The sequence below is a fragment of the Capra hircus genome, chromosome 10, assembly GCF_001704415.2.
Source record: "Capra hircus breed San Clemente chromosome 10, ASM170441v1, whole genome shotgun sequence".
Taxonomy (NCBI): domain Eukaryota; kingdom Metazoa; phylum Chordata; class Mammalia; order Artiodactyla; family Bovidae; genus Capra; species Capra hircus.
Genome location: NC_030817.1, coordinates 56,265,025 through 56,553,382, shown reverse-complemented (window position 1 = coordinate 56,553,382; position 288,358 = coordinate 56,265,025). Strand labels below are relative to the sequence as shown.

The 288,358-nt window shown below is 43.4% G+C and overlaps 3 protein-coding genes and 1 non-coding gene across 9 annotated transcripts; 2 read left to right on the top strand and 2 right to left on the bottom strand.

The window, feature by feature from the left end:
* Window positions 91,470-156,522, top strand: CA12 (carbonic anhydrase 12). Of its 5 annotated transcripts, none has more exons than XM_005685675.3 (11): window positions 91,475-91,895; window positions 100,014-100,034; window positions 133,741-133,920; window positions 134,782-134,924; window positions 139,623-139,718; window positions 140,558-140,621; window positions 140,843-141,000; window positions 142,528-142,654; window positions 151,923-151,955; window positions 152,818-152,905; window positions 153,646-156,522. In XM_005685675.3, the coding sequence occupies exons 1-11, from the start codon at window positions 91,811-91,813 to the stop codon at window positions 153,713-153,715; spliced, it is 1,065 nt and encodes a 354-aa protein (XP_005685732.2). In that variant the 5' UTR covers window positions 91,475-91,810; the 3' UTR covers window positions 153,716-156,522. The 5 variants fall into 5 exon arrangements, with proteins under 5 accessions (XP_005685736.2, XP_005685734.2, XP_005685732.2 ...); XM_005685674.3 differs by having other exon boundaries at window positions 91,482-91,895; window positions 153,643-156,522; XM_005685677.3 differs by lacking the exon at window positions 151,923-151,955 and having other exon boundaries at window positions 91,473-91,895.
* Window positions 170,225-211,139, bottom strand: APH1B (aph-1 homolog B, gamma-secretase subunit). Of its 2 annotated transcripts, none has more exons than XM_018054314.1 (6): window positions 210,897-211,139; window positions 208,835-209,005; window positions 202,881-202,951; window positions 201,718-201,840; window positions 181,618-181,745; window positions 170,225-173,707 (listed from the first exon to the last, which is right to left on the bottom strand). In XM_018054314.1, exons 1-6 carry the CDS (start codon window positions 211,007-211,009, stop codon window positions 173,540-173,542), a joined length of 774 nt encoding a protein of 257 aa, XP_017909803.1. In that variant the 5' UTR covers window positions 211,010-211,139; the 3' UTR covers window positions 170,225-173,539. The 2 variants fall into 2 exon arrangements, with proteins under 2 accessions (XP_017909803.1, XP_017909804.1); XM_018054315.1 differs by lacking the exon at window positions 170,225-173,707 and adding an exon at window positions 175,906-176,040.
* On the top strand, window positions 204,987-205,058 carry TRNAS-GGA. Its single transcript has one exon. It is a non-coding gene; the product is annotated as a tRNA-Ser (tRNA).
* RAB8B (RAB8B, member RAS oncogene family) lies at window positions 219,410-288,083 on the bottom strand. The gene is made up of 8 exons (XM_018054313.1): window positions 287,862-288,083; window positions 242,462-242,522; window positions 238,934-238,994; window positions 229,655-229,732; window positions 228,573-228,662; window positions 227,237-227,302; window positions 224,472-224,522; window positions 219,410-223,695 (listed from the first exon to the last, which is right to left on the bottom strand). The coding sequence occupies exons 1-8, from the start codon at window positions 287,983-287,985 to the stop codon at window positions 223,603-223,605; spliced, it is 624 nt and encodes a 207-aa protein (XP_017909802.1). The 5' UTR covers window positions 287,986-288,083; the 3' UTR covers window positions 219,410-223,602.

The window sequence follows — 288,358 nt, the reverse complement described above, 5'->3', positions numbered from 1 at the left end:
CCATGAGTTACTTTTGCTGCAACGTCAGGCACATTGTTGCTTTTACACATTTTGACAATTAACATTTTTAAATGAGGTCCTAAATCTACTTTAATCTGCAGTTTTCTGATGCCAGTAGGCAGGTTCTTTTTTGTGCGTGACTATAACTGCTTGTGTGAAATGCCTTGGAATTGTGATTAAAATTTTGAATGAGTGCCTAGTTTGATGCCTTCTTTTAGAAGAGAGAAAAGCAATAGAGGATTGCAGCAGTGCAGCCCAGGATGTGAGAATGGCACTTAGTGCTTTAATAATTGGGTTAATAACTCCTTCTGGAATCTTCCTAAGAAAGCTCAGCTGTTCCAGAATCTTAAGTGCAAGTCTCTTCTGCTGCCCAGAGCTATTAATACTAAGTGAGAAAAGTGATTCTGTAACACCCTTGGCTGTGCTGGAGTCAATAGTGGAAATGACATAAGCTCCCCTGTTTATGAAAAAGAGCTGGACATCAGCCTAAGTTACAATAATGCAAATGAAAATTATGTGACTGGAGAGTTAACTTGTTTCCTAGTGACTCTGAAGAAATAGAGTGTCCTTGAGTGTTGTAAGGGTCAATGGTTTAAACCCCTGGCCCAAAGAAGAGAAGTGACTCACTTAAATTCCCACAGCAAACTAGACCCCCAGCACTGAACCCCCCTTGCATCTTTCCTGTGTCCTGACTGTGAATGTGAATGAACCTGTGATTGTCTCCTTCTTGGGGCTACCCTCCCCTCATGCAGCGTGGCCTCCTCCCAGCCTGGATGATCTCTGGAACACAGCTCTGGGAACACCTTCTGAGATGGGAGTTGGTCTCCTTTGCCACATAGCTTCCTACAAGAACCCTGGGCCTTTCCTCTCTGGGAAGTCAAAGTCTTGCACCATACATGGTTCTGAGCAGTAGCTAAAATACTTTTCCAAGCACAAGTCCTTCTTCTGAAAGATGACAAATGTTAGAAATGGGACCTGTGTGAGGGTGAGTGATTCCGAATATATCAGTAAGGTTTGGTTTAACACCTCACTGCTTTTTTTTCTGGCCTGATTGGATGATGGGAAATGACATTTGATTAACACATACCTGTAGTAGGCACTATCTCATTTAATTTCTTAAAAACAACTATGGAGTAAGAGATTCAGAAATGGAGGCTCAGAGAGGTTAGGTTACTAACTCGACCAACTCCCAGAGCTAAGATGTCACTATCTCACTGATCATCACTAAGGAAAGGAATGGCCTATCAGAATCACATGGGCGCATTTACAAACTACTCATGTGTGTTTCCCATTGACAATCACTGCACCCTACAGGGCCATGTATAGCATTTGTCTGCCCAGGGTGCCATCCCATGGATGCTCTACTCTAGACAGGTGTCTGCAAACTGGTGACGTACTGTAGTCAGCTCACTGTACTGGCAGGTCCCACATCCACTGATATAGACAGCTGATTGTGCTTTGCAATTTTCTATGAGAGACTTGAGCATCCACAGATTTTGGTATTCTGTGGGGGTGGGGGCTGGTTCTAGAACCAATCCCCTGCAGATACTGAGGGTCAACTGTAATAGACAGGATATAGAAATCCATATAGAAGGGCTGTAACGAAGATAAGGAAAACAACCGTCTGGAAAAATTCCTTAGAGATGAGTAGAAGAACCCTAGTGACTGGGACACAGGGGAGTATAATTCGAGACCAGAGAGGAGAGCAGTCTCGGCAGGAGGGTGCAAGAGGACAGGGCCCAGGGCAGGCTGACTGGTTTTCCAGGAAATATGTGGTGGGGGAAGAGAGGATTTGGCACAGGACTTGGGAACTCCTTGTGGTAGAATCTCTGTCTACCACACTCAGAACAGAGAGGCAGCAGCTGAGGGAAAAGCACTTGACCTAGTCTAAGACCTAGTCCTGGCTGTATGACCTCAGGCAAGTCACAACCCCTCTGTGTCCTTTTCTTTACAATAGGCATAAAAATAACCTTCTCTGGCTACCTCTCAGGGGGATTATGGGAACTGACAGAGTTAACTTATATCAGAGTGTTTTATAAATTATGGAAACACTGTGCAAAAGAGAGACTACTAGGTACACCAATAAGTTCTAATTCATTGTCATTCAGAATTTCAGCCCTTTAGTGTGTTCTTGGCTATATTTTATTGGCAGCATTTGATGTTTGTTGAGATCCTCTGCAGTAAAGCCTGGCACAGGGAAGGTCTCCTATGTTACTGTCTCCTGATCTTCTTGTATCTTTAGCCCAACTAGTATGACTTTCTACTATGTAGAAGATACTCTGATAATAGTCTGATTGGCCTTTAAAAAACCCAGGTATTGTTCTTAAAAAAGAGTTTTTGTTTTTTTGATGAAAAGTTCACTTATATAAGAGTATATATAACATGTAAGTACAATTTAAAGAATAATAAAACAAACTGCATAAGGTGATGCTCCCACTTGTCCTACCCTGATGTATTCTCTTCACTGTACATATATTTCCTCATTTGTGTTCATCTTTCTTTTGCTTTTAAAAAATAGGTTTACCACATATATACTATCCCTAAGCAGTATCATTTAGTTTTTCATGCCTCTGAACTTTTTAAAAAGGTGATATTATAATTATTCTTCTATAACTTTATCTCACATCAGTGATTTCCCTGTGTGGACAGACGCAGCTGTAGTTCACTCATTTTCATTGCTGTATAGTAATCCACTGTGGGAATGAACCAAAATTTATGTATCTGTCCCACAGTGAATAGACAGTTGGGTTGTTTCCGGTTTGGGGATATTATAAACAATACTTGTATATGTCTCCTGCTTCATATGTATAAGAGTTTATATAAATCCCATTTACCATCACATCAAAAAGAATAAAACACATAGGAATAAATCTACCTAAAGAGGCAAAAGCCCAGTACTCTGACCACTGTAAAATGCTGCTGAAAGAAATCAGATGACACAAACAAATGGAAAGATATACTGTGTTCTTGGATTGGAAGAATCAATGTTGTCAAAATGACTATCTTACCCAAGGCAATCTACAGATTCAATGTAAGTCCTATTAAATTACTAGTGGCATTTTCCAGAGAACTAGGACAACAAAAATATTTAATTTGTACGGAAACACAAAGACCCCTAAGACCCAAGCAATCTTGAGAAAGAAAAATGGAGTTGGAGGAACGGAGTTGAAGCTGACTATACTACAAAGCTATAGTAATCAAAATAGTATGGTACTAGCATTAAAAACAGAAATATAGATCAATGGAACAGGATAGGAAGCCCAGAAATAAATTCATACACCTATGGTCAATTAATCTATGACAGAAGCAGCAAGAATATACAATGGAGAAAAGATACTCTTCAATAAGTGGTACTGGGAAAACTGGACAGCTACATACAAAAAAATGAAATTAGAACATTTCCAATACCATGCAGAAATAAACTCAAAATTAATCAAAGACCTAAACATAAGACTCGATAGTATAAAACTCCTACAGGAAAACATAAACAGGACACTCTTTCACATAAATCACAGCAATATCTTTGTGGATTCATCTCCTAGAGTAATGGAAACAAGAACAAAAATAAACAAGTGGGACCTAATTAAACTTAAAAGCTTTTGCACAGCAAAGGAAACCATAAACAAAACCAAAAGACAACCTACGGAATGGGGAAGAATATTTGCAAATGATCCAACAGACAAGGGGTTAATCTCCAAAATATAAAAATAGCTCATACAGCTCAGCATAAAAAAAACCCCAAACAACCCAATCAAAAATGGGCAGAGTATCTGCATACACATTTCTCAAGAAAACATACAGATGGTCAAGAGGCACATGGAAAGAGGCTCAACATCACTAATTATTAAAGAAATGCAAATCAAACCTACAATAAGACATCACCTCACAATGGGCAGAATGACCATCATCAGTAGGTATACAAATAATAAATGTTGGGGAAGATGTAAAGAAAAAGGAACCCTCTACTGTTTGTAGGAATGTAAATTGGTACCACCACTATGGAGAATAATATGGGGATTCCTTAAAAAGCTAAAAATAGAACTATCATATGATACTGCTATCCCACTCCTACACATGTATCCAGAGAAAACCATAATTTGGAAAGATGCATGCAGCCCAGTGCTCACTGCAGCATTATTTACAATAGCCAAGACATGAAAGCAACCTTGATGTCCATCAGCAGATGAATGCGTAAAGAAGTTGTGGTGCATATATACAATCAAATACTACTCAGCCATAGAAAAGAATGAGATAATGCCATTTGCAGCAACATGGCTAGACATGTTGCAGCTAGACGTTATGATACTAAGTGAAATAAACCAGACAGAGAAAAACTAATGTCATATGATATCACTTATATGTGTAATCTAAAACACTGATATAAATAACTTATTTACAAAACAGATAGAGACTCACAAACACGGAGAACTTCTGTGGCTGAAGGGGAAATATGGAGGTGGGAGGAGAGGTAAATTAAAAGGTTAACATATACATATCACACTACTATATATAAAACAGATAACCAACAAGAACCTACTGTATTTAGCACAGGGAACTATACTCAATATTTTATAATTATCTATAAGGAAAAAGAATCTGAAAAGGACTTATATAAGTGTATATATATGTGTGTGTATATATATATATGTATGTATATATGTATGTACAACTGAATCACCATGCTGTTCACCTGAAACTAACAAAATATTGTAAATCAACTATATTTAAACTTAAAAAAACTGTCAAAGAAAAAGTTTATATAGATCTAGAAGTGCTGGGTTGTATGGAATGTATGTCTTTTTTTATTGAAAAATTTTCAATTGAAATACAGTTGATGTACAATATTATGTTTCAGGTTACTACATAATGATTTGACATTAGCATGCATTATGAAATGATCACCACAATGTCTAGTAATCATCTGTTCCCATACAAAGTTATTACAATATTATTGACTGTATTGCTTATGCCATATACTATAACCCTAAGAAGTATGTATATCTTTAATTTTGTAACATAAAGCCAAGCTGTTCCCAGTGGCTGAACCAATTAACATCCCCATGAACAGTGTATGAGAATTCTCACTGTTCTACATCCTTGCTGATGCTTGATATTGTCTTCCAAATTTCTGCTAACCTAATAGCCATGGAATCGTATCTCAGTTTGGTTTTAACTTGCATTTCCCTTATTACCAAGGAGGCTGAGCAACTTTTCACATCCTTATGGTCCTTTTTGTATTTATCTCTGAAGTGCCTGTTCATGTCTTCTGCCCATTTAAAAAAAAGAAGTTTACTCGTCTTGTTGATTTGTAGTAGCTCTTTATAGATGCTGGATGCTAATTCTTTGACAGTTAAATGTGTTATTTCTCCCAGCCCTCAGCTTATCTTACGCTCTGTACCATTTTTTTTTTTTTTTTGGGTGAATAAAAGTTCTTAGTTTTAGTGAAGTCAACTGCAATCTTTTCTTTCATCTTTTCCTTTCACTTTTATCTATTGCCTTGTTAAAAAAATTGTTATTTTTTAACCTGAAGAAAGAAAGATAATCTGTATTTTCTTCTCTAAAAATTCCAAATGTCTTTCTTGGGACTGTTCTGTCTTTCAAGCTCCTGAATATTTCCATAAAATGTTTCTGGAAGCCTGAAGTTATTTCCAGTCCACTGGGCCTCCTCTCAGCACAGAGGGCATTGAGTTCTGACAAACGCCAAGAGAAAGACTCCATTCATGGAGCAGGCTGGTGGGCACTGCCAAGCTCAGCTCTCAAAGGCCCCATGTGTCCTTCACTCTCCAACAGCCTCAGACCTCTAGGGGGCGCCTTCACACCAGGCATCCAGCTCCCTGCAGTCTGCCCTGGCTCAGAGGTGGTGCCCAGCTTCTGCCAAGGATGCTCTTACCTCTCTCTGGGTAGCTGCCCCCAGCCCTCACCCAGCCTCACACTGAGCTGACAAGGCCAGGCCTCTCTTCTTGTTTTTGAAAGAGGCACAAGAAGCTTCCTAGCTAGTCCTGCTCTCAAATCTGCCCTCCCCTCCTCCTGCTCTCTTCCTTCCTTGGAATCTTCTTGATTCCATATTGTCTTCTTGGGGCCCCTTGGCAATAATCTCTTACTAGGGCAGATGCTGCTATGATTTAAGCTTATCCCAGGACCTCCATGGTGGTCCACTTGCCAGTGCAGAAGACATGTTTTTTAATCCCTGCTCTGGGAAGATCCCACATGCCGCGGGGTGACTAAGATCGTGTACCACAAGTACTGAGCCTGCGTGCTGCAACTGCTGAAGAGCCTGTGCTCTGAGACAAGGGAAGCCACTGCAATGAGAAGCCTGCACACCACAACTAGAGACAGCCCTCCACTCGCCTAGAGAAAGCCCATGCACCACAATGAAGAGCCAGTGCAGCAAAAAATAAACTTAGATCAAGTTTACCCCAAACCTCTGCAGCACTGTAACTGCTGTTAACTGCAGGCTCCCCAAAGGATCAAAACATTTAGGGGCCACGAAGGGTATAAAACATAAGTTTAAGGCCTCATAACTTTGCCTGTTTGTATTCAATTTTGCCTTGCCTCTTCACCTCCACCATTTGATCGCTGGCTTTATGACTTCAGGACAGTGTAAGCTACTGCCAGGACTACTCTGGCTGAGAACCAGGGTGAGGCCTGCGGCCTGGGATGTGGAAGGCAGGTGGGCCACGTGGATCTATGGGGTATATAAGCTGAATCTGGTGCACTTTTCCTGTGTTTATGTGAGCTCTGCTTCCCAGGACAGCTAGCACTGAGCACATTTGCGTGTATGTAGGCACATCCTTGTTCATCCACAAAGGGCACAGTGATGAAGGAAGCAGGCAAGCACACGACACCGGTACTAAACAAATGCTGAAGGATGAAATGTTCCAGAGTCTTGCACTGTGCGGCAGCTGGGCAGTCAGGCTAGAGTTATAGATCAGTCTAAGCATCTGTAAAACATTTTCTGTAAAGGACTAGATAGTATTTCAGGCTTTGTGGGCTACATATATCTCTGCTGCATGCTGTTTGTTTATTTGTGTGCCTTTAAAAACTTTTCTCAGCTTGTAGCCCATATAAACCCAGGTTGGGGGTCTGTGGGTTAATCTACATTGCACTGACAAACTCCCAGGCTAAGTGACTTGTTACCTAAAAGGTTTGTTCTGGCTCACTTCACCATCCAGTGCAGGTTGGTGAGTTTCCTCTTGTCCTTTATGCAGTGACTCAGGACCCAGACCATCTCCCTCTATGAGGTCACCATCTATGCCACCCCTGTTAACTGAAAGAAGAGAGGGTTGTAGGCTTGAATGAGGTCTTTTAAGAGCCACATCCCTTCTGTGTATACTTTCATGGTTGGAACTCAGATGGTCCCAACCTAACAGCAAGTTGTTTGCCTGTGTGTTAGGAAAGAGGCAGCAAACTGGTGAAGCCCAGTATGGTTTCTACCACAGAGTAAAAAAAGTTTAAGATGCTCCTGTCTCAGCAGCCTTTAGGATGTACCTGGGGAGAAAGAAGCATGTCAGTTCAGTCGCTCAGTTGTGTCCGACTCTTTGAGACCCCATGGACTGCAGCATGCGTGTAAAGAGGGGCATGTAGGAAGAGTTGATTAAGAAATTAAACTGCAAATGCTATGTCAACAGTATTCTGAAGACAGCAATAACTGAAATATAACCAAGATGTAGGAGTTCATAGGACCAAGAGATCAGACTGAGTTGGAGTTGCTGGATAAAATTTCAAGGACAAGGTAGGATCTGAATTAGGTTTTGAAGGAGTGGCAAGATTTTGAGGAATGAGAACTGTTCCCAGGAAAACAGGAAGCAGAGTAAACAAAGGGTCACAGGGAGAAGGTGTGAAAGCCCAGAGCTAAGACAGGTAAAGACCAGGCCCTAACCAGTCCTAATGATTACTGATCAGGTGAGTCTCAGTAGTCTGATTTGAGGGGAGGTTCCTAATGAGGGACTGGGGTGGAGGTGGGATGTTGAGGTGGGGGTGCTCAGGACTGCAGCCAGAGGTGCTTCCTAGAAATTTAACCTCCTGCTGAAGTATTTTAGAATTTTAACAACAGGAAAGCTCCATCTGAGCACAAAAGCTAAACATCTGCCTTATATTGGAGAGAGACAGCTGAGGATGGAAAGACAGACTGGAGTTAAATTGTGAAGGGCTTTGCATGCCAGGGTGTTTGGGATTCCCAAAACAAAGATGAACATCACTTATTTTTAGAGTTAAAGCTCAGGGATCCCCTCCCCTTATAAATATCTAATAATAAATGATTAAATAAACAAGTGTATCTATATAATGGAAAAGCCTGTAATCATTAAAATCAAGTTTGTGAAGACTCATTAATGACATGGAATAAGTGAAAAAAAAACTGTATATAGAGTACAATACCAAGTTAATAACTACAAATATGAAGAACCAACATCACACTGTAAACTGTGGTTATTTTTGGATGGTAGTATTATACCTGATTTTTTGTTTTCCTCCTTACTTTTTTCTATAATGAGCACACTTTACTTCTATAGTGAATATGCAATAAATGCTCTTTTCCAAAAGCAAGGCTTAAATGTGGAGTCTGGCACAGTGGTTGCCATTGCTACTGTCTTATTCTTCCTAAGCAGGCGAACTCGGTCCTCACTTTCACAGTAACCAGGACCTGGCTGCCCACGTGATTCAGTTCACAGTGGCAGGCCACCCTCTGTCTCTGTGGTGTTTGACTCTGCCTGCACTGAGCAGAGCACTGGGAAGGCATCTTATTGTCATCATTCCTCAAAGGTCCTCGGGTGTACTTGTAATTCTAGCAATTCCCTGAGGCGTTGGGGGCCCAGAAAAGGCATGTGACCTCCCTGAGCATGCGCTACAGCATCCTGGGAATGCCAAGGACCAACGCAGAGCTGTAGGCAGCGAGAGCACATTCAGATGCAAATTCTCACTTTAGCATTGAGAAAACTGAGGCCAGAAAGAAGACGCTTGCCCAAGGTCACAGTGAATTAGGGCAAGTAGGGACTTGGGTCCACGGCTTCAAGGTCCTGGGCTCTGTTATCAAGTCACAGGCTCTCAGACAACTGTCTTTCCTGGGTTTTGGTCAAATTTGGGTTTTGTCTACTCATAACTACACAGTCAGATGTATTTTGGGCTACAGTTCACGGAATGGTGTCTGTTGTTGCGTGTTTAGTTTTCATGGCTCCCTGGTGGTATGGTGGTAAAGAACCCGCCCGCCAAGGCAGGAGACTCAAGAGACATGGGTTTGATCCCTGGGTTGGGAAGATCCCCTGGAGAAGGAAATGGCAACCCACTCCAGTATTCTTGGCTGAGAAATCCCATGGACAGAGGAACCTGGCGGGCTATAGAGCACGGGGTTGCAAAGAGTTGGACACAACTGAGTGACTGAGCATGCATTCACACACTCATGCATTATATATATATATATATATAGTACAGGTTTCTTCAACTAAATTCTGATCTTGTTTAAGTCTAATGCAGTATGAACATGGTGAAAATATTCTTTGAAAAACAGCCAGGAAGTTTCTTAAAAAGTTAAATGTAGTGTTACTCAGCAAATCCCCTTCTAAGGTATGAACCCAACTGCCTATGTCCACACAAAACTTGTAAACCACTGTTCATGGCACTATCCATATGACCAAAAAGTACAAACAACTTAAACATCCATCATCAACCTGTGAGCGGATAAACAAAATGTGCTACAGATGTGGGGAGCAAACCGGTGGTTACCAGTGAGGAGAGGGAAGTGGGAAGGGGCAAGAGAAGGGTAGGGGAGTAAGAGACACAAACTGTTAGGTATGAAATAAGCTACAAGGATATATTGTACAACATGGGAAATATAGCCAACATTTCTTAATAACTATAGATGGAGTATAACCTTTAAAAATTGTGAATCATATATTACACACCTGTAACTTAACATTGTACAGCAACTATATACTTCAACAAAAAAATTTTAAGTGCTATATACATACAATGGCATGTTACATGGAAATAAAAAGGAGTGAAGTAGTGTTAAGTGCTAAACAGGGATGAAGCTTTAAAATGTATGCTGGAATTCCCTGGTGGTCCAGTGGTTAAGAATCTGCCTGCTAATGCAGGGGACATGGGTTCAATCCCGGGTCCGGGATGATTCCACATCCCATTGTGCAGCTAAGCCTATGCACCACAACTGCTGAGACTGAAGGCCACAACTGCTGAAAGCCAGGTACTCTAGAGCCTGTGCCCTGCAACAAAAGCAGCCACTGCAATGAGAAGCACTCAGACTGCAACTAGAGAAAGCCCGAGCGCAGCAACGAATAACCAGTACAGCCAAAACCAAAGAAATGAATACTTTAAAACATATGCTAAGTGAAAGAAGACAGTCACCAAAGACCACATGCTGTATAATTCCATTTACATGAGATATCCAGAACAGGCAATTCCACAGAAGCAGAGAATAAATTAATGGCTTCAAAAGGCTTTGGAGTGAGAATGGAAAGTGACTGCTAATGGATACAGGGTTTCTTTACTGAAATACACCAAAGATTTTTACAAAGACTTTCAGGTCCTCACAGACATATTTACAGCTTTCCATGAGGGACCAGAGTTGACACATGAAATTCTAATTTGAACCATAAAAATTAAGAGTTGCATCAAGTGTTTTAGTATTGTCCAAACACAACTTGCATCTAGTACTCCTTTAATCCACTCAGACCAATTCTAGGAGGAAGGCAGAGCAGAATAACTGTCCTCTGTCTCTGACACACACACACACACAAAATGAGGCTCAGGCAGGTTAAGTAATCTGTTAAGGCCACTCGGACAGTCCCTGGCTGAGCCTGGCACACGAAAGACTGCTCCTCTCTGCAACTGGGTCCTGTGCCCTCCCGTCAATCATGACATGTCAGAGGATTCGCTGCAACTTCAGAGAAGCTCTGGGGATAAGGAGGCAACTGGGTTCTGTGCCCTCCTGCCAATCATGACATGTCAGAGATCGCTGCAACTCAGAGAAGCCTGGGATAAGGAGGCAACTGGGTTCTGTGCCCTCCTGCCAATCATGACATGTCAGAGGATTCTCTGCAACTCCAGAGAAGCTCTGGGGATAAGGAGGTAAGCTAGAGAACGCCAAGAAAATGTACCCTCAGAGGTGCAAGCTAATAGAGCTCATCCTATTCGCACCCTTTTCTTTGGCACCATCCCACAAGCTGAGGATTGAAAAATGTCACAGTCTTGCCGACACTAAAACAAGTGTGTTTGGGATCCAAACACCCATCACGCTATCTTCTTGCCCCTGCTGTTTACAGGATAGCAGAAAGGCTGCAGGTTGCCAGTTTCAGCAGGTAACCAGGCTCCCTTCACCTAACATCTCTTGGCCTGATTTGTCCCCTGAAAACTCTCAGGCCTTTGGAGGAGTGCAGGGTGTGGGGGGCGGGATGTGGTGGGAAGGCAGAAACCATCCCTTCTGGTTTGAAGCATATGTCCTTTAATTCATCAATTAGGTGTTCAAGAACCTAGAAGGTTTCAAGTTGGGGAGATTTTAAAATAGTGATGCTGGGGCCTCACCCCTAGAGACCTGAGGTGAGCTAGGACTTTTAAAGTTTCCCAGGCATTCTTATGAATGGCCAGGGTGGCAATTGCCATACTAAGGTCAAGGATTTGAATAGATCCCTCTACCCTACTTCCACTGGTGAGTTCTAGCCACTCCATCCTAGAGGTTTTGCTCACCCTGAAGTTAAAATGTCATGTGAAATCCTTTCCACATAAATCAAGTCATGGGCATGAGATGTGGGCTGGAAGAAGGCTGGTGAATTTCTTGACTCTATCACTCGCTGTCAGAGAGGCAGTATATAAAGGAAGGTTATGGACACAGACCTTCTGGCCTTGCAGCCCTACTCCACTGCTAAGTCATTTAGTGGATCAGAATGTACTGCTAAGCCATCCTAAGCCTCAGTTTCCTCATCTGTGAAATGGGCCTGTGGGCTGTTGAAGGGACATGGGCTGGGAAGAGAACATACTTGCATGACCCTGAGCATGAGTATCTCCTTAAGTTTTGCATCCTGAGCACCTCGCTTGCTCCTCTTTGTCCTTGCTCTAAGGAGGGGCGAGGAGATAATGCGTGCCCAGCACGTCACCCAGTGCCTGGCGCATTTCAGGAGCTCAATAAATGTTCATTAAGGGAAAGAGTTGGGCCTACGACTCAACTTTTAACTCAGCCAACTTCACAGTATTTTATTCCCCTCCCAACCAATTAAGCTCCATTTCTTTCTCACAGAGAACACAGTTGTGGTTGCCAAAGGAGAGGAGAGTCGTGGACGGAAGGGTTGGGAATTTGGGATTAACAGATGCAGACTATTAATGGATAAACAAGGTCCTACTATATAGCACAGGGAATATCCTGTGATAAATCATAATGAAAAAGAATATGTGTGTGTGTATATATATATAAAACTAAATCACTTTATTGTACAGCAGAAATTAACACAACATTGTAAATCAACTATATGCCAATAAACTCTTCTTAAATATTAAGAATTCCATTCCTTTCTATTTAAGTTAACCCAATTCAATCTCCCTAGTCCACCATCCCTCAATCCTCAAAGTTTTTCAAACTGGTCAAAGCACCTTAATTTGATATAGTTCAATTCTTCTAACATGTCTCCACTCACAGAGTTGACATTTAATAACAACAAAAATTCAATACGTCCAGTTAAATTTGAATTTTTGATTACTGAGCCAAAGTTTTAGTGTATGTCCCATGCTATATTCAAATTTAAATTTGAAATAAGTTTCAAAATAAAAATTCAAATGTAAGCACACTGTGTTTGGTCTGGCGACCCCACTCACTCGTTACCACTCAAGCTCAGTTGGGCGCTGTGCCTGCTGGTGCTTTTTCTTTCCCACCTTATAGTGCTTACGTGATAAGACAGATTCTAAACTCTTCCCAGAAGACTGGGAGCAATGAGGAGATGTGAGCTTAACGAACCTTGCTTAATTTCACTTACTTAGCAGAGTTCCCGGTACTGTCTGTTGAAGATGGGAAGGAAGTGAGAGAGGGAGGGGAGAAGAGAGAAAGGAAAGAAGGAAGAAGGGGGGGGGAAGGAAAGTTCTGGTTCTCAGCTAATAATCTAATTTATCACATGAAAACGGATGAGCAAAAATTACTCTCTCATGTGCTTACTTAACACTTTGTCTTTTTAGTAATTAACATGGGTCCAATGTCTTAAATATTACACATGGTTTATATGTATATCACTTGATCTTTGTCTCTTGAGACTTTAGAGGTGTTATTTTTTAACCAAAGGCAGCAGACACAGTTGGACGCCCACTCACCAGTTACTCCAGTAGGTCCCCCTCTGCCTCTTCTCTCTGGTGACGATTACAACGCTGCTCTGCTCCTCTCCGCCATTTCCGAGACTCAGAAGAGGGCAGCCCCACTCCCAGCTCCGGGAGACGATTGTGGAGGGTCCCTTCCTTTGCTAATCTCCACATTAATTCCCTGACATGAATCTAACTGATGGAATGCTGGAGCAGGGTTGTTGAGGGACTTGGAGGTATGGTTTCCTGGCTCTTCGCAGAGCTGCTATCCTGCTCTTTTCCTGCTGAACTATGTTGTGTCTGAGGACGCAGTCTGGAGGTGGAGCAGAGACCCACAGAGCACGAAGATGGATGGGACCTGGGCCCTTGGCAACAGCACTGAGCCAATAAAGCCAAGCCTGCCTGCCCTCCCTCCCCCTTCTCATTATAATAAGACTCCTTATTGTATCAGCTGTTTCCAGCTGGGTTTTCTGCAGCCGAAAGCATCTTCATTGACACACTCCCTCTTATAAATAAGAGAATGTTGAAACTTAAGGAGGCAGATGACCTGCCAGGGTTGCAGAGCTGGTAGACTCCAGAAAGGGTCCCAAGTCCAGTTGCATCTGGATTCAGGTTCCAGATTGTCTATGCTCATGCTCCCTTGTTAGCCATGTCCTCCGTCTGGTCTGCCCCTGTAACTCAGGTTCCCACTGCTTATTTAGCTGTCTCTTTGGGTTAAGATATTGAGGACCTTTATAAAAATGCAACTACATTTGTATTTTACTTCTGAATGTGTAAATGGGCTTCCCTGGTGACTCAGCTGGTAAAGAATCTGCCTGCAATGCGGGAGACCTGGGTTCAGTCCCCGGGTTGGGAAAATCCCTTGGAGAAGGGAATGGCTACCCACTCCAGTATTCTGACCTGGAGAATTCCATGGACTGTACAGACCCTGGGGTCACAGAGAGTCTAACACGACTGAGCGACTTTCACTTTCTGAATGTGTATGTGTATGCAGTGTGGTGTGGACCACCTTTTTTTCCTCGGGAGGTGAAAATGTATCAACTTACACTGTATCAGCATGTTACTACATGGACATACCTGCTAACACAGTTGCCTTTTCTTACAGTAAAAGGGATTTTTCTCCTTTAAAAAGTACATTTTTTTCTTGAGGAGTGAAATATTTTCATATTAAGTAGAAACTGTGAATAATTGATTTTCTAAAAACCAGTCATAAGGCATAGGGCTAGTGAGAAAGAGAGCTGAGTGCTTTTAAATTTGCCTCTCCTTTAGGCCTCTTCTAATTTGTTCCTCATCTTTCACATAAACTATATGTCAAAATACAAAGATTTCATTCCCTCTGCTGAGAATTAAAGGCATTTAACTTGAAAAATCAATTTTTTCTATTAAGAAAAATAGAGTGATGACAGGGAGTATGAATGTAATGCCCCAAATCCTACACTTAAAATGGCAAATTTTATGTTACATATATATTTTGCTGCAATTAAAAAAATTAATATCCGAAAGCCTTGTTACATACTTTAAATGGATGAATTATATAGTATGTGAATTATATCTCAATAAAGCTGTTAAAAAAAAATAGAACCAACTATCATTTCCATTAACAAAGTGTCTCTGTCCATTTTCATTTAAGGTTTTGAAAAGGTGATCTGATAGTTAAATAATTTCAAATGCATTAATAAAAGGGATCTATGTATGATCAGCCATTTCTAAACATTAACGATAGTTACCATGGCCTTTATAATGACTTTTTGGGTGTAATGTTGTATTTTTACATAATTCAAACTTACAGCAAAGTTGTGAGCATTTGGCTGCTGCTGCTGCTAAGTCGCTTCAGTCGTGTCCAACTCTGTGCGACCCCATAGACGGCAGCCCATCAGGCTCCCCAGTCCCTGGGATTCTCCAGGCAAGACACTGGAATGAGTTGCCATTTCCTTCTCCAATGCATGAAAGTGGAAAGTGAAAGGGAAGTCGCTCAGTCGTGTACAACTCTTGGCGACCCCATGGACTGCAGCCTGCCAGGCTCCTCCATCCAAGGGATTTTCCAGGCAAGAGTATTGGAGTGGGTTGCATTTTACACATTGTTTAAATAATATATGACAATGCAGACACATGAATAGGGGAAATTCAGATTATCTAAAGTAAGTATTATGACATCAGGAGAAAACCCATTGTATAAAGTAAATGCAACTTTGAAATAACTGTAACAATTTTAATACCACTGCAGTTCAGCATATAGCTGTTTCATGAGCAGTCATAAAATAGAAGTTCCTATAAAAATGCATGAGCATCTAATAGGTAAAGAATTTGTGTGCTAATTATTACAGAAATGCAAGTCAAAATGCAAATCAACACTACAATGAGGTAACACCTCAATCAGTCAGAATGACCACCATTGAAAACCCTACAAACAACAAATGCTGAAGAGGGTGTGGAGAAAAGGGAACCTTCCGACACTGTTGGTAAATGGGAATGTAAATTGATGCAGTCATTATGGAGAACTACATGGAGTTTCCTTAAAAAACTGTGTGCTCGGTCACTCAATCGTGTCTGACTCTTTGCGGCCCCATAGACTGGAGTCCACCAGGCTTCTCTGTCCATGGAATTCTCCATGGACAAGAGTACTGGAGTGGGTTGCCATTTCCTTCTCCAGGGGATCTTCCCGACCCAGGGATCAGCTGTGCAACTCTTGTGTCTCCTGCATTGGCAGGCAGATTCTTTACCACTAGTGCCACCAAGGAAGCCCACAACCCCACTCCTGGACATGTATGTGGACAAAACCATGATTCAGGAAATACACTCACCCCTATGTTCAGAGCAGCACTATTTACAATAGCCAAGATATGAATATCCACTGACAGATGAATGAGTAAAGATGTGGTATGTATATACAACGGAATACTACTTAGCCATAAAAAGAATGAAATAATGCCATTTTCAGCAAAATGGACAGACCTAAGATTATCATACTAAGTGAAGTAAGTCAGAAGGAAAAAGACAAATACCATACGATCTCACTTACATGTGGAATCTAAAATATGACACAAAAAAACTTACCGACAAAACAGAAACAGGCTCACAGACAGAGAATAGATTTGTGGTTACCAAGGGGAAGAGGAGTGGGGGAGGGGTGAATTAGGAGTTCAGGATTAGCAGAGACAAGTATATACAGAACGGATAAACAGTAAGTTTCTAGCATATAGCACAGAGAACTATATTCAATATTCTGTGATAAACCGTAATGAAAAGGAATATGAAGAGTACAGATATATATCTGAATCATTTTGCTGTATAGCAGAAATTAACATGACATTGTGTACCAACTACACCTTGATAAATTAAAAAAATAAATTTAGATACCTTCACTAGGAGCAGATGAGCCCATCAAAAAAACCAATTTGTGCATTGAAGTTATATGTTCAACATTTTCTCATAAGAAAGCCAACCAAAATATACATGGGCATACTTTGGAAATACATGTAGGTTTTAAATTGCTTTTAAACTATTCGATGTTCAGTTCAGTTCAGTTCAGTCGCTCAGTCGTGTCCGACTCTTTGCGAACCCATGAATCACAGCACGCCAGGCCTCCCTGTCCATCTTCAACTCCCGGAGTTCAGCCGAACTCATGTCCATCGAGTCGGTGATGCCATCCAGCCAACTTATCCTCTGTTTCCCCCTTCTCCTCCTGCCCCCACCCCCCTCAGCATCAGAGTCTTTTCCACTATTCAATGTAAATATCTACAAATGCGCAATTTTGTAGCAAACTCACATTTTCTCTCTCACAGGCTCTCGTCACCCTCCCCCAGCTCCACGGCGCCCTCTGTTGATTCCCGGGGGTGTGCCCTTTCCCAGCCCCCTCCACTTCCCGGTCCTGCTCTTCTGGGCTTGAGAATAAAAGGTTCTGTCCCGTGACTGACTGTGGCGGTTCCTCCTCGTCGCTCTAGTTTGCTGATCTCTGGGATGACCCAGGGACTGGCACCCTGAGCTGTCTCAATTGTCAGGAGGTTCTGAATGGGTGGATAGAGGCCCCAGTGGGGGCAGGACTCTAGCAGCCCCTTTGACATTGGCTGGTCCGTGAGGGATCTGACCTCACCTTTTCAGCTGCCTTATTCCGTCCCTAATGGGTAGCACCCCACCTCTAGCATGCTATCCCAGTGTCTTTAACCTTAAGCACTAGGGCCCCCAGCTCAGCTGTAATTTTCAAGAACTATGATTAAAGGAGGTGGCCTTACACAGGGAGCTTGGTGCTCTGTGATAACCTAGAGGGGTGGGATGGCGTGGGAGGGAGGCTTGAGAGGGAGGGGACATATGTATGTTGTCATCATTGTTGCTGAGTTGCTAAGTCATGTCGGACTCTTTTGTGACCCCATGGACTGTAGCCCACCAGGCTCCTCTGTCCATGGGATTTCCCAGGCAAGAATATTGGAGTGGGGTTGCCATTTATCCCTCCAGGGGATCTTCCCAGCCCAGGGATTGAACTTGCATTGGCAGGCAGTTTCTTTACCACTGAGCCATCAGGGAAGCCCTGGACATATATATACTTACAGCTGTTTCACATCGCTGTACAGTGGAAACCAACACAACATTGGAAGCAATTATCCTCCAATAAAAAAAAAATAATTGGAAGCAATTATCCTCCAATTAAAAATAATAATTGGAAGCAATTATCCTCCAATAATAAAAAAGGAGGTGGCCTTAATCCTCTTTATCTCATCCTAAGGCTCAAGCCCCCTCTCCCCTTCCTCCAAATTCTGATCAGGCAAGAAAGCTTTGCAGCTCAACACAAGATTATTATCATGGGGTCATTATCTTGGTTCTCCCACTGTTGGTTTTAAGGCATGGGACCCATCAAATGGCCCCCTCACAAAGGGGAGATGGCAAAAAATGATCTTACTTTACATAAAGATTCATCATAAATCTCTGCATCTTGCAGAGATTGGGTGTGGAGTGATGGTGTTCAGGTGGGAGAAATGGGGTTCAGTTTCTGGAGAGATGTTTTGCCTTTCAGAAAGGTTTTACAGGGGCTAGGTGGACCCACAGGTAGAGTTGCTCTAAAAATGCAAGACGTTTCCAGCTGTGGGCTCTCAGAGGCAATTCTGGAATAAAGGGAAGATCCTCCTTATCATGACTTAACACGTTTACAGCAGGAAGGGGGCAGGGCACCTCTCCTTGGCAGGGGTGAAGTGGGGTAGGGCTGAGGCTGGGCTGGGACTTGAAGAAGGAAGTCATGTGCTGGAGAGAGGGGAGGAGCTTCCCAACTGGGGAAGAATGTTAGCCAGAGTCTGCCCTGAAAGGCAGGGCCTGTCCGGGAAAGTCAGGAGTGCCCGCCTGGCTAGACTGTGGAGTGGCTGGGGCTGGGGGAGGGAGATGATTCTAGAAACTGGGTTGCAGCCAGCTGTGAGGGCTGGAGTGCCTAGGTAAGGAGCATGGGCTTTTGTTGGCTTAATAGGACACTCTGAGAGTCTTTTAAGTAGGAGAGTAACGCCACAGGATGTGTTTAACTTTTCTGTATATTGTCCCATTATGATCAGGACTCTTACAATGAATTATATGTTTTAAAAGTTTCCACTTCTAACATGTTTTTTAAAGTAACAGGGTGCACATCAACATCCCAGAACAAAAATTTCTTTAGGGTTTTATTTATATAACCAATAATTAAAAGTAGATCCATTCTATGGGTAGCTATTTTAATATAGTAACATAGTATATATTTTCATTTCTCTTGAATTATAAGCCCTGCTAAATAATTGTTAAGTCTGAGCAAACCTACCAAGCTATAGACTAATGCTTACTATTTTTATTTTCATTTCCCCCTTTTCCTTTCTTTTCATTTTCAATTAAAAAAAAAAAACTTTTGGGGGGGAAGAACTTCACCCAGCAACTACTGACATGTATCTGTGCTTACTGGGCATACAATATTTTCCCACTTCTGCAGGGACGCAGGCAAATAATTCAGTAAATTTTATGCTCTTAGAAACAGTAGCCAAGTTTCAGAATCAAAGTACTTTTGCTGATCGTTCCCAGTTCAAATTCACCTTGAATATTGTTTGACTATTCTTCTAAAACTACCTATACTTTCTCCCCTTTATTTTCACTTTTGATTAAAAAAAATCAAATTAAAAAAATTCAAATCTACAGAAGAGTTGTGAAGATATTACAACAAATGCCTGTATACCCTTCAATGCGATTCACTGGCTGTTAACATTTTACCTCTACAGATATTTGAAAGCACGCACACACGTATACACACACACACAGTCCAGCCTCACCTAGTATCTCCCTTTTTGCTTCTGAGCCACTTGAGAGTAAGTTGCAGATACCATAACTTTTCACCCTAAATACTTCAACAAGTAACTTTTAAGCACGAGGAGATTCTTTTATATAATCACAATAATCAAATGTAGGAAATTCAACCTCAATACAGCCATGCACATTCTTTAATCAAACTTAAATTATTCCAATAATATCCTTTAAAGCATTTTTTTTTTTTCCAATCCAGCATCCAATTCAAGATCACACGGCTTATGTACTTTTCATTCTCTGTGATCCGCTTTTGTCTGGAAGTGTTCCTTACACTTGTGTGTTTTTCATGACATTGACATGTTTTTAGTTTATGGGGCCAGATGTTCTGTCACATGTTCCCCTGCTTGGATGTGTCTGAATGTTCTCATGATTAGACCCACTTTATGAGTCTGGGGCAGAAGCACTGTGCCCTTGGCGGTGTATCTAGAGGAGGCATGGGAGTTGGTTGTCTCGTTATTGGGGATGTTAACTTTGATCTTTTGGTTAAGGATGTATTTTCACACCTCTCAACTGACGAGAAACACTTTCCTTTTTGCAAGTAATAAATAATTTGGGAAAAGATTTAAGACTGTGTAACTATCTTGCTTCCCAATAAATTCTCACCTAATAAATTTAGCATTGAACTGCAAGGAGATCAAACCAGTCAATCCTAAAGGAAATCAGTCCTGAATAGTCATTGCAAGGACTGATGCTGAAGCTCCAATCCTTTGGCCCCTTGATGCGAAGAACTGACTCATTGGAAAAGACCCTGATGCTGGGAAAGACTGAGGGCAGGAGAAAGGGACGACAGAATATGAGATGGCTGGATGGCATCACCGACTCAACGGCAGTGAGTTTGAGTGAGCTTTAGGAGATGGTGAAGGACAGGGAATCCTGGCATGCTGTAGTCCATGGGGTCACAAAGAGTTGGAGATGACTGAGCGACTGAACTGAACTAAATTTTAGCATCCATTAAGGACTTTTTTTTCCCCAAACACTCTATTAGTATAATAGCTTCAAATAGTGATTTTCTTACTCATTTCTTCTACACTTATTATCTGATATGACGATGAGCTCTCCTTTCACATACCATTTCCTATCCCATAATTACTTATCTGCTATATGTTTGTATTTAAAAATGTCAGTATGGGCTAATAGATTCTTTGAATAGGATATATTATAATCTTTTACATTTATTATTTATGTTGATACCCAAACTGTCCCTGGTTTTTCCAATAATAAAATTTTCACAGTGGCTTCTGTTTTTTTTTTTAATTAACTAGGGTATTTTCTGTGAATTAAGACTCTAACTCCCTTATTTTCTAGCTCCATAAGATGTTCCAGCCTGACCTGGTATTTCCTTGTCCTAGTCCTGGAATCAGCCATTTTTACAAGGAATGCTTGCTCCTTTTAGAGGAGAATGGTTTTAGAAACCAAGATTTTGGGTTCTGAGTCTGGTAGAGAATGTATTTTATTAATAGGAAAACCAAATGAAAGGCAGGTCGTATAGGGGCAGCTTTACAGGACAAAAGCCTTCTCCTGTCCTTCTTGTCTCTACTTGGCAGGGCCTCCGACATTAACATCTTTCACTCACCACACTTGATTCCCTGAGATGAGCTGGATGAGAGAGGCCCAACCACAGAAATGATGGAACATTCTTTGTGGCCTCCTTCCCTCTTTGGCTGCCTCCTGGGTTCCCATCTTTGGTGAACTTGAGAGCTTGTCCTGCTCTGAAACTTTCCAACCTTCCTTATACCCCCAAAATTCACCCCACTCCTACCATTTTCCAGTGTACTCCATTCTTTGGAAATAGAAGATAAGGGTTTGGACTCAAACTCTGGTTCCTCTACCTGTGTGTCCACGAGCAAGTTAGTGATTTTGCGCCTCAGTTTCGTTATCCTTAAAATGCAGGAGTCATCTTTAATATCATAAACTAAAATGGAAGTGCTTTGCAAGCCCTAACACCTCCATAAAGATGTGAGGGGCTGTTATTACTATAAACGAAATCCTTCGGTGTGTTAATAGCTCCATGAGTTAATGTTCCCAAGTTAACAAGGCAGCTTGAAGAAATAGGAATCACTTTGAAGCCAGAGAGATCCAATCTACCATTAATTGTTTGTGTGGCCTTGGGAAAAGTCACTTGGCCTCTCTGGGTCTCAGTTTCTTCATCTGTAAAATGGGATAACAATACCTACCTTTTAGTTTGTTTCTGGGTGTTTGCTGAGCCACAGGGTTTCCTAGACTAACCAGGGCTGGCATGGGAGGTGGAAGGGGGTAAGGGTTGAGCATTGGGGCAAGAGGGCATGAGAGAGTGATTCTCAATCATGGCTGTACATTAGAATAATGTGGAGAACTTTTAAAATCTCCCAGCTCCCAGGATGCACCCGAGGCCAATTATAATGGAATCTTTAGGTGGTAAGTCTGCTGCTGCTGCTGCTAAGTCACCTCAGTCATGTCTGACTCTGTGCGACCCCATAGATGGCAGCCCACCAGGCTCCCCCGTCCCTGGGATTCTCCAGGCCAGAACACTGGAGTGGGCTGCCATTTCCTTCTCCAATGCATGAAAGTGAAAAGTGAAAGTGAAGTCGCTCAGTTGTGTCTGACTCTTTGTGACCCCATGGACTGCAGCCTACCAGGCTCCTCTGTCCATGGGAGTTTCCAGGCAAGAGTACTAGAGTGGGTTGCCATTGCCTTCTACGGTGGTAAGTCTAGGCATCAGTAATTTTTAAAGCTACCCTGTGACTCCAACATTAAGTGAGATAATAAACCTAACTTCTGCTGTCCCTTCTCTTCCTCTGGGACCATGACCCAAAAGGGTAGCTCACAATGGCAATGCTGGGTCTGGGGCAAGTGGCGAGGAAGGCACTTTCAAGCCTTTCAGATCTGCTCAAACACTAGCACCCATGCACTGGGGTTGCCTCTTTCCTGAGTGTATTTCAGTTGAACTTCAGTGACATCATTTGAAAGCTAAAAAGGTCTGCTTTCAGCAGTGTTGATTTACTCCCCACCCTCCCCAAGTACAAAGGCTCTTACTTTTAAAAACTCTCCTTAATGATAGTGATACATGAAATGATGTTGAAGTTGCCTGTTCAAAACATCAACAATACACTTATACGTATAATGAGCATATTATGCGTGTAATCTGGGGTTAGCCAGAGACTTGTCATCTTGACCACGTGTTGTGCTGTCAGGCAGAGGCTTCTAGGAGACCACATGGGTGCCCCCCAGTCATGCCCTTCCACGCTGGGCTGGAGCCTGGCCCACATTTGAATAATTTGTGTTTGGGAATTACAGTGAAGCTTTGGGTTTATGTTCTTGTAGTGCATTTTTTGGAATGACTATATTGAGTGCCTCTGCCCTCAAAGACAGGGGGCAGTGTCCCATGGCTTTGTCAAAAGGGTGGTGGAAAGAGCCAGAGCAAGATCCAAGAGTCTTGGTTATTAAGCTTCCTTGCTTCTCCCTTGAGCAGATGTCTTTGGTTTCTGGAGATCTTTCCATTCCCCAGGTAAATGCCTGGTTTTGCCTGCAGTGAGGCCAGCTGGGTAAATCATGGGATACATAGTGAAGGTAGTTCTCGAACTGTCCAGGTGACAGAAAACGTGGAGGTTGTGGCACTTTTAGTCTCTGTGCGTTGAGCACCTACTACATGCCTGGCGCTTACTGTGCGCTGTTGTGTCTCACTGGCCCTACACCCTGCAGGGTAGATATTATCCCTACTTATTCCCCAATAATAAAACCAAGGCCCCGAGAGGTGAAATAAGTTGCCCAAAGTTGAACAGCTAGTAAGTAGCAAGACTGGAAACCAGGGCTGACTGACAGACGCCACTCTCAACATTAAACTATACTATTCCATGAGGCCCGAGTTATCAGCTCTACCACCTCCTCTGGCTTATAGAGGTGTGAGAATTCATGAACGAGCCTTACCTCTTCACAAAACCATCAAGCTGAGAGACTGTACTTGTAGAAGTCCTGCCCTCCTTTCAGAAAGCTCTCCTGTTACCTCTATGGCCGCCACCGTGCAGACGTGACAATAATTACACAGCAGGCAGCGAGGGAAGCAATCCTCTCACTCTGCCCTCAGGGCACTTCCCAGCCTTCCCTGGAAGCTCATCGTGTGGACACACACACCACGGGCCATCGAGACTCGTCTCTGGCTTTCATGCTCTATTCACACACTCTACTTTTGTTTCCGTTCATTTCTGGCCCCCCTGGTCAGCAGAGGCCAAAGTTGTAAGGAGTTTATCTTAAAATCTAGTCTTGGTTTTAAAAATTCTGGCTCACAGAATCTTACATTCACAGAATTTTAATGTTGGAAAGGATGCTAAAGATTACCCATTTAAACAGAATAGAGAGCCCAGAAATAAACCCACACACTCACAGTCAATTAATCTTCAACAAAGGAGGCAAAAATATACAATGGAAAAAAAAACAGTCTCTTTAGCAAGTGGTGTTGGGAAAGCTGGACAGCTGCATGTAAATCAACGAAGTTAGAATACTCTTTCATACCATACACAGAAACAAACTCAAAATGGCTTAAAGACTTAAATATAAGACATGACACCATAAAACTCCTAGAAGAGAACATAGGCAAAACATTCTCTGACATAAATTGCAGCAACACTTTCCTAGATCAATCTCAGAAGGCAAAAGAAATAAAAGCGAAAATAAACAAATGGGACCTGACTAAACTTAAAAGCTCATGCATAGAAAAGGAAATCATAAACAAAATGAAAAGACAACCTATGGACTGGGAGAAGATGTTTGTAAACGATGCGACTGACAAGGGCTTAATTCCCAAAATATACAAACAGCTCATACAACTCAACAATAAAACAATACTGGGGTGGTTGCCATTTCCATCTCCAGGGGATCTTCCTGACCCAGGGATCGAACCTGGGTCTCTTGCATTGCACACAGATTCTTCACTGTCTCAGCCACCACGGAAGCCCACAGTAAAACAAACAACCCAATCCAAAAATGGGCAGAAGACCTAAATACACATTTCTCCAAAGAAGACAAACATATGGCCACTAGGCACATGAAAACATGTTCAACATGTCTTACTAATAGAGAAAAGCAAATCAAAACTATAATGAGTTATCACCTCACACCAGTCAGAATGGCATTGTTAAAGTCTACAAATAACAAAGGCTGGGGAGGGTGTAGAGAAAAGAAAACCCTCCTACACTGTTGGTGGCAATGTAAATTGGTGCAGCCACTATGGACAACAGTATGAAGGTTCCTTAAAAACTAAAAATAGAGCTACCATAAGATCTAGCAGTCCCACTCCTGGGCATTTATCTGCAGAAAAACATGGTTTGAAAGAGTATATGCATCCCAGTGTTCACTGCAGCACTATTTAAATATCCAAGACATGGAAGAAACCTAATATATGTATATATATACATATATATGGGATATTATTCAGCCATAAAAATTAAATAATGCCGTTTGCAGCAACATGGATGGACCTAGAGATTATCACTCTAAGTGAAGTCAGAGACAAATTTCATGTGACATCACTTCTAAATAGAATCTAAAAGAATGATACAAATGGACTTATTTAGCAAACAGACACAGACACACAGACATGGAAAGCAGACTATGGTTACCAAAGGGAAAAGGGAAGGGGGAGGAAAAAATTAGGAGTTTGGGATTAACAGATCTGCACTATCATGTATAGCGTAGATAAAAAACAAGGGCCTACTGCAGAGCACAGGGGACACCTGAAAGAACACAACATTATAAATCAACTACATTTCAACTTAAAAAAAGGAACAAAACAAAGCCAAAATGGAAAAAAAAAAAGATTACTCATTTAAATCTCCTTTATTTACAATTGCGGAAACCGAGGTCTAGAGCTATTTAGATGACCACTAAGGTTCCAATGTGAAATCAGTGGTCAGACAAAATATCACGAGAAGTTAAGTCAGGCGATCCCTTTTCCCTTGTCAGTTTACCCCAGAATTTCATTCTTGTCTGACACTTTGATTGCTTTTCAAGAACCTACTTCCGGGATCCCCTTCATCGAGAGATGAGGCTAAGTGGGCAGGACCTGTGGGCAGGCACGATGGAGGGGACATGAGATCACTTACCCTCAACCCCAGGCCACAGCTTGGGCTTCAGTGCAGCCTGGAGATGCTGGTCACGAAGCAGGAACGAGAGAGCACCTTTGCCTCGGAAACCAGGAACATTTTAAGGGCACAACTCCATGTGGCAGGAGCGGGCCAGGGCATTTACCAAAGCCCCTCGAATAGATGCCAATGTTAGGAAGTCCCAGTGGCAGGAGAATTCAGGACCTGGGTCCTGGCCACCAGTCGCCTGGAGAACCAGCTCTGATCTGCTGGAGAGCTTTGGCCCCAGCAGAGCCCCGGCTTGTGCTCAGTGAACGAACCTTTGAAACCACCTGGGGAGCCACACGAGGATCCCAGGTGTGTTTCTGAGGTTTCTCCTCCTCTTGAGGACAAAGACCAGTATTTCACTCCTATTCTACAGATTCAGTTCTAAACAACCTAAAGCTATTTTTTTTAACCCAGTCTGTCTTTAAAATAAGAATCTTGTTGACAAGATTCATGAGAAGTGTCATAGACTTTGAAGGCATTTTTATAGGAAGAGCTCCCAAAAGGCTTGGAACAGTGATTCTCAACCCCTGCTTGTTAGACCTGGTGAGATTTGAAAACCTCCCCCTCGCTCTGGCCCCACCTGCATAATTCAATCAGAACCTCAGGAGGTCAACCACATCAGTAGTTAAATCTCCCCAGGTAGTTCTAGTTCCAATGTGGCCGATTATGACCCCCTGGTGGAATTAGTAGAGTCTCCCAGGCAACCTTTGGAAAGGACAGCAGGGGTCTGGATAGCTAAGCTTCCACGTGATTGCTCCAAACTATCCTTAAGCACAGGCTTCCCTGGTGGCTCAGACATTAAAGTATCCATCTGTAATGCAGGAGACTCAGGTTCGATCCCTGGGTCGGGAAAATTCCCTGGAGAAGGAAAAGGCTACCCACTCCAGTATTCTTGCCTGGGGAATTCCATGGACAGAGGGGCCTGGAGAGCTACAGTCCATGGGGTTGCAAAGAGTTGGACACGACTGAGGGACTAACATAAACACACATCCTTAAGCACCTTGTTGGTCCAGTTAACCCCTGACAGTGGGGCACACCTAAGTTCATTTCACTGCTCTGACTTGATTTAGGTTCAGTCAGACCAAGAAATGTGCTTTATAGTCCTAGATGGTAGCTTACAGACGGCTTCAGCCTGTTACACAGATTCGAGGTGGAAAGGAAGAAAGAAACAGCCTGTAGCAAAACAGAAGTGTCTTGCTGTCATTCCATTGGTTGGTCCTAAGGTTGCTCTCTCTGCCTCTTCCTCATTGTTACTGAAAAAATCCAGGTGTTGCTGGTGATCTTGAAAAAGTGGCTTTGAAGCTCAAAACAATAAATAACCTTTCCAAGATTACCAGACTCATGGGTATTCCTCCTATTTGTAAAATGGGAATAATACTGACCTCGTAGCACTGGAGGAAGGAGTGGATGAAATTATGTTGGTTTAACTCCTGACCCGGTGCCCTCCCACTGACTAGTAGCTAATGTTTGTATTTGCTGATTGGTCAGACCCTTCATTATAAAGAAACATGACTCAAAAAAGTTTGTTTTTAAAGATGATAATTTATCCTGTGTATTTTAATGTGCATAAGAAAGGTGAATTTCCAGGTCTTTACTTTGAACTGCTCAGATGTGAATACTCAGCTCACAGTAACTTATGATGGTAATGATCCTCTGGTGGATGTTGATTCAGCATTACCCTAACATTGTAGTGTGTGTGTGTGCGCACGTGAGTGTGAGTGTGTGTGTGAGTGTGAGTGTGTGTGGGCATGCGTGCTCAGTCGCTCAGTGGTGTCCAACTCTTCGCGACCCCATGAACTGTAGCCCGCCAGGCTTCTCTCTCCGTGAAATTTTCCAGGCAAGAATACTGGAGCAGGTTGCCATTTCCTACTCCAGGGCATCTTTCCTACCTAGGGATCAAACCCACATCTCTTGCATGTCCTGCATTTGGCAGGCAGGTTCTTTACCACTGTGTCACCTGGGAAGCCTAATGTTTCAGTACCACAACGAAATCGGAAAGTGTAAAAATCTTTAAAGACACCATCTTTCATGATCGAAAGAAAGAATTCACATATTTGATGTACTATCAGGTTCTGACTGCTTTTAAAGTCAGGCACAGGGCTTCCCTGGTGGCTCAATGGTAAAGAATCTGCCTGCCAATGCTGGAGACACAGGCTTGATTCCTGATCTGGGAAGATCTCACAAGCTGCGGAGCAACTAAGCCCAAGAGCCACAACTGCTGAGCCTGTGCTCTAGAGCCTAGGAGCCGCAACTACTGAGCCCCCGTGCGCTAGAGCCCGTGCTCCACGACAAGAGAAGCCACTGCAATGAGACGCCTGACTGCAACTAAAGAAAAGCCTGCTCAGCAGCGAAGACCCAGCACAGCCGAAAGTAAATAATACACTCTTTTTTTTTTTTAAGCCAGGCACAATAGAACTCAGGGGAAGAGATCCACCATCAACAATACTTATAACCCTAACATGTATAATACGCTTTAGTTTTCAAAGCATTTCCCATATTCAATGCAGTAACCTTAGAAGAAAGGCAAGGGAGCCTTATACCCATTTTACAGATAAAGAAACTGTGGGCTAAAGGTACCCAACAGAGCTAGGTCTGAAATCTCTGCTATTTCCAAGAAAGGACACTGATTGCGTAGTTAAAAGAGGAGAGATTGAGTCCACTCAGAAACTGGGTACAGTTTATTTCCTATTTACTACTACAGGCCAGGCACTGAGTGTTGAGAAGGACAGTGAATGTAGTGAGCGTGCAGTTAGTGCAGTTTATGAGTATAGTCACTCTCCATCTCCAATCTGTTCCTCTGCTCAGGGTAGCTGCTCTTTGCAACTCCACCTTAGCAATGTGTCTATGCATAAGCTCCAGGAAAGGCAGCTACTTCTGCTCATCGGTCAAACACAGGTCTCCTCCAAGCCCCTGGCTGATGGCATGGCATTCAGTTTGGCCAGCTGATGCCCTCACATGCGGGTGATCAGAGCCCCGCACATGCCATCTCTCACCTCTCAGATGCTTGAGATCTGTGGGCCACACATAGCCCAGGGGCCCAAGGCCTGTCCTCACTTGTGATCCAAAGCTAACAGGAGAGCCTCCTTGGCGGGTGTTTCCTTTGCCACAGGTTGGATCATAGAGCTCTGGCCTAGGGCCTGGTGACTTCTGTGTCAGGTGTCAGAGATGGAACAGTGAAGGAAAGGGAGGGTGGGGAGCTATTTTCAGCTTGTTCCAATGGCTTAAAACACCAGCTTCTCTTGTGCCTTATTTAAATGAACAGTCTTGACCTAAAAAAAAAGTTAAAGCTGTGACTCAATTGAGCTCCTGACTTGCTCAAACCGCCCTGGGCTCCTGTCTGGGGCTATTATGAACAACATCTTTGGTTGGTCTGAGGTGGACACTGTGTTTAGGCAACTGAAAGAGCTTTTGGAAACCATCCCCCTGGATTTGGGGGCCAGGATGGAAAACACTGTTTAGGATCCCAGTTTGCTGTTTTGGCCCACTCTTATTTTTAAATTGTGTGGGTGGGACTTGCCCATTCAAAGAAAAGTTCATTTCTAGCTTTCCAAAGCAGAGAAGATGGGACGTGTAGACATACCAAGGTGAGCCCAGGCTCACCAGATCCTACCTAAGGAACCACATGTGCTGTGTGCACCAGGAACACATTCCTTTGGGGAGAGGAGCCACAAGTCAGGGGCATAGTGGGGTAAACATGTCCATTTAAAACCTCTTCTCAATACGAGGCTGGCCTGAAGAAGCGTGCAAAATAGGGAGGGTTAGCCTCTGGTGTTCCGTGCTGCCTCTCATCATTGCACAGCTCCTACTACCTGGCCCTACTGCTGAGTCCTGTCTGTCTGTGTCTTCCTTTCCCAGACAGTGCCCTGTGCTCCCAAATGAGCTCTTTGCCTCACCATACCTGTCTCATCAAATTACTGCTCTGTATTCACGTAGCACCCCAGTAACAGGAGGAAAGTGTTTCAGTGTCCAGTCTGCCTGGGTGCAGAATCAAAGTGGGATGCACAGACAAGAAGAGGTGGCCTGGTGTGAGGGCAAATGCAGGGGTTCTGGGACTTGGTTCGAATCCTATCCATGCTGTTTCCTGGCCAGGTGATTGTAGTCTAAGGCTCTTTACCTCTTTGGGCCTCAGTTCCCTTTTCTGTGACAACTTCATGGGCCATTAATCTACAGAAACATCTCTATAAATGGTTTCAGCAAATACAAATACAAGCAATGATGATGGGCTTTGAAATCAACCTTTGGTGGTAATGTCAGTGCTAACATCACCCCAGCATCCTCTCCTACACCAACAGACTTGACTAAGTTATAGTCAAACAGTGATGGCAGTGATGCTCATATGCACACGTGTGGTATGTGCAGGGCAGGCTCTGTAGCCCGACTATTTGGCTAGTATCTGAAGGCTTCCAATTGCTGGCTGAGCCCTTATCTAGAAATGAGGGCAGGGCTTCCTTGGTGGCTCAGCGGTAAAGACTCTGCCTGCCAATGCAAGAGACACGGGTTCAATCCCTGGTCTGGGGTTTCACATGCCGGACTACGAAAGCCTGTGCATCACTACTGAGCCTGTGCTCGAGAGTCCAGAAACTGCAACTGCTGAGCCCACACACTGCAAATACAGAAGCCCGGGAGCCCTAGAGCCCGTGCTCCCCAACAGGAGAAGCCACTGCAATGAGAAGTCCAAGCAACGCAACTAGAGAGCAGCCCCCACTCTCCACAACCAGAGAAGAGCCCAAGCAGCAACGGAGAACCAGCAGAGCCAAATGAACAAATGAATACAAATTTAAGGAAAAGAAATGAGGATAATGACAGTGTTCCTCCCTCGCCCCTCCTCCGCTCCACAGTGAGGTTATAAAGATTAAATGAGCTGATTCATGTAAAGCTCTTGGAACAGTGCCTGGCATCAAGAAAGCATTCAATAAATATTCTTATAACTAGCAGTTTACATTTGAAGAGAATGCTCAGATGGGTTATCTGATTTGCATTTGATTCCTAAACACGCTGGGACAGGCAGAGAATCATATCATTTTACGAGTAAAGAAGTTCAGATTCAAATGGATGAACTATCTCACCTGGAATGGAGCCCAGATTTCTTACCCCCAAACCAGTGCTCTTTCTCTGCCGTATGGGCAAAAATACCTTAAAACTAAACAAGGGCTCATGACACTCAAATCAGAGGTCAGTGTTTTTGTAAATTCTTGTCAAGGGCTAGATAAAATCAAGCAAAGGTTTCAATGTAGCTTTTGAGTGGTTCCCCACCCCAATGTTTGTAGCTTTCCAGAGCTGCCAAGGCAGACATGACCTGCCAGGTGACAACTGTTCTGTAAAAGTAACTTCAGGGGGATGATAAATTTTCCCCGAAGAAGACTCATGGGAACAGTCTGAGCTCTTTCTGAGTTGCCCTAAGGTAGGAGAGTTCAGAAGGTCAGCTGAATTCCTCCATCCAGCTGTAGTGAGGGACTGTCTTCACTGGATTTCAGCTGATCTTATTAAATTCCCACTCCAATTTAAAAATGCAAATTAAAAAAAGAATTGTTGAAACATGTATACTATCATGTAAGAATTGAATCACCAGTCTATGTCCGATGCAGGATACAGCATGCTTGGGGCTGGCGCACGGGGATGACCCAGAGAGATGTTATGGGGAGGGAGGTGGGAGGGGGGTTCATGTTTGGGAACGCCTGTACACCTGTGGTGGATTCATGTCAATGTACGGCAAAACCAATACAGTATTGCAAAGTAAAATAAAGTAAAAAAAAAAAAAAGAATAAAACTGTACACATATAGTTGAAAAAAAAAATTGGTTAAAAGCAGAATCCAATATCGCAACCTGAAAAGCAATTCCAGAAACATAGATGAGCAAATGCAGCCAGAGCCCTCTGCCTGCAGAAACACAGATGCAAAGCACTGATGCTTTCATTCTGGTCTCACTCTAGATCCTTCAGGCCATCCAGCTGTCATTCTTCCACCCAACATGTACGTATTCAGCTCTGACTCTTGAGGCCACCTCTTGAGTTACTTGTGGCTCATCAAGCAGGCATGGTTGGCCACAGCTAAGAACAGTAGCCTGGCGCCTCTCCTCAGGGGCAATCCTGACTCAGAGCCATAGCTTGGCCTCCTTGGTGTGCCCCTTCCCTCCCTCTTTCCCTTTTAATCTGGGTCAGTGTCTTCAGACATGGTGAGGATGGTGATTTCCTAAAGCACGGCTATTATTTTGTTTCCATATTTGGCCTACCTGGATGTCATGTGTTTAATTTTAAAGTATCATTGGACCCATTTTTTACCTCTGCTTCTTGGAAACAGACGAGCTGCCTCTGGGTCCTCCCCTGCCACGTACACATGGTTCCACCCATACTTCCTCATCAAAAGAGCCCAGAATGATGCCTCCCTGTTCACTGTCTGGCATCCACGCCTGAGTCACATGCCTGTTAGGAGCAAGGATGCCCTGAGCTCTTCTCCACTGATGACAGGTAGGGGAGGGTGGGGAATGTGGAGAGAGAGTGTCAGGCAAAGCAGTGAGCCCACAGCACCAGGAGGCAGAGACCTGGGAGCTCCCTGGTTCCTGTCCTGGCCCTGCCAGTAACTAACTTGCTCTCAGACCCCAAGCAAACAGCTTCACTTTTCTCTTTTTCAGTTTAGCTACAGGGCTATAGTGCAGACCACTAGAAACAGAACGAGTGATGTCGCTCAGTCGTGTCCACCTCTTTGCGATCCCATGGACTGTAGCCTACCAGGCTCCTCCGTCCATGGGATTTTCCAGGCAAGAGTACTGAAGTGGGTCGCCATTTCATGTGTTAAAAGGTTCCAGTCTTAGGGTTTCCCTGGTGGCCCAGTGGTTAAGAGTCCACCTTGCAATGCAGAAGACAGGTCCAATCCCTGGTCTGGGAAGATACCACGTGCTGCAGAGAAACTCAGTCCATGTGCCACAACCACTGAGTTCACGTGCTGCAACGCTGAGCCTGAAGCCTGCGCCTAGGACCTATGCTCCGTGACGAGAGAAGTCACCGCAAAAAGAAGCCTGCGCACAGCAGCTAGAGAACAGCCCCCACTCGCCCCAAGTAGGGAAAGCCCGAGCTCAGCAAAGAAGACCCAGTGCAGCCAAAAATATCCAAATAAATGAACTACATTTAAACTAGTTACCGTCCTACTAAAAATTAGTTACTGTGGATGAAAGGTCGTTCTAGGGGAGAGTCCTGCTGATTCAGGTGCCTGACTCCTACCGCTTGCTCAATGCTTTTACGTGACTATGAAATAAGAGGAGCCACCTCCACCATCTGGGGCTACAGGATCATGTCCAGACAGTTCTAAAAAGGGTTGAGAAACCCGTCACACAATAAGCTCATACAACTCACAGGGCAAGTATCAATACTTATAACTGAGAGATGATATGGCTATTGGTGCCTCTTGTCATAAATATGTTACGTGGTTTTGAAATCTTTAGCAACAGTGTGTTAAAAGTCACCGGTGTAAGAATATTCATTTGTGTATACAGGTCTTTTGTGGTCTTTTTCTCATAGTCTGTGCATACATCTGTTTATTGCTGTATTTATCCCACTTCACTTATTTTTTTAAATTACTTTTTTATTCCCATTTCCCTTGATAGTTCTCCCTTGAACGGGTCATAATTTAAAAATAAGATTAACAACAGTGCAGAAATAGACTCACAGACATAGAAAACAAACTTATGGTTACCAAAGGGGAAGGGGAGAGGGATAAACTAGGAGCTTGGGATTAACAGATACACGCTGCTCTACATAAAACAGATAAACAAGGACCTACTGTATAGCACAGGGAACTATATTCAATATCCTGTAATAAACCATAATGGAAAAAATATGAAAAAGAATATGCATATACATGCATAACTGAATCACTTTGACATACGCCTGAAACATTGTAAATCAACTATACTTCAGTTAAAAAAAAAGATTAACAACAATTCAAGCTTCATTGTTCTTACCTGAGTTTACTGGAAGAGTTTTAAATACCCTGCTCTGATTTTTAAATGGATAGGATAGAATATTTTATAAATGGTGAAACCATTAAGCAACAAAACTTGATGAAACAAGAATACTAGAATTCTGAAACTATTTGTAGGGAATTCTTTTTTAGATCCTCAATAAGGGCAAAATCTTTTAAGAGCAGGTTTTTGGAAACAGCCAGAAATGAGCTGAATTTGCCTCTGAAGCTTTAGCAGCTCTGTCCCTAGCACCCTCTAAGCAAACTTTCACATTCCTCTTCCTGCCCTGGGCTAGCTCTCTAAGCTCCATTTTCTAAGACCCTCCCAGGTCTACTTACTCAGCTGTGGGCTCGGGGTGAGACTGCCCTGGGACCAGGGGAAGAGGGCACTCGCCTTCGGCCTTCCACTTTATGGGGCTTGCCCTAGTCCTCCTCCAGCCCTGCCCTTCTCCATGGGGTGAGAAGTCCACCGGGCCAAGTGGCCGTGCCCCCGGCAGCTGTGCCTCCCTGTAAGACCACTCTCAGGGTACCAGGGACCCCCAGTTCCCTGCCCAAGGGTCTCCAAGCCTAACTGAAAATTTTCAGATGGTATAGCTGCTGTGCTTCCCTCTGGCTAAGAGAGGGCTGAAGGGAGCCCCTCGTGTTGGCGGAGGGTGGGGTTTCTCATGTGTGGAGGTGCATTCACCGTAAGGCTCCCTCATGGTGTGAGACAGAGCCAAGAGTGACAAGAAAATGGGGCAGGGGTGCCTATAGGCTGGGGCGTTAGGGGCTGGGTCACCATTTTTGGACTTAGGACTTTGAGGAGTATAAATATTCTAAATCTGAGCCTGGCACTCCATCTTGTTACAAAGGTACATTTGTCAACGTAGGAGGACAGGTCATATTTTATTTCACTTTTTTTAAAATTTCACTTTTTATTAGCTTGATTTATCACCTTCAAACACAGAGGCTTATGGATCTGTACTCTTACCTTTGTATGCGAAGGCGGCCTGAGCTGGGGCAGGCCTCTTTGGCCTAGTATCTGCCTCTCCGCCCAGCCCTGTTGGAAGACCCCCAACTTCGCCCCAGATTCTGATTTATGGCTCCCACAAGGCCCGGAGACAGCCCCACCCAACCACTCCACCCAGTTTGGGTTCCTGAGAGCCCCTGCAAAGGAAATTTCCACAAGTGGGAACCAAACCTGGTGCATCAGGCTGGGGCTTGAACTAGATCATTGCCTTTATTTGCTGCAAGATGCCGGAGACTATTATGGGGGAGGCTGCCTCATCAAGGCGGCTCCATGGGAGATCTGGGGCACAGGCAGCATGATGGTTGGAGGAAGCTGAGCAGGAGAAAACAAAGCCCAGATCCAGGACAAGACCATAATGGAGGCCTTGAAAGCCCACTGCAGAGTCAGTTATAGGAGAATCAGCTGACCAGCAGATGAAGGGTAGCCGTACCTGCTTAGGTCTGAATGTTTATGTCTCCCTGAAGTTCACATGCTAGGTCCCAGCACCTAGGGTGATGGTATAAAGAGGTGAGGCCTTTGGGAAGTAATTAGGTCATGAGGGTAGAGCCCTCACGGTTGAGTTCCTGCTATTATAAAAGAGACCTAGAGGGACTTCCCTGGTGGTCCAATGGTCAGGAGTCCGCCTTCCAATGCAGGAGATGTGGGTTTAATCCCTGGTCCGATAACTTAGATCCCATATGCCACAGGGCAACTAAGTGCTACAACTACTGGACCCGCCACAACTAGAGTCCCTGTGTCTCCGTGGAAGATCCCGCATGGCACAATGAAGACCCTGTATGCGACAACCAAGACCAACACAGCTGAATGAACAATTTTAAAAAGAGAGAGAGACCTAAAGAACTTGCTTGCCCCTTTCTCCATGCATGGACACAGCGAGAAACTCCCAGCCATGAACTAGGAGGGGGTCCCTCACCAGACCACCACCATGCTGGCACCTTGATTTTGGATTTCCAGCCTCCACAATGGTGAGAAATACGATTCTGTTGTTCCAGACAGTTTCTCCAAAGGAGACATACACATGGCCAATAAACATGAGAAGATGCTCAACACCGCTCCTTATTAGAGAAATGCAAATCAAAGCTATAATGAGATATCACCTCACACTAATCAAAATGGCCAAAAAATCCACAAGCAATAAATGCTGGAGAGGCTATGGAGGAAAGGGAATCCTCTCGCACTGTGAGCGGCAGTTTAAATTGGTACAGCCACTATGAAGAACAGTATGGAGATTCCTGAACAAACTAGGAATAAACCTACCATGTGCATGTATGCATGCAGTGCTAAGTTGCTTCAGTTGCGTCTGACTCTTTGCAACCCTACGGACTGTAGCCCGCCGGGCTTCTCCATCCATGGGGATTCTCCAGGCAAGAACACTGGAGTGGGTGGCCATGCCCTTCTCCAGGGGATCTTCCCAACCCAGGAGACCCTCGTCTCCTGCAGCTCCTGCGTTGCAGGCAGGTTCTTTACCACTGAGCCACTGGGGAAGCTCCAAACTACCATATGACCCAGAAATCCCATGACTGGGCATATAGTCTGAGAAAACCACAGTTCAAAAAGACATATGTACTCCAATGTCCACCGCAGCATTGTTAACAACAATGGAACATGGAACATGGAAGGAATCTAGACGTTCATCGATAGGCGAATGGAAAAAGAAGTTGTGGTACATATACACAATGGAATATTACTCAGTCACAAAAAGGAAGGCCTTTGACTCAGCTCTAATGAGGCGAATGAACCTAGAGCCTGTTATACGGAGTGAAGTAAGTCAGAAAAACAGATATTGTTTATCAACACATATAGGTGAAATCTAGAAAAATAGTACTAGTGAACCTATTTACAGAGAAGCTGAGATGCAGAGAATGGACTGGTGGGCATAGCAGAGGAGGGAGAGGGCAGGACAAACTGAGAAAGTGGCATCGATGTATATACACTATCATGTGTAAACCAGACAGCTGGTGGGAAGCTGCTGTATGGCACGGGGAGCCCAGCGTGGCACTGCGTGACTGCCTACAGGGATGCAATAGGTGCGGGAGGGAGGAGATACACACATGATTGTGACGATTCCTGTTGATGTATGGCAGAGACCACCACAACGTTGTAAAGCAATTATCCTCCACTAAAAAATAATTATTAAAAAGAGATTTCTGTTGTGTAGAAGTTACCCGGGCTGTGGTTCAGCAGTCCAGATGGACTGAGCTAGTACCCTTCTGGAAATGTGTTTCCCAACCCGCCTCTTGTGGGGAGCTCTGCAAGGGTGGGAGGGAGCCCTCAGTCTGGGGTGGGGCAGAGACCCAGGGGCTGTGCTGTGACAGCAGATTCAGGAATGCCTTCCCAGGAGGTGGGTTCAGCACCTGCAGCGCTTCCTCCCACCTGGCACCCTGTTCTCCTTGGGGGTCTGTGCAGGCTCTGAGATGGGGAGTCCCATGTCAACACGAGTGACGTGGGGACCAACCACATGGAGTAAGGCACTGAAGCAGAGGACAACTTCAGCTGGCAGGGGGTGAAGTGCTGGTTTCTCCAAATGCATTCCTGACTGCCCTCTCTCTTGCTGGAGTGCTCATGGCTGATGAGTCTAGACTCTTCGCTCTGCCTAGAGTCCTCTCTACAGGGAGACATTGCTTTCCTCCAGTAGGGGTGAATAAGGCCTGACATTCCAGTGGGGAAGACAGATAAGAAAGAAACAGATACACATATAACGTTTCAGGGAGGAATCCTGCCCTAAGGCAGCAGTCCCCAATCTTTTTGGCACCAGGGTCCGGTTTCGTGGAAGACATTTTTTCCATAGATATGGGTAGGGGATGGTTTTGCCTTCGCCCACCACTCACTTCCTGACCTGTACCCCTGCTCTAAAGGACATAAAGCAGGGAGTAAGGAGAAGGCGATGGCATCCCACTCCAGTACTCTTGCCTGGAAAATCCCATGAACAGAGGAGCCTGGTGGGCTGCAGTCCATGGGGTCACGAAGAGCCCAACACGACTGGGCGACTTCACTTTCACTTTTCACTTTCATGCATTGGAGAAGGAAATGGCAACCCACTCCAGTGTTCTTTCCTGGAGAATCCCAGGAACGGAGGAGCCTAGTGGGCTGCCGTCTAGTTGGACACGACTGAAATGACTTAGTAGCAGCAGCAACAGCAAGGATAGCGGGTGATGAGAGGAGGGGCAGTCTTAGATGGGGTGGGTAGGGAAGAGATCATGGAAGGCTTCTCTGAGAAGGTGACGTTTGAGCAGAGGCCCCAGAAAGTAAAGGACTACACAGGCACTGGGGAGAGGAGCATACTGGATGGGCACCTTGTGGGCAGAGCAGAGTGAAGCGAGTGATGGCGGGAGGGTGGTAGAAATGAGGACTGAGAGGTCGCCAGGGCCTGGATCACACAGGGCCTGGATCACATAGGGCCTCACCAGCTGCGGCAAAGACTTTGGGCTTTATTTTTTGTGATAGGATGTTGCTGAAGTGTTTGAAGCTGTGCAGTGATCTAATATGACACACAGGGAGGGGGGTCCCTGGGACTGCTGTGTAGACTGCAGTGGACAGAGGGGGCCCAGGTTGGAGCCTAGAGGCTCCTACAAATCTCCAAGTCAGTGACACTGGCAGTGTAGACTCGGTCAGATGTTCTCATCTGGGACTTAGAGAGTTCATGCCCTGAGATTGGGGCGGGAACAGTGACAGAATATATATATATCTTTATTTTCATTACCCTTCAACTAAATTTAACCTTCCCTTCATTTATCAATGTAGGCAACAAATCACATTAATATGAGCATTGCCTGTGACTTTGTCAACACTACCGATGTTTTCATATCACATTATATATAGTTACTGCAGGTCTAGAAATGTTGTCTGTATTCATCACTACCTTGGAATTATAATAGTAATTAGACCTGTCACCAGCTCTTTTCATTTCATGTGGTAATAATAAAGCACATATATTCATATATCAAGTTTATTCTTTAAAATATTTTGATAACTGCCTTTCAATATGATTGATTTCCTTTGTAATCCTCAGTGCTTTATTTTATGTATTTAAGAATATTATTTGGATACAGGATTCATCAGTTCAGTTCAGTCGCTCAGTCATGTCCGACTCTTTGCGACCCCATGAATCGCAGCACGCCAGGCCTACCTGTCCATCACCAACCCCTGGAGTTCACTCAGACTCAATGTCCATCGAGTCCATGATGCCATCCAGCCATCTCATCCTCTGTCGTCCCCTTCTCCTCTTGCCCCCAATCCCTCCCAGCATCAGAGTCTTTTCCAATGAGTCAACTCTTTGCATGAGGTGGCCAAAGTACTGGAGTTTCAGCTTCAGCATCATTCCTTCCAAAGAAATCCCAGGGCTGATCTCCTTCAGAATGGACTGGTTGGATCTCCTTGCAGTCCAAGGGACTCTCAAGAGTCTTCTCCAATACCACCGTTCAAAAGCATCAATTGTTCGGTGCTCAGCTTTCTTCACAGTCCAACTCTCACATCCATACATGACCATAGGAAAAACCATAGCCTTGACTAGACGGACCTTTGTTGGCAAAGTAATGTCTCTGCTTTAGAATATGCTATCTAGGTTGGTCATAACTTTCCTTCCAAGGAGTAAGCGTCTTTTAGTTTCATGGCTGCAGTCACCATCTGCAGTGATTTTGGAGCCCCCCAAAATAAAGTCTGACACTGTTTCCACTGGTTCCCCATCTATTTCCCATGAAGTGAGGGGACCAGATGCCATGATCTTCGTTTTCTGAATGTTGAGCTTTAAGCCAACTTTTTCACTCTCCTCTTTCACTTCCATCAAGAGGCTTTTTAGTTCCTCTTCACTTTCTGCTATAAGGGTAGTGTCTTCTGATTATCTGAGGTTATTTGATATTTCTCTTGGCAATCTTGATTCCAGCTTGTGTTTCTTCCAGTCCAGCGTTTCTCATGATGTACTCTGCATATATGTTAAATAAGCAGGGTGACAATATACAGCCTTGACGTACTCCTTTTCCTATTTGGAACCAGTCTGTTGTTCCATGTCCAGTTCTAACTGTTACTTCCTGACCTGCATACAGGTTTCTCAAGAGGCAGGTTAGGTGGTCTGGTATTCCCATCTCTAAACAGGGATTCATAGGTTCTGGTAAAAAGGGTGCCAGGACAAGGTGGAAATAGTATATGTGGTGAGAAATGGTCAGGTCCTAGATATATTTTTCAGGGAAAGCTGGGAGAACTAGCTGATGGATTAAGTGTGGAATGAGAAGGAAGAGAAGGTGGCACTCCTGGGTCTTTGCCCTTAACAGACAGGTGAAAACAGATGGTTTTACAAAGAGGCAGATGGGGGGTGGAAAGCAGGCTTGGAGGGACAGGGAATGGATTCTGTTTGGGGTCTGTTGGTTATCGGACGTTCAAGAGCAGAAGTTCAGTAGACGAAAAAATAAAGAAGTTCAGTAGACAGTTGTATAAATGAATCTTAGAGCTCAAGGGAGAAATGGGTTGGAGATTCAAATGGGGAGGCATCAGCTTATAGGCTGTATTGAAAGTCATAGGACTGGATGCAGGAAATATTACTGCATTCTTCTAGAGAACAGGACAGAGGTTAAGAAGAAAGCATGGTATCTACTATGGGCAGTCAGTTCTTTAAGCCTGGTCTTCCCCTACTAAGCAACACCTACTCTGGTCTAGCAGGCTGAAAAAACCTAGTATGATGAATCAAACCCCTCACATGAGGACCACAACAAAGAGGAGTTATCTGACCAGTACTGAGTCTTGTAACCAGAAAGATGGGGCTTCCCACGTGGCTCAGTGGTAAAGAATCTGCCTGGCAATGCAGCAGACTCAGGAGACGCGGGTTTGATCCCCGGGTTGGGAAGACTTCCTGAAGGAGGAAATGCCAACCCTCTCCCGCATTCTTGCCTGGAGAATTCCATGGATAGAGGAGCCTGGTGGGCGACAGTCCAAGGGGTTGCAAAGAACTGGACATGACAAAGCGACTGAGCATGCACGCACACACCAGAAAGATGAAATACATGAAATGTCCTTGCATCTTCACAAGCGGAACATCTTTCCCCTAATTCAGACACCTGCACGCCTGTGGAGCCCACGGTCATTTCACATGCAATGGACCGCTCCAGCCACAATGTATTTCAGGCAGTGATTACTTTAGAAAGGTGGTAATTTAACCGCACAACCAGAGATGTTCTCATATATGATCGCTCATATTGATGCTAAACCTTAAACACTGTTTACCAGAAACCAAGGGTGGTTAGTAATTTCATTTTAGACAGGAAAGCACAGAGCAGTCATGACCGAAGTGACTGACTGGGCCTCAGTTTCCTTATCGATCAGCCAGACAGGCTCAACAAGGTGCAGCAAACACCCCAAGGCTCTAAAACGGAGTTTCCCTTTCCTCTGAACACACTTCCCCTCTTGTGAGTGTCTCGCAATTCCAGGCAATGCTGCCATCCAGGAAAAGGCGGGGAGAGTTCCAGGTGACTGCATTGCTGTTCTTGGCTGGCTGCTCTGATTTCAGGGACATTTTCTGACATTTAGGAGACTGCATCCTTTTTTTTTTTTTTCCTTTTTTTTAAAAAAATTGGACTATAATTGATTTACAATGTTGTGGTGGACTCTATCCTTTTTAAACTCTTCAATAAAAAAGGAAATTTTCAGAAGTGACTAGAGACATAGGTTTCCTGATTATAGAACACTCTGAACAGAATACAAGAAGCCCAGAAGAATACCTGATTTGAATCACCATAAGAGGATTTCTCAAGTATTTTGTATCACACAGACAATAGTGTTTGCAAAGAGATAAAACGTGATATGCTGGAAAGAATGTGGGCTTTGGAGGCAGGAGACCTGGCCCCAATGCCAGCACTGTCACTTTCCAGCTGTGCGATCAGGGGCAAGTTTCTGATGATAAGCTACCCCTGGGTGCCTATGTGCCAGGCCCTTTACAGAAATAGTGTCTTCCTGGCATGACAGCCAACCCCATTTTACACACAAGGAAACATTACATACAGGTCAGTGCAGTTCCCCAGCTTGTGGGTCAGGGCAAGAAGGATCAAGCACAGGTCACCTAGAAGATTCCGCTGGGAGGCCTGAGGGACAAAATGCCCATGAAACATCTGGGATGTAATAGTTGCTCAGCGCACACCACTTTCTTCTCATTTGGGGACTAAAACAGATAATACTTTGATCACTTAATTCACCAGCATCAGAGCCATTGAAAATATCAGACCCTCATCCAGGACTCTACTCCGTTACTGCAAACTCTGTTTGCGGGTGTGGCTTTCTCAGTCTTTGCCTCGGCACAGCTGGGCTCTGCCCTTGAGGCTCAGTCTGCGTGTGGGCAGAGCATTTTTACAGATCTCAGAATCAGCTCACATCCACAGAGCACTCACCATGGGGCCACGGACTACACCCAGCATCAAGGTGCATTGCTCACCTCATTCTTAGAGCAGCCCTGAGAGGGAGAGTCAGCTGATACCTCTGTTCAGAGAAGAAGAAACTGAGTCTTAGAGAGGGCCAGCCACTTTGCTAAGGTCACACACCTCACTACCGGCAGTCCGGATTAGAAATGAGGTCAGCCTGACTCCTAAATTCTTCATGCCCCTGAGAAAACAGACATTTCTTTGGGCAAACTAGGGTTGGCTCATCTCCTCCCTGCTGTCTTCTTTAGCCTCCCCACAACCCAGTAAAACAAAAACAAGCCCCAAATAGATTATTTCTAAAATGAAGATTCCCAAGCATTTGGGAGGACCCAGGGCTTTAAGTAAACAGCCATTGTCAAAGGGAAAGCTCTATGTGTTACGTGGCAATGGCCATGCAGACAGTCATGCCCCCTGACTTACTAATTGCACCCCTGGGATTCTGCTGAAGTTATATTTAACATAAACAAAAACTTCCACAAGTATATTTATCATGAAGTTATTTCAATATCTATTTAGAAACAACGTCAAAGTCCAAAATAAGGAACTCCTGTGGCCCATGTGCATCAACACAAGTGGCCATTACACAGCCGTTACAATGATGATTACCTAGTTTATTCAGAAACAGATAAACATTTATAAATATTATTGTGTATGATTAAGTGAAAATAGCAGAGCATCAAATACATGTGCAATGTAATTACAACTAAGCACAGTATATATGTGTGTGGGCAAAGCCTGGGAAAGAATTACTGAAAATGTAAACAGTGCTGTTAGGCTGATAGAATCAGGAAAGTGAAAGTTGGTCAGTCATTTCCAACTCTTTGTGACGCCATGGACTGGGGCCTGCCAAGCTCTTCTGTCCGTGAAATTCTTAAGGCAAGAATACTAGAGTGAGTAGCCATTCCCCTTCTCCAGGAGATCTCCCCAACCCAGCGATCAAACCCAGGTCTTCCGCATTGCAGGTGGATTCTTTACCAGCTGAGCCACCAGGGAAGCCCAAGAATACTGGAGTAGGGTAGCCTGTCCCTTCTCCAGGGAATCTCCCTGACCCAGGGCTCGACCTGGGGGTTTCCTGTACTGCAGGTGGATTCTTTACGAGCTGAACTGCTAGGGAAGAGGTGCTTTTATTTATTTTTAAGCAATTTGGCTCACATTAAAACAATTTCAAGAAATAAAGCAGGTATAAAGTTGAAAGTATTTGTATTATCCAATAGTTCCTATCACATTATCTTGTGCCCATTTCATGGATGTGTTTTTAAATTTAAAGAGATTCTTAATATATTTTTAATTATAACCCAAGCAAACCAAGTCATTTCCTGCACAACAGCTGTTATGTCTTTCTTTCGGATCATTTGGATTCTTTTAGTAAGATCTGAATATGGTTAGTAACATTTTTTAATTTGAAAAATTTCCAGACATATGAAAAATTTAGAAAATAACGTAATAACCATATGTTTGCCTACTACCCAGTATAAAAACGAAACACTTAAAATACAGCTTTATAGGTGTACAGTGTACACCTTCCTAATCCCAGCTCTCTGTCCCACCCTGTCAGCGTCATGACTCTCCCGAATTTGCTGTTCATATTTTTCAATTTCCACTATGTATATAAAGCTCTCAAAAATATTTGCTCTCGTTTTGCATGTTTTAAACTTGTCTATAAATTTCTGCAACTTGCTTGTTTTGCTCAATATGCTTTTTATGAGAATTATCCATATTGGTACAAATTGTTTATTCATTTTTTGCTGCTGTTAAGAAGAGGTGGCAAGAATACACAGAAGAACTGTACAAAAAAGATCGTCATGACCCAGATATTCACGATGGTGTGATCACTCAACTAGAGTCAGACATCCTGGAATTCGAAGTCAAGTGGGCCTTAGGAAGCATCACTACAAACAAAGCTAGTGGAGGTGATGGAATTCCAGTTCAGCTATTGCAAATCCTAAAAGATGATGCTATGAAAGTACTGCATTCAATATGTCAGTAAATTTGGAAAACTCAGCAGTGGCCACAGGACTGGAAAAGGTCAGTTTTTATTCTGATCCCAAAGAAAAGCAATGCCAAAGAATGCTCAGATTACCGCACAATTGCATTCATCTCATACGTTAGCAAAGTAAAGCTCAAAATTCTCTAAGCCCAGCTTCAGCAATACATGAACTGTAAACTTCCAGATGTTCAAGCTGGTTTTAGAAAAGGCAGAAAAACAAGAGATCAAATTGCCAACATCTGCTGGATCATTGAAAAAGCAAGAGGTTCCAGAAAAACATCTATTTCTGCTTTATTGACTATGCCAAAGCCTTTGACTGTGTGGATCACAATAAACTGTGGAAAATTCTGAAAGAGATGGTAATACTACACCACCTGACCTGCCTCTTGAGAAACCTGTATGCAGGTCAGGAAGTAACAGTTAGAATTGGATGTGGAACAACAGACTGGTTCCAAATAGGAAAAGGAGTACATCAAGGCTGTATATTGTCACCCGGCTTATTTAACTTCTATGCAGAGTACATCATGAGAAACGCTGGACTGGAAGAAGCACAAGCTGGAATCAAGATTTCCAGGAGAAATATCAATAACCTCAGATATGCAGATGAAACCACCCTTATGCAGAAAGTAAAAAAGAACTAAAGAGCCTCTTGATGAAAGTGAAAGAGAAGAGTGAAAAAGTTGGCTTAAAGCTCAACATTCAGAAAATGAAGATCATGGCATCCAGTCCCATCACTTCATGACATATAGATGGGGAACCAGTGGAAACAGTGGCAGACTTTATTTTGGGGGGCTCCAAAATCACTACAGATGGTGACTGCAGCCAATAAATTAAAAGATGCTTACTCCTTGGAAGAAAAGTTATGACCAACCTAGACAGTATATTAAAAAGCAGAGACATTACTTTGTCAACAAAGGTCTATCTAGTCAAGGCTCTAGTTTTTCCAGTGGTCATGTATGGATGTGAGAGTTGGACTGTGAAGAAAGCTGAGCGCCAGAGAATTGATGTTTTTGAACTGTGGTGTTGGAGAAGACTCTTGAGAGTCCCTTGGACTGTAAGGAGATCCAACCAGTCTATTCTAAAGGAGATCAGTCCTGGGTGTTCATTGGAAGAACTGATGCTGAAGCTGAAACTCCAATACTTTGGCCACCTCATGCAAAGAGCTGACTCACTGAAGGCCCTGATGCTGGGAAAGATTGAGGGTGGGAGGAGAAGGGGACAACAGAGGATGAGATGGTTGGATGGTATCACCGACCCAATGGACATGAGTTTGGGTGAACTCCAGGAGTTTGTGATGGACAGGGAGGCCTAGTGTGCTGCAGTTCATGGGATCGCAAAGAGTTGGACACGACTGAGCAACTGAACTGAACTGAACTATTCCTGTGTGTGAATGGAGCACCCCTGTTGGTGTCTTACCCACCTCCATTCTCTCCATGATCCCCATTTCCCTGCCCCCAGGCCTGGCTCCCTGCTGCCATCACCTCACATCAGGGACCTTTACATTGTTTCTGGGAATTTCTGGGTAGGATTCAGGTCTGGGTGGCTGCCCACAGTGGTGACTGGCTTGGTAATTGCCTTAGGCCTTCTTCTCCAGAAGCTGATGCTGACCCAGAACTTGGGGCACAAGGTGTTAATTAGGAATCAACACCTGCGAAAGGAAGTGGGGAGGAAGCAGGATCAGGCAGAGCAAAAAACAGAACTGCAATGTGGGCCCTGAAGCCTTGGCCAACCTGCAGGGGGACCTGGGAGGGAGGGAGTGGTGGCCTGCAGAATGTCCCATGGAAGCCTCAAAGGGCTGGGTCTCAAGACCTCTGCCTCACTCAGTCCCCTGGCTGTGGGCTGCCCTGAGGGGGATGCGACCTTGGGCGAGGCTGCTTAGATAGCTGAGGCAGACACTGAAGCAGATGACGGCTGGAGGACCCAGCCCCAGCTGCTGGGCTGCAAGTGAAAGTGAAAGTCGCTCAGTTGTGTCTGACTCTTTGTGACTGTAGCCTGCCAGGCTCCTCTGTCCATGGAATTCTCCAGGCAAGAATACTGGAGTGAGTTGCCATGCCCTTCTCCAGGGAATCTTCCTGACCCAGGCTTTAAACTCAGGTCTCCTGCATTGCAGGCAGATTCTTTACCAGGGCAGCAAGGCCTTCCTAAAGGGAGCTCTGGGCAGTGTGCCCATGTGCACCACAAGAGCACACCTCTGTTCCTCTGTCACACATCTGGGATCACCTCCCACACAAGCTCCTTGTACTTGTATCCTGTCTCAGGCTCTGTTATGGGGGGCTTACACTAAGACAGCGGCTGTATCTCAGTGTACACATCCATTCTCCCATTAACGGACGCCCCAGTTGCCTGCAATCTTCTGCTACTGCACACTACGCTGCACTAGACCTTTTTGTGCCAGTCTCCTTTCATATGCGCCGTGGGAGTTTTAAGATAAATACCTGGAGGCTGAATTCTCGGAAAACAGGGTTACACATCTTCAAGTTTACCAGGGGTTGGACCAAGGCCCTGGAGCTGAAGTTAAGATTGAGGATAAGAATATACTGGGAAGACAGCTTCATGTTGAAAATGTTTTGTATCAGAAACTTCATCACAGACAGATCCTCAGAGCCCTTCCTCTAGAGCAGAGTTTCTCAAACTTTAATGTGCATACAAATCCCCTGGGGATCTTGCTGTAGTGTAGATTCTGATCTGGTAAGTCTAGATTGGGACTTGAAATTCTGTATTTGTAAGCTTGTAGGTACTGCTGCTGCTCCATGGACTTCATACTGAGTATCACGCTCTAGAGAATAAGTCTATTGGGGGGCTATCGAATATCAAAGTAAAAGATCCATGATTCTTTTTGACCACTGCCAATAGAATAGGGTAAAAAGAGATGGCCTACAGAAGGAAGTAACCTGTGGGCTAAACCATTAAGATACTACAAATGTGGGATATTATACTACTAAAGGTCTAGAGATTCACCACTGATGGCTTTTGGGAGTAATGTCAATTCCAGGTTACACCTCACTATTTTCTTGGGGAAAGATAAAGACCAGTGTGGTCTTATAGGAGTAGGTCTGTCTTTTAAATGTCAACTTTTCTGTTGTTTAGACACAATGCTTGATTGTCAGTTTGAAGATGCTATAACATTTGTCTATAAAAACTGCCCAAGTCAGGTGGGTTTGTACTTGAGTCCCCAAGCAGATAGACTTGCTTTGAGGATTTACAGCCATGGACCACCATATGGGAAGGTCTTCTGTTCATTCCCATCAGTGCAAAGGGACTGCTAGCGTCAGTTAAAGAACTTCTGTTTCTATTCATGATGGTGTAACAAAGATTGAATTTATCCTCCCATTCAAAACAATGAAAAAGATGGATAAATATTAGGAACAATGGGAACACATGAGGTGAGCCCTACAATTACTTAGCTCATTGTCTGAAGAGAGTTTTCCATCTGTGACATATGGCAGGGAACCCAAGCAGAACCTGGGCGTCTCCCTGTGTTGAGTGAGCAAAGACGGGGTGCAGGGCAGCCCTGGCATCTACAGTTCACAGGGCAGAGTAGCAGAGGAGAGAGCTGCTCAGGGAGAATTCTGAAGATCTGCGGAGGGCCCTTCCCGAGTATTCATCTGAGTATTGACCAGCCCAGGCAGGTGAAGACTTTTGCTGAAACCAAGGAAAGAGCCACCCAACAGGATTTGAGGGAACAGGGTTCAGCACTCATAGTGCCAAGAACAATGCCTGCTCCCCACAGCCAGAGTAGAAAATCTCACAATTCAGGAGGCACTGATTAGAGCACCAAGGAGGGCCTTGCCTTGGGGGAAAATGAACTGTAAATTAAATCAACTCTGACCTGGCCTAATAAAATTGAAATATAAGACCTGAAATTAACAAACTGTTGGAGAGGAAGAAATTCTCCTCTACTCTTCTAGGTTCTTCTGGCTTGTCTAAGAATTAAATTGACGTGAGACAGATTAAGAGGAGAAAAATTAAATGAAAGTTTAGCAACATGGATATATGGGAGAGACCCAGGAAAACTGAGTAATTCACAAAAATAGCCTAAGCCCTCACCTTAAATACCATCTTCAGCTAACGACAAAAGAGGATGTTGGGAGCAGTGGTTTGAGACTGCAGAGGGGAAGTAGGCAACTGACATGAAGATGAAAAAGCAACTGTTTGGAAAAGCCATGCAAACAGTAGAACACTGATTTTTAGGCCCTGCCTAGCATTTTCCCCATCTTCCTAGCCCATATCTTTGCAGAGATCTCTGGTGATAGCTCTAATCCAGAAACAGACCCTTCATCTACAAGTTTTTAGGGAGCTCAGGGAGGGGTCAAAATTTCTTCCTGAGTCTTTTGGGCCTTGATTGTTTTTGTTCAAAACAGTTCACATGCCAAAGAGACATTTTGAGTTTTGCTCTCCTACAATACTGTTTCCAAGTAACTTAACTGCATTCCAGAACAAAGCTCAAGAATATTTACATGGATACAAAAATATTCAACATCCAACAAAGTAAAATTCACAATGTTTGGCATCCAACAAAAAGTACCAGGCATGCAAAAATGCAGAAAAATACAATTCAGAATGAGGAGAAAAATCAATCAAAAATCAAAGCTGACTTGAAGAATACAGATGATAGAATTCATATACAATAATATTTTTAAGTTATTATGACTATATTCCATATTTCAAGAAGATGGAGGAAAGACTCAATATAATATACAGACACATGAAAGATATAAAATAAACCCAAATTGAACTTTTAGGGACAAAAATGGTGATGTCCAAGATGAAAAATGCACTTGCTAACATTAATAGATTTTACATTGCAGAAGAAAAGAACAGTGAACATGAAGATAATAGCAACAGAAACAACCCAAAATTAAACTTAGAAAAAGACTAAAAAATGGGGATATCAGTGAACTGTGAGATAATTTTAATACTCATGTAATGTAGAGATTGGAGTCCCTGAAATGGGGAGGGGGCAGGGGGCCAAAAATAACATTTGAGGAAGAATGGCCAAAAATGTTCTAAATCTGGTGAAAATTATAAACCCACAGATTGAAAGAAGCTCAATAAATCTCAAGCACAAAACGTGAAGAAAGCATCACTAAGACATACCATAATCAAATTGCTTAAAGCCAGTGATAAAGAGAAAATCAAAAGAAGCTGAGAAAAAAGATACATATAAAAAGAGAAACAGAAATAAAAATGACAGATTTCTTGTCAGAAACAAAGTAAGCTAGAAGACAGTAGAATGACATCTTTAAAGTACTAAGAAGAAAGAAAAAACAGTCAAACTAGACTTCTATACCCAATGAAAATACCTTTAAAAAATGAAGATGGTCAAGAAAATAAGACAACAAGCCACAAACACGGAGAAAATATTTCCAAAAGACACAACTCGTTAAGGGCTGTTATCCAAAATATACAGAAAAACACTGAAAACTCAATAATACGAAAATAAACAATTAAAAAGTGGGCCAAAGACCTCATATACCTAACAAAGAAGTTATACAGATGGCAAACAAGCATATGAAAAACTGTTCCACGTTACATGTCAACAGCAAAATGTAAATTAAAACAATGAGATACCTCTATGCACTTATTAGAATGGCCAAAATCTGGAAGGCTGATGACACCAAATGTTGAGAATGTGGACAGCGGGAACTCTCATTCAAGTGGGAATGTAAAATAGTACAGCCACCTTGGAAGACAGTTGGGCAGTTTCTCACAAAACCAAACATACTCTTACCACATGACCTCGCAGGCATACGCTTTGGTATTTACCCAAAGGAGTTGAAAACTTATGTCCTCAAAATCTTCCGCATGCATGTTTTAGTAGCTTTATCCATAACTGTCAAAACTTGGAAGCAATCAAGATGCCCTTCAAAAGATGAATGGATAAACTGTGGCACCTGTAGACAATGTTCTATTATTCAGCGCTAAAAAGAAACAAGCTATTGAGCCACACAAAGTTAAAATATTACTGAGTGAATGAAGCCAGTGTGAAAAGGCTATGTGCTATATGATTCCAACCATGACATTCTGGGAAAGGAAAAACTACAGAGATGGTAAAGAGATCAGTGACTGTCAGAGGTTGGGGAAGGGGCAAAGAGACAATAAGCAGAGTACAGAGGGTTTTGAGAATAGTGAAAATACTTTGATGATACTATAATGGTGGACGGGCCTTGACTAGTGGCTCAGTTAGAAAAGAATCTGCCTGCAATGTACGAGATCTGGGTTTGATCCTCGGGTCAGGAAGATCCCCTGGAGAAGGAAATGGCAACCCACTTCAGTATTTGTACCTGGGAAATGGACAGAGAAGCCTAGCAGGCTACAGTCCATGGGGACTCAAGAGCTGGACATGACCTAGAGACTAAATCACCCTAATGGTGGATACATATCATCATGCATTTGCCTAAAACTATACAACAGGCTTCCCTGGTGGCTCAAACAGTAAAGCGTCTGCCTACAATGCGGGAGATCCAGGTTCGATCCTGGGTCGGGAAGATGCCCTGGAGAAGGAAATGGCAACCCACTCCAGCACTCTTGTCTGGAAAATCCCATGGACTGAGGAGTCTGGTAGGCTACAGTCCATGGGGTCGCAAAGAGTTGGACATGACTGAGCGACTTCACTTCACTTCTTCATACAACGTGCATCACCCTGAGTGAAACCTAAGGTAAAATGTGGGCTTTGGGTAAGTATGACGTGTCAGTGTAGGTTTACCAATTGCAAGAAATGTACCATTTCATTGGGGGTGTTGATAATAGGGGACACTATGTATGCGTGGGGGCAAGGAGTACATAGGAAATCTCTGTACCTTTCTCTCAGTTTTGATGTGAACCTAAAACTGCTCTAAAAACCAAAATATTTTTTTTTAAGGAATTATAAGAGGAAAAAAAGGGAGTTGGGGGAGATACTCTTTCTGATATATAAAAACTAAAGAATTCACCACCAGTACTTACTCTATCAGGGCTTCCCCTGTAGCTTAGTCATTAAAGAGTCTGCCTGCAATGCAATGAGACCTGGGTTCGATCCCTGGGTCAGGAAGATCCCCTGGAGAAGGAAATGGTAATCCACTCCAGTACTCTTGCCTGGAGAATCCATGGACAGAGGAGCCTGGCAAGCTACCATCCATGGGGTCACAAGAGTTGGACACGACAGCGACTATACCACCACCACCACCACTTATTCTATCAGGAACGTTATCGGAAGTCTGACAAGCAGAGGGAAAGTGATAGCAGAGGGAATCTAGATCTACGTAAAGGAATAGTGTCAGAAATTACATTGCATGGGTAATGTTTTTTTGTTCGTGTCATGTGGGATCGTAGTTCCCTGACCAGGGATCAAATCTGTGTCCTCTGCAGTGGAAGTGCTGAGTCCTAACCACTGGACCTCCAGGGAATTCCCTAGATAGGTAATTTAAAGATCTTTTCTTATCTAAATCTCTTTAAAAGGTAATTGACTATGCAAGAAAAAATAAAAACAATTTGCTTATATAGAAGTAAATGTATGACAACAATACCAAAGCCTGGGAGGGGAGAAATAGAAATAGCTATTAAAAGGGTCTCATATTTTACATGAAGTGGCATAATATCTCTTGAAGATAAACCATGATAAATTAAAGCAACCACTAAAGTAGAACAATAAAGAGTTACAGCTAATAAGTCAACAATGGAGATAACATGAAATAATGAAATATATCCAATTAATCCAAAAAGAGTTAGCATAAGATGGGAAAATGAACCCAAAAAATAGATGGTAAAAATAGAAAACAGCAAGGCAGTGGAATTAAAGCTAACCATATCCAAAATCACAACACATTAAAATAGGCTAAACATTCCAAATTAAAATAGAGATAGTCATATTGGATATAAAAGCAAGATACAGGTTTCCCCGGTGGCTTAGTGGTAAAGAATCCGCCTGCCAACGCAGGAAGCACAAGTTGGATCCCTGATCCAGGAAGATCCCATATGCCGCGGAGCAACTGAGCTTGCATCACTATTGAGCCTGTGCTCTAGAGCCTGAGGGCCACAACCACTGAGCCCATGTGCCTCAACTACTGAAGCCCAGGGGCCCTAGAGCCCGTGCTCCCCAACAAGGGAAGGCACGGTAGTAAGAAGTCTGTGCACAGCAACTAGAGAGTAACCCCTGCTTGCCACAACTAGGGGAAATGCCCAAGCAGCAACAAAGACCCAGCACAGCCAAAAATAAATGAATAAAATTATATATAAATTGATTTGGAAAAAGAAATAATTTTGAAAACAAAAGACAGAACAAAGTTTCAGCAACAAAGAAAGAATTTTTAGGTAAAGAGGGGGTTCAGTCCCTCTGAGTTCCACTTTGGGGTCTATCACTGGGTCCAGAGATGTGCTTATTGGTCCTCTGGGTCTAGGGCAGCCAGAGCTTCTCAGCTTCCCAGCTGACATGGGCTGGCACTGTCATTCAGCACTAAACACAAAGACAGTATTATCCCTAGATGAGGGTGGTCAAGGTGCCTGTCCCACACCTTCTGCTTTCAGGACCATCTGCTCAGGCCTTCCTGTGGCTGAGACCTCTCCCTGGAGTGAGATCAAGGAGCCAGGGGGAGCCAAGGGCAAGGAGGACCTTCCACATCCAGGGTCTGGGTCCCAAAGGCCCTGGAACTCTCTGCTGAAACGACCTGACCCCATTTCTAGGGCCATTAATGAACTGTTATACAGATCCATCCTACCAAAGGGGGGCCCTACAGGGGCCAAGGGGGCCGTAGCGGGAGCATGCCAGTGAAGTCTGGACAGGGTTGTCTGTACCCATGCCTGCAAGGCCCTCTGGCATGAGGAACAGAGACAAAGGTGTGGGGAGAAGCAGAATGAACTGTGGGCCAGGGAGCCCTCATTTAAGTTCTTGCCTTGGTCTCTGTGAATGTTAGTAGTGGGCCTGCCCAAGAAGAACGAATGGGAGACATCCACAGAAAGCACAAGAATCATGAAACTAACACATTTAGTAGAACTCCTAACTCGATGTACAGAGAAAAGTGCTCCCAAAGTCGCTGCATTAATAAACCTGGACCTAAGGTGATGGCATCCCACTCCAGTACTCTGGAGTGGAAAATCCCATGGATGGAGGAGCCTGGTGGGCTGCAGGCCATGGGGTCGCGAAGAGTTGGACATGACCGAGCAACTTCACTTTCACTTTTCACTTTCATGCATTGGCGAAGGAAATGGCAACCCACTCCAGTGTTCTTGCCTGGAGAATCCCAGGGACGGGGGAGCCTGGTGGGCTGCCGTCTATGAGGTCGTACAGAGTTGGACACGACTGAAGCGACTTAGCAGCAGCAGCAGCAAAGCTTAATTTATTTTTCATGTTAAAAGTCAGGGGAAAAAATGAATTATTTTAATCACTAAGATTCATTTGTTTAAAAAAAAAAAGGAAATAGTTCCCTACATCAGCATGAGGATAAACTGAGAATGCAGGCAATATTTCATGGAGGTAAGCACTTAGCACATGCTGATATGATTGTTCTATTTCCCTTCAGCTGGTCCCTAAGATAATGTTCAAAGCATTACCTTTTCCCTTACTATGTCTGGTCAGATCTAGTTAATAAAAAATAGACACTAAGACATTTTTAAATGCCGAGTAAGCCAAGTTAATAATTGCTCACCTACAATATGAGAGCAAATTGTAGTTTGGGATCAAAAGCAATTTTTTTTCTACTTTTCAGAGCAGGCAGAATTCCTGATGGTTGTGCACCAGGTGAGTGTGGGGACAAGCTTAGAATCGAATGGTCTTATCCTCATGGCTTATGCTAGACCCTGGCTGGGGGCATCTATCCAACTTAATGAGGGTGAGATTTAATCTGTCTTGTCTGGAAAAAAAGGAAGAACTGAAAACCCATGCCAATGACCATGAAATCTGCGAAAATATCAAACCATGCTACGTGAGGGTAGACTTCAACGGCTGGTGCGGGTGCAGGGCACGCGGCTCATGGCAGAAATCACAGCTGTCATCCCTTACACTTGTGTAGCACTCTGCTATCTCCATAGGGGTGTGGTAGGCAGGATTTCCCATCACCTTCATTTAGAGATAGAGCGGTGCTCACTACACAGAGAACCCAGGGATGGAACCCTGGCATTCCCCAAACTCCCTTTGGGAGAACGTTTGGAGACGATTGTGCTGGCTCTGGAGGCTGGACAGAGGACAGTGCTCATTAAGTGCCTGTCAGATGCTGCTGGGTTTCACCTCTGCAAGACCTCTAACAAGGGAGGAAGCCACAATGCCTTCAGAGAAAACCTCATCCCTGGACCACTGAGTGCAGTCTTTCCCATGAAGGCCTGGCTAATGGGGAGGCTCGTGCCCTGGATACAGGGTTTTGTCTCTTCTCTGTCTGCCCTGGAGGAACAGATGCTTATAACACATGTGGGCATCTGGAGACACATGTTTTGAGCCCCATATTTCTGAAAGGGTGCTCTGGGCTGCAGATCTGGCTGGAGGACATGGTCCTGGACACATGGTGCCTCTCAGGGATGGGGCCAGATGCTCAACAACCTCATGAGTGTTCAGGCTGATACACTCAGAAGAGGTGCAAGGGCAGGCAGCTGGCCAAAGTAACCCAAATGATTACACTACCATTTACAGCGCTTCCCTTGTGGCTCAGACGGTAAAGCATCTGTCTACACTGCAGGAGACCTGGGTTCGAGCCCTGGGTTGGGAAGATCCTCTGGAGAAGGAAATGGCAACCCACTTCAGTACTCTTTCCTGGAAAATCCCATGGACAGAGGAGCCCAGTAGGCTACAGTCCATGGGGTCTCAAAGAGTCGGACACGACTGAGCGACTTCACTTCACTTCACCATTTATGGAGCATCTTAAAGCACTAATTATTTCATATACATTACCTTATTTAATCCTCAGAACACCTTGCATTGGTTTCATTATTCCCATTTCACAGAAAAGGAAAGTGAGATTTAGTGGGAAAAAGAAATTTCCCAAAGTACACAGCTGTAAGTGGTGGAACCAAGAACTTTTTATCAAAAGACCAGCTTATAAAAAGTCAGGAGTGTAACACTCAGGTTGAAGGTGCTCCCAGGACATTGTTTGCTGCTGCTAACTCGCTTTAGTTGTGTCCGACTCTGTGCAGCCCCATAGACGGCTGCCCCATCCCTGAGATTCTCCAGGCAAGAACACTGGAGTGGGTTGCCATTTCCTTCTCCAACGCATCAAAGTGAAAAGTGAAAGTGAAGTCGCTCAGTCGTGTCCGACTCCTAGCTACCCCATGGACTGCAGCGTACCAGGCTCCTCCATCCACGGCATTTGCCAGGCAAAAGTGCTGGAGTGGGGTGCTGTTGCCTTCTCTCAGGACATTGTTTAGGGAGCCTTATTTTGACATCTGAGGTTTTCATACTTGGAAGCTCAGTCACCTAAGGTTCCACAAAACTCGCTGCGCAGTAGCTGTCATGCGTCACCTCCAGGTCCCCAGAGCCCCAGCCTAGCCTGGCGGTGCTCACTCCCACAGTCTGGGGTTCCTGATCCAGGGCCCTCTCCACACCTTCTGGAAGGTTTCCTGTGGTTACCAAGACTGAGCCTGGGAAAGTGGCCAGTGCTATTTGTCAGCTTTTGCCTCTTTCAGCAGGACATGGAATTCTGGCTGGGGATGTGACAGAAGAAATATGGTTGTTGAGAAGGCCTGTCTATCAGCTCCGTGGGGGCAGAAACACACCCCTGGGACTTTGCAGTTCTCAGGTCCCAAGGCCGAGCTGTTTTCTCAAAGGACAACATCTGTCTCCTCTATAGTTCGATTGCAGGCTGCCTTGCTTTTTCCTGGTAGAGGAGGAAAGACGCTGTGACTGTGAGTACCTCCCTCCCAGTCCTGGGGTTTTTAACCCTCTTGGAAGACAGACAGAAAACATCCCTGAGGGAGCCAAGGTGGGGCGGAGGGGCAGGGGGTGTGTGCCAAACTGGGGGTCCAGCACAGGATCCTGAGCTGAACCAGGATAGAGGACCAGTCGGAAGTGGACTGAACCACACGACACACTAAGAGTCAGATGGCACCTGAGGATGAGGGGCCCTGGCTCCAGGAGCGTGGAACTGATGGTGGAGGGAGGGAGGCAGGTGTGCAGAGCCGTGGGAACCTGCAGGCCCCAGCTGGAAAAGAAGCGAGATGGGCAGGAGTTTGGCAAGAGGGGCTCGTGGAGCTGGCTGTTCTGGTTGCTGTGCCCGTGGACTCATCAGAGTTAAAGGAGAGAGACAGGCTGTCCCAGCTGTTTACTCCTATAAGGCAACAAGTTAAACCAAAAATCCTGTAGGATTCAAAACCAGCTTTTGTACACGCTAGCCTCCACTTTCCTTTCTGGCCTCATCCCTAGCTACTTCTCTTTTTTGTCCACTCTAGCCCTGGTCAGAAAGTCTATGTTCCAAGAGACTCACAGACTTAGAGAATGAACTTACAGTTGCTGGAGGGAAGGGACAGTTAGGGAGTTTGGGATGGTCGTGTACACACAGCTACATTCAAAATGGATAAGCAACAAGAACCTAACGTATAGCACATGAACTCTGCTCAGTGTTATGTGGCAGCCTGGATGGGAGGGGTTTGGGGGAGAATGGATACACGTACATGTATGGCTGAGTCCCTTCCCTGTTCACTGGAAACTACCGCAACATTGTTAATCAGCTATACTTCAGCACAAAATGAAAAGTTTAAAGTCTGAAAAACAGAAACAAACAAAAAGTCTGTGTCCCTTTGTATGTGGCTCTCTCCTACATCTTTGCCTGAGTAAGTTGCTTGCCCTCCTCCAAGTGCCCACTCACCAGCTCTTCGCCTGTGGAAACTCTGCTCATCTCACTTGAACAGGTAAGTCATGTAAGAGTTACAGTCAGGAAGGATAGGGAAGCATAGTTATCAGAGAAATGGAAATTAGAATTTATTACAAGACATCATGGCATGGCTATGACGTTAGCAGATTACAAAGAAAAAAAACCTCAAAAAACAAAAATCACCCAGTGCTGATGCACTTCTGATGTAACGGGTAAGTCTACTGTTGGTGATGGTATAAATGGGTCCAACCTTTTTTGGGGGAACAATGGAGGAATATATTTCAAGGGGAATAGAAATGTTCGATGCCTGTTGACCCCCATCAATCCTACTTTGCAGAGCTAAGCAAAAGAAAATGATACTGGGCTGCCTTGGGGCCTCAGTGGTAAAGAATCTGCCTATCAGTTCAGGAGACACGGGTTTGGCCCCTGGTCTGGGAAGACCCCACATGCTACAGCGCAACTAAGCCCCTGCACCACAACTCCTGAGTCTATGCTCTAGAGCCCAGGAACCATAAATACTGAGCCCACGTGCTGCAGCTACTGAATCCCACATGCGCTAGAGCCTGTGCTGGGCACCAGGAGAAGCCACCACAAGGAGAAGCCCACACACCACAGCTGAAGAGTAGCCTCTGATTGCCACAACTAGAGAAAACCCCGCACAGCTGCAAAGACCTGGTATAGCCAAATAATTATTAATTAATATTAAAAAAGAAAACAATACTAAATAAAAAAGCTACATGCATAGTAAAGGTACCCCTTACTTGCGGCTCAGCTGGAAAAGAATCCGCCTGCAATACGGGAGACCTGAGTTCGATCCCTGGGTTGGGAAGATCCCCTGGAGAAGGGAAAGACTACCCACTCCAGTATTCTGGCCTGGAGAATTCCATGGGCTGTTTGGTCCATGGGGTTGCAAAGAGCGGACAGGACTGAGCAACTTTCACTTTCATACTTACATCATAATTGCTAACTGCAAAGAAACGGGAGAAACAGCCCAACTATCCCACACCAGGGGCCTATAAAGGAAATTACTTTCACCACCAGATGGAAAATACGATGAAAACTATTAGCAAAAGGAAATGCTTATCACATAATGCTTATGAGAGCATAAAACTGTACCGTGAAGATACTATTAAAATCACATATACATATGAATAAAGATGTGCAAAGGAACACAGAGAAAGGAAAATACTTCTTAGGGTACTATTTTTATCAGAATGTTGTTGATATAATAAAAATCTACAAAAAAATGCTACCCTCCCTTCACAATCCCTGACTCACCTTGTCCCTACTTGGTTTGTGATCCTTATTACATTTGGCCTGAATGTAATTATTATAATATACTGGTTTTGGACCATAAACTCTTCAAGGACAGGGACTGTGTTTTATTTTTTGTCTCAACTGAGCACTTGTATCTGCCTAGCACATAACAAATGTTCAATAAATGTTAAGTGAATTCAACCACTGCTAAAGACTATCTTTGCTTCAAAATAAAACTCAGCAGATTATTCCCTTCACTCTCTTGTCTCCTGGCAAAAAGCACTCAGATGAACGAATATCTATATTCCTTTTAAAGGCTTCTTGGGAAGGAAAATGCACATCTGAAAAGTTAGCATTTTATATCTGGAGTGAAACACAGATGCAGCAACACAGGCAGCACTTGGAAATCTACTGAGCCTCTTAAGGCAAGATGTCTAAAAACTGAAGCCATACTGAGGTTTGCCACTTGGGGACAGGTGGATCCCGGCCAGAAGGAGAGCTATTCACCAGTCCCCCTGGGAGTCCCGAAGCTGCTATGTTTGAATCAAGGCCTGTCTCATATGAGCTTCAATGTTAGGACTGGCCAGGAGACAGGAAATGGGACTAACTAGCAGGAGCTTAACTCTCCCAAAGGGGATAACAGGAATTACTGAGGAGTTATTTTTAAGTACCCAGGCTTTACTGATTGCTAGGCATGCTGTGTACACGTCCTTAGGCTCCCATTTTACAGATAAAAACTTGAAGTTCAGAGATAATATATGACTCACCCAAGGTCAAAGAGCTAGTAAGGCCAAGAACCCAAAGCAGCCACAGGCTCTTAATGTTCCCTACCCAGAATGCCTTGCAACGCATTACGGACAGCCCCATTTTGGCTGTTTGTCCAGGTTGGTTAAGTCACAGGGTTTTTCTTTCCCATTTCTCATTTTTTAGAAGGCCAGTTAACATTTTCCCAGGACTGTGGTGAAGAGGGAGTGGGTAGGTTCTTGCATGTACAGATAACTCCCACAGCCTTCAGATCAGACTATTTTCACCTGGCTTATGTTTTTCTCAATGAGCCCTTGATTTTATTCTATGCTCTTTGGTTTTTGTTTTGTTTTTTAAAAGACTTTTAAAGTCATTATTGAATTTGTTACAATATTGCTTCTGTATTATGTTTCGTTTTTTTCACCCCGAGGCATGTGGGATCTCAGCTCCCTGACCAAGGAATGGAGGTGTGAAGCCGCACCTCCTTGGAAGGTGAAGTCGTAACCACTGGACCACCAAGGAAGTCCCAGCTACATACTCTGTGAATCGCTGGGGTCCATCAGTCATTTTCTGCTCAAGAAAATCACTTTTTCTCTCTTATCAGTGACTCTCCTGATGCCCGAGTGTATAAATCACTTTAGGACACGTTTCTTTATCTGACTACAGCCTCCCATATTGAGGCTAGGTTTTAGGGCATAAAACAGCAGTTGTTCCAGAACAGCTTCTTCCAAAATTATAGGAATTTTTTCTTGGAAGTAAAGCTTTTATACAAATTGCACTTTTTTAGCATTTAATATTCTCCTACTCTGTGTTCCCTTTCCTCTTTTTCTTCCATGCATTTGTGGTGCAAAGCTGACATTTTCAGTTTCTCTTAATGCAAATAACAATGTCTGGTTAATACCCAGCTTCACTTAGGCAGAGGCAGGATCCCCTCTACTTGCTCCCCTGTTGCAGCTGCTTCAAGTTGTACTCATTTCTATCCTCTTAGTTTTATTTTGTGCCCTTCAAATTATCTTCCTAAAACATAATACTCCACATCAACTAAAATTTGATTTAGAAATAGATGGTACTTAGTAAGTCCCAAACTACAAAAATCCCACCCATTCTTAATTGTCTGGGGCTTACACAGTTATACATTAAGTGGTAACAGATGTTCCCTGCTGGAGACAGTTTTCAGGTCTGTTTCATCATTCCCTCCAAAGATAGTCAATTTCACCTCTTTCATTCTTGCATTAAAAAAGAACAAATAGAAGGGGAAAAAGTGGAAGCAGTGACAGATTTTGTTTTCTTGGTCTCCAAAGTCACTGTGGATGGTGACTGCAACTGTAAAATTAAAAGATGCTCGCTCCTTGGAAGGAAAATTATGACAAACCTACACAGTATATTAAAAAGCAGAGACATCACTTTGCCAACAAAAGTTCATATAGTCAAAGCTATGGTTTTCCAGTAGTCATGTATGGATGTGAGAGTTGGACCATAAAGAAGGCTGAGGGCTGAAGAATTGATGCTTTTGAATTGTGGTGCTAGAAAATGTTCCTGAGAGTCCCTTGGACAGCAAGGAGATCAAACCAGTCAATCCTAAAGGAAATTAACTCTGAATATTCATTGGAAGGACTGATGCTGAAGCACCAGTACTTTGACCACCTGATGTGAAGAGATGACTCACTGGTAAACACTCTGATTCTGGGAAAGATTGAAGGCAGGAAGAGAAGGCAGCGACAGAGGATGAGATGGTTAGATGGCATCACTTACTCAATGGACATGAATCTGAGAAAATTCTGGGAGATAGTGAAGGACAGGGAAACCTGGCATGCTGCAGTCCATGGGGTTGAAAAGAGTTGGACATGACTTAGTAACTGAATGACAATAACGAAAGAACATTCTCTAGGTTTGAAGAGTGAAAACTTCTGCATTTGGAAGAATAGTTTAGTGATAGATATTTTTTCTTTTGACCAGTTAAGGAAATTTAGGCTATGTTTTCTAGGTTTGCTGTATATTATGTATATTTCACTATTAAATAAATATTTTAATATATGTGTGTGATGGATGAAATCTGGCTACAGATTCTCTGCAGGTCCTCTCATCAAGAAGTGGAGTCTATTTTCCTACCCTTTGAATCTAGGCTGAACTTGTGACTTGTTTTGACCAATAGCAGGTGGCAGAACTGGCCTCCTGTGAGTTTCGGGGCACAGAGCCTAAGAGGACTAGCAGCTTCTGCCTCCATCACTTGCTGCACTGAGACTATCTTTAGGAAGCCAGGCCATCCTGCAGGAAGGTGGAAGCCCACCTGGAGGAGAACCCAGTACCACCTGCCAGACATGAGTGGGGGCATCCTGGACCTGTCTGCTCATGAACTCAGGTGAGACCTTTCACTTGCATGAGTCCAGGTGATACCAGCAGAACCACCATCCGGCAGGTCCACAATAGTGCGAAAAATAAGAAATCATTTTGTTTTAAGCCACTCGGCTTTTGGGATGGTTTGTTAAACAACCATCTATAAGTGAACAACATAGCCTCCTCAAGTCACTGTGAGAGAGAGTGAGTATGTGTGTCTGTATAAATCCAAGTACATGAGTTTTAAGGAAAACTAGTTCCTTAGACCTTAGAGGCAAATTACTCCCTTTGGATGTTCCCCATATTCAGGGTACAGATTAGAAATGGGCTTTTCATTCAACATCTATTTGTGGTGTGTATATATATATATATACACACACATATATATATATATATACCTTTCAACAAAGTCCATATGGAGGGAACATATTTCAACATAATAAAGTCCATTATGACAAATCCACAGCCAGCATCATACTAAACGGTGAAAAGCTGAAAAATTTCTCTAAGGTCAGGAACAAGGGTGAACACTCTTGCCGCTTTCAATCAGCATAGTATTAGAAGTCCTAGGCACAGCAGTCAGAAAAGAAAAAGAAATAAGAGGAATCCAATTGGAAAGGAAGAAGTAAAACTGTCACTGTTTGCAGATGTCATTACATTATATATGGAAAATCCTAAAGATGCACAAAGAACGATTAGAATAAACAAATACAGTAAAATTATAGGATACAAAATTAATATATAGAAGTCTGTTGCATTTCTATACACTAATAACAAACTATCAGAAAAACAAATTAAGAAAACAGTCCCATATACAACTGCATTAAAAAAAAAACCTAGAAATAAATCTAACCACTGAGGTAACACCTGTACTTGGAAAGCTATACGACATTAATAATGGAAATTGAAGATAACACAAACAAATGGAAAGATACAGTGTGTTCACAGATTGAAAGAATCAGAGGCTAAAATGATCATATTACCCAAGGCAAATCTACAGATTCAGTGCAATCCCTATAAAAAATATCAAATAGTGTTTTTCATAGAACTAAAACAAATAATTCTAAAATTTGTATGGAAACACAAAAGACCCTGAATAGCCAAAATGACCTTTAGGAAAATAAGAGCAAAGCTGAAGATACTATACTCCCTGATCTCAAACTATACTACAAAGCAACACCGATCCATGGAACAGAATAGCGAGCCCAGAAATGAAACTACGCTTACATGGCCAATTAATCTATGACAAAGGAGGCAAGAATATACAAGGAGGAATATATAGGCTCTTTAATAAATGGTGTTAAGAAAACTGGACAGCTACATACAAAAGAATCAAACTGGACTACTCTCTTATAGCATTCACAAAAATAAATTCAACATGGATGAAAGACTTAAATGTAAGACCTGAAACCATAAAACTAGAAGAAAACATAAGCAGTAAGCTCTTTGACATTGGTCTTAGTAATATTTTTTGGATCTGCCTCCTTAGGCAAGGGAAACTAAAGCAAAAATAAACAAATAGGATTTCATCAAACTAAAAAACTTTTGCACAGCAAAGGAAACTATCAACAAACAAAAAGACAGCCTACTGAATGGGAGAAGATATTTACAAATCATATATCCAATAAGGGGTTAATATCCAAATTATACTAAGAACACATAAAACTCAACATCAAAAAAAATGCAATTTAAAAAATGGGCAGAGGATCTGATAGACAGTCCAAAGAAGACATACAGATGGCCAAGTGGCATATGTAAAGATGCTCAAAATTATAAATCATCAGTTCAGTTCAGATCAGTCACTCAGTTGTGTCCAACTCTTTGTGACCCCATGGACTACAGCATACCAGGCTTCCCTGTCCATCACCAACTCCCAGACCCTACTCAAACTCATGCCCATTGAATCACTGATGCCATCCAACCATCTCATCCTCTGTCATCCCCTTCTCCTACCACCCTCAATCTTTCCAGCATCAGGGCCTTTTCCAATGAGACAGCTCTTTGCATCAGGTGGCCAAAGTATTGGAGTTTCAGCTTCAGCATCAGTCTTTCCAATGAATATTCAGGACTGATTTCCTTTAGGAATGGTCTTGTTGGATCTCCTTGCAGTCCAAGGGACTCTCAAGAGTCTGTCTTCTCCAACATCACAGTTCAAAAGCATCAATTCTTTGATGCTCAGCTTTCTTTATAGTCCAGCTCTCACATCCATACATGACTACTGGAAAAACCAGAGCTTTGACTAGATGGACCTTAGTTGGCAAAGTAATGACTCAGCTTTTTAATATGTTGTCTAGGTTGGTCATAACTTTTCTTCCAAGAAGCAAGCATCTTTTACTTTCCTGGCTGCAGTCACTATCTGAGTGATTTTGGAGCCCCCAAAAATAAAGTCTGTCACTGTTCCCACTGTTTCCCCATCTATTTGCCATGAAATGATGGGACCAGATGCTATGATCTTAGCTTTCTGAATGTTGAGCTTTAAGACAACTTTTTCACTCTCCTCTTTCACTTTCATCAAGAGACTCTTTAGTTCTTTGTTTTCTGCCATAAGAGTGGTGTCATTTGCATATCTGAGGTAATTGATATTTCTCCCAGCAATCTTGATTCCAGCTTGTGTTTCATCCACTGCAGCATTTCTCATGAGGTATCCTGCTGCTGCTGCTGCTGCTGCTGCTGCTGCTGCTGCTGCTGCTGCTGCTGCTGCTGCTGCTGCTAAGTTGCTTCAGTCGTGTCCAACTCTGTGAGACCCCATAGATGGCAGCCCACCAGGCTTCACCGTCCCTGGGATTCTCCAGGCAAGAACACTAAGTTAAATAAGCAGGATGACAATGTACAGCCTTGACGTACTCCTTTCCCAGTTTGGAACTAGTCCAGTTCTAACTGTTGCTTCTTGACCTGCATACAGATTTCTCAGGAGGCGGTCAGGTGGTCTGATATTCCCATTTCTTGAATTTTCCACAGTTTGTGGTAATCAACACAGTCAATGGCTTTGGTGCAGTCAATAAAGCAGATGTTTTTCTGGAACTCTCTCACTTTTTTGATGATCCAGCGGATGTTGGCAATTTGATCTCTCGTTCCTCTGCCTTTTCTAAAACCAGCTTGAACATCTGGATGTTCATGGTTCATGTACTGTTGAAGCCTGGAGAATTTTGAGCATTACTTTGCTAGTGTGTGAGATGAGTGCAACTGTGCAATAATTTGAATATTCTTTGGCATTGCCTTTCTTTGGGATTGGAATGAAAACTGACCTTTTCCAGTCCTGTGGCCACTGCTGAGTTTTCCAAATTTGCTATTGAGTGCAGCACTTTCACAGCATCATCTTTTAGGATTTGAAACAGCTCAACTGGAATTCCATCACCTCTACTCTCTTCATTTGTAGTGATGCTTCCTAAGGCCCACTTGATTTCGAATTCCAGGATGTCTGGCTCTAGGTGAGTGATCACACCATTGTGGTTATCTGGGTTATGAAGATCTTTTTTATATCATTCTTCTGTGTATTGTTGTCACCTCTTAATATCTTCTGCTTCTGTTAGGTCCATACCATTTCTGTCCTTTATTGAGCCCATCTTTGCATGAATGTTCCCTTGGTATCTCTAATTTTGATGAGATCTCTAGTCTTTCCCATTCTATTGTTTTCCTCTATTTCTTTGTATTGATCACTGAGGAAGGCTTTCTTCTCTCTCCTTGCTATTCTTTTGAACACTGCATTCAAATGGGTATATCTTTCTTTTTCCCCTTTTCCTTTAGCTTCTCTTCTTTTCACAGCTATTTGTAAGGCCTTCTCAGAAAACCATTTTGCCTTTTTGCATTTCTTTCTCTTGAAGATGGTCTTGATCACTGCCTCCTGTACAATGTCACGAACTTCCGTCCATAGTTCTTCAGACACTCTATCAGATCTAGTCCTTTAAATCTATTTCTCACTTCCACTGTATAATCATAAGGGATTTGACTAGGTCGTACCTGAATGGTCTAGTGGTTTTCCCCATTTTCTTTAATTTAAGTCTGAATTTGGCAATAAGGAGTTCATGATCTGAGCCACAGTCAGCTCCTGGTCTTGTTTTTGATGACTGTATAGAGCTTCTCCATCTTTGGCTGCAAAGAATATAATCAATCTGATTTTGGTGTTGACCATCTGGTGATGTCCATGTGTAGAGTCTTCTCTTGTGTTGTTGGAAGAGGGTGTTTGCTATGACCAGTGCGTTCTCTTGGCAAAACTCTATTAGCCTTTGCCCTGCTTCATTCTGTACTCCAACACCACATTTGCCTGTTACTCCAGGATTTATGCTTATCAATCATCAGGCAAATGAAAATCAAAACTACAATGATATAGCATCTCACGCTTGTCAGAATGGCTGTCATCAAGAAAACAACAAATAACAAATGCTGATGAGGGTGCAGACAAGGGAGCCCTTGCTCACTCTTGGTAGAATTGCAAATTTGTGCATCCAGTATGGAAAACAGTATGAAGAGTCCTCAAATAATTAAAAATAGAACTGCTACATGACCAAGCAATTTCACTTCTGGAAAAGAAGACAAAAACACTAATTTGAAAAGATGTGTGTGTGTGTGTCGCTTAGTCACATCCAACTCTTTGGGACCCCATCCAACTCTATGGACTGTAGCACACCAGGCTCCTGGAATTCTCTGGGCAAGAATACTGGAATAGATTGCCATTTCCTACTCCACAAGATCTTTCTGACCAGGGATTGAACCCAGGTCTCCTGCACTTCAGGCAGATTCTTTACCACCTGAGCTACAGGGAATTCTCAACATTCATTGCAGTATTATTTCAAAAGCCAAGATATGGAAGCAACTTAAGTGTAAATCCATAGATGAATAGATCAAGATATTGTGTGTGTGTGTCACACACACACATATATCACACACAATGGAATATTAATTATTGCAGTATAATTATCAGCTATTGAAACAAAAGGACTCTTGCCATCTGCAACAACAGTGGATGGATTTAGAGTGTATTATAAGTGAAATGTCAGACAGAGAAAGACAAACACTATGATATCACTTATTATGTAGAATCTAAAAAACAAATAAAATGAAGCAAAAATAGACTCATATATACAGAAAATAAACAGGTGGCTGCCAGAGGGGAGGGATTGTGAGGGGTGGGTGAAATAGGTGAAGGAATTAAGAGGTATATATATCCAATTATAAGATAAATAAGCCATGGGGATGTAATATATGGTATAAGGAATATGGTCAATAATACTGTAGTAACTTTGCATGGGGATGGTTACTAGACTTGTGGTGGAGATCATTTCATAATATATGTAGATATCAAATCACTATATTATATACCTGAAATGATCATATTATTGTATGTCAGCTATTTTTCAATTAAAATGTAAAAAAATTTATATAATAAAAAAGTTATCTCTAGCCCATGGGGGGAAAAAGAAATGGGCTTTTTAAAGGGGTAAATAGTAGACAGTCTAGGAATTTGCAAAATTATTATTAGGCAAAAAGTATTAGGCAAATGAAACAAATATACATAAAAAATATATGCTGTCTCTTCAACTATCTGGGATTCTCTGGTGGCTCAGATGGTAAAGTGTCTCCCTGCAATGTGGGAGATCAGGGTTCGATCCCTGGGTCAGGAAGATTCCCTGGAGAAGGAAATGGCAACCCACTCCAGTACTCTTGCCTAGAAAATTCCATGGATGGAAGAACCTGGTGGAGTCCATGGGGTTGCAAAGAGTCAGACATGACTGAGTGACTTCATTTTCTTTTCTTTTCTTTCTTTCTTTCAACTACTTAAACATTGTGTGAAAAGCATGCATTTAAAAGCACCTTCTTTTGTTGTTAAAGCATTTTTATTATGAAATATTTCCAGTCTACACAAAGGATAAAAAATAAATATCAAGATTATTACAGATAAAATGAAAGCCCTTTCTCAATAGCATTCTCCCCCCTTTGCCTCCAGATGGAGTCATTGTTGCTAACTGGTGTTTATCATTTCCATGTATGTCCACATTTAATATACAGCTCTGCAGTTTTATAATTTTATGTAAAATGAATCATCCATATGCAACTCCAATTTGCTTTTCATCTTCAAGGTCAGGTTTTTGAGGTTTATCCATGTTGGCTCAGGTGGTAACCCACTGGACTCTATTCTTAGAAAAGTAAGATACAAGTCATTATAACAGACTCATTTTGCTGTACAGCAGAAACTAACAAACACAACACTGTAAATCAACAATACTTCAAGTCAAGAATTAGTAAAATAAATAAAAATATAAAAACCATTCTTGGCTGGCTGACTGTAAAAATTAAAGGCAGCTGGACAAATTTGGCCCACAATCCAAAGTTTGCTGAACTGTGTTCTAATGAATCACAAAACTGAGCTTGATGACATACTTTTAAGCTTCACTTCTGTTAAATATGCTCAATATACTAAAAACTCTAGACTTGTTTTTGGATCCTGAGGTTAGGTATCTCTACCTGGATATCAAAACAGAGACGTGTATTTGTAAGACAATAAAAATAATAATAGAGGGGGGAGATACAGCTGTCCCTCAGGATTCATGAGGCATTTGTTCCAGGACCTTTTGTGGACACTGGAATCCACAGATGCTCAGGTCCCTTATATAAAATGTGGAAGTATTTCCATATAACCTATTCCATCCTCCCGTATACTTTAATCTCCTCTAGATTAATTACAATACCTGATACAATGTAAATGCTATGTAAACAGTTGTGGCACATGGCAGATTCCTGTTTTGCTTTTTGGAACTTTTTCTCCAAATATTTTCAATCCAAGATTGGTTGAATTCCTGGATGTGGAACCTGTGGATATGGTGGGCCAACTGTACTCACTCTATGAGAGAACAAGGGTTGGGACACTGGAGGGGACAATGGAACATTCCGTCCATTTCACACCCACTCAAGGCACCCACACAGTGACTGTTCCGTTCACCTCTTTCCCTCTATCTGTCTATGTCTGTCTCTCCTTCTTTCCATTCTTCCAATGTAAGTGTGGCAAATGAGTGTACATGAGATGATTCTGCTGTAATGCAGTGTCTAAGATCCAAAGCAAAGGCAGGCTCTATGTCCTATATCTCTGAGTTCTCCAACAGAAATGTAATGTGAGCCCAAATGTCATTTTAAATGTTCTGGCAGGGACTTCCCTGGTGGCTCAGTTTTAAAGAATCCACCTGCCAATGCAGGAGACACGGGTTTGATCCCTGATCAGCAAGATCCCACATGCCGTGAAGCAACTAAGCCTGTGTGCCTCAGCTATTGAGCCTGTTCTCTAGAGCCTGGGAGCAGCAACCATTGAGGCCCAACACACCCTAGAGCCCTGCTCTGCAACAAGAGAAGCCACTGCAATGAGGATTGCACTCCTCATCTAGACAGTAGCCCCTGCTCACTGCAACTAGAGAAAAGCCCAGGCAGCAAAGACGACCCAGCACAACCAAAAATAAATAACTGTTCCGGTAGCCACATTTTAAAAAGTAAAAAGAAAAAGGTACTTTCAATAGCATATTTAACCTCATATGTCTAAAACAAACCTCATACATCTAAAATATGATCATTTCAATATGTACTTAGTTTAAAAACGATCAATGAAACAGTTCATAATTTTTCACACCAAGTATTCAAAATCTGATGTGCGTTTCACAGTTAGAGCACATGCTAATCTGCGCTACCCACATTTCAAGAGCTCAGTAGCCACCTGTGGCTGGGAGCTATTGTATTAGCACCAGTGTACCTTCAAAATCTGAGGGAAAACACACTGAGTAATCCTTCACTACGAACAAAGCTAGTGGAGGGGATGAAATTCCAATGGAGCTGTTTCAAGTCCTGAAAGATGATGCTGTCAAAGTGCTGCACTCAATATGCCAGCAAACTTGGAAAACTCAGCAGTGGCCACAGGGCTGGAAAAGGTCAGTTTTCATTACAATCCCAAAGAAAGGCAATGCCAAAGAATGCTCAAATTACTGCACGATTGCACTCATTTCACATGCTAGTAAAGTAATGATCAAAATTCTCCAAGCCAGGCTTTAGCAATATGTGAACCGTGAACTTCCAGATGTTCAAGCTGGTTTTAGAAAAGGCAGAGGATGCACTGGGATGCTCCAGATGGATGGGATGGGGAGGGAGGTGGGAGGGGGCTTTAGGATGGCGAACATATGTACACCTGTGGCGGATTCATGTCAAGTATGGCAAAAACCACTACAATATTGTAAAGTAATAAGCCTTCAGTTTAAATAAAGTGAACAAAAGAAAAAAAAAAGAAAGAAAAGGCAGAGGAACCAGAGATCAAATTGCCAACATCTGCTGGATCATCAAAAAAGCAAGAGAGTTCCAGAAAAACATCTATTTCTGCTTTATTGACTATGCCAAAGCCATTGACTGTGTGGGTCACAATAAACTGTGGAAAATTCTGAAAGAGATGGGAATACCAGGCCACCTGACCTGCCTCTTGAGAAATCTGTATGCAGGTCAGCAAGCAACAGTTAGAACTGGACATGGAACAACAGGCTTGTTCCAAATAGGAAAAGGAGTACATCAAGGCTGTATATTGTCACCCTGCTTATTTAACTTCTATGCAGAGTACATCATGAGAAACGCTGGACTGGAAGAAACACAAGCTGGAATCAAGACTGCTGGGAGAAATATCAATAACCTCAGATATGCAGATGACACCACCCTTATGGCAGAAAGTGAAGAGGAACTAAAAAGCCTCTTGATGAAAGTGAAAGAGGAGAGTGAAAAAGTTGGCTTAAAGCTCAACATTCAGAAAATGAAGATCATGGTGTCCAGTCCCATCACTTCATGGGAAATAGACGGGGAAACAGTGGAAACAGTGTCAGACTTTATTTTGGGGGGCTCCAAAATCACTGCAGATGGTGATTGCAGTCATGAAATTGAAAGACGCTTACTCCTTGGAAGAAAAGTTATGACCAACCTAGATAGCATATTGAAAAGCAGAGACATTACTTTGCTGACTAAAGTCCGTCTAGTCAAGGCTATGGTTTTTCCAGTAGTCATGTATGGATGCGAGAGCTGGACTGTAAAGAAGGCTGAGTGCCGAAGAATTGATGCTTTTGAACTGTGGTGTTGGAGAAGACTCTTGAGAGTCCCTTGGACTGCAAGGAGATCCAACCAGTCCATTCTGAACGAGATCAGCCCTGGGATTTCTTTGGAAGGAATGATGCTAAAGCTGAAGCTCCAGTACTTTGGCCACCTCATGTGAAGAGTTGACTCATTGGAAAAGACTCTGATGCTGGGAGGGATTGAGGGCAGGAAGAGAAGGGGGGCAGAGGATGAGATGGCTGGATGGCATCACTGACTCGATGGACGTGAGTTTGAGTGAACTCTGGGAGTTGGTGATGGACAGGGAGGCCTGGTATGCTGCAATTCATGGGGCCCGCAAAGAGTCGGACACAGTGAGCGACTGACCTGAAGTGAACTGAACTGAACTGAACTGAATCCTTGATGTGTCAGTCTTCCTATCAGTGAGTGCACACTGTGAAGGTAACTTTGTATCTTTCCATGAGACTAGAGGAAGAGTCTGCAGGGCTGCTGGAATGGCGGAGCAGAGGCAGCCCCAGCTTGGCTGGGGAGCCTGGTGGGAAGCTCCAGCCCTATAAACCCCTGATGAAACCTTAGGAAGCTCACTTAACTTCCTGACCTTTTGGGGCATCAGTTTTCCTCTCTCTAAAATGCAAAAGTAGACTAGAAACACTTTAAGGGCCCTTGTAGCACTGAGGATCCTGAGCTTTCCATTTCCCATGGCCAGTGTTCCTTGGAGTAAGGACCTTGTTGGTCCTCTGCTGAAGGGATGGGCTGCTATCTGTATTCCCAACATAGAGCACCAGAGAGCCTTTCATTGGAAACTGACTCCTGCGTGTCCCATAGAGTCAGAGCTTAAACCTTTGCTCTTTTAGAGGAACCATGATTCCTCCCGAGGCCAGGCTGGCACCATAGCAGTCCACAGTCAGAGAGAACCACAAACCAATTCCCTGGGTGGCATGGTCTGGGTGGTGCTTTATTTAGATGAATGCACACAGAGATGCTACAGTTCAGCCTGGCATATGATTACATGGTCTGGATGCCGTGTGGTCTTAGGGCAAGTCAAGAACACTGACTGTGAACCCCAGCTCGCACAAAATTTACTGTGCCCTGTCTCAATTTCCCTTTTTCTCAAATTGGCAGCACAGCTGTCACATATCTTATGGGTATGACAGTTCTATCCAGATTCTCAAACCTGTTTTTAAAGAACCCCAAGTCTCTACTGTAAATGCCACAGAAATCCAAGCTTCGAAGTACATTCAGGCTGAAACCAGTTTTGAAGTCATGCCAGATCTCAGGTTTCACCTTCTTTTCTTCCTTGAAGATCCAGTGATACGAAGAAGATCAAGTAACCATGATTATTAGCCCAGGAGGGCCAAGGAAAAGGAAGAGAAAGCGTAACTTTCATTTTATTCATCAAGGTCTTATTGAAAAAGAAGTGGATGAGTAGACGCCAGAAAGGAAGCTTGTTGGCTGTTAGTGTTTTCCATCCCTTTGGAGTTGGGCACCAAAGGGCTAGGCTCCCAGTGATGGGCAGGAAGAAAAAGGAAGGCTTTTTTTTTTAAGATTTTTTTTTTTGTTAAATGTGGACCGCTTTTAAAGTTTTTATTGAATTTTGTTACAATATTGCTTCTACGTTTTGGGTTTGGCCCCGAGGCATCTGGGGCTTCTCAGATGGCACTAGCGGTAAAGAATCCACCTGCCAATGCAGGAGACATGAGTTCCATCCCTGGGTTGGGAAGATCCCCTGGAGGAGGAAATGACAACCCACTCCAGTATTCTTGCCTGGAGAATCCCCTGGACAGAGGAGCCTAGCAGGCTACAGTCCATAGGGTCGCAGAGAGTTGGACACAACCGAAGCGACGTAGCCTGCATGCATGAGGCATCCGGATCTTAGCTCTCCAGCCAGGTATCTAACCCTCACCCGCTGTACTGGAAGGTGAATTCTTGACCAATGGACCACCAAGGAAGCCCCAGGAAGGCTCTCTTTTTAATATCAATCGCTATCAGCAGTCAGGAGGGGAATTTTTCAGGGCATTCTGATTCTTGGCAAATTATCACTGGATATAAATCTAAATTTAATGCAGTCCTACGCCCCCTACATTATCTCTTTAAAGGGACCATCACCACCAAAGCCTTGAAGGCTCATTCAAAAGCTACCTTTTCTGAGAGCTCATTTTCATGGGCCATTTTGGTTTGATCCTCTTGATGTGACATTTTCAGATTTCATTTTTAATTTCAAAGGTAATATAGAATTCAATTCAATAAGTCTTGAACACACATAAAAATCTGGTAAAAACTCAGATACTATAAAAGGGTATACAAGAAGAAGTAAATTTCATTCCATCCCAACCAATGCCAATCTGTAACTAGTTTCCTGTGTATTATTTCAAAGCCATTCTATACACAAAATGTGTATTTTTTTCAGGCATTGAAAGTTGTATTTTTTTACTTTTAAAAATACTTAAGACAGAAAGGTAGAAACCTGTGGATTAAAAAAAGAAGAAAAAGAGGTCTGAGGTATAATTGTTTTAAATGCTGTGTTGATGTGTTGAGTTTAAAAATATTTTGATGTGTCCCAACGCATGGAAAACATGATGCTATGAATCATTCACTGCCCTGAGTGAACTGTCCAATATGATTATATATTTTTTTACTTGGCAAGGTCACCTTGACAAGTTTATATAACAACATACAGAAAACAAAAGTCACCAAATAAAGTGGAGTGAGCAGGGAGGGAGAGAGAGGAACAGAATGCAGACTATTCAAGAACCACTTACATAAGAGGGGCCGAGAAGGGAAAGAGATGAGAGACTGGAGACATAGGTCAGCCAAACACTGGGCCAGGACCTTCCTAGAGGATCTTCTGCAACAGTGGACGTGATCACGTTCTGCAACATCTGAGAGGGCAGCCACTGGTGCTACCGAGCACTTGAAGGGTGACTCGTGTGACCGAGGGACTGGATTGTTCATTTTAGTTCATTTGAGTTTATATAGCCACATGGGTTAGCGGTCCCCAGCACAGACAGTGCACCATCCTTAGAAGGCATCAGTGAACACAGAGAGAAGGGAATGAAAAGAGGTGAGAAAGTAAAGGAGGGGAAAGTCAAAGCAGATGAGGAAAGAAGGAAGGCAGGGGACAAGAAGAAAGAAGCCGATGGGTCTTGCCAGAAGGGAAGAAGAAGGGAAGAGAATAAAAGGACAAGCAGAAGCGGGGGAAGAAGACGGAAAAAGAGTAAGAGGTGATGGAAAGGTAGGCAGTTGAGAACAGTCTTAAGTGACAGTGAGTAACTTTGTGCCACCAGAAGTGCCCACTCACTGGCATTTATTCTGAGGTCTCGGCAATAGCACCACTGGAACAGACTCTGGGGCGTTAAATTCCAGGACAACATCCTACCTGCGCTGACCCGGGAGGCCTAGGGGCCTCAACTCCCTAGTCTGCGAAGGGGAAGGGAGCAGAGGTCCAATACCCTAAGGACTTGTTCACCTTCACTGGTAAAATAAAATACTTGACTCCAAGGAAAACCCACAGTTTTGATACACCACTAGGTGTCGCCATTAACCAAAATGAGTTTTAATTTTTTTTGACCTGCAAAATTTGGTGAAAGTTTTATCTTTGAATCTATATCTGACCTCTACAATGTATTTGGCTCTTTCCGAATTCTGTCACACAAAAAGCAAATCAGTTTGTGCTCTGGGAGTCCACTAAAGAGGGATACCTATTCTAATTTGGTTTGTTTTTCTTTCCAGTGAAAGCTCTCCTAAATGCCACAAACATGGTATGTATGCACACACACACGCTCAGTCACTTGCTTGCTCATTCATTCATTCAACATTTACTGTGTGCCAAGAAGCGGTCTCATGTACAGCCATATAAGTTGTGCACTGCACAACTCGGGGCAGGGGGCGGAGGGGGGGCCAGTGTGGGGGGTATTGTGCACATAGACCTCAATGTGAATGCCTGAAGTTGTTCAGATAGGAGGCTCTGCGAGATATTGGTTTAGGCTTGGGAACAAAACAATGGTCCCTGCTTTTTGGTCCCTTCCTGTTTTCTCTCTTAGGAAAGAATCTTAGTCTAAAATCTTTGTAACTAGAAATATCTGTGCCCCATATACATTTTGAGAGTTAAACATACCACACGGAGGTTTATCCAGCCTCATAAACACTTAACTTTCATTCCTTTTCAGAAAAGTTATACCCCTCACTGAGCATATTTTACAACTAAAGCAATGTACTGAGAAAAATCAAAGCATGGCCTTCGATCTTGAGAAATTCAAGAACAGGCTTGATCATACCTGAGATACAAAATAATATTCTTAAGATCTGCATATCTCAACTTGACCTTTGACTAGAAGAGGAGTAGCAGCAATTGAATGTGAACCTAGACACTAAGACTTCGAGATCTAATCTGGTTAGGCTTTCTTGGGAAATGTACCATTTAATTTTGCTGTGTCACAAACCACCTGGAACCTAACTGGCTTAAAATAGCAAACATATTATTTCTCATGATTCCATAAGTCATTTGAACAGTAATCTGATCTAGGCTGGTGTGGTGGATCTCTGAGGTCTGAAGGTGGCTCATCCGGAGCTGGCTGGTCTACTCACATACCTGGAGATTGACAGGCTGGCTGGCCAAGGGGGACTCAGCTGGGATGACATCTCTGCCCTACGTGATCTCTCCTCCTCCAGCTTCACATGGTGGTCTCACCATGAAGTTCTAAGGGTACCAAAGAGCAGGAAGAGAAGGCAAGTTTCTATATGTAAGCAGTTAATTTTTTAAATGAGTTAATTATTTCTGGCTGTGCTGGGTCTTTGTTGCTGTGCTCAGGCTTTCTCTAGTTGTGGCGAGTGGGTCATACTCTTTGCTGTGGTGTGCAGACTTATCGCAGTGGCTTCTCTTATTATGGAGCATAGGCTCTGGGGAACATGGGCTTCAGAAGTTGCAGCACTGAGCTCAGTTCAGAAGTTGTGGCACACAGGCTTACTTGCTCCACAGCATGTGGTATCTCAGTTCTTTGACCAGAGATTGAACCTGTGTCCCCTGAATTGGCAGGTGGATTCTTAACCACTGGACCACCACAGAAATCCCTGCGAGCACTTAAAATTTTCTGCTTGGGACATATTTGCTCTTGTTTTATCAGCCAAAGCAAGTTACATGACCAAGCCTGAGTCAATGGGAAAGGTGTGAGTCAATGGGGTGGATCCAAGGAGGCATGAACAAACTGACAGCCATTGCTCCAACAGTCTACTGAAGAAAATCAACTTAATTTCTCTTTATCTCAGTTTTCACTAAAACAATAATAATACTTTCTTTACCCATTGTCCAGGAATGCAAAAGGGATAAACACACAGAAGAAGCTGCTATATATTATTCAAAAGAGGAATATAAACATTAATTTTACTTCAGTCTCTTCATTTACCTTTTTCACATCTCCTCCATAAAATGACTAATCTTTCCCACTTATTGGAAACTCCTATTGAAAGGAAAGGTACTATTTTCAAAGTAAATTTCCGATTATCTCATAATCTTTACCTGTAAATAGGTACGTTTCAAGGGCTGTGTGTAAAGATGCCTACCTCATGGTGTTAAGTAGGAGCAGTATTCAGGAACAGAGACCCAGAAATGTCAGTCTGCATGCTAACTTCCACAACTGCCCCTCTGTGTTTTAGACTTCACAGGTACATTTCATTCTGAATAGCTGCTCAGCACTGCACAGGTTGAACACTTGTTAGTACAGCACTCAGGCAATTTATCAGATAGTATAGAGAATGACTAGGAGTTTACAGTGTTGCTTCTTCCTATTTGCATGTTGCTAAGTGTTACTCAAGGGAAAGACACCTCTGCAAATTCACATTCACTCCTACTGGCGCCAAGATTGGGCAAGAGCATTTCTTCACCCTGACAAATGACTCCTTTTTCATGTAATTTGTAACCTCTAGAATCTAATTTGATGAATAAAAATTTATGGAATGTCTACTATGTATTAGGTTTTTCCCTGGTGGTTCAGTGGGTAAAGCGTCTGCCTACAGTGCGGGAGACCCAACTGCTACAGAGATTGAGAAAAACAAAACAGAGTCCTTGTCCTTCTGGAGGTCACATCTAATGTAAGGTTAGATAATGAACAAAAAACTATAGGGCACATCAGACGGAGAAGCACCATGGAGGGCACAGGGGCAGAAATGATACACCCCCATGCAATGAACTTGAGAAGACTTCATAAGAATGACGAGTTGTTCTGAGCCTTGATGAATGAGTAGGATTTCTCAACATGGAGAAAGGATAAGAGTACTCTATGTATGGTCACCATATGATAAACAGATTAGGTTTAAAGTACACATGTTCAGGGAAAGGAAATCAGCCAGAGTGGTTTAAGTGTGGGATAAGTTGTGGTAAGTGGAAAAGGAGGCAAGACCAGTATGTCAGGACCTCTGAATGCTATTGTTAAAGACCTTACAATGAGGGTCTTCAATGGCCTACGATTAAAGCATTCTCATGATCATAGTTATCTGAGAAATATTACTCTGGCTTCTGGATTCTGACAAAATGGCAGTCCACTTTAGGCTACTGGCTATTTCCCTCAACACAGCTTTGGGAGTGCCTCAGAAATGGGGCAGTTGTTGGATCTGAGCATCTAATGTAATAATCGTGAGAAACCTCTAGAAGGACAGAAATAGTTGGGTTCCAAGCTATGTGTGTCTGTGACTGCAATTTACAGAAGAGGAGGAAAGATGCCACAGGTGGGAAAGTTTCCATCTTGGGATCTTTTTTCCCCTCGATATTTTCATGGACAGATTGTTGTCTAGTCTAACTCCACTACATGCCTACCCCAGCTCTACTATAAGACAAAACAAAGCAGAACCATTAGTCCTGCACCAACAGAAGATGGAGTTTGTGGCTAAAAAGCTGGCTTAAAACTAAACATTCAAAAAGAGAAAATCATGGCATCTGGTCCCATCACTTCATTGCCAATAGATGGGGGAACAATGGAAACAGTGACAGACTTTATTTTGGGGGGCTCCAAAATCACTGCAGATGGTAACTGCTGCCATGAAGTTAAAAGATGCTTGCTCCTTGGAAGAAAAGCTATGACCAATCTAGACAGCATATTCAAAAGCAGAGACATTACTTTCTCAACAAAAGTCAGTCTAGTCAAAGCTATGGTTTTTCCAGTAGTTAGGTATGGATGTGAGAGTTAGACCGTAAAGAATGCTGAGCACCAAAGAATGGATGCTTTTGAACTGTGGTGTTCAAGAAGACTCTTGAAAGTCCCTGGGACTGCCAGGAGATCCAACCAGTCCATCCTAAAGGAAATCAGTCCTGAATATTCATTGGAAGGACTGATGCTGAAGCTGAAAATCCAACATTTTGGCCACCTGATGCAAAGAACTGACTCATTTGAAAAGACTCTGATGCTAGGAAAGATTGAAGGCAGGAGGAGAAGGGGATGACAGAGGATGAGATGGTTGGATGGCATCACTGACTCAATGGACATAAGTTTGAGCAAGCTCCAGGAGATGATAAACGACAGGGAAGCCTGGTGTGCTGCAGTCCATGGGGTCACAAAGAGTCGGACATGATTGTGCAACTGAACTGAACTGAACCCGTAGGGTCAGGAAGGAGATAACACGTACAGACAGGCCCAAGTTCCCTCTAAGAACTGGAGCTGCCAGAACATAATAGAGTACTAAAAGTCTTGACCAGTGTGATATGACCTGAAGACGCAGTAATAGGTGTAAGGATTTAAAAGGAAGTGACAAAGGTATGCTTATTTTACATGGATGACTTACATGGAAAACCTCACAGAATTAATAGAAAAACTTTTAGAACTACTACTTATTGTCTGTGAGGATATCAGGAACAGGATCTCCTTACAAAGATCAGTAGCATTCCTCTATGTCAGTAATATTCAACCAGAAAATATAATAGAAAATAAGACACTTTTCGCAAGAGCAACAAAGCTATTAAGTACCTAAAAATTAGTATATTTGGAAAAAACCATATATCCAGAGAAAACCATACTTTGAAAATGTACACGGACCCTGGTGTTCATTACAGCACTATTTACAACAGCCAAGACATGCAAGCAACCTAAATGCTCATCAAAGACAACGGACTTTTGTTCTTGTTTAGTCTCTAAGTAGTGTTCAACTCTTCTGCAACCCCATGTACTGTTGCCCACCAGGCTCCTCTATCCATAGGATTTCCCAGATAAGAATACTGGAGTGGGTTCCGATTTCCTTCTCCAGGGGATCTTCCTGACCCAGGAAATGAACCTATGTCTCCTGCATTGGCAGGCAGATTCTTTACCACTGAACCACCTAGGAAGCCCACAGTGGAATATTACTCAGCCATAAAAAAGAATGCAATAGTGCCATTTGTAGTAACATGGATGGATCTAGAGATTACCATACTAAGTGAAGTAAGTCAGAGAGTGACAAATATCATATGATATCACTTATATGCACAATTTTTAAAAATGATACAAATAAACTTATTTATAAATAAAAATAGACTCATAAATTTAGAAAACCAAATCATGATTACAAAAGGGGAAAGGTAGGGGGAAGGATAAATTAGAAGGTTGGGCTTAACATATACACATCTCCATATATAAAATAATTAACAAGGACCTACTGTGTAGCACAGGAAACTCTACTCAATACTCTATAATAACCTATATGGGGAAAGAATCCGAAAAAGAATTCATATATGAATGACTAAATCACTTTGCTGTACACCTGAAATTAATACATTGTAAATCAACTATACTCCAATATTAAATAAATTTTTTTTCAATATAAAGCACTTAAAATTAACATAAAAGCTCAAAATAAATTTTTGGAGAGATATGTAAAATTATTAAAGTTCATAATATAAGACTTGAATAGACAAAGAGATATGCCATGGTGGTGAGCAAGACTCCTTAACATGTAAAGATATCAATGCTTCCAAAGTTAATCTAGAAATTCAAGGCAATTTCAACACACTTCCAGCAAATATTCTGAGGGAATAAAAAAAGCATATTCAAAAATATACATGGAAAAATAAAACCAAAGTCTGCAATTGAGCTGACTTTGAGAAAAGAATAAAGGGAAAGGACTTGCCCCACTCTGCTCCACTGCTGCGTAATAAAACACTGTAGTCTCTGTGCTTGTGCTCAGTTGCGTCCAACTCTTTGTGATGCCATGAACTGCAGCCCGTCAGGCTCCTCTGTCTACAGGATTTCCCAGGTAAGAATACCGGAGTGGGTTGCTATTTCCTCCTCCAGGGGATGTGTCTGACCCAGGGATCAAACTCAAGTCCCTGCATCTCCTGCATTGCAGGCAAATTCTTTACAACTGAGCCCAAGACACTCGAGTACTGCTGCAAAACCATGCAAATAGACCAAGGGCCAGAGAGTGTTCAGAGACGTATGTGTGCGTGCTTATGCATTTGGATGTGAGTGTACCTGATGTATGGAAAAGAACACACCACAAACCACGGGGGACAGGATAGGCTGCTTAGTAGATGGTGCGGGGAAAACTGGTTCACTTGATGGAGAAAAATTCCTAACACCATAAACAAAGGTAAACTTCAGAGACACTACAGATATGAATGTGAAAGGCAACCCTGCAAAACAAACAAGCAGAAATATTTACGGGAGAATATATCTATGATCTCAAAAGTGGGGAAGGATTCTTTTTAAAAAAAAAGGGGGGGGAGCCTAAAAAATACAACTATAGGCCAAGGAAAAAATTGAGGGATTTGACTATTTTAAGATTAACAATAATGATGGGTATCAATATCAACTGATGGGTGAAAAAGAGGAAGACAATGAGGAAAATGTGATATTGAGAAATTATTAATGATTTTTGTGAGTGATAGTAACACCATGATTATGTTTTAAATGAGGGAGTCCTGGAGTGGGGGAAACTATGAATGCTCATAGAATTGGATATATCTCAAGAAGATTATGCTAAACAAAAGGCACCACACATAAAAGATATATATTTTATGACCCTATAGACAAAATTCTTATAAAGTCTGAATAATCTATAGTGACATACGCAGCTCACTGGCTCTTGGGCGGTGGGGTGATCAGTACTACAGGCTGAGGAATTAGAAAGGGGCACAAGAAGAAGTGTTCTTTATCTTAATTATGATGATTTCAAGGATATAAACATATGTCAAAGCTTCTCAAATTAAGACACTTTAAATATGTACTGTTTACGGTATATCAAGTGTATCTCAATAAAGTTGTCAAAATGTAAAAATTATTTTTACAAAGGAAGTCCTTTTTAAAAGAGAGATATGTAAATAAAATAATACAATGGTTCCCCTGGATTTGCAGCATCGGTGTGACCTGGAAACTTCTGGAAATACAAATTTTCAGCCTCACCCCAGGCCTGCTGAGTCAGAAACTCCAGGGGTGGGGCTCAGCAATCTGCTTTAACAAGGCCCCCGGGGGATTCCACTGCTCACTCCAGTTTGACAACCACTTAAATAACGTGCGTGTATGCTTAGTGTCTCAGCCACATCTGACTCTGCAACCCCATAGACTATAGCCCACCAGGTTCCTCTGGCCAGGGAATCTTCCAGGCAAGAATACTGGTGCGGGTTCATCTTGTCAGAATAACCTGGGGAAGGGTGATAGTTGGTGCAGAAATGTATGAAACCAACTGGATCATGAGTTGATCATTGTTGGAACTGGGGTGATGGCTACCTGGGGGCTCATTACAACCATCCTCAACTGTTATATACATTTGGTAGTTTCCCATAATAACCGTTTTCAAAACTCCAAAGTGATTTTCCCCAGTGCCCCTTTACTGCTCTCCCTCACTCCCCTTGGTCCCTTCTCTCCAGCTCTCCTGTCTCTGGAACATTCTCTCTTGACCTCAGAACTCGGCACCCTCCTGTTCTCCTCAGGTGCCTCAAGTTTTCCCAACCCTCGGGGCTCCTTTTGCTCTTGCCCTCTCTCCCTGTCCTCCCAGCTAACGTTTTGAAGTGACTCATTCCTTACCATCAGTCACCACTTCTCTCAAAGTTCTTTTGCACACTCCAGTTTCTGTCCACTCTCTCTGGGTGCAGAACCAGATTTCTCGGAAGCACTGAGGACTCTGTCTTGCCCAGGATCTTTTCTCTGCACTTGCCACGTGTGATCTTATTGCTGCTTTCAGTGGCATCATTGAGACCCTCTTCTCCTGTGAAAGTCTGTTGCTTCTTTTCTTTCTCTTAGAAAAACAAGATGCTTGCCCCTTTAAATTAAAAAAAAAAATTTAACTTGACTGTTTTAATGTGTAACAGAATTGCTGATTTAAAAAAATCCAAATAATACAGTAGTGTAACAAGCACCACTGTTATCTTGTTTCCTGGGACACTATAATTTATTTCCTACTACCCTGGGGATCCCTCTGTGGGGTCTGAGTTCATTCCTCTTTGGTCTCTGCCTCAGCTTCCCTGGGAAAGCACTCACTCTATGGAGCTGGAAGACTGCTGCCCATTGATTCTTGAGACTGAAAGATAGAGAAAGACTATGGGAAAGGAGTAGATGAAACAGAGGAGAGAGCAAGACAGAGCCAGAGTAAATATGAGGAGGATGTCTGACAGCCACCTGGAAGCAAGAAGAGAAATGAAATGCTCCTCGTAGATGTCCAGCTGAGACTCCCCAATCCATTTTTTATTGAACATCTTTGTTTTCAGTATTGCTCTTGGCCTCTTTGGGGATTCCCAGGTGGCACAGGAACCCCTGCCAATGTAGGAGATATAAGAGAGGCAGCTTTGATTCTTGGGTCGGGAAGATCCCCTGGAGGAGGGCATGGCAACCCACTCCAGTATTCTTGCCTGGAGAATCCCATGGACAGAGGAGCCTGGCCGACTATAGTCCACAGGGTTGCAAAGAGTTGGACACAACTGAAATGACTTAGTGCACACACTTGGGCTCTTTGAGGAGCTCTGAGGCCCAGAAGCTTCGCTTCTTCAGAGGAACTAGTGATAAGACAGTGCTCAGCATATAAAGTTAGAATGAAGACTCATCATCACGCATGTGGCCACTTTCCGCCCTCAGCTGTGAACCTGGATCATCCTAAGGGTTCACTGCCCCCGACCCGACCAGCACTCTGCGTGCATTCACAAACTTGTCCCCAAAGACATCAAGCTGCTAACTTACTGACAATCTACCCCTGTCATATTTACCTGATCTGCTCAAACTGTATTCTTATTGCTCTCCAAGGAGTTTCCTCAAAGTCATTCAAGAAACTTGACTCCCTGTTTCAAATTGCTAGCCTTGCCAGGCTTCATGACTTAGTGAAACTCTACTTAAGATGTTTGTGATGTTACACGCTTTTAAGGCTATGCAGAAATGCGGAAAAATCCTTACGACCCACTGTTAGTTTCCCAAAAAAGTAGCACACAAAATACAGTGTATTAACTTGGTAGTAACTCGGTAAATATTTTTTGTTGACATGGACAGGAATAAAAATGGAAGATACAAGAATGACATTATTGTCGGGTAGGATTGAGTAGCGGGAATTCTTCTCCTTTATGAACTCCCTCTACATAGCTTTGTATATAAAACTCACCTAGCTGAGATGTTTCCCTGTGCTAGTTCAATGCTGAAAGTTCTGTTTCCAGGGCTCTGATCAGTGTTATGTGGCAGCCTGGATGGGAGAGGAGTTTGGGGGAGAATGGATACATGTATATGTATAGCTGAGTCCCTTTGTTGTTCACCTGAAACTACTACAACATTGTTAATCAGCTATACCCCAATAGAAAATAAAATGTTTAAAATTTTTTTTTTAAGTTCTGTTTCCAGGGAACTTTAAAGGGAAGGGAGTGGGACAAGATAGGTATAAAGTAAATAAACTACAAGGATATATTGCACAGCACAGGGAATACAGTATTTTATAGCAACTTTAAATGGAGCACTGAATTAGCATGTCATACACCTGAAACTAATATTATATTGTAACTAAATTGTACTTCAATTTAAAAAAGAAGTTCTGTTTCCAGTCTTGGCTGGCATGCTTTGTACAGCACCAGATTCTCTGTGTTGAGTCAACACAAGCAAACCCTGTTGCTCAGCCCCCAGGTGAAAGTCCTCGGTACCATCTTTCATTTCCCTGCATCTCCCCCTTTGTTCAGATAACGGCTACGAGTTCAAACTCTTCCTTCCAGAACTTTTCTCTGCCCTCTTCCCCACTTCTTGGCATTTTTCTCCTGCTGACAGCTAGTTATATGAGACCTATTATGATGGGATTTCTCCTACCCAAGATCTCTGAACTGATTTCTTTCCTGTGAACTGGGCCTGCGTCAACTTGTTTGTTCTGTCAGAGGAGGAATAAGCCCTGGGTTCCTTCTTATCACAGACATGTCTGATGCCTCCACTAAAAACCACCAACCAACTCAATGGTTACAGGTATCAATACACTTTATAATTTTGGAGTATAGTATCCTTCCTAAACCTTGCAAAAAGAATTTTACAAATCCTCATTGGAATTAAGTGCTACAATCTCTATGATAAAAGTGGAATGACTGAGGTATTGGAGCTATTTCCCCTTCCCATGCCCCCAGGGAAAACAGAAGTTGAAGAGTGTGCCTGAGTTTTAATTTTCTGATTCTTTGAATACCCTTTAAGGACTCTCTGTATCCTGTCCTCATTTCTACCACCCACGAAACCGTGGCAAGTAGAGAAAATAGATAGGCAATATCAAAGAGAAGTTTTGCATATGTGTTAAAAAAAAAACTAGGATGTAGATATAACTAATCTAGTTATAATTTATTCCACTACAAAGTGAGCTCCAAACTCTTATTTCAAGGATGGGGAGGGAGACGGGCATGAAGAAGCAAGCTCTGGGTATGTGTATGTATAACTGAACCACTTTGCTGTATACCTGAGACCAACACAATAAATCAAGAATAGTCCAATACAAATAAAAATTTTAAACAAGAAGCTATTAACAGCTCCATAGGTAAGACTTCTTAACTCATCTCAGTGGGTTTGCTATGCAGCCACTCCCCAAGGAAGTATCTTTTATTCGCTGGCTGTGTTGCCTTGGGTGAGCTTTTGGCTGCCTGCCTGCCCTGCTGGTCACCAGATACACCTGCGCCCCTTCTCAGAGCTAGACAGAAAGCTGGATCCTTGACAGAGCTGACCTCTGGCCACAGAGGCGACCCGACCTGAGAGGTCTGTGAGGATGCTCACTGGCCTTCGTCTTTCCAGGCCATGCAGCTGACAGTGCTAGGGGCACCGGGCTTCCAGCCTCCTGAGGACTTCATCAGGCACTGCAACTGAGATAAGAAGGCCGAGGGGCAGAAGGATCACCCCACGTGTTCCAGCACCCCATAACCAGGGGAGACGAGTGCAAACTGAAATGCAAGCGTCTTGGGGGCGCTGGCCAGTCTTCTTTGAAAGGAACTGAAATGAGGGATCAGATCATACATTCCTGCCATTGCACAGAAGTAGAGCATCCAAACAAGAGGAAATTGCCAGTTTACGCTGATAGAATGTGGCATCTCTGAACTCAAGAATACCCCCCAGCCCCAAGAGTCTGGTGATAGGGCATTTCCTGTGGACATGCGGTTCAGGTCTACTGAGTTAGGAGGCATCATTGCTTCAGCAGGAAGACTGGCTTGTTATGACAAAAGCTACACTCTTGAGAGGCCAATGTGTAGAACTGCAGGGAGTGATACTTGGAAATCACTCATTCTTTCTTAGGGTTCATGAATTTGGGGTGATTCCTCAAACCAGAGAAGCTGATAGGGTTGTCCAAACTAGAAACTATGGGATGAAATAGTCTTCCCCTTCAGCCAGTCAAGACCTTTCTACAGCAGAGAACCACTAACATATCTACACAGTGCTTATTATGAGCCACTGAGCTAAGTTCTCCACATGCCTAGCTCATAATATTTATTCCTTCCTCCTGCTCTTTGGGATATATTATATGGCCTTCATCTTTAAAAAAGTAGAAGACTGAGACTCAGAGAGGTTAAGTGACTTGCTCAAAATCACAAAGGAAGTGAGTGGTGGAGCTGAGTCTCAAAGCCCAGGTTCATGAGATGCCAAAGTTCTTTCCCCTCCACCATTTGGTCTCCCTAACCATCAGTGAAGTTGTCAGAATCGATACGAGGACTGTTTGCTTTATGGAGGTATCTGTGCGCTTGCTGGAATGTGGTCTGTGACTGCATTTTGGTTTAAAACACAGAGAGGAGAGAGGACAGTGCTGCAGACTGAGAGCAAGAACAGGATCTGGACCAAACCTCTGAGCTTAGAGAAGAGTGGGTCTAACCAGACAACATGAAAGGAGAGATGGGTATGAGAAACCTTAAGCTATTATAGTCTAATGATATCTCCTAAGCAGTCTTGGCGTCAACTAACCATGGCTTTCAGAATAATTCCCCTGGAAAGAGATAACACATATTGCAGCAAGGTTTATTTTCACTTAAAATGCAAACTTCCTTGTTATATAGGCTTTTGATTTATCATCATTTTTATCAGTCACACAAAGTGCTTTATAAAAGTCCCAGCAGAAAAAAAAGAAAAAAAAGTCCTGGTGAGAAGCCATTATTCCCTATTCGACAGAAGCAGCAGTTGGGAGTCCATGGACAAATAATTGGACCAGAGTCACTAGTTACCATGGTAATTGGTGGCAAGGGCTGGGTAAGAACTTATGGCCCCTTGTTGGAATCCAGATTTCAGTTTAAGTTAGTGAACCAAGGCTGAGATCAAGACAACTTCCTTCTGTTTCAAGTCCACACTCAGGAGTATCTTATATATGTCAGATGCTTTTGTTTTCCAACGTACTTTCCCATATGTGGTCTCATTCTACATCCATCAACTTGGCTGGGCTTAGACATTCTTATTTCAACTTACAGGTCAGAAAGCTAAGGCACATACTGGGCTAGAGACTTGCTAAGGGCCCAGAGCTGGTTCCTGGCAGAGTCAAGAGTCTGGCTTTCTTTTCTGTGGGTCACATTGCCCTCCACCTGATCCTGCCTGAAAGTGAGCATGGCAGCTAGGGTTCATACAGAGGTTATGACTCTAAGCCACAACTGCAAAAGTGAAAACAAAGATGTGAAGAAAGTGGCAAAAGTGATTGCATTTTCAAAGGCCTTGACACTTGTACTGGGATCAACGGGTCCATGCACACCTTGGCTTTTGTTCCCTCAGCCAACGCCCAGGCCAAGCATTCTCTTAGCCTTTTCCTTCCTTTCTTCCTTTCCTCTACCTCACCTTCCCTCCACACTCCCTTTACCTGGTCAAAGCAGAGCTCATTAATATAACAAAGAATTACATGGTTGGGCTCATAGTCTCCTTTGCTAGAGAACTTATTGAATCAAAGCTCTGTGGTCTCAGGTTCCTCATATCCCATTTGGGCCAGACGCTCTATGGAGTGATCAGAGTGCAGGGTCCCTCAGCATCCCTCCCCACAGTACTTGGGGAGAAGGATACAGTCGGGTCCTGGGCAGAGCATCATGTGATTGCTAGAAGTGGCTCACTGTACCCTAGATCAACAAAACACAATCACAGCATCTAGAATCCACATCTCAGAGGGACCCAGAAATACAGCATCCTCATTTGAGGCATTTGTTACCGCAGCCATGGAAAATGCTTGCCTGGGCCTTGGAGACAGAAAATTGTTGTTGCCATTCAGTTGCTAAGCCATACCTGACTCTGGGACCCCATGGGCTACAGCACGCCAGGCTTCCCTGTCCTTCACTATCTCCTAGAGTTTGCTCAAACTCAAGTCTATTGAGTTGGTGATGCTATCCAACCATCTTATCTTCTGCTGCCCTCTTGCCTTAAATCTTTCTAGAAAATTATCTGGTTGAAAATTCAGTCTCTGTTACTCAAACCTTGTGAACCTATGCAAGGCAGGCGTTTTGCTTTTCCAAGCCTCATGTGTCTCTTCCATGATACAGCAAACGTAACACTAATCTCCATGAGCTGTTGTAAGAATAAACTGTCTGGCAAACAGTAGGCACTCAATAAATGTTAGATCTCCTCCCACCAGCCTTTTGCCCCATCCAAAGGGGCGTTCCTCATTGACTGACACTATTTGAAGAATGAATTCTCACTTTAAGAAATAAAAATCTCTGTACTCTAATCTTTATGCCTGAAAAGCCAATGGTTAGCTTGTGTAAGGGGCAAATACTGCCAGACAGCACCAGCTTTGAGAAAGAAGAGCCTGGCATTAGCTGTGCATTTCAGAGGCTTTAGGAACTCACTGAATCTCACCCTTACACAGATGATGTCGTCCCTCACAGCCCCAGGACAGAGTAGGACTCTTCTTCTGATTATACATCAAGCTTATTATCATCCTTTTGGGTTGGCCGAAACGTTTGTTTGGAGTCAGCCAACCCAATAATTACATTAATATTTATGACATGGTTTCTGTTTACACATTCTCTGAGCAAGGACTATGCCCAGCACAGTGCCTGGCACATAAAGGGTGAATGAATGAATGAAGTTTCCACCCACTTTATCTCATTTCAGCCGTATATCAGTACTGTCGATGACCCTGGGGCCAAGATGACAATCTGTACTTTAGAGATGAGGATACTGAAGTTCAGAGAAGTTGCACCACTGTCAAGGCCATCCATTAAGTGGTGGGGCAGACACTTCAGTCCAGAACTCTTGACAGAAAATCCGGTATACGTTTCCTCCACTCCTCTGCCCTTTGACTCATCAGCCTCACCCTCCTGTTGATACACACATAGTGAGATTTGAGAGAAGCTCTGCTCCGTGGAACCTTCCATCTGGGCATGTCATTTGTTGGCCTGGTGCTATCTCTTGAGCACTGGGCATTACCTTAATACTTAATGGATTAAGGTAGCACTTTCTAGCCTAATCCATTGAGTAATGGGCTATTTATCGACTGACAACAGCCGCATCTGCTGCTGGCAAGGCAAATCCATACAGGTTCAGTTGCACAGGGCCCAGGAAGCCTCCAGCAGGGAGGGTTCCCAGAGTTGGGGTCTAAAGCTGGCTAGGTTTGTGCTGTTTGCTGAGGTATGGGAGGGAGAGGCTTGATATTCAGCTTCAATGTTTCAGAAGTTTGATCATTTCATTCATTTCTGTTTACTTTCCCTCCCTGTGATATCAGAAGATTAAAATTAAAAAAAAAACCCACTCTTGTAGGTCAATTACACTTCCAACAAACAAACCCATAGAAAAAGAGGTCAGATTTCTGGTTATTGGAGGTAGAGGGGCGGGGGAATTGGATGAAGCCAGTCAAAAGGTATAAATTTCCAGTTAAAAGCCTAATTAGGGCTTCCCAGGTGGCACTAGTTGTAATGAACCTGCCTGCTGATGCAGGAGACATGAGAGATGGGAGTTTGATTCCTGGGTTGGGAAGATCCCCTGGAGGAGGGCATGGCAACCCACTTCAGGATTCTTGCATGGAGAATCGCATGGACAGAGGAGGTTGGTGGGCTACAGACCAGAGGGTCGCAAAAAGTCAGACACAACTGAAGCGACTTGGCATGCACGCATATAAATCTAAGTTATGCTGAATTGATTTGTAGTGCTTTTTACGTCTACTATATCCTTCTACTTCTCTGTATATTCAACTAATTTTTGAGAGTTTAATGTTGAAACTCCAACTAAAAATCTTAATTTATCTACTAAAAAAATAATTGTAATATATAGTGGAACTATATGTAAACTTGTTCTGTATTTTCCAAGTCTCCTGTTATATTTTTATAATAATAGGGATGTAAGGGACAAATCTAACACTGCTGTATGTTATATATGAAAGTTGTTAGGGTAAGTCGTAAGAGTTCTCATCAGAAGGAAAGAAAATTTCCTTTTTTTCTTTTGTTTTGTACATATATCAGACAATGGATGTTCACTAAACTTATTGTGGAAATCATTTCATGATGGATGTAACTGAAATCATTAGGCTGTATACCTTAAAATTATACAGTGCTATGTATCAATTATATCTCAATAAAACTAGAAAGAAAAAAAACAAAGCACTTAGAACAATTGGGTCTCTGTTTATATTCTCAATCCTCTTTTAATTGCTATCCATTCTTTACCAATTAACCAGATCTTTGATCTAGCTATGCAATAAACATTCCAACCCTCTCCTTTCTCTCCATCAAACTCAGTTCACAACATTCTGTTAAATCCATCCCCTTTTTAAACTTCTCCTTCTCTGGGGATCCTTGCGGAATGCTTAGAGATGCATGCTCAAGAAGAAACTGGACTTACTGTTTAGCCAGACAGAATGGAATGGGAGTAACAAAATGTGTGTGCCTGACCCAGCTTCCTTTGAACTAGTAGTGAAATGTGGGGTGAGTGATTTCACTTCCATGGTGTGCATTTCTGAACCTGCAGCAGCTCCTCCCCAACCTCTGGTGTTTCTCTAGTGCACTTCATCTTGTAAAGCCCTTGATGACGAATCAGAGACACGAATGTCTTAAGAACGATAGTGAAACGCTCACTCACCACCCTAGAGGTGTGGCTCTTGATCAAGAGCTATAAGCAGAAAAGGTCATCCCTAAGTCTACGGTGGTTTGAAAGTGCTTGTAACAAGACTGTCTTTGTAACAACTTCCTCAACAAGACTTCATAGCCCTTTATTAACCCAAACAATGGCTGAGCAGATATGAACAGAACAGTAGCACCCCTTGAAATGTGGGTGGCATGTGCTTCCTGTGGCTTCAGCAGAAAAGCTGGTCTGTCCTTCCAAAACTACCACGGACAAGCAGCTTCATCAGTCATTGAGGCCAGCCTGAGAGCCCACCTGGACTGAGATCAGCACAGACCAGAGGGGTGAGGGCTGGTCAGGCAACTGTGGCCAAGAGAAGAGGGTAGGATGATTCAGGTCACAAAACCAGGGGTCCTGTACCAGGGCTGGGGGTGGGCACGCTTCAGCAGACCATGTGATCTGAACAATGCCTGTGGGCGGCAGGGAGCCAAGAGAATAGGCAGAGTCACTGAGCAGGAAGGAAAGAGAGCCAAACCACCAGGACCAGACACAGTCAGAGGACCCACGGAAGCCAGAAGCACCAATAACAAGACTGGTGGTGGGAGCAGCAAGTGGCAGTCACAGCAGCAGGAAAATTCAGTGCACGCCGGAGGCAGCAAGTTAGTAAAACCTTTGACTTAACGACTGAACATGGACTAAATACAAAGGGGATCAGACAACAAGTATCAGCATGTGACTAGATGCAGACCTGGATTTGATCCCTGGGTAGGGAAGATTTCTGGAGAAGGAAATGGCAACCCATGCTAGTATTCCTGCCTGAGAATCCCATGAACAGAGGAGCCTGGCAGGCTACAGTCCATGGGGTCCCAAAGAGTCAGACACAAGTGAGCAACTAACTTTAACACACACTGTGTATATATATATATATACATATATTTATTTATTTAAAAGGATACAGACATGCGAGGCAAGTGGACAAAAATGAGCAACTGATAATACGCACTGAAAACGACACCAACATTAATCTGAGCCAAGAGGCAAAATGCCTGGTACAGAGTCTTGCACTGAGTGACCTGCATGCTAAGTTGCTTCAGTTAGATCCAACTCTTTGCGACCCTTGGGACAGGAGCCCACCGGTTCCTCTGTCCATGGGATTCTCCAGGCAAGAATACAGGAGTGGGTTGCCATTCCCTCCTCCAGGGGGATCTTTCCAACCCAGGGATCGAACACAGCATCTCTAATGTCTCCCACACTGGTAGGCGGGCTCTTTACCACTAGCGCCACTTGGGAAATCAAGTAGGAGCTCAAGAAATCACGCAAGTCCCTTTCTTTCATCCAAGTGCCCAGAGAAGAGACCCCCTCCTTCCTCCCCAGCTTCCTAGAGAAAGATTGATATTATGAACTAGTTAAGAGCTTTGCCTACTTACCTGCTCTGAAGTGAAAGTCTAATTGCTTAGCAAAGCTGTTCATTTCTTCTTTTTACCTACATATCTATTTCTATTTCACAGCGCACCCTCAACCCCATGCTATTTACCTGTTAATTTCTTTGCATCTATATTTCAAAGGTAAGACCTTTTCAGGACCTTTCTGTGAACTGACTGTACAGTCCACAGAAATTCTGAATGTGAATGCAGCCCATCCTTCCTAATCCATCGGTGTCTCGTCCAGTCCGTAAGGTGTGCCCAGTCCAGGCAAGCACACGATGGGGGCACAGAAGGAGTCTCTGGCCCAGACTGGTATTGTACTTAGGGGGCTTCTCAAGCAGAGGCAATGACAGCCCAAGGTCGTGGCCACTGAAGCGCGTCCCTGGACGCACCCCTCCCCACTGGGTCCAGGCAGGCGTATCTCTCCCCCGCCCGCCTGCGGCTTCCACGGAGAACTGGGTTCCGCGCCAGCCCCGGCTCAAGGAGCGCCCGGGCCACTGCCCCGCGGAGAGCGGCTGAAGTCAGGGTTACAACTCACCTTGGAACTGGGGCGCCAGACCTCCCCTAGGCAGGGCGTTCTCCCCCCCCACCCGATGACATCATCTGTTTGGGGCTGAGTCGCTCCATAAAAGCAGCCCGCGGGAAGCCAGGAGCCCAAAGAACAGAGGTGCTGGCCGTGACGCCCGGCTGCGCGCACAAGGTCCGGGTGAGCGCCCCGCCAGCCCCAGCGCCCGAGCCAGAGGGCGAGGAGGAGCTCAGCCGCCCGCAGCCCGCGCTCTCTGCCCGCGCCGGGAGCCGCCCGAAGATGCCTCTCCGCAGCCTGCACGCGGCGGCCGTGCTCCTGCTCGTGGTCTTAAAGGAACAGCCTTCCAGCCCAGCCCCGCTCAATGGTAAAGTTTCTTCTGCCTCTTCTTCCCGAACAATCCCGAGCGCTCAGCCACACCTTGGCAGAAGGAGTCCTCACGCGGCTCGTTAAAGTAAAATCATTCGCGGGGAGCGGGGAAGGACCTGCAGGGTCTCCAACAGTACGTTTTTACGAAGGATGCTTCATTTTCCTTTGGAATGGAGGATCCGTTCTGGTTTCGCAGGGTGGGCGGGGTAGTCGGGAAGCGGTTTGCCGGACATTGTCCTCGCATTAAAATCCGTTTGTGCCTTCTCGGAGTGCACCCCCCAACACCCACCCGCAGCGCTGGAGAGGTGGCTTGGGAATTTGCTAACCCGAGGAGGAGAAACAGAACCAGGATGTAAAATATTGTGCCCCGATCCACGTGCAGGCGGCAGAGGAGTGTCTGGGGTGTTCCTGAGCAGCCTCTCTACCAGGGAGGGTTCGCACAGTGGTGGGTGCTTTCCTTTGGAGGAGACTCTTTACCATTAAGTTTTACCTCCAAGTTAAAGAGATGATGCATCTCATCCTAATCATTGTTTTTCTCCAGAAGGGCTTTACTACTCTGAAGTTGTACGTGTGTGCGCGCGACGTGCCCTCAGACGAGCATGCATAATCTTATTTCTGAGTGTAGTTAGGGCTTTGGACCCTGAAGGGCTGAGGCTGGTGGTGCCCAACCAGTAGCAGGAGATGGTAGAGGGGCTTGGGTCAGGGAGGCGAGTTGTAGCCAGCAACTATAGTGTTAGTTGCTCAGTTGTGTCCCACTTTTTGGGACCCCGTGGACTGCAGCCCCCCAGGCTTCTCTGTCCATGGAATTCTAAAGGCAAGAATACTGGAGTGGGTTGCCATACCCTCCTTGAGGGGATCTTCCCGGTCCAGAGATCAAACCTGGTTCTCCTGTGTGTCGTGCATTGTAGGCAGATCCTTACCCTCTGAGCCATCAGGGAAGCCCGTGGCCAGCCAGCAGCTAAGGTGAGGGCTTCTGCCTGGGTCTCCACAGCTGGGTGAGCCCTTTTCTGGAGGAGCAGATGGTGACTTACAGAAACTTCCTGAGTAACAGATGGTGCCTAGTGCCCTTGACAGAGTTTGCCCCAAGTGTTTGTACGGACATTTGTAGGTGCAACCATTCCTGCTGCTGCTGCTAACCTCCGACTCTGTGCGACCCCGTAGACGGCAGCCTACTAGGCTCCTCTGTCCATGGGTGTTTCCAGGCAAGAGTGCTGGAGTGGGTGGCTATTGCCTTCTCCGGCGACCATTCCTAGACCCAGGCTAGGCTGAAACATTCCTAGAAGAGCCCAGAGTGACGAGAATGGCTGCCAGTCCATATTCCCTGGCTGGGTGGTGGTGGGGAGAAGTTGGTTCTGCTCAGAGGCATGAAAGCTGGAGCCCCCTCCCGTCAGAGGGCATGGTGCCCATGGGGCATGCTAGGGAGGCAGAGGGAGCCTGGCTGTCAGCAGCTTTGTCCTCTTAATTCAGTTCGAGTCCACTAGCTGGCTTGGTATGCTTGGTAGTTATCTTCCTCATCTGGTGAGGGAGAAAGTGGTTGGGAGAAAGGAGTTATAAACGTGGAAATTAGTTTCTAAAACGGCAGACTTTAATATATATTCCCCTCTGAAGAAAGCCGCACTGTAACCCAAAGTCTGACTTGAAATCTCCCTTTTAGCTCCAAGACGAGGGAGAAGCCCTTTACCGACCCTCTTCTGAAAGCCTGTTTCTCCCCTCACTCTGGGGGCAGCTCCTTCTCCCCGCTGTGCTTCTCTGACCCTCTGGACCCTCCTCTCCCCCTCCTCCTTGCCCTTCTCTCTTTTCCGTTCTCCCAGTTGGGCTGGGGAAAGTTTTCAGTAAAAAAAATAAATGAATAAAGAACTACTTTCACTGTACACTGAGCAGCCAGCCTGCTTACCCCTTGATTCTAAGAACACAGCTTTTATTCTGTTCTTCCTCAGGCAGGTTTCTTGGGTTTTTAGTCAGAGCAAAACTCACCGAGATGTAAAGTGTCAGTGTTAACCCAAGTGTGGAGGGGCGTTAAGCTGGGCAGTGGGTGAGAAAGTGGTCTGTCCTCTGCCTGCGTGCATGCTAAGTCACTCAGTCGTGTCCAGCTCTTTGCAACTCCATGGACTGTAGCCCGCCAGGCTCCTCTGTCCATAAAATTCTCCAGGCAAGAATACTGGAGTGGGTTGCTATGCCCTCCTCCAGGGGATCTTCCTGGAGCACCTGAATTCTCAGTGACTGGCGCTGGCAAACCTCGGGGTCAGGGAGGGAGAGGGCATAATAAAAGTCAAGCATCTTCCAGAGATAACCTGGGAACTCTCAGCTGCTGGGGCAGTGGGTGGGGGTAACATTTCTATGAATTCTGCAGCACCTGCTCTGCCTGAGCCTGGTGTGGACAGCTGGGCAGCTTTGGGCTCCCCGGATGTTGGTTAGTCAGGGAAGGTTCTAGCATCCAGGACAGGGAGCAAGCAGGGCCCAGAACCCCTGACCTGAATCTTTGTAAACATCGTTTCCTCCGAAAGCAGCCAGAACATTCTCCCTGCCCAGGATAAGCTGGGGCTGCAGGTTCTAACAGGCATCCACCTGGACCTCCCAGTGCTCAGGAAGGAAGTGATGACCTTCTTAGAACAGACGCCCTCAGGAAGCTACTGAGGTGTAGCCACAGGGAGGGTCCTTTGCCTGGCCTGCCTGGGTCAGGGGCAATTTAATTCTGTGAAGATCTTTGCCCCTAAAGCAAGAGGTGGGAAACCAGGAGGGGCCATTTCCAAATAAACCAAAGGTGCATCCTTCCTTTTTTTTTTTTTTTGCACCCTTCCTTTATAAAGTTTCCTTGACCTCAGCAGACAATGAACCAAACTGGGCACTGACCTTAATCCAGTGAGACCCCCTGACCCAGATCACCCTCCCCTTCATTTTACGGTGCCTCTCCTCTCCAGACTCCAGCTTTCAAGCCCCTCCAGACACGGCCATTTATACCCAAACCACGGAGTCTTGCGGTCCAAGCAGGGTCGCTCAGCAAAACGAGGGCAGGAAAGATTGCTCTGCTGCTTTTTAAGAACATGTCCCCAGGCCTGTGTCCTTGAGCCCTTATAGTCCCAGAGGCACGCGATCACACGGAGTTTACCAGAGCATTGTGCTGATGCCTCGTCTGAGGATGAGCACTGCAACAATATGGAAACCTCAGCTTAGCAGGCTTCGGGGAAAGGAGCAGAAGATACAGGCTGTTAAGGCCATGGTTTGATTTTGGTGCAGGTGCAATTAAAATTTCTGGCCAATGCAGGACCGCTCAGTGGTTGCAGATGTTTTTTCCTGGTGGCCTCCAGGATCACTGAGTGGCCTGTGTCTCTCCAGGGAAGCACTGAGATGAAATTCCCTGCTCCTTGTGAGATTTTACATCCTGGGCCTCCAAGTGCTCTGGCCAGCTAAGTGACAATCCTCTGGCTTCCTCTGCCTCTGAAATCCAAGGTTGTATTTTAATAAAACCCCTCAAACAGAACGCCAAAGGAAAATGTTCAGAAAGGTGCTTTGAAGTTTTCTGTAGCTTGGTTCCCAAGCCATGCTTCCCTGCCCCCCCTTTTCATTATTGTGTCAATGAGAGGCTTGCAGTAAACTTGAGGGTCACATAGAAGTTTGGGCTCGCCATGGTTCTGAATGTCTTCATCTAACTGCTGATTCACAGGAGGTGAATTTAGGGACTATTAAGCCCTAAACCTAAACCATAGTAGGTTTCAGGGGCTCTGTGGGGTCCTGGGTACTGTCATGGTACACATTTTTGCCACAAGCATTTTCAAGGTGTAGCTGGCCCATAAGGCAATTTTGCTACAGAAAATAAAATAATAAAAAGTAAAAGCAGGACATCAAAAAAGACATAATGAACAGAAAGAGTCAAGTGTACAAAAACTTATGGTCACTGGGAGGGGGGGAAGGCGAGGAGGGATAAATTGGGAGATTGGGATTGACATATACACACTACTATACATTAAGAGATAATTAATAAGGACTTTTGTAAAGCACAGGGAACTCTACTCAATACTCTGTAATGGACCTACATGGGAAAGAAATCTTAAAAACAGTGGAGATACATGTGTGTGTGTGTGTGTGTGTGTGTATAACATGGGAAAGGAATCTTAAAAACTGGAGATATATATATGTGTGTGTGTGTGTGTGTGTGTGTGTGTGTGTGTATAACTGGCTCAGCTTGCATATACTTGAAACTAACACTGTAGATCTACTCCAATAAAAAGTTTAAAGGACACAATGAAACATAAGAAATAAATAAAAATTTAAAAGGCTTTCTAACAAATATAAAATATTTGAATACATTTTAAAATGTATGTAGATTCATAGTAATACTATGCAAGTAACTGATTTTATCTTGTGGGCTGTACCTAAGCATTTGCCTTCCAAGTCTTTCGTTCATGGTATTTTATACTTTTTGTTTGTTTGTTTGTGGTTGATTCGTCTTCTCAGTCAGCATCGCCCTTTTCCTTCCTTAAGAGAAGTACCAGCTTCCAAGTATGAGGGTGCATGTTTGTACCTGAGCTTTGCGTTGCAGTGTGAAAGCCTCTACCCTGTGCTGGATTCTTGGCATCTTGTCACCTATCTGTTGATAGATGTTTCAAAGTTGTGGGAAACGCTGGCTCAACCTTTGAGGCCCTTGGCCTCTTTTTCCTCCAGTGTAGTGTGTTTCAAAGTAAGAAACCAATTCTTGGCGCTAACGATCATCATCGGTCAGCTGGATAAAGCCATCAGTAACATCACTAACTGGAAGAAATGCTAATGCATTGGAATGCTAATGCAGTAGAAATCCAACTGCCAAACCAAAAACTGTCAACCAGTTATTTGATCTTTCATGGCAGAAATGTCTTACTGCCAGTTAATTATGCAATAACAATTTGTGGCAAAAAAGCTTGTGGCAAAGAAGTTTACAGTAAAATAAAGAAAAAGGAAAAAACACACAGAACAAAAAACCAACAGTTCTATGGACCTCCTATGAAATTAACTGTACATGAAATTTCTTGTGTTCAAGCTTATGGGCATTTTTGATGAGAAAAGGCAGCAAATACTCTAAGGGGTCTGGCACTACTGCCTCTATCTCAAAGATTCTCTAAGTTCATGGGAAGTGATGGGAAATGTGAAGAAATGTTTCTTAACAGGAATTGATCCACTTTGCCTTATGGTCTCTCATTGCTTTATCCAGAAATCAAGGAGATGGGTGTGTGAAAGAGCCCTTAGTCCTTCTCTTCCAAAGTGGGCTGTCAACAAATAATGCCTAAACCTAAGCAAATCATGAAGGCTCAACATAGGTATATTTTTATAGAGTTGTGGAGATAATGCCAAATAATTATGTTAAAAGAATTCAAAGTGGTTGCCATAGGGAACGGGAAAGTGACTCAGGAGTGTTAGGGGACCGATATTTCATTGAAAGCCTGATGTGGATAGAACCATCTGACTCTTTAAACCACATGCAAGTGTAATTTGAAAAAATTACCAAAAGAATTGAATTTGAAAATTAAAAACACTGAGACAAAGAAATGAAACAGAAAAGCAATTAATAAAAATAGGTGATTAACTAGCTTACAAAGAAAAACAAGCCAAATTCTCTTATGTTTTTCAAAAGCACTATTGGCATGAGTAGGAAATGCCCAGTTGTGAGAAGTGAGCACCAGGTGACTGGTCAGGTAAGTTTTACTGCAAATCAATTCCCAAGAGAAAGGAGATGTGAGTCTTCCTCCTGCAGATGGGCCCAGAATCCTGGAAGCACCTGGTGAAGTTGGGAGACAGGAACATAGGGGTTGAACAGTCCCCTCCCTGTAATGTGTCCTGAGACAGACACCCCGAGTCTCAATTCAGGGTCTCGGGCTCTTCCTGGAGATGAAGAGGGAAGTGTGTCAAGAGCATAGCTCCACAAAGACTTTTTTTTTAAATTGAAGTGTAGTTAATTTCCAATGTTGTGTTAGTTTCAGGTGTACAACAAAGTAATTCAGATACACATATACATATGCATTCTTTTTCAGATTCTTTATCCTTTTATGTTATTACAAAATCCTGCCTATTGCTCCCTGTGCTATACCATTGGTCCCTGCTGGTTATCTGTGCAATGACTTTCTAAAACTATATTTAGCTGTTAGCATGAAGGACTTTTATGAGTGAAGGCTGTGAGTGGGAGGTGACAGGTGACTCTCATTACACTCCTGGCAGGACCTCTCCTCCACATTGCCGCCACCCGTGGAATTCTAACTCCGGTGATGATGGTGGCAGCTTCCTCAAATAAAAACCTTCCTTTTGGAATGGGCTGGAACTCTTCTCTAGGCTGCGTTGTTAAGTAGGGGAAAAGCAAGATGCAAAACAGCATTTCCCAGAGGCCAGCATTTGTGTGAAAAAAAGAAGGGAAGAGAATACAGATACGTGTATACATGTCACACTGTGAAACTGGTTGCGTCTAATGAAGCAGGGAGGTTGGGTGGTAGGAAGTGCTCTCACTGTGTTCCTCTTGGTGGCTCTTGAGTTTTGAGCCTTGTGAATTTATTAACTATTTGGATAGTGAAATGTGGCTTTTCTAAGATATACGGGAGGTTTCTGATAAAGAAGCCCCCTCCCTGACCCCTGGACCCCTGCAGAGAATCATTGCCTTGTGCCCCTTCCCTGGAAGCACAGGTGTTCTGAGAGGCAGTTGTTCCAACACAGACTCTGAGAAAGGTTGTATGTTTTAAATTTTTTCCTTCCAGTTTTATTGAGATACACCTGACTTAAAGCACTGGATGAATTTAAGGTGTGTGGTATAATAATGTGGCATATATTTCATGAAGAGATTATCACGATAAGTTTAGCAAACGTCTATTATCTCATACATGTACAAAATTATATAGATAGAATTTTTCCTTGTGATGAGAACTCTTTGGGATTTGTTCTCTTAACAACTTTCATATGTAACACACAGCAGTGTTGATTATATTTATCATGTTGTATTAATACATCACATTCCTAGGACTTATTACTGGAAGTTAGAACCTTTTGGTCACCTTTATCCAGTTCCCTCTGCCCCAGCCCCTTCCCTCTGGGAACCACTAATCTGATCTCCTTTTCTATGAGTGAGTTTGTTTTTAAAGTATATTGACCTACAACAGTATGTTATTTCCTGAATATAGATTAGTGATTTTTTCCTATACATTTAAAATATGTCACCATCCACAGATACTACAGTTGACTGTATTCCTCACAGTGTACGTTTAATATTGGTGACTCATTTATTTTGTAACTGGAAGTTTATACCTCTTAATCTCTCTTACCTATTTCCTCTCCTTTATGCACCTCTCCTGTGACAACCAACTGTTTGTTCTCTGTATCTATAACTGCTAGTCTTGTTTGTCCATTTTTTTTAGATTCCACATATAAGTGAAATCATACAGTATTTATCTTTCTCTTATTTCACTTAATATAATACCCTCTAGGTTCACCATGTTGTCATAAATGGCAATATTTTATTCTTATAATGGCTGAGTAATATTCCATGGTGTATATGTGTGTGCGTGTATATGTGTGTGTGTGTATATGTGTGTGTGTGTATATATATATATATATATATCCTATATCTTTTTCATCCATTCCTCTATTGATGGGCAGCACTTGTGTTCTTTCCATATCTTGGCTGTTGTAAATAATGCTGCACTGAACATGGGAGTACATATATCTTTCCTAATTAGTTTTTGTTTTCTCTGGATAAATACCCAGGAGTGGAATTTCTGGATCATATGGTAGTTCTGTTTTTAATTTTTGTGAGAAACCTGAACACTCTTTTCCATAGTGGCTGTACCAATTTACATACCCACCAACAGTGCAAAAGGGTTTGGTCCCCTTTCTCCACAATGAAAAAGTTTGAAGTTCTCAGCATCTACCTCCTTCTCAATCTTGCCCATTTAAAAGTAAAATCTGGAGAATTCCCTGGTGGTCCAGTGGTTAGGATTCAGAGCTTTTACTGCTGAGAGCCTGGGTTCAATCCCTGGTTGGGGAACTAAAATCCCACAAGCTGTGTGGCATGCCCCCATCCCCCAAATAATAATAGTAAAATCTGTCGTATTTTCTCTAACTTGTTCAAGCTCAACTGTACTTACTTCCTTTGTTTTCTTCTTTGCAGGATCCAAGTGGACCTATATAGGTAAGTAGCGATCTTTATTTTTTTGGAGAGATGGCTATATTAATGAGAAACTTCTTGTTTTGTGGAGATTATTTAGGGGGTTAGGGAGAGCAGTTCTGGTCTTGTTAAAGGAGGACACAAAGTCCTCCCCAAAGACTTGCTCCACATGGGTCACAGACAGCTCTTTCTCTGAGGAGCTGAGCCTGCTTTGTGCATTTGAATTGCGAGTCACAGTGTTAAGGTTTTCAGATTCCGGCAAACCATCCAGGTGAGGATGCCCAGGTTCCCTTCAGACTGCAGGGGCCCTAAGCAGGAGAGTGCCCTTCTCCTCTGTAGGACATTCATCCTACAATAAACAAAGAATAAAGGGCTCCTTTCTGAAAGTTAGGCCCAGGTCCCAGAACTTAAGCTGCCAGTGTGTTTAGCATTAACTTCTTGTTGTCATGTTTGTAAGCAAGCAAGGGACCAAGCAGTGACGGTCGATCCTCAGTAAAAGAGGAATGGTTGTCTTAAATGGAGAGACATGGATGTCAAGGGTGTGCAAAAGGGTTTTGAGGTAAGCAGCTTCAAATAGGCTCAGCTAATGCGTGTGCAGTGAATGGGAACTGGTCAGCTGGAATGGGGGATGAGGGCCAAGCCCCAGGGTCCACTGGCAAGTGCATGGATATTAATAATGTCTTGTTTGGGACTGAGTGGCAAGGGATATGCAAGAGAGATTGCTGTGGGGAGCAGGAGGGTGGAACTGACCACATTGGCACAGGAAGGGTGGTGACGGGCAGGGAAGTCCATTACAACTGAGGAAGCAGAATCCAGAGGAAGATCTGACTTGGATTTTCTAGTTAGCCTTTAGATGTTTGTTAGCCCAAGAGGCTTAGAAAATTCCCTGATCTAATCAGTTAGTTGCCTCCAGGTCAAGGTCTCCTGGCCTCTAGCATTGTAAGGCTCCATCACTGCTAACATCCCTTACTTACTTATTATGTGCAAAGCACATTGCCAAGTGGGTGGATAATTAGAAGCATAGGCTGGTAGGCTGTGGTCTGTAGCTGGGAATTACTTAAAGCTCACAATTCAAAGCAGAATATAATAGGTAATAAAAGCAGATAACAAGTAAACGGTTCAGTGCTCTGATGGTTCAGAGAAGAAGAATGCTAGGACTGGATGGTTAAGAAAAGCTTCCTGGAGGAAGAGGGCTTTCACGTGGACTGTGGGGGATCGGGAGGATTCAGTATGGCCAGAAGGAATTGCTACCGGCCAAGTTGATGATGTTGTCACATGAGTGGAGGCAAGAAAGAGCAAGATGGCATTTGAGGGAAGACATTCAGAGACGTTGTTACGGGGGGAGGGATAGACTCTAAGGTCAAAAAGATAAGGTGGGTCAAACAGGGGAGCATGGAGGAGGAGGCCAGGATTTCCCCACTTTGTCTCATGGATGGAGGGGTGGGGTTGAGGGTAATCTGTGTTTTAAGGAGAGTAGAGGGTGATAGGGGGTGCAAGAGAAAAAATAGGAGAGAGGCAGGAAGACATTTGGCCCTTGAAGAAACACCATTCTGTGTCTTAATGTCCAGTTTAAAGGGGTGGCAGTAAGAGGGTAAGGCAGGGCAGGGCAAGAGCCCTGTCTAAGGAGGAACCCAGAGTCTGGGTATAAGCCCGCCCCCTGCCCACCTCACCCCTCCGCCCGCTGGCGGGTGGGAGGAGACAGGAGCAGGGCAGGCGCGGAAAGAAGGAAAGAAGCGGGGACTTGAGGTCTGCACCTCGTTCCTTGTGGTCTGGTGTGAACCCTTGGGGTCTCGCTTTCTTCCCACCTGTGACTTGGGGAAGGGGTTGTTTGATCAGTGTTCCTCAAGCTATGGCTTGGGGTCACCTGCATCAGAATCACCTGGAATGCTTTCCAGATATGCAGATTTCTGGGAGGGAGGGAACCTGAAAAACGTGTCTATTTCAGGTGATCCTTAAGCAATCTGTTAGAGAACCTCTGAGAAGATGATTCCCAAGACCTCTCTAGCCTGAGTCAGAGGAAACCTGCCCCAGCTCTTCTCCTGGCTTCCCAGTAAGTGGAGACAGCAGTTACGCCTCTCCAGGGCTCCCTGCCTCTGTAGGACAGCCTACAGAGTGGAGCGAGGAAGTCATGGAGAGCAGAGAGACACCATGTCAAGAGGTAGAGGAGGAAAATCTTACTGCCACTTAGGCATGACATGGGGCTCCCTGGGGAGGGCCTCTGTACAGCCGTATTGACTAATCCAGAAGCATTTCTTCCTGACCCCTTGTGCTGGCCAGCCCTCTGTCCCTCCTACCCCAGACAGTTAGGGTGGCTCCTTGCTGAGGAAGCAGAGGTCAGAGTCTAAGGATCCAAGACATGTATGAGGGTGAGCACAGAGGCAAACCTGGCTTTTTATTAGTGAAGTGAGCACACACGTGATGTGGAGTCAGGCCAGTGAGGGCCCATGAAAGAGGCCGGATGGAGGATAGCTAAGGAGGCAAACAGGTCCAGGCTGGCAGCTGGCATCAATGTTCACAGTCACACAGGTAAACAGAGAGCCTGGCATAGATGCCAGGGGGAAATGGTTTCCAAACAACACGGGCTGCACCGAATGGGGCAAGTCCAACCCGAGGCCGTGTGCTGGTTTTCCCAGGGTGCAGACCTCAGCTACTTTGCACGTAGATGCCGCTGAGTCATCCTGCTCTGCAGGCCTCTGGCTGCCAGGAACACATGGTAGGACTTCTAGAAGCACATGGAAAGGGAATTTGAGCCCCTTCCCCCTCCACACTGAGTCACTGGACTGACCTCCTCCATGGCCTCCTAGAGACAGGAGGACCATCTGACAGCCAGGATGGGGCCAACCCTGCCCCAGGTGTCCCTCCTGGGGGGATGGAGCAGCATCGGGTATGTGTTGGCATGTGCTGAATCAGTGCCCTGCCCCCCGCAGTCAGTCCCAACTTGATCCTGCTGAGCCACCAACTCTGAAATGGAGGGCAACTGCAAGTCAGGCTGACTCATGAGGGGAGGCTGGACTCCAGCCTGTTCAAGGGCTGTTAGAAAGCAGAATAGGGGTGCCCTTGGGTGTGGAGGTGATTGGAAGAAGTGGATACTGGTCACCTTCAGTTCCTTGGTGTGGGTGCTGTGTTCAGTGTGTGAAAAGCCATCAAGCTTACTTATGATACATGTACTTTTCTGTATGTATATTATATTCAATAAAAGAGTTAAATTCCAGCTGGCTGGGAGAATCATCCTTACCCGGATAGAGTTTTCAGCCCTCCCACAAGAAACAACCAAAAAACCCTCAGTGTGTTCAAAACAACAGAGCAACTGAAAGGAATGACTGTACAGAAACTAATGAGCCAAGAACACATCATGTGAACAGAGAACAGACCTGGGGCTCCATCCCTGAGGACGCCAGACACTGCTCTGATGGTCCTCCAATATGAGTAGTTCAGAAACAGACAAATGCCACTATTCGCTATTTGGGAGAAATAAGACAAACCTTCACAGCTTCTCAGGTGGTGCTCATGGTAAAGAGCCCACCTGCCAATGCAGGAGATGTAAGAGACATGGGTTCAATCCCTGGGTCAGGAAGATCCCCTGGAAGAGGAAATGGCAACCCACTCCAGTATTCTTGCCTGGAGAATCCCAAGGACAGAGGAGCCTGGCGGGCTACAGTCCCTGGGGTTGCAAAGAGTCAGACACAACTGAGTGACTTAGCATGTATGCACATCATGGGAGATAGGATGTAAGGGGAAGAGGAAGTCAAGCCCCCATCCTGGCAGGTGAGCAAGCCCCATTTCACCCCAAGTTAGGGAATTGAGGGGCATTCACCAGGCCAGCCCCTCCATTCTGGAGTGGGGACTCTGGAAAGATGGCAGCTTAGCCTGGGGGTGCCGGGAACCGGGTTCATAGGCCCTCCTGCCCAGATTCTTGGCCCAAGGCAGGACTCCCATGACCAGGCACTGCCACCTCATTCCTCAAGCTGCTCTCCTATCTCGCAGACAACAGATGCTTTATCTTAAAGGATTTCCTTTGGGAATTTGGAAGGGCTCCTCCATCAGGGTGAACCTCACTGGTTCTTCAGGCTCCCACCTCCACCCCTCTTCTGTCCCAAATCTGCTGGAATATTAGGTTGCTACAATCAAACTATCCCTGGGATTTAGGATGTTCTTCCTGAGCTAGAACTAGACAGGGGACACATGCAAGGAAGCTAGGAAGAACTCTTTCCTTTCTCTTCTTTAGTAGTGGTTAAAGATACCATGTACCAAAGGCAATATAAAAAACAGACTAATAGATAGCCAGCAGGAAGCTGCTGTGTAACGCAGGCGCTCAGCCCACGCTCTGTGATGACCTAGAGGGTTGGGGTTTGGGAGGGGATATATATATATGATCAAGAGGGAGGGGATATATATACACATGGAGCTGATTCTTGTTGTTGCACAGCAGAAACCAACACAACATTGTAAAGCAACTGTAATCCAATTAAAAATAAATGAAAAAAAGAAAAAGACTATCACTTAGAGCCAAAAGGAGAACTTAAAACAGCAGTTATGGAACACATGCAATTAAAAGGCTGATTTCATTAAGGAGAATTCTTATCTATACCAAAGGTAGAGCCTGGCCAACTCACAGAATCCCAGTGCCTTCTCCCCCATTACCACTTCCAACCTGAGGATGAATGACAAGAGGCACAAAGCACTCTTAGGGGAGAGAGAACCAGACGGCCAGAACATGTTTTTCATACCAGGGAACTGAATCGCTATGCCTGCTTCTTGGGGGTTTCCCTTGAGGCTTAGCAATCCAACCCGCTATGATTTATTCATTAAATCTGTGCTATAGTTCCAGTTACTTCTAGTAGAAGTTGTGACATCCAGGGTTTGCCTGGATGTGCTGTGGTCCACCCGTTCGTCATCATTTCTCATCTTTCCTGAGTTGCAGAATTGAGGTCTGTGTGTTCTGGGTGCCTGCATTTTCGTGTCCACAGCTGGCCTCACCAACTGGGTGAAAAGATAGGGAAGCTAGCATTTGTTCCTAAAGGCGGGGGTAGTGTTGTGAAGGGTGTGGGGGGGTGGTGGCGAGGGGGCAGGTGAGGCAGAAAACCACGTGGAAGAAGAGGAAAGTGTACAGCACGCAGAACCAGGCAGACCTCCTGGAGATTGCAGATCAGCCACTTCCTGGGTGAATGGCCTTAGGAAAGCACCTCCCTGGACCGTGGTTTTCTCAACTACAAGATGGGAGTCCTAACAGCATCTGCCTCAGTGGCACCAGGATGGGGCAGCATCAGCATGCCCTGAGGCTCCGGATGCTCTTCCCAGACACTCCGAACGGCAAGTGAAACTCACGGGGAGAGTCTGGGAGAAAAACCACAAACGCTTCACCTCCAGTTCTTTAGCAGCAAAGAAAGCACCATGTATGACTTTGTTAGAAACACAAGTTCTCCGGCCCCTACCAGATTTACTTCCAAATCAGAAACTCTGGGGCTGGGCCCAGCCCTCTGCTTTAATAAGTCCACCAGGTGATGCTGATGCGCCCTCGAGTTTGAGAATCTCTGTTCTCCCCAAGTTGTGGTGAGGATGCAGTAAGATAATGCACAGAAATGGGCTTGCAGTGCCTGGTGCTAGTGTGCACGCAGTGGGGCCAATTGCCTTCTTTCCCTTCGTGTCATGGGGTTCTGGTGGAATTCTATCAGCTAATTGGTGGGTAACTGCCTTGTCAAGTCTACAAGACCAAACGAACGTGAGAGGTAGGTCTTACAAAGGATCTGCCTCTTCATGCTTTTCTGAATTGCCTGAGGTTTTATGGGTGAGGAGGACCCCTTTTAAGTTTGTACTATTTTCTTAGATCATTCTTCAGCTTTATTGAGGTGTAATTGGCAAAAACTGTGTATATATTAAAGGTGTCCAATGTGATAGTTTCATATATGTTGTGAATTGGTCACCACAATCAACCTAATTAGCACTCATCAGCTTACATAAGCATAAGCATTGTTTCAGCTCAGTCGTGTCCAACTCTCTGCGACTCCAAAGACTGTAGCCCGCCAGGCTCCTCTGTCCATGGGATTTCTCAGGCAAGAATACTGGAGTGGGTTGCCATTTCTCCCTCCAAAGCATCTTCCCAACTTGGGGATCGAACCCACGTCTCCATGGTCACTGGATTGCAGGCAGATTCTTTACCACTGCACCACCTGGGTCCCCTACCTCACGTAATTACCTTTTTTTTTTCATTCCCTACCTTCCTCCCCCCTGGCAACCACCTGTTTGTCCTCTGTATCTACGACTATTTATTTTTTAGACTCCACATATGAGTAAAATCATACCACATTTGTCCTTCCCTGTCTGACTTATTTGTCTCAGCATACTACCTTCTTAAAAAAAGAGAAGTGTCAGTCACTCAGTCGTGTCTGACTGTTTGTGACCCATGGACTGTAGCTCGCCAGGTTCCTGTGTCTATGGAATTCTCCAGGCAAGAATACTCTGCTCCTGCTTCTGCTGCTAAGTCGCTTCAGTCGTGTCCGACTCTGTGCAATCCCACAGACAGCAGCCCACCAGGCTTCCCCATCCCTGGGATTCTCCAGGCAAGAATACTGGAAAGGGTTGCCATTTCCTTTTCTAATGCATGAAAGTGGAAAGTGAAAGTGAAGTCGCTCAGTCGTGTCTGACTGTTCGCGACCCCATGAACTGCAGCCCACCAGGCTCCTCCGTCCATGGGGTTTTCCAGGCAAGAATACTGGAGGGGCTTGCCATTGCCTCCTCCAAAGAATACTCTAGGTTCATCCATATTCTGAAAAACAAAAGGAGTTTCCCTTGTGAGAAAAATAGGGATTGAACAAAAAAACCCCAAGGGTTCCAAGCTCTTGTCCCCATGGGCTTCACATGCCAGAAAGTTCTTCCCAAGCTTGTCCTTCAGACCAGTTACCCTGGCACTTTCCTCGCATCTGCGGGACAGATATCCAGTTCCATAGCGGTGGCCACTTCAGTCATGCAGGTTAAATCACTGGAGCATCCCTTGCTGCCCCACCCAGAGAATGCCCTCCTCCCCTCTGAGCCTCTGGGCTGAGCTCTGATATTGGATTTAGGAGTAGAGCTGGGAAGAAATCTGGTGCTGGGCTACAGGGAATTCTGAGCTCCCTTAAGCCCAGCCCCATGCAGGTTCCCCCACACACCTGGGGCAGAGACGAGCCTTGGAACTGTGAGGTGAGAGCTGCCTGGGAGGGGGTCCTGCCAGGGGCTCTGTGGGGCCTCTTGCTGTGCTCAAACTTGCCCTTTCTACTGCATGCTGGTCTCAAGCCCCAGGCAGTCAGGTGAGGGCAGGGCACATCCCTCCAGCAGCCAGTTAAAGCCCTTGGCAGTCCATCTCCAGCATGAAGAGAGAGGGGAGCAAACACCTGGGGTAAACCAGATCAGAAAGAAAAGATTGAAAGCAAAAGGGCTGAATTCAGAGCAGATGAGTGAAGGCGCCTTGGGCAGAGAAGGTCTGGTTTTTCATGGAGAATGGATCCGAGATAGTCTCAGCAGGCTCCCACAGTCTCCTCAGAGGGAGCAAGGGCCCTCTCTCCTGCTCTGCTGCAGGGGCAGAGGGGGTGAAGGGCACAGGCACTACTGAGGCGCCCAAGAACACAGCCAGCCACGCCACATGGCCAGGAAAGAGAGCCCGCACCTGCTCGGGACAAAGACTGTATTGTAGTGATTCTCAGATGCAACTTTTTTTTTTTACATTATAGCATCTCTGTAAGTGGGATATATCTTATAATCCATGGCATCTAGAAGCAATGAAATGCGGTAGCTGTTCCACGAATACTCACCAGAGAAGTTCCCTGTTAGATGCTAAGAGCACAGAGAAAGGAGAAATGATTTCATTTCCACAATTAAATAGTGAAACAGTGGGGGCAAGAAAATGTAAAACTAACAGCTAGTATGCATAGCACAGAGGAATAATGCGAAATCATATTAGATTTTGAACTCTAACTTCTTCCAATTTTCAGTCTAGCCACAGTTTACTTATATACCTAAGAGGTATTAGATCAGTATGACAAATATTTTTAAGGAAAATAAGTTAGGTGCTTATCTTTTTTTTTTTTTTTTGGTCATACCACATGGCTTGTGGGATCTTAGTTCCTTGACCAGGGATTGAACCGGGCCAAGGTGGTGAGTGTACAGAGTCCAGGGAATTCCTATACCTATGTGGGCTTTTCTTTTTTAGTTAACAAAAGTATTGCTTTAAGGTACAAGCTTTCCAATGACCTGGCAAGTATTTGACTTTTGCCAACCAGGAAGGAACGAGTACGGGCTGCCACCTCCTTGTGTCCATAAAGGTTGCCTCACGACTGGTATAACTCCAAATAAAATAGTTCATTTAGCTCATTTTAGCTTTTTAAATGATTTTGCAATCATTAACTTGAGACATACATCAGCTGTGTGACTTCTGAGTGAATGGGAGGAGACCCATTCAGACCTCATAAGGATGCCTGTGGTTAGTTTCAGGGCAAACAGTCACGATGCCCCCATCTCTGGGACAGTTGGCTCAGAAAGGGCTCCCTGGTTACGACCAGTGAGACTTGCTTACAGCGGGGAATGGTGACACTGGTGAATGGGGCCTGGGCTTTTGTAGTGAGGCCCCTGCTTGGCACCCCATCTTCTGGGAACTGCATGAGAAGTTGAAAAAGGAGGAAAGGTGACTCTGAAGGTTGTGGAACAAAGAAGTTTTGTAGCAAGTCTGAGGCACTCACGCAAATGGCTGTTTCCTCTTTTGGCTTTTGCCACCAGGAAGCCCAGAGGCAAATTGGTGATTCCAACTTGAGTAACTGCCCATGCTCCTATGATCCGCAAATCTAAAGATTCTTCACTGATGACGCCCTTCTAGTTCACAGGTATTTTTTCTGATCCTGAACCAAAGTGTTATACAAATAAATTTCTGGAATCACTATCTAGAAAGGACCAGAGAGTAATGGTATCCCACACATTCATCACTCTTTTATTCTGCCCTCCTCCATGGACACCATTATTTAAAAGGTTTAACAAATGAAATAATTAATTTTCCCCAATTGTTTTCTAAAATTTTTGTTCATATATTTATTTGTCTGCAACAGGTCTTTAGCTGTGGCATGTGACCTCTTAATTAGGTAAAGCATGTGGGATATAGTAATAGTTCCCTGACCAGGGACTGAACCTACACCCCTACAATGGGGGTGTGGAGTCATAGCCACTGGGCCACCGGGAAGCCCCTCCCATTTTTTATTAATCAAAGACAGATCTGAAAACAGTCAAAGTTTTAAGTTAGCCCAAGATAACTGATTCATGTTTTTTCCGCAAACATTTATAAATATTAAATGCCAAGTATTAGACTAGATGCTGAGGAAATGACGAATAAGGCGTGAATAAGACTGAGAGTCTGGGAGGAGACAGTGAATTAGATAGGGCCTTACAATGCAGAGCGGAGAAGGCAATGGCACCCCACCCCAGTACTCTTGCCTGGAAAATCCTATGGACAGAGGAGCCTGGAGGGCTGCAGTCCATGGGGTCGCTGAGGGTCGGACACGACTGAACGACTTCGTTTTCACTTTTCACTTTCATGCATTAGAGAAGGAAATGGCAACCCACTCCAGTGTTCTTGCCTAGAGAATCCCAGGGACGGGGGAGCCTTTTGGGCTGCTGTCTGTGGGGTTGCACAGAGTCGGACACGACTGAAGTGACTTAGCAGTACAATGCAGAGAGATGAAGCACAGAAGAGAGTGACTTTGCTTAGTGTCTTGGGAAAGAATCAGAGAAGGCTTCCTGGAGGAGGTGATGTCCAAGCTGAGGCCTGGAAGACATGTAAGAGCTAGCCAGGCAAAGGGAAGAGGTTAAAAAAGCTTTGGGGTGTAAAGGATCAACTAGGCTGGTAGGTCCAGGGGACCAACAAGGATCTCAGAGAGGAGGAAAGGGGCTGGGGAGATGGACTAGAGAGTGAGGGGCTCATGAGCTGGCTGGAGTTGGGACCTCACTCTGGAGATAGCAGGAAACAGATGGAGTATTTTAAGTAGAAAGCTGAGAAAAGCATTTTAGAAGGATCATCCTGGCTGTAGCATGGAGAGTAAATTGAGGGTGAAACGCTGGAGGAAGTGGGGACAGAGGGACACAAGAATCTGAACCAAGGGAGGGGCAATGGGGCTCCTGACTTATTGATATAACTCAGCCCGAAATGTAGACACCTAAAGATGCTTACTTCTTGGAAGTAAAGTTATGACCAACCTAGATAGCATATTGAAAAGCAGAGACATTACTTTGCCAACAAAGGTCCATCTAGTCAAGGCTATGGGTTTTCCTGTGGTCATGTATGGATGTGACAGTTGGACTGTGAAGAAGGCTGAGGGCCAAATAATTGATGCTTTTGAACTGTGGTATTGGAGAACACTCTTGAGAGTCCCTTGGACTGCAAGGAGATCCAACCAGTCCATTCTGAAGGAGATCAGCCCTGGGATTTCTTTGGAAGGAATGATGCTAAAGCTGAAACTCCAGTACTTTGGCCACCTCATGTGAAGAGTTGACTCATTGGAAAAGACTCTGATGCTGGGAGAGATTGGGGGCAGGAGGAGAAGGGGATGACAGAGGACGAGATGGCTGGATGGCATCATGGACTCGATGGACGTGAGTCTGAGTGAATTCCGGGAGATGGTGATGGACAGGGAGGCCTGGCGTGCTGCAATTCATGGGGTCGCAAAGAGTCGGACACGACTGAGCGACTGAACTGAACTGAATGTTGTCGTTGGCTGGAGCAGCCTGATGTGGATGAGGGCTAATCTCTGTTGGGCTGTGTGAAGTATTCCAATCATCATCCACTGCCATTGCTGCCCAGGTGGGACCCCAGTGGGGACCACTGATGCAGCCAAGCCCCACAATCATTTGCAGATGAGGCGACAAAACCTGAGCGTTGTCAACTGGCCCAAGCATGAGAAAGTGAGCGGAGACTGGAATCTGCGTCTCCTGATTTCAGTCTCGTGTATTTTCCCAGACATTTAGTGGATGCTCATTTTATGCCAGGCATTGTGTACTCTACACGGCACATCACAACACTGAGCAAAAGTCACTGAGGAAATGCAGTGATTTTTAAACCAAGTAAATAATACAGACTTGCCAGAAACAAATGGTGCCAAAATAACTTGCTTTTCTTCTCTGTATCAGTAAAAGGCTTAGTGGTTAAAGAAAACACAATAGACTTAAGACCCATTGACATAAATAAACATTTGATACAGTTCCTTGTAACACACTCATGGGAAATGTAGATCAAAGACCAACGTGGTTGCTAGGAAAAAAAATCTATATCCTCAAGTCATTGTTACTGTCAGCAGCACACAGCTGGGAGAAATGTCAGGGGTCTTCCAGGGGCCATAATGACTGTTTTCAGATTCTTCAGAGTAGGATGGACAGCTGAAGGAGTTAGAGAGACGAGTGTTGGAAAGAAGAACAGGGAATAGACGCCAGAAGGAGAACAGCAGGTCAAAGAGGGTGGGTGGAGTGGGGCAGAAAGCGCACCCAGTGAGGAACATCGAGTGAGCACAGCCGCGCTGCAAGGTGGCAGGGCTGCTCGCTCCCCCGCCCCGCCCCGCGCTTAGTCCTGGTGACTCAGGAGAGAGGCGTAAGCATGCATTTACACATGCGCACGCACGCACACATCCACACTCATGTGCATCTATCATACATTCTCAGATGTGTCCTTAGCCCACACTCAACCTCCATCTCCTGCACCCGAACCTGGAGTGAGGCTCTCCGCTGGTTTCTGAGCTACCGGAACGTGCGTTGACATCTCATTGCTCACAGAGGTGTTGGGGTGAGATCTTAAAGCCTGCCCCTCGCCCCTGGGTGCTTCTTTCTGGCAATTTCCCAAGAGCCTCCAGCTCTCTCTCTCTTTTTTAATTGGAGTATAGCTGCTTTACAATGTTGTGTTAGTTTCTGCTGCACAGCAAAGTGAGTCAGCTATATGAATACATATATCCCCTCCCTGTTGAGCCTCTCTCCTATTGCCCCATCCCAAGCCTCTAGGCTTTTTTTAACCTTTTATTTTGTATTGGGGTATAACCAATTAACAATGTGTGACAGTTTCAGGTGAACAGCGGAGGGACTCAGGGACCCAGTCCTACATATACATGTATCCATTCTCCCCCAAACCAGCTCTTGATGAATCTCTTGGTATAATGCCATCGGCAAGGCTGGAGTAGGAAAGGCCCCATTACTGAGTAAAACTGAGCACAAAAGGTCTGTAGAGAAGACTGTATGTGCAAAGATGCCTGGTCAGAAAACTCATTGTGGGGAAAAAATTGAGAACTGCAGGAATTTAATGTTGTCCCTTCACTTAATTGCCTTGATAAGCATAGGTGCCTTTTGGGTTAGCAACCAAGTACCCACTCTCCAGCTAAGGCTAACGTGCTAGGTTAGCACTGGAGAATGTTTTCCTCCAAGGTGCTCTTTGAGCACGAACCTGCTGGAAGCAAGGCAGTGTTTGAGGGATACGGGGTGAGAAGGAGCCGTTTCTTGTCTCAAGGAGAGTTATCTAGAAGGACATCAGCACAGTGTGTGGGGAGTGACACCCCCCCCCCCCGCTCCCCCCCACCCCCGCAGGCTGCTCAGGCAGAGGCACAGAGCCCAGTCCAGGAGAGGAGCTGGAGATACACTTGTTGAGTGAATGAGGAAAGAATGGTTTGTTTCTCTCTTTGCTTTTGGCTCTGGGTGTCAGGGAAGGCACCAGGGAGAAGGTGGCACTTGATCTGGGATGGTAGGATTTCAGAGGTGAAACTGGTCTGAAATGAAATGCCCACATCTCCATACATATCTCATTAGAAGTAAGAGGAGACATGCAGGGAGCCCTAGATTTGTTTTCCGGTGAGGTGAAAGGGAGAAATTGCTTTAAAAGGTTGGAAACAGCCCTTAAGGTAAAAAAAAAAAAAAGACTTGAGACTATTCCATTCAGAAGGGCCTGGGAACCAGCATGTCTTGGGAGTCCATCACAAACAGACATTGATCTTAAGCTACCACATTTATTCCTCCCAAAAGCTCTGGGGTCCTGCCTGGTGGGTGATACTGCATTCCTTTTGTAAGCAAGCTCAGGGAATCTAAGAGTTGTATTCAAGGTCACACAACCAGTAGGTGGTGGAGCTGTGATTGGCAGCTTGGTCAATGGCTCCAAAGCCCTTGACCTTCCTACTGCATTTCACACCCCTCTGGAAGGGAGATTTTGACAGACATTATTTGAGCTCCAAAAATCACTGCAGATGGTGACTGCAGCCATGAAATTAAAAGACACTCGCTCCTTGGAAGAAAAGTTATGACCAACCTAGACAGCATATTGAAAAGCAGAGACATGACTTTGCCAACGAAGGTCCGTCTAGTCAAAGCTATGGTTTTTCCAGTAGTCATGTATGGATGTGAGAGGTGGACTATAAAGAAAGCTGAGCAGCGAAGAACTGATGCTTTTGAACTGTGGTGTTGGAGAAGACTCTTGAGAGTCCCTTGGACAGCAAGGAGATCCAACCAGTCCATCCTGAAGGAAATCAGTCCTGAATATTCATTGGAAGGACAGATGCTGAAGCTGAAACTCCAATACTTTGGCCATCTGATACAAAGAACTGACTCACTGGAAAAGACCCTGATGCTGGGAAGGATTGAAGGCAGGAGGAGAAGGGGATGACAGAGGATGAGATGGTTGGATGGCATCACCTACTCAATGGACATGAGTCTGAGTAAACTCTGGGAGTTGGTGATGGACAGGGAAGCCTGGCGTGCTGCAGTCCATGGGGTCACAAAGAGTCGGACACGACCAAGTGACTGAACTGAACTGGAAAGGAGACAGAAGTAGCCTGGATGAAGATCTTCAGGTGTGAAAAGCACCATCAAATGGCAAGTTTGAAAACTGAGGGAGCGACTTTAAATAATAGCAAGAGTGCTGTAGGTTAGATATCAGAAGGGACTTCCTCTTTGTGAAAGCTGGTAGGTGAAGAATGGGCTCATAAAAGGTCAACACTGAGGGGCCAATGAGCCTTCACTTAGGTCAGGTTCCACCCTGGGGAGCTGCAGAAAGCTCACATCTTTTATCAGATCCCCTCTTTTTGTTATTTCTAGATGCCCCCAGGAATGTTGACCAGGTCACAAATCCCTGCGCACTGCTGTTTCTCCCCTTTAGCTCTGGACTATCACCAGGGCTTATCTGCTGGTCATTTCTCATCACCTGTTAACCGCCACCCACTGCCCAGGCTCTGGACCCTCCAAAGGCTACTGTAGGGGAGAATGTGAGGGTCAGGGTCAGTGGCAGCCTGGCTGGTTACTGGCACTGGTTTGGGTCTCAGTCACCACATCTGCTAAATAAGAACATACCGCCTCTGTCCTAGGCTTGTCATGCACTTTAATTAATGCTTGCTAAGCATGTAGAACAGTGGTTGGTGGACTATGGCCCGTGGGCTAAATCCAGTCCACCACTTGTTTTGTAAATAAAATTTTCTTGGGACACAGCTACACTCACCATTCACCTGTTTGCATATTCTCCATGGCTGCTTTTTTTTTTTAAACAGAGTTGTGTAGTAGCAGCAGAAACCATATAGCTCACAAAGCCTAAAATATCTGCTACCTGGCCTTTTGTAGGAAATGTTAGCCTACCTCTGATGCAGAATGATGTCTGGCATGTAGAAAGTACTCATTAAATGGTCACTTAAAAAGAAAAAAACCTCACTAGGCCCTCACTAGGCCTTGGGGTTTAACAGAATTTGACTGAGGTCCTGGGGTAACACAAAGAGCCTCGAAGGAAAACCTAAAACAGGTGTGTCTGTCATCGATGCTCCCCAGGGGCAACCACGATCCCTGACCCTGGGATCGCCTACCATCAGTCGTAGGCGCCAGTCCTGCCCTTCTGGCCTGGACTCCTGTGTTTCCTCTTTCCAGAGGCCAGGCCCCAGGATGACTGACAGCAAGAGTGCTTCATTCTGTTTAGAAAAACCTCCTCTGCAATGTGCGATCTGTGTGGTCCACGCAGGGCCATCACAGTAGTCCAGAGCTTCCCAGGCTCTGCACTGCTGGCACTGGGGGCAGCAGGTTTCTTTGCAGGGGGCTGTCTCTGCACTGTACGGTGTTTAGCAGCATCTCCGGCCTGCCCATGTACCCACTGGATGCCAGCAGCATTTCCCCCTGTGATGACACCAAAAATGTCTCCAGATGTCACCAAACATCCTGAGGGGACAAAATCGCTTCTGCTGAGAACCACTGGCTTAGTCTGTAATAACATCATAGGTGAGACACCAGACATTCCAGTCCAGGATAGCTAAATCCCTAGAAAAACAGTGTTCTTTGCAAGGGCACAGACCTGTTAAAGACGCATCCAATTTATATTACTGGATGGCTAGACAGAAGGCTTAGCATTTTGGCCTGAAGCACCAGCAATGGGACTGTTACAGCTGGGGCTGCGCTTTCACAGCAACACTGGCCTCAAGCCTGGGTTCCTAAGAGGGGGCTTGGCCAAACGCCCTGTCCCATAACACGGGGAGGGTCTCCCCAAAGAGAGATTTCTGGTCCCTCTCCCAGATCATAGAAAATGCTTATTAACTCCCTGCTGGATTTTCCAGCTTCATCCATTTTACATCTGCTCCTCCAAGTAATAAGAAACTGCCAGAGGCTGTGAAATAACAGGCTCTTCACTGATTCACTTATTCTCTTACTGATCCTTAATGATTCCCTCTGTGGGCTGGTCAGTGGGAATCAGAGACAAGCAGGACACAGCCATGCCTTGCATGCACTGAGAGCTGGGAGAGCAGACACGTCAACAGGTCACAACAGTGGAGCAGATTAAGTCCTATGATACTGTACACTGGCCCTGGGGACACAAAGGTGGAGCAGAATTCCTGCATTTTGTGGGTGGTGATGTTGCTGTCAGGCTCGCCTGAGGAGCTGATTCTTGAAAGACAAAGGGATGAGCAGGACAAGGAGCATGCCTGCGAGTTTACACACAAGGGATGAGGATGGCATTCCACTTCAGGCAACAGAGCTCCCAAACCAGACAAGAGTGTGGGGTGCATTCAGAGACACGGGATGGCAGCGTGCTGGAGTGGTGGTGTGGGGAGAATAGTCCCTCTGAGAGCAGAGACTCTGACACCTTTTGTTCCAGACTATCTTTTCAAAGATGTTTATGTAGGAAATCATCCTGTAAGTTCGAGGCAGTCTCCTCCCAGGGAAGAAAGCAGATTGGTTTGCTGCCCAGGAAAATATTCTCTCTTTCGGAGGCGAAAGTTGAGCAGGCTTGCTAACTGCCTCTGAATACAGGGGTTTCTTAAGCTGGGAGGGACACTCATCATCCTGAGCAGCTTGCAAGCGCAAGTGTCACAAGGCCCTCATTACATCACCCTGTGGATCTGAGCTTAGGAAACAGGTGCAAATGTCACTCTGCCGTCCCTGTGAGTATTAAACTGTGCTTTGACTCAGGAGTCTCTGTCTTCACCAGCATCTGTGAGACTGTGGCAGGCTAACTTTTTAGTCTGGGTGAAGTCTTAGAACCCCACCCCCACTTTTTTGACACATGGCAATGTGGGAGAAGCAAAGGCTGCAGTGGCGGGGTGGAGATCATCAGGGCATTTGGGCTGCAGTCCAGACCTTGGGATTAAGCCTGAAGGCTCAAGGAGCCACTGAAGAACTTTCAGCAAAGAGATGTCTGGATCTGGATCTAGCTTGGGGAGTGGAGGGCTGGAGAAACAAGGCCAGTGAGGCCTATAGATATGGAGCTATGCGTCTGAATAGGATATCCAGTGGGGGCAGATGAAGGCCAAGTTTAAAAGAATCTCAATACGGGCCTTGACAGCATTTTTTCCGAATTGGGAATCAATTGGGATAATCCTTTGCATTTACTTGTGGTCTCTTTAGAACTTTCATGCCCTTGACATTTCTGAAGCATATAGACCAGATATCATATAGAATGTCCTTCCATTTGGGTTTGTCTGAAGGTTTCTTATGAGATTCAGGTTGTCCATTTTGGCACAAAGAGTACAGAAGTGATGTGCTTGGTGCGTGTGTATATATATACATATATAATACACATATATAATATACATATATATGCCCACACACATACATATGTATACATATATAGACAATGGAATATTAGCCATAAAAAGAATGAAGTAAAGTCATTTGCAGCAACATAAATGGACCTAGAGATTATCATACTAAGTGAAGTAAATCAGAGAAAGACAAACATCATATGATATCATTTATATACATATATGGAATCTAAAAAGGTGATGCAAATGAACTTACAAAACAGAAATAGACTCAGAGACATAGAAAACAAACCTATGGTTACCAAAGAGGAAAGAGGAAGGTATGAATTACAGGAGTTTGGGATTAACACGTACATACTGCTGCTGCTGCTGCTGCTGCTGCTGCTAAATCGCATCAGTCGTGTCCGACTCTGTGCGACCCCATAGACGGCAGCCCACCAGGCTCCTCTGTCCCTGGGATTCTCCAGGCAAGAACACTGGAGTGGGTTGCCATTTCATTCTCCAGTGCATGAAAGTGAAAAGTGAAAGTGAAGTCGCTCAGTCGTGTCCGACTCTTCGCAACTCCACGGACTACCAGGCTCCTCTGTCCATGGGATTTCCCAGACAAGAGTAGTGGAGTGGGTTGCCATTGCCTTCTCCAGATACACACTACTATATATAAAATAACAAGGACCTACTGTATAGCACGGGGAACTCTATTCAATATCTTGTAATAACCTATAATGGAAAAGAATCTGAAAAAGAATATATATGTATGTGTGTGTGTATATATATATATATATAGTGTATACACACACATATATATAACTGAATCACTTTGCTGTGCACCTGAATCTAACACAACATTGTAAATCAACTATATTTCAATTTTTTAAAAAAGTTTAAAAATAAAGACAAAATATTGTCCTAAAAAGAAAAGGCTGCTAAGAGAGGAAAACTGTCACCTCCCTGTGCCTGCCAATGGGGGCCAGAGGAAGGAGACTGTGACTCCTGGCTTTTGGCGGGCGGGTGGCAATATTAGCTGAGACAGAGAACCTCAAAGGAAGTGGAGGTGGTTTTGGGGCGAGGAAGGTGAGAGAGGGAAAGATGGCAGGTTTGGTTATTTCTCAGATTGTCTGTCTGCCTGTCTGCCTCCCCTTCCAGGCATGTCTGATTTCAGGAGGCCATGGAACATCTTATGGAGGTGTCCCTTCAGGCTCTGGAGCTCAGGAGGAAACCCTGGCAGGGCAAAGGTTGTGCTGAAGCCCTGGGAGGGGACAGGATTACCCCAGGGGAGTGTGAATGAGTGAGAAAGAGCCAAAGATAAAAAACCATGGGACAGCTGCCTTGAAGGGCAGGTGGCTACTGAGAGCTGCAAAGGGGCAGGAGGAATGGGAAGACAGCTCAGACAAACAGTATCCCCCAAACCCAGACAGGAGAGGTTCAGCAATGAGTGGGATCACCAGGGCCAAGGGCTACAAGAAAAATGAGGGCTGAAGAGTCTACTTGAATCCAGTGGGAGGTGGAAGTCAGAGTCCTGGGGCCGTGAGATCTCAGTGGGGAGTGGAGGTGCAGAATTGAGCAGTGTAGACAATTCTAATTTGATGCTTGGCTGCAAAGAGGCGGTGAGGGGGACTTCTCTGATGGGCCAGTGGCTAAGACTCTGTGCTCCCAATGCAGGGGGCCTGGGTTCAATCCCTGGTCAGGGAACCAGATCCCACATACTGCAACTAAAAATGCTACATGCTACCAGGAAGATCAAAGATCCCGAGCGCTGCAACTGACACCCGGTGCAGCCAAATAAATAAATAAACATTAAAAAAGGAGGTGGGGGGGCACTTCCAAGTGGCTCAGTGGTAGAGAATCCAGCTGCCAATGCAGGGGATGAGTGTTCAATCCCTAAGGAAGATGCTACAAAGCTCAGCCATGCACTGCTACTGAAACCCACAGACCTAGAGCCTGTGCTCCACAAGAAAACCCACTGCAGTGAGAAGGCACACACTGCAACTAAAGAGTGGCCCCCGCTCGCCACAACTAGAGAAAAGCCCAAGGCTAGAGAAATGGCTGTGCGCAGCAACAAAGACCCAGTGCAGCCGTAAATAAATAAGAGATGAAGCAGGGGCCAGAGCAGGAGGAAAGGGGAGGTCCTCATCTAAACAGATACCAGAAGCCCACAACTAATAGCTTGTTCAGGGCCGCCTTCAATAGATATCCAGGGTGGCCTCTGACCAGCTGTCTGACCGCCAATCCAGTCTCCTCCTCACCCACAGCCTCACACTTTTAACAAAGGTTAAAAGTGATGGGATGGGGAGAGGGAGGGAGAGGAGAGCAAGTTGTTTGGCAGCCAGAAGAAGTACCTGCGACATTTTCCACCGTCTCTGCCAGGGAAGGAGCCTTGTCATTAAGGCAGCCCCAGCTCACATTATTTATTCTCCCATCAGCTTCCTTTTGGTGTCAGGGAACACTGCTTCATCACCTTGTATAGAACACACCTTTGTTATCATGAATGTTCAAAGTGTTCCTCTTCATTCAGAAGCTAGTTACAAGTAACAGCCTCCCTGGCCCCCAGACCCTTGCTTCCAGGATACCAGGCTGCAATACCCCCACCTCTGTTTCATGCAGGCTCTGTTCACAGTTTACGTTCTAAAACCCATACAGCAGAAACACTAATGCTTTATTTCAGTCAAGGATTATTTTATAGTAGACAGGAGCAAGTTGACCAGAGACAGATATTTAAACTACAGTCAAGGGCAGCACTATGAAAGGAGAAACAAGCTTCATTTATTCGTACAATGGGAGATTCTTCAGCCATACAAAGGGATGAAGTATATTATGAAGGAACCTTGAAAACATTATAGTATGTGGAAGAAGCCAGACAACGGAAGAGGCAAATCCATAGGGACAGAAGGTAGAATAGTTGTTGCCCAGGGCTGGGGGCGGGGGCAGGGGCGGGGTGGAGAGAAAACGAGAAAAGACTGCTTGGAGAATACGGGTTTCCTTCGGGGTGATGCAAATGTCCTGGGACTGAACAGTAGTGATGGCTGTGCAGCACTGTGAGTATACTAAATGTCATTCACGTTAAATATACGTTGTATGTGCGAGTGCCTGCGTGCTCACTCAGGTCCAACTCTTTTCGACCCCGTGGGCTGTAGCCCGCCAGGCTCCTCTGTCCATGGAGTTTTTCCAGGCAAGAACACTAGAGTGGGTTGCCATTTCCTACTGTAGGGGATCTTCCCAGCCCAGCGATTGAACCCACGTTTCTTGGGTCTTCTGTGTTGGCAGGCGAGTTCTTTACCACTAGCGCCACCTGGGAAGCCAGGCTATGTTTTACCACAATACAAAATTAATCAAAAAAAAAAAAAAAATCTTACCTTGACACTGGAGAATAAAAAGCTCTGGCTCCAAACCCAACACCATCGAAGTATTGAAGGATTTCCACCGGCGTTTCTTAACTTTGGCTGCACACCTGAGCAGAATCACCTGAGAAGCTTTTTAAAGCCTCCTGTACCTAGACTCCACTCAAGACCAATTAAACCAGGTCTTGGAGGCTGGGGCTGGGAGTAAACTGAGAAGGTCTTGGAGATTCCAGTGCACAGTTAGAGTTCAGAAATACTGAGTTAGACTAGACCAGTGCTTCTCAAAGTGTGGTCCCCAGACCAGCATCATCAGCATCATCTGGGAATCGGTTAGAAACACAAATCTGGGGACGGCACCCAAAACCTTCTGAATCAGAAACCCTGAGAGTGTTTTAGCCATCTGTGTTTTAGTACGAAATCTGTATGTGAACAAAACCCTCCAGGGGAGTCTGATATACACCAACATCTGACACCAACTCTTCTGCATCTAGATCAAGTAAGATAAAGAGTTTTCCTCCACCACTGACTGTTTACTGAGCATCTATCATAAGCTTGCTTTGTGACAGATGCTTTGCAAGTATAGAAACCTACCTCAGCTCTCCTCAAACATCTAACCCATCTAGTGAGTTAGATTCTTGGGAAAGAATTTGTACATTAAAACAAGACGAGCCTTTTTATGATTGAACAGTATTCCATTGTATGTATATACCACATTTTATTTACCCCTTCATTTTCTGATGGGCACTTGGGTTATTTCCACCTTTTGGCTATCACAAATAATTCTGCTATGAACATTAGTGCATGAGTATCTGTTTGAGTTCCTGCTTTCAATTCCTTTCATTACATACCTTGGCTTCCCAAGTGGCTCAATGGTAAAGAATCCACTTGCAATGCAGGAGACAGGGGTTCGATCCCTGGGTTGGGAAGATCCCCTGGAGAAGGAAATAGCAATCCATTCCAGTACTGCTTATAAAATTCTATGAACAGAGGAGCCTGGCAGGCTACCGTCCATGGAGTCGCAAACGAGTTGGACATAACTTAGTGACTAAATAACAACAGAATTGCTAGGTATTATAATTGTGTTTAACTTTTTAAGGAATCACCAAACTATTTTCCACAACCATGTACCACCAGGAATATACATTTGGGATGATGGAAAAAGTTCTGGAAAGGGCTAGTGATGATGACTTCACAACAGTGTAAATGTAATTAATACCACTGGATTCACTTTAAAATGGTTAAAAACAGTAAATTTTATGTATATTTTACCACACACACACATGCAAGATGAAAGACATGAAATGAGCTATGAAAACAAATTTAGAAAAGGAAGTTATGTTCCTAATGGCTCAACACTGAATAAAAATGACTTTAAACACCATAATTATGTTTCTATAATGACACATATAACGGTGCATTAAAAAGATGGTGTGTGCAGTTCTTACTAGTCAGAGATGGTCCCTGCCTGAGCATGGAGAAATAATGTTTTTAATATACTTTTTTAGGAGGGTAGGGCAGGATGTCTGGCTCTACTGGGGACTTAGCACATTTACAGTGACCAAAATTCCTTTGTGAACCAGTCAAAAAAGATCAAAGAGAATGACAAGTACTGAGCATGGAGAGGTGATGGGCCTGGCTAGGTTTCCCTGCTGGGGTTAAGCTGTTACCACCTCAGCAACTTGGCTAACTTCTTAGTGGTTTTTATTCAAGAACCACTTTGATGTGTGGGCTCAGAGGGAAGATTCAGGGATACAGGAATGAATGGGATGAGCTGAGAACCCAGCACGGTGGTTCCCAACTGTCAGTGAGAACCAGAATTACCCACTGGGCTCATTCAGTGACAGATGCTGGGCGCCACCTCCAGAGTATCTGGGTCAGGGCGTCTGGGGTGGGGCCCAAGGTTTCTAACAGATTCCTAGGTGATGATGGTGGTGATGCTTGTCCAGGGACTGTACTTTGAGAACCACTGGTCTACTGGGATTGGTAAGAGTAGGTGCCTCTAGGAAAGATAAATGTAAAGGCTCCATGGGAGCACCAGAACAGGGAGACACTTGGTCCTGCCTTTGGGGAGTGAGAGGGGCAGGGAGAGGCTGTTTCAGGGAGATGAGATGCAGCTGGGTGTGTCTCAGCATTGCTGCAATAAAGAGGGGGTGGAGAGCAGGTTCAGAGGAGTAGGCAGAGCTTCACCATATTGAACACTCTCTAAGGCAACAGAACCTAAAAGGGTGCTGGAGACAGGAGCAAAAGCAAGTAGCTGGCACCATCTATCTTTGATAGCTAGGAAACCCCACCCTTCTCCCTATAAAAGCCTTCCCTCCAGAGAGAACCTGACAAATGCCTGGAAGCCAAAGGGTAAATGGCTGCAAAGTCTCCTCCTAGCTATACCCGTACCTCCCCTCTTCCCCAGCAATACTGGAAAGGGATTACTGGAGAGGTAGGGGCCCTCTAAATATGGCAAGGTGTGGGGGAAGGACTTCCCTGGGGCTAGCAGAGAGCTGAGTTGATGGCCCCGGTCTTACAGCTCACCTTTGTTCACCCTCCAGCCTGCACTACTGGCCCCACTGCCACAGCTAAACCAGAAAGGCTGCCAAAGAGTGGCTTGGGGGGACTTTACCCTGTCCCAGTCCCTTCCCTCTCAAAGTGACCCCCCCCAAAATTGAAATAATAAAAGGAAAAGTTTGATATAAAGTATGGATTAGAGCACCCTTAGAAAACTTTATTTCTATTGAAATAAGAATAATCTTTCTTACTGATTTACAATAAAAACCAAGGAAGCAAAATGGGCCTGCTATGGCTGTCCAGCTTTGTAAATAATAAGTAATCCTGATCCTCCAGCCCTTGCTCTGCCCTTGCTCTGCTTCACTTCTAACATTAACAAGAAAAAGCTTCAACCAGTTTGGCTCCTTGACCTCTGTTTATAATAAAATCATAAGACATCACTGGTTAATCATTAACCCAGCCCTCTAGTAGCCTTCTTTCCTTTGGGGCAGGATATAGGACTTTATGGCCATGCCTCTCCACTTGACTGGCAGGAAAACAGAGAGAGTGAGCACAGTGTGGCTTTCTGTTCAGCGGGGATAAGAATCCAGCCAGGGAAGATACTGTGGGAACCCCATACTACTGAACAGTTCAGCTCCCTTGACTTTTATGAGAAACCGAATATCTTTTAATCAACTCCAGAAGTGAACTGCAGGAGCTATAAAATATATATTAGACATATTTTTAGGATTTCCCTGATGGTCCAGTGGTTAAGAATCCACCTGTCAATGCAGGGGACATGGGTTTGATCCCTTGCCCAGGAAGATCGCACATGCCTTGGAGCAACCAAGTCCGTGTGCCACAGCTACTGAAGCCTGTGCCCCAGAGCCTGTGCTTCACAATGAGAGAAGGCACTGCAGTGAGAAGCCTGAGCACCCTAACTAGACAGTAGTCCCCGCTCGCTGCCACTAGAGAAAGTCTGCACAGCAACAAAGACCCAATGCAGCCAAAAATAAATAATAAAAAATAAATTTTTTTTAATGTGACTTCTACATCCTAACAACATCCTGAGAATGTGTAGTATTTTTGAAATTATTTATTATTTGCACCAAGTCTTTACTTGTGGCATGCACACTCTTTAGTTGTGGCATGTGGGGTCTAGTTCCCTGACCAGGGATCGAACCCTGCTCCCCTGCACTGGGAGCATGAAGTCTTAGCCACTGGACCACCAGGGAAGTCCCACAATGTGTGACATTAGATGGGTTTAGAGAGGATACAGAGGCTGCCTTCTCTTCTGAATGGGGTCCTGTGGCTTAGCTGTGTTCTCTGTGGCTCTAGCCACAGGACCACAGAGGATGGGTGACCCCTGGAGAAAGGTGGGTCCCAGCTCCCTGAAAGGAGTGTACCTGAGCAGGTGCCGAATGACACCCACTCAGCCCACAGCCTAGCCAACACCCAGACTAGCCAAGAGGAAGCCAGATGAACCCTAGGTTCTTTCTGAGTCTTTATATCACATACACAAAAAATATACAAGCTCTCTGCTGCAGCAGGGCCTCTGAATGCTCTGTGCCTGCCCTCCGGAATGCCATTCCCCTGGTCTCACTCACCGTGGATTCAGTCCCATCCTTTAAGTCTCAGCTTTAATGGCACCTCTTCTGTACCACTTGGTCCACTGTAGTCCCTCCATTTTTCTCCATCAGCCCTTGCTTATTTCCTTCATAGCATTGATTGCAGACTGGAATTATTTTACTCATGTACATTGGTTTGCTTATTTGTAATTTACTATCAGTCTTTTCTTCTTTCTTGAACATTTATTTATTTTTGGTTGGGTTGGGTCTCGGTTGTGGCTCACGGTCTCCAGAGCATGGGCTCAGTAGCTGAGGCGCATGGGCATGGTTGCTGAACGGCATATGTGATCTTGGTTGCCCGACCAGGGATTGAACCTACACCCCCTGTATCGGAAGGCAGATCTGTAACCACTGGACCACCAGCGAAGTCCCTATTATGTAAGTTCCTTGAGGACAGAGACCAGATCTGCCGTGTTCTCCATTGTATCTTCCATACTAAATACAATGCCTGGCCCACAGTAGGAATGCTTGTTGAAGAAATGAATGAATTAACTTCAAAATTAAATAGCACTCCAAGGAGGGTATTTAGTGATTTTCTCCTTTATTCGACTTTGGAATACTCATTCTTAAACTGAAAGTATCTATTTAGTTAAGTGTGCATTCAAATTTGATACACAATCTATGACCATTTTCAATAAATATACATGCCCAGACTAGGGGTATCTTTACCAGTCAGATCTTAAAAAACAAACCTTGTGGGCTGATCAAAAGCTTTTATTGTACTAAAATTTTGACTGTTCGTTTAAAAAACAAAAAAGGTGTGTCAACTTCTAGAATGTGTAAGACCTTGTCACTACAGTTTAATCTGTGGGGGCAAGTTTTGATCTGGCTGTGTTTTGGTAGTCAGTCCAAAGAGACAGGCCCCAGAGACAGTGGTCAGGACCAGCTGCCCAGGCGTTCACACAGACACTGAAGGGTCTATCCCAAGAGTGTGGCTACCACCACACCCTTGTTACCATACCAATGTCAGGGGCGTCAGGTAGGTCTGAGGGACAGACTTAGAAAGGCCCCAAAGGACAAATATCAAAATAAAATAATAGTGAATGCATTTTATTTTTGGTCCAGACTTGTCAGATATAGTCCAAATTATAGGCAATATTTATCTTCATTAAATTTTCTGTTATTCTTAAGCACATAGGATGCAGTCAGTGAGAAAGAATAATCAGTAAGAAACAGCAATCAAACTGTACCAGTAATTACATGGTTCTGGTCTTCTACGGAGCGATATGTGCTTTTTTTATTATAATATATGCTGTCGCATATGTAGTATATTTAGTAAATGTAGAAATTACTCAACCCCATTAAGTGTTTTACTTACCCCTATACCATGTCTGCAAACATTATAAAATATTAAAATTATCCTTCATTTACTTGTGTAGATTGTTATTTGCTTGTTGTTTTTAGATGTGAAGATGATATGAGGTTATTTTTAGAGAGTTCTTACCTTTAGTTGTATATAAGCATCCACAGGTTTTCTTCAAAGTAATCCGGTCGAGGGAGATGGACGGGGTCGGGGGTATGGGTAACACGTAATCTGTCACAAACAGATGGGCGCATGGGGCCATTCTACTGTGCTCTTTACTCTTGTACCTGCTTTAAAATGTTGTCTAAATTTTAAAACAAGTTCACTTTAAAAACCACACTGACTCTTTCAGGCTCATGGATGTACTTGGGCTGCAAGCATCTCAGAATGTGAGACTCTGAGACTGCCTGTCATCCCACAGTCAGTCTTCTCCCTGATGGCCTCTGCAGACCTGTGAGTTCTAGGATTTCTGGCTCTGTTTGTCCGTCTATGGGCTTCCTTTCCAGGAAGGCTTCAGTGTACTGGTCTGATCTATTCAGCAAACACTTACTGCATGCCTCCTTCAGCCCAGAGGTAATTTCTACCTCCGCCTCCAGGCCCTCCCCTCCCTTGCTTTCTTTTCAGGCCCACACTCCATGACTTTCTTCCGGAACCATCCTTCCTTATCTGCTTCCTTTTCCTTCTGCTTAGAAGTGTGCTGAAGTCTCTCCACTAAAAAAAAAAAAAAAAAAATGCTTCTCGTCACCCTCATCTTCCTATAACCACACACACACATGCCCTTCTCCTATCCCTTTATGGCTAGATTTCTGAAATGAGCTTAAGAAGCTATTAATTAATGTCTAGTAAATGCGACTGTGTCTCAGACACAGGGGAGGGATGTGACATTGGCTTCTAGGCTTTCAAAGGTCTTTGGAACTTGAAGGCAGGATTCTAGTCTGGAACAGGTTTATAACAGTGACAGGGCAGATGGTTAAACGACAATTCAAGAAAGTGCTGGAGTAGCTTGTCCAGGACTTGAGCTTGTTTTTGAAGATGGACAAGATTTGCAAAGGTGGAGAGAAAAGGAGGCATTTAAAGCAGATTTTTAGCATAAGAACATTTATGAAGGTTGTTCTGAGGATGGGGCAGCTGGCCTGACTATGGCAGTCGACCTTGGGAAGGTATGAGGGCTTTTGAAGGCCTTGACAGGGACTTCCCTGGTGGTCCAAAGGTTAAGATTTTGCCTTCTAATGCAGGGGATGTGGGTTCAATCCCTGGTCCTAGAACTAAGATCCCACATGCCCTGTGGCACAGCCAAAAAGAAAAAGAAAAAAATTAATGAAGGCCTTGACAGGCTAAAACTGTGCAAGACGGCTATGGTTCTCCTTTGTTTTTTGGGGGACAGGAGCAAGGCAGGGCATGCTGTGGAGAAACGGAGTGGGTGGATGGGCGCAGGGCTACACTTGGTTAAACCCAGTTGCAACAAGAAAGGAGCCTGGCAGCCAACAGGAAAGGCTGGGGTGGGGACCCTGCAGGGATCCTTTGCAGTGTGATATATTGAGGGAGAGGGCCTAACCTGGGATGGTAGGTGTGGTGGTGGTGATGGAAACTTGGGACTCCATGACCCATCCCCTGAGGGCAAAGGATGGACCAGACTGGCCTGGCTCTGAGATTTTGAGCATCTGAGCTTTGGAAGAGTGGGGTCATTTGTCCTCTGACAAGGCTTAGCACCATCAAATTGAGATCTAGGCCGTACACATCAACCAACGGTACTCTCTGGATGTTGTCTGAATCCTGAATTTTACAAACAACCGTTAAAAAAGATATGAAAGCAACAAGGTCCTGCTGCATAGCACAGGGAACAAGGGATAAACCATCATGGAAAAGAATATTAAAAAGAATGGGTATATGTATAATGAATCACTTTGCTGTTAACACAACCATGTAAATCAACTACACTGCCATAAAAGAAACTTTTTTAAAGATAGGAGAAGAGGAATGAGGAGTTTTAATTACAGTTATTAAAAATGAAGATCATCTACTTCGAATAAAAGGATACAAGATACTTGGAAATTTTTAAAATTCTGACTGGTTTTAGTAAGATTCAGTTCAGTTCAGTTCAGTTCAGTCGCTCAGTCGTGTCCAACTCTTTGCAACCCAAGGAACAGTTAACTTTTTGAGTGTGGGAATGGTATTATGCTTTTGTTCTAAGAGCCCTTGTATTTTAAAGACATACTGAAATGTGCACAGATGAAGTACATTTGGGTTTGTTTCAAAAATCATCCAGGGCTGGGGAGCGTGGGTACGGTAGAGATGGAGGCAGATTGGCTAAGGATTGTTAGCTGTCAAAGCCAAGGGGATGTGGGGCTCACTTTGCTTCTCTCTCTACGGTTCCACGCATTTGGTGTTCTCCTTGAAACCATCCTGGTCCTTGGGGGTAACGCACGTCTACTCTGGGCCTCAATAACACCTTGCTGGGAAGCATGAGAGGCGCTTTGAGCTGTGCCACGTTAATCTCCTGTTACAATTCAAAACAGAAATTTGGTCCGCTTCTGTTTTGCCTTAAACAGAAAAATTCATGAACTGGAAAGAAATAATGCCTTGATTTTAGTTGGGAAAACAAACAGGGAGATCCGTATGATCTCCTTTTTATCATGATCTTGGGAGGAATCTAATCCATGCAAGAGGGAAAGTCACAACTCAAGAGAAAAGTCACATTTTGACGGTAGCTGGAAATGCTTCTTTTGGAAGAGTCAGTCCTGGGAGAGGTTTTCTGGTAGCACAGCCATTGGCATGAGTGTGACAGCTGAGAACAAGCTGAAAGATGACGCCAGGGCTGTAGCTGCCGACGAAAAGGCAGTGTTAGAGCAACAAGTCACACGTTGCCCACACAGCAGCTGGGGGCAGAAAGGAGCCGCTGCCGACATGCCTGACACCGGGTGCCTTGGTGCATCCCCTCACCCTGGCACCTCTGTTACCTACAAGCCAAAGAGACGGGAGGCTGCTCTGACAATGTCCTTAGCCGTGTAAGAAGGGGACAGAGCCATCACATGCTGGAAGAGGGTCCCATGAACTCCAATAAAATCCCAAGCCAGGGGCCAGCAATAGGATTTATTTTTCAGTGAGTGGCTCTAAACAGAGCAAAACTTCATGCAGGTACACGAGAAAGTTAGGAGCATAAATTCTGAACCTGAGCAAGCGACATCATTTTTCATTTCTTTCTTGATAGGAAAAAAAAAATTATGTGGGGGAAGAGAGAGAAGCTAGGGGGATTAATATAGGCACTTACTTCCCTGCACAAAATTAGCAGGAGAATCCAGTTCAGTAAACATGTGAGGGCCTGCTTTGTGCCAGGCACTGCGGCCAAAGCAGGGATGAATGAGACATGGCCCTTGCCTTCAAGGAGATTATGGGAGGGGGACGAAATGGGCCTGGACAAAATCTTCCAGATAAACCCTGAAACAGAAGTTCACAGAAGTTCTGTGATCCAGGCAAGGTAACTCTGTTACTAAGCCAAAGTCTGACTTTGGGCAAATCACTTAATCTCAATTTTTCATCTACAAAACGGGGCAGTTCTTGCCTTGTAGACCCCACAGAGTTGTAGAGGTGTAAGGACCAAAACTACTAATATCATCATCACTATCACCATCAACCTTAATGAGGGGAAGAAGAAAAGGCTTTCTAGACTCTGCTGCCCTAAGGGCCTGTGATGGGCACTCAGGATGAGCGACTCCCACCCTCACCCCATGGTTGGCAGCTGAGACCAGCAGCACTAGACCAGCCTGGGGAACGGCAGTGCCCTGTGCCCTCATTTCCACAGCTGGCTCCCACTAGGCACCCCATCACATGCCCAGGAGCTGCCTTGGCGTGAGCAGCTCTTTCCAACCCGTTCCAACTGGCCTGATACAGAGGTGAAGGTGCTTAGCCCCAGTAATCTTAGTAAATCTCAGAGCTTGGGAGCCAGAAGGGATCTTCCAGAACATAGTGTCCACCCCTCCCATTGGTACAAAGGGCGAAGGAGACTCAGGCAGGGAATGTGAGCTGCTTGGGATCACTCATGGAGGGGTGGCGGTTGGGGGGCGAGTTGGCGGGGCAGCTGGATCTGGTTCTTTGGACTCTCTGGGTCCAATACAGTTGCTTCTCTTTCCTAGGAATTTCTCTTTCTCAACCATGAACTCTGTTGCTTTTTTTTTTTTTTAATTCCTTTGGCTGTGCTGGGTTTTAGTTGTGACATGTGGGATCCAATTCTCTGACCAAGGATCGAACCTGGGCCCCCTGCACTGGGAGGGCAGAGTCTTAACCACTGGACCACGAGGGACCAACCGTTTCCTTTTCTATCCTTAGTCTTTTCTGCTCCCGAACACCTAATTTAGCCAACTTCCAAGGAAAATTACTTAGGACCAAAGAAACATTCCTCCTGGTAATGCTTTCTGAGCTCTCTTTTCCCTGGGGGCTTTCATTCTTCGGGGATTGTGATTCCTCAGTGCCTGTCACGCACGTGCCCCCAGTCACGATGTGGGTTCACAGACATGAAATGGGAGGGCCTGGGCCTCTCTTTCAGGAAGCCTTCAGGTGAGCCCCTGCTCTGGGAAAAAGGCAGTTCTTCTTATTTAGTTCCCTTTAGCTACGGGACGCACAGCTTCGCCACATCTTCACTTTCTGAGTTTCTTCCCTTCAGGCCTGGCTGGCAGCTTCTGCCACCCTGGCCGCGGGCCCAGATGTGAGCAGAGCAACAGCTGGCAGCCTCGCTCCGGAAGGCTTGCCACCTGGCAGCTGCACCTCCTCCTGACCCTCAGGGTTTGCATGATACCTCTTGACGGCTTCCCCTCTGTTCCCTGCGGTCTCTAAGGAATTTAGTTTTGCCCTCAGCTGAGTAACCGCTCTGCTCCAGTCTGCTCCTGGAGTGACTGCCTCCAGCCTCCCTCTCCCCTCGTTGCCATCTTGCAGTAGTTTAGTTGCCTTGAGTCCAGGGCTTTGAGGCTGTGGAAATAAAAACAACACAGTCCAGGAGAAACTATGATATGTGAGAGCTGAGAAAACTGGTGTCCAGTGAGAGACTGAACTAGAGAGTCTGGAATCCCTTCAAGTTCCACCATTTTTGAAATCTCTTCAAGTTCCAACATTTCTGAAAAGGTATACCTAGGTCCGTCTAGTCAAGGCTATGGTTTTTCCAGTGGTCATGTATGGATGTGAGAGTTGGACTGTGAAGAAGGCTGAGCACCGAAGAATTGATGCTTGTGAACTGTGGTGTTGGAGAAGACTCTTAAGAGTCCCTTGGACTGCAAGGAGATCCAACCAGTCCATTCTGAAGGAGATCAGCCCTGGGATTTCTTTGGAAGGAATGATGCTGAAGCTGAAACTCCAGTACTTTGGCCACCTCATGCGAAGAGTTGACTCACTGGAAAAGACTCTGATGCTGGGAGGGATTGGGGGCAGGAGGAGAAGGGGACGACCGAGGATGAGACGGCTGGATGACATCACGGACTCGATGGATGTGAGTCTGAGTGAACTCTGGGAGATGGTGATGGACAGGGAGGCCTGGGGTGCTGCGATTCATGGGGTCACAAAGAGTCAGACACAACTGAGAGACTGAGCTGAACTGAACTGATACCTGAAGGTTGACAGCCTGAAAAATTAGAGGATTCTCCTGTGTGTGTCCAGACACAGGGCCAACTCCTCATAGCATCTAAAAAAAGAAATTTTTTTTCTCTATTTATTTACTATTTCCAGTGCTCTCTTGTGCCTCCTGAAGCTCCAAGTTTCTTCTGGGATAATTTCCCTTAAAGCCTAAAGAGCTTTCATTCACATTTCTTACAGAGTATTTCTGCTGGTCACAAATTCTCTAGTTTTATCTGATAATACTTATTTTCACTGGTTATAGAGTTCTGGGATTGACAGCTTTATTTAAAATATTTGTTTGTTTATTTGGCTGCACCTGGTCTTGGTTGTGGAATGCAGGATCTTTACTTGCAGCACTGGAATTCTCAGCTGCAGCATGTAGGATTGTTTTAGTTGGCGCATGTGGAAAACTCTTACTTGGAGCATGTGGGATCTAGTACCCTGACCAGGGATTGAACCTGGGGCTCCCGCATTGGAAGCGTGGAGTCTTAGCCACTGGACCATTAGGGAAGTCCCTGCTCATAGCATTTTAAATGAACGTGGGCATCAAGTTTCGCTTCTGACTCTCCCTACTCTCCAGTTAGAGAACAAGGTAGTCAGGGACGGGGATTCTGTGAAGCGAGCGCGCGCGCATACACACACACACACTCTCCCTCTCCCTCTCTCTCTTGAAACAACGCTGTGGTCTGTGGAAGAGTGCCCAGAAGAAGTGGTGCTCCTTCCCCCAACTCCATCTCAGTACATCTTTCCTTGTGCTGAAATACTGATGAATGAACTCCAGGTGGCAAACCTTGATTCCCAACTCCTAGAGAGCCCACAGGGCACAATTGTTCCACTCCAACGAGCCATGACCTGCCAGTTATTCGCTTTTCTGGAGAAACCTCAGCTTGAAAATCCATTTAATTACCATGGGAGATAATCTTTTAAACACAGCCTGACATTCTTGAAAGACTTTTCCCTGTGGGAGTCAGAAATTTCATCTGCATGGGACTAGATTGTTTATTTTCATTTCCAGGGGAAGGACTATTACCTGGTAGTTAGCGAGAAGCCTGAGCCCTGGAGGGTTTATTTGTTAAGTCTGTTCCTCCTCACTGCTAGTTTGTCAATTAGATGGTAATAATTAGCTTGTAATATTGTCATTCTTTTCCCCAGTGTAAACACTGCATTTAGTTCTGTGATTACTTGCTATCTTTCAAGTTTCCCTATCAGGTTGCAGGGTTTTTACTTACTCTAGACCTGGGTATTCAGAATCAATGTCCTCAAGGGTTTCCTATCAGGAAGATCATAGTCTAGATTACCAGCCTCAAAGACCTACCTGGAGTTGTAGTCAGTTAGACACCAATTTTTCCAACGTGGGACATTCTAGAGGATTAGAAGAGGGGAGGGGACCAGGGCAAGAGGGGTAAGGGAGTAAGGGGTACAAACTATTAGGTATAAGACAAGTTACAAAGATATTGTACAACAAAGGGACTATAGTCTGTACTTTATAATAATTTTAAATGGAGTATAACCTTTAAAAATTGTGAATCACTATATTGTACCCTGTAACATATAATATTGTACAATTACTATACATCAAACCAGTGGATCCTAAAGGAAATCAACCCTGAATATTCACTGGAAGGACTGATGCTAAAGCTCCAATACTTTGGCCACCTGAGTTGGCAAAGAGACAACTCAATGGAAAAGACCCTGATTCTGGGAAAGATTGAAGGCAGGAGGAGAAGGGGGTGACAGAAGATAAGATAGTTGGATGGCATCATCAACTCAGTGCACATGAGTTTTAGCAAACTTGGGAGACTGAAGGACAGGGAAGCCGGGCTACAGTCCATGGGGTCGCAAAGAGTTGGACACGACTGTGACTGAACAATGACAACAACAAATACATCAATTTTTTAAAGTACCAAAGGGAAGAGAACCAGAGATTTTAAACTGAACTTTAAAAAAAAAAATAAGAAAAAACTAATTTCCTTTGCTTCTAAAACACAAAAAATTAAAAAAAAAAATTCTCTACTAGAATGCAAGCATGGGTGGCCCCAAGACCCAGAGTAACTCCTGCTCGTAGTAGGTGTTCAATATACAGATGCTAAATTGCTGAGAGTCATGAGGTCTTCTTGCGGAACGGATGTGCACTGGGTTAAAATATGAACAATTACAGAATAAAGTGGAGTCCCGCCATGGGACTGCTCTGGCCCCTCTCTCCCCACATTACTTCAAAAGCAAACCATCTGGAGACGTTTGCATGCCCTGACTCTGTAGGCTGGGGTCCCTGGACCCTGAAGAGCATACCTCTGGGGATTAAGAATAGAAAAGGAATAACTGTACTGCACACAGAATTAGAAGGTGAGGAAACAGCTCTAGTGGAAAACTGATTAAGTCACGGGCTTGAACCTCCCCTTCCAGGTCCCGACGGGGAGAAGAGCTGGTCCAAGACCTACCCTTCCTGTGGGGGCCTGCTGCAGTCCCCGATAGACCTGCACGATGACATCCTGCGGTACAATGCCAGCCTCAGGCCCCTGGCCTTCCAAGGCTACAACCAGTCTGCCAGTCCGCAATTTGTCCTCACCAACAATGGCCACTCAGGTGAGGGAGCGACGCGGAGACGTGCAGCGGTGGCTGGGCTTCCCCTGGCTCCCTGGCCTCTTGAGTCTGCTGGGTGGGGGTTGGGGGAGGGGGCGTTGTGATGAGGCACCCAGGAAGGAGAGCAGAGAGGAGCCCTTGAGGGATCCTTGGGCCACTCTCTGCAGGAGATGCTGCAGGCCCTGGGCTCAGGTGGTTTTCCTGAGAAAATACCTCTTAGAAGCAGCACATCTCTTGGGGTGGGATGGGGAAAGGCTTGAGCCCCTTGACCTGAGCATGATATGGTATGAGAGTGAAGGGGTCACACAGTTCACTGGGGGGCTCGCCCAGGAGTCAGACCAATCTGAGTTTGAATCCTGGCTTGACTACATATGAGTCATGAGACTATGGATAAGAATTTTAAAATCTTGAGGTTTCATCTGGAAAATGGGCATATTGACAGGTACTGTAAAGACTAGAGATTCTGTATGTTAAGATCCAGAATAGAGAGAAGCTTCATAAATAGCAATTATTGTTGTTGTTATATAATTCTCAGCTTGGCAGATACTTCACTGTAGGTTCCATCTTCATGGCCAAGTGCGTAATACATAGATATATACACAAACATCCATCTGGTGGCTAAATTAGTTCCTGCCATCATTTCCCAAGGGGAACCAAGAAGGTGCTGCCTGCCGCCACTGGAACTGCTTTGTGGAAGGGGGACGTTCTCAGAGAAAGAGCCCAGGTTTCTGAGCTGCACCTCTCTGGTCCCCACCTCGCTGCATCCCCTGCCCCTGTCTGGGCCCTGGGCAGGTGATGCCAACCTGCTCTCAGGCAGCACCCAGCTGGCCAGGGCTCTGAAGACTGCCCCTCTTCTCCCTACAGTGAAGGTGAAACTGCCCAAGGACATGCAGGTCCGCGGCCTCGGGGCCCGCTACAATGCCTCGCAGCTGCACCTGCACTGGGGGGACAAGAACGACCCTCATGGCTCCGAGCACACTGTCGGCGGGAAGCACTTTGCCGCCGAGGTGAGTGGGGTGGCCCAACTGGCAGGGGATTCCTGGCGGTGGGTGGTCTGGCACTCTCCCACTTGGCTGGTGCGCAGACAAGACCGGAGCATGGCGGGTGGGGTGGGGGGTGGCCTTCATGCTCTGCACACCCACCCCAGCTCTGCCGACAGCACAGGGAGGCAGAGCCGCTCCAGCCACGCTGCAGCTCATCTGTGGAGGCCCGCTTCCCTTCCTTTCCTGAACTTGCTGACTTAGCCTCCAAGTCCTTTACTGGGTGATGCTTCTCCAGAGGCAGGGCTCCCACGGTGGCATGGGGAACACACGTGCCCCTTTTCTAGACATCACCCTTCTGTGCACACAGATTAAGACCCCACCAGGTGTCTGGCTGACCCATCCCATGCCGAGTCATACTGGGCTAAACGCTCCCCCAACTTCTCAGCTTTCATCACACATCATGCTGTTTACATGGGTCTTTCCTATTTACACCCCATCTTTCCTTTCCCTGGGCATGGGCTGTGCTTGGAGCTTGGGGACCTGGGTTCAGGGTCACTCTTTTCTACCTAGCCACAAATCAAGGGATGACTGGCATTATAACACACAGGGCATCATGGCAAGCAGAGACTCACTGAGGATAGCTTGGGACATCACCGCAGTGCTGTGCTATGTTGCCTGGAGGTGCTACCCCCAAATACCAAAGAAAATAGGAAGAGGAGCGAGAGCTTTGCTCCTGCACTACAAGCGTGCAGTGGAGGGTGGGGGTGGGGGGTGGTTGAGTGGCTCCATTTCAGAGCTCAACTGGGATTGCACTTGGGGTTGTGATTCTGAATGTTTACAGGGCAAGAAATACAAGGAGATAAATTCTACTGATCAGCCAATGGAGCCCATGATAAATATTGACGCAAGCATTCTCTGTTCTTAAATGCTGAACTGCTTAAGATTTTAGTCTAATTAGAGTTATAAGAGGTGGAGGGGCTATAACTCTGGCCTAATAGGATGGCCCTACAGGAGCTGCATGTATTTCAGACCAGATCCCTCTCTGAACCTCCAGGACTTTGTTTCTTTCAGCCTAACTGCAATGAGGAAGCCTCTATTTTCCCAAGGGGAGTAAAGGAGCTAGGGTATAGGGTGAGAGGATTTAGGCACTTAAAAATAGTCACTGTATTTTCTGCTATTAAGCCACATCATGAGACCAAGAGCATGGTGAAGATGAGCCATTAATGTCAATAATACAGAAAAAAAAAATCAGTGAAAGTGAAAGTGTTAGTCACTCAGTCATGTCCCACTCTTTGTGACTCACCAGGCTCCTTCCTCTATCCATGAGATTCTCCAGGCAAGAATATGGAGTGGGTTGCCATTCCCTTCTCTAGGGGATCTTCCTGACCTAGGGATTGAAGCCAGGTCTGCTACATTGCAGGCAGATTCTTTACCACCCGAGCCACCAGGGAAGGTGACCCTAAAATGGCAGATTCTTTATGGAAGTGAAGTCGCCCAGTCGTGTCCGACTCTTCGTGACCCCCTGGACTGTAGCCCACCAGGCTCCTCCGTCCATGGGATTCTCCAAGCAAGAATACTGGAGTGGGTTGCCATTTCCTTCTCCAGGGGATCTTCCCAACCCAGGGATCAAACCCAGGTCTCCTGCATTAGAGGCAGACGCTTCAACCTCTTAGCCACCAGGGAAGGTTCAAAAAAAATCTTTATGGAGGGCCCTTGAAAGTGTAACAATTTTTCTGGATTGAGTTTATATATGAAGACTCTGGTGGGAACTTCCCTGGTGGTTTAAGAGTCTGAGTTTCCAATGCAGGGGGTGTGGGTTCAATCCCTGGTTGAGGAAATATGATCCCTCATGCTGGGCAGTGTGGCTAAATAAATACATAAAATAAAAGTAACATTAAAAAAGATAAGCCTCTCTCAATCCTCTCCTCGGGGAACGCTTTCTGTTTGTATTAGTCTTCACCTCCTCTTGATTTCATCTGAACAAGTGAGAAAAGTGCTAAAACTGAACACAAGCTCAACGGTCAGCAGTAAAAAGAAACAGGGATATGGGACCTTTGGGGTTGTAGCCACATAGAGCTCTGCACCATTTCGTAAAGCAGTGCCAGGACAGGATGGCATGGGGCAGTGCAGAGGCAACATCTTTTGGGGGTAAAGATGAGGAAGTAGGAGCCCATGAGAAATCCTTCATAGGGGACCAGTGAAAAGAAGAACTAATGGGATTATTTTTTTCCATTAGAAAAGGCCACTTGAAAAGTGGGGAACATTGAGCTGTATTTATTAAAATATGCTTGAATTCTATTTATAATCATATAAGATGGATCATCAAAAAAGCAAAAGAGTTCCAAAAAAACATCTATTTCTGCTTTATTGACTATGCCAAAGCCTTTGACTGTGTGGGTCACAATAAACTGTGGAAAATTTTGAAAGAGATGGGAATACCAGACCATCTGACCTGCCTCTTGAGAAATCTGTATGCAGGTCAGGAAGCAACAGTTAGAACTGGACATGAACTACAGACTGGTTCCAAATAGGAAAAGGAGTATGTCAAGGCTGTATATTGTCACCCTGCTTATTTAACTTCTATGCAGAGTACATCATGAGAAACACTGGGCTGGAGGAAGCACAAGCTGGAATCAAGACTGCCAGGAGAAATACCAATAACCTCAGATATGCAGATGACACCACACTATGGCAGAAAGTGAAGAGGAACTAAAGAGCCTCTTGATGAAAGTGAAAGAGGAGAGTGAAAAAGTTGCCTTAAAGCTCAACATCCAGAAAACTAAGATCATGGCATCTGGTCCCATCACTTATGGGAAATAGATGGGGAAACTGGAAACAGTGGCTGACTTTATTTTTCTGGGCTCCAAAATCACTGCAGATGGTGACTGCAGCCATGAAATGAAAAGATGCTTACTCCTTGGAAGGAAAGTTATGACCAACCTAGACAGCATATTAAAAAGCAGAGACACTACTTTGCCAGCAAAGGTCCATCTAGTCAAGGCTGTAGTTTTCCAGTGATCAAGTATAGATGTGAGAATTGGACTGTGAAGAAAGGTGAATGCCAAAGAATTGATTCTTTTGAACTGTGGTGTTGGAGAAGACTCTTGAGAGTCCCATGGACTGCAAGAAGACCCAACCAGTCCATCCTAAAGGAGATCAGTCCTGGGTGTTCATTGGAAGGACTGATGTTGAAGCTGAAGCTCCAATACTTTGGCCACCTGATATGAAGAGCTGACTCATTGGAAAGGACTCTGATGCTGGGAAAGATTGAGGGCAGGAGGAGAAGGGGATGACAGAGGATGAGATGGTTGGATGGCATCATCGACTCAATGGACATGGGTTTGGGTGGACCCCGGGAGTTGGTGATGGACAGGGAGGCCTGGTGTGCTGCGGTTCATGGGGTCGCAAAGAGTCGGACACGACTGAGTGACTGAACTGAACTGAAGATGGAAAAAGAGATTAATGAAGAAAAGAAAAGAGATAAAATCTCAGTGTGTTATGGTCTCAAGAGGCAAAGAATCAACAAAAATACATGAGATCATATATAGAGAGATCATCTACTAACTCAGTGTTTTGAGGACAGGTGATGCCACCTTGAGGATTAAAGATCAGGTTAAACATTGTCAGAGACTTCCCTGGCGGTCCAGGGGTTAAGATTTCGCTTTCCAATGCTGGAGGTGTTGGTTCCATCCTGGATGGGAAGCTAAAATCTCACATGCCTCGTGACCAGAAAACCAGAACATAAAACAACAGAAGCAAAACTGGAGCAAATTCAAGACTTAAAAAATGGTCCACATCAAAGAAAAACAAAAACCAGAAAACCTTTTCAGAGCTTGTCATAATAATGTCTTGATGATTCCTAGACTGTTTTTTTTTTTTAAACTTTTTTTAGAGCATTTTAGGTTCTAAAGCATTTAGAAAAATGGAGAGGAAGTACAGAGATTTCCCATATACTCTTTGCCCCCAGCAACATGCATAATCTCCCCCATTATCAGCATCACTCATCACAGTTTACCTAGATTTTTTAACCCCAAAATTTCTCAAAAACATCTCTCTTCTTCACTTTCATCATGACAAGTAATTGCTACTTTTGGGAAAAAAAATGAGTTTAAAGTGGCATTTTGGAGTCTACATTCATAGAGTAACATTTCTGTTGCTTGGTCTCTTCAAATATGACTGATAAAACCTTTATAAAAGCCATGCTGTGACTGTCTCCACCTAAGAGGTCAACGCATGTCCTGCTCTAGCTACAGATGCAATGAACTTACAGTTGGAGGTTTACTGTCTCAGCCTTCAGTTCCAAGTACAGTGTGGCCAGGCTGAGGTTGGGCGAATCACGTGGGACCATTTTGCCCCAGGTTCCAGAAAAAGTAGGAAAAATGACAAGAGAGAAGTGCTCCAAAGTATCCAGGTGTTTTCGCAGCTGGTAAAAAAGCCCATTTGTTTCAGGATCTGCTGTGCACCTGGTTATGTTTCAGGCACTAAGTTAGACCCTGGCATACAATGAGGAACAAGATGGACAGACTGACCTGGTGGAGTGTGTAGTCTAGAGAACTGAGGGAAAAGAGAAAGCTGGAGTGGCCACGAGGTGAGGGTCTGAGGCCTAATCTAGCTGGAGGCGGAGGTCCCTCCTTTTGGATCCCAGTCTCCTGTAAAAGTGAAAGGTTCCCACTTGTGGCTATCCCCGATGGACAGCAGCTCGTCTCATCTCTCCCACTGCAGCTGCATATTGTCTATTACAACTCGGACCGGTACCCCAATGACAGCGTCGCCAAGGACAAGCCAGAAGGCCTCGCGGTCGTAGCTGTTCTCATAGAGGTAAGAGATGTTGAGAAGGACTTTATGTGAGCTTTAAAGTCAGGAGGATGTCAGACTCAGCATTGGGTTCCACGCACACCTGTCCCATTTCAGCTGTGTTTTGACTCTAGAGCAGGGGGTATTCTCCCATAGGGTTCCTTCTCTCTTGGCCTAGAGGCAGCACTTTCTGTGGCTGGACAGCAGAAAGGGGCATGTCGTAGGTGATGCTGGAAAACTCAGTCCTAATCCCCAGCCCTACTGTACAAACATGGAATTGCCTGGTTACACAGACCTGTGGGGGTAGGGGACTCATTCACTGCTGCCCCATCCAGATGCCTGAACCCCTGATACAGTTCCCAGTATCCAAGCTCCATCTTTCATCTGGGCTCTGGAATAAGTTCTTTTCTGAATCCCAGGAAATGGAACTACCTCCTGATTTGCTTGCACTGTTTCCCCCAGTGAGACAGCTCATATGTCGTTTCTCCACGTGCTTACTTGCCTGACTTGGCTGGCATTCACTCAAGCTCCCTTAAGTCCTGATTAGAGAACATGTGATTTGTGGCCTTCAAGGTCACAGACGATCAGGAGCACAAGCTATAACTCTTGCCCTGGGATAATCAACCCTTAGTGCCTTGAGCTGGAAGCAGGATGTCCTGAGATGTAAGAGGGTAGGACCATCACACCAACACCCTAACGGCCTGGTGAAGCATCATGGCTGTCCTGGTCAAGTGTATCCTTTAGGGAGGATCTCAGCAGTGGTGATCATACACCCCCAGCAGAGCTCTTCCATTCACAACTGTCAGGCCACGCTCAGCCTACTGAATTCTGTCTCTGTTCAACTTGCCCCATCTCTGTTGCAGGTGGGCTCCTCCAATCCAGCATATGACAAGATCTTCGATCACCTTAAAGCTGTAAAGTACAAAGGTGAGGGGTCCTTATTACTTACCCTCTGCTGGAGAACAGCGTATTTGCTCTTGGGTGACCTGAAAAAGAATGCAGGCAGGGGAAAGGTACTGTCTGTGACCAGGTCCTGGAAACAGGTGGCTCAGAATGGGGCTAGTTCACATTCCTAGGCTGTCATAGGCTCAGCTGTACCCTCTGCCTTGGGGAGGAAGGTGACCTTGTACCCCAACATGTCTCTCCAGACCAAGAAGTGTTCATTCCGGGTTTCAGCATAGAAGAGCTGCTGCCAGAGAGGCCTGAAGAGTACTACCGCTACAGGGGGTCCCTGACTACCCCTCCCTGCTACCCCACTGTGCTCTGGACGGTGTTCCGGAACCCTGTGCAAATTTCCCAGGAGCAGGTAACTGGCGTGCTCTTCCTTGTCGTAGACTACGGGGTACCTCGGACCCTGCACCGCCTGTATCATAATCGACGATCTGACTGCCTCACTCAGAGTTTCATTGGTAGCTATTCAAAACCTCTCCAGATACCACGGGGGCCTGGAAGTGCTTTGGAAATCACAGGCTGAGCTTCAAAAGCAGAGCTGTCAAGTGGGGAGAATGACTCTTATCTCCACAGTTCTTTAAATATGAGTTGTTAAGCTGTGTTCCCTAACCTGTCCCCCAGTGGAGAGTGTTCACCTCCCAGGCAGGAAAGCGCATGGCTCCTCACCTGGGGTGGAATAGACAGGATCAGGTTAGATGGTTTAACAAACCCAGAGGGTGGGGAGTGCAGCGATAAGGAAGTGAGGGTCTCTGCCTTCAAGAAGCTCATGCGAGTGTGTGCCTGGTGAGTCACATCTGACTCTTTGTGACCTCATGGACTGTAGCCCAACCAGGCTCCTCTGTCCACGGGATTCGCCAGACAAGAATACTGGAGTGGGTTGCCATTTCCTCCTCTAGGGGATCCCCCGACACAGGGATCAAGCCCACGTCGCTTATGTCTCCTTCATTGGTAGGCAGGTTCTTTACCACTGGCCACCTGGGAAACCCTCAAGAAGCTTAGGCTAGTGCAAAACGGGAATGGAATCCATAGCAATCATCTCTAACCCTCTCATTTCTTAGGTGATGAAAGTGAGGGTTAGAGAATCAAGGCGACCTTGGGGTCACCAGCTGGTGAGTGACACGGCAAAGGCCCAAGGTGGAGCTGAGTTCCAAGTCACTGCTCGTGTCTCTGCTCCACAGCCCAAATTCGTCAGGAGGAAGCATCGTTGCCCAGGAGGCGGCTCTGCCTGCTGGCTCACAGCCCCACCGCCTTCATGAGCCCAGCACAGCTCTCATTGCTGCTCCTCCCTTTTTACTATGGACTACCTGAGGAACCTCAATAAATGACAGCAAATAGGCAGACAGGAATAAAGTCATGATGAGTCAAGAGAGGAAATGACTGAGGAGGCAGTAATGTTTTAACCCAGAAACTGCCTTGGAAACAGTTATGTAATCTATGTGTGTGCATGAAAATACCATGCAACTAGTAGTCAGATGACCTGTGAGGTTCTTGCCTGCCTTTTTCTGTTCCTTTTGATGGGACCATCAGACTCAGCCCCAGGCCCCTCTAATTAGACTGGGCTCTCCATGAGGCTCAGGAGAGGAATGCAGCCTCTTTGGGAGGCGGGGGAGCCTTTTGACACCCCAGGTTTCGCTCCCTGCAGGGCAGATTTCACATGCAATCAGGAGCTGACAGTACACACCCTCCCGGTGGCCCTGGGAAGTGGGAAGACACACGGGCCATTATTCAGACACCTGCAGGGCGGGGGCAGCTTTCAGCTCTCCCACCACCTTCTCAGGGGTCTCCCGCCAGGCCTCAGAGGTGAGATCTGGCTGTCCTTTCCCTTGAGGTCAGGCAAGGGGGCATCACTCTGCCTTCAGGTGTTTCTGCTCTTTCCCTACAGCTGATGAAGTTGGAGACAGACCTGTACTGCACGCACATGGATGACCCGTCCCCCAGAGAGATGGTCAACAACTTTCGGCAGGTCCAGAAGTTTGACGAGAGGCTGGTGTATGTCTCCTTCCAACAAGGTAAGGAGATGTGGTGTGTGGGCAGTGTGGTGCCACGATGTCTGTTCCGTATGAAGTCAGGTGCCCTGCCGTTGGGCATTGTCACTCATGCCCTTAGGAGGTGGGTTAAGAGCACTCTGGCTGCCATGGGAGCCAGGTGTGTGAGGAGCTACTGAGTGTGGGTTTACTGAGGTCTCCCGTCACTGACCTTGACTTCCTTGAGCCTTTGAAGAGAAGCACAAGCCAGGGACTCCAGGCACATGGGCCAGAATCCTCATTAAGTCCAGGTGTCTCCCACAGACGGAGGAGAGAGAGATACCCAAGTAGGACCCTTTGCATGAGATCAAACACTGAACTTCTTACAGGCGTTCTGGCATCAAGGCCCATCTTTAGCCCTGCCAGGTGATTCATGGCACTAGCACCACCAAGGTCCAGAGTTTCTTTTAGAAAATGGCCATAACCCAGTTCTGAGCACAAGCAGCTCATGGTCTAATGTCGCAGGGCCCGTTAGACAAGAAAGCATCTTCAGGACCGCCTTTTGGCTCATCTCCCTGAAGCTTGTACAGGCACCAAGAATCTATACTGAATGGGACATAATAGTTTGGTTTCTTCCTGAGCTGCAGAAGCTCAGTTCTTCCCTCTAAATCTGTAACCGTAACTCCCCAGATGGACATTTAACATCTTGACTTGCTCTGTATCTGCATGAAGATGGCTGGAGGCCCCGGGAAGGGGGAAAGAGGCCCACGCTCTTCAAATCTCCAAGTTCACTTTCTCACTGTAGACTCTTGAGTGGTCAGGAGAGGGGTCGCTCCATGGAAGTTCCACTTTACAACATTCTCTTTTCCTATTCTTTTAAATGAAGTGGGTAGTAGTCAAGGGTTACACGGAAATACTTCAATTCTTAAATAAAATAAAACTCTTTCTAGAGATAAGGGACTCTGCCAACATAGGTCAGGCAGAATTTTGCTTGTGATTCAAGGATAACAGTCAGTTCTGTTCTTTTGCAGTAAGTCGCTGTAAGTCTCAGAGGATAGGGTGACAGGAACATCCTCCCCACCCCCACCTCCAGTTGGGAGACTCAGGTTCAAGGTCACACCTTGTTTCCTCCTGGCTGTATGATGTGGGAAAATAATGTCCCTTCTTTGGCTTTGGTTCCCTCAGCTATAAAGTGACAGGCTGGACTAGGTGAGCTAACATCCTTTCCGTGCTAACATGTTTTAAGTGGATACTAACAACTGCCCATCCTGACTTTACGTTGCAGGGACAGTGTGTGAGGGCAGTTACAGAGGATCAGAAGAAACCGTGCAGAAACTTGACATCCAAAAGTAACCCCCACGTGTACAATGAACATGGGGATAATTAGCCATCTTCTTAGACCGGCTCAGGTCTAAGCTGGCGCCTGTAGAGCGGGAAGTGCGATCAGGCTGGTGGCAGAGCGCTTCAGTAGACCTTCCCAGGCAGGCTGGGGGAGCTTGAGGGGCCTTGAAGCAGACGGGCTCCAGCTTAGGACACTGGAGATCACAGCCCAAATGCAGCTTTGCACCACCTGTCCTGCATAGCTCACCTGGAGCTATTGCTCCCAGAAGCGGGGCTGGGCTCGCTCCTTGGAGTGAGAATCCATGGCTGTCCAAGGCAAACCTGTTCATTTGGAGGCTGATTATAGAAACTTGGTTAGAATTCTCCCCTCCCTCTCAAGTCCCAAAGACTCGGGCAGCTAATGGGGCTGTTTCCCCAAGAAGCAAGGCTGAGTCAGCCCCAAAGAATGAAGAACCAAACCTCATCCTCCCAGGGGCACCTGCCCTTCACAAGAGCCTCCTCACACCAATGTGGAGCAGGTCAAAGACTGTAACATGCCCTTTGGGTTGATGGGGTGAGCTTGTTTGTCAGCAGGAACCTTGAGTAATTTGGACTCAAATTGTCTGCACGCTCTTTCACTGGGACATGTCTATAATTAGGGGCTGGTTTAATTCAGGGTCTTCTCTGAAAGTTAACAGGAATTATGCAGTTGGACAATGAAAACTCTGGAGTTTTCTGCCAGGAGAAAAGTAATGTTAAGAAAATCCTTTAAGAAACAAAGTACATGGACTTTGAGAGGGGGGAATCTAGGGTTTAACCAAACTGGAACAACTGGGACTGAATCACTTAACTGGACCCTGCTTTTTCCTTAACCATGCTGGAAAAGGAACACAGAACTTGGTTTCTGTCCTTAAGAGGTAGAGAGTCTCTGACAGCCCTAGGGTAGGGTTTCTTAGTCTTCGTATGTCAATATTGACTTTCGGAGCTGGATAATCTTGTTGTGGCGGCTCTCCTATGCACTGTAGGATGTTGGGCAGCATCCTTGACCTCTACCCATCAGATACCAGCAGCATGTCCACCTGTGACCGCCAAAATGTCTCTCGACATTGTCAAGTGTCTCTGGGGAGGAGGGGCAAAGTTGCCCCATTGAGAACCACTGCCCCAGGCATTTGTACAATGACTTTCCCAGGCCCAAGACTTTTCCCCACTCAGATCACAGAATTCTAGGGTTTTATATCACATGCCCTGGTCTTCATTCTATTCTAACCCTGTTTCCCATCTTCCTTTAAACTTTGAGTATAATTGGGTAGGTCCAAGGCTAAGAGATGGAGATAAGATAGAACGATTCACCTTCAAGGAAGCAAACAAATCTCTCCAGCAGGGGTCCAGATGCCTCTGAGGCAGCAGCCTGAATCCCCTCCTCATTCTGCTCCGTGCCTTCTCGCTGTATTTTTTTCCTCTCATGTTTGTTGTTTCTTCCTGTCTTTGGTTAAAATGCTCACTTTTTTGGAGAGAAGGGAAAGTCGTGCCAGGGCATTGTTTTTCAGCTCTTAAAAAAAAGTGCCTCTTCCAGGTGGCACAAATGAAGTCTTGAGCTGAGGCCGGGCGACAAGACTCATGTCCTCAAGGTAGGGTTTTGGAGAAAACCTATCCTGAGAGCATCCAGATCTCACAGGAGTCAGATGCCCAGTGTGAGGAAGGAAGATGGCCGAGGCAGATTTATACAGCCCAGGGGTCCAAGTCTTGGTTCTGAGAAACTTCCCAGCTGAGGACATCAACACTGGGCCCACAGGGTAGTAAAGCCAGACCGATTAAACCCAAATACTGATGTTATCAGGCTCTGTTCTCAACGTGTCAGGGCAAGGGAAACTCGAAGGACAAGAGGGAGCCAAAAAGTTTCTATAATCATGTCTTTAGTGGGTTTGAGCTGAGCTAGTGCATGTCCCATACCTCACAGTCCAGCTGAGGCGAACCTTAGACAAGACAGCCGGGCGGTCGAGGGGGTAGGGCTTTCATGCTCAGCCAAGCTGTAGAGGAGCATGGTTAGAATCTGCTTGATCCTCAGGGACCTGGGTAATTTCATAAACTGTTTTAAAGAGAGAGAGTGAAAAAAAATCTTAGAAAGCTAAGATGGCTAATTATCTAATTTTTTGAGACCAGAATGTATGCTTTGTGGTTATCGACCTTGTGTCTCTAAAGGTTCCTATTTATAAATAAACTCTATTAGATGAAAAACTATCAATTCTTCCCAGTAACCAAATGAAAGACCAGAAGAATTCCCACCTACGAATCCCCCTCCACACATACAGGGTCTGAACAGTCAGGAATAAGCATCGAATGTGCTGAGAAATGGAGTCCTAGTCACACCTCACGCAGTTCATCACGCCATGTGTTGCTGAGTACGCCCCACATCGGCCCCATGTTTCTCTTCCATGGTGGAGAAGAGAACACCTCGCCAGGGATGTTCTCTTCACTTCCAACAAGCCTCTGGCCCAGACAGGAGGAACAGGCGTCAGGCAGAAACCTGGGACCACCATTCATGGTCCAGCATCAGCTGAGCCTTCCAGGCTGTCTCCCTTGCCTCCCCCATACTGCCCTGTGGGGTCTTCTGCAACACGGCAGGTGCTTCACGTGTGCACGCTACAGACTTTTTCACACATGGGTCCCTCAGTCTGGGATGCCCTGCACCTCTCCCACCTGGAAAACTCTGTCAGGACCCAACTCTAATCATATCCTGCCACCCTTCCCCATTCCCCTGAGGATGACCTACAGTTTCCTGCTTCTGTGTGGCCAGAACACAGTTATAGCTCTCTATAACTCTGTTACAGTTCTTGGCATAACACAGAGTAATTATCTATTATCATGTACAAAAAAAAAAAATCTACATTATCCATAGACCACAAGCCCCTAGAGCAGGGACGATGGGCGTCTTACACGCTTTTTGTGCCTGGTGCTCATTGCAAGTTTGAAAGGATGGAGCCGACTCAGCTCCCTTCTCCTCCCCTGCCAGTGTCTTCTCCGCAGAACCATCTGAACAGAAGCCTGACTGGCTGTCAAGTTTTAGTTTTAGGAAGTCTTAATTTGCTTTGCTGTCAATTTGCCAACAGCATTGAAATCAATCTGCTTGTTGAGGAACACGTAAAGATCAGAAGGTAGCTGTCAAGTGTCAGAGGCCTGGGAGGGAGTTGCTGACAGACGCTGTCTGGCCTTCTGTCCTCCTCTGACCTGACGGGGATGAGAGGTCCCAGTATTAGTCAATCCTGCGGCCCAGACAGCCTGACCCACCACAGGGGGCAGAGAGCACGAAGCGCCTGGTGCTGCATTGTAACCCATGCCCATTGTGCCAGGGTTTAGGCCCCTCAGAGCAATATGGCCCTCTCTTCTGGGCCAGCGTTCCTGCAATCTGGAAGGCAAAGCCCTCAGACCCTAACGTGGGTCATAGAAAGCCAGTTCCCTCGTGTAATCTGGTGGTATCCTTTGGGCAGACTTATTTGTAGAAGTTATTTAATAGGTTCCATTGTGTTAAGAAAACACTCCAGTAAAATATATGCTTTTAAGATGTTATGCTCTGTGGTTATAGAGGGCATCTTCTTTTACTTTTCTTAACAGAACATCCTCCAAAGAGAGGACCAGCATTTCAGTTGCTTGAGTCTATGACTTATATTAAGCATGATAATAAGGATTTACCAGCTGAAACTGGATTTTATATATTTAACTCTCAAATCCCTGCTAAACCCAAATGCTCCCTGCCTCTTTCATAAGACTGGAGCCTGCTAAAGACATATGTAATGTGTACATATGTAATCACTACAGAACATGTCACCTACCACAACAGCCCATACTTTAATACTCTGAAAAGGACTGTATTCCTTTTTATTCAAAATTCTGTTTGAATAAGCAGAATTGCAAATACACCTAGAAATTACTAGACTTGTTCCAGGATCTTTGAGCTGTATACAGGAGGTGTTTGTTCCTCCTGCTGGCCTTTTCTGAGTGTGCACTTGAGGCTCCAGAAGACCTCACATGCAGTTAACCAGCCTCTCTCGGTCCAGCAAGATACCAGTGGAAGACGCAGCTCCTGAGCCAGCCAGAACAGGTAGTTGTACCCTGTGGTGAGCGGCATGTCGATCTCGGGGGTCTGAACCTTCCCCAGTGAGGCATGTGGCACTGGGGTTCTTCCATATCTGTGTGATTCCTTCTGTGTGTAGTACTGTCCCACCTCTGCTTGCCCTGACTCATACCAGAGCCCTGTCTGGAGAGCAGGCGGCTCTCCCATGTCTGTACCGTGTGCAACCCTTCTCCCAGCTCAGGAGCCCCTTTACTGCATTCTCATCCTGTGGCTCTCGTGGGCCATTGCCATCAACCAGCGTGTCTTGTTCTTCCTGTCCGCTCTTCTGTGGGAACTCCCTGTCTCATCCGCCATTCAGAAACCATTTCTTTGTTTAATCAATCTGCAAATGAGTCTCTGCCCCTCCCTGCACCATCTTTGATGCCCATTCTTGGGCATTACTGCAGGTTCGGCTTCTCTCACTGGGTGCTAGTTTTCCAGTCTCCCATCAGTTCTCCTGGCGCCTTCTGTGACTTCCCCTTGTGGCGAGCTACAGTCTACAGGGTTGCAAAGAATCAGACACGACTGAAGCGACTTGGCATGCATGCATGCTTGCCCTGCAGTTATCAGATGCTCTGACTTCTGCCTCTACTGGGACCTAAGCCTTATGCTGCATCCAGTTCCACAGAGGAGCCCGGCTCCCTGAGGCTTGGTGCTGTCTTACCTGCAGGGAAGAGCATCCAACATCACTGTCCTGTCCTGGGCTTCCTGGCAGGCCGAATTCCTGCCAGGTGCTGCCCTCGCCACCACTTCTCTTCCCAAGTGGCTTACATGCTTCACTTGCTCAAACTGCTTTGTTTTTGCTGCATCAAACACTTGGCTGTGAAGCCTCTATCCCAGAATCTGGGGATTTCCTCATCTTCCACCTGCTTGGTCTTGTTTCACTGTTTCCGAGGAGAGGCAACTTAGGCCCTAACCAGTCGTCATCCAGAAGCAAGGAACACACCTTTGAGCCCTGGATTAAATTAAGCTATTATTTATAGGGCCTAAAACAGCTAAGGACACTGCTCAGTGACGCAGGAAAATCAGACTGTCCTTCCAGAACAACCACCCAGCTGGGTCACATGCTCTTGAGAAAAGCCTCACGCCTGGAGTCTTGCTTCTGGAGGCTTTGCTCTGCTCCCTAAGACCATGGCCTGGGGGCACCTCCTCCAGCCCTGGAGATGGGCTCTCAGCTGTCTGGGGACCTGCCTGGCTCTCAGGATCTTCGAGGTGACTGTGAAAGTGACAATTTTAGAAACATCCAGTTTGGACAGCTTAACCAAGTGATCAGGCTTACTAGTAACCATCTTACATGGCAAGAACTAGTTTGGTACCGCAAGCATCTGGAGCTTTAGGAACAAAGAACAAAAGTGCATTTCATCAGAAAGGATTGGAAAAAAAAAAAAAACAAAAAACCACGACCAGTTGGGGTTCTTTTCGATGGTGGTTGTTTTTAAGATCCCGGAGGCCTTGGTTACCTTTGCATGCGTGCTATGCATGCTAAGTCGCTTCAGTCGTGTCCGACTCTGTGCAACCCTATGGACAGCAGCCCCCAGGCTCCTCTGTCCACAGGATTCTCTAGGCACAAATACTGGAGTGGGTTGCCATTTCTTTCTCCAAGAGGAGAAGACAGTGAAGGTCAAATATCCCCGATAAAATATCAGGCAGGGCTTGTGGCCCAGGGCTGGATACTATGCAAAAATGAGGTAACCAGATCTCAATAATGTTAAGAATTTGAGATGCCTGTACCACAACTGAAGACAGAGCTTTTTACAGTGGACTCTCTTCTGAGCAGCACTCCTAGATATTTCTATTATCTGGTACACCTAAACTTCTGAATATTCTCCAACTGATGCTCTAAACACCTCCAAGGTTCTGTAGGTGCTCCAAAATCAAGGAAGGTCACATCATGCCTGGTAGTGTTTTGGTGTTAGCCTATATTATATAACAGTTATTTAAAAATTGGTAATCCATATTTAGGCTCAATGATGGCTCCAGTAATCTTATTAACTAGAATATCCCATTCTCCCAATAGGATCAGTGATCAGAGTTCATCATACAACCAAAACCAAAATGGGGGCAACAGAATCTAATCACCCATGATGAAACAGCCCACTGACCAACTCTCTGATGCAAGATCACCAGGATGTTTCAATGCAACCTCAGCATTTCATAGAGTTTCATGATGACCAGCTATCCAAACTCTTAGGTTTTAGTAGGATTCAAAATCCTTTAGGTTACCTTAGGTACCTTAGGTTACCTTTAGGTACCTTAAACAAAACAAAACACCAAATTATAGTGTGCAGAGGCCACAGGCCATGTGGAGAACAGAGGTACCTTTAGGTACCTTAAACAAAACAAAACACCAAATTATAGTGTGCAGAAGCCACAGGCCATGTAGAGAACAGAGCATATGCTGTATAAACACTTGACGCCCTCCCCAGGGGGAGACTCATGTCCTGAGGGTCTCCCCAAGCCACAGACTGGTCCTTGTGTTCAGGGCAGGGATCAGGCCAGGGGAGCCATGTTCTTTGCCACCCAAGACGCTGTGGGCTGCCAGTGGTGGCTGGCAAGAGCCAAGAGAACAGGCCACCCTGTTCTTTGTGGATGGCTCCTAACCATATCTGCTCCAGTCATCCTTACAACAGCCTGGGGCCACCCAGGAAGCCAGACCAAGGGCTCCTAGAGCCCAGGCTTGGACCAATGAGGTTACAGACTCAGTATGAGATTGTGGAAGAAGATAGTAGGGAAAGATGGGGCTGATAGCTCCAGGAGACTCAGCCAGACTTGAAGGGGCCAGATGGCAGGAGAAGGGGTGAGCAAGACCTCTCTCTCCAGTCTTAGGTCTGGTTCCTCGGGTGTCAGGTGCCCCAGGGGGAGGCGGTCCCTGGCCCTCTGCTGGCATCTCATACTTGGTCGGGTCTCTGCCACCTCAGGAGGCCCTGTGGGCACAGGCTCTCCGGAGTGTCTAGCTGGGTGGCTACTGTCTGCACAACTCCAGCCTCCAGTGTGAACTGGAATACCCACCCCCACACCAAGCACACATGTAAGCTAGAAGTTTCTACTGAGATCAGAAAACCAGTGGATAAGCAGGTCTGTGTAAGCAGACTTTCTGTAGATGGAGGGTATGACTGGGAGGAGGAGTAGTTCTGAGAGCCTGCAAGCAGCTGGGGTAACCTGGGGGCTTCGTGACTGGGCTCCTCTGTATTACCCGCGAGAACGGATTCACCCATGGCCCTCCCTGGGGAGGTCCTTAGCAGGCTGACTATAAGCGTTTTCCTTAGATCGCTGGGCACAATTTCAGCCCCACTGAAGACCTCTAACTCACCCCATTCATCCCCAACAATAACTCATGGAAGAGGACACAGTCCTCTGGTTCCACATACCAGAGAAGGGAGGCTGGTATGGTGGATGGGTTTCTCCAGTTTGTCCAGTGGAACCAAAGTGAAAACAAAACAAAACCACAATAACACTGGATGGGGATGGATGTGGAAGTCTGGTAACAGGTTCTAACCAAGCTCTGCCAGCCCGAGCCAGCCAGCACCTAGAAAGTTATTTGCTGAGGACGAGAGGTGGGTGCCAGGGAAGCAGATAAGAGCCTACCCAGATAGACTCTGATTCTTACCCTTGCTTATCTTTCAAGTTGGCCACATTGGATGAAAAGCTGAAGTCTTACCTGAGTACAGAGACTGCAATGATAAAGGAGCATGGGGGGAGGGTTCATGGTGTGAGTTCCCTGGGTGGGCAATTCCCTTCACCTGAGCCAAGAGGGAGCATCCCCAGAAGGGCTGCATTAGCCCCGAACCTCCAACCAACCAAAGGGAGTACGTCAATCAACACACTGGTCAACTCTGCCATGGTTTGCCTCGGTTAACTTCCAATATTCTCCTCTCCCCTCCAAAGTGCCAGACCTTCCCTGCACAGGACTGAGTCCGGGTATGTGGCCGGCCGGCCGTGCATGTTGCAGCTGGGTGATCGCTGTGATTCTCGGTGTGATCTGGGCCTCTGAGACTTCCAGCTCATCCTCTCTGCTTCTCTGTGCTGTCACTCTGACTGCTAGGCCCCTCCTCACTGTGTGTCTTACCCTCAAGTCACTCTCTGATTCAAAGATGAGCTGCCAATCAAATGCTCCTCTAATGAAAGACCTAATCACTTTATAGCATGTGTACATTCAAAGAGCCTATCCAAGACCTTCTGTTGGCCAGGGTGGGAAAGCAGTGCCTAAAAACTAGGCCAAAGCCAATATATGAAGGTTGGGTGACCAGCCAGTTGACCTTGGCAATGGGCCCTGGCTGTTTGGGACTGCTTAGGACTGTGCAATAGAACTTGAGGTCAAAGCTGATGAAGAGGCATCTCAATGGGCCTTGAATCCAGCAAGGCAAAATAGAGTAACTTTGTATTATGTAGCCCAGGGTTTCTCAAAGTGTGGTTCATGGACCACTTATCAATACATCAGCATAAGCTACAGGTGTTTGGTAAAAATGCAGATTCCTGGGCCAAATTCCAGACTGAATCAGACTCTGAAGCTTGGGCTGAAAAAGAGTATACATTTGAAACAAGTTCTTCAGATGATGCTGGTACAAGTTTGAGAACCCCTGCTGGATAGTCACTACAATTTGCAAATGGCCCCTGTGAGTACTCCAGCCAGTCCTGCTCAGCCAGAGACCAGAACTTGAGAACAGAGGTGGGGAAGTGACACCTTTCTGTGGATGACCCTGCAGCTGTCACCTGACGGCACACATGGGGACGAGATGAAGGGAAGGAGGGGTTGTAACGTGTGTGCATTACCCCTTCCCAGGCATCGTCCTCTCTGTGGCCCTGGCCTGTGGTCTTGGCATCTGTATTGTCCTCGTGGTATCCATTTGGCTTTTCAGAAGGAGAAAGAGGTGAGCTGGTTTGGGTTTGAAATGGGAGTGGGTGGCTCTGTGTCCATGAGAATTGATCTGTCTGGGAAGGCAGGGTGCATAATGAGGAGCTGTGCCACCTATACCAGCTTATCCTTGGAGTGCCACCTCCAAAACACCACCGATTGAGGCCTTGGCGTGAGAGGCTGATGCTGGCAGATCATGGTGCTCAGGGCTGGAGGTGTGTCTGCCAGCCTGGCTCCCACTGCTAAGACCTTGGACAAGCCTCTTGATTTTGGAGGGGCGGCCCCATGTGCCTAAACACAAGCACCAAGGCTGCTGCTTTCTAAGATCTTTTCATCCAGTTTTTCTTCTCTAAACCCAAAAAGAAAATTGAGGAAAATTTTGATTTCTCATTCACATTGATGCCCTTTGCTCATGTTCTTTTTGCCTAAAATAACCTAACTTATTTTTCCTGGTATGAAAAAACATAAAAGGTTGTCAGAAACCCTACTGGAATCAGAGATCTGAAGCAGCATGGTAATGAGACCTTCATCAAAATGCAGGTCTAGTATCATCAGGTGTTGAAAGAGAACAGTTGAAAAATGAACAGTTTCCATTTTGGTTAGTGGCTATTGGGGGGCATTTCCTCCCAAGACCAATGGAACTTGAAAAAGGTTTCCAAGAGAAGAGTTTGACTTGCCTCATTCCATAGCTGATTCATTCTTTCCTCTCTTTCCTCTTTGACTAACAAAATTCGTATGTTCTTGTTGCTCCAGTAGCAAAAAAGGTGAGAACAAAGGAGTCATCTACAAACCAGCCCTCAAGCAGGAGACTGAGGCCCATGCCTGAGGCCCTGGCACGCCCAGGCACATCCAAGGGAGGACTTGGCTTTGGACGCCAACTGCTGTGGCTCCCTGGACACTTGACATACCTGAGGGTTTTCTGGAGATCAACCCACAAACACCTTAGACCCTTGGGGGGACCCTACCATCCTTCTGTCATGCCACCACCCCCAGCGGGAGTGTGGATGGGAAGAACTCGCCAAGGAGGCAGGAACTCTAAGCTGTCTGCTTCATGTGCATGGCCTTCCAGTGGTCTGGATTCTGCGGGCACAAACTGTACTGCCTGCTGGGGCTGCTACTGGCTGGAAAACGCTTTCATCCAGGGGTTCGCGCGAGTGTGGCTTCAAGGGTCTGGGAATCTGCTTCTTGTCCACGCCTACAGATGAGAACGTGTGATCTCTGCTGAAGCTTTGTTTTTGAGGCTCCATTTCTTTCCTCGGAGAAGGGCTTGTTCAATTTCCTTCTGCTATGACAAAACCTTTAGTATGACCTTATAATTGAGGGTGGGGGGGGGGGGGAGCCAGGGAACAGGAAGGATCAAGGTGTCAGAGACAAAAAGAAAACAAGAAATATTATTTGCAGTATAGTAAGCCACTTTCCAAGTCTTGTCCTTCAGATCAGATGCACTAACTAAACAGACCTTAGCGAGAGAGAAGACACATTAGATCTGGAAAAGTCTCACTTTGAAATCAGATTGGAGGGCTTTTCTTGGTGGTTCAGTGGTTAGGGTCCTCCTTGAAATGCAGGAGACATGGGTTTGAGCCCTGCTCAGGGAACTAGGATCCCACATGACTCAGGCCAGCGAAGCCTTCATGCTGCAACTACTGAGTCTTCTTGCCACACAAGGAAAGATCCTGCATGATGCAATGAAGATCCCACATGCTACAACTAGGACCTGACACAGCCAAATAAATTAAAAAATTAATATTTCAAAAAGAAGAAAAGAAATCATATTGGAATCAGAAGTTGCATGTCAAGCTGTGAAGTGTGAGGAGGACAGAATATTAAGCCCAACACAACCTCCTGTCAGGCGGTTTTGTACTCTACAGATTTTATAAATAATTAGGCTGTTCCTTGAAAATGTGTTATTGCCTCTCTCTCCTAGAGGAGACGCGAATTCTGAGATGACCTCAGCTGCTTTTGTATACAGAGGAAATGGACAGAAGCAAAATGGTCGAAGATCTTTGTCTCTTTTGCCCAAATTTCATTTCTGCTGCCTTTGTGGTGAGCCTCCTGTCAACCTTGAATTGGGACCTACCTACTTCTCTGACTTGAAGGATGTCAAGTCATGGCTGAATTACAATATATTTTCAGACTATGAAAACGGGAAGTTACTTGTGCAGGGGCTGGCATCATGGTATTCACGGACCAGAAATAATGGAATGTTAACAAAGATCCTTCATGGTCTTCCCTGCCAAGTGACACAGTTTCTGAGACAACTTAACTCCTTCATTCTCTTCCTGTCGACCTAAGAGCTCTGTGGATATCAGTCTGTTCCATGACTGAGAAGGAGACCCCCACCAACCTCTCCTGGCTGGAACCTTGCAGTTCAGAGAACCTTTGGTTCTCACTCTCATTGTGACAGCATGGGGTATTCTGTTTAGTGCGTCTCAAGTGAGGTTTTGGAAGTGAGGTTAAAAGCATTACTGTTAGCAAAGCAACAGGAGTTTGCAGCTCCCTGCCTAGGTGACAGGTTTCTTTAGCATGTCTTTTCCCCTCTCCCTCTCCCTCTGGAAATCTCTCTCGTCTACTGTCAGAACTTGGAGTAGCGATGCTAGGCAGAGTTACGGAGGACTCGATGGGGACTCAGACATTTGCTGTCTGCATATGCCTGACTACCCTGGAGACTGGCATGGCATCCGGCCTTGCCATTAGCATGCCGGCCTGATGCTGATCGAATGACAGTAGGGACGACCCTCGGGACCGAGCAGTGGGAATTAGTGATGCTTTCTTGGCCTCAGCCCATAACCGCCAATCAGAAGCCGACATAAACCACCCCAGAGCTGTGGGGCTGTATTTCAAAGAGCTTTCTACAGCTTTTTTTGGACACATTCTGTGAGAGAACAGAGAAGTCACTGTACCTAGCACAATGACTGTTGATAAAAACGGAGACGGGGGTGGTGGAAACAGCCACACGTCTCCTGCTTCTCCCTGCTCAGCACAGCCCGGGCTCTGGGACCTCTTGGCTCAGATAAAACAAAGCCAGGGAGAGGGTGCCAAGAATCAACACTGTCGCTCTCCTTGCTAATCCACGTGGGACTCCTGAGGACCCAGCCCTGCAATGGGGAAACCTTCCCTCAGGTTCTCCCTCCCTCCCTGACGCCAGCTGCCTCTACAGGAGAGTGGTGCGGCCGTGCTGATGATACTCTGCCTCCCACTCACCCTGGGAGGGCCCGGTGCTGTGCTGGGCACACGGCAGGTGGAGGTGAAAAAGCCAGGCCCCGGCTGGGGCCTCTCCGTAGTGGGAGATCTTCAGTCCCTCTGGTCTGTTTCGTTAGTGTCAAATGATGACGACAGTAAAAACCTGTACCTGTTTCCTTAACAGACATTCTAGGGTTTTGCTGCATTGACTATTGATCCCATTGTCGATTCCACCTTAAAGTCTCCTCCCCTTCACTCAGCTCCCTGAAGGCCTCCTACTGGCCCTTGGAAACCCCAGGGATGGGCACCACCTTCTGTCCCTGTGGACCACTGGCCACCATGATGATGGTCCATTAAGGACTTCTGTAAGAATGACTTTATTGTAAGAATGACTGTGATGAAGACATACAAATATGAGAAATTGTAAATAAAGTTTTTTTTCAGATCAGACTAGTTTTTGTGAGGCTAAAACTATTACTATTGGCAAAGCAATAGTAGTTTGCAGTTCCCTGTCTATGGTGGTAGGGAACAAGTTAAAATGAATAATGGTGTCATTTGCAGCCAGGTCATAGACCCCAGCTCCAGAGGAAGACATACGGATGCCCTAAAGCATTTTACCAAGGACGCAGGCCTCTGATGTGTGCAGCCCTGGTCACACAGGCACACTTAAGAGGGTCTTGTATGCCTAGAGTAGTCAGGGACTGACTGCTCAGGGAGAAGGCGGTATCTGAGCTGAGTCTTAAAAAATAAGTCATATTTGAACAGATGAATATAAAAGGAGGAGCCATGGAACTTCCCTGGTGGTCCAGTGGCTAAGATTCCATACTCCGATGCAGGGGCCTGGGTTCGATCCCTGGTCAGGGAACTAGATCCCACATTACTAAGAGTTCACATGCCACCACTAAAGACCCCACATGCCATAATGAAGATGAAAGATCCTGTGTGCCAACAACTAAGACCCGGCACAGCCAAACAGATAAATTTTTTAAAGTACTGAAAAAAAAAAAAAAAGGAGTGATTCCTAACCAAAGTGACCTGAATACAGGGAATGGGTCTCATGTCTCTTTTTACTTTAGTAGGTATTGTACCTAGCAGGTTGGTAGCATCTCTTGGTTGCCTGACTGTTACCTTATTTTGGACTCTTTTTTCTGTCCCCCTCCATATAATCTTTTGTCTAAATCCAGATTTCACATTCTGGTTTGCTAAAGGAAGCAGTTCTATAAAAGTTATAAGTGGGCACCATCCCTGTTTGAGTTATTAAAAAAGCTTTAGATTTTCACTTCAGTTGCCCTAGGACCAAGACAGGAAAACTGTTCAAGGATAACTCTGCTCCAGTAGGAGATAGAGCAGTGAGTCCAGCTTTGGAACAGAAACACTACTAACCTCTCCCTGATGGTCTCTTCAGTTGGAACACAAGAATTCTTTGGTTCCTCCCCCTTGACACCTTCCTGGTGTCACAGCCATGTACAGGGATGAGGCCAGAGGGGAGCAAGGCACAGAGCTCCTGCATAAGACCCATTCCTTAGGCTTGCTCCCATCCCACTGGGATGGAGGCAGGGATGGGGGAGGTTGGAGGAAGCACTTCCTGGAGCGAGAAATGAGCAACAGAAATTATCTCTCTTCTCTCCATTGCCTTTCTCTCCATTCCCTGAACGAAAGGTGCATCCGGGCTGATGCTCAAAGAGGTGTGTTGATGAGACCCATGGATGGTGAGGAGATTTAGGCCTCCTTCAGCTTGCCCATTACCTCCTCATCTAAATTCAGCTAAATGGACAATTCAGGGCCCAGAGTCCAACAGAAATACGATAGTGTGATATGTGAAAATTTAAAGTTCTAGTAGCCACGCAAAAAAAAAAAACCTCCCACAAAAACCAGTGACACTTTCATAATATATTTTATGTAAACCAGTGGTTTCAAAATACTATCATTTCAACATGTATTTTGATGTGAGTGATTTTCATTCATTTTTCCCTAACATCTTTTAAATTTGGTGTGTCTTTTATACTTACAGCTCATCTCCATTCAAATGCTAAATTGTCACTGAAAATTTCTGATCTATATTTAGATTTCATAAGAGTTTACAGTTGAAAAAAGTGTGTTTAGGGACTTCCCTGGCGGTTCAGTGGTTGAGATTTTGCCTTTCAATGCAGGGAGTGTGGGTTCAATCCCTGGTCTAGGAGCTAAGATCCCACATGCCTCGTGGCCAAAATACCAAAAACATGAAACAGAAGCAATATGGAAACAAAATTCAACAAAAATTTCAAAAACGGTCCACATTTTTAAAAACTCAAAAAAAAAGCATATACACATACTCAAGTTGCTTCAACATAAAATTTTCCAAGTAACTGAATCAATTATCAGCTTTAAAATTTAAATTTATTAAAATAAATGGAGCTTCTCAGTTTCAATAGCCACGTTCCAAGCACTCAGAGCCACATCCGGCCACTGGCCAGTTCAGCCACTGTGCAGATATGGAACCCTAGCCGCCTCTGACAGACGCTTTGGAAGGGTTAGCCCTAGATGACTGTCACATAAAATAAACCTGGAAGAAAACCCTGGAAGGTGAAGATGGGGGACAGGAGACACAGGATGGGGAAATCCAGGGAGGTGGACTGGGAGGACAGAAGAAAAGAGGGCAGGCAGGAAATCGGGCTGAGGCAAGCAAGCCAGCAGACACTGGGCATGGCTCTCCTTCTCCTTGCACCTCTTCCGCTTCTGGGGGTCCCCAGCCCTCCTTGCCCTGGCCAAGCCTCTCAGCCACACCCTGGGGTCCAGGTGCTCAACAGTGACATGGCCTAGGGCACCCTCGCCTTTGAGGAAGGGCCCTGGTTAACTTTCAGGGACCTCGCTGAAGGACACTGGCCAGGTGCAGGACCTCTCTCCCCATTTCCTTGGAGTCCTAACATTCCCTCATGGGACAAGGTGTCTCCTCTCTTCCAGAACCTGCCATCCTGAAGAGGGCGAAGGCCTGAAACCCATGTCTCTTGACTTGTTAGCTGTGCCCTATCCCTCACGTGAGAAGGAGTCACCTTCCTTCAAGGCGTGGGGAAAAGCTTGAGACCCACTTACAAGAGAAAGCAATACCTCCAGGGCCGCCTGCCAGGCAGCAGAAGTGCCACCTGGGCAGTGGAGTCACTGTGGCGTTACCATGCACGTCCACACTGGACACAATCCTCTGGCTCAGATTCAACAGTCGCAAGGTATAGGGGAAGGTGTGAGGCCGGGACAACGCCACGGAGGAGAGTCCCCACACCCTACCCGTGCCCTTTCACTATAGAATGACTGGACAGAAACAAGGGTCAGAGTGCTTTGTGGTACAGAATTATTCACCATAAAAAAATTATCGCAGGGCAGCATAGCATCGAGACTGCAGTCAAGCAGGGACTCAGTAATGCCTCCCGCCGGTACACTCTTGACTGTGTCAGCGCACCGTCACGCCCTTATCCAACAACCCAGGGAAAGAGAAAGCCCTGCCCCAATCTTATAAGGAAAACGGAATAAGGGCTGGTGCTCTGGGCTGAGTCATGGCCACAAAACTCCCCAAGTGGAGGATCTTCAATGACAGTGCAAGGTCCACCCTCCACAGCTCTAGTGACATGGAAACGCCTTCATGTAACAGAATTTACCATGCTTATCACAGTCATGCCACAGCCTCGTAAAACCCCACACGATAAAGACACTAAAGGCCTTTGTGACAACAATTTCTGGAAAGTCAACCGCAACCCCTGCCTCCAATCTGCTTTGGAGTGTTAAACTCCAGCATCTTCTCAGAAAAAGTTTGAAGTTTGACCACTACTGCTAGCAGACAAAGGAGTCAGCGTAACTCTGGGGATGTTCCCCTCACCTCTAGTCCAGTGAGCCAAGATTCCCAAGGACATATTCACTGAACTTTCTCCTTTCCTAAAGCTGAACTGGAGATAAGGAATAAATACACACACATATAAACACATAAACACACACATATATAAATTCCATTTGTATACAATTCTAAAAAATGCAAACTATAGTCACAGAAACCCCAGATCAGTGGTTGATTGGGGATGACGTGGGAGATGAAGGGATTACAAGGGATATGAAAAATTGTTGCGATGATGGAAATGTATGCTATCTTGATGGTGGTGATGGTTTCTCTACATATGTCAAGGCTGCTCAAATTTTATACTTTGACTAGGTGTAATTTATCTTACATAGATTATACCTCAATAAAGCCATAAAAAAGAAGAAGAAAACCCCCATAGAGCCAAGTAACATCCTGCCCCAACTTGGCATTTCCACTCAGAGCTTATCCCCCTGGTGCATCGAGAAGGAGATGCCTGTCCAGGCCTGGAGCACATCTCTGGGACTCGTCCTGCTGGCGGGAGCCCAGGAGAGAGTGTGATCTCTACTCACATGGCCACTGTGACCTCTCCACACTGTAAGTCAAAGTCATTCTTTCTGCCTGAGCTCACTCATTTCAAATATTAACTTATAATTACCTGCAATGAAGACAACAGACACAGGGCCTACGAGTTCAAGGGCAAACTAAGACCTCTATAGCAACGGTGACAGAGTTGGCCAGCTTCTCTGAAACAAGCAAAGACTCTTCTGGTGAGGCAGGTAACATAACCAGTTAGTTCATCTGCTGAAACTAGTGTCCCAAGCTACCTAGACATCCAACGACAGGTCCCATGCATCTTACTTTCACTGCTTCCCACCCATGCGACACATATCCATTTGAAAAGTTTTCCTGAATATGCTACGTCTTTTTCATGTAGAACAAACGTGGTCAGGAGCTCATCACTCCCTCTGAGCCACTGGATAAAATCTGGATTAATCTTATGTGATACAATAAGAAATAAGTACGTGGTCTTTGTCTTCAGTTCCTGGCACAGAGATGCTAAATGTTATTTATAAGAAGCCCCTTTAAGCCATACCTCAGCTGATGCTAAAGAGGTGATGAAGGACTTGCCTTGTGGTCCAGTGGTTAAGAATCTGCCTGTTAAGGCAGGGGACATGGGTCCGATCCCTGATCTGGAAACAGTCCACATGCTGTGGGGCAATTAAACCCATGTGCTACAACTACTGAGTCTGTGCACCATGAACACTGAAGCCCACGGACCTAAAGACTGTGCTTGCAACAAAAGAAGCCCCTGCAATGAGAAACTTGAGCCCCACAATTAGAGAGAAGCCTCTGCTTGCTGCAACCAGAGAAAGCTCAAGTGTAGAAATGAAGACCCAGTGCAGTCAAAATTAAATAATAATTTGAAAAAAAAATGAGGTGATGAAGCTTGGAGGATGGGGGCTGGTCGCCAGAGGAAACAACCATGTGACTGGAGGGCTGGAACTTTCAGCCCCAACCCTAACACCTCAGAAGGGGAGAGTGGCTGGGAACTGAGCTCAGTCACCAATGGGGATGGTTTAATCAATCTTACCTGCATAGTGGGACCATAAAAACTCTAAACAATGAAGTTCAGAGTGCTGCCAAGGGCGGTGCTAGGATAGGGGTGCACCCACAGAGGACATGGAAGCTCTGCGTCCTTTCTCCATACCTTGACCTACGGACCTCTTTATCTGGCTGTTCATCTGTATCCCTTGTAATATTCTTTATGACAAACTGGCAAATATAAGTAAATGTTTACCTGAGTTTTGTGAGCTGTTCTAGCAAAATATCAGACCTGAGGAGTCATGGAAACTTGCAATTTACAGTCAGAGACACAGGTGACAACCTAGGACTTGCAACTGATGTCTAAAGCAGGGGCAGGCTTGTGGGACTGAGCTCGCAGCCTTTGGCATCTGCAATATCGTCAGCTAATGTCAGAATTGAGTTGTTAATAAATTGTAGAACACAGCTGGTGTCCACCAAGAACTAGAGAATTGCTTGGTGTGGAGAAACCTACAGGTTTGTCAAAAGTGTTAAAAGGAAACAGTATTTTCCTTTATCTCTCTTCTATCATTCAAAGTAACTTCCAGCTGACTATCTTTCTCATATTTCCTTATTCAGTAGCAAAGATTTAATGAGGAACCACTGTCTGCTTTAACACAGATTAAGTGATGGTGATTCAACCATGGTTTAGATACAGATTCTCCAGGCAAGAACACTGGAGTGGGTTGCCATTTCCTTCTCCAATGCATGAAAGTGAAAAGTTAAAGTGAAGTCGCTCAGTTGTGTCTGACCCTCAGCTACCCCATGGACTGCAGCCTACCAGGCTCCTCCGTGCATGGGACTTTCCAGGCAGAAGTCCCGGAGTAGGGTGCCATTGCCTTCTCCTTAGATACAGTACCAGTATTCAATGATAATTGACATCACAATCTTAATTTGAGGAGACAGACAGAAACCATTAACCATAATATATTAAAGAGTTGTGTGGAAAGATGCTACGTGTCTTATCAACAAAAGGACTAAACAAACTGTATATCCCTAAGATGGAATACCATTCAGCAAAAAGTTACAACTTACTGATATACCCCAAAACATGAATCCCAAGAAATTACCTTGAGGAAAGAAGTCAGATACAAAAGAGTACACTTTGTGTTATTCCATTTATATGAAGTTCAAAAGTAAAACTAATATATGGTGACAGAGGTTGGAAACAGCCATTGCTTCTGTGGAAGCCACTGCCTCTGGGAAGGAAGGGGGGGACCACTTGGGGAACAGCAAACACTACAGTTTCACTGGGGTGGTGGTTAGACAGGCAGACACATTTTCAAGACTCATCCAATTGTACACTTCTAAGATCTGTGCATTTTTCTGTATGTACATTATTCCTGGATTTAAAATATATATACATGTATGTTAAGAAATCACAGTGGAAAAAGTCACTTGTTTTTCTGAGTCTAATCAGAAAACACTTCACAAAGAGTGACACTTGAGCAGGACCTTGAAGGAAGAATACCATGTTTTCTGGTTGGAGCTAAAAACAAGAAAAAAGATGTGGAGGTTTGAGAGTCCCTGGTACATAGTAAGCAGAGGTTTCAGGGACGTGTTTGAGAATGCCTGGGAAGAGAGGATAGGGAATGGTGGGAGGCAGGACAGTAGTTGCGATCAGAGTATGAAAGGCTTTGTATCATATATTTTATGATACATAAAATATCATATACTTTCTTCTTTTTTTGATACCTTTTTTTTTTCAATTTTATTTATTTGATTTTAAAAAAATCTTTTTGGCCATGCCATAAGGCATGGGGATCTTAATTCCCTGACTAGAGATCAAACTCACGTCCCTGCTTTGGAAGTGTGGAGTCTTAATCCACTGGACTGACAGGAAAGTCCCCATATATACTTTCTAATAAGGACAACAACAAAAAAAATCACAGAAGTGCTTAGATTATGTTTTGGTTGATTCTGTAAATAATATCTACTCATTCTTTAAAAATATAAGTATTTAATTATGTAGTAAAAAAAAATTGGCTGCATACCAAGACACGTGAGATCTTAAGTTTGATCAGGGATCAAACTTGTGCCTCCTGCATTGGAAGGTAAAGTCTTAACCACTGAACCTCCAGGGAAATCCCCTAATTACGTATAAAGCCAAAAAGTCCCCCATATTCTTAACTCTTGAAATAGTCATAGCTAACATTTTTTTTTTTGCCATTCCATGTGGTTTGTGGGATTTTAGTTCCCCAGCCAGGTATGGAACTCACGTTCTTGGGAGTGAGAGCACAGAGCTCTAAGCACTGGACCACCAGGAAATTTCCACTAAAAATTTAATTTTATCTTTCCACAATTAATTTATGTTTGTGCGTTAAACATTCATTTTCAAATATTTAATAAACAGATCTAACCTGCTTTAACTATTGTATTCTTGGTATCTAGCACAAAGTCTGGCATATTAAAATACTGAATGGAAAAATGCTTTATATCTTGCTTTTTGTTTTCTAGCATATTCCAAATAACTTCATTCTTTTTAAATGGCTGAAAGGTGTTCTGCAATTGGAGGCAAAGCTCTATTGACAGACAGACATTACAAATTCTTTACAGTTACAAGACTATTACAAGATGCTTATGTACCTGGATCTATTTCTGGAGGATCAATTTCTAGAAAAGGAATTGCTGGCTCAAAAAATGCACACCTCATGGACTCTAGAAAGATGATACCGATTAACCTATTTGCAGGGCAGCAATGGAGATGCAGACATAGAGAACAGATCTGTGAACATGGTCGGGGAAGGAGAGGGTGGGACGAACGGAGAGCGAGGACGAATGAAGACAGAAGCATGGAAACTCACCACCATATGGGAAACAGCCAGCCAGTGGGGATTTGCTGTGCGACACAGGGAGCTCGGCGCGGTGCTCTGTGACAACCTATAGGGGTGGGATGGGGATGCGAGGGAGGTGCGAGGAGGGGGGGACATATGTGTACCTGTGGCTAACTCTTATTGATGTGTGGCAGAAACCAGCACAGTATTGTAAAGCAATTATTTTCCAATACAATTTTTTTAAAAGACAATAAACTTAACTAAACAATTTAAAAACACACATCTCAAAATCTTATCACTATTTTATAAATTTTGCTAAATTACCACCCAAAAGGATTGTACTGGTTTGTTTGCTGACAACAAGCTATTCCAACCTTATCCTCAACAGTTCTTTATTTTATTGAGATTGACATACAGCATTGTATAAACATAAGGTATATGGTATAATGATGTGACTTACATACATTATGAAAATGATTATCACAATATGTTTAATGAACATCTATTATCTCATACAGATACAAAATTGAAGAAACTGAAAAAAATTTGTGTGTGATGAGAACTCTTAGGATTTGCTCTCTTAACCTTCACATACAACGTACAGGAATGGTAATTATTGGAGAAGGGAATGGCAACCCACTCCAGAATTCTTGCCTGGAAAACTCCATAGACAGAGGAACCTGGAAGGCTACAGTCCCTGACATCACAAGAGTCACACATGACTTAGCAACTAAACGACCACCATCACCAATGTTAATTATATTTATCATGTTGTACATTATATCCCTAGTAGTTATTTAACTTATAACTGCAAGTCATAGTAGTTTATGACTGCTTTATTCAATTTCCCCCTTCCCCTACTCCCCACCTCTGATAACCATATATCTGATCTTTTTCCATTTTTTGTTTATTTATTATTGTTTATTATCAAGTATAACTGACCTATAACACTATGATAGTTCTTATGTTACATAATGTAGTGATTTGGTATTTCTATATAATTCAAAATTATCACCACAATAAATCTGGTCACAAAGTGTCACCATACAAAGATACTACAGTGATTGACTATATTCCTCACACTGTACGTTTCATACCCATGACTCATTTATTTTGCAACTGGAAGCTTGTACCTCTTAAATCTCCCTCACCAATTTCTTTTCTCTCCCCACCCCTTCCTCTAGTCACCACCTGTTTAGTTCTCTGTATCTATAACTCTGTTTCTGTTATGTTTGTTTTCAAAATTTCACATATAAGTGAAATCATACAGTATTTCTCTTTCCTTGCTGACATTTCACAAAGTTTAATACCCTCATGTTGTTGAAAATGGCAAGATTTCATTGTTTTTATGGCTGAGTAATATTCCATGGTATTTTATATTATACACACACACACACACACACACATAAATATACTGGGCTTCCCTTGTGGCTCGGCTCGTAAAGAATCCACCTGCAATGCTGGAGACCTGGGTTCAATTCCTAGTTGGGAGGGTCCCCTGGAAAAGGGAAAGGCTACCCTCTCCAACATTCTGGCCTGGAGAATTCCATGGACTATATGTATAGTCCATGGGGTGCAGAGTCAGACATGACTGAGCGACTTTCCCTTCATATAAATATATATAGCACATCTTCTTTACCCATCTGCCTGTCGACAGGCACACTTGGCTTGCTCCCATATCTTGGCTATTATAAATGCTGCAATGAACACAGGGTGCGTGTATCGTTTTTTAATTAGTGTTTTTGTTTTCTCTGGATAAATACCAACGGGTGGAACTGCTGGATCATACAGCAGTTCTATTTTTAACTTTCTGAAGAACCTCCATACTGTTTTCCATAGTGACTAAATCAACTTACATTCTCATCAACAGTCCAGAGGCTTGCCTTTTCACTACATCCTTGCCATCACTCGTTATTTGCAGCCTTTCTGATGATACCACCTGACAGGTGTGAGGTGATATCTCAGTGTAGTTTTGATTTGCATTTCCCTGATGATTAGTGATGTGGAGCACCTTTTCATGTGCCTGTTGGCCAACTAAATGTCTTCTCTGGAAAAATGTCTTTAACTGGTTGTTTAATTGGTTTGTGGGTTTTCTTTTTTTTTAATGTTGAGTTTTATGAGTTCCTTATATATTTTGTTTTATTAACCCTTTATCAGATATATTAATTGCAAATATCTTCTCACATTCAGTAAGTGGCCTTTTCATTTTGATGATAGTTTCTTCTGCTGTGCAAAAAGCTTTTCAGTTTGATGTAGTCCCATTTATTTTTGCTTGTTTTCCTTGAGACATATTCAAAAAAATATTACTAAAACTGATACCAGAGTACTGCCTTTGTTTTCTTCTAGAAGTTCTATGGTTTTGTGTGTCTGTTTTTTATGCCAATACTATAATGTTTTGATAACTACAGCTTTATAACATATCTTTTTTGGTAGAATTCTTCAGTGAAGCCTTTTAGGAATTTATGTAAACTACAAATTCAGAGTCTTTAATACACATAGGGAATTTCTGGTTAGCTCCAGTATATAAAGAGCTTGAAAGCTGTCACTCCCACACTTAGAGTAATAAAATTCCAAAAGTGAAAATCAGTTTTTCTCACCTTCATTAGAGAAGGTTGAGGGATGTAGGCTCACCAAAAAACAGATTTAGTCTTAAGATTATAGGACATCTCCTCTTCCACACCAACCTTACTGTCAACCAACAGGGCTCCAATACAAAAGCAGTGCATTGCAGTTCAAAGATCTGCAAGACATGGCCTTTCTTTGAGAAGGAGCACATGGGAAAGCCCAAAGTCAAGAGGGGAGACACAAGCAAGGGCAGTGGAAGGACCGGAAGCCTCTGGTACTCAGAACTGCAGCAAACATTAAACGCAGTCCAACTCTTGCTCAGACTGACACAAAACTTATATTAAAGGCCTATTTACTTCAGTTACTATTACCCAATACATATGTTCAGCTTTCAATCAATGATTACAAGGCACATTAAGAGGCAAGAAAAAACACAGTCTATAGAGATATAGGGATATTCAGATTTTCTAGTCCTTCTTGACTAAGTTTTTATTTAATTAAAAATTTGTTTTCTTTAAATTGTGGCTGCACAAGCTCTTCCTTGAGGCTTGAGGACTTTCTCTAGTTGCAGAGCATGGCCTCGAGAATATGCAGGCTCAGTAGTTGTGGGAGGCAGGCTTAGATGGCCCAAGGCACATGGGATCTTAGCTCCCCAACCAGGGATCAAACCCAAGCCCCCTGTACTGGAAGGTGGATTCCCAACCACTGGGCCACCAGGGAAGTCCTTTGAGTGAGCTTTATTAAAATATAATTTGTCTGCTTCATTTAAAATTTTAATTTATTGCCTTTAAGTTCTTCATAATATTCCCTTTTTATTTAATAATGTAGATGCTGTGGTGATATTTTCACTTATTACCGATATTCATATTTTGTATCCTCTTTTCTCCTTATCAATCTGGACACAGTTTTACCAACTGTATTGATTTTCTCAAAGAAGATTTTCATTTCATTGATTTCTCCACTTTTTTCTGCTATCTGACTTACGCTATTCTTGTATGCTCTTCTCTTCTGAATTCCTTTCTTCTGCTTATTTTAGCTTTAGTTTGCTCCCCTGTCTCTAAACACTCTTTCTGGCCCCTCGCATGTGGGATCTTAGTTCCCTGACCAACGATCAAATCCACACTCCCTGCATTGGAAGTGCAGAGACTTAACCACTGGACTGCAGGGAAGTCCCCCCTCTGTTTCTAAAGCAAAAGTGTAAGTTCTTGCTTTTAAACATTTTAACTGATCTAAAATTTAATGCTGAAAACGTCCCACTGCATTCTCTCCTCAGGGACTCTACTTTGGCAATTATCCCCTCTGCTACATCAGTTTTTCCCTTTCCACTGAATCATCCCCATCTTCTTACAAACATGCTGTTACAGTACAATATCATAGAGGAAAAAAAAAAAAAAACAAACAAAAAACAGAAGAATGCCCTCTCCTGCTCCCACATCCTTCTCGGGCTATCATCCAATTCCCCTATTATAATTATATGGTTATCTGTATTCTACATGCTGTGGCTACTTCCTTATCTCCCAATCTCTATAATCCACTCCATTTAGGTATTCACCCCTACACTGAAACTACTTTTATCAAAGTCACCAGAAAATTTCATCTCTCCATATGCAAAGATCAGTTCTTACTGTTAGTTAGAATTCAGAATTCTCATGTTAGTCATTGCTCAGCAGCATTTGACATACATCCCCCTAGCTCCCAGGCCACCAGGCCCTCCTGGTTTTCCTTCTTTCCTCAGTGATCACCCCACCCCTACCTGTCAATTGGAGTGCACCCAGAGTTCAGCCCACAGTCCCACTTTTTCCTCTGATATACATCCATGACTCAGGTACCCTTCTTCATGTCTAAAACTTTAACTATCATCTTATGTATTCAAGCTATTCGATATCATTTCCTAATTTGTAGTGCATTTTGTAGCTGCCTTATATATTCTCGAAAAACAATGATCCTCACCATCTTGTTCTTTTCTACGCTTTTAAAGTTTCTCTCTCTCTTACACACACCCACAAAATAAAGTATCTGATACAATGTTCTGTGCATGGTGAGCCTTGATTAAATACTAGATTCCATCTCTGATTTTGCTCAAGCACAGAAAATATGTATAGATTTACTATTAGGTAGAAGCAGGATTTACAGTGACCCACACTTAAGCAATAAGTACCACCTACTAATTATTGAATATTAAAGCCAGGGCTTATAATCTACTGTCATCCCCTCAGAATGTGTCAAATCCCCAATTCTTCTACGGAGGCTGAGACCATAAGCCTGGAGTGGTTCCTTCACTCAGCATTTTCAGTGAGGCAAAGGTAAAATACGTAGTTCTTTCCATTGAAGGTTTCTTATGTGTTGAGGCTGGTCACAGGGAAATCCCTGTTCCAACTAAATATCAAACAAATAATAATTAAACTAGAGCCACAATTCCAGTGCAGAAGGAACAGAGAAACTGTACCTGAATCCGGGCCGTCATCTGAGGAAAGCCTACCTTTTCTCTTACCTTACAAGTCATGTTTTGTTACTATTTTTTCAATTACGTATGTACTTATTTGGCTGCGTCGGGTGTTAGTTACGGCACTTGAGATCTTCGCTGCAGCACGCGGGAGCTTTCCTTATGGGGCTCGGGATCTTCTGTTGCGAGGCACAGGCACTTCCAGGCGGCACGCGGGCTTCTCTAGTTGCGGTGCTCAGGCTCAGTAGTTGCAGCAGGCAGACCTAGCTGCTCCACGGCATGTGGGATCTTAGTTCCCCGACCAGGGATCAAACCTACATCTCCTGCATTGGAAGGCAGATTCTTAACCCCTGGACCACCAGGGAAGTTAGGCCAGAATCCTTGGTTCCTGAGGATACTTCCCTGAATAACACAGTTAACATAAACGTGGAGCAGCCTCATTTTAAACCAGTATCAGGACGCATCACACGGTATCAAGTTTCAGGCCCTAACAACTCTCTGTGTAACCTGTCTGATGGAGGTCAAGCTCGGCCCTTTAGCCACACTGACTCCACACCAAGGGAAGGAAAAACAAAAATGACTCTACAGGCCGCTCAGGGTCACTGGCAGAAACTAAATTATACTATCCTGGTCAACCAACTGCCATCTTTAGCCAGGATTCCATGATGGTTTACAAATTTACTATCTCACAATTACTTAGGAGACTTTTTCAAGGGCGTTCAGGGCCTTCAAGAACTCTCCTCCACTAGGTTTATGACACCTCAAGGAATTTGCCTGCACCAAACTGCTTCTGAACAAACAGAAATGAAATCAGCCCTTTGAATTTTAAATCAGAAAACAAAGATTTCTCTTTGAAAAGAATCTCAGAGTTGACCAGTTACAAACAACATACAATCAAATTTTGTAAGAGGCAAAAATTGTAGTAACAGATACTGAAGGACACACTATTCCAAAGAAGAGGAAACACGAGAAACAAGTCCTGACAGTCTTTTTATTGTTTACTGGAAAATACAGGTCTGGAAAGAGTCTATGGCATAGTGTACTGAACGTAAGGTCTGATACTGCAAGTATACATGACATAACACTATAACTTATATAAAATGATACACATCGTACACAGGGACAGTGCCCAGCCCTCTAAACGCTAAAATTTAATGGGATGAAGCAAAGTCTTTTATTAAATGAGAAATGTAAACACTGCAATCATATACAAAGTGCTCTAAGAGAAGAACTCTGAAACTGTTTTGTTGTGACATCTGTCTACCTGGAGTTGGGAATGGTTGAGCCTTAGGAAAACTAAGTCAACAAAAAGCTGAAACTCTCAAGGAGTTCTTCCGAGGGAGCCGGCTGCTGACACCTGAGGCAGGCTGCCATCCTGGCTTCTCTGGAGCCCTCAGGCCCACTCTGACCATTAATCCTTGTCTCAGGGCTAGTGTGAGGCCAGCGGGAAGAGGATCAGGTGAGAAGACACTCCTGTCCTGACTGCTTGTCCTGCACCAACTCCATGCAGTAAGAATACCCGTAACTGCCACTCCTAGCAAAAAATGAAATGTGCTTGAGAAGAACACTAACCTTGGGAACAAAAGCCATCTTCGATACAATCTGCAGACACCGTTCATTCCTTTCAACCATGTTTTCACTAAGCTTCCAAAGAGGCTGCTACTATTCTATTGCCAGTCACACAGGCCACGATCAAGGGTAACAAAACGTCTCCAGCTACAACCACTAACTCAAATGAGTTAAAAAAATAATAACAAAAATTTATTAGAGAACCATAATCGATCTCAATGATTCACACGGCAACAGAGTCAAGCGCTGCAACAACATTCACATTCCACGGTCAACTTTAACTACAGACTCACTTCCTCCAAACTGAGAAAGCCCCGTGTGGAGAACATACAAGATTTCCACTATCACCTCCTCTCCAAACACTATTAGGGCTCAGAAAGTTCCTTAGAGGTAACAAATGCAAAAAAAGAGAAAAGATAAAAAGAAAGCACACCTCAATATATATACACAACAGAGGAAGACTGCTCTCCCTCTGGGCTTCCTTGGCATCAGGCAAAGCAAGGTTATTTGCAGTAGCAGTGCCTAAGCTGACTATGGCAACACTCACAAGAGAAATAAGGAGCTACAAAGTTCCTTTATTCATAGGTAATCATGGATTACTAAATAATTACTAAATAATTTCCTGAATTAAAATGACGTCTCACCATCCAAGAAAATTTTCTTCCTGCCTGAGATGCATTTATAAATGAAATTTTACAATAATCCTAGATTCTTAATATTGAACTATTAATGCACAGAAGACATCCTCAGAGCTCAAGTATGACTAACATCAATATTCTCAGATATTTCTACACTTTAAAGATCAGCAAATATTTTACCAGATTATCCATTCAAGAGATTTGTAAATCTACTGTTATAACCAACTGTATCTTTTTCTTATATCCTGTTCGTCAAAGAATACCGTGTTCCAATAGGAACGAAGCCCAGGTCAATGGGTATATAATTCCCTTCGATTCTGCACAGCAGATTTCACTGTTCAGTCTCTATGCCCTTGACTCTTCTATAACTCACCTAGTCTAAAAAATATCTTGTATAAAGGTGGGAAATTGCAAACCCCAGCAAAAACACTGGTGTCAGTGCTGAAATAAACTTTAGGGGAATAACTATAATTGCTTACAAAACTGTTTATAGTTTTGCCAAAAAAAAAACCCTACTGCTCCTGAATCCCCAGATTGAAAAATTCAAATAACTTAAACATGAGAGGGGATTTCACTGATAAAGGTCTAGTTCACATGTAAGGTTCTGGTTCTTAGAATGATGTGTGACTAACCCAAAACACTGGCTGCATTTCCATTTTAAACATATCTGTTAAATTCTTGTCAAATTCTGCCATCTGTCACCTCACTGGTAAACCCTTTCATTTGCGGCTTCTATTTCTTTCGGCTAGTCTACTGCACATATGGGATTCGCTGAGGTTCTCACTTTAATGTGTACGGAATTTCCATTTCATACCAACAGCTCCCTAAAAGTCATCAACAGGGAACAATTTCTAGCTTAGTAAAGGCACAATTTCTCTTTACAGAGGAAACCAAAAAAGAGTCGTTTAGAAGCTGAACATCTTAGATACGCCTATAAAGGGAATGCTCTATCTGCCAACAAAATCCAGAGACATTTACAAGATCTAAAGATTACATGGACTATGTTAAAAGCATGAATTTGGCAAATTTAAGACATATTCCTAATTTTCCACTACACTATTTGGGGGAATGTGCTAGTTAATATCACAGGAGCAAATTACGAGTGTCAACACCGCTCTACTGGCTTGTTCTCCTCCTGTTTTTAGTAAACTTCTGCCAGCTCCAGTGAAGCCTGTCTCGGGGTACTTCACTCAGCAACCTGCAGAGCTGCTCAGAGATAGAACAACTGACTTCAGGTCAACTATTCCAGCAGTGAGCACTCAGCTGGTAAACACTGCCCCGGGGCAGAGCCCATGAACAGCCTTAAGCCCAGGACTTACAGAAGTTGCACAAAAATTCTTGGTTTTATATCATCTTCCCAGGAAGTTGGAAAACAATTGGGTTTTAGTTAAAGAAATGGAACCTATGCTCAAAAACAATGTAATGCTTCAAAAAAGCAAAACAGAGATTGGAAAGAGTAGAGAAAAATACAGTCTGTTCATCAATAGCTTACTTTGGCTAAATGATTATAGCGTCAGTGCAATGTATTATTGTAGTTTGAAGCATGGCCTCCCATGTTCTCATGAAACAGGGTACCAGTGAAGTACATGAAAACAGTTCATAGAGATGATAGCCCTTTAGCCTTCTGTGACTTCAGAACTCGAAAGACACAGGCTAACCAGGATTTATATTCAGATACTTGCCCAGTGCAGGCTGAGTTAAGAAACAGCAAAACATCTGATTTTTATTCACCTACAGTGTTCTCAGGAAGTTCCTATTTGGGCAGCGATGGTTCTCAACCTGGCTGCACATCGGTGTCATCTAGGAAGCTTTAAAAGAATTACCACGTGCCCAGACCAATTAAATCTGGAGATGGAGCCCAGAGATCAGTATTCTTTGCTTCCCCAGGAAGTTCTACCATGCACAGGCTGCACACCACAGATGTATCCCTTTCAGAAAGCTGTCGCGTGAATGTCAAATCGTGTCTAAATAGTTCTGTTTCTTCTAAATTCCACCAGGAAAAGGGATGTTTAGAAAAAGGCACAGTTGTGCTTCCTCTAATGAGGCAGCTTACTGTTTGAGAAGTGCTAGTTCTCGGAGGTTATCTGGCACGCTGGTTGAAGAGGAGGAAGTCCTTATCTTGGCAGAGCAGGCAGAGTTTCAGGCTTCGGCAGCTGCCTCCAGAAACAAAGAAGGCCCAGACGCCCATGAGCACCATGATGATATATGCCAACACCAGATTTAATCCATAGTGAGGACTGATTAAGGTCTGCAGAGGGAAAGAAAAGCAACCTTATTAAATATGTGGAATAACCTAAGATAATGGAAAATATTAAATACTTTCAATAGTGGAGGTGTGTTTCACCAAACATCTGATGTATGTCATGGGCCCACAGACACACAGGAATTAACCTGTTCAACAGACACTAGCCCATAAACCTGTGCTTTGCCGAATTCAAAGGGCAACCCTAGAAGGTAATCAGAAGCCAGACCTAATGAAATACGCAATAGAAGATAGATGTTATACAACCAGGGTCCAGTTTATAATCTTTTTGTGTTAACTGGCTCTGAGAATTAAGAAAGTTAAGACAAGTCTGTGTTGAAAGTGAAAGTGTTAGTCGCTCAGCTGTGTCCGACTCTTTGTGACCCCATGGACTGCAGCCTGCCAGGCTCCTCTGTCCATGGAATTTTCCAGACAACAATACTGGAGTGGACTGTCATCCTTTCTCCAGGGATCTTCCCAACCCAGGGATCAAACCTGGGTCTCCTGCATTACAGGTGGTTTCTTTACCATCTGAGCCACCCTCTGTAATCAAGGGAACAAGAGGGAACAGCATCTCTTTTTCAGCTGCACAACTGCTGAGGGTTCCAAAAGTTCATTTAAAAACCACTGATGAGGTGGCACAAGGTATTAGTGAAGACCCCAGTGCCTATCCTAACAGAGCTTATAGCAGTAAGGGAGACAGGCAATGAATGAAGAAACAAATAACTAATCACAGGGACATCCTTGGTGGTCCAGTGGTTAAAAATCTGCCTTCTAATGCAGAGGACATGGGTTCGATCACTGATCAGGGAACTAAGATCTCACATGCCACGGGACAACTAAGCCTACATGCCACAACTAGAGAGCCCGCACACTGCAATGAAGACCCAGTGCAGCCACAGTAATAAATAATTAAAAAAAATAAATACACATTGCGATAAATGCTAGGACAGAATAACTACAACTGAGACGGTGCTAGTAAAGGTTAAGAACAAAGTGATCTACTCAAGGTGGACAAGGAAGGCGTTTTAATCTGAGACTTACAAGAGGAGGGGTGAGCCAGCCTGGTTTAGACTAAGAGGCGGGAACCCAAGCAGGGCAAAGAGTTTGGTGCAGCTGAGGATCTGAGAATCGCTATAAATGATGTGTAAGGATGGAGGGCAAGCACGGAGATAAGAGAGGAAGGCAGGGGCCAGACAGGCATGTAGGTGCTAAGTGTGAATTTTACCCTCAGAACAATGAAGTGGTGCAGAAGGGTGTTAGGTCAAGGAGCTGAACAATTTTAGATTTTTAAACTGCAGAGAATGGATTCAAGGAGGCTATGGTGAAAGCAGGGAGAATAGTTAAGAAGACTCCTCACTGAGTAGAGTGCAGGGTGGTGACTTAGTCCAGGGTGGTGGTGGTAGAGATGGAGAGAATGGATGACAGGAAGCGACAGGACTTGACTTGCTGGCGGACGGCATGTGAGAGAAACAGAGCCCAGGAGTGACTTCCATGGTTCTGGCTTTAAGGAAATAGCGATAGTAATGAGCTAGGCAAGACTTGAGGAAGACCAAGCTTAAAACACTTGGGGAAAGACTAAGCTAGGAGTGATGGGTGGGAACCAAGTCCAAAGAGGACATACTAAGAGTGGGCTGGCCCTGAGATTTCAAAGAGCAGGTGTCAGGGGACTTCCCTGGTGGTCCATTGGTTAAGAGTCCATACTTTCAATGCAGAAACACAGGTTCAATCCCTGGTTGGGGAACTAAGATCCCAAATGCTGTGATGCATGGTCAAAAAAACACAGGTGTCAGGTAAGCAGTTAGGTTTATGAGTATGAGGCTCTGAGGAAAGGCCTGGGCTAGAAAGAGAGACAGAAGCACAGTTCACAAATGGTCTTAAAGCCGCGGCTATGAATGCGATTACCCACAGAGCTAGAGAGAAGGGAAAAGCGAAGTCAAGCTCCAGTCCTGAGAACAGTTATAAAGTATTTGTGCTGTTTAGTACTGCAGGAGCAAAGTAAAAGCGCCAACACCACCCTACTGGCTTGACTCATACTGAAAAAGAGTTAGCAAGGCATCTGAGAAGAGCAAGGAGTGGGGTGAGAGGGAACCAGGACAGCGCGATGCAGAAGCAAAAGAGGAAATGTTACAAAGAGGGGGCGGCCAACTCCTTCTAAAGGCTGCTGAGATGAAAAAAAAAAAAAAAAAAAAACCAACCAGCATCCTTTAGATATGGAGTGATTAGGTCCTTCTTGATCTTCAAACATGCAGTCTTAGAAGAGTGGTTGGACAGAAGCCAGAAGGCACTAGGAACATGACCAATTTCGCTGTGATGCAGACTAGGAAAACGAGTCGTGGCTAGAAAGAGAACCGGCAACAATGAAGAGTTTTATCTAAGATATGTCTAGGGACTTTACTGGTGGTTCCCAGTGGCTAAGACTCTGCATCCCCAAAGCAGGGGGCCTGGCTTCGATCCCTGGTCAGGGAACTAGATTCCACATGCTACGACAAAGACCTGGCGCAGCCAAATAAAACAAAAGTGAGCCCCAAACCCAGATATGTCTATGTGCCGGTGAAGAGAGGGCAAGGCTGGTGATGGAGGACAGGAGTAGGGGTGCAAAGAATTAGGTTTGGAGCCCAAACAGAGGGGCTGGCCTTTGACAGGAGAAGGAATATTTTCTCTGCTCGACCAGGATAAGGTGGAGAAATGGGTCCTTTTTAAGAAAGAAGAGGCTCTGACTGGGTCAAGGTTTTAGGGGGAGTGCTCCCCAGCACCTCAGCGTCCTCACCCTCGCCCTGCCTGCACATTCCCTTGCACGAAAGCCCCAACCCCTTCCTACCCGCTCTGGCCAGGGTCACAGGCTGATTCTGCAGACAGCACCTTGTGCAGAATGACTGCTTTTCTCAGGAAGCATCTGGGGCATGGCAGGCACTGAGCCCTTCAGGTTCTCCTTCAGATTCTTAAGGATAATTCTATTCCTCAAATCTGCTGATTTTTAACATACTTTGTAGGGTGCTAAGCTACTTTCCATCTCTTTTTTAGCTTGTTTCTTTAATAAAATTCTCTCTTTTAAACAATTACAGAAATAGTACATGATTATCGTAGAAAATTAAAATGTACAAGTGAGTAAAATAAATTTTAAACCTTGAAATTCAGATAGGCTAATTTTTACACAACATTCAACATTAAGAGAATGTAAAGACAAACCACACTGTAGGAAAAGTTATTTATGATACATATATCTAATAATGGAGAAGGAAACAGCAACCCACTCCACTATTTTCGCCTGGAGAATCCCATGGACAGAGGAGCCTGGCAGGCTACAGTCCATGGGGTCACAAAGAGTTGGACAAGACTGAAGTGACTAGGCAGGCATATCTAATAAAAGCCTCTTTTAGAGAATACCAAAAAAGAACCTAAAAAAAAAAAAAAAAAAGACAGACGACCCAGTAGAATGGTGGGTGAAAGATGTGAACAGGCACATTACAAGAGAATTAACCAAATGGCTGATAAACATAGGAAGACACGCTCAACTTCATTCACCATCAGGAAAATGAAAATGAAAACCAAAATGGGATACCACTACACACCCAGTGCTAGATACGGGTAACAATAAAGAGAATGCAATACTAAGTGTTGGTGAGGAGGTGGAGAAAATACAACTCATAAATTAAAGGTGGAGTGTAAGTTGATACCACCTCTCTGAAAAAGTGGGTAATATGAACAATTGACAGGTACACACCATGACAAGAAATTCTACCCCAGGTATATATCCAGAAGAAATGTGCACACATTTTTACCAAGAGATATACACTAGAATGTTCAAAGCAGTACTGTTCACAATGGTTAAAACCTGGAGACAGCATAAATGCCTCTCTGTTGTGGAATGGATAAATTATGGTATTGTCATACCGTAGAACACTATTCTGCAAAGAAACAGCAATCAATAGCTATAAACAAATTAATTTCCCAAACAAAGACTGAGTGAAAGGAGTCAGACACAAGAGCAAACACTGTACTGTTCTGTTTAAGGCAGGGCAAGCTATCGAGTCAGAAGTCAGGACCGTGGTTATCCTTGGAGGGGTGGCGGCAGGGAAGCAGAGAAGCAGCACCAGGAAGCTCACGGGAGCAGAAGTTTTAGCTTTCATTTGGGTTCGAGTGACATTGGCGTGTTCACACTGGGAAAATTCATCAAGATATACACACTGGACCTTGGTGGTCTAGTGTTTAAGACTCTGCGCTTCCAATGCAGGGGGCGTGGGTTTGATCCATGGTTGGGGAAATAAGATCCCACATGCTGCTCAGTGAAGCCCAAAGAGTAGGGGAAAAAAAAAAAAAAGATGTACACTTCTAATTTATATACTTTACTGTACATGTGCTATATTCATAAAACTTACACATTTTTTGAAATCTGTCATTCAGAGACAACTATTGTTAACATTTTGGTATGTAATCTTTCAAATTTCCTGGGTTCTTTTCAATCATCAGAGAGAATAATACAAACTCTTCAATATTCAACAATTGTTACTGGCCATCTCCTATGTGCCAGGGATTCAGGATACAAAGATTGACAAGATAAGATCCCATCCTTGATGATCAAACCCTAATTGGAGGAGAAGATGTAAAAGCTGTATCAAATAAAATAATGCTGGCCAGGGAGAAGGGTTACAACACAGCTGTAAAAAAGGGCTAGGATAGTGCTTTCAGAAATGTGCACCTTTTCCAGGACGGCCTCACACAAAATGAACAGTTTTCCGAACTGACCTAGGTTACGGGGGAGACCCATCACTGCAGATATAGCAGCATGAATGACCTGCGAGCCACACTGGGTCAGTTTAGACAGAGCATATGATATGAACTATGCGGAGCAGCAAGAGGTAAGTTTAGCACCAGTAAGATTCAGTAAGAGGCTTATGTCAAACAAAGAAGTCTGGGTTTTATTCCACTGGCCTCTGCTACAACTCATCACTCTCTCTTCCTTAATACACTTAGCTTCAGGACACCTGACTCCTGGCTCTCTTCCTGAGTCACTAACTTGCTCTTTCTCAGTCTCCGTGGCTGGCTTCTGCTCCTGCCCCAACCTCAAGGTTGGAATGCCCCAGGGCTTAGTCCTCTGGCCTCTTCTCTCATCTGCTTAGATTCACTCCCTGTAATGACCTTTTAAAGCTTGGATTTCTCTCCCAAACTCCAGACTTTTTCATCCAAATACCCAACTGACCTCTCCACTTGGATGTCCAACAGGCACCTCCAAGGTACCAGGCCCGAAGAGGTCTACTGTTTTCCCCTCACAAGATTCTCCATCCCAGCTGATGGCAACTCCATCCTTTGGGTTGCCCAGGTTCGAAATTTTGAAGATGTCCTTGGCTCTTCTTCCTCTCCCTTGCCTTATCCAGTCTGTCAGGAAACAGCTGTTAGCTCTACTATCAGAAACATGTCCTGAGTCTGAACATTTCTCATCGTCTCCATTGCTATCTCACCCAAGGTGTCCCCATCCTTCTCTTGATGATTTAATTTCTTCCCCTGTTACAGTCTACTCTGAAAACAGCAGTCAAAGTGAGTCTTTTAAAACGTGATTCAAATCAAGTCCCTGTACTCAACACCCCACAATGAACCCATTTCACTAAGGGTAAAAGCCCAAGCCTTGCATTAGCTAGATATGGTTCTCATTTCCAACCGCTGCTTCCATTTCCAATTAAAAATCCGTGACAGTATCTCCTACTAACTTCCCCTGGCTCGTGGTTCTGGCCACTCTCGCTTCCATAAACATGCCAAGCATGTTCTTTAGTCTTAGGACTTTGCCACTAGCTGTTTGGTCTGTCATGTTCCTTCTCCAGACAGCCACATCACCAACTTCACTTCTTCACTTGAATGTCACCTTCACAATGAAGCCTACTTTTAACTACCTAGTTTGAAAATTCAACATCCCCAGCCCCTACAATCTAGAATCTTTTTTTTTTAATTATTTATTTTGGCTGTAGTGGGTCTTAGTTGCATCATGTGAGATCTAGTTCTCTGACCAGGAATCGAATCCAAGTCCCCTACAATGGGAGTATAGAGTCTTCCCACCAGGGAAGACCACCAGGGAAGTCCCTTGAATCCTTTGAACCCACTCTGCTTTCCCTTTTTTCCCACAGCACCAATCAATTTCTAACATATTTTGTTTTATTATGTCTGTTGCTTATTGTCCCTTTCTCTCCACTAGATGGTAAAGGCAGAGTCTTGGTTTTTTCCTGTAAATTGTTTTGCTCACCTAGAACAGTGCCTGAAACACAGAAGGCACTCACTACTTGTTGAATGAATGAATGGTGGACTGGATCCATAAGAAGGACATTGGCTTTTTCTTGCAATTTCCTTTCTGATTATTAAAGTATATACAGTAGAAACTTTGGAACGTGCTGAAAACCATAAAGAATAAAAGAACCCATCCAGAGATGAAAACTGTTAATACTTTAATGCATTCTCTCTCCAATTATTTTTCCATGAAGATTTGACTTTACATAATTGCCATCATTGGAGAAGAAAATGACAACCCACTCCACTGTTCTTGCCTGGAGAATCCCAGGGACATAGGAGCCTGGTGGGCTGCCGTCTATGGGGTCGCACAGAGTCGGACACGACTGAAGTGACTTAGCAGCAGCAGCTGCCATCATTGGAGAAGGACATGGCAACCCACTCCAGTATTCTTGCCTAGAGAATCCCAGGGATGGAGGGGCCTGGTGGGCTGCCATCTATGGGGTCACACAGAGTCAGACACAACTGAAGTGACTTAGCAGCAGCAGCTGCCATCATATTAAGGGTAACTTTAGTATAATATTAAGGGTAACTTTAGTATGACTGAAATGTTCTAGGTAGGGAAGGCAAGAAGATTGTTCTTTAGATGGGTGAGAGAGCAGAGTCCAGTATAAGAAAACTTGACATGAACTCTAAATGGATGGAGAGGAGAGAAACATGAAGCAGGACACCATCAGGAGGAACTTTTCAATACTTTAGGTGAGAAATGATGAAGGTCTAGACGAGGCAATGGCTGGGATCATTCTGATATAAGTATATGACAATTATGATTAAAGTCAGACCAAAGCATTAAACAGTGCTTTAAAAATACACCTAGTCAAGTATCCTTTTCAACTTTCTTTTGAAAACTGGCATTTTAATACCAGTGAGGAGGGATTAAGATGGGTACTCTTTGGGAGGGGGTTTCACATTTTTTTTGGCCATGTGGCATGTGGGTGGGCTCTTAGTTCCCCAACCAGGAATCAAACCTGAGCCTCCTGCATTGGAAACTTGGAGTCTTAACCACTGGACGGCCAGGAAGTCCCAGGCACTCTTGATATTAATCAGAATGAGTAACAATAGTACAACCCTTTTGGAGAGAATTTTAGCAATCTGCATCAAGGGCTTTAATATCTTAAAATATTTAAAAATATTCCATTTGACTTCATAATTCTATTCCTTAGAATCTGAACAACGTATTGAAAAAGTTTCATATACAATGATGTTCAATTCAAAACAGCTTTCTAATAACCAAAAGAAGAAAAACAAATGATCGATCAGTTAAGCAAACTATAATTTTATGTAGATATAAAAAGCTATTAAAATGTAAATATTAAAAGGATCCATAATAATGTAGAAATTGCTTAAAATGTGTTCCATAACATAAGCATAATGCAAGACTATTTCAGGTTTGACTAACTTAATTAAAAGAAAGACACCTACCAAAAAGAAATAGTTTATGAGATCAGCCAATAAATTACTAGTTATCCTTCTATAGCAAGACTTGGATGATTTATCTATCATTCATTCATTCTTTTAAATGACTTTTTCTGAATTTCCTCATTATGCCACGAGAGTGTATTTCACTTAGAGTGGAATCTATCACTTCAGATGTGTGGACTTAAAGCTCCAAAACCCAGTTTGAGCAGAGTAGCAATACTCACCAGGGCTGACACCAGCAGATGGGAGAGAAGAACTACAAGAAGGGTGTACCACTTCTTTTTCTCACAGCCATCGAAAAACACGATGCCCCAGAACACGTGCAGCAGTGTGATCACCAGCGTCATGAAAGCTGGAAGACAGGCAACCGTTAGTGCCCAGTCGCAGGTCAGCAGACCCCAAAGTCCACTGAACACGTCCTTGGACGCCGGCTCTTGGGGTGCACTGCACTACTGTGAGGGTTCACCCACAACTGACGGAGGACCCTGACACAACATTTGCTTGAACAGTAATTCTGAAAGCAGCATTTCTGAACCAGGGGCCAGCTCTGCAGGAGCTTCTCACCTAGAATGTGAACCGGTGAAACAAAAAGTCAACCTGGATCTGGCTTTCAAGGAGTTTCTCTTAGGAACAAAACAAAATTACTGATACATAATCAGCTTTTCCAAGTTGGCCTTCTACACTAATCAAGAAACTTTTTTTTTTTTTTTTTTTTGGCCACACACACAGCAAGGTGTGTGGGATCTTAGTTCCCTGACCAGGGATTGAATCCATGCCCCCTGCATTGGAAGCTCAGGAGTCTTTACCATTGGACAGCCAGTGAGGTCCCCAAGAAACTTTTCTAAATTAAAACAAGTGTCTTTGATTTAAACAAGTCTTCTCATTAAAGTGGAATTGCTTCTTGGATCTTTTTTTAAGGCCAGTGGGAGAATAAAAATATTAGAAATTGCAATAATCATCCAAGATTCTTCTTAAGCAATGGAAACTGAATCTGATCAGTACACACAGGTTTTTCTATGGAACACTGTGTGTGTGCATGCATGTATGTGTGTGTCCTACATCCTGGAGATTTTTTACTAAAATGAGCAAGTTTCAGGAACATCTAGTGGTGAGGACTCTCTGTTCTCACTGCCGAGGGATGGGGTTGGATCCCTTGTTGGAGAACTAAAATTCCACAAGCCATGAGGCATGGCCAAAAAAAGAGAGAAAGCAAGTTCCACATACTCTAAAAGCTTCAACGTGGAGAGGGAGAAGGCACACAGATTTCTCATTTCCACCATTAACACCCGCTATCCTGGCAAAAAGTCAAGTCTGACCGTTCTCCTTCACACTATTGGTAATTCTCCCTTGGCATCTGTGGAGGATAAGGTCCAGAAACCCCCACAGATACCAAGCTTGGCAGTCCCTTATATAAAATGGCATAATATTTACACATAATCTATATACTGGCCTCCCTGGTGGCTCAAATGGTAAAAAATCCTCCTGTAATGCAAGAGACCCGGGCTCAATCTGTGGGTCAAGAAGATCCCTTGGAGAAGGGCATGACAACCCACTCCAGTATTCTTGCCTGGAGAATCCCATGGACAGAGTAGCCTGGTGGACCACAACCATAAGGTCACAAAGAATTGGATACGACTCAGTGACTAACGTACACAACAACCCATGCACAACACATCCTCCACCCCCCACTGTTTACCTTAAATTATCTCTAGATTACCTATAATACCTAATGTAATGCAAATGTTATGAAAATAGTTGTAAACATAGTGTAAATTCTATGTAAATAGTTGCCAAGTCAGGCAAATACAAGTTTTGCTTTGGGGAATTTTCTGGAATTTCCCTTTCCTGAACATTTTTAATCTGTCATTGGTTAAATCTGAATGCAAAACCCAAAGATATGGAGGGCTGACTCTGAAGCAGTATTCTGAAGCAATTAGTCTTCTTTTTTTTTTTTTAATTTAACTTACTTATTTGGCTGCAATGAGTCTTAGTGTGGCATGCAGGATCTAATTCCTTGATCAGGAATAAAACCTGGACCCCCTGAATTAGAAGCAGTGATTCTTAGCCACTGGACCACCAGGGAAGTCCCAGCAGTTCGTTTTTGAATCAACAGACCACTAGCCTTTGAGCATTTGTGATAACAAAAAATGTCCATCATTACCAGAATGAATAAACTGTGGTGTATTCACACAATGGAATACTTACATGTTCTATAATGGTCTCAAGAAAATAATGTTGAGTGGGAGAAAAGCATATTGTGAGAAAACGCCCATATTTCAGTTATACGAAGTCAAAAAGCAAATTATTACAGAGACATAACTGTTGAGGTTGGAGGAAAGCAATCTGTTGCATCTAGTGACAGTGTTTCAGCAAATAATGATAAATACTTTATAGGAGAAGGGGGGTTTAAAAAAAAAACAACTTTGGAACAATAGCAGGCTAAACTAAAGTGATTTATTTTAACCCCACTGACTATCCTTGAAAGGGCAGTTTCCCTGAAGATAGATGCCTGGTTGTGTGACACTGCATAGAGCTGAGACAACTGGAAACACCCAGTAGTTCATTTTATGTCAGAAAAGACCAGACTAGAAACTGCGATTCACAGACACAGATGTTCACACTCTAAGGCTTTTCTAAAGCCTACATGTCAATCAAGTGTCAAGAGAAAGCAATGATACCACTAATGTGTCATCTGTTCAGCTATGTGAGAGGAAGATCAAAATGGAGTCAGTATTGCTAACAGCACTCTCTAAATAGAGCCAGGAGGCCATTAAGGAAGTGTGACTTAGGCATAGCTTAGCCGAGATGGAATCTGACATTTTTACCTGATGAAGTCATAAACCTGCCAGAAACTCAAGACACTTCTAAAACCCTTACCCTAAAAATAACTCATGAGAGTCTACCCACTTAATGGACCACTACCCTAAAATACGTGATTCCTTAAGGCCAAATATTTTCTGAGTTATGTCGATCACAATTCTTACCACACAACTTTTAACAACCTCATAGCCTTTTGTCTTCATAAGGCCCCGACTCTATTTCTTCTGCGGAACTTTCTTTCAAGACTACCCATTCTTGTAAGACTACAAATCTGGGTCTTCCAACTTGCAATTCTTAAGACTCTAAAACACTCTTCTTATCTGCAGCCTCCTGCATTATCTTTTGTTTGACAGCTCTACTTGCTCTTTCCTCTATGCATGACCATGAATATTGAAACCAGCCAATTATCCTCCTAGGGTCAAGTCTGAGAGTTCAGATACTTGGAAAATGCTCTTACTTATGGACTTTTTAGTTCATTCTCATCTAAAAGAGCATTACTCTGTTTCAGACAAGCATTCTCAAGGAATCACTAGCCTTGAACATTCTTCCAAATTCTGGGTGGGTATTTCTGTATGCAAGGCTCTTTCCTGATAAAAATTCTCTCTGATGGACTGACTCTGTCTCTAAAGTAAACTCCAAGCATCTTATCCAAGGCCCTCTGCAACCTAGACCCAAACTGCTATCCCCTACTCATCTTCAAACACATCCTACTTGGTAGGAAACCAGAAGTCCTACATATACTCCGTCTATGCCTCTCTGTTCTCATTTTTTTAATTGACTGTCGCTTTTGCCTGAATCCTCTACCCCTCGCCACCACCCTGCCCTTTTCACCCCACCCAAATCTTACTTCTATTTAACACCTAGCTCAATGCCATCCCCTTAATGACTTCGTCCTGATGCCTCCTCTGTTTTTGCACTCCACACACAGTTACTGAGCGCCTAGAGAGTCTGGCTGAGGACAATGCCTATGGCTCTAGAGCCGCACAGCCCTCAGCTGGGATCCCGGCCCCGCAGTGTTCGGGCACATGATCCAGCTCCTCTGAGCCTGCGTCCTTTATTTCCAAAATGCAAATAATGCCCCTGGCTGTTGTGTAGGGAAGAACAGTGCTTTGCAAATCGTAGTTTTTCAATAAATGACAATTACTATGTGCTATGGTGTCTAGATTCAAAGATGAATATAAGCCAGGACCTTCAATTTAGTGAGTTGCACTAACAGGTTGGAAAGTGAAGCAAAGCAGCAAGCAATTATCACACATATCCAAGATTCCTGGGTACCTATGTTTTAAAATGTATTCTCAGACTGTCTTGGTGGTCCAATGGTAAAGAACCTGTCTGCCAATGCAGGGGACATGGGTTTGATCCCTGGTCCAGGAAGATTCCACATGCCGTGGAGCCACTAAGTCCATGCACTGCAGCTACTGAAGTCTGTGTACTCTAAAGCCTGTGCTCCAAAACAAGAGTGGCCACCAGAACGAGAGGCCTGAGCACCACAGGAAGAGCAGCCCCCAATTGCCGCGTTCGCTGCAACTAGAGAAAGCCCGAGCACAGCAACAAAGACCCAGCACAGCCAAAAATAAATAAATAAACAGAGCCCTTTAAATATGCACTCCTTCACTCCTGTAGATTTCTTCTTCATCTGACACTGGAGTATTACTCTTACATTTACTTTCTTCCCTCCTCTTTTATTAATCCATACAAAGATTTATTAGCACCCACTATGGGCCAGGCTTCCCTGGTGACTCAGATGGTAAAGAATCTGCCTGCAATGCAGGAGACCTGGGTTCGATCCCTGGGTTGGAAAGACCCCCTGGAGGAAGGAATGGCAACCCACCCCAGTATTCCTGCTTGGAGAATTCCATGAACAGAAGAGCCTGGAGGGCTACAGTCCATGGGGTCGCAGAGAGTCAGACTAAGCACATGGCCGGGCAATAGGGCTATCCCAGAGAACAAAACACAGTCCCAAGGAACTTCCTTTTCAGAAAAGAAGCCCATCTTTTCAGTTTACTATGTTTGATTAACACAATACCTAAACGGGATCTCTCAGAGATTTATTAAAATGCTGTGTATTCCTATTTGACTGCTTATTTATTTAGCTAGCACTAGTTCCAAATCAGGAAAGGAATATATCAAGGTTGTATATTGTCACCCTGCTTATTTAACTTATATGCAGGGTAACTCATGAAAAATGCTGGACTGGATGAAGCACAAGCTGGAATCAAGATTCCCAGGAGAAATATCAATAAACTCAGATATGCAGATGACACCACCCTTATGGCAGAAAGCAAAGAAGAACTGAAGAGCCTCTTGATGAAAGTGAAAGGAGAGTGAAAAAGTTGGCTTAAAGCTCAACATTCAGAAAACTAAGATCACGGCATCTGGTCCCATCACTTCATGGCAAATAGATGGAGAAACAGTGACAGACTTTATTTTTGGAGCCAGACAGGGGAATAGTGGAAACAATGGCTGACTTTATTTTTGGGGGCTCCAAAATCACTGCAGATGGTGACTGCAGCCATGAAGGTAAAAGATGCTTGCTCCTTGAAAGAAAAGTTATGACCAACCTAGATAGCATATTAAAAAACAGAGACATTACTTTGCCAACAAAGGTCCATCTAGTCAAAGCTATGGTTTTTCCAGTAGTCATGTATGGATGTGAGAATTGGACTATAAAGAAAGATGAGCGCCAAAGAATTGATGCTTTTGAACTGTGGTGTTGGAGAAGACTCTTGAGAGTCCCTTGGACTGCAAGGAGATCCAACCAGTCCATCCTAAAGGAAATCAGTCCTGAATATTCATTGGAAGGACTGATGCTGAAGCTGAAGCTCCAATACTTTGGCCACCTGATGCAAAGAACTGACTCACTAGAAAAGACCCTGATGCTGGGAAAGACTGAAGGTAGGAAGAGAAGGGGACAACAGAGGATGAGATGGTTGGATGGCATCACCGACTCAATGGACATGAGTTTGAGTAAACTCTGGGAGCTGGTGATGGACAAAGAGGCCTGGTGTGCTGCAGTCCATGGAGTCGCAAAGAGTCGGACACGACTGAGCGACTGAACTGAACTGAGTTTCTGTTATTAGGTGGCTTCTATGGTCATAAGCCTTTACTGTTACAAAGTGCTGCTTAGATTATGGGATTTGTTTTTCTTAATTGATTAGAGGTCTAACAGAAACTGAGACCTGAATATCTAAAATGATTCTGTCATATACACGTAGCTAGAGCTATATACACACTATTTTGATACTTCTCTCTGGTAAATGGAATTAACTACAATTAGAAATGAAGATTTGTTAATAGTATCACTAAGGTACTGTCTTTGTCATGTTCCTAAAGATACAAAATTCTAAAAGTCCTTCAATGAATTAATGAATCTAATTCTAAAATTTAGCCTGTTTGGTTTTTTTTTTTTTTTTTTGCCTTACCACATGGCATGCAGGATCTTAGTTCCCCAACTAGGGACTGAACCCAGGAACCCTGTACTGGAAGCTCAGAGTCCTAACCACTGGACCACCAGGGAATTCCCATTGCTTTGTTCTAATACTCTTAAAAGTTAAAAAAAAAATTCAAGACTTTCCTGGTGGTCCAGTGGCTAAGACTATGTGCTCCCAATGCAGGGGGCCCCAGGTTCAATCCCTGATCAGGGAACTAGAGCCACATGCCACCACTAAAGGTTCTGATGCCACAACGAAGACTGAAGATCTTGAGTGCTATAAATAAGACCTGGCACAGCCAAATTAAATAAAATATTTTTTAAAAAAAGAAAAAATACTTTTCTAAGTTAACTATAAGAATATCAAAATTACGTGCTTTTATAATCCATATTAATAAAAAGAGCTTCCATAATTTCTAATATTTGGGAACATCAATTAGAAAGCTGAAGAGTGCTAAGTATTGTATATCTGTTTGTGAAACTATGGCTTTCTAGTTTTATTTATTTATTTTTTTAGCTTTCTAGTTTGATAATGGACTTCCTTTTCTAATAATCTTTTATATATTCTCTTGGTAGAGAATGTTTCAATCCAACCTATTTCTAAAGAAAATGTTTCAGTGTTACCTCTAAGAGGCTACATTTTGGTTCATCAATCCTTGCTGAACACAGCCTAAGTGTTCCAGCACACAAACTCATAACTATCTTCATTTTCACGCTTGTCCCTCTCTCCGGCATTCCCAGTATCTACTTTTCTGTCCTTATAGACAACAGCCTAATATAGCTACTGATTCTAACACTGAGTCCAGCCAGCATGGGAACAGCTACCTGGCTTCCCCTGCCAACTTCAGAGAATGTCTATAACCAGGCTAGAGAGCGCCACAGGCTGCTGCTGCTGGGTGGTGGCAACAACAGGCAGAGGAGGACTTCCCAAAGCCAAGGCTCAAACTCAGCTGCCCAGAGCCAGGATGTGATTACCAAAGGGCTCCTAATTTCTCTTCCCCGGTAAGAGAAGGGTCTGGGGCATCAAGGTCCTGCAAAGTGACAGCCTCTCCTCTTTCCCTCCTGGTTAGAAACTCACCAGATCCTGGAGAGATCTCCAGTGACCTAGCCCAAGTCAGGCCCCAGAACGCAACTGCTGCTGCTGCTGCTGCTGCTGCTAAGTCGCTTCAGTCGTGTCCGACTCTGTGCGACCCCATAGACGGCAGCCCATCAGGCTCTGCCGTCCCTGGGATTCTCCAGGCAAGAACACTGGAGTGGGTTGCCATTTCCTTCTCCAATGCATGAAAGTGAAAAGTGAAAGTGAAGTCGCTCAGTCGTGCCCGACTCTTAGCGACCCCATGGACTGCAGCCTACCAGGCTCCTTCGTCCATGGGATTTTCCAGGCAAGAGTACTGGAGTGGGGTGCCATACGCAACTAGTGCTTTTGAAGATGCTTTTCCTATAATAAGGATTTAACTTTACATTTTTGCTTTAAAAACTATAACAGAATTCTGTCACCTAGTTTATTGTAATATAGATGTACATTTATTACTAACCAAGTAACATTCTCCCACATTAAAATAAGACATTTTTAACGCCATCTCATATAGCCATAAGAAAGGTATAGTGCTAGCCCTTAATACCAACCAGATCAAAAAGAAAATGTCCTGAAAGCAATCTGAATATAAACAAATATAACACTATGAAATATCATTTCAGATTTATGAAAATGCTCCTGAAGGACATTCATGAGCTCAACAGACTGCCAAGGAAACAATGTTATGCTGACAAGCCCCAGAGCAGATGGTGGCAAATGATGAAATTCTCTCCTCCAATCAGTGTGGAGAGTCAGCGTGCGGAAGCCCCTTAAATGCTGTCTGATCCAGTCCCCTGTGCAATGAAAAAGCAGATCCCACACAGGGTCCACTTCCAATTACTCCCAGTTTAGGAGCTTATTTCATCACAACAGTCACTATGGGAAAGTCCCTTCTCAAACCAAACCCAGATCTGGCCTTCTAATTTGGTGATTCTCAAGTGGGGTGATTTTGCCCCCAGAGGTCACCTGTCAATGCCTGTAGACACTTTTGGTTGCCACACTGTAGGTGGGGTACTTCTGGCTTCTAGTAAATAGAAGCCAGGGATGCTGTTGAACATCCTACAATACACAAGACAGCCCCCGCCTCCCGCCCCAACAAAGGACTCCAAAGGCCAATAGTAACAAGGTTGAGAAGCCTTTTACCAGCTCCTGCTTATTAAGAAGCCTAGGAAGGCTCTTTGAAGAACCAAAAGTCAACCCTTTTTTTCCACATGTGGTACCTTAAAAATACCTGAAACGCCCTGTTATAGCTCAACTATTGTCACAAAAATGCTTCATAAGAAACCACGCCAAACTCACTGGCCAGAGCTGCCACTGGGCACGTAGGGTGTAAGGTAGTGCTTATAGGAACCTGGGGTACAAGTTCCTAATTCAGTGTCTGTGGGCTCTCAGGCTTCTCTTATTAATACTTTGCATGTTGTAAAGCAATTATCCTTCAATTAAAAATAAATTAATTTAAAAAATACTCTGTATGACTGCTTCACTGACTTCATAAAATTAACTAGGACCTTCCCACGTCTGATACTGCCCTGGAATGGCTGCAGGTTTATCTTACCCACCATCAGGTTTATCTTTTCTTAAAATGCTTGCTCCAAACCAGCTCTCAAAGCAAAACCAAGCCCGTTAAGAACCTGGATGGAGATTTAAATGGAAGTTAGAGGTAACATTTGCAGTTGGATTAGATGTGACTTAACGAAAAAGCAGGAGAATCAGGATTACGCCAAGCTTTTGGGCCTGAGCAACAGGAAGGATGGAAGTGCATCAGCTGAGATGAGGGAGACCACAGAGGTACCCCACTCTGAAGATGCTGTCCCTCTATCTTCTGTCCTCCAGAAATGCTGGTAGGTCTAGGATACTGTAAATCATCATTTTGGTGAATGTAAGGAGAAAGTCCCCTGAGAAATGGAAAAACAGCCTACCATTTGAAACAAGCCACTTCAATCTCAAGATAGAAACATTCAAGAAGATCTTTGTAAATGAAAATTTTCAAGTAAATGTTTGGCCAAGAACTTGAGAATGAAAAAGATGGTAAAATCTGATAGCTCCGTCTCTTAAAAAAACACCTCAAGCTTGATTAATCCCTTGAAAGAGCCATGAAGATTTCCAAACTTCTTTGCATATAAGAAAAGTGATTTGGGGAAACTAAGCTAAAATCTGTTCCAGGAATAGTGTTGGAAAACCTCCGATAACACCGATGAGACGTGTTGTAATGTGAACGATACCCTCAGAAACTGAGCCATGCAGCCAGCCCGAGGGGAACACGGTGGTTCTCCCTAGCAGAGCAGGGGAGAGGGAGAAGATAAACTGGGAGAAGCGGTCCCAGTGCTGATGAGACGCCTTGGTGAGATGTGAGCACAGAGCAGGTCAGTAAATGCCAGGGGCCCAGCCATGGAGCTGCAGAGGATCAGCCGAGGTTCCTGAGGAAGGCCAGGCTCATCAATAAAGCTGAAGACAGGAATTTTTTTTCTCCTTGCAAATTATTAACACTGGGTGTCATGGGTAAATTAATACTCCTATAGAACTAAATGAAGGAAGATACTGTGCTGAATGATATTTTTAAAAAAGACTACTTTCTCCCAATGCAAATCATCTTTATAAGGTACTATCCTGCTCATCATGGCTATGAAAAAAAAACTCTGTAAGATTCACTGAAAAAAAAAGACACTAAACACACACATCATATAAATAAAAACCACCACCAAATGTTAAAGGCAGCAGTAGATAAAGAAAATAAGGACCAATTCACACGTGAGGATGACACAGGCCTCGGACTTCACTGGTGGCCCAGGGGCTAAGATTCCCAATGCGAAGGGCCAAGGTTCGATCCCAGGTCAGGGAACTAGATCCCACATGCTGCCCACTAGAGATCCTGGCATGCTGCAAAGAAGACTGAAGATTCTACATGCCACGACTAAGACCAGACACAGCCAAACAGATAAATAAAAGATGATATAAGGCCTGGAGAGAGAGAAGCATGAGGCCTCAGGCTGCCTAAGCTGCAAAGCGGTCAGCAGGGCCTCTTCACCCAGCCATGGGAGCAAGGAGATGTCAGTGTCTCAGGAGGTTACCTGGAACACGTGTGGAAGAGCCCCAGCCCGTGGCATTCTTTCAGCCACTCTCTGATGCAATTCACTGAACTGCCTGCTGCCTGCCTAGAGACGGCCACCCGGGCTCCGCACACTTGATAATGTACCGCAGGCCGCGGCTCAGGGAGAGGAAATTTACAAAGTATAACCTTAACATTTTCAGTTATTTGAGCAACTTGAAGGAAAGACTATCACACTACTGATGTAAAGAAAGCGTAGAATGAAATACAAAGAATACATCTTTGGTGACAAAGCCAATGACAGTACATGAAGTATCCTTGTGTCACCAGCAGAGACGGTTGGCATCACTTATTATAAGAATTAAGACTCTAACAAATTCAGAGAAGGATAAGAACTGCAGATTAAGCTTTATGGTCAATTACTTTCTCTGTATCATTAACAATGTAATCGTTCCTCTACCACTTTGGAATTGGTAGTTATTAGAGATAGTTTTGCACACAAAGTGCTTTCAGTTAAAAGTCTTAACATTTAACAAACAAACACATTATAGAGATTATACTTAAAATACTGTGGGGGAAAAAAGTGAAATGAATAAAAAAAAAACTCAGTGGGTTTCAACAAGAAAGAGTAACTCTCCTGCTCACTGGTCTAGAGGATGACTGTGCTTTGGCTGATCAAGTGAGCCTGGGCTCAGCTGGACAGCTCTGTTGCTGGTACAGCTGGGTTGGCTTGTCACTCAGGCTGGGCCCAGGTCTGCTCTATACACGCTCATTCTGTGGTCCAGGCTAAGGAGGCATTAACTACGGGGCATGTTCTCTGGTCCATGACCAGATCCGAAGAGGGCAGAACCAACCATGCAAGTGCTTTCTAAGTCACTGACTTACACCCAGTTAGTGACTTACATTCACCATTTGGCCAATGCGTGTCCTAGGACTGAGGTCAAAGTCAGGGGTAGGCAAGTACATTCTAGTCATCGTAAGGCAATGGAAGGATGTGGATGTGTAATGCTACTACAGCAGAATGACAAATTTGGACAAAAATGGAATCTCCCACATTCCCCTTACTTTCATTTTTCTTTAAGCTCAATATTCCTCTGCCCTTCAATCATACAGCTTCTAGGTTTTTCACCACACGAATGATGCTCTTCCATACCAACTTTAGTGCTTCAGTATTCCTATTAAATCACAATGCTCAGAACTGAACACAAGGACTCCCCTAGTGGTCCAGTGGTTGAGAATCTGCCTACCAATGCAGGAAACACAGGTTCAACCCCTGGTCTGGAAATATTACACACACTGAGTGGGGCAACTAAGCCCATGTGCCACCACTACTGAGCCCTAACTACTGAAGCTGGTGCTCTGCACAAGAGAAGCCACTGCAATGAGAAGCTCACACACCACAACTAGAGAGTAGCCGCCACTCGCCACTATGAGAGAAAGCCCATGTTCAGCAACGAGACCCAGCACAGCCAGAAATAAGCAAATATAGTTAAAGAAATTAAAAAGAACTGAACACGATACTTCACATGCGATCTGACCTGTACTGGCTTCTCCAAATTAAAGGTTTAGTGGCTAAAAAGTTGAAAATCTCCCCTAGACAAGAGCACTGCCAAGAAAATATAATGTAAATGAAATGGCTTAGGGAAGTTTTAAAAATAAAACATCAGATATTCTTACTGAGTAATAAATACAGTTTTCTTCTAAATCATAAGGGAGCTGATTCAGAGTGATGAACCCAGATACCACATAAATCAGAGAAGTTATCCTTTCTCTAAATGCTATGCTTCAAGAACCAAATTCTCTACCCTTAGGCCATTTCGTGGTTTATAAAGCACTTGAATATATACTTTCTAATTTCATGTAATTCTTTATAACCCGGAGCGAGGTATTATTTTTGCCTCTGATGAAAGATGAGGACATTGAGGGTTGGGCGGAAGTCCAGTACTTCCGTACCCGTGAACAACGTCTTTCTTACCTCCAGGACTACTAGGAAGACTGCTTCCCTCTGCCTGGAACATTCCTTCCCAACAACCACCTTGCTCTGCCAGCCTACCTACTATTCATCCTTTAACTTTCTACTCGGATAGCACTTCCTCCATAAGCAATGCCTACCTTTCCTTTTTTTTCAAAAAATACTTATGAGTTCATCTAGAAACAAAGAACTCCACAAAGTGCTAGGGATACTGCAGGAAACAAGACAGACAGTCTATGCCCTTTTATGGCTGAGCATCCAGTTGGGGTGAAAGACACAAATAACTGCACAGCTGACTAATCAATTACAAATATGGTAAGTATTACAAAGGAGAAGTGCTGATACAATGAGTGGGTGAGAGCTGTTCTGTGTGCTCGTGGCTCTTCCTCATCACAGTATTTATCACACTTTGTTATAACCAGTTGTGTGTCTTTATTCCCCACTGAGAGTGGAAAGTATAGACACTGACTGGGCTCTTGAATAAAAATACTTAATTATTTATTGAATGAAAGATTAAATGATCAAATGGACTTGCCTAAAACACTAAATTAATGAGCCAGGATATGACTTGAACTTAAGACTCAGTTCCCATACCTTGCCTCTATACAGAATTTCTAAGAAATTATAATGATTCTAATAAAAGTTAATGTTAGCCTGCTACACAACTACAAACAAAAAGAATTAACTTATAATACATTTAATTTATAAACTATGCTTACTTGCTACATGAAAACCTATGCACATAAAGGAATCATATAGTGTATAACTTGTACTAACAGATATACTAATTAGATCTCATATTCCTTTTTATTCTGGTTATTGGCCATTTGTAATGGAGTACGGTAAACAGCCTCTTGATGAAAGATAAAGAGGAGAGTGAAAAAGTTGGCTTAAAGCTCGACATTCAGAAAACTAAGATCATGGCATCTGGTCCCATCACTTCATGGCAAATAGATGGGGAAACAGTGGAAACAGTGACAGACTTTATTTTGGGGGGCTCCAAAATCACTGTAGATGGTGACTGCAGCCATGAAATTAAAAGACGCTTACTCCTTAGAAGAAAAGTTATGACCAACCTAGACAGCATATTGAAAAGCAGAAACATTACTTTGCCAATGAAGGTAGGTCTAATCAAGGCTATGGTTTTTCCAGTGGTCATGTATGGATGTGAGAGTTGGACCATAAAGAAAGTTGAGCTCCGAAGAATTGATGCTTTTGAAGTGTGGTGTTGGAGAAGACTCTTGAGAGTCCCTTGGACTGCAAGGAGATCCAACCAGTCCATTCTAAAGGAACTCAGTCCTGAATAATCATTGGAAAGACTGATGCTGAAGCTGAAACTCCATTACTTCGGCCACCTGATGCAAAGAACTGACTCACTGGAAAAGACCCTGATGCTGCGAAAGACTGAAGGCGGGAGTAGGAGGGGACAACAGAGGATGAGATGGTTGGATGGCATCTCTGACTCAATGGACATGAGTTTGAGTAAACTCCAGGAGTTGGTAATGGACAGGGAGGGCTGGTGTGCTGCAGTCCATGGGGTCTCAAAGAGTTGGACATGACTGAACTGAACTGAAACTAAATGAAAAATTTTAAATGATCTCATGCTTAAACACATGGTAACAGCAGCAAATAATATACACAATAAAGACAAATATAAGCAAATTTGAGATTATATTTTTAAATGCAATAAGCAATTTCTTAAATGTATAATTAAAAGTTTAAAAGAATGATGTTATAACCAATAAACTCTAGCACATGATAAAGTAACAGGTATTCCTGACTCTATAGGTACACATTCATAGCATGTTCAGCCTGCCATCCTAACTTAGCTAAAGATATTCAGTTCAATTACTAAGTTGTGTCTGACTCTTTGTGACCCCATGAACCGCAGCACACCAGGCTTCCCTGTCCATCACCAACTCCCGGAGTCCACCCAAACCCATGTCCACTGAGTCAGTGATGCCATCCAGCCATCTCATTCTCTGTGGTCCCCTTCTCCTCGTGCCCCCAGTTCCTCCCAGCATCAGAGTCTTTTCCAATGAGCCAGCTCTTTTCATCAGGTAGCAAAAGTATTTGAGTTTCAGCTTCAACATCAGTCCTTTCAATGAACACCCAGGACTGATCTCCTTTAGGATGGACTGGTTGGATCTCCTTGCAGTCCAAGGGACTCTCAAGAGTCTTCTCCAACACCACACTTCAAAAGCATCAATTCTTCGGAGCTCAACTTTCTTTATGGTCCAACTCTCACATGCATACATGACCACTGGAAAAACCATAGCCTTGATTAGACAGACCTTCATTGGCAAAGCAATGTCTCTGCTTTTTAATATGCTAAGTTGATCATAACTTTTCTTCCAAGGAGTAAGCATCTTCTAATTTCATGGCTGCAATCACCATCTTCAGTGATTTTGGAGCCCAGAAAAATAAGTCAGCCACTGTTTCCACTATTTACCCACCTATTTGCCATGAAGTGATGGGACTGGATGCCATGATCCTAGTTTTCTGAATGTTGAGCTTTAAGCCAACTTTTTCACTCTCCTCTTTCTTTCATCAAGAGGCTTTTTAGTTCCTCTTCACTTTCTCCCATAAGGGTGGTGTCATCTACATATCTGAGGTTATTGATATTTCTCCCGGCAGTCTTGATTCCACCTTGTGCTTCTTCCAGCCCAGTGTTTCTCATGATGTACTTTGCATAGAAGTTAAATAAGCAGAGTGACAAGATACAGCCTGACGTACTCCTTTTCCTATTTGGAACCAGCCCATTGTTCCATGTCCAGTTCTAACTGTTGCTTCCTGACCTGCATACAGATTTCTCAAGAGGCAGGTCAGGTGGTCTGGTATTCCCATCTCTTTTAGAATTTTCCACAGTTTATTGTGATCCACACAGTCAAAGGCTTTGGCATAGTCAAAAAGCAGAAATAGATGTTTTTCTGGAACTCTGTTGCTTTTTCCATGATCCAGCGGATGTTGGCAATTTGATCTCTGGTTCCTCTGCCATTTCAGCTTGAACATCTGGAAGTCCACGGTTCATGTATTGCTGAAGCCTGGCTTGGAGAATTTTAATCATCACTTTACTAGCGTGAGAGATGAGTGCAATTGTGCGGTAGTTTGAGCATTCTTTGGCATTGCCTTTCTTTGGGATTAGAATGAAAACTGACCTTTTCCAGTCCTCTGGCCACTGCTGAGTTTTCCAAATTTGCTGGCATATTGAGTAGAGCACTGTCACAGCATCATCTTTTAGGATTTGAAAAAGCTCAACTGGAATTCCATCACCTCCACTAGCTTTGCTCATAGTGATGCTTCCTAAGGCCCACTTGACTTCACATTCCAGGATGTCTGACTCTAGGTGAGTGATCACACCATCATGATTATCTGGGTCATGAAGATCTTTTTTGTACAGTTCTTCTATGTATTCTTGCCACCTCTAAAGATATTATAACACTTTTTTTCTTGAATTTACAGAAGTCACAAATACTATCACCAAATTGCTGCACATTTTTCACTTTCTTCTAAAAGAATCATTTTAAGTCAATCTTGCGAAAACAGCCTAGCTCTCTAAAGGGAATTAGCGCCATCTAGTGATAGAAGCTGGTAGAAAAATAAATTTCATTAGGAGACTGCTACTTGAGAAGCAAAAAAGAAAACTGCTTATGTAGCAGTATAATACACTGATTTAGGAAAATACAGAGAACTGTAGCACCCTCTCCTGGCTATGTTTTATTAATTTATATTGGATGCTAACAGATTTTAGCTACTTATATTACAGTTCTAAAAAAATACTAAGACCCTTTATTATGATCATTTTTTAAAATTGTCAGAAATACTCTAGTTATGGAATGTTTAAAAGGAAGATAATTTGCTCTGTTGGAGGCACGACTGAATCAGTATGACCCAATCCACTAACATACTTTCCCTTCCTCTAACTTGTAGCCAGATGTGAAGGGCCTTGACTTTATCCTGTAAGCCTTGAAAAGCCCTAGTTTTACACAGGGAAGATTTCTTTGGGGACAGTATAAAGGGTGGATACTTACAGAAAGTGTGTTGGGGAAAGACTAACCAGGTGGGGGTTAATGGTAGCAATCTAGACAGGAGATAACAAGGCCTAAACTGAAATGATGAATGAAGAGTCCACTGGGTTGGAGGATCACTATAACATGCAGAATCTCTCTCAACTTTTTACTGCAGCAATTTTTAAAATTCGGTTATACCTCGTCTTATCCTGGAGAAGGAAATGGCAACCCACTCCAGTATTCTTGCCTGGGAAATTCTGTGGACAAAGAAGCCTGGCGGGCTCAGTCCATGGGGTCGCAAGAGTCCAGCGCCACTGAGCGACCAACACTTTCATCTTATATCTTTTATAACTTCAAACTGCCTTGACAAGATTAATCACTTTTTTGGGGGGCCTTATTCCCCCTACAAAATGATAAGCTCCTTGAAGACAAATTACTTTTGTAAAGATGTTAAAGATGATTCAATTAAAAGAATCTGTGCATGGGGTCACTTATTTCAATGATATAGCTTACGAAGATAAAAAAATACAGTGGTGTTTTAGAAAGCTATTTTTTGATAGATTCTTGTGTAATTTAGGAGAGATTTTATACTAATTATGTATGCTACCAACTCTTAAACATGTGATCATTGTATCACGGGGACAATATTCATCTGGTGGATGAAAAGCAGTTTGAAATATGTTGGCTTTTTTATAGGCATCTTTGACTGTGTGGATCACAATAAACTGTGGAAAATTCTGAAACAGATGGGATTACCAGACCACCTGACCTGCCTCTTGAGAAACCTATATGCAGGTCAGGAAGCAACAGTTAGAACTGGACATGGAACAAGAGACTGGTTCCAAATCAGAAAAGGAGTACGTCAAGGCTGTATATTGTCACCCTGCTTATTTAACTTATATGCAGAGTACATCATGGAAACACTGGGCTGGAAGAAGCACAAGCTGGAATCAAGACTGCCGGGAGAAATATCAATAACCTCAGATATGCAGATGACACCACCCTTATGGCAGATAAAGTGAAGAACTAAAAAGCCTCTTGATGAAAGTGAAAGAGGAGAGTGAAAATGTTGGCTTAAAGCTCAATATTCAGAAAACGAAGATCATGGCATCTGCTCCCATCACTTCATGGGAAATAGATGGGGAAACAGTGGAAACAGTGTCAGACTATTTTGGGGGGCTCCAAAATCACTGAAGATGGTGATTGCAGCCATGAAATTAAAAGACACTTACTCCTTGGAAGGAAAGTTATGACCAACCTAGATAGCATATTGAAAAGCAAACATTACTTTGCCAACAAAGATCCGTCTAGTCAAGGCTATGGTTTTTTTAGTGGTCATGTATGGATGTGAGAGTTGGATGGTGAAGAAAGCCGAGTGCCGAAGAACTGATGCTTTTGAAGTGTGGTGTTGGAGAAGACTCTTGAGAGTCCCTTGGACTGCAAGGAGATCCAACCAGTCCATTCTGAAGGAGATCAGCCCTGGGATTTCTTTGGAAGGAATGATGCTAAAGCTGAAACTCCAGTACTTTGGCCACCTCATGCAAAGAGTTGACTCATTGGAAAAGACTCTGATGCTGGGAGGGATTGGGGGCAGGAGGAGAAGGGGACAACAGAGGATGAGATGGATGGATGGCATCACTGACTCTGGGAGTTGGTGATGGACAGGGAGGCCTGGCGTGCTGTGATTCATGGGGTTGCAAAGAGTTGGACACGACTGAGCGACTGCACTGAACTGAACTTGGATAAAGGTGAACTCAACTATTTTTTTTTTTTAAAGAATACAGTACAGTTTATTTTTAAATGTTCAAAACAAGAAAACTAAATATATTTTTTCAGATACACACATGAAGGTAAAACTTCCAGGTTTTAGCTTCAGAGTAAAACATCTGTACATGTTAAAACCTAAGTTTCAGACCTGGCTAACCCAGGGACTGAACAACACAAAATCAGGCAACAGCTTCCTGTGGGGGAGGGGTGGGGGGGAGCAAGGGACTCTTAAGTTCCTGCTGATGTCCCAGTTCTTAAGAAACAAGGAAGATGGGTTGTTACAGTTACAATTTTAGATATGTTACACACATTTTTTAGATAAGTGACATTACCTCACATTAAATAAGAACTGTTTTCCTTCCTCTCAATTTCAAGATTAAATTATACTTTCCATGCCCCAAAGCGGCCAAGATGACAAACTATAAAGATTAGTCCTTACACTGACAATAAATAAAAACTAATAAAAACAAAAACAACATAGGCAGAACACTTTGACCTAAATCACAGCAAGATCCTCTATGACTGACCTCCTAGAGTAATGGAAATAAAAACAAAAATAAACAAATGGGACCTGATTAAAAGTTTTTGCACAATGAAGGAAACTACAAGCAAAATGAAAAGAAAACCCTCAGGATAGGAGAAAATAACAGCAAATGAAACACTGACAAAAGGTTAATCTTCAAAATATACAAGCAGCTCATGCAACTCATACCAGAAAAACAACACAATCAAAAAGTTGGGCAGAAGACCTAAATAGGCATTTCTCCAAAGAAGACACACAGATGGCTAATCAACACATGAAAAGATGCTCAACATCTCTCGTTATTACAGAAATGCAAATCAAAACCACAACAAGGTATCATCTCACACCAGTCAGAACAGTCATCATCAAAAAGTCTACAAACAATTAATGCTGGAGAGGGTGTGGAGAAAAGGGAACTTTTTGCACTGTTGGTGGGAATGCAAACTGGTATGGCCACTATGGAGAACACTGTGGCTGCTAAGTCACTTCAGTCGTGTCCGACTCTGTGCAACCCCATAGACGGCAGCCCACCAGGCTCCCCCGTCCCTGGGATTCTCCAGGCAAGAACACTGGAGTGGGTTGCCATTTCCTTCTCCAATGCATGGAAGTGAAAAGTGAAAGTGAAGTCGCTCAGTCGTGTCCGACCCTCAGCGACCCCATGGACTGCAGCCTTCCAGGCTCCTCTGTCCATGGGATTTTCCAAACAGTGTGGAGATTCCTTTAAAAACTAGGAATAAAACTACCATATGACCCAGAAATCCCACTACTGGGAAACCGTAATTGAAAGAGACACATGTACCCCAGTGTTCCTTGCAGCACTATTTACAATAGCTAGGACATGGAAGCAATCTAGATGTCCATCAACAGGTGAAAAGATAAAGAAGTTGTGGTACAGATACACAATGGAATATTACTCAGCTATAAAAAGGAACACATTTGAGTCAGTTCTAATAAGGTTGACGAACCTAGAGCCTCTTAAATAGAGGGAAGTCAGTCAGAAAGACTAATATTGTATATTAACACGTATCTGTGGAATCTAGAAAGATGGTACTGATGATTCCATTTGCAGGGCAGCAAAAAAGGTGCACACATAAAGATTAGACTTTTGGTGCCAGTCAGGGAGGCAGCAGGCAGGAGGACTCAAGAGCAGTACTGAAACACACACTACCATACGTACAACAGCCAGCGGGGACAAGCTGCAGATGCAGGAGACCCACTCTGTGAGCACACAGGGGGGTGGGGTGGGAAGGAGGATTAAGAGGGAGGGGACACGTGCATGCTGGTGGCTGTTTCCTGCTGAAGTACGGCAGAAACCATCACAATATCGTAAAGTAATTATCCTCCAATTAAAAATAAAATTTTAAAAATAATAAAAATAATGCTGTTAGAACAAAAAAGCATGTCGCCTATAAACACTCACTTACAATATATCAACTATACAGCAAAATTGTTAGTATAGTAACAGAAAAATGAATTTTATACAAGCTAAATCCACTCTAAAATTCAATAATACCCTAACTGTAATTCTTACTTTCCTAGGTCTCTTTCATCTCAGTGTCTAACAGTACCTTGCCTTTAGAAGGTACAACAGAAATTTCTATTCATTGGAATTCCTAAGCCAGGGAATTCCATTAAGGATGACCATAGACCAGATGTCTAAACATTCAAACCAGACACATACCTGAATTTAGGAAGAACTGGGGAGGGTCTCCATGAATGCCCACCGTGCCTGGTCCCAAGGAGTCAGACAGGGTATTTACAAAGGAAAATACGCCACTCATGATTCCAAAGCCAAGGCCAGAAACTAAAGAGGAAGGAAAACACTGTTAAACCTTATTCACACTATGATTTCTCTTCAAATCAAATCCCCAAGGACTAGGGAACACTATTTTGCTGAAGGAAAAAGGGTGTACAGGCTGTTGGAGAAGCAGTGGAAAGTTGGCTCAGAAAAGGCAAGTGCTTGGCAAAATGATGAACCAGGGTGGGGGCCGGGGCGTGGGGGAATGGATAGTGAAATGTAGCAGAGAATTGAGAAATGACAGAAAGAGATCCAGGAGGGCTCTGAAGTGACAGGCGAGACAGAAGGATATGATATTAAAGCTCTGACTTTAATTCATGATAACAGAGTCTACGGAATTAATTGTGATGGAATTGAGCTTGAGGGGTGATTGCATTGTAAAAAGGGATCCCTCGGTCAAGCTGGGTGACTCAATTTAGGAACCCAGATTCAACCTTTAAACCATAATTCTGAAAGAAAAATATGAAAACATATTAACTGTTTTAATATGAAGAGTCTTTCCAGGACAAATTCACGAAATTAACCCAGAGAGGGTAACAGTAACATCACTTGGAAATTGTTAACTGGAGTGTATACATGTTAAAAAAACCTAACTGTCAAATTTGGTTAATAGTTAATGGACACACAGATAAGAGTCAATTGAAATTACTTTCCTTTATAAAAGGGCTCTGCTGCTGCTGCTAAGTCGCTTCAGTCGTGCCCGACTCTGTGCGACCCCATAGACGGCAGCCCACCAGGCTCCCCCATCCCTGGGATTCTCCAGGCAAGAACACTGGAGTGGGTTGCCGTTTCCTTCTCCAGTGCATGAAAGTGAAAAGTGAAAGGGAAGTCGCTCAGTCATGTCCGATTCTTAGCGACTCCATGGACTGCAGCCTACAAGACTCCTCCATCCATGTGATTTTCCAGGCAAGAACACTGGAGTAGGGTGCCACTGCCTTCTCCGAAATACTACTAGAAACCCACAAAGCTATAAAAGATAAAAATGGCATTTAGGTCAAGTTTGATTTTTTTTTTTATCTTCACAACACTATGCAGCTCTAACTTACCATAAGCCAGCAATCTCATAGAGGGTGCTTTCTCATATGGGTTTATAATCTTCAAACCCTCACTGGCTCTCCTAAAATAAAAACACATATATAATTTTTTTAAGTAGTATATCAGAAAAACACATAAGGTATCTTAAAATTCAGATACTTAATGAGGTTTTTGATCAGATTATACACTAAATCTAAAATCCATTTACACGAACACAACAAAGCTTCAATTAACTAAAATCAACCAAAATTTCCAACCAACTTTTGCCTTTTATCTGACATTCACAAAGAATAGGAAAAAATAATATAACAAGCCATCAGGATTGGGTTTAATAAGGGGGAAAAAAGCAATATTTATGACTAAACTTGTGTGTTAAGTGACTTCAGTCATATCCAACTCTGTGTGACCCTATGTACTGTAGCCTGCCAGGCTCCTCTGTCCAGGATTCTCCAGGCAAGAATACTGGAGTGGGTTGCCCCACCCAAGGACTGAAATCTCATCTCTTATTCTCCTGTAATGGCAGGTGATTCTTTACAACTAGCACCACCATGACTAAGCTTCAGTATCAGTTCAGTCTCTCAGTTGTGTCCGACTTTTTGCAACCCCATGGACTGCAGGACGCCAGGCCTTCCTGTCCATCACCAACTTCAGGAGTTTACTCAAACTCATGTCCATTGAGTCAGTGATGCCATCCAACCATCTCATCCTCTGTCATCCCCTTCTCCTCCCACCTTCAATCTTTCCCAGCAGCAGGCTCTTTTCCAATGAGTCAGTTCTTTGCATCAGGTGGCCAAAGTATTGGAGTTTCAGCTTCAACATCAGTCCTTTCAATGAACACCCAGGACTGATCTCCTTTAGGATAGGCTGGTTGGATCTCCTTGCAGTCCATGGGACTCTCAAGAGTCTTCTCCAACACCACAGTTCAAAAGCATCAATTCTTCAGCGCTCAGCTTTCTTTGTAGTCCAACTCTCACATCCATACATGACTACTGGAAAAACCATAGCCCTGACTAGACGGACCTTTGGCAAAGTTGGCAAAGTAATGTCTCTGCTTTTAATATGCTTCCATTTGGAAGCATCATTTAGTAGCAGGGACATGAACCAGAATTTACGTGACTGTGATCTTCTTTCTCTGGAACCATAACCACCTGAAATACCCAAGTAGCCTATATAAACTCACCTATCACAGGAGTGCTTTGAAAGGCTAATGAATGCTTACAGACCTACATAATAGCAATACTCTCCATCAACAAACAGATATAATGGTATAATAGAATCAGTATATTTTGGAGGACTTCTGTTTTATATAAATTGCTCAGTAATGAATAAAAGATTTTTGATATTTAGTATAACAAAGTACTGCTATCGCAAATATATTAAAGCTCTAAACTTAAAAGTTTTGTAAACGTCCTCCTTCTATGAGGAAGGAAAGGTCTAGGGCACCAACAGTTCTCAGTGCCAATATCAGGAAGTGAAAAAGGAAAAGGCACCATGATCAGCTTCCAAGTTCTTGATGGACACAACCCACAACTTATGACATGAGGGACAGTGATTTTAATTTCACCATTTTACTGAAATGGACATTTTTTGTTTACATTTATTATTGTTTCTAAGAACAAAACAGAAAAAGGTCAATTTTTTGAAATATAAACTTTGAAAAACATATGATAAATCATACCAGCTTTCTTGTTTGCTCTGATTCACTCCACATGTATGTGTAGGAGAGGGAAAGTACCACAGAATATGCATGTAAATACACTATTTTAGAATTTTTTAAAATAGACTTAGGCCTTTTAAAAAGTTGGAGCAATGATTATCTTACTACTTCTATAAGTGATTTTTTAAATTACCAAATCTTAATGGTATCAGCATTACCAGACAACTGAAACTACAAAAGCTTCACTTTGAGCCGAAAAAATTCTAGTGTATATTTTAGGCAATATGCAGGACCATAACTAGGATTTTTTTTTTTCCTTCTAATTAAGATAGAAAAAACTCATTTGTGGCCACATGTCAATTTGTCACAGTGCAATGCTTTGCTAGGCTGAAAGTTACAATTTATTCATTCAAGATGAAGTACTGTTCCTAAGGCCTGAGTCATGAAATTAATTGGGGATTCCCTGGTGGCTCAGAGGTTAAAGCGTCTGCCTGGAATGCAGGAGACCCAGGTTCGATCCCTGGGTTGGGAAGACCCCCTGGAGAAGGAAATGGCAACCCACTCCCAGTACTCTTGCCTGGAGAATCCCATGGAGGGAGGAGCCTGGTAGGCCACAGTCCATGGGGTCACAAAGAGTCGGACACGACTGAGTGACTTCACTTTCACTTTCACAATGATAAGTGGACTTCCCTGGTGGCTCTCAGTGGTAAAGAGTCTGCCTGCCAGTGCAGGAGATGCATGTTTGATTCCTGGGTTGATACCCTGGAAAAGGAAATGGCAACACACCCCAGTATTCTTCCCTTGAGAATTCCATGGACAGAGAAGCCTTGAAGGCTACAGTCCATGGGGCTACAAAAGAGCTGGACACTACTGAAGTGACTAAACAACAACAAACAACAATAAATACTTTGATTCAATTCCATGTATATATATATATATATATATATAAAACTGGTGTAAGCTCTCCACATTTTAATCTTGGCACCAAATTCAAGTAGCAAAAATTTTACTGAGGCAATACTTTAAACTTAAAAGTTCAAAACCTACCTTGGCAGTGGAGATAGTTAAAATATTGCTTAAACTGAAGTTCCTATATTTAATTTGGTGAAGCCTAAGAGAGCAACTTAAATATATCTATATAAATGTTTAGTTCAGTCGCTTAGTCGTGTCCGACTCTGCGACTCCACGAATCGAAGCACGTTAGTCATGATTAAAGTACATAATTCTCAAACTTGTTTTAACATGTAACTATATAACATCCTTCTATGCAGAGTACATCATGAGAAACGCTGGGCTGGAAGAAGCACATGCTGGAATCAAGATTGCCGGGAGAAATATCAATAACCTCAGATATGCAGATGACACCACCCTTATGGCAGAAAGTGAAGAGGAACTAAAAAGCCTCTTGATGAAAGTGAAAAAGGAGAGTGAAAATGTTGGCTTAAAGCTCAACATTCAGAAAATGAAGATCATGGCATTCGGTCCCATCACTTCATGGGAAATAGATGGGAAAACAGTGGAAACAGTGTCAGACTTTATTTTTGGGGGCTCCAAAATCACTGCAGATGGTGACTGCAGCCATGAAATTAAAAGACGCTTACTCCTTGGAAGGAAAGCTATGATCAACCTAGATAGCATATTGAAAAGCAGAGACATTACTTTGCTGACTAAGGTCTGTCTTGTCAAGGCTATGGTTTTTTCAGTGGTCATGTATGGATGTGAGAGTTGGACTGTGAAGAAGGCTGAGCGCCGAAGAATTGATGCTTTTGAACTGTGGTGCTGGAGAAGACTCTTGAGAGTCCCTTGGATTGCAGGGAGATCCAACCAGTCCATTCTGAAGGAGATCAGCCCTGGGATTTCTTTGGAAGGAATGATGCTAAAGCTGAAACTCTAGTACTTTGGCTACCTCATGTGAAGAGCTGACTCATTGGAAAGGACCCTGATGCTGGGAGGGATTGGGGGCAGGATGAGAAGGGGACAACAGAGGATGAGATGGCTGGATGGCATCACTGACTCGATGGACGTGAATCTGAGTGAACTCCAGGAGTTGGTGATGGACAGGGAGGCCTGGCGTGCTGCGATTCATGGGGTTGCAAAGAGTCGGACATGACTGAGCGACTGAACTGAACTGATATAACATCGAACATTTTAAAAATGTGCTAGGAAAATATGTCATATTCCAAAGGTTTGTTGCAGATCCATTTTGTAGAGGCAAACAAAGGCACCTGTTAATACATACCTGTCCTATTATTTATCTGCAAATCTCCAAAGGTCCTTTTGGAGGACCAAATATGGTTTCCCCAGAAGGCCAAGGAGGCTTCTCTGAATTTCCTGGCCTGAGAGCCTGCAGACTGACAGCAATACTTCCTTCCATATGTGGTCCTATGCCCTCACTGCCCTCATTAAAAAGGGTAACCCATGGGGAACTTTCTGGCAGTCCAGTGGTTAGAACTCCGCACTTTCATCGCCAGGGCACAGGTTCAATCCTTGGTCAGGGAACTAAGATCTCACAAGCAGCATAGCAATAGCCACCGCCCCTCCCCTGCCTCCCCGCAAAAAGGCAACTCATGTTGGATTAGAGCCAATAAAGCTTTGCTTTTCAGGTGGAAATCATGAAGAAAGACAACAGTAAAGAAGAGCAGATACTCAGTTAGCCAATTCAGGTAACTGAGGTAGAATCTCAGGTCCTAAAGGGTTATTACTAAAGCCAGGACCTGATCTGTGAAAATCTACTGAGATTAGAAAACGCAAACCCAATGTGAGCCAATGACGATGATGACGTTAGAGTAAGAAAGTCCAGTGCAATCGGAAGCTGGGTTAAGAGAAAAGTGCCCTGTCAACGGTGGGAGGGGCCCTGCTTTCTGAACCACTTTGACCACAGCGGGGCACTGTGCTGGGTCCTGGGCACAGGTAAACCCCAGGCACTGCCAGAAAGGGGTGTGTCCACTGACATAAAAGAACAGAGATAGGAAAAGATTTGGAAACCACACCCGCGTCTTCTGAGGGCCAGGTGAGAAAATGAGGAATGCACAGCCTTGAAAGAGAAGATGACAACCATGCGAGAAACTGCTTGCCTGTGCATTAGAGGTGAGAAAGAGGGGAGATTTTTATTACCTTAACACAGTCTACAGTAAAAATTAAATTTGGAATGGCAGTTAACTGCTGCAAGCCAGAAATATTCAACCATAGCTGAATGTCCATCTCTTAAGGATACTGTAATTCCCATGGAACCTGAAATGTTATCTTTAATTTTTATCTGTTGCTCTTTAATATTTCCAGGAACTAATGGAACTTTCATTTTTAAACCTTTTCTAAGATACTACTTTTGTTTCTAAGCAATGGCTTCCTGGTTTTCCACTGGTGGTTTAAACTGCTTCATTATTAAAATTTCAGTATCTGTTATTAAAAGCATCCAGTAAAAAATACAGAAGCCTTGGCATTTTGGCAGGAATAAAGGATCAGAAGCCTATTACAAGAGATGCTATTGAGGTCCTTTCTGTCTTGGTTGCACCCTTGCAATTCATAAAGTGCTTTAATGAACTCATTTGCAGAAATGAAAAAGCAGCACATTTATCATTCTACTAACTAAGCATTACTACGTAATCAAAGCCAAACTCATGACTGCCGGAAGGAAAATACTATTCCAAGTTCAAGCTGTGCTTTCAAACAGTGGTTTCACATGAGCTCCTCATGGATCCTACAGATGACCTACTTTCTGGCCTAGAAAGGGAACTCATGCCCACTTTTTAAAAAAATGTATTTTTCTATTACAGACATGAAATCAAATGACATTATCACAAAATGAACACCTGTTTCCCCCAATACAGTCAAAATTATGGCAAGCATAACTGCCATAGGAATTATCTATTTTAGGTGATGTCAAAATAATTCTGATTTGGAACAGTTTTTGTACTTATTGTTTCAATGACTTTCTCTACCTTTATTTTTCTCTACGGCACTTATCTTGTAATATACAATGTATTTTCTTATTTATTCATTTGTTGTCTCTTTCCACTATAAGGTACCACCATGAGACTGTCTTTTAATCATGATGTATCCCCAGTACCCAGAGTAGTGCATGGCATTAAGCAAATTCTTAAGACATATTTTTTGAATGAGTGAAGGAAGGAATGAGGGCCCACAACTCAAAATACTCAATATTTTCAGGCTGGAAATGTACGATCCCCTGGCTTGGAACTATGTAGGAAGACATGGACCTTCAAATACAACAACATATTAATGTTTCAAATTACTAAATAATAATTCAAAAAACACTGGGGAAAAAAGTAAACCAAACACTTAACTTACTTTAAAAGTTTATAATATGCAAACCGGAACATTTCTTGGACAAGGACTGAGATTAACACTCCAAAAATCAGCAAATATTTCTCTCTTGGTTCATCTTTGTTACCAATAAGGGTTGTTGTCGTGAACCAAATGAGGGAAGAAAACAGCAGAGACACCAACCAGAAGAAAGCTCTGAAAATTGGAAGGGAAAAAAGTTATAAGTGAACAGGATCAAAAACGATTTAAAAGCAGGAAAGAAAAAAGGGACTTCCTTGGTCATCCAGTGGTTAGGACTCTGAACTTCCAATGCAGGGATAGCAGGTTCGATTCTTGGTTGGGGAATAAGATCCCACATATCACATGGCAAAAATAATAATAATAATAATAATAATAAAATGTACAGGCTGCCACATAACACTGAGCAGGATTCCATGTGCTATACACAGCAGGTTCTGGTTATTCATTTTAAATATAGCAGTGTGGTTTGGGGGAGAATGGATACGTGTATCCATATGGCTGAGTCCTTTGCTCTTCACCTTAATCTATCACAACATTGTAACTGGCAACAGCCCAAAACAAAGTAAAAAGTTAAAAATAAATAAAATGTATAGAGCCAAGAGATGCTGCTTACAGCTGAAAGAATTACATATAAAATAAGTAAATAAAAACAAAAACAAAACCCTGCTTGAGAAGAAAGAGATTTCCTGACAGAAAATGTTCAACTGTTCTCAATCAATGTGCAGTTTCCCTGGTGAAACAAACATGCAGTCCAAGAGGAATTTGAAATTTTTCGTTAAAAAATCACTTTTTTCAGTGACCCTTCTTTTTGTAAGTACATCTGAAGACTATTTGCCAAGGACTGTCTGGCTGGAAATTTCGTTATTTGCTAATTAAGCTTCCTAATTAAAGCTTTGTCCACTGATGTGTAAATATTTTTTCCAGGAAAATGTCTATGTCTCTATTAACAGAACAGTTGTTTAAAATCCAGATGTTGAAAGCCTGTGCTCTGATCTAGATCAGTTTCCCAGGTCTGGTTTTTACAACATTCCTGTGGAGTTTAATGATTATAACAAGCTTTACAGACTTTCTGCCCAAATCTCTATTGTATTTTGTTTTGTTTTACTTGGCCACATAGGGTTGTGGTTACCCCGCGGCAGGCATGTCGGATCTTGGTTCCCCAACCAGGATCGAAGCAGAGTCCCCTGAACTTAACGGCAGATTCTTAACCACTGGACCACCAGTGAAGTCCCTCTATATTGGTTTTTAAATGACTCTTGTGATGCAGCACTTTCAATACAGTGTGAGTGGTGAAGAAGTTCAGAAAAGGTGGGACTCACTGGCCTGGCCTCGCCGTTTCTCCTGATGCCAATTGAAACTCAACAGCACAGAGGGTCATGGGGAAGCTCCAGTAAGAGCTGCCAGACAGGTGAAAACTGGCATTACGATCACATTCGCCACAGGAGTTCGGTATTGACCAAGCTCCTGGAAAGAGATGCACTACAGGTGATGCGGAGTTTTCACAGGCTTTTTACCCTCTGGCCGCATACCTGGGTCACCTGGGTCTCTTACATTGCGTAGTCCGAATCCCACCCCCTAGACATTCCTATTCAGTTGATCCCGGGTAGGGATTGGGCAGGAGTGTGTTTTAAAGCACCTGATCCCCAGATGCTTAAGGGCTCTTAACTAGCTTGGTATTAGAGATGCCTGTTTGAATTTGAGGGGCGCTCTCTCCAAATAAATCAAAGATGCATATTTGAAGTTATCCACAATTCTTTACACAGTTTTAATGTATGACGAACGCCCACCCACGGACCCTAGGCAAAGACTACCGAGCCAAGCGCCAGGGTTTTCTGAGACCCACGGCGTGAGCTCCTTCACGACGTGAGCTCGCTCTCTGAGGTCGCCGACCCTCGGAGGAGGGCAAGAAGTCCCAGGGAAAGGGATCTCAGCTCTCCCACTTCCAACCATTCTCCGCTCTAAAGCCCAACGTGATCGAGATGTTTGGTGGGGCGCCAGGGATCGCGGGTACCCCCGGCGGGGGAGGGGAGCCCCGGGTCCAGGTTTCCCGGCGCAACCGCCTTACCCAATGATGAGAAAGATGATGCGTAACGGCTCGGTGACGATGGTGAAGATGTAGAGGGCGAGCGCAGGCCCGAAGGCAATGAAGGCGCAGCCGAAGAACACGGCCGCCGTCATGGCGATCGCAGAAGCCTGCCAGTGGAGGGGGCCTGGCCTGGACACTGGGGCGCAGAGCGCCGAACCAGCTGAGCACCTACCGGGACGAGGGCGGGGCAGGATCAGGGACTGGAGGCGGGGCAAGAGCGGGGCGCCGCGGAGGGCGAGGGCGTGGTGGAGGCGGGGCGAGGTGCGCCAATGGGCGGACCGCGGCGGGGGCGGACCGCGGCGGAGGCACGGGGCGCTGCGCGGCGGAGGGCGGGGCGGGGCTGGGGGCGCGGCGCGGCGGGCGGCGGGCGCGGCGCGGCGGGGCGGGGCGGGGCGGGCGCGGCGGGGCGGGGCGGGGCGCGGCGCGGCGGGGCGGGGCGGGGAGGGGCGCGGCGGGGCGGGGCGGGGAGGGGCGCGGCGGGGCGGGGCGGGGAGGGGCGCGGCGGGCGGGGAGGGGCGCGGCGGGGCGGGGGGCGCGGCGGGGCGCGGCGGGGCGCGGGCGGGGCGGGGCGGGGAGGGGCGCGGCGGGGCGGGGCGGGGCGCGGCGGGGAGGGGCGGGGCGCGGCGGGGAGGGGCGGGGCGGGGAGGGGCGCGGCGGGCCTCACCGGGCTTCTGCTCTGGTGGTGGTGTTGTTGTTGGTTGCTTGCTCAGTCCTCGTCGACTCTGCGAGCCCGTGGACTGCAGCACCAGGCTTCCCTGTCCTTCACCATCTCCTGGAGTTTGCTCAAATTCTTGTCCATTGAGTTGGTGATGCCATCCAACTGTCGCCCCTTCTCCTCTTGCCTTCAATCTTTCCCAGCATCAGGATGAGCTGGCTCTTCGCATCAGGTGGCCAAAGTATTGGAGCTTCAGCATCAGTCCTTCCAATGAATATTCAGGATTGATTTCCTTTAGGGTTGACTAGTTTGATCTCCTTACAGTCCAAGGGACTCTCGAGAGTCTTCTCCAATAACACAGTTTGAAAGCATCAATTCTTTGGTGCTCAGTCTTCTTTATGGTCCAACTCTCACATACATACATGACTACTGGTAAAACCATAGCTTTGACTATGTGGGCCTTTGTCAGCAAAGTAATGACTCTGCTTTTTAATGCGCTGTCTAGGTTCCTCACAGCTTTTCTTCTAAGGAGCAAGCATCTTTTAATTTCATGGCTGCAGTCATTTGCAGTGATTGTGGAGCACAAGAAAATAGTCTTTTACTGTTTCTATTGTTTCCCCATCTATTTGCCATGAAGTGATGGTACCGGATGCCATGATCTTAGTTTTCTGAATGTTAAGTTTTAAGCCAGCTTTTTCACTCTCCTCTTTCACTTCCATCAAGAGGCTCTTTAGTTCCTCTTCACTTTCTGCCATAAGGATGGTGTTATCTGCATATCTGAGGTTACTGATATTTCTCCCGGCAATTTTGATTCCAGCTTATGCTTCATCCAGCCCAGCATTTCCCATGATATACACTGCATATAAGTTAAATAAGCAGGGTGACAACATACAGCCTTGACATACTCCTCTCCCAATTTGGAACCAGTCCGTTGTTCCATGTCCAGTTCTAACATGTCTCAAGGTGTAGTAGCTTCTGATCCAGAGGCAGAGATCGCTGGAGATTTTAGAATTGGAGCAAAGCACTCAGTCCCCTGCTGCCACTAACTGTATACATCAAGCTGGCCAAGGACACCAGCTGTGAGGTGCTGAAGAGGAGTGGAGGTCCCCAACCCCCTTTGTATACAGGACAGGGGAAGATTACAGATCAACTGAAGAAGAACACACAGGACATAGACAGGATTCCATTTCTAAACAAAAGAGTCTTTTTTTTAAAGGACATTATGCCATTTGTTGACTGTACAAAACTGTAGCTGGAGTGGCTGTGACGACCCAGGTGATAACTCTCAGACTGTAAAAGCCCCGTGGACCCAGGTGATAACTCTCAGACTGTAAAAGCCCCGTCTCGGGGCTGTTTTGGTGAGCTAGTTTTATTTGTACTCCACTCCTGCCAAGTCTTTAAAAAATTGTTTTGAAGGCGTTCATAGTAACAGGAACATCTCCCTGCTCAGTTTTCACTCGTTTGTCTCTCCCATTAATACATAAAATTTTGGAGGGCAGGGGTTTTGTTTTGTTCTTTGTTGTTTGCACAACAGCAGTGGCTCAGATGGCAAAGAATCTGCCTGCAATTCAGGAGACCTGTGTTGTATCCCAAGGTTTGGAAGTTCCCCTAGAGAAGCGAATGGCTACCCACTCCAGTATCCTTGCCTTCAGACCAGAAGAGGGTGCTCACTAAATACCTATTCAGTGAATGAAATAATTTTAAAAGTGGAATTCACAAACATTTGCTACTTTGTATTAATTGAACAGTTTCTGAGAGTTTTACAAATTAAAACCAGAAGGTTTATTTCCCTGATCATTCACATATAATAAGATTTATCTCCATGTCTAACAGTCTGGTCTTAAGTCGCTCAATCTTGTCTGACTCTGTGACTCCATGGACTGGATGGAGCCTGCCAGACTCTTCTGTCCCTGAAATTCTTTAGGCAAGAATATTGGAATGGGGTTACCATTCCCTTCTCCAGGGGATCTTCCCAACCCTATGATTGAACCCAGGCCTCCTGCATTGCAGGCAGATTCTTTACTGTCTTAGCCACATTTAATGGGGATAATAATATTTAACATATTATGGATTATTTTGAGGATTGTGCCTGCTTGGTAAGTACAATATAATTGTTAGCCATTTCTACTTATTCTTTATCTATCATGAATAAAGCTATTGGGAATCAACACTGAAAAGACAAAAAAATTGGGACCTGAATGAAGATGTTTTGCGGCTCATTTCTTTATGGTAAAATGTCATCTTTGTCCATTTAAAATAGACATATATAGTTTCTTTTTACTCCACAGAATTTTTCTTCATTTTGAAATGTCTTTTCCAGTATCTATTAAAACTCAGGTTGAGACAATAGTTGAAATTGATAAAGTGATTCACCATTAGATATATTCCTTTGGTTCTATCCTGAATCAGATTTGTCAAATGTAATTACATTACTTCAGCTTCATGCAGAAATGCCTTCATAGAAGCATATCATTCTCATGTCCTTGGTGTGAAATTAAGCTTTTTTTTAATACAAGAAATTGTAAGCAGATACATTAGAGGATCCCCTGAGAAAGAGAAACAGGCATGGCTTTATTGACATAAGAAAAGCCATTTTTGGCCTAAGCTATTTTGTCATCTAAGCCTGGACACAATCCTTGTCCTTGAACAGGTCTTAGTAATTAATAATCTTCTTTTTAAAAATATTTATTTTTATTTATTTGGCTGTATTGGGTCTTAGTTGTGGCATGTTGACTCTAGTTCCCTTGCCAGCTACTGAACCTGGGCCCCCTGGTTCACACTCTTAGCCACTGGACCACCAGGGATGTCCCAGTAATTAATAATCTTAAGGAAATAAAAGAATGCAGAACTGTTATCAGGCAAGAGAAGCAACAATAGTAAAGATAATATATCAATGTATTCAATGGTAAAGATTTGCCTGAAACCTCAACCACCAGATCAACTGGAACCTGAGGGATGATGCATTTGACCTTTCCTGACCTTCATGACTTCAATCAACTAAAGCTTGGACTATTGTCAACCTTTGTCTCAATTCTATGCTGAATTCCCCTCTGCTCAAGCCCCTTCATGAATATGCATATACAAGTTACCTTGAAATTTCCCCGTCTTTGCTGTCTGTACATTGCTTTGAAAACGATCCCCAGTGTTCTCCATACTTGCTGCGAGTAATAAATCCTTCCTTCTCCTGATCTTTGGCTTCCTTGTGTTTTATTGCATTGACGTCCACCAAGAGGTGAACCCAGTTTTTCATGTAGCAAAATGGCTATCTACATTTTTTCTTGCAAATTTCACAAAACTATTTCATTATCATTCTTCAATATCTCTAATTTACTTTTTAAGTTCAGGGCTAGGAAAAAAGTTTTGTTTTGCCTGACAAACGCATATACTCAGCCTGAGAGTTAACTTATCATATTCAGGCTTTATCTTAATTCCCAGGAAGCTTGGAGCTAAATCTAATGGTTGATTATAGCAACTATTCTTCGTTTTAATTACAATTACTGCCATGACTTCAGAATATGGCTTATTCTTTTACCCCTATTTTGATTTGATTACCTCCATTTTAACCAAGATCTGTGTCTCCATTAAGGCAGCCTCAAATACTTTGGAAGTAGGCAACTCAACATAGAGAGCTATAGTGAAGAGAAGTCGCTCAGTTGTGTCTCCCTCTTTGCGACCCCGTGGACTGTAGCCCGCCAGGCTCTTCCGTCCATGGGATTCTCCAGGCAAGAATACTGGAGTGAGTTGCCATTTCCTTCTCCAGAGGATCTTCCCGACTCAGGGATCGAACCCAGGTCTCCCACATTGCAGGCAGACACTTTAACCTCTGAGCCACCAGGGAAGCCCTTGAGAGCTATAAGTTGGGGGAATTTGTACTTATGATATCTTGACTATGTCTCAGTTCAATTTTAGTCTTCAAGTCTAGTTAAAAAAAAGGGGAGGCAATGTAAAATTAGGTTTTCATCATTGGGGAAATGATGTTTTAACAATCAGTTATCCACTCTTTAAAAAACATACCTAGACCTTACAAAGAAATATGAGAAAATTGTATTTAGCAGCTCTAATTATGAAATAAATGGCAACCCACTCCAGTATTCTTGCCTGGAGAATCCCATGGACAGAGGAGCCTGGCGGGCTACAGTCCATGGGGTTGCAAGAGTTGGACACGACTTAGCAACTAAACAACCATCACCAATGTAAAATGTAATGAATCTGCCCCCTTATGAAGGTATCTTTTAAAAATTTATTTTTAATTGGTGGATAATTGCTTTACAATGTTGTATTGGCTTCTGCCATACAACAACGTGAATCAGCCATATGTATATATATGTGTGTGTGTGTGTGTGTGTGTATCTCCTCCCTCTTAAACCTCCCTCCTACCCCCACCCCCAATATTAGGATATCTTTAACTGATACGTCTGTTGGAATAGAAATTAACTAGAACAAACCATCAAAATCACCAGTAAGATAATCTTCAGCATTCATGGTTATTCACTAAAAACACTTATTTCAAGCTTTCTCTGAATTACATTTATGTAATGCATTGCTGTATAAAAAGCACTTTACACTGATTTTAGCAATTCTGTTTACAAGTGAGGACTGAGAAGCTAAGTAGCAGTGCTATTGACTTCTCAGGTTTTTATGAATTTAATGAGCTTTCTCCAGAAACTCAAAAACATACTAAGTGATATTGGGAGTTAAGTCTCGAAAAGATACCTGGGGGAAGGAGGCTGACACATGCTATGGATAAGAATACAAACTGCTGGGTGTGCACCTGGAGGAGTGGGAGTGTAAAAAAGTAGTATCACATTTTAGCAATTTATCCAGTAATGCTTGGACATACCTACTAGTAATTCATAATATGCTAATGAATTCACTTGAGCTTTATTTTCTGATAGTGCTGATAGATTATACTCAACCATTATTCATTCAAAATGCATGGCGCATGACTATGACATATCAGGCACAATGCTAGGCACGGGAGTTACACCAATGAAACAGCTGTGCATCCTGTCTTCACTGAGCTTACGGTCTGGTGAAGACACCAGAGAGGCAAGTGAAAGTCGCTCAGCTGTGTCCAACTCTTTGCAACCCCAGGGACTATACAGTCTCCAGGCCAGAATACTGCAATGGGCAGCCTTTCCCTTCTCCGGGGGATCTTCCCAGCCCAGGGATCAAACCCAGGTCTCCCGCATTGCAGGCGGATTCTTTACTAGCTGAGCCATAAGGGAAGCCCCAAAATACTGGAGTGGGTAGCCCATCCCTTCTCTAGCAGATCTTCTCGACTCAGGAATCGAACCAGGGTCTTCTGCATTGCAGGTGGATTCTTTATCAAGACAGGCAAGGACAAGGATTATGAGGATATAAGAAAGGGGAAAGTGAATCCATGTAACTCAGACTGGACTCACACCCAGTCAAAACCCATGGTCTTTTACCTGAGATCACACACTTGTTTTCAGGACTTAATGAAACTCAGGTTTTGGATGTTCCATTGTGGAAAGAATTAAGTGAAAGACAAAGTGAGAAGTAAAAAGTGGATTTATTTAGGGAGAAACACACTCCACAGTGTGTTGGCCATCTCAGAAGGTGAAAGTGGCCCTGAAATATGGCAAGGTTATTTTTTATGGGCTGGGTAATTTCATAGGCTGAGTGGGAGGAGTATTCCAACTATTTTGGGGGAAGGGGTGGAGATTTCCAGGAACTGGGCCGCTGCCCACCTTTTGGCCTTTGATGGTTGGTCTCAGAACTATCACCATGCTGCTGGATGTGTCATTTAGCTTGCTGATGTGTTACGATGAGCATATAATGTGGCTCAAGGTCTAGTGGAAGTCAACCCATCTGCCATCTTGGACCTATTTGTTTCTTCATCCACCATCTTGGACCTATTTAGTCCTGATCAGTTTATGTCATATCCTCGGGCTATGTCATTCTTTCAAAGGTTGTACTCTGCCCTCTTCTCTCCTGTTCCAGGAGGGCCAATCCAAATTTGTGAGGTATTGCTAAAGAAGATGACACCCACTCATTCAGGACTCAGCTTTGGAGTTAGTAAAGCTAGGAAGTAGGAGAGACATAGAAAGACAAGAGAAAAGGCTTCAAAGTGAAAGAAAGCAGAGCATTTCTGAGGACAGAAAGTAGGTCAGGATGTCCTTGGAGTGAGAAGAGAGGAGAGGCAAAAAAGGCCAGCAGGTTAGAGTTCACCTCAAGTTCCAGGCTTATCCAAGGGAGTGGTAGGCTCTGGTATCCTTTGCAGATAATGGGAAATGGGATTCCAGATAAGAAGTTCTTGGCATCGGCAGGTATGAATCAGGGAAACAGCAGGAGTCTGGAGAAAAGCAGACAAACTCAAAAGAGATTTAGGAATTGTGCAAAACAAAAGTTAGTTACTGATGAGCTCCATGGAGTGAGGGAGAAGGAAAAATCAAGGATGATTTGGTTTCTGCAAAGATACATATATATAATATTATAACTGTAACTGTAACTAATATTGAAAAACTTAAATTTTGTGAATAGGAAACATTGAAGAGAGGGGAAGAGAGGATTTACTCAATTTACTGATATATAAACAGCATTCTGGGTGATTTGTCTTATCAAAAGAAGATCCTTCTGTATTTAGTAAAGGTTAAAATAGTGTAAAATATTTAACAAAGACTAAAATAAAGATGAGGGCCAGATAATGAAGCTTCTCTTTTTATTGCCAAACTTATTGAGGCTCTGATGAATTTACTTCCAACTTAAAAAAAAATTATTACATATATTTGGTTTCTGTTGTGGCACCTGGGCTCTAGAGCATGTGGGCCACCCATGGGGCATGTGCAGGCTTGGTAGTTAAGGCCCTTGTGGGAGCATGTGGGATCTTGGTTTCCTGACCAGGCATCGAACCCGAGTCCCCTGCATTGGAAGGAAGATTCTTAACCACTGGACCACCAGGGAAGTCCCCCTTTACTTTTAATCATTCTTCAAATTAAAAAGTAAATAAAGAACCAAACAACTCCTAATTTATACTTAACTTTCTTCAGTGACTGTTGATTTTGATGACTGCTGAAATTCACTCATTTTTCCCCCAACATTTCTTAAACACCTACTATATGCCAGGTCCTTTGTCTGATACTGTGAATACAAAAACCAAACACTCAGTCCCCAGCCTACAAGAGCTGAGTCTAGTGGGGAAGGAAAGTAAACAGATGATTCCAATCCAGTGCCGTGACACTTTGGGCAGACATACGAGAGGGTTCCTAACCATGGATGGGGTTGTTGCTGAAGTCTTCCCACCAAACCCTTACTGAATATTGAAAGATAAGAAGTCAGTCAGGCAAGGGGTGGGGAGTCAGCGGAAGGAGCAGCCTAAAGAAAGGAATGACAAAGCATGTTATATTTGGAGATGCCAAGTACTGATGAGGCTCAAAAGATATGTGAGTTCAAGTGTGACAAAATCAAAGGCTGAAGAGAGAGAGAGGTGGAGACAGCAAAGGACTTTGCCAGTCTAAAGGGTTTAAATGTGGCAGTGACAGATTTAAAAACCATTCAGCACTGTGGAAACTGGAGAGGAGGAAAATAAAATTAAAGACTAGAAGACTGGTTAGGAGAGGTTACAGAAACCTAGGCAAAAGATAAGAAGGACTGAACAAAGAGAAAATACATGACATTGTAAATCAACTATAAATCATCAAAACTGCTGCAAAATATAAATAAAATTTCCCTCTCCCAAAAAACAACAACAAAAAAGAATTCTAAGTCAGATGTAAAGTTTGCTAAAATATCTCAGGTCTACCATGGTTTCTGACACACACCTGGCAAATTAGAAGAAACATTTTTTTAAATGTGCATTTCAGAGAGACATGAGTATTTTCATTATGTAGTTTTTATTTTAGACGAACATTGTAAAAAAAAGTTCATCTGGAATAAAATCCTTTTTTTTTTCTTAAAAAAACAAAACAAAACAAAACCCAAAACACAGCATCATTATCAGTACACAGTTAATGAGTTGGCTTAAACAAGATTAACAACATGACAGGTCCACTTTATCTGCATGTTTTTCACATTAAGCCGTTGGCGCAAAGGTAAAGTATGCTGAAACATAGATAGGAGGACAACTCTATGGAAAAAACAGGTATTTCCCACTTGGGACATGATTTTAGTCAAAAACTTTAAGGTACTTTGCTTTAAAGGAACAGTGTCAGCTGCAAATAAACAAAATAAGACCCATCTGTAAGGCCAAAGGAATGAATTATAATTAAATTCACATTTTAAAAAAAGGTAAGAAATGAAACAAGAAGTTCTATTAGTTCTTGGCAATAAGAAATGAAATTGCATATGGCACAAGCATTTTAAAAAATGAAGTAAGATTTGAAAATATACCTAAAACAATTGCTTGCTAATTTCTATTTTTGCAAATTTCATTTACATTTTTTCAGTGATCATGACATTAATTTTATTAGTCTGAAAAAAGACCATTTCTACTGTAAAACTGTGCTAGTACTTGAAATTTTATTAGCATATCCTGTCCATCTACATCTCTACCGGACAAGGAATTTTTCAGGCATCCCCCCACCCACTTTTGGATGTAACAAGAAGGCAAAAGGAATGTCCTTTCTGTTAAAAGAAAAAATCTAAAAAATCTGACATGAGAAACAAGTGCTTAAAATCTGAGATAAGTAAACCAACATAACAAAATGCTGTTTTAAAATTTTCAGCTTAGAAACTCATCTTTCAAGATTAACAACTAAATTTATCAAGAAATCAAAGTTATGAGCAAGGAAAGAAAGTCTGCTTACATGGATCACTTACTGCTCACAAGAAAAACTCAGTAAGCCTTAATACAGATTCTCAGCATTCAGAACCTGTAAAATGCAGTTATAATCTCTTATTCAGAAATTTCTGCAAACATTTATCTATATTGCACAGCTAAATTTATTAATGGAGACAGGAAGATAATACTTTTTTTCTGCGCTATTGGGTAAGACATGTATGCTCTATCCTAAACTACCTCCTACCTTTTCCAATGATGCTTTAGTTCAAAACAAAACATTGAGTCTAAATTGTGCTGGATACTTAAAAGACTGGCTCACTGTTTTTCTACTAGGTATTAGAATACTAGTTAGCTAAATGAGGTATAATTAAAAAAGAGTCCTTCAAAGTAAAGAGTATAGTCTTCTGAAAATTTGTAACAAAGACTGCACAAAATGTTCATGTGAAGAGTAAGAAACCTTGCAGCACCGCCTAACTGATGCACAGGTGGATTATTTTCCCATCATCTGTCTGAAGAAAAATGTAGCTGAAGTAAGTTCCCAGGGAAACATTTTACAATTAACTGATCTACATGCTACTTAGTTACAGCACATTTGCATTGTCTGATAACCCTCAGACTCTTATTTGAAAAGGTCGAGCCCAATCACTGTCAAAAATCAGCACACTGATAATAAAATGCAGCCACTGAACCACTAACACTGCTGCAAAAAATCTTCATGTATCCTGACCCATAAAACCACAAAAATGTTCACATAAAACTAGATTTCTTCCGTTTCAGCAGGGAAAAGACAGTTATCTGTCACTAAATTCATCTACAAATAGAAAAAATAATGCACTATACGTACATTATTAAGCAAAGTGGAATATTTATTGGGGCAGTGTTACCATGCAGAAAGTGAATTTCCTATGGTCTTAGCTCAAATTATATACAATTTAGCAAAGCTAAATGTAAGAAAATAGCAAGGACAATTTATTTCTATATAACAGAGTATATACCCCCAGTTTGCTGCTACTTCAAAGAACACTTTTAGACTCATCTAACTTTTATAGGCTCTTTCAAAGGGAAGTTCATGGAGACTAGTTATTAACCCATAAGCAACAACAGAAGAGAAAAGGAAAAAACAAAACAAACAAAAGCAAAGCATTCTGTTAAAAATAAAAAAATGCTAACCACAGAATATGTCAGTTTTGGTTTGCAGACAACCCCTGAGATATAAACCAAAGTGTTAAGACACCAAAGAGTCCGAGGTAAATTACTAAGAGGGTTACATTCATATGTGGTGTCATAGCACTTGCCTTTTAGAAATTACCTTGTTACCATCCAGAAAGCTTAACTGCTGGGATCTTTTTCTGAAAATTAGTGAATACAAGATGTTTCTAAGAAATTATTTTCTTCATTTCAGAAATATATCAATATCTAATTTTAAGATGGTAAACTTACAGTCCACTTGTGATCAAGGAACTACTGATTTTACTGGTATACCAACAGGTGCTTTTAAGCCTATAAGTAAGTACAAAAAAAAAAAGTCAAGGAGACCAAAATTTGTGAATATTAAGTTTAGAGAACCCATCAAAACTAGCTCTGGTATATACTTCCTGCCACTAAATTGTGCCTAAGTTTTCAAACAAGTAGTGAAGACTGACTGGTCCAAGTATTCCAGTGATAAATCTTAATTGGAAGCAGAATTCTCTGCAGTAACAAGCAATCCATTTCCACTTTCATCTTCCAGCCTTACCCATCAAGCATGATGGCAACCTTTGTGAAACAAAACTGGCTTAACAGGAAGTATAATTATTATTCCCTAATCACCTCGTTGTTTTTACTCCCTCTGTCTTATGACACTGAAGGCTGGAATAATAGAATGAATTTGGCATGTAAGTTAATACTAAATACTTTCTTTTTTTCCTTATGTGACGGACTCATCTACAAAAGGCATTACCAGTACCAGTGTTATGATGAGAAAGGCAGCTAAGCTTTTGGTTGGCTTTGGCCCAAATGGCTGGACCAAGCTCTATAACAGTGAACCTGAATAGATGGATCTGGGTTCTACACATTCAATAACAGCTGTTGTAAAACTGAAACCATGCTCTTATTTTCTCTAACGAAAAGGCGAGACTTTTCCTAGAGGATGCACTAGGACTAATTACTCTTAATAATAATAAAAGTCCAATTAAAAAAAAATCATTTCCACCATTACCAACAACTATCTCTATAAAATTACATCCACAAGTTAACCTCTCTCCCTGTGGGTAAGCTTTCTGTGAACTGAGTCTGAATCTAACTCTTCAGACAGGGATTATGGTAAGAACTGGACATTACTACTCAACCAGCGAGCTACAAGCAAATCTAGGGAAAGACACATGACATATGCTGATGTGACAGAACATCAATCAGATGCTGAAATAGAGCCCTAAACTAGCTCTCTGCCTATGCAAAATTCCAGCTCAAGAAGTTTCTATGTAGAAGCAGACAGCAGTGTTCAAATATGTCTTAGGTGAGCGATTACAACAGGTCAAATGTAGGAAAAAAGAGGGAATACAAATCTCAAGAAAAGTGACATTAAGATGGTTTCCAAATGCAGCTTCAATAGATTAGCAGAAGTAATCAATTGAAAAAAATGATTTATTCAGCTACTCAGACTCTCCGGCAAAAAGGTCAGGAATGAAGAAAAACTCTAAATAATCTGAAGAAATAAACTGCGGCCTTTGATGGGCATTTTTAGGAATTTCTAAGGTAAACTTTTATCAAAATTTAATGACTCTTATTTAAGAAAACCAGAGCCCTTAAATAAATGCTATCAATGCAATAACATTTGGCCGTATGAGCCAGAACAAATGTCCTAAAATTTTAGTATATTAACTTCTGCTTTAAATGTTCCACTCTTTTTAAAAAAACATTCCCAAAAGCAAATTTGTCTAGAACTTCATGTCAGAAGTGTGCAGATATGAATCTCAGATTGTGCTGTAACAATGAAAGGCTAACACTGATGTGCAAAGTGAAAAAGAAAAAGATAGCAGCTTCTGCAACACGCAATAAAAAGAGGAAAAACAAGTTAAGTCCGGCATGTCTCCACTTCATGGCTTCCACGTTTGAAGAGTGAAGCCTGTTATCCTGATGGGCCATAAGGCTGGAATCCACTGCACACTCAGTGTGCAGAATCTAGGTATAGGTTCAGCGGTGCTCTCAGTAGCAGCCAGGTGGGATGGTTCTGAGGCTGGGTGACCTGTGCTTTCAGAGAAGCAGGAGAGGGTCCTCAAGGTGTGCTGCAGTCTCTCAGAAAGAGTTCATCAAAGTAGCAAACAACGGAAGAAACTGGTCTTCTTTGATCGGTTTTCTGTTATTTTCACTGGTCCACCTGCCCCTGATGAATTGCTGTCGTTCTGAAAAACAGAAGATGAAGTTACCAAGGAGATGAAAGTTTCACGGTTTGAGTCCAATTATCTAAAAAATAAAAATATCTAACCATGCTCATAAATTTGTACTCAGTAGTCTAATTAGGAAGGGAACTAGCTAAGCTCTTATGTTTTTTATTTCTTTGGAAACGGTGGGTTAAAATGGGAAAAATATTTTAAGGTGAGCACCTAATATATTAACAACATTTTAGTTAGGAAGTTTCTATTTCCAGTCCAAAGAAATTATAACCACAAGAGTGTAAAGTATCAAGGGTAATGATGGAAATGATATTAAGATACTGGTACAGGCAATCCTGTTAGAGGCAAGAAGAGCTGGTAACATAAGGTATACAATTACATGCAAGATTCAGGGTAAACCAAACTTTTCAGGTTGTCCTAATGAGTCATCACTGAGGTTGTTTCAAATTGAAGCAAACTTCACCAACTTCAAAATCATAGTTATATACAGACACAGGGAGAGAGTAAAATATTTAATTTGTGCCATTATTACTTTAATTATTCTGAACAAAATTTGATCAAAGACCACTTATGGAGCCAGAGGAAGGAACTGAAACAGCTGCAGTTCAGAAATAAAAAAATTGGAGAAAACAGAAATGAATCAAAGTTTAACTGGGTGAAAAGGTAAGACAGGGAAAAAATGATTTAATGTGAATATATGCCTTCTTGTTAATTAAATAAGCAACATAAATAAGAAAACAAATTTAAACACAGCCAAGGAAAATAAAATTATATATTATACAAACCATTTTTCTGTTGAGTTTTGTCATTATATCTCGTGCAAGTGTGAAAAATGCCTAAAAGGTAAACCAAAAGATTTCATTATTATATGTTTACCTTTTAAATTAGAAATGTAGATTTCTTTATTTCATTATAAAATAAAAATATATTACTTTAGAGTTTTTAATTGAGAAAAAGAACATAATTGCAATCAGTAGACACATGACTACTTATTTTTCAATTTTATCATAAAGGTTTTCCAATATAATCAAACTATCATTCATCAAATATTTTCTGCACATAACATCTGGCACTGGGGCTTCCCTGGTGGTCCAGTGGTTAAGATCTGCCCTGCAATGCAGGGGACACAGGTTCGCTCCCTGGATGGGGAACTAAGATCCCACATGCCACGGAGCAACTAACCCTGAGTGCTGCAACTGCTGAAGCCTGCATGCTTTAGAGCCCATGAGCCACAACTAGAGAGAGTCTGTGCACTGCAACAAAAGACCTGCACGACGCAATGAAGATCCCATTGCAGCTTAGACTCACTGCAGCCCAATAAGTAATATATTAAAAAAAGAAAACAACCCACAAACATCTGGCACAAGTTCCTAATACGACACTTGTTGAGTTGCGAGGCAGAGGGTCTACAGCACTTGTGTGTTCCCAAAGTCGGGGCATAGCTCCTGGTGTAGGAGATGATGAATATCTGCTTAAAAACTGAAAGAATAATTCTCCCTGGTGGCTCAGACAGTAAAGAATCTGCCTGCAATGCAGGAGATCCAGGTTTGATCCCTGAGTCAGAAAAATCCCCTGGAGAAGGAAATGGCAACCCACTCAAGTATTCTTGCCTGGAGAATTCCATGGACAGGCTACAGTGTATGGAGTCGCAGACTCAGACAGAACTGAGTGACTAACACTTTCATTTCACTTTCACAGCTCTGAAATCTATTTTCATAAAAATTTCTACCCTTTATTCCCAACTTCCTCTCTTTCAAATGACTTTCACTCTTATCCCAGAAAACACAGAACCTCTCATGTCTCAACCTCCCCAAATCCCAAGCGTTTCTACGCTCAACTCAATTCCCCACTATGGAAATAAGTTCCAGTGGTAGCAGAACAAAATCTCAGTGGCATTTTATGCCTAGTGTGTTTTGACCCAACTCTAAGCCGAATGGTTTTAAAACTTATCATCCTGACTTTGTTTCTACAGAGCCAGGATTCGTAAGGCTTCTTCAGTTGTCTCCACGCTAAACCCACTGCTATGTCAGTCTGTTCCCAACAATTCCTCATGTCCCCAAACATGTCCAGCAGGGTTATTATTCCCAAAGCAGTCAGAAAGAAGCAATACGATAACTACTATTATCACTCTGTCAGTGTCTCACTGTCACACTGGTCACCTGTGAGTCAAAGTTTCTAAGTAATCCTACCCCAGTTTTTGAGGTTAAGTTAAAGCTCTGGGAAAACTGCTAATCTCCGCGGAACACCTGACTAGAATAAGCAGCCTGAGCAATCTCCAGGTCAATATTTCCATAGAGAGAGCGCAGTGTGCTCTCTCTTTTTTCTTTGGCCATGCCATGTGCCTTGTGGGATATCTTAGTTCCCTGACCAGGGACTGAACTTGGGCCCTCAGCAGTAAAAGTGCAAAGTCTTAACAATTGGTCTGCCAGGGAATTCACAGTTCAGTATTCTCTTTTAAGTCACAGGTGAGATCAGGGCACAGGACTAGTGCAGACTGAAGTCAGGGTACAGAAAACGTTCTGTGGCACAGTCCTACCACACCTCAGAGCAGGTTTCTCTCCTGTCTCCACCATTAAAGCTGACTGAAGAGGCTCCTCTCTTTTGCATGAAAGGAAATCCTTCTGTTGCAAGCAAAAGGAAGCATTTTTCTGCTTTTCTATTCTCCAGTAAATAAATCAGAAGAGGTTTCCTGTTTCCTAACACCCACTAGCCAACCTGAAAAAATGACCATTGGTTATTTAAAAGAAAGAAAAAGTTCTGATCAGTGACCATGAGTCAAGTCATTAAAGTCTCAATTTGCAGTCATGACGTCACGGTGAACAGTGACTTAGCTTGATAAAGTCAATGTTTACGAAACCCTCAGTATTACTGTTAAGTAAATTACATGTATTAACACATAATACTATGTATTATTTTTATGATCAATTTAAAAAATGTTTTTAAAAAAGAAAATATTATCAAAATTCTGCCCTCCTAAAGAAAATCTATTTCTTAGAAGACTTTAGATAATTTGGTTTTAACAGTTAACTCACTGAAAACTTATTATAACTACTCTCTGATAAATAGTTTCTTATACCTACTTAATGCCACTATATTAAAAGGGATCATGCTTAATTGACTTCAAGCATGTATTCAAAGGGAATCTGATCAGTAAGCTACCAGTTGAATTGTCTCTTGAGAGTGCAGACATGAAAGGAATTAAGACTCTGTGCTACAAGTTAGTATAGGATGACATGAACAATGATGAATGAGCAGAGACCACAGCAGCAGGATTTCCAGCTTCCTAAACAAAGGGCAAAACTGAACTGAACCTGAACTCCCATCTTCTGTCCAGTGACTCTCAATGAAGTGATCTAATATATGCCATGTGAAAGACAGGTACTAGAAATCTAGCAACCAAGGTCCTCATAACAGTCAGAAGCACAAAAGTTTATGAAACGGAAGTGGAAGCATTCACTAAGTCAGGAAATATCAAGGCTGGGAGAGTTGAACACAGGCACCAAGACACGAACGCTACTACGTAACAAGTCACCGAACATTTCCTTCTCACCTCTTCTACATTCATACTGGATTTTGCACTCGTCTCCAAGAATTTAATCCCATAGTCAATTGCTAACTGAAAGACAAAAGAGGAACACTGAAATTCAGGGCAAGCTTCTTGAACATATAGAGCATTTATATGTTTTTTAGGTTTTCCAAAGTCCCAAAGGGAGAGTACTTAGTTCAGAACTCCTGTGGTCCTCAAATTCTTTTGCTTTCTTCTATCGTGTTTGTAATTTAGAGATCCAATTCCATCATCTAGTAACTAAAATGGCACTTCTACTCAAGACATAACTTGAGTATTTCTCTTTTTTTCTATTATACCTTTAGTTCTCTAATCACTAGAAAACATATTAGACACTCACCTGTATCATAAATTTGGGATACATTTGACTTCAAATTATAAATCTCCAACAATTACTATTGTAAGTTTTCATTATTTTCTTAATAAATTGGATATTTAAGATAATACATATTATTTTAATAAATAAAGTAATTTTCTTAAACTGCATAAAAGAACTAAAGCTTAAAATACTAAAACTTAAAATCTCATTGCTTGGGTTTCTATTCATTGTGGCAAACTGTGAATTCTTCTACATTCCCATCTATTTCCAAAGAATTCCCAGTTCATTTGCAACACCAAGAGTAAGTGAATGTTTTCAGGGGAAAAAAGTGTATAGTCAGATTAAAACACAAAATGCATTTTCCCTGTACCCCTAAGGAAAAAAAAAAAAAAAAAAAAAGCTAAAGCAAAATTCTAAGACTTAAAAAACTGAAGCCTTTAAGTCAGTTTGGAAAATGTCATAAAAATGACTATATATATATAATAGACTCTTGTTTTGTAGGACACAAGAGAAAAGGTTATAAATATAAATATCTACAGCTCAATGAGTTTACAAAGAGTTTATTCATAATGACCTAAACTAATATGTAGTAAAATATTCTTGGAAAAAAAAAATGAATTGGAAAATGATTACTGTTCAAACTTTACCTATCCTCTGACTTTTTTTCAAAGAGAAGGAATTGGTTTAACTTCAGAACTGGGCATTTGCACATAGATATGGAACAAACAGCCTGAACTCTCAGCTGCGCGAATCTGAAAAAGGACCAAATTGTATCTCCCAGAAAAGAGCAAATTCTTGAGGAATGAGTCATGACTACATAGTGTATGCAGTTGGAGCTTGAATACTAATTCATACCATTCAAGTATGGATTACAACTGTCTGCTGGCTTTTTAATGGATTAAAGTATACATACTTTAAAAACTTAAATCAATAAACAATAGTATGAAAATGAATGCTTAATATGAGTAGACTCCAATCTTCATTTATTCAGTTCAAATTTACCTTCTCTCCTCTTTCTTTTGATACTTGTCTTTTGTCATTCATATCACATTTGTTACCCAGGATCATTCTTTCAACATCTGAAGAGGCATGCTGCAGGGATAAAACAGTATATCAGGAAACAACATGAGAAAAACACAGCTGTCCAATAGGCAAATCTTAACCTGTCAGAAGCAGATCCATAAATTTAATTGCAAAACAAATAATCTCTTACTCAACACAAAACCTGATTCAGAGGAAAATTTTTTAAATGAGAGGAGGGGGAAGTTACAGCATAACTTTTTCCCCAAAGGCCTTGCAGTCATTCTTAGGTCTTCTTTGGTACATGAACAAACAAAAATAAAACCTATAGTTATCCAACAATAAAACTCCTAAATGTTAGTCTGGGTCATAGAAAGGAGAGAATCTCAGTATCAAGAGAGCTGATGCAGAAGGTATTTTGGATTTTGAACTACTTAAACAATATATTCACATGGTTTAATATAAATGTGTATGAAATTATTTCAGAATCTGAAATGTCAGAGACATTAAAAAAAGGTCTCAATACCGATCACAGTGGAATTACATCAAAATTTAAATATCTAAGATGAACAGAATGTTAGAAGGGCAAAATGAGTTACCAGAATAAAGATGTATTTCTGCTAGTAAAACAGTATGAGGGAACAGACAGAACCCAAGAACCAGACAATCCATGGGGTCGCAAAGAGTCGGACACGACACAGAGACTGAAGGGCAACAACTCCTTTTTAAAGGCTCTAAGAGCACATGCAGGTTACCTATTTCCGACCTGAGTCTTCTCATGTGTGGAATAGGGGTTTTTTAGATTACATTATTTTCAAGATTGGGGACAAGTTTAAACTTCTGTGAACCTGCCCCTCTGTCTGCACTCCCTAGGCCAACGGAGCAGTCAGACCGGCAGTACCAGAGATGTTACCCTCCCTGGCACTCCTCAGAGCGAAGTGTCTAACCTGCCCACACCCTACTTTCCGCAGCTCAGCTACGTGACAGGGAGACAGAAGGAGCGAGCCTTCTGTAAGCACCCAGTGGGATTCTTCTCCAGTGTCCCCTGTCTTTCCCATACCTACCTCTTCAATGTTTCTTATCCAATTTTTAATATTGTCAAAGGACTTTTCATTTGTGATGTCATAGACCAGCATAATTCCCTAAAGAGGAAAAAAAAGATCTTTACTTAGTGCTTTCTACATTTTAAAGCAAAGAATATCATATCAATGTACTCTTCTCTTCCAGGAACTCTGGGTTTGTCCTTTCTCTGTCTTTATAAAAGGAATTTATAATAAATGTTTAAAATACAGAGAAACAAAATAAATAAATAAAATCTTCCATTGTCTCACCATGTAAATAACATGTTAACATTTTTTTCACTGTTAACCTTTAATGAATTAGTGATTATGGTAAAGGTGATAACACCCTTTCTACCTGACCTCATAGGATGAGAACTGGTACCAATTAAAGCTAGCAGGATATTTAAGTTAAAATAGAGATAACACTGAAGGTAAGACGGGATCACTTCTATTGTGCACTTATTTATTCAAGCAGAAATTATCTTGACTCTTATTCTTAAAATGGCCACATCATACAGTATGTGGGACCTTAATTCCTCAAACAGGGATTAAACCTGAGTCCCCTGCATTGGAAGCATGGAGTCTTAATCACTGGACCACCAGGGAAGTCCTTTTGCTTCTTACACTTATTCTAAGATTGTAACCACACAACTTTAGATTTATTTCTTTTTATATGAACTGATTAAATGTTACTAATCTAAAAAAAGTAAATCACAGACACTCAAAATATAATGCATTTGTTACACAGTTTAATGAAGGCACGATCATCATATTTTGGAAGACCCCATGTCTGGTATTTTAAACAGTTAATCTTCTAAATGTTTCAGCTGACACTTGTATGCTACCCATTTCAAAATCTGTATCACAAGACTGCACTCGTGTGTTAAGTGCTAGATCCACCTCCATCTATCCATTCCAACAAATATTTAGTGAGTACCTACTACATGCCTGATAGTGGAACAAATGCTACCAGTAGTAAATAAGACAGGCAAGGTCCCTTCTTATGGATGGTTGGCAAATAAAACAATGAACCACTAGTTATATAATTAATTAGAATTTAGACAATTGCTATGAAGAAGGCTGAGGAGTTCTGAGTGAAAATGCTAATCTAATCTGGTTGAGGGGCCAGGGTGATTCATGGAGGGTTTCTCTGAGAAAATGACATTAAAGCCAAGGCCTGAGGACTGAGAAGATTTGAACTGGGCACAGGGATAGACGCTGGGGTGAAGAGGGGTGAAGAGGGGAAGCCCTCAGTGTCTGGAATATCACAGAAATGGGATAAATTATCTTGCTCTCCAGAAAGGCCCAGAACCTATTAGACTGAGTAAAGACGGTCAGCGTGGCAAGAGTGCCCTGGTTTGAGGGACTTTACTGGTGTTCCAATGGCTAAGACAATGAGCTCCCAGTGCAAGAGGCTGGGGTTCGATCCCTGGCCAGGGAACTAGATCCCACATGTACCAACTGAAGATTCCAGAGACTGCCAAGAAGATTGAAGATCTCGTGTGCTGCAACTAAGATCCAGAACACTCAAATAAATGAATAAACATAAAGCAAAACAAAAAAAGAGTGCCTGGATCCAATGGGAGAAGGGCACAAAATAAAGCTGAAGACAAAGACAGGGGTCAGGGTGCCCTGGAGAACACTGATTGGACATCAGCTCCTACATGGCCCATTTGGTCACCAAAAACTCAACTAAGCGAAAAAGAAAGTTGTCTTTGTCCCCTCCAAATCTTCTCTTTCTCCCTCTACTCTCATTTTGAAGAAGTGCAATACAACCCTGTAGGGCTTCCCTTGTGGCTCAGCTGGTAAAGAATCCGTCTGCAATGTGGGAGATCTGGATTCGATCCTGGATTGAGATATCCCCTGGAGAAGGGAAAGGCTACCCACTCCAGTATTCTGATCTGGAAAGCTCCATGAACTGTATACTCCTGCTGCTGCTGCTAAGTTGCTTCAGTCGTGTCTGACTCTGTGTGACCCCACAGATGGCAGCCGACCAGGCTCCCCTGTCCCTGGGATTCTCCAGGCAAGAACACTGGAGTGGGTTGCCATTTCCTTCTCTAATGCATGAAAGTGAAAAGTGAAAGTGAAGTCGCTCAGTTGTGTCCAACTCTTAGCGACCCCATGGACTGCAGCCTACCAGGCTCCTACGTCCATGGGATTTTCCAGGCAAGAGTACTAGAGTGGGGTGCCATTGCCTTCTCCAACTGTATAGTTCATGGGGTCGCAAAGAATTGGACACGACTGAGCAACTTTTACTCACTCACTCAACCCTGCCAGCCTGCACAAGCAGACCCCTGGGAGTAATTTCCTCCACCACTAGTCAGTCACTAAGTCCGATGGACTCAACACTCTCAATATTTCCACAATCCGAATCCCCACATGCATGGCCTTATTTACATTTTCATCAATTAGCCTTTACCTGGGTCACTTAGGTCTCCCTGCTTTCGTTCTTAACCTCTAATCCACTGTCCGTAAGGGCACCAGAGTTATCACCTCATTGTTTAAAATCCTTTAGCATCTCTTCATTGTACTCTTAATTATATTAAAATTCCTTAAATAGTAGGCAAAATCTTTCAGGGTCTGGTTTCCAACTTTATAAATAAAAATAAAATATAAATATAAATAAACATAAATCATAGACAACAAATATGCACACACAGATGAAAGAATTCAGGAAACATAGCAAAATGTTAACAGAAGCTATGTCTCATGTGGGGTTTTAAGATGGTTTCTTGGGATTTTTAAAGCTTTCGAATTCAGCAGTGGCCACAAGACTGGAAAACATCAGTTTTCATTCCAATCCCAAAGAAGGGCAGTGCCAAAGAATGTTCAAACGACCGCACAATTGCGCTCATTTCACATGCTAGTAAGATTATGCTCAAAATCTTTCAAGCTAGGCGTCAGAAGTGCATGAACCAAGAACTTTCAGATGCACAAGCTAGGTTTAGAAAAGGTAGAGGAACCAAAGATCAAATTGCCAACATTCATTGGATCACAGAGAAACCAAGGGAATTCCAGAAAAAACATCTACTTCTGCTTCACTATGTTAAAGCCTTTGACTGTGTGATCACAATGAACCATAAAAAGTTCTTAATGAGATGGGAGATCACCTTACCTGTCTCCTGAGAAATCTGTAAGTGGGTCAAGAAGCAACAGTTAGAGGCTTACATGGAACAACATACTGGTTCAAAATGGGAAAGGACTAAAACAAGGCTGTATACTGTCACCCTGTTTATTTAACTTATATACAGAATACATTACGTGAAATGCTGAGCTGGATGAATCACAAGACGGAATCAAGAAAAGGATCACCAACTGCAAATACACAGATGATACCACTCTAGTGGCAGAAAGTGAAGAGGAACTAAAGAGCCTCTTGATGAGGATGAAACAGCAAAGTAAAAGAGCTGGCTTAAAACTCAACATTCAAAAAACTAAGATCATGGCATCTGGTCCCATCAATTCATGGCAAACAGAAGGGGAAGAAGTGGAAGCAGTGACAGATGTTATTTTCTTGGGCTCCAAAATCACTATGAACAGTGACTGCAGCCATGAAATTAAAGCACTCTTTCTCCTTGGAAGAAAGGCTATGACAAACCTAGACAGTGTATTAAAAAGCAGAAACATCACTTTGCCAACAAACACCTGTATAGTCAAAGTTATGGTTTTTCTAGTAGTTATGTATGGATGTGAAAGATGGACCATAAAGAAAGCCAAGAACCGAAGAACGGATGCTTTCAAACTGGTGTTGGAGAAGACTCTTCAGAGTCCCTTGGACTGCAAGGAGATCAAATTAGTCAATTCTAAAGGAAATCAACCCTGAGTATACATTGGAAGGACTGATGCTGAAGCTGAAGCTCCAACACGTTGGCCACCTGATGCTAAGAGCCAACTTAGTGGGAAACTCCCTGATGCTGGGAAAGACTGAAGGCAAACAGAGAAGACAAAGGCAGAGGATTAGACAGCATCACCAACTCAATGGACACGAATGTGAGCAATCTCCAGGAGACACTAGGGATTCCCTGGTGGCTCAGATGGTAAAGCGTCTGCTTGCAATGTGGGAGACCTGGGTTCGATCCCTGGGCTGGGAAGATCCCCTGGAGAAGGAAATGGCAACCCACTCCAGTACTCTTGCCTAGAAAATTCCATGGATGGAGGAGCCTGGTGGGCTACATGACTTCACTTTCCCCTTCCAGGAGATTCTGAAAGACAGAGAAGCCTGGCATGCTGGAGTCCATGCGGAGTGGGGCATGACTTAACGACTGAACAACAACATTAGATGTAAGCTTTTCACAAGCAGAAAAATAAATATTCTTTAAATCTAAATGGCAAACAACATTTTTCTTTACCCTCCCTCCTCCTAGCCTCAAAAGGAAATGTTTAACTTTGACTACACTGTAAAGAAGATTTTACAATAAGCATATTTAATTTAAAAAATTCAAAGTTTAGAACTATACACTTAAATGCTAAATTTTATCTTACATATATTTTACAACAATTTTTAAAAGCCTAAAAAAAATGCAACCTGAATAATTCCTGATTTAAACAGCTTAGCTGCCTACAATTAAAATTAATCAAAACACTTCAGAGCTCTACTACCTCCTGGGCTATACAGACAACCTGGATCTTCACTGCTTTCTGTTTATCAAGTAGTTCTGGAGTAGTTGGCACAGGAAGTTAACACAGTGTAGTGGTTAAGAGCACAGATTCTGGAGTCAGAGACACTCAAGCTGGGCTTCACCACATGCTACCTGGGAGATGCTGGAGAGATTACTTTGTCCCTCTCAGTCTGCATTTACTCATTTGGGAAATGAGGACAGAATATTTTTCACACTGCCCTTTTTTAAAAAAAAAAAATTTATTTATTTACTTTAAAAATATGTATTATTTGTTTTTATTCATTTGGCTGCATCAGGTCTTAAATGTGGCATGCAGGACCTTTCGTCGTGACATGTACACTTCTCCAGTTGTGGTATCTGGGCTCTGGAACATACGCACAGGCACAATAGTTACCGCACATAGGTTCAGTTGCTCTGTGGTATATGGGAGCTTAGTTCCCCAAGCAGGGATTGAACCCACGTTCCTTGCACTGTAAGGCAGATTCTTAACCACTGGACTACCAGGAAGTCCCCCAGATTGGATTTTTGAGGATCAACTGATATATTATTTGTAAAGTACTTTACCTAGAACCTGTAAGTTCATGGTTCACATACTATTGAAGCCTGGCTTGGAGAATTTTGAGCACTGCTTTGCTAGCATGTGAAATGAGTATAATTGTGTGGTAGTTTGAACATTCTTTGGCATTGCCTTTTTTGGGGACTGAAATGAAAACTGACCTTTTCCAGTCCTGTGGCCACTGCTGAATTTTTCAAATTTGCTGGCATATTGAGTGCAGCGCTTTAATAGCATCGTCTTTTAGGATTTGAAATAGCTCAACTGGAATTCCATCACTTCCACTAGCTTTGCTTGTAGTGATGCTTCCTAAAGTCCACTTGACTTCATATTCCAGGATGTCTGATTCTAGGTGAGTGACCACACCATCGTGGTTATCTGGGTCATGAAGATCTTTTTTTTTTAGTTCTTCTGAGTATTCTTGCCACCTCTTCTTAACATCTTCTGCTTCTATTAGGTCTGTACCATTTCTATCCTTTATTGAGCCCATCTTTGCATGAAATGTTCCCTTGGTATTTCTAATTTTCTTGAAGAGATCTCTGGTCTTTCCCATTCTATTGCTCTCCTCTATTTCTTTGCACTGATCGCTTTCTTATCTCTCCTTGCTATTCTTCGGAACTCTGCATTCAAACGGATATATCTTTCCTTTTTTCCTTTGCTTTTAGCTTCTCTTCTTCTCTAAGCTATTTGCAAGGCCTCCTCAGACAACCATTTTGACTTTTTGCATTTCTTTTCCTTGGAGATGGTCTTGATCACTGCCTCCTGTACAATGTCACGAACCTCTGTCCATAGTTCATCGGGCACTCTGTCTATCAGATCTAATCTCTTGAATCTATTTGTCACTTCTACTGTATAATCATAAGGGATTTGAACATCCATGAACTTCCAGATGTTCAAGCTGGATTTAGAAAAGGCAGAGGAACCAGAGATCAAATTACCAACATCCATTGCACCATGGAAAAAGGAAGGGAGTTCCAGAAAAACATCTACTTCTACTCTATTGACTACACCAAAGCCTCTAACTGTGTGGATCGCAACAAACTGTGGAAAATTCTTAAAGAGATGGGAATAAGAGACCACCTGACCTGCCTCCTGAGAAATCTGTATGCAGGTCAAGAAGCAACAGTTAGAACTGGACATCGAATAACAGACAAGTTGGCTTAAAGCTCAACATTCAGAAAACTAAGATCATGGCATCTGCCCCATCACTTCATGGCAAATAGATGGGGAACAGTGGAAACAGTGACAGACTTTATAAATCACTGCAGATGGTGACTGCAGCCATGAAATTAAAAGATGCCTGCTCCTTGTAAGAAAAGCTATGACCAACCTAGACAGCATATTAAGAAGCAGAGACATTATTTTGTCTAGTCAAAGCTATGGTTTTTTCAGTAGTCATGTATGGGTGTGAGAGTTGGACTATAAAGAAAGCTGAGCACTGAAGAACTGATGCTTCTGAACTGTGGTGTTGGAGAAGACTCTTGAGAGTCCCTTGGACTGCAAGGAGATCCAAGCAGTCCATCCTAAAGGAAATCAGTCCTGAATATTCACTGGAAGGACCAATGCTAAAGCTAAAACTCCAATATTTTGGCCACCTGATGCAAAGAACTGACTCATTGGAGAAGACCCTGATTCTAGGAAAGGCTGAAGGTGGGAGAAGGTGATGACAGAGGATGAGATAGTTGGATGGCATCACTGACTCAATGGACATCAGTTTGAGTAAGCTCCAGGAGCTGGTGATGGACAGGGAAGTCTGGTGTGCTGCAGTCCATGGAGTCACAAAGAGTCAGACACGACTGAGCGGCTCAACTGAACTGAACTAACTTACCTAGAACCTAGGACACAGCTTGGACTCAATGATTGGCAGCTATTACTAATTTATATCTGGTTTCAGTAGCAAAAACCCTTTGACTACTTCCTCTGTTTTAGGCTAACTGATACTATGAATCAGTTGGAAATACAAATTCAGGTACACCAGTTAAAAATTTTATGTATTTAGTATACAGACCTTTAACAACAACAGCCAGACAGTACTGAGAAATGTTGAATATGGTCCCTCTTCTCCTCAGAGCCTGACTGTCCATCAGGGTTACTGCTATGCCTACACATGTTGCTGAATAGTATGAAACAGGTCAAAGGACTCTGTCATGGGGGCAGGAGCAGTAGCGTGCTTGCCACTATGCTGTGCACCTGAGCCAACCCAACTAAACCTGCCAGAACCACCAGTTGTGGAAATGAGAACATGACGACCCCACATCCCACTGAAATGGATGATATGCAGGATCCAAGACTCAAGCAGAGCAGGGTTTCCTGAGGATGTGTCTAAGATTGTTTCTGGGTCTGAAAATTTTCACTGATTCACTCCTTCAGCAAGTATTTACTGAACATCTACTATGTGTAAGGCCCTGGCATCATAGCAAAGCAAAAGAGACAAAAAATCCCTACCATCAAAATGGAAAGGATGATATATTTTAGAATAGCAATGATATCTAATTACTTGCAATAATGTGAAAATGGCTAGGCAGTAGATAAATGAAAAAGACAGACCATCTTCAAATCTCAAAGAACATATTTCAATGACCTCTTGCCTTGTACCATAAGCTAGAGCTACACATCCAAGACAAACATTTGCTCCATGCTCTAAGTGTTCCTGCCCACTGTCTAGTGAAAACAAGCTTGTAAGTGGTGTCGATACATTATTCCCCCAAAATAAAAAACTGTGTTTAAAAGATGCCTCTAATTAAAATTACCTATGAACTATTCTAAATCATCCTTGTTAAGATGTTCTTATTTACCCTTAAAAATCCTTTCTAGGGGAAAATAAACAACAAACAAACTTCTTCACACAAGGTAAGTCCCTTCCCTTGGGTTCTAATCTAAGCAAAATAAAGAGTAGTTGACAACCGCCCTTCTTAAAATAATGACTTTTAAAACTTTAAAGTATTATAGGGTGGAGAACACATATATATGCAACGCTTAGTTGGTAGGATCAATTGCAAATCATTGCACCATGGTAGGAGAGCCTCTTCTTTAAAAAGGAATTCCCAAAAGGAATTCCCAACCTCTGTGGGGGGATATTACTGGCACTCAAACAATGGAGGGTCAGTGGCAGTGAAGGAGGCGGGGAGAGCAGCATGACAACAGAGGGATCTGTGGGTTCAGATCACAGCTGCCTGCAGCAAAGGGACAGCCATCACCCCTCCAGCTCCACCACCTCCAACCACTCTCAGCACCAACAGTCTTTTACACAACAAGCTAGGTATGATGGCAGCTGCCACCCCAGAGTCTACCAGGTTGGTCTACCTGATCTCGACTGTGCAGTCTTCTCTCTGAGCATACAGGATTTCATCATAATTTAAAGCTCCAAGTTATACGTGACTTAGGCAAAAGCCAGAGAGAAAGCCCTGCTCTGGGTCTGGCGTTCTAGGCTTGGTTCAGTAGAGCTCAGCTTCTACACTGCCTTATTCACCATTGTACTCACAGCACCACACAGAATCCACCATGAGCCAACAATAGAATGGGTTGTGTAGATGAAGCATCTTAGGATGGAAAATAGCCAAGTGACGAAGTTATGATAACAAGGATAAGGCAAGTATGTAGCAAGGAAGGACCTGGTAGTCAAAGATTCACCAGATGCTAAGCCTCAGATAGTCACAGATCTTTCAGCTACTTCCTGGCCAGCTGGCAGAAGACCGGTGGAGGAGACTCCAGAAAGGTGAGCCAATAGGAGTGGATGCTGTAGATCTGGTGAGAGAGAAAGCATGGTGGTGGCAGGGTGAATGGGGGAGAAGGTGCAAGAAATGAATACTTGGTCACAGAGCTTGTGGTTTGTTAAGATTTGGCAACGGCATTAATAAAAGGACAAAGCACAAAAATATATGATCACTCTGAATGTGTGGAGTTCTAACGCATCTCCAAATACGTAATATTATGAAGACCAGTGGTTGAGGACACAGCTACTAAACGCAGTATTAAAAAAACCCTTTAAATGCCTTGTTTTCACATCAGAAAATCTATTTTCTCCAATGTACTAGACTCCAGCTTGAATCCTACAAACCTGACGAATGAATATGCATGTTTTACTTCCACAAAACCCTAAAACACACTCACCATGGCTCCTCTATAGTAGGCAGTCGTGATGGTTCGAAATCTTTCCTGACCCGCTGTGTCCCTAAGATTTGAAACAAAGGAAAGAGTGGTTAGAAAAATCATCAACAACAACGCTGACGAGAGGCTCTGAGCTGCAGGAAGATGTAATTGCGGTCTGCTCACAAATGCAGTGGTTTCAGGGAGAAGGAGGACAAGACACAAAGAGAGCCTGTTGTGCGTCTGTGAGCTGGAGGCGGCTGTGGCCACAGGCGCCTGTCAGGAGCTCACAATCACTTGGGTAAAAAACTTGGACTCTGATGACAAAAGCAGCAACAAAAAAATGCACAGCCCGGACCGGCACAGTGTGTTCATCAACCAGAAGAGGAAGAGAATAGAGAAGAGTTGTAAATTCTTGGACTCCTAGAGGCAGTTCAATCCTTTTCTATAAATGCCTAATCATTAGGGCATTTTGCTCTTTTGATGGAAAGTCTGATTTCTGTACAAAGCAAGCAGGCAGGCTGGACTTACTACTGTGCAAATTCTGCTCCGTAGAGCATGCTAAAATGGATCTCCTCAAGAACTTTCTCAGCTCTAGAGCCCGTGATTAAATGAGACCCTGGAGTTCAACATGCAATTGTTGACCAAGACTTCAAAATATGAACAACACCTCCAAGTTATATACACTTGCATTTATTCTTACTTTTTTGGCTAATGACATACCATTAAAATACATTCTGAAAAACGCTGACATTTCAAATTACATTTACCAAAGCAATTCTTATAAAGGAAGTCAAATTTCCTTAGTATCTGGGAAAAATCAATATTCCTAAATTTTCCACTTCCTGCCAGCACTAATTTCACTCCCTGTGTTACCAAGACAAAACTAAATTGTTTAATTTGATTGCTTCTAAAAAGGATGCATTTGTGGAAATACACTAAAACTCTAATATGTGCATACCAAATTTAAGTGAGATGAAGGCCCAAGGAAAATATGGTAATTTAAAATGTTAATAAATACCTTACCATTTATGTATACCTTATAAAATACTTTCAGATGGTGTGCAAATGATGCCCACCACAGCCCAATGTGGTAGTTTTACTATCATCCATGTACTCCAGAAGAGAAGACAGGCTCAGGTGGGCTGTGGGCCCAGCTCTGCCACTAAACAGCTCATCTGAGTGCTGAGTCGATTCAGTCCTGTCCAACACTTTGCAACCCCATTGACTGTAGCCCGCCAGGCTCCTCTGTCCATGGGATTCTCTAGGCAAGAATACTGGAGTGGATTGCCATGCCCTCCTCCAGGGGATCTTCCCAACTCAGGGATCAAACCTGTGTCTCTTAGGTCTCTTGCCCTGGCAGGTGGGTTCTTTACCTCTAGCACCACCTGGGAACCCCAAACAGCTCATACACTTGAGTGAAAATCAAGTATCCAAGGCCTTGGCTGTTTAGTGCAGGGCTGGGTCTCACACCACCATTATCTTATCCTGCCATCTTCTCATTGATCAGGATTAGATAACACAGGCACTTATTTAGTACCCAGCAAACAAATGGGGAACACAAAGGCAAAGCACCTTTAAGCAGACTAAATATATTTTGATTCTAATATGCTACTTGATTTAGAACCAGCTTTGCAGTGAGGATGGAGAAGAAACCGTACCATTCTGAATGCAGGTCATGAAGACTGAAGGTAGACTATTTTGCTGCCAAGAGTGCTGATAAATAGTGCCATGGAGCTCTAATTAGCTGATCACCCACAGGCTCCTAGAAATGTTCCTTATTGTTCTGATCAAGACTATACAGCAATGGTCCCCAGCCTTTTTGGCACCAGGGACCAGTTTCAGGATGACTCAAGCACATTGCATTTCTTGGGCACTTTATTTCTATTATTATTGCATTGTGATACATAACAAAATAATCAGATGACTCGCCATAATGTTGAATCAGACCATCAGGCATTAGATTCTCATTAGGAGTGCCACAACCTAGATCCTTGCATGTACAGTTCACAAAGTTTGCACCTCGCATAAGTTTGCATTCCTATAAGAATCTGATGCTGCCACTGATCTGACAGAAGGCAGAGCTCAGGCAGTAATGTGACTGATGGGGAATGGCTGTGAATACAGATGAAGCTTCACTGTCTTGCCTGACCCTTGTCACCTGCTGTGTGGCCTGGTTCCTAACTAGGCATGGTAGTGGTCCCTGGCCTGGGGGTTGGGGAACCCTGCTGTACTGCACAGAGTCAGACATTCTCTTTGCTTTTCCCTTAAAATAATTTTTTTAACCTTTACAATACTTGACTTCTTATTACATAGCAACAGATGAAAAGAGCAGCATGTGGTAACCTTCAAAATGTCTTGCAATGAAATATAGTGGGAACCTCTATATGGGGTTAATACGTGAAGGTGATGTAAGGTTCTGGGATACTGGGGTAGTTGTCCCAGTTCTACCACTAACCCAGACACACGCCCTCAGATGGACTTAACCACTCTACGTCCCAGTTTCCTATAAAAGAAAAGTGGTGGATTTCAATATAATGCTCTAGTTCTATCCTGGTTCTGAAATTCAAAGGAGAAAAACAGCCCAGGGAAAAAGCTGACGTATATGTATTACTTGACTATTTTGACCTGCTTCCTTCTGAGTCTATGATGTTCTAAACGTCTAAGCTTCGTTTCCTGCTGTCGTCGTCACATATCAGGTCAGTAAACATCATCAAAACCCTTCCTTAAGGCTGCAAACCTATGTGGCTCCATGGAAGGCCTCACACTGAAAGAACTTAGATCAGCTTATAGGAGGTTCAAAAAAAAAAATCTAAGAGTGTGAGTTCAAGCCAGAAATATTCAACCAGGCAATCTGGAGGAACCATATTTATTCATTGTAGTTTGACAGATTCTTCAGGAATTAAACCATTTGGAGTTGACTGATCATAAGGAGACCTTTGCCTTGCATATTACATGAGAGATGAGAGGCCTGCCTTTTTCCTCCCTTATTCTCCAGTGCAGGGTTCCCCATTTTAAACTGAAGGAGAAGAAATAGGCAAATAAATGAGGAAATATCAGAGCCGGAAGGGAGCTCAGATGTCATCAGTCTGACAAACCCATTTACAAATAAGGACAAGAAGGCCCTGAGAAGAGAAGCAAAGAGCTCCCAGTTCTTAGTATAGAGGCTGACTCCAGACTGGCACTTTGTTTGGGGTTCTTACCACTTGACTCCTTTGCCTTATCTGATTTCACAGCTACAACAACCGCAGGGAAAAAGTAACTGACATACTTTAGAATTTAGTTTCCTCCCCTCTAAAATTAGCATTTTGGAAGAATGAGTTCTCAGATCTCTCCTGGCAGTGAGCGTTAGTGATACCATCCTTACTATCCCACTCTTGGTGGAGACATCTTTGAATACTTACCCATCTCCCCTTGGTTCTGATAAAGAAAAGATGTTTTAGCTACCCAAGGATACCTCTAATTTACCACAATTCACCTTCTCATTCCTGCTTCAGTACCTGACTAAAGTAGAAATGATATATATATATATATATATTTTTTTTTACTTACCATATCTGAAGCTTAATTTTCTTTCCATCTAGTTCTATCGTTCTGATTTTAAAATCAATGCCTGCCAGAAAAAGAAAGAAAGACATGCTCAATGTCTTCAAATATAATTCAAGTCTTATTGGGAAAAGGACAAAGATTTCTATTGAAAAAAAGCTCTCCAACGCACTGGAAAATGTGAACACAGAGAGGGTGTGAACGGTATGTGTCCCCTGAATACAGGCTAAAGAAAGGAATGCTAATTACTCTGCAAAGAGTTCCCACACATGTTAAATGCAAAGTATTATATGCCTCCTTATTTCGACACAAATGGATCACTTCCCTCAAAGTTACGTAAAGATAGATTGAGACCATGCCGTATTTTCTACTTCCTGAAATGCAATAAACAAAGCTGCCTACCCACCCCTCATGCCCCTTCTCAAAGCCATGAGACCTCTTTCTGTTTTCTTCCTCCTCCTTCCATTTATTCCTTTAGAATCTGCAACTGGCTAAGGAAGAATGAACAAAACAAAAACCATCTATTTGAAGGCAGAAATAGGAAAGTCTGTAGATTTATTTTATACAGTTAGCAAACATTTTACATACACGTTAATAAATGTAAATAGCTAAAGGGGCTTTTAGACCTGGCCACACTTTAGAATTACCTGAAGAACTTAATAAAAATAATGATTAGACCTGCTCTTTTCCCCAAATTTTGAGATTCTGACTTAACTGTTCAAGGGTGGGATCTGCACATTAGTAATTTTATTTTTTATTTTATTTTTAATTTTTTAACTGCAGGACAATTGCTTTACAGAATTTTGTGGTTTTCTGTCATACATCAGCAAGAATCAGCCACAGGTACACCCATGTTTATTTTTACTTTAATATTTATTTATTTTGGCTGTGCTGGATCTTAGTTGTGGTATGCAACGTTGGATCTAGTTCCCTGACCAGGAATCGAACCTGGACCCCCTGCATTGGGAGAGCAGTCTTACCCACTGGACCACTAGGGAAGTCCCCACACTGCTAATTTTAAATGTTCCCCAGGTGATTTTAACCTGGAAGCCAAGGTTAATAAGGTATCAACAGGCCTCACAGGTAGCATTGTGACAGTCATTTGCCGTTCCAGCATTCAAACACTTTACTCTTCCCTCACCTATTTATCCCCCCACTGAAAGTGAAAGTTGCTCAGTTGTGTCCAACTCTTTGTGACCCCACGGACTACACAGTCCATGGAATTCCCCAGGCCAGAATACCAGAGTGGGTAGCCTTTCCCTTCTCCAGGGGATCTTCCCAACCCAGTGATCAAACCCAGGTCTCCCACATTGCAGGTGGATTCTTTACCAGCTGAGTCACAAGGGAAGCCCAAGAATACTGGAGTGGGTAGCCTAGCCCTTCCTTCTCCAGCAGATTTTCCTGACCTAGGGATTGAACTGGGGTCTTCTGCATTGCAGGCAGATTCTTACCAACTGAACTATTAGGGAATCCCTATCCCTTCACTACAGTAGCTCAAAATCTACTCAGCAATTTCAAATACAAAGAACCACAAAGTCCCTGACAAATATCAGCATCCCCTATGATTTATCGCAAACAGGCTGCTGCTCTTTCTGAAGGGACCAGTGAGTGAACACAGCTTAGTTGCATTTTACTAAATCCCCATCATCTGGCCACTCAGCTTTTGTTTCAGACGTTTCTACTCCTTCACATTCTCTATGCTGTGCTGTGCTCAGCTGCTCAGTCCCATCTGACTCTGCAACCCCATGGACTGCAGCCCGCCAGGCTCCTCTGTCCATGGGTCTTCTCCAGGCAAGAATACTGGAGTGGGTTGCCATGTCTTCCTCCAGGGCATCTTCCCAACCCAGGGATCGAACCCAGGTCTCCCATGTTACAGGAGGTTTCTTTACCGACTGAGCCCCCAGGGAAGCCCATGACTACTAGAGTGGGTAGCCTATCCCTTCTCCAGGTGATCTTCCCAACGCAGAAATCGAACCGAGGTCTCCTGCATTACAGGCAGATTCCTTCCCAGGTGAGCTACCAGGGAAGCCGTTACATTCTCTACAGAATCCCTTAGAGCGGTTTCCAAGACATTTCAAGGAAACATGTCAACTATGCATTCTCTGAAAGCAGGGGTCCCCAACCTCCAGGCCATAGACCAGTACCTCCTGTCAGACCAGTGGCAGCATTAGATTAGAAATAAAGTGCACAATAAATGTAAATGCACGTGAATCATCCAGAAACCATCTCCCCAACCCCTGGTCTGTGGAAAAATTCTCCCAGAGAATTGGTCCCTGATACCAACAAGGTTGGGGACTGTTCCTCTAAAGTGACTTAAACATCAAATGCAGCTATTTAGAGGTAGAAAAGTCTTCAAGGGCTACATACTACATTACTTCTGCATATTAGCACTGAGAACACCCAAAAAGGCTGCTTGCCAGCTCCAGCTTCACATAAGGCAAAGGCATAAACCAAGTGGATTTGCCCATTCTTCTGTATGTGGCAGCTTTCCCCCAGGGAACCTTTCTAGGTATGCTTGTGAATCTTGAAATAGGTGGCAATCACACCCAAACTAATCTAGCAGTACAGCTTCTCATTCTGTCCCCTCACTAATAACCAGGTAATATTAACAAATACACCCTCATACCCAACATGCCCAGGTTATCTGACCCACATTCCTCCTCTAAGTTACCTCAGTACTGCAGGGTCTGCAGTCGCTGAAGTGAAACTGAGCAACACAGCACGTTCTTGTTAGCATCACACAGAATTCACTGTGACTATCATTCATTTAAGACTTAACACACACTGATTTTTGTGATTTATCTTTTTATATCTCTCCAAACCCAGTGTAACAAAGACCCTCTAGGGATTCTCTCTAGCCTTCATCTCTTTTTGGTCCTTGCATCAAGAACAATGCCCAACACCTGGTAGGCAATCAATAAATGTTTCTAACATTTTTAAAAAATTTATAATTTCTCAAATTTATAGAAACAAAAAATAGAATGGTGGTTATAAAAGGCTGAAGGGAGCAGGGGGGAAAGGAGAGTTGTTTCATGGGCATCAAGTTTCAGATTTGCAAGATGAAAAAGATCTGTTTCACAACAATGTGAATAGACAATACTGCTGAACCCCTCACTGAAAAAAAAGGGTTAAGTTGGTTAACTATATTTTATGTGTGTTTTTTTTTAATCACAGTAAAAAAAAAGAAGAAAAATTCCTGACTTTCAAAATACCTACTGTAACTCCGGAAAACAACCTACTTAACTGGAAGACTAAAGTCATCCAACATTCCATCTTAAATGGTTTGTTTACATTTTAAAAAATAAAGGATGATGTCTATCAAAATGTGAATACTTTTCTTTATTCTATTTTATTAAGATGTAACTCCTTTACTTTCAAGGCTGTTGTTACCTGTAGTTGGAAGTCATGGGCAACTTTTCTACCTTTGTTTAACAAAACCATTCTGAGGCTCCCCTAAATCTCAGTTACTCTCCATTCATGTGAAACATTAAGAAAGCTTTCTACTGACCTAGCCTTTTGTTTCCTGTATTTGTTAGAAGGATTACCTTTCTGTTATTTGAGGAGGTTCTACTATTGTCTGTGACACTTAACCAACTGTTTACTTTTCAGAACTTTTCATGTTTTATAAGAGTTGCGAACTGGTATTTAGCTTTGGCTGATGCTGCTGTCAGGAGCCAGTTGGCAGACAAACAGTGTGAGAGTAGTGGTCCCCAATCTTTTTGGCACCAGGGACCAATTTCACGAAAGACAGTTTTTCCACAGAATGGGGGCAGGCGGGTGGGGGATGTTTTCGAGATGATTCAAGTGCATTACATTTATCATGCTCTTTATTCCTCAGATCAGGCATTACATCTTAGAGCTTGGGGACCTCTGCTTTAGAGCACAATCAAATTATCACAACTTGAACTTCATAGAAATGGGAAATACCGATGTGTATTACAATTGAAAAGTAGTGGCCCTGGAAGTCAAAAGACCTAGATTGTAGGTTGGGTTCTGTCATCAACAACTTCTAGGAGGTTGCTTACCTGCTCTGAACCTCCTGGTTCCCATCCATAAAAAACGGCAGAGAGGATCTCATTAGAGAAACTAGATAATATGTTTGATAATGCTGTAGGAACTCTGAAATTTCACACAGATGTAAGATATTCCACACTCAGATGTTATTATCTGGCAGCTCTTGTCACCTCCTTCATGGATTATGGTAATAGCTTCCCAGGGCACCATGCCAACATTTCTCCCTGGTCTAATTCCCCTGCATGCCACTGTGAGAAGAGCTTTCAACAAGCCCTGTGGAAATGTCACCTCCCTATTCAAGAAGCCAGGGATCCAACTTCCTCGGCCTGGCAATCCAGCTTTTCCCACCGGAAGCACCGCCACACTCACAGCCTCTCTCCAACTCCAACCTCTATTCCTCTCACCGGGCCCCGCACCTCCTCCCCTCGGCACGTGCACGGCCACTGCGCTTGGCAGCCTTCTCTGAAGATGCCACTCTACCCTGTGTTCCTGCCCCTCCTTCCCGCCTCTGGTCTCCACTCAGCCCATGACCATCCCTACCGCCAGGCCTGGCCTTTACACAGCAGCTCAGCACTGTGTTACTGGGTTTAATAAACTACTCTGAATTGTTCTCACATCAAGTAAGGGCTCCACCCTCTACAGAAACATGTAGACCATAGGTACTAAATGAGAAGTTAAACACCTCTACATAATTAGGTAGGGCTTCCCGGGGGCATCAGTGGTGAAGAATCTGCCTATCAGTGCAGGAGCCATTAAGAGACACAGGCTTGATCCCTGGGTCAGGAAGATCCCCTGGAGGAGGGCATGGAAACCCACTCTGGTACTCCTGGCTAGAGAATCCCATGGACAGAGGAGCCTGGTGGGCTACAGTCCATAGGGTCGCAAAGAGTCAGACGTGACTGAAGCGATGTAGCGCCCATACACACACAACTAAGTAAAGGTTCTAAGTGTGGAGAGAGCTAAGAAAACCTCAGAAGTTTAAAGTTTTGTTAGCATACTCTAGTGACAATAATAAGGATGCTAAGAAATTATGACACTAAGAAAATGAAGATCTCTACATTACCATTAGCTTTGACAGTATCAGTAGAATATATAGTGTATTAACAGTGGCTTTAAAGGAAAGGCAACTTCCTGAGGCTACTCCAGGATTAAAAGAACAGCCAGTCATAAGAATAATAATATATCAGTGAGTATGCTTTCTGTTGCAAATAACAGAAACCCCAAGTCAAACTGGCTTCAGGTAATTTGTTGACTCATATGATAAGTCCAGCGGTGAGTGGGGGTTCAGGGACGGCTCAGTCCAGTAGTTCCAGTTTATTTCTCTGCACCTCCTCTGGCTCTGTCCTCTTGGGAGAATCAATTTCATCCTTTGACCGACAGCAGTTCCTGACTACAACAGCAAAACTGGAAAGAAAAGCGGTGATCTTCCTGTGCCTCTCTTTTAAAAGTGAGAAATGTTTCCCCACAGCCTCCAGCGACCTTCCTTTCATGGCTCATTTCTGGATTTATAACCATGGGGATGGCCTGTTCTGGGGGCCTGAGCTTCAAGGCTAAGCTCCTGAACTAATCACTGCCATGGGCAGTTATTATCCAATCATGGGCAAACCAAGATTGGATTAATCTAAACCCAGCCCTAAATTTAGATGAATCCAGGCCCATCCCTGGAGCTGGGTCACTGCCCCTGATCTCCAGGGCTGCTAAAAATAGGGGAGAAGGGAAAGCTGTTGAATCAGTCATAATATCTGTTAGAATAATGCAAGTTTATTTAATAAAATTTAATATTCATAGCTACATGAAACAGATAAATCCTAACAGCTATCACTACTACCCTGGTGCGAACGCTATTAAATTTCATGATAACTACAGTACTCCTCTGAAGATAATTTCTCCTACTGTTCAGCCACGAACAAGAAAGAAAACATGAAGGAAAATAAGGATAACAAGCAGCCCAAGTAGCTGCCGCAACCTCTCTGGGCTAAACCATGATCTTCACTGCTAGGAGAGTCCCCGAGTCCATAGCTCCGAAGACCTGGCTTATGCTCTGGCCCCAGAGGAGCAGAGACTGCAGAGGAGGAGGTGGTCATTACTGCCAGCAGCAAGAACCAAAACTCATCCTGGCAGTAAGAGAGCAACTTATTTTTTTCCTTTTAAAGGAACTACATAATCTCAAAAAACATAGCTTCTGGAGAGATGACATTTAGGGTCAAAAAGCCCTCTGTATTTCAGTAGCCTTTTAGAAAGCATCATTTTTTGGCAGCATATAATAAATCATGTTCAAAACGACAATCCTGAGTCATCCCACCTCATGAGCAATCCATGAGCCACCAGCCTGCACGCAGCCTACCCGGCCGGCAGCACAACCAACATCAATGCTCAAGAGAAGACTCCATCCTTGCTTGAACATGCCCTGACATTAATTTTTTGATGACTTTAAAGAAGTGCCAGTTTTCTCATTAATATTCATCTAGTCAATAAAACAGGAAATCTAAATTGTAAGAAACACTGTAAGAAAACATTAGAAGGGACTCAAAACCATTTTTGATTCTGAATTTAAATACATGCATACACACTCACACTAATAGGTTTTCATCTCTTCTGAACTGATTCTCATGATAAATAGTTGCTCATCGCTGATACATATGATGCAACACAAGCAGGCCTGGAGGGAAGAAGGAAAGGAATCAGAGAATTCAAGGCCTGGGAGTAGCTAGTGGTGGTTTAGTCCAGTCCTCCCTCTGTGCCGAGGAAGCCTGCAGCCCAGGCGATGCGTCAACTTACTGGCAGTTCACAAGAGCCAATTCAGAACGGGCTTAAAATCGAATTCTGACATTTAAAGATCAGGACTTAAACAAATACATAAAGATCACAACTTCCTAAAGAGGTGCGTACAAGAATTCCATGTTTCCCTGAAGAGGCCTCCTCTCTAAGGATCATAGCAAAGTACTAGCAACAGTGGAAATGCCCTGGTATACAAGGCCAAGAACACCCTGCAACACGAGGAAATACTAGGGAACAGTGAACAAGAGCCACATGAGTGAAGCTCAAAACAAAGTCAAGCGAACAGAGCAACCACAAACACGCACACACAATCCAACCACTTCTGTAAAATTTCAGTAATATCCAAAACAACAGAAGGTATCATTTATATCAATACATCTATCCACGTGTAATTCAAGCATTTTAAAAATGCACAAGAAGGATTATCAACAGAATCCGGACGGCTGTTTGCTCTCTCTGGAGAGAAGCAGAAGACCAGGGAGGGGTTCCTGGGGACTTCAACTCTACTTCAACTCAAAATTTCTAAACATGAGTGGCAGTACATGGATGGGGAGCTGTTTTATATTAGGTATACTTTTGTGTGCCTAAAATTGTTTATATCTTTTTTATAAGCAACGATTAGTTACTGGGGTAATGACATAGGGAGGCATACATTCATTCATGGAAGGAGAAAAATCAAACCAAATTTTAGAGATGAAAGGCATCTGAGAAGATTTAATCCCGGGAAAAGCTGGCACCACCCCTTCCCCAACGTGTTCTATACAAAGAGGGACTTGGTGCTCAGTTCAACAGACTAAGCCTTTCAGTTCAGTCACTCAGTCGTGTCCAACTCTCTGCAACCCCATGGACTGCAGCATACCAGGCTTCCCTGTCCACCACCAACTCCCAGAGCTTGCACAAACTCATGTCCATCAAGTCAGCGATGCCATCCAACCATCGCATCCTCTATTGTCCCGTTCTCCTCCGGCCTTCAATCTTTCCCAGCATCAGGATCTTGTCTAAGGAGTCAGTTCTTCACATCAGATGACTAAGCCCTTGGTGACGAGTTATGGAGTGACAGCAAGACTGGATCAAGTTCAGAAAGTGAGTGGGGAGGGACTTCCCTAGTGGTCCCTGGTTAAGAACCTTCCAATGCAGGTGACCCAGGTTCAATTCCTGGTCAGGGAACTAAGATACCACAAGCCTCGGAGCAACTAAGCCCCAGAGCCACAACCAGAGAAGCCCTCGCAGTGCAACAAAGAGCCCAGGTGCCGCAGCAAAGCCCCAGTGCAGCCAAAAGGAAGCTGTGCTGCCCACGCAGACTCCAGTGGGGGCTCAGGGCACTTCCTCCCTGCCTGGAGGGGAAGGAGCTTCCATCTGGGCCAAGGACAAGGGAGGAGCACACGAGTGGCCACTGCTGGGAGAGGCACTGTGGGAGAGGAACAAAGAAGCCCTGATTTGCCATCTCTAACGGGACCGGGAAGAGGCTTCGCCTGGGAGAGGGGAGGTGAGTGGGGGGGTTCTGCCCTGCACCTCTAAGGAGAAGGTGGAGTGCACCTAAGATGTTTTCATTGTTCAGGGTGACCCACAGGGGCAAAAGCTGGCAGAAGCTACAGTGAGGCTTTACTCAGGGATATGGACCAAGCACTTGCCTAAGGCACTGCTTTTGAAGCAGACAGTTCTCAGAAACCAGTGGTGGCCTTGGAGGCAGCTGAGGGAGGGCATGACCAGCAAAAGAAAGGGATGGATGCTCTGACCTTGGCTCAAGTCCACAGTTAACAGCCTCAGAGGGAAAGGAAGCTCGGAATGAGCAGTCTTGGGCCTCCTTTCATTCTGCGAGTTAGATACGACTTAACATGGAGAGAAGACAGATTGACAAAATTCTCTCTCACTGAAGTCAAACTAGTCAGCCAACAGATATAATAACGCTACCTTCTCTGTTTCAAGAGAACAGGGTGGTTGCTGGGCTTGTGAATGGGCGAAAGGATACCCTTGCTGGAGTGTGGGAAACGGTATAAAAGGACTTTTCCTGGCCTTCAGAACTCACTCTCTGGGCCCAGGGCGCTGTCTTGACCTTCAGCCTAAGCTGTGACTGGATGCATTTTTGCTCTGTGGCTGCTGGAGTTTACAACACACATAACTCTTCTATGTCAGGTCACTTAGGCAAGTCTGTTGCCTGGCCGAGAAAAATCAGGAGTTGAGAAACAGAAGGGACCTTCCTTCAGCTGAGGCTTTAGATATGTGGTTCCCACTGAGGTTCCTCTAAAAGTCCAATTTGGCTGCAGTCGAGAGAGCCATGAAAAACAAACAGACAGAATTCTGGGATGTTTAGCCTTTCAGTGAATGAGAGCAACGCATGCTTTCAATGCTGGGCTTATCCCAGTGCTGTGCACACCGAGGGAGAAAAAACACGGACCGTCTATCCCCTTTGACCAACTTTAAGAAGCAGAAGTTTAACACTGCACTTTTATAATTAAAGAGAAAAAATGTACTTTGTTTCAAAAGTACATTTGGGAACAACAAACATCTATGATTCCAGGGGATCTGAATATGAGTTATGTGGTTTGTCTATTTACATTTCAGAGAGATATTCCAGAAATAGAAAAAAAAATTTTCTCAAATATTGAAATTCACTTTAAAGAAATGTTACATTCATTTCCTCACTCAAGAGCTTTATTATTAATGATAAAGATACAGTGTAGATAGATCCTGCCAGTTTTGAAACCTTGACAACCATATTTTGCTTGTGCTTTTTCTGTGGAGAATAATAAACATGGAGAATAATAAAATGGAGAATAATTAAATTTTAGAGCAGCTAATTTCAGGATAATTAGCTAACGCTCTAATTAGAAAACAGATTAATGAAATAGGAAAAAATATGAGTCATAGATTGAAGCTTTAAAATATTTTTTTTTCCAAAATAAAGGAAGGACTTAGGAAAAAAATGGGTAAAGGTAGAAATAAAGTTAAGAATGTTACTTAGATTGAAAGAGAGGAGATCAAGGTATTGTTCTTTTTAAGAAGCACATTCTATAAGTTCATAAAAGACATATTTCCACCAAGTGCCAACTTTGTTGCATATATTTAGAACTATTTTTTGTCTTATTCATTTGTACTCAAATTTACTGTTTTCTTATTAGAAAATTAGAAAATCTAAAGTTCAAGAGGAAAAACACATTAAAAGTAAATTTAGAAGACAGTGTGACAACAGTTTGAAATGATCACTGGCAGCAAAAGATGTAAGTTTTGTTAAATCCAACACTGGAAAAGGGGGATTTTTTTCTTTTAAGGTGGACTAACAAGAGGTCTGTGAACATACTTTGCCCTTAGAGGAAAGAACACCTGATATACTAAAAAAGAAGGCAGACTAGACGTTTTCAGATTTCTTTGGTTCTTCTACTTGGTGAATAAGAAGTGGCAAATGAAACCTCATTTATGGTGGAAATCAACACTGACACTTATCACCATTTCCTGCTGAAAAAACTGCACATCTTTATACTGTTTTGGAATTTCCTACTTGTTACTGAATTAATTTCAATTCTTGGCATTCTTCATAAGACAGCTGAACCCATAAAATCTAATCACACCAACAAAAGATGACAAATTCGTAAACTAATTCTAGCTATTAGGAAGAATTTACTTATTTTTCTTTAAGCCATTAATATATGCATGACAGATACAAAAACAGAACATTTAAGAATAGTTTTAAGGGATCTCTGTATTTGAGAATCTCAAAGGGCTTTATAGATTAAAATATAAAGATACAATTAACCTTTAAAATATCTCTGGGCAATGAAAAGTCAAAATAATAAATCACCACAATACCAAACGATAACTGCTGCTGCTGCTGCTAAGTCGCTTCAGTCGCGTCCGACTCTGCGACCCCACAGACGGCAGCCTGCCAGGCTCCGCCGTCTTTGGGATTCTAATATAACTGAATTACAAATTTAAGTTTTTTAATGCTAGAACAGCCAAAACGTCAAGAAAGAAAAACAACTGGCAAACAAGATGTAATAACACAGCTAAAACAACTCATATGAAGTATGCAGAAGCACCTAGGAAGGACTGAGCATGTTTAAATCTGATTAAGGAGCCAGCAGTGATCATCCAGCATTCAACTCACCATTTGAGAATGGCCAAAGAATGCACAAGTCTCTTTTGCAAACTGTGCACTTTCGAAAGGAAATGTGTTTTGTGTTACTCAATCTGGAAATAGCAATGTGCTTGAAGTTGTCAAAATGTGGATTTTAAAGGCTTTCAATGAACAGATGTTTTCCCTTCAATAAAATCTCTTTTCACAAAAAACCTACGAATCAGAATTCCTTGTAGTTAGAAAAGTTTAGAATGCCTCTAAGAGTTCTTTTTTCCCATTATTAACTAATGATCACCCCCAAAACCAAACCAAACTGCTCCCCAATGAAAACAGTTGCATCTCCTCTGCTCTATCCACTGTTTCTGATGGTGTACCTTTCTAACGGCATCCACTAGAGTCCCAACCCGGGAATTTCTTTGTACTTTGACAACTCAGGGTCAGGTCTGCTTCATTTAAGGGTGAAGGGAATACTGTGGTTACTCAAAAGATGAAGATAAAAAATCTCAGATTCTACATATTAATGCTATGGGAAAACCATATTACCAAATCGCTGGAATTACCACTGGAAAAAATTACAACTACATTCCAATGATGTTGCACCAAAAATGCAGCAAAACTGATCCTTTAAATTTTTCCAAGCTTTGACATGTATCACATTTTCCATTCATTTGGAGGTAAATGAAAGCTATAAAGAAAAAAAAAAAAAAACTAAGTAACAACATTACATGGTGTAACTAACTAAAAACAAAATGTATATTTTCCTTTTGAGAAAAGAATGAGTTCTTAAAAGAGGAAAACCAAAAAAAAAAAAAAAAAGATTGTTATAATGTACTATACTAGTCAGCAACTAGGGCTGAAATAAACCTTAGCTACAATCTTTCTTTTCTTTTTTTTTTTTTTTTTTTACTGCACTGGGTTTTGTTGCTGCCTGGGCTTTTCTATTGGAGAAGGCAATGGCAACCCACTCCAGTACTCTTGCCTGGAATAGTTGCAGCAAGTGGGGGTGTGGGTTTCTCATTATAGAGGCTTCTCTTATTGTGGAGCACAGGCTCTAAGGCTTTGGGTCCACGGGCTCCAGTAGTTGCAGCACACAGGCCCAATAGTTGTGGTTTGTGGGCTCCAGAGCGGAGGCTCAGTAGTTGTGGCACATGGCTTTAGTTATTCTGTGGCATGTGGAATCTTCTCAGACCAGGGAATGAACCTGTGTCCCCTGGATTGGCAGGAGGATTCTTACCCACTGCGCTACTAGGGAAGTCCAGCTACAATTTTATTATTGAGTATTTTCAGGAAAATTTCCAAATCTCTTAAGGTTTCAGCTTATATTGGTACAAAATGTAAAAATTTCTTCATCCAGGTAACACAAACCAGCTGTTAATGGGGAACAAGTAAGGGTCTATACCAGATTACTGGAGGCTGAAGAGAAGAATCATCTCAAGTCTTACACTATCTCCTGCAGTACCCACCTCACCCCTCCCATCCTCTTTTCCCACTGACTTTTCTCTAGATAAAGGAAAGTGATCAGAAATTACAAAATAAACAAACATAGCTGCAAACTCACACTGCTCTGAATCTAGTTAGCAAAAACGCCTTTTCTTGATCAAAACCAACATTGATGCCACAAAAGAAGAGTAAAATAAAGCAGCACTAACAGCTCTCTGCAGTCAGGGTGGCAGATGGATAATTATAATAAGCTATTGCTAATGAGTAGGATTAAAAAACAGATGGGGTATATGCAAGCAAAAGGATGAAACAAAAATCCACACAAATGGCACAAACAGAATATAGTTCTCCTAATCAAAAATGAAAACCTTTTTCAGATGGTTATATCGGCCTGATTTATAAACATACTTCCCTATGATACAAAGGTTCAAAGTTGACAACACCCTATAACTTTCATGTATATAGTAAATACTTCCACCCGCCTATTATGCACATCTCATACATATATATATAGCCAACCACCTCTAAATACTTGAGACATTTTTGTAACTTTATAAGGTGATAAAGGATTATGTCGCCTACTACTTCCTTGGTTTGATTTTTAAAACAGAAAACAATGTTACAACTGGTTGGTGAATCCAAGCTCTTCTCTAACTTATGGATGTGGTCTGGACCAATGATGCAGCATGTCATATTCTATTTTCTCCCGTCCCCTGGCTAATTGCCACTTTAAACTTCAAATACACAAAGAATGAGTAATAACTAGATTCAAAGCATAAAATGAGTGGGTTACAAAAATATGCTATAGCGAATTCACATTCAATCATTCTTTCTACTTCTAAAGCCCTGTGTTTTGGAGGGGTTCAGTGGGGAGGAGACCTACACAGTACTGACAAGAGATCATTTTTAAGCCATCCTAGAGGCTTCCCTGATGGTCTGGTGGCTAAGACTCCATGCTCTCAATGCAGGGGGGCCAGGTTAGATTCCTGGTGGGGGAACTAGATCCCACATGCTGCAACTAGAGATTCCGCGTGCTGCAACTAAGATCCAGTGCAGCCAAATTAAAGTCATCCTATACTTTAATGGTTGGGAGATTCATCCAGCACCACATAAAATAGTTTTCTAAAATTGATCAAAAAAATCTATTTAATAGACATCTTTTCAGGTTTATCTGTATTTTAAAAGAAACCCACTTTCTTTGCCTTAAAATCTGACTCCCCAGTAGTGAGATTTTAGGCTGTGTGTGCAGAATGTTATGTAAGGTGGATTGGGAGTAGATTTCCAGCTTTCTGGGAATCAGCGTGTTTTTATAAAACCAACTTCAAAGTGGAAAACCCCATTCAAGGTCCCCTACCCCCAAGGCCATAACTAAGGCCTCAGGCATTAGAGCAAGAAACTACCTCCACAGTTTCCTCCAACTGGTCCTCCACCTTGGATAGGAGAATTACTTACCTGAAATTTCTTTCTACCCATTTTGTTCAAAAATAGACAGCTCTTTCCAAATCCTAGAGAAGTATGTTAAGGATCACAGAATGTCTGTTAACACCTGTCCTTCTCAGGCAAGTGTTGCAAAGTTACAAATATGTTCTTTAAACAAGTAATTATTAGGCCGTTTGGGCTTCCCAGGTGACTCAGTGGTAAAAGAATTCACATGCCAATGCAGGAGACAGAGGAGATGTGGGTTCGACCCCTGGGTCGGGAAGATCCCCTAGAGAAGGAAATGGCAACCCACTCCAGTACTCTTGTTGGACAATTCTATGGACAGAGGAGCCTGGTGGTCTAAAGTCCATAGGGTCACAAAGAGTCTCACATAATTGATCACACAATCAGGCAGTTGTCCCAACCAACAGGTATATAAAATGCAAACAGCTCATTTTCAAGTCTCCTTGAGAATGGAGCAGAACACTATTTCCCACAGAAGAACACCAGGAGTGAGTGACCAAGAGTTACATTCTCTCTCAGGCAGCTACAGACAGACACTTCCTTGAAAAGGGCATCCGCTTGCCGCCCCCAGCCCCGCCTCCCCACCAACAGCTCCTCCCCTATTTCCAATGCTGGAGAAGTCACTGAAAGCTTTGCTTCTTTCTCACCGTGAAAGAGTATTTTCAGTCTATTAAAAGCAATCCTTGATCATTATCAAGAATACACAGAAACTTGGAAAGTATTTATGTTCTAATTTGATAAAAAGTAGCAAAATATAAAAGGCATTATGTTTGTAAATATGTAGAAAATATATGTACATATGGGAAGCAACATGTAAAACAGTAAAGCAGTAATGTTAGGGTAAGTACATTACTGTGAGGTGATTTTCAAATTTATGAACTTAAAATGTTCACATATTCCCGCATTTCTTAACATTAAGCAATTTTGAAGAAAATGTTACAAATCCTAGAGACGAAATAGTAGTCACTAAAACTAAACTTCAAATTCTGGATTAAAGAAGTTTTTTGGGGGGATGTCCCTGATGGTCCAGTGGCTAAGACCCTGAACTCCCAATGCAGGGGGCCTGGGTTCAATCCCTGGTCAGGAAAATAGATCCCAGATGCCACTACTAAGGAGCCTGCATACCTCAATGAAGACCCAGTGCAGCCAAATAATAAATACTTAAAAAAAAAAAAAAAAAAAGCTTTGGCGGACTGCTCCTACAAAATCTTACCCTTGAATATAATACTGTTTCTACGCGGGGAAAAGTGTAAAAAGGCACACCAAATAACCAATTTCACACACTCCTGAAAAGAGTCTTGAACTGAAGACTGCAACCATTATCTACAAAACAGCCTAGACAAATGTGTCCCTTTTCTAATTCCTCAGATTCAGTTTATTTGCTGTCACCTGCAAGAAAATGTGTGGGGAGACCAAAAAAAGGGGAGAAAGAAATGTGGGCTTGCTTTCACATGATGCGTCCTGGGGGCATCGGCAGGACACACCCAGGAGGAAAGGCATTTTTCCATGCTATCCCTGTCCTTAATTAACAGGATAATTCTGAGTTTGCCATACTATAATTTATTAATCTTATTCAATTAATCCAATCAGCTGTAAAACAGAAGAGGGCAACAGTGCAAGCTTTAATAAAGGGAGCTCGCTGAACTTGAAAAGTTGCTTAGCCGAGGCTCACGATATCCCCACACGGCACAAAGGGCACAAGTGGCCCTGGTGAGTAATTTGCTTTGTGTATTTTTCACTCATCTTTCTACTTAAGGTTCCATATTACAATGTGGTCTAGAAAAAAACAAACAGCAGGTATATACAGATTATTTTAAAAGTAAACTCAGGGGTACAGAGGATAGATAATTTCAGGTTCTTGGGAGTGGAGGGGTGGATCCAGCCCAAGTGTTGCCACATATAAACAGCTGAGAAAAAACTGTGTAAAACAAACCTGATCATCAAGTTGAAAATTTGACCTCTGCAATTGAAAAGGTGGCATTTTAAAATGTTACAACTCATCTACCCAGTTTCTGACTGATCCAAAAAGTACACTGGCAACACCCTAACTGTAACCCTCAGTTACTAAAGTGAAAAACAAAAGCAGAACTCTCCAGGCATGTGATCGTTTTATAGACACACTGTCATTTCAGTGATGTTCTCGGGCAAGCCCGGAGCAGGATTTCCACATCTGGTGGTCACGGCATCAGTGCACCCGGTTTGGACAGCGCAGTCATTAAGTCAGGAAATGCATACAACAGTGATGCAAAGAAGTTAAGAAACGTGATACACAATGACTGTGTATTTTTAACCCCAAATGGTCTATCAGCAGAACAAGGAGGGTGAAGAAAAATGTCACTGGCCATTCTGGGAACAGAAGAGATCACACCCATTGGACTGGTGTTCTTCGAATGAATTTTTGAAAGTGACAGAAAAAGTTGTGCACTCAGAAAAATGGATACTGAATCGACTTCAAATAAGCCTCTGCAGGCCTCAATGCTGCAGTCCATGTTCGAAAATTTTGATATATTGAGCACAGAAAAGTGGCAGACATGGCCCTCTTTCTGACTTTGCAACTGGCTCCTCAGCCTGTCTGTGAGCATAATCCATGACTCAAATTATAAAACAGAAAACTGACTGAGACTGCTTCACTTTGTCTACATAAAAGACACTGCTAAAACAGTGCTCAACCACATGCGACAGATACAAGAAAGCTGAGCTTAGGCAGATGTAAGTCACATGAATGAAAATCCAGTTTACTAATGAAAAGACAAATTTCAGTATTCATCTGACACGAAGTCCTGAGCCTGACAAGATGCTATGTGCTAAGGAATACAAAGATGAAAAGTTACAGGCTTCAGGGAGCTCTCAGGCTAATAGGCCCCAAAATCTCATAATGTGAAAATCCCATGTCATACTTACATCTTTTGTTAAAGATAATACTCTAAGGTTTGTTCTTCAGAAGCATGCACTAACAGCAGATGATGAACCAACAGAAAACATGACTTCCTAAGATATGCCTGCTTTAATTCTATCTTTTCCATAAGCAAGTGTATAATTATCTCCCCAAAGGCTCAGAGAAAACAAGTGGCATTTGTCTATCACAAACGGCAAAAATGGTAATAGCAATTTTTCACTGTTGTTTAGAAACCGATTTGGCTTAGGATTTAAAACAGTCTTAAAAAAAAAAAAAGGACTCATTCTACCCTCCAGCACTCCAATATATAAGCGATAGTCTTGGTCAAGTGTTATAGTTTCTCTGAACTCTAAGAGCTGTGATGACCAGCTAAAAGTCAAAATGAGCAAACATCACATTTACAAAGAATGGTAATATCAAAAACAATATTTGCTAGAAACTAACACAAACATTGTAAATCAGTTATACTCCAATTAAAAAATTAATTTAAAATTAAAAAATTCAAATGAAAACTATCATTTTTAAGTTATATGAGCAAAGACTAAAAGGCTCAGATACCCTCTGGAGCTCATCTGTAGAATCTTGAGCCCCTTACTCAACTCTTTTGTCTGCTACTGATGAAATGATATTAAGGAGCTACCATTTACTGTGTACCTACTATGTTCCAGGTATAACCACAAGAAATAGCCATTATTATCCCCCATTTCACTATCAGAGAACCTGAGGCTCAAAGGAGTAACTTGTCCAAGACAACAGGCTAGGAAGAGCAAAGGAGGGATGTTTATCTGTGCCTGCCTAGCTCGCTTCACTTGGCTATCCACTAAGAATTCAGATTACAAAGGATCTGGGAAGAAGCACTTTCTGAAAGAGCACTGAAAGCTGAACCTAGCTCTAGGTCATCTCTAGATCACAAAAGGAGGATGGGTCCACTCTGGGTCTACCTGAATACTGTTAGTTCTGTGAGCCCTCTCAGTATGTTTGGTATAGCCATTCCATAAAGAATTCTTATTCTAGACTAATTATGAAACAGATTTGATCATCTTGGAATCTTTCAAACTGGAAAGACTCCAACACACCAAGTCTGTTTTGAATCAAAGCAAACCTCTCTCCTCAGGCAAGGCCCAAAATAAGGGGTGTTCAAGGAGAAGGGGCAAGAGGCAACTTTTGCTCTTACGATGGAAATCCATCTCGGGTCAGCCTGCAAGACAGGAATTGTGATAACTCGTGCTGCCCCAGGGAACATGCTTTTGGCTCCAAAGGAAAGCTAGGAAGAACCAAAAAATCTAGGATACCTAGGGTATCATCAGTGGTCAAGTGTATTTCCTGGCCATTGAGAGAATACTCTTTAAATGCACATAAATTTCTTCCAACATGAGATGACTGCTTTATACAACTTTATAACTGTAGGTGCATCTTCCAATTCTAAGTTTATAATGAGAAAGAAACTATGTTGGAAATAACTACAAATGATCACAAAAAATTAAAATATGACCAGCTGATAGACTGTTCTGGGACTTCAGTTAGGTTCCAAACCTAGTGTTCTTTTCACATTACATTGCTTTATTAGGAGATATTTTGTGGGATAATAAAATGGGTTGATATCTAATTCTGGGCTGCACTATAGAAAAAAACAACAAGATAAAGACAAAAGAAATACTCCTTTTTTGAAACAATGCATCAGTTAAGATCTAATCAGGAAAGAGAAACCACTTATTTATACTGGAGGAATTTAATACAGGGAATTAGTTATACAAGCCATGAAATTGCTGAGCACCAAAGAGGGGCTTCCCTGGTGGCTCAGACAGTAAAGGACCCACCTGCAATGCGGGAGACCTGGGTTCGACCCCTGGGTTGGGAAGATCCCCTGGAGGAGGGCATGGCAACCCACACCAGTATTTTTGCCTGGAGAATCCCCATAGACAGAGGACCCTGGTGGCCTCAGTCCATGGGGTCGCGAAGAGTCAGACACGACTAAGCAACTAAGTACAGCAAAGAGTGTATGATAAAAGTCAACCTTTCTGCTGCAACAGCAGGGAACCATTACCACTCCCAAGCCAGAGAGACAAAAGGAGACAGTTACTGGAGCTGAAGGCCTAGACCTGATAAAAGCGTGGAACCACTGTGCCCCTGTCCAATGGGAGCTGGAGCCCCAGAGACACAGTCTGCTGAAGAAGCCACCTGGGGCCAAAAGGGAGGAGAAATACCTAGTTTCTCCCGTTCTCTTCTCCTCCAATCTCCCTCCAATGTCTCTAACTGGTTGAACTCAGTTTAAAGCCAGCTGATCCAGGAGCCTGGGCAGGAAAAGAGTCAGAAGAAATGGATTTGACAGAAAACTGACCAAGGATATGATCAACCTTTAGCTGCAAGAATTAAATGTGTGTTACTGTTGTAAACCACTAAGATTTGGGGGCTGTGTATCAGCAAAAGCTGACTGAAACCTCCATAAACAATATCAAGCAGGTAAATAAATAAGCAGACAGAAAAGTCAGATAAATGGAGACTCAAACGTAAAATAATGTGAATATTTTCAACAGTTGCTTTAAAGAAAACATCTCCACCATTAATGTGGGAGCCTGGGGCAGAGGGCAAGTCCCTGGACAGAACCCCAACCACACCCTGGCCCTGAAGGAGAAGCACATTCAGGATCTCCAGTTGGAGATGTACAGACCTGGCTATTACTATCTTGCAGGAATATCTCAGTAATGAACACACCTCAGTACATACCTTGCTATTACTGTCTTGCAGCTTCAGAATCAACTGGGGGCAGTTTGGGAAAGGAAGACCTGGTGAACTTAAGGGTGAAATATGCTAGCAAGTCAGGAGCCAGGCTTCCAAAAGGAAGTCTGTCACTGAGTCAGCGACGCTGCCAAGCTCTAAGCTGGAGCAGTACCAATATAGCTCAACGGTAGCCACTGACACGGTGACTCCAAGGTTTTTGCTTATACTACTTCCACCATGGTACCAGCCTCCATCGTGGTACTCACAGGACTTTCTGGTTAGTTATTTATAATCCCTTCTCCCAGAGTAGATGGTAAGCACCTCAGGATGTGGAGTGCCTTTTTAGCTTCTGAGTCTCTACAATTACCTACCTTAAAATACATGGCCTCACCTAATATATCTAACCCTACTTTTCATAGCGATCTAACCCTACTTTTCACAGTGCCTCAGTACATACCCTCAGAAATGCTTCCCTCATGTTGCCCTCTGATATTCCCTGTCTTTCCAGGAGTCCCCTGCCATCTGGAACATTCTCCATCCTGCCCCTTGGAATCCTGACAGTGACTTAAGTAGCCCAGTAACTCCACTTCCTCTGTCCTCCAGATATCTGGGTCAACTCTGCTTACTCTCGACCCTAACTTTCTACCAAATTTAGAATACCATTAGTGGTGGCATTTAATTATTCTTGTTGCTTCATATGATAAGTTTTGCCTTCCCGATTCAATTTAGGCAGAGCATCTGGCACAGTATGCAGCTGATTAACTAGGTGCTCAGTACATGTTCAAAGGGATGAAGGGAAGTGAAGCTTCATCTTTTACAAGCTATTCTCTTTGTAACCTTCCCTCCTGTTTGCCAAGAACATCATAGGCACTCAATAAATACTTATTGACACTGATTAATCCCTTCTACTTCTGAAAACAATCAGGTTGACATATTTCCAGATCCTACTGGAATGCATCTTAATGCCTAACAAATTAAGCTACATATTTGGATAACTTTAGGGAGGGAAAGAAGGAAGGAAGGGAGGGAGGGAGGGAGGAAGGAAGAAGGGGAAAAAAAGAGAGAGAGGGAGGGAGGCACATAAACACTAAAATAAATTATTGAGAAAAGAACAAATCAAAAACACAGTACTCAGCACACATAAAACAGATGTCTTTTCTTTTTAGAATGAAGACAAGACAGTAATACAGTCTCTTCTAGAGAAACAGAATTGAATTAAAAGTTCTGTTACCTATAATTTAAGGTTCTGTTACCTGATAGGCTTAGGAATCTAGATGAGTTTTAAAAACATACATGAAATGAGATAAAAATTCTGTAGGTATATTAGGAGAACCAATATAACACCCCAGGCTGGGAGGAGGAGTGGAAACTGAATATTTCATATAGGGAAGTTTTACTTCCTTCAGAAACCATAATTTTCTTAAAACTTTGGCAACAACCACAAAACCATATGTTGTAGACATCTCTGCTGTGTGGGACCTTTTGCCATTGCTCCAACAACTAGAATGGTTGTTCTTCCCTCTTTAAGTGGACTTAGAGAAAAAGCAGAAAAACAACAAAAAAAAGGAGACAGACTATAGGTTTATTACCCAAAATAGGTTTATTACCTTACAGAAACACAGCAAGTCAAACTAGCAATGGAAGCCTTCCATCAACAAAAGCCTGAGAGTTAAAAAGTCTAGTTTTTTTCACACACACAAAAATAATTTATTCAATTAAATACAGTCTCCATGTTGCTGCTGTTGTTGTTCAGTGGCTCAGTCATGTCCAACTCTTTGCGACCCCATCAGTGGTGGCACACCAGGCTTCCCTGTCCTTCACTATCTTCTGCATTTGCTCAGACTCATGTCCATTGATTTGATGATGCCATCCAACCATCTCATCCTCTGTCGCCCCCTTCTCCTCTTGCCCTCAGTCTTTCCCAGCAACAGGGTCTTTTCCAATGAGTGGGCTCTTCACATCAGGAGGCCAAAGGATTACAGCTTCAGCATCAGTCCTTCCAATGAGTAATCACGGTTGATTTCCTTTAGGATTGACTGGTTTGATCTCCTTGCTGTCCAAGGGACTCTCAAGGGTCTTCTCCAACACCACAATTTGAAAGCATCAATTTTTATGTGCTGAGAGTCTTCTTTATGGTCCAGCTCTCATATCCATACAAGACTACTGGAAAAACCATAGCTTTGATTATACGGACCTTTGTCGGCAAAGTGATGTCTCTGTTTTTTAATACGCTAAGTTTGTCATAGCTTTTTTTCCAAGGAGCAAGCATCTTTTAATTTCATGGGTTCAGTCATCGTCCATAGTTATTTTGGAGCCCAAGAAAATAAAATCTGCCACTGTTTCTACTTTTTCCCCATCTATTAGCCATGGAGTGATGGGACCGGATCCCATAATCTTAGTTATACATATACGTATATATTCTTTTCCATTATGGTTTGTCACGTGTTATTGAATATACTTTGCTGTGCTATACAGCTGGAACTTGTCACTTTCCCATCCCATCCTATATAGAATAGTTTGCCTCTGCTAATCTCAAACTCCCATTCCTTTCCTCCCCTACCCCACACCACAACTCTGTTCTCTATTATCTGTGAGTCTGTTTTGTTTAGTAGGTATGTTGATTTGCCTATTTTAGATTCTACGTAAGTGAACACGGGTTGCAGGTATCCTTTTGAACCATGTTTTTCTCTGGACACATACCCAGGAGTAGGACTGCTGGATCATATGATAGCTTTACTTCTAGTTTTTTAAGGAACCTCCAGACACTCCTCCATAGTGGCTTCACCAGTTTACATTCCCACCAACAATGTAGGAGGGTTTCCTTTTCTCCACATCCTCTCCAGCACTTGTTACTTGTAGACTTTTAACGATGGCCATTCTGACTGGTGTGAGGTAATAGCTCATTACAGTTTTGATTTGCATTTCTCTAAGAAGAGCTGTTGAACTTCTATCTTTTCATGTGTCTAATGGCCACCTGCATATCTGCTCTGGAGGAGTGTCCATTTAGGTCTTCTACCCATTTTTCAGTTGGATGGTTTTGTTTTTTTGTTGTTGAGTTGTATGAGCTGTTTGCATATTTTGCAAACAATATATTTTATTTTCTATTCTTATGTTCTGGTCTAGTCTCTTCCCCTTCGTCCAAAGAAAAAAACAAAGAGAGATTGGTCTGGACACACTAAACTCACTCCATGACCCAATAATGGGCTGCAATCCACAATGAAAAACACTGGCTTAAAGAACTTTCTGGAAGTCAACCAAAGGTCACATGCTATTTCTTTCTTTTCTAAAATTCCCTTGCTGATAAGGAAAAGCCACTCCAGCTTCACTTCTTAACAAGAGAGAGAGAAAGGGAAAAAATGACAACTTCAGGGCCCAGCATACTGTAAGCACTAAAATATTTGTTAAATTTAGGAAGCCATTAAAAAGTGTACATGTATGTTTTTGTGTTGTGGGTAAAGTTAACAGAGAGGAGTAGGGTGAAGAAGACTTAAAGGAGACAAAGGAGAGTTCCAATGACAGAAATGCTTCCTGGGTAACGTGCCTAATTTTTTGAGCAAGACAAGGCCAGAGCTTCTGCTTCCTCATTACCTGAGATGCTTTGATTCACTGGCCCAAGGCCAAGAAGCAAATGAGAAAAAGTGTCTTAAAAAAAAGGTACAAGAATTCAACAGGGTTTGATAATTTACCTTATTACAAATTAATAAAATAGAACTGTATCTTTTAAACGAGGGAATAATTGCCTGCAAAATCAAGGATTTAAACTTCACTTTAAATCAGTCCAGAATGGCTACAGTACAAATTGTACCAGAGAACAAAGTGTAGCCAAACAAAATGAGCATCAGATTAGATCACCCTGTATAATGGAATCATTATTAAATAATACCCCTCAAGATATTCTCCTGAGACTCCTTCCCCTTCAACATATAATGATGCTGACAGTTATAATGGGATAGGCTATCATTAATAAAAATAGCTGACATTCCTCAAGAGCCCACTTAGTGCCAGGCTCTGTGCTGTGTACTTAATATACCTTACCACTAGTCTCAACATAAGCCTTCATGAGGGCTACTATCCCTATTTTACACAAGAGGAAACCTAAGTCCAGATAGAGAAGACAGAGGTCAAAATCAGAGAGTGGAGGAGGGATGAGTCTGAGAGAGGAAGGATCTTGGGACTCAATTATGCAGACATTAGTCTTCAACTTCCAAACTCCCTGGGCCCGTTGGTGGTCTGGGACTACCATGGCATTTGATCCCAAACAGGAACGGTAGGTATGGGGCCCATGTGGAATGGGGAAGCAACTCAGAATCCTGTAGAGACTGCACACACCTGATTCTATGCTGATGAGGTAGAAGGTATGAGGACATGGCGCTCTAGAGACCCTCCTTCAATTCTAAAGACCTTAGTAAACAAGAAAAATAAATACTATATATATATTTCATAGAAAATATGTTTTTCTTTAGAAAAAAGTATGCAGTGTTTAAGTTAGGAGGGGGAAAAATAATGAACTCTCAAAAGCATGAAACTCGAATCTTGATGGTTATATAAGAAAAGAGAAATGAACTGCTGCTGAAATTGGAGGCAGGAGATCCTCGCCCTGGTCATGTCCATTGTCAAATGCACAAGCTTTGGAACGTGTTAGAAACCGGGCACGCCCATTTCCAAGGAATTCAACACCATCATGGAATTTTTTTCCAAACTGGAATTAAGCTCTTGGATAACTACATTAAACAGACCCTTTACCTCCCACACTGTTAAGGCTTTGAAAGGAATAACCAATTTGAATTTTTAACTACTGAAAATGTCTACATTATACAAAACTGATGGACAGAATGAAGCTACGTTTGTTTTGTTCCTGAGAGCGGATATGAGAGGAATAGATGGAAAATGCAGAATGTTATTTGGAAGACAATTTACTCATTTTAAGTTTCAATACTCATAAACAAATGTGGTTGGAAAGAGAATTTGTGTTAAGAATTCCCCTTAATCAGAGGAAGACTGTTTGGTTTCCTCATTTTTTTAACATCCTTATAATAACTTAAGCTTTTGTCATCATTTTAAAAATGAAAGCTGCTTTATCTGTGGGCATAATGCACAGCCTAATGAATTTAAAAGAGGAACACACTAGTTTTAAGCATAAGTACAAGTGGCTATATGACCAAGAAATTCTTTAGGCAGTACAGTGGCTTTTCTGGACATGTGGCACTATGTGGAGAACAAAGATTCACCATGTACCGATCCACTGACCGAAGTCATGCTATGATTGCTCCCTAACTTGACCTCTGTCTCTCTTCCCATACCCCACCTCCACACATATCCACCTGTTTGGGGTAGTGAAATAGTGTCTCGTAGACATTCATTCTTTGAATTTTATTTGAAGAAAGATGTTAGAAAGCAATTATCTAGTATAACTCAGGTACAATTTCAGGTACTAGAGAAACGAAAATTAATTTAATCTGTGTTGAGGTTGGAATTATCCCTAGTTTTGAAAAGAGATTAGTCAGAACCTAGAGAGTTTCCTTTCGTTTCCAAAGGGAAGGGAGGGAGGGAGGAAGGAAGGAAGGGAGGGAAAGAGGGAAGAGGGAAGACTTTGACACTGAAACATGTTTTGTTTCTGCCAGAGTCTTACAAAAACCTAACATGAACCTCACAGTTAACTACTGACAGTGGCATGTGCTTTTAATTATATTCTGAAAATGTGCAAGCAAGCGAGGCAAAATTTTATCACGGTTCTCATTTACATTTATCATTTGCTCACTATGGGAATATATAATCACATACAAACATCTGTGGCTGATTATACATGAAGATGGGCCTTTCAGGATCAAGTGTGAGAGTTTCAGTGTCTTTCTCTCTATTCATACACCAATCGTGAGGGAATTCACTAGAGCTGTCTCAGTGGATAGGGCAACACATGGGGAAGTCCAGAGGCCCTTACCCTGCCATGTATAGAAATTCTATAGTAATTTCCCTGATCCACACCCCACCTCCTTCCCACAGTAAAGCTCAGAGGTAACTTTCCTTTCCCCCACCTGTTTATAAGAATCACTGTGTCCTTTTCAACACTTTCCTTTGTAAGGGGTTCTGTATTTTTTCCTCAAGTCAAAGGTGACTCCAGATTATCACTATAGTATCTTGGCTATTCTGATCCCCAATCAGAATTTCCCCTCCCCTGGTTGAAAGTGACATTTTCTAGCACAAAAAAATTTCCAAGCAAAACAGAGTTAAGAGTAGAATGAGTCACAGCTGAACATGAACTGAAACAGCAAACGTGCTGGTGAAATCCCTCCCTTAAAAACTATCTGTAAAAATGATAAATAAACACGGTGGCCAATTCAACAACCTGGTGTCGAGTTTGTGTCGCCGTCTGTTTTTTGCTAGGAACTAGCTCAGCATGCCCTGCACCAAGGATGCTTCTATGCCAACTCAGAAGGCAGGACCACAACGCACCGTCCAAGGAAGACAGGACTCCAAGTGATGTGGAACAATCAACCAGGGTATTTCATCTTCAGATCTGATAGATAAGAGATGCTATCTCAGCCGCTATGTGGCGAGACTAAGGAAAATGTGGGTGCCTGGCAAAAAGTCCACCAAAGCTATAAGTGGATTTAACCGGAAGTTAATTTTGAACTCTGCCATACTCACTTTTACTTTTAACAAGCTATATTTATAGGAAGTATTTGCTAAATACAGTATCAAGATCCTTTATAGAAAGAAAATTTCAAACTAAGAATCTCTCCAAAGCCTTACACATTTTGTCCTGTCAAATGGCCCTCATCATTGAAGTATGACAGGGTTAAATAAGCCTGTCCCTGAGAGATACAGGGAGTGAGTGCAACCTGGAGCAGAGCAGTTAGAATAGATAGTAATCTCCCAAGCTCCCAGCATGTAAAGGGGCAAGAATCCACTCAACTTGGCTGTAGTTTCTGGAACATCTGTGAAGCATTTCCCCCTAATCCCAGTGATTTTTCTACTTCTGATCTACCAACAATATTCTATCATTTGTTCCCCTGTCAGAAAAGTTAGGCCAGAGAAGCCAAAAGAGATTTTAACGTAAAACACTTAAGCCAATGAGGGTGGAAATGATCATTCACTTTTATCCTGGCCTTTGCTGATAAGACACACGTCTCAAAGTACAGAACCCTCCCCAAACTCTATTCCTGCTTTGATCTTCTGATGTTGCAAGAACTCCATAGGGTCACTGTGCAATGGTTATCTTTCAGCAAAAAACGAAGAAGCTCCTTGGGACGAGTTAAGTCTTGGCTCTTCAAAGCTAATCAGAACCACATCAAGCAGCACTGTCTAGCACACTGCTTATGATGTTAAGCTTTCCTTCTCTTCAAGAGACAATTCAGTATCTTGTCTTCTATTTACCCACCAGTCACTCAAAACACAAAAGTAGCCTTCAGTTTAGAAAAAGAAGGCCAAGAACTAGCCACAGCGGTAGGCACCACCACTGCCATCACTAGCCACTGCCCTCTCCATCTCTTTCTCAGTAGAAGAGACAAGCCAGAAGAGGCAGTGGCTTCCTTTTCCTTCTCCTTTCAGGGTCTCCCATGTTAGAAACCCACCATTGTCCCCAAGTCCAAAACGATGTCAGTGCTTCCGTGGAAAAAGCTGAAACACTGCTCCATCACAAGAGGTCAAGAACCCAAAGGTGAGGGAACTTTCCTGGTGGTCCAGTGATTAAGACGTTGAGCTTCCATGGTAGAGGGCATGGGTTCAATCCTTGGTCAGGGAACTAATATCCCATATGCCACATGTCATGACCAAAAAGGCGGGGGTTGGGGGGGGGGAACTTTGCACAGAAGGTTGCCTTGGGTGTATATACTAGGAGGCCCAGTTGTGAAACTACCTGTCTTATCTCCCAGCCAGGCTTGCTTTCCATAATCCAAATTCAGTAACAGAAGATCTGGTGGGACAGGGCAGGCACAGGCAAAGCGGGAAGAAAAACTGAGTTCATTAAAAAAAAATTTTTTTTTGTTTTGTTTAAAGAAAAATAAAAGTGACCGGCCTGTATCTAGTTCAGAGATAGCTTTTTTGTAGATACAGAGAAAGCCTCCTTATCCAGATCAGGCCAATGTTCACGGGCGAGCCAGAGACAAAGAAAGTACAGTCTTATCACCTGGGGGAAAGAAGACTTTTCAGGGATTCCTCCTGTCAAAATGAAATCACAATCAATGTTCCAAGAAGTTCCACAGAAAAAGGCCAAATGAAATGTTTAATTTCTTGACCACCTCAACCACAGCTGACCTTACCCTCCCCCACCCCCGCCCCGCCCAGAGCTATCTGGGGTTGCAGTCTAAGACTGTTTTATCTTTAAAAGATAAACAGATCATCATTCCTAACATATTTCAGTAAGCCACTGTAATTCTCATTTCAGAACTGTCAGAAGAAAACTTCTAAACTAGTGCCTTTAGAGGTCCCCTACCTCCAAAGATGAGCTTTACTTGATCGTTTCATCAGTATCACCCTGAAATTTCAGCTCAAGGACAATTTTTCCAAGCTCCAAATATGTGCCAAATACAACGTCTGGCAAATGCAAAGAACACAAAGATAAAACAAGCTTCTGTCTCAAAGACAGTTTTCATGGGGGTGGGGAGCTGGGAAAGCAGAGAAGGAAGCTGGCTCTACCTTCAACACAAGGAGAACATGAGAAATGCCACGCCGGAGTCCAAAGTACTACAGGGGATAAAGTGCCACTGAGGAAAGAGAAAGCACCTTCCAGTGCACAAAGCTCTGACAACAGAACGAAAGCAACATCTGAGGGGACTCAAGAAGGAAAGGCAGGATGTCAACAGGCAGAAAGAATGAGGGGTGTCACGGAACCATCTGTTCTCATAGAGCAGTGATTCTGAGACTCTTGAATTTTGTGAATTAGTGAAATCTCCGGCAGCAGGATAGGGGTTGGGGAGGAGGCGGGGGACCAGGGGCAGGGGCAGGAGGGGACACAGGGAGAAAGGATGAAAGAGTAGTGGTGGTGAGAATGAAAGAAGTTAAAAGACAGAATATACTAAGCTAGGAACTCTGTATTCCATAAAATTTGCTTGGGTAGAACACTGGCTAGAAAGGTTTTTCTCCCCCCTGGAGAAACAAAATAGCCAGAATTCAACTGATTGCATTTCTTTTTTAATTTTGCAAAGGATAATGAGATAAATAATGACCATCTATTAGTACCATTGTTTCATAAGTAAAGGAGCATTTTCATTCCAAAAATGCAGGAACCACTTCACCTCAGAAACTTAAAAATGCCGTTCCTTCTCATGAAAGTGAAGTGCTAGTCACTCAGTCATGTTCAACTCAGCTATCCCATGTACTGTAGCCCACTAGGCTCCTCCATCCATGGAATTCTCCAGATAAGAATACTGGATTGGGTAGCCATTCTTTCTCCAGGGGAATCTTCCCAACCCAGGGACTGAACCCAGGTCTCCCAGACTGCAGGCAGTTTCTTTATTGTCTGAGCCACCAGGGAAGCCCTCTCATGGAAGGGTAGCTGGTAACCTCACTGGTCAGGTGGAAACTCAGTCACTGCCCACTGTTTAATAGGAGTTCATGGGTTAAGAGTCTAGGACTCCAAAAAGGAGATGAAGGAAATAAAGGTGAAGCCACAAGGCAGGGGTTTGGAATGGCAGACTGAAGAAGATAGAGTCAATTAAACAAAGTGAAAGATAAGACTTATCAGGGGAGGGATAAGGGTTTAACATGATGTATAATCAGAGCTATGTTCCACAGTTAATTGATCAGAGTGTATGAGATGGAATGGGTGGGTGGAGGGAGCTGTTGTCCAAGTGAGACTGAGTGCTCAGGCCACCCAGGAGGAGAATGCAAAGTTCAGGTGAGAGGCGTTGAGGGCCTAAAGCAGGGTACTAGAAGTATGGAAAGGATTTAGCAACAAATTATATACAGGATGTGAGGAAAAGAAAAAGAGATTTCCAGATTTCTGAACCTAGGTAAATGAAAAAAATATGACAGTAATGTTAACAGACACATGAAAATTCATGAAGGGTGCTAGATAGGAAGAGGAAATTAATTCATGTTGGGTGATGGGCAGGAGTTTGGGAAAGGCTGGGGATACAAGACAGGACACTGGAGAGTCAGACACGGAAGGCTTGAAAGGCAGCAAGCTTACCTGCTTCACCACTTGTGGATGTCTGTTGCTGCTGCTGCTGCTAAGTCACTTCAGTAGTGTCCGACTCTGTGCAACCCCATAGACGGCAGCCCTCACTATATGCCAGGCACTATACTAGGTGCTAGAGATACACTGAAGACCAGCAGACCTGGGACCTGCACTCACGTAATCACACAGGTGGGTGATTACAAACTGCATTAGAACGTCTAATCTCCGAAAAAGGGGGAAAAAAAAAATAGAGAGCAGATATTTGGAAAATGACTTCAATTAAAAGGCAAAATGAGACTACCCATGGAACCAGAAGGCAGTTAGAACAGTAGGAAATGAACTGGAGCAGACAATTCCTGGAAGTTGGTGCAGGAAGAGTTTCAAGAAGCAAGTAATAAACAGTGCCAAGGGCTGTTAAGAGGCCAGGGGGGATGAGGATTGGGCAAAGGCCACTGACCTGTTCAGTGAGAACAGGACCCCCTGAGTGCAGTGTTGAAGCAGGCAGGGCAGGATTTCCAAGGGTTAATGAGTGAGGAGATGGTAGGAAACCGCAAGTGATAAGACTTCTCTTTCAAGAAGTTAAACAACAAGAAAGGTGATGTGAGGAAGTGAATTTAAGGGATCTCTTTATCAAAATGGAGGTGATTTCAACAGGATTAATGGCAAAGCAGAAAGAGCCAGCAGAGCCAGAGAATGAGGAGAGAGAGACATGAGAGGAAGATGACTGCCAGAGCCTGGCCCCAGGAGAGTGGAAAGGTATTCCATCAAAAACATCAACCAGGGACTTCCCTGGGGGCTTCCCTTGTGGCTCAGATGGTAAAGGGTCTGTCTGCAATGCGCGAGACCCAGGTTCGATTCCTGGGTCAGGAAGATCCCCTGGAGAAGGAAAGGGCAATCCATTCCAGCACTCTTGCCTGGAAAATCCCATGGACAGAGGTGCCTGATAGGCTACAGTCCATGGAGTTGCAAAGAGTCGGACACGACTGAGTGACTTCACTTTCACTTTCACTTTCAGGGACTTTTCTGGTGGTTAAGGGTTAAGACTGTGTTTCCAGTGCATAGGCCACCAGTTCAGTTACTGGTTGGGAAACTAAGATCCCGCATGCTGTGCAGTGTGGCCAAAAGGAAAAAAAGCAAAGAAACAGGGTCAACCAACAGGTCAACATCGGCTCCTTGGAGAGAAGGGAAAAGGAAACAAGGGAAGATGAAACTATCTGGAAATTTCTGGCAAGAAAGAATGTTGGCAAAGTTCTTGTTAGTCATAGGGTCTTTGCTGGAAAAATACGGGGAAAGAGGAAACATTTGCTGCGATCTGACTGAGACATGAACAGCCGGAGAGTGTTAATGGCCACCAACTGTACATTCAGGCTACAAACATTTAAGCAGGGCCTTCCACGCACCAGAAACTGTGCATTTACAAGCGGGCATAAGTGAAGTCAGCAGGCATTTATTACTATAGGCAAATACTCTAGGCAAAAGAGAAACAGATTGATTTCATCACTCTCATATCTAGAAAAAGACCATAAGCAATAACAGGTGATAATTATATATCCTTTGAAGATCATGTATGTGCTAATGGATGAGATCTCACTATTACAGGAGCCTCAAATCCATTCCTCAGAAGGAAATATATGGTGTTAGTTCATTTATCCCACAGATACCGCATGCCTGAACATCAGACAAATGAGCTCTGAAGAGGCAAGCCATGGTTCCTGTCTTCCAGAAGGTCACCATCAGGTGGGATGTCCTGAAAGCTTCTGCATGCTCACAATTTTGGCACATTTGAGTGCTCAGAACATTAGCTGAGCTAACCCTCACAATTTTTATGCTTCATTAGGAGGCAAGACTGGCTAACTGAACGTTTTTAACACGACACTTTTCTGGACACAACATGATTTTAGGGCATGGACTGGACCAGAAAGCTACACAGCGTGGTTTTTCAGTGCCATTAAAGCCCAAGACGGAACTCAATCTTAAAACCACTGCAGCTTTAAAAATTACAAATTATGTGTATCATTTCCCTGCACACGGCCCTGCATATGTACTTTCAACTACAGTCAGAAAAAATGCTCTCCTCCTTACCTCAGCCCTTGAGGCTCTTTGTGACCTGGTCTCTGTCACCTCCTGTACTATCTTTGTATATGTGTGCATGTGTGTATATACACACATACATATAAATGCTTAAAAATACTTTTAAACTAGAGGAGAGCATCTCACCTCACCTTCTTGGTCTAAGTAAGCACTGTACAAAGCCAAACCCAATTTTGGCTTTATTCCTACCATGTACAGGTAATCATTTAGTATGTGGGAGGAAACGGGTTAAAAGGGAGGAAGATCATGCTATATGCTCACCCTGGCACATTTATTTCCCTAATCCTCTTGCAGAGATAGTTTAATGATTAAAAAGAAACTACTAGCATGTATTGATACTGCGAAAATATGATTAATGACTTTTGATTATAAGGTAAAGAAAAGCCTAGTAACTAACTTTCAAGTTGGGTAATTTACTCCATTAAAATCAGCTATGGTGTTTCAAGATTTAATGTATTGTTCAAATTCATGTATGCAAACAAACTCGTTAAAATTCAGGACTTCACTCAGAAACTCACTGCATTTAAAATTCAGGGCCCTAACAGAGAACACTCAGCTCAAATATTTAAATTGAAACATTTGTCCTTCCTAGACAGGGCATTCAACCCTGATTTTATTTATATTTTCACCAGAAGGAAGAATTCAATATGCCCGAGAGTTTGCAGCAGCTAGAAGGCTCTGAAGAACTCATTCCTTATATCATCACATTAACATCCTGCACCCAAGGCCAAGGGCTGTCTTGGACACCTCCTTATGCCAGCTGAGACATAAGGACCTTCACTTTGGGAATGAGTTTAAAGAAACGGTTCCCATTTGAACTTAGTTAAACGCATACAGTCCTAAACTTCAAAGCACATCCCATTAAGTAACCAAAATGTTCCCATTCATATTTTTTATGTAACTTATTCTAATAGGTGCTTCTTAAGTTACCTGGGAACAACTAAACCCTCACCATTTACTGAGCCTGGCTGCATGTGTAGCCCTGTTAAATGCTTCCTTCCAGTATACTCCATTAAACCATTCCATGATAGTTCTCTGCAGAAGAGGAGACAGGGACCAAGGAGGTTTAAAGGATGTGATGATGTCACCCAGCTGGTAAGGAGCTGCCCCACAATGCATCTTGCATCACATCAACTCCTTGTGTGCGTTACTCATTCAGCTGTGCCCAACTCTTGCAACCCTACAGACTGTAGCCCGCCAGGCTCCTCTGTCCACGGGGATTTTCCAGGCAAGAATATTGGAGTGGGTTGCCATTTCCTTCTCCAGGAGATCTTCCCAACCTAGGGATCGAACCTGGGTCTCCCACACTGCAGGCAGATTCTTTACTATCTGAGCCACCAGGGGTAGCTAATCGTTTTCTTTTTTAATATTTCTGAGTCACCGATGGAGCAGAAAGGCTTAGGGCTTAAAACCACAGACTCTGGAGCCAAACGGCCTGGATTCAAATCCAAGTTGGTTCTACCACTTATGAGTTCTGTGACCCTGAGATGTTCTTTAAAATCTGTGCCTCAATTATCTCATTTGGAAAAATGGAAATAACAATGTACCCAAGAGGCTGTTATGAGAATTAAATGGGTCAACCCATGAAAAATGTTAATTCATGTAAAATGCCTAAAACTGTACCTGATATATAGTAAATACTCAGTAAATATTCAGTTCAGTTCAGTCGCTCAGTAGTGTCCAACTCTTTGAGACCCATGAATCACAGCACGCCAGGCCTCCCTGTCCATCACCAACTCTCGGAGTTCACTCAAACCCACATCCATCGAGTCAGTGATGCCATCCAGCCATCTCATCCTCTGTCGTCCCCTTCTCCTCCTGCCCCCAGTCACTCCCAGCATCAGGGTCTTTTCCAATGAGTCAACTCTTCGAATGAGGTGGCCAAGTAAATATTAGCTCTTATTAATTAAAAGCAAGTGTTATAACATTGAAACCCCCACAGATCACCAAGGTTCTCAGAGCTGTGTGGACCTACCTTCAATGAACTCACATTGAGTTCACCCACACAGTCACACACGCATACCTTTCCATGTCTCCCATGTGCCAAAGGTATTATGCACACAATAATGCATTTCATTCTTGAAATAAAACAACAAAATTCTTGCAGTACTCTTCCTTTATCAATAAGGAAAATGGTTAAATAATTCACTCAAAGCTCTCAACAAAAATTAGCAGAATCAGGATTTGAATTTGAGTCTCTGTTTCAAAAGTCCAAGTTCTTGTTTACCTATACAACGTTATCTTCAGTTTTCACATCTGTTTTTACCATTTTGTGAGTAAAAGTGGTGAGTGAGTCCACCATCACCACTTAGGATCAGAGTTTTGGAAGGGACTATAGAGAGAGTCTAGCACAGCATTCCCTGTTTGCTTATGGAGAAAAAAGGAAGCCTGGGAGGCTGGCTGCTAACTTGCCCCAAGTCACAGGAAGAATGCCACTGCCACAGTGCCATGTCGCCACTTCTTCCTCTCAGATGCTGGTGGCCCACCTCTAGGAGGCCCCCAGCCCTGCTTTAAAGCAAGAATGCAAATGCTAAGTTTGGATCCAGGGGCTCCCTCCCCAGTGAGGCAAGTTCAGCATTTTAGCAAATGGACTTTGTATAACTAGCTTCGCTGCTTGGACCTTTCTGCTTTCTGGTTCAACAGCAGCGTTCTAGAGACCCAGGGTCAGCAAACAAATCAGGTGTTAGACTGGTCTACAATGTCACCGTGAATCGGAGGAAAACTGCCAAACACAGCTTTACAAACAAAACCCAGAGCAGAGCCAATTTCACTCTGGAAAAAAAGGAAAGGAGAGGCTAATGTAAAGTTTAAATTTAATTTGTCAAAGGAAGGAAGCTCACAATTAAAGCAGCAGTTCCTCGCACTCTACAGTCTAGCTGAGACCAACGGCAAACGTACAAGTATAGCAAACCATTGGCCCCATGTGGAGAAGCAATGCTGAGATTTCCGATATAATTAGCTTCCTTTCCACAAAAGACTTGGATTCATAATTAAACTCTGTCTCCTCCTGCCCTGGTTCTGCTGTGTATGTATTTGATTGCTTCCTATGGGACTGGGTGGGGAAGCCAGGAGACAATCCGAAACCAGAGCCTGCTGACCTTCCACGGCCAGCAGGCAACACGATGCGTGTTTGCATTAGCTGTTACTGGGCCTTGTCCAGGGAGAGGCTGATTTCATCCCTCTACTCAACACACTTCTCAAGGGTTTGCTGGTCAGTTTACGCAGTTCTTACAGACCACTGGAAGTGACCGCTACTACGGGCTAAGTGCCAGAGCACTGAGTCCCATGGAAAATTTCAGGACCCATTCTGAGAGGAGCAGGTTGTTATGGACAGACTGTGGTTCAGAACTGAGTTCAAGGCTCAAGTCTTGGCTCCTCTACCTACTTAGCTGATGAATCAAGAGTCTATCACTCTCTCAGAACCTTACCTTCCTCGTCTAGAACATGAAGACAATCTCTGTCCATGGACATGATTACTGAGGAGTTTAAACAGGGATGTTAGTGAAAGTGCTCTGTAAATGGTAAAGGGCCAAAGAAGGGACGGGGCAACCAAGGACATCTGCTTATCTCCTCGCTGGTCTCCCTGTAGAAAATCCCCAATGATTCCCTACTGCTCTCAGGATAAAGTCCAGACTCCTGAACAGGTGTAAAGTCCCTTCACAACCTGCCCTCTGGTTACCCTTCAAGTTGACCAATGCCACATGCCCATCTATTGAGGAGGAGCTCCTTCAGGGGTTGTCTCCCCGACATCTGCAGGCGAGAGTCCCTCCTCCTGACACTCCAAATTCGACCCAACTAAAGCCTCCTGAGGTTCTGATCTTAACCTCCACATCATTCTCTCCTAGATGCCCTCCTCTCCCTCTCCTCTACTCTTTCCTGACATCCTACATTAACCCCTTTTCATCACTGTGTTCAAATTGCCTGGACACTTGCTATTCTTTCTCTTCTCAATATTTTGTGGACTGAAAAATGCTGCTCACTGAACGAGTAAAATTAGTGAAAATGACTCGGTATCTGACATTAGCAGCCTACTAATAAGTCACTACAGTTCCCAACCCCAGCTTCTTTTCACAGATAAACACAAAGGCAAAACAAACAAACAAAAAAAAAAAACAAAAAAAAACCTCACTAGTGTCCACCTGCAAAAAGAAAAGAAAGTGAAGTCGCTCAGTCCTGTCCGAGTCTTTGAGACCCCATGGACTATAGCCCACCAGGCTCCTCCATCCATGGCATTTTCTAGGCAAGAATACTGGAGTGGGTTGCCATTTCCTTCTCCAGGGGATCTTCCTGACCCAACTTCCCCACAATCATTAACTAAGGACAAATTCTTTGTTCTTTACAGATACTACCTGATTTCATAGACTCACAGAACGCTGCAGCCAGAGAGATTCTCAAGACCCCTGAAGCCTGAACTTTCCTTTCTCAATGAGAAAACAGACCCAGGCTAATGTCCTTAGGAAGGACCTGCACCGCCACTGACTGGAAACATGCAACACTGTTTTTCAGAGCACTGTATATGTGGTAAATCATATTAATGAGATCCCAACATAAAATAAAATATAATGGTGTTTATCCAAATTGAAGGCTGAAGAGCTAAGACAGAGACACACCTCTGAATTTATATATTTATATATATATATATATATGTTTTCACATTTCATTGTTATGGAATTTTGTGGATGTAAAAGAAATTATTTTACTTGTTTCATACATTTTCATGCTTCTATAAGACTGGAACTTTTCCAAACAATAGTAAGTAGACAAAGGAAATGCACTTGCTCAAATGATTTTGCTTGTGGACAAAGTCCTAATCTGTTCATCACGGGTTATGACTGAGACAAGCACCTAGTTCCCTGGCCAGGGATTGAACCCTGGCCCCCTGCACTGGGAGAGCAGAGTCTTAGCCACCGGACCACCAGGGAAGTCCCCTAGAAATGAACTCTTATAATTCAGCTTTTAAGTAGAACACCTTATATTTCATGTATGTTGGAAACTGTCCTTCTACTTTACACATCAGGAAAGTATCTATGAATTATTAAAATAACTACCTTCAAGTTCTCCCCCCAAATATACAAAATTGCAATGTGAAGTGGGGAAATCATGATTTTTTTATTATTTAGTTTTAAACACTATAAGAAAGCAATGCAGTCAAAAGTCACCATATTTTAGGCAGAAGTTTCTCACTTCTCAGCCAACAATTTACTCCAATTTACAAAAGCAAAAGAGGCTGAACAAGTAGCCAAAGAAACTGATACAGGAGGAGGGTAGAATGCTGTTTTCATCCTTCACTCCCCTATTCAGACCCCTCTTCCCAAATCCTGATAGGGTTGACGTGTTAATGGAGAGTGAAATGAGAAAGTGGTCTGAATCATTTCAAAAATGGAATAGTTAACTGTCAATAAAGAACTGTTTGCCATGCCATCTCAAGATTTTATTCAGAGACCTTAAGATAAAAAATTCCTTGTTGAAAACCATAAACAGCTATCCCATCCAAATTCATAAGCAACAAACAAATTACAGCAGGGTCAGTCACTGACATCTCACAATGTACACACTTTTTTTTGTAATAGATTTTTGTATGAGATTAGAATATTTTGCAATACCTATTCCAGCTAAGAAAATATTGCATAGGGTCACAAGAAATGAACTTTTTGGGGGCGCCATGCTGGGATCTTATTAACAGTTCCCCAATCAGGGATCAAACCTGTGCCCCCTGCAGTGGGAGTATGGAGTCCTAACCACTGGACAACCAGGAATTCCCAGAAATGAACGTTTTTTTTTAAATATTTATTTATTTGTTTCGTTGCACTGGTTGTTTTGTTAGTTGCAGCATGCAGGATCTTTTGTTGGGGCATGTGACCCCGTAGTTGCAGCATGTGAGACCTAGTTCCCTGACCAGGGATTCAACCCTGGCCCCCTGCACTGGGACAGCAGTCTTAGCCACTGGACTACCATGGAAGTCCCCCAGAAATGAACTCTTATAATTCAACTTTTAAGTAGATCACCCTGTATTTCATGTCAAAACCTGATCATGTATGTTAGAGACTGTCCTATTTTATATATCAGGAAAGTATCTATGAGTTATTAAAATAACTAGCCAAGTTCTCCCCCCAAATATGCAAAACTGCAATGTGAAGTGGGGAAAGCATGCCAGTCCTAACTTTGCCAGCAGAAAGCAGTGAAACACTACATATTGCTTAAGACTTTGTGGTTGGTTTTTACCATGATGAGGTAGAATTCCATACCTTACTGAACTAAGTGCTTTGAAGTCCTGCAATGCCATCATGGGACTGCAAGCAGCACTGTCACCCAGCCTGTCGTGGTGACAGTAAGCCTAATCTGACTAACGCGGGGACGTGCAGAGCTTTCACACTTCCTCCCGGGAGCCAAGAATTAATATTCTGGGCCCAGGAAGATGAGAGCTCTGTGGAAAATGTCCAAAGGTTCAGCAACAGGTAAACACCAGAGTGCGTAATTAACTGATGCTGAATGCTACAGATTAAGACAGCAAGAAAATACTTTGTCACAGTCAAGGAACAGGGCTGCTGTAAGAACTGTTTCTGAGTTGTCTGCATCACTATGTGCTTCGCTAAGGAAGTCCTGAGTTAAGTAACTTAAAAAAAGTAGCACAGACATTTCTTCCTCTGAAGACAATCAGGCATCTATTTCCTTTAAGGTTCTTTAGAATTCAATGCAAAATAAGAAGAATCCAGAATTTAAAAGTGAACAAAGGAGAAGGACACACCTCCAGACACAATAAATCCAGCAATCACTAACGGATAATATTTTAATACTGAAATTTAGCCACAACACATTGCAAGCAAATACTACCTATTCACTTCAGAAAAAAACAAAATAAAACCGAAAACACTCATCAGTTCCAAGGATACAGTTTGCCAGGCTGTGCCCAGTGACATCCTCTATCAATATACATGGCAGAGCAAAACTATAAATGAAATGCTTCTTTTATAACATGGTGGGGGGGCAGGGGGCAGAAACAGACAGTATATGTGGAGGATGTTGCCACCCACTCTCTCCATCCCCTGCCCACGACTCACATCAGGAATTTGTCACAGTCCTTGGTCTTGCTGAGCTCAGACAGGACCTGAGAACTCTATACAACACAGCATGCTAGGAGGCAGCTACCAACTCAGCACTGGCATTCAGGCTGAAGCCCATTTCACCCCAGCTCTGCACAGTCCTCAACCTACTATACCGAAATACTGAAACCAATCTTCAGAGAAAGCCACTTGGTGACAGTTTCAAGACTCCCCAAAACCCTTCATTTAAGCCAAAAAATGGTATTTTTCCCTATCATGTAATTACTAAAGGATAGTAAGAGCAGAAAACATAACTGCAAACATTAGTCTTCCTCTAGACATGAAGCTGTTCCACTGAGATACGCAAGCAGTTCTATGTAATAAATGTTTATATCCATCTTTTTCAAAATAGCATTTGGCTTTATTCAACCCAAAGGCCCAGCCCAGTTCCAATCCACTCACTATGCTGTCACTCAAACCAGTGCTGGGCAGAACACAAACACAAACACAGCTCCATCTGCTAATTAAAACTGGGCATGAAACTGTTAACAGGCATCTGTTGCATTGTTTGCAGCTAATGGGCAGAGACAAAGCTGAAATGGCTCTTCTAAAGCAAACCCAGTGATTTCACTCATTTTCTATTTGGTATTTATGTTAGTGGGGGGTTGGAAGCAGGGTGTTAAACAGCTTATTATGGAGACTGAAAGACAAGTGATATATCTTTCAGAGTCTAAAATATCCCTTTAAAACTGATTATAGAAAGACAGCATTTGATAGAGGGAGAAATACTGTTAGGAATTCAAATTAAGCACTTTTAATCTCATTTCTGACATCATCTAATTATCTAGAATACTATGAAAGGTAATGACTAAAATTCAAGCAATGCTGTATGGCTCACAGTGCTTTATAATTCATCCATCCAGTTGATCAGTCATTTAATAGAGGCCTTGGAGACTTAAAAAGTGAGTAAGATTTGATTCCTGCCCTAGGGAACACAAAACATCCCTGAGAAGTTTGCATAGTAGTAATATACTCTAGTACAGATGAAGGAACTAAGGCCCAAGAAGGAGCACCAGCTCACTAAAGACAGGAGAAGTAGGAATAGCAGATGTCACGACATGAACCCCAATTTGACTTCAGACCTATTGCTCTTAATTCACTGTGAAATCTTCCTAACACCAAACACCGACCAAGCCACTTCACTGGCTACTTACATCTCAGTAGCTCCATATGAAGCTATGGAGCATAGCATAGCATACTGTATTATATAGCTATACTACCATCTAACATCTAGTTCCCCATTCCCCACTCCCACCCTCTTCTCACGGCACTGTGAAAACTCTTTCCTGCACATCTTTCCTATGTAGCAAATCTAACACACAGAAGAGTTCATCTCCAGAACCGTCCTGTGTACAGGCAGGCAGAGCTGACCTAGAGCCAGTCAGCCTCAGGCCGTGTTAGCAGCTCCCTGGTCTCCTAGTTCTGGTTCCATGTTTTTTTCTCAGATTCAGTTATGAGCTTCCATTAAAATATCAACTGCTAAATTTTTCCCTGTCTTCAAAGACCAGACATTTTCCACTTAGGCAATATCCAAACCTATTTCCCTCCAGCATTTCTCAGAGGATCCAAACAGTTTTGGTGCTGTTGCCAAGAGAACCTCCTCCCTGGTTTGCTGCCATGCAGAACAGCTGGCGAAGCTCTTTGTTAAAGTACACATATTCTTAAGACATGTCCAGGTCTGTGTCCAAGACTCAGTTTCCTACCTTAATTTGTTGAATGGCTTTTTGCATTCAGTAGAACAATAACTGAGGAGATGAGTTTAACCCTTCATGATCAGGTATTACACTCTTGAAACAGTGTTATTTTCAAAGCTATCACTTAGGTGGGAAGTCTACTGACACTCTGAAAGAACACAATGACGTTAAACTAAGGTTTTACGGACAAAATGTTCAACTTGAAGTTGCCTGAAAGTGTTCCTCACTCAGTTGTGTCTGACTCTTTGCGACCCCATGGACTGTAAGCCTGCCAGGCTCCTTCCTCTGCCCATGGAATTCTCCAGGCAAGAATACTGGACTGAGGCCATTCCCTTCTCCAGAGGATCTTCCCAACCCAGGGATCGAACCCGCATCTCCTGAACTACAGGCAGACTGTTTACTGTCTGAGCCACCAGGGAAGCCCTGAAGTTGCCTGGCCCTTGCATATTTTCATTTGAGAGGTTGAAATCAAGCAAAACAATGATGAAAATTAAAATCAACTTGTACTACATATCTGGATTATGCTCAGCCAAATGCTGATATCATCTTGGATAAAAATGTAAATATGACAAAGTTTGTTTTTTGGTCAATAAGTCTTGATAAAAGTTTTGAATTGCTACCAACCAAAAACATTATTTAATTGTAAGCTGGGGTCGGCAAACTCTTTCTGTGAAAGAATAGTTAGTAAATATTTTTAAGCTTTGTGGGACACATATGGTGTCTGCTTCATATTCCTTGTTTTGTGTTAGTTTTTAATAACCTTTTAAAAATGTGAAAACCATTCTTTGCTTGTGGACTGCACAAAAACAGGCAGGAGGCTACATTTGGCCTGTGGGCCATAGGCGACCAACCCCTAGACACAGAGAAAGTGTATCCAAGAAAAAAATGCCAGGGAATAAATTGTCTAAAAGTGCTCTGATGGGACTAGGCTGCAATTACCAGCACACTATTAATACAATGCCATTAGTTACTTTGCACATGGAAGGAATTTTAATGGCAGGATGCACTTTGATACCCTAACCTGAAACAACAGACATAGAAAGAAAGGGCAAAGGACAGTTAAAACATGCCGAGTTAGCCCATATAAACTTCTACAGGACTCTGAGCTGTCCTGTTAGCATTTACTGTTTCCCTGAAGAGATACAACTGATCCAAATGGGAACACTTTAACCTTCCTCACATATAAGCAAATGTGCAAAACTGAATTCCTCCCTGGAAAAGATGGTAATTTGAATTTACAGCAGTGATCATGCTGATAAGAAACAGCAGCAGCTCAACTATGAGAAGCAATCCAGACTTGGGTTTGAGGTTTCACTAGAGATGCTTCTACAAGCATCTGATCAGCTGCGTGATCTTGACAGCATCAACCTAAGCTTGGTTTTCTTATTTATAAAACTGGGGCACAATCATCATGTAGATAATTTCTAAGGCTCTTTATGCTGTTCAACTATGACTATACTAAATAATATAACCACTCAGGAAATACCCTAACAGGAAGAGGGAGGCTGGGCAGGGCAGAGACAGTAAAGGGAAGAAGCTGAGACTGTCCTGTTAGAAGACAGGGCCTGGTTTTCTCTGTTCTCCCGGCACCAGGTTCAGTACAGGCCATTCCAAGATGTCCCTCTGCCTTTGTATCAATATTAAAATGTACCCACATCCCATAGGAAATATAACTCAGAGAAATTGCATTACTGTTTCTTAGTTGTCTTCATGACACATTTTACATACATTTAATTAACCATTAATAATGATTATGCAATCCATGGAGTCACAAAGAGTCCGACATGACTTAGAAACTGAACAACAACAATGATTATGTAAGGGGCTTGAGGAGCCAATCAAAATTTCTTTTTCAGTTCTTAAACATCTGAATTGAATGAGAGTTGGTTGCTGGTTCTAGGCACTGAATCTATAACTTCAAATGGATAAAACATCTCTACTTAATAGTTAACTATTATCTGACCGATACATGAAGACTCCCAGCAAGTCAGTTGAAAGAAGTATACCCTCCACCACCCCCAAGAGCAGAAAGGAAATGAGGGGAGCCAGGATATCAGAGAAGATACCAGAACCTTCCATACATGAAAGAAGAAACCATCTGTGAGACAACTGCATCTTGTAATGAAAATGACTGTCTCCTTCCTTTCATGAAGACAAGAATCCCTATCAAATCAGGGTCGAGAGGTGGCAGATGTCCTTTTCTAAAACTACCTAAATTTTAATAAAGCAAAATTAAGACAGTAAATGTAACTCCATGGGAAGAAACAGATATTTATATATATAACTCCTGAAAGATACAACACACACACACACACACACACCCCAGGTATTAAGAAATAGATCTTTCCTGTGACGTAGACCTTATCAAGTTTTGTCAGCAATCGTGGCAAATCTTTCCAAACCCAGTCAGAGAAGCCCTGGAAACTTCCATGCTGAGATGCCTCACGAAATAATTGTGACTGGGAGGAGGTGGACCACCAACGCTTCCTTCAGCAACTTCAGACCGCCTGGAAACGGGGGTGAAGGTTGGGGGCATGGATATTTCTGCTAGAGATGCAGACACTTCAAGCCTATGTTTGTGGTCAATGTGTGTGGAACATTTCACTAGAATGATGTTAATATTCACCTTATTTTCCTAACTTAACTTCAACTCCAAAGCATTAGGTTGCAGGTAACATATTTTTTTGTGCTGTTTGAAGGCTCTGGGCTACCACTTCCTGTCAGAGCTCATGGGGCTAAAAAAGAGGCATGGGATTTCCCCTCCTCCATGTCAACTGAAGACACAGCTCAGAGCCTCTTTTTACCACATCTACTCCATAGAAAATGCAAAGGCCAACATCATACATGAGATTCACCCCCCTTTAACACCTCCCTCCAGGTCTAAACTTTTTCAGGATGCTGACTTTCCTGCAATCCTCCACAAAACAGAATTTCAATCATTAAAAAAAAAAAAATTCATGCAAGAAAGATTTTACTCCTTTAGAATAAAAAGTAATTTTCAAAGCTACAATTGTAAAAGGAAGCAGACACTCTCACAGACAAAGTGGGACAAAAATTAAGACTAAAAAAAGAGGAAACTAATAAAACTGTTACAAACAAGCAAAAGTCATTTAAGGAGCCTAACAGAAACAGCCTCAGTGAGATTTAGTCACTTTCGATGCAGGAGAATACTTCTGGGAGGCTCACACAGAGAATGGACAAAAGGCGACCCGCTTGACTGTCCTTTACCTTCTGGACTTCAGTGTGCACTCAACAATGAAAAACGGTGATTTGGGGTTTTGACATGATTACCAGCATCAAAAATTAACGCCTTTTGGTGGCTACAACAGCTCCCATCAAATCTCTTAAGAATACACTTGAGACATGACATTTAAAATCTGCTTCCTCAGAAAAGAAAAAGTCCCACTCACAAATGACTGCCAAGAACTTGCAACTCAAACTTCCCTAAGCCCAGACATCATAACACCCAGGAGGTTTCAGACCACTCAATCCATATGAAAAATGCCAGAACAAACAAACCATAGCTTTTCCCAGTGCTTCACAGAACAGCGCTCTATACCCCAATACTCTTCTTTTATAAGTGATAAATTATCCTTAAAACATAACTCATTTCCATAGTACTAGCCCCCCTAAAAATCCCAGCAATTCATGGTGAAATATGCTATACGAACCATTTGAAAGATGCTTAAGTGAGCTGCTATGAGAAGCCACAACATCACCCAGACAACCAAGAGCTAAGATTCTTAAGGTGCTTAATTAACTGCAGCTATGATGTTAAGGTCACTTGTACAGGCAGCTTAAAACGAGCTCTGATTTGCTCTTCTTCAGTTTAGGTTAAGTCTGAGATTTTGTTACCTGAACACAGAGTCCTCCAAAAGTAGGAAGGACAGCTCCCAACCAAGACCAGAAAAATCCAAATCAACTGAAAGTAATTGGGGGGTACACTGCATGTTCTGATTCATTTAGCAAGTTATAATTAAAACTAAAAGGAAAATACATAGAAAGGCAGGCCGAATGTAAGATCAACTTCCCAGCTGAGAATTACTAAACCTTCAAAGCTAATAATTTTAAAAATTAAGAAGTGCTGCTTTGCAGGAGATAGTAAACCATATTTTCTGATCATACCATTCCAAAAGTCACCAACCCTCCCAACGCCCATTAACACTCCCAGAACAATTTAATGCTCCATAGACAATATCTCATTATTAGTCACTTTTTGCTCTTTCTCCTGCACTTGATCCAGAGGGAGTAAAGAAAGAGAAATGGTAACCAATACTTCCAGTAACTGGAGAAAGTTCTACTTTCCATTTTCTCTCCCTTTCCCATCTTCTCTCTTCTCTGCCCCACCTCTTTACTGTATATTTTGCTTTTCCTTTCTATTTCACACCCAGCTCTCCTTTCCTTTTTCCAAGTATCCGCATTTCGTTCTTGGGTCCCCTTAACTCATCTACCTTTTCCTACAATTTCCTCATGGTGTCTCTGACCAGACTTCTTGCAGCCAGTGTCCCTCTCATCTCTCAACTCTCAATCACTCTTTCCTCCGAATTCCTTTCGGATTCCTGGGTTCTCCTCTACCTTGTCCCTTGTGTCCTCTGTCCTTTTACTCCCCGGACCTCCCATTCCCACTCCCCCCAACCCTTCGTTTCCCCCTTCCATTTCCTTCCTCTTTTAATCCATTTCACACCCACTATCCCCTTCTCTTTCTCTATGAGCTTTCCTGTGTTCCCCCACTCTGTCCCTCTAAGACCCCCTCTCTGTCACACCCCCAACCCTCTCACTTTCCCCAATACCCCTAGTCCTTGTTCTTCTGTTTCCTCCTCCTCTTCCTTTGCCCCCAAGTTCCTCCTTTCAACCCTCTCAGCCCCACGTCCTCACTGCCTCTCTCTCTCTCACGCCTTCACCCTCTCCCACTGCCCTCGCCGCCCAGCTGTCCCCGGGGTCCCCTCCCTGAGGCTCCCAAGTCCTCCCACCGCTCTCTCCCGGCCCCCTCGCACCCGCCCCCCATTTCTCACTCCCAGTCCCCGGCCGCAACCCCTCCCTCACCGATGGTGGAGATGAAGGTGGTGTTGAAGGCGTCTTCGGAAAAGCGGAATAGCAGGCAGGTCTTGCCCACCCCAGAGTCGCCGATCAGCAGCAGCTTGAACAGATAATCATACGTCTTCGCCATCTTCTCGCTCCGGCCCTCTGACCGGGGAGCCAGAAGAGCGGCGGAGAGAGGCGGGGAGGGGGCCGCGGGTGAGGGGGCGTGCCCGCCGAGCCGCCGCTCGCCCCGCCCTTTCCCCCGCCCCGTTCCCCGGAGACGGCCTGCGCTCCCCGCCCCGCGTGGCCAATCCGCGGGGGTTTCGTAATCACCGCCGGTGCCCCAGTGCTTTATGGGACTTGTAGTTCTTGTGAGGCGCTTCGGGCGTGCCTTGGGCAGGCTGTCCCCGCGGCCCCAGAGGATAAAAGAGGATACTCTCTAAGCTGGGTGACCCGGCGTTAGGCGTTTCCTCTAGAGCTAGCAGGGAGGCCGGGCTTTCAACTCTGCGTGTTGCGCTACC

Bases quoted from the DNA above. Each gene is read 5' to 3' on its own strand.
- CA12 (XM_005685674.3), top strand. From the start codon at position 91,811: ATGCCTCTCCGCAGCCTGCACGCGGCGGCCGTGCTCCTGCTCGTGGTC. The intron at 91,896-100,013 runs GTAAAGTTTCTT...TCTTCTTTGCAG, and splicing joins CAGCCCAGCCCCGCTCAATG to GATCCAAGTGGACCTATATA. The intron at 139,719-140,557 runs GTAAGAGATGTT...TCTCTGTTGCAG, and splicing joins TCGTAGCTGTTCTCATAGAG to GTGGGCTCCTCCAATCCAGC.
- APH1B (XM_018054314.1), bottom strand. From the start codon at position 211,009: ATGACGGCGGCCGTGTTCTTCGGCTGCGCCTTCATTGCCTTCGGGCCT. The intron at 181,746-201,717 runs GTATGTGTCTGG...CCTGTCTTCCAG, and splicing joins CCAGTTCTTCCTAAATTCAG to CTTTCATGACGCTGGTGATC. The intron at 173,708-181,617 runs GTGAGTATTGCT...TTCCCTCTGCAG, and splicing joins ATCTGCTGGTGTCAGCCCTG to ACCTTAATCAGTCCTCACTA.
- RAB8B (XM_018054313.1), bottom strand. From the start codon at position 287,985: ATGGCGAAGACGTATGATTATCTGTTCAAGCTGCTGCTGATCGGCGAC. The intron at 242,523-287,861 runs GTGAGGGAGGGG...TTTTTCTGGCAG, and splicing joins CACCTTCATCTCCACCATCG to GCATTGATTTTAAAATCAGA. The intron at 228,663-229,654 runs GTAGGTATGGGA...TTATCCCTGCAG, and splicing joins GGATAAGAAACATTGAAGAG to CATGCCTCTTCAGATGTTGA.